Source organism: Ipomoea nil, unplaced genomic scaffold (genome assembly GCF_001879475.1).
Source record: "Ipomoea nil cultivar Tokyo-kokei standard unplaced genomic scaffold, Asagao_1.1 scaffold2159, whole genome shotgun sequence".
Lineage (NCBI taxonomy): Eukaryota > Viridiplantae > Streptophyta > Magnoliopsida > Solanales > Convolvulaceae > Ipomoea > Ipomoea nil.
This window is the reverse complement of record NW_017618587.1, coordinates 1,203,551-1,427,495: the sequence shown is the minus strand read 5'-3', so window position 1 is coordinate 1,427,495 and position 223,945 is coordinate 1,203,551. Positions and strand designations below refer to the sequence as shown.

Sequence of the window (223,945 nt, the reverse complement as noted above, 5' to 3'; positions counted from 1 at the left end):
AGTGGTTCATGGTGAGATTTTTGATGCAAAATAGCTTATGTGGAAGTGAGAGAAGGGGGAGAAAGAAAGGATGGCGTTCTTGTAGGGGACCCAAGTTTTTGTCGCATGCAGTGGGCCCCACAATATAATTTTAAAAAATTCAATTGGTGCGCGTTAAGCGCACTAACAACGCCCCGTGGGTGCATTGAGGGTGTTCGCCAATTGGCGACCACCGTCAGTAAATACTATTTCTTTTTTCTCCTCATGTTCTACATGACTCTTAAAAATTTGTCCAAAAATAAAACTATTAAAAAAACACCCTAATTAACAATTTAAATTTTTAATTTAGATGATGTAACACATGCATGTTTCTATAATTTAGTGTTGGCCCACCCTCTATCTAACGTCGTAAAACTAACTGTATTATTAAAATTCTATTCATGCATGGTATAATATAATACACAATGACCCCTTAGGGCTTAGACTTGTTAAATCCACTTTTTAAAATAAAGTTTAGCTAAGATACAAACTTGGAGACACATTATTTCAAACCCCTACATTGCCCCTATAAGCAAGAATTTGCGTTTATTGGTCAGCCATCCGAGCATGCCCAAACCCTTGCTGGATTTGGTGACAAAAATACAAACAAAATTGTTGTAGCATTGTCAAATGAGTAAAAATATTCTTCCTTTGTTTTTGTTTTTTTTGTTTTTTGTTTTTTTTTAATAAAATCGTTCTTCACGTACGGGATTTTATTGATGCAAGACAAGAAAATTTCAAACGTTGTTGATAACTCTTCTTTCCTATTTTTCTTATTTTCTTTATGCGCTCAACTCTTCCGTGTCAAAAAATTATATAATGAATTAAGGTCTATTATGTATTGTATATCTTAATCTAAAATGACGTTCAAATTATGTGTATGCTGTTACAATCTAATAACCTCCAAGTTTCCAAGGTGATCAGTCGAACCAATTGTATTAGCCCCGCGGTTCACTCTTCTATCTTATTTTCCCTAATAAAATGTTGAATATTAATTTTTCAAAAAATAAATTTTCAAATATTGAGTTTAAAAAAATAGAATTAAAAAATTATTTATTATTATGTGAGTCCCAGGAAAAAGTTCTAAATTTTTGAAAGATGAATTAAAAGTTGAGAGTATAATTTAAAAATATAAGTATCATTTTCCTTAAAAATAAATAAATTCAAAGATGTGTTGATATGGGGACAGATGGAGTTCCCCAAACTACCCTTCTTTCTCCTACTAATATTCCCTTTCAGCGGCTGTACAAGTACAACGTGGAGCTCAGGTCTGTGTAGTGTTCTTCAATTCGTGGTGGTCGCCGGAAAAAATGGCTGAGCAGAGGCAAATCCGTTTCGGAATACTGGGCTGTGCCACCGTAGCGCGTATATAATTTTTTACCCAAACTACCCTTCTTTCTCCGACTAATATGTTTCTGAATTCTATTCCGGATTGAAGTGGGATTACTATATAATTTTTTATTATTGAAATAAAGTTTCTTAATACTATACTTAATTGGATAGAGAGATTATCCCAATACTAAATTTAGTTGGACTGATAGATTATCCCAAGTCCTATATAATACTTTGGTACCCATTGGGTGGGTCATCAATTCCAATTCATCATCATCGATCTTACTATATACGAACCTTAGTACTGATCATCAGAATGCCTTGCGAAAAGTTAGAACTCCTTGGTGGGGGAGCCCATGGCATTGTATTTCTCTCTCAATATTATAATCCACCTACCTTCAGTGTTCCGATGAAGTTAGTTGCGAAGTCTTCAAAGATCGAGTTTTCAAGTTCCATTTTGGGAGAAGGGCAAATATTGAGAAAGTTGCAAAGATGTCCCTATATAATTCAGTGTTTAGGAGAGGATACGAGCGTAGAGCATGGGAACACTATGTACAATCTTTTGCTGGAGTACGCTCCCGGTGGAACACTCAAGAGATTGATGAATTCCAGGGAAGGATTCATCCCGGAGGACGAGACTTCACTATATGCTTACCAGCTTTTGAAGGGAATCTTAGAGGTGCATCGTCTCGGGTTTGTCCATTGCGATTTGAAGCCCAACAACATTCTTCTCTTCCCATGCAGGTGCGGCTGCGGCTTCAATCAGCTCAAGATAGGTGATTTTCGGCTATCTAAGGTCACCGGAGAGGGAGGTCACCGGGGATCTTTACTCTACACCTCCCCGGAATCTCTGTTTTGCGGCATGCACGAGGCGCCTAAGGATATATGGGCCATAGGGTGCATGGTGGCGGAGATGATGAGTGGGGAATCACCTTGGAGGTTTTGTAATGGTAACGACGACGATAAATTAACTCAAAACATGGTCTTCAACCAACCCAAAATCCCAACCAGCATATCTGATCATGCCAAGGATTTTCTGATGAGGTGTTTGGAAAGAAACCCAAACATGAGATGGACTGCTGATAAGCTACTCAGTCATCCATTTGTTGCCAATACCGATAATCCACTAATATGCCAAAGATGGGAGGATCATCAAGCGTTGGGAAATAGGCCTTTCGAGACCGGAAAATGAATTTCTAGTATTGGTTTATTTTGCACTCTTGTTTCGTCATACACAAGCAGGGCATAGGAAAGGAATAAGGTTTTAGAGAACAAAATGAACGTTTTGAAACAAACTTTATGTTTTTTTTTTTTTTTTTTTTTTAAAAATTTTGTAATCTTGAAATATAAATGTAACGTTACGTTATGTATTAATAATATATCATATTATTGTGTTAGATATTTGAATTATTGTGTCAGACTAAAACTTGAAATATTACTAAACGTTAGTTTTTTTATTTCGTAACTACGACTGCCGAATTTTATTTTATTCAACAGTAATGGAAAAAATAGATTAAAAAAAAAATGTATATGTATTAGTTAATTATTTCCTAATCTTCTAGTCTACAATGTTTTTAAAATTCCTAATTACTTGGTTCCAATTTGTCCCTTCGAAACTTGATTGACGTGCCTTAAATGCAGAGAGAAAGAAATCTCAAAATTAATATAGTCCAAAATTCCATATCCACAACAGCAACTCATCAAATTATATTTTGAATGTAAAAATCTCCAATTTATGCAGAGACCCAACAAGTATTGTGTCAACAATCTCATTAAAGTCCCATTTAATTATTTTAAAAAAAAAATTGCCAGATTTCAATTTGAATCTATATATATATAAAAGTAAAATCCTCCTTCCCAAATTTCCCCCCCAAAACTTAGGGGCATTTGTGTAATTTTTAAATTTAATTAATTAAAAAAATTATATACAAATCATATAAGAATATAGAAAAGGAATATTTAATTATGGTCAAAATTATGGTAGCAATATTATGGTAGATTGATTTTATTACGATCAAAATTATGGTAGCAATAATATTGTACAGTGTAATATATAGTCTCTTTTAGATTCCCTTTTTCTTTTAATTACAGTACAGTCATTTTATTATGGTAAAAATATACACTAATTATTTATGGTAATATTATTATGCTAATATTAAATCATTATATATTTACACCAATAATAACACAATAATTTGCTATTTAAACCCATCATTGTGCTAAACTCAAAGCTGTAAGCTTCCAATGTACTCTCCATTGGAATAACATCATGTTTAGAGTTCTCCGTGTTGTTCGTCCTCCAGAGACAAAAGGTTCATTCTTAAATTTTTTTTTGAAATATAATCGTAATCTTAATATTTTGTATTTCTAAAATTTTAGTTGATGCATATTGATTTTTTTACAATTTCAGGGAACTTTTATACATATGCATATTCCTCGAGTGTATGTTGAAAAGTGGTTCAACAAATTTAAAGAAAGTAAAGTTTATTGAATTCATAGATTTATAGTGGTTGTGACAGAACTACTGTGGGAATAGATTTATAGTAAAGATGTAGATTTTCCAACACATGATTATGACCGAGAAGATTATGATTTTTCTGAAGAGATAGTCTATTTCTTACTTACATTGTTTTGTTTTTTTGTATAATTTTATTGAGATTTTAAATTTTTCTAACTTTCACGATTCTCTGGATGGACAGGTGCATGAACCTTCGATTGGAAATTCAGATTCTACCAAAGGGGATTCAAATAATGAGGAGTCTGTTTAGAGATGAATAATGAAGAATATGTCAACACTTTAATCTATTAACATCATGCTTTAGTTATGTTATTCGTTTTTTATATTTCTCAGTTTTTAAAATATTCTTAATATATTCTTAGTCTAATTTATTCTTAATTTACTCCTAATGTAATTTACTTCTTTTATATGTTTGGAATCCACTTTTATAACATTCGATGTTCACATTAGTCTGAGACTAATTCAGTACATACAAAAATCAACTTCGAATTTGTTGCCGTGTTTAAATTATCAAAATTTAAAAGTGGATCAAATGCTCTAATTAACATTCTCTAATGATGATAATTTATTTTTCTAGGTGAGAGTCCGATAAATAATTAAGACAATTATTTAAAGAATGTAGGTACGTTGTAAATAAATTATAAATGAAGAAATTTATATATTTTGATCTTGGAAATAGTACGTGTTTCTAGGTGGGATTCAAACAAATAATTAAGGTGAAGACATATGTCAAAAACAATATAATTAATTATGGTAATACTTCACGATCCAAAAAAAAAAAAACAATATTTATAATTACAAATTCACTCCGAAATTTTGAAAATTAAATTAAATGGGTTAGAAATTTAATTTTAAGTATGTAGTTCCGGATAAATTTAAATAAGTCAATTGAATAAAAATATTTAGACTAAGAAATAATTAATATGATAATTGAAATTATAGAAGAATATGACAGAATATAAACTAATTAATGAATTAGGTATTAAATTTTACCTTTCTTGAATTAACGTGAAAAATACATGAAATATTGGTCAAAGTAATATTACTAATAATTAATTTTAACGTGTAATTCATGGAATATTGCAGTTCATGAAATATTGTGGTAAAATTATAAATTTTAATTATGGTAGGCTAATTAAAATTATGGTCAAAATATACACTAATTAAGAATAATTAATTATGGCAATAGAAATTCTACAAGTATATGACAGTACATGGAATATTAATAAATTAGTTATTAAAGTTTACCTTTTTTGAATTAACGTGTAATCCTTAAATATTGCAGTACATGGAATATTATTGCTGTAAAATATTAAATTTTAATTATATATAGATGATAATCCTTAATTACCATCTATATTACGTATGGTATTAAATAATTTTAATTAGGTATTGCCATGCATATTAGGTATGATTATTTAATTTACTGTGTACACCTATGTATGCAAATCATATACATACCTTTTTTGAATTAACATATAAAATTAATTAGATATTAACATTTAAAATCAGATTTAATTAGATATTACCATCTATATTAGGTATGGTATTAAATAATTTTAATTAGGTATTACCATGCATAGTAGGTATTATTATTTAATTTATCGTGTACACCAATGTATGCTAATCATATACATACCTTTTTTGAATTAACGTATAAAATCAATTAGGTATTAACGTTTAAAATCAAATTTAATTAGATATTACCATCTATATTAGGTATGATATTAAATAATTTTAATTAGGTATTACCATGCATATTAGGTATGATTATTTAATTTACCGTGTACTGTGTACACCTATGTATGCTAATCATATACATACCTTTTATGAATTAACATATAAAATCAATTAGGTATTAACGTTTAAAATCAAATTTAATTATATATTACCATCTATATTAGGTATGGTATTAAATAATTTTAATTATGTATTACCGTTCATATTAGGTGTGATTATTTAATTTATCGTGTACACCTATGTATGCTAATCATGTACATATATTTTTTGAATTAACGTATAAAATCAATTATGTATTAACGTTAAAATCAAATTTAATTGGATATTACCATCTATATTATAGATGGTATTAAATAATTCTAATTACATATTACCATTCATATTAGGTATGATTATTTAATAGATTAATATTTGATGCACTGGTACTGTATAATATCTATGCACTGGCGATTAACCACAAAATGACACCTCATTAAAAAGCAATTACAAAGTTAAGGAAGCCTTTTTTGTAAATGAATCATAACATTTAATTAAATATATTTTAACTAGAATTAAACATAATGTAACTTTTTTTTTTTTAACGCAACCGTTAAAAACTTTCACTGTATTGCAACTCCCACAAAGCTTCATGTGGTTATAGAAATCAACGAAGTGTATTTAAAATACTATATTTAATTGAACTCCTAAATTTTACTTCCAAATTTTACTCATTAGTAGACATTTTTCTTAGGAAGAACAAGATGAAAATAACTTATCATAAAAATGAGGGAATAGAGATTTAGAGTCTATGTAGTAAAACTATTGTATTTTAATTTACGCTTTACTTTCTAAGCTTCTTCCTGGTAATTTTGCTCCAACATCATCTTTGTTATTTTGATTTCAAATCTATTAAAGGACATCAATGGTTAAAGCATTATTAACAATTACACAAAATAAAAATAAATATACAAAGGTTGCAAACATGGCTGCATTGCTTCAGTGGGAATCACAATTATGTATATTTGTTTTCATAATAATTATCCAAAAGTGGCCAAGTTTTTTTTTGTTTTTTTTTTTCTTTTTTTACATCCAAAAGTGGCCAAGGTTTAATTTATCAAAGATGCAGAGTTTTGATGAGAGGTTTTTACAAGACGAAGGAGAGGTTCTGTTAACTTGGGTTTTGGATTTCAGTAAATACAATTAGAGTTCTTATATTAAATTAATTAATAAATATATTTAATTTCAAATTATGATTTATTTGTGAATAAATATTTCCTTATTTTTAATTTATAATTGTTGTTGAATGATGTGTCACTTTGTAGTTAACCGTCGGTGTAAATTTATATTAATAAATGATTATTATAAATTTATATTAGTACAATGTAATAGAGTCGGTAGCATTAAAAAATGATTATTAAGACAAGTATAATTTATATTGTGGATACATTAGTTTTAATAATTTTGATTTAATAATATTATACCTTAATTATAAAAATTTTACCTAATAATTTTAGTATTAAATATCATACAATAATTATCATAAATAATGTTTAATAATTGACAAATTCTATTAGGCAATAAAAATTACTATTATAAAATCTGTTGTAATATGGACACATTATTTTTAATCATTTCGGTTTAATAATATTATATCTTATGTATAAAAATTCAAAATAATACTTTTAGTACTATTGAATATTGATTGACTAACAATTATCTTAATTATTAAGGCCATTAATAGGTATTTAGATTTAAAAAGTTTTCAAATATATGAATTATACATAGTAACATGGAATCAATTAGTAAGACAATTATATTAGGTCATCTAATTAATAATTTACTTTTTAAATTATATCTTTTTTTTTAATAATGAATATTTTCTTAAAATTTTGACGAGTTTAACAAATAATCAAATTACAATAACAACAACAACAATAATAATAATAACAACAATAACAACAACAACAACACAACAACAACAACAATAATAATAATAATAATCCAAACAAAACTATATACAAAATAAAATTAAAATTAACAAAAAAAAAACAAAAAAAAAAAAAAAAACACAAAGGCGAGCCACCGGCTCCCTTTGTAAATGATGTGGGATCATTTTTATCCCACATTGAAAATGTTTGAAAAGAGAGAGCTCCTCTATATAAGAGGAGCAATGATCCTCTTATAAACATAATTGCTTGCCCATCAATGTGGGCAAGTATTGAGAAATCAAAAGGTTCTTATTTAAGAAGCTTTAACTTTGTCTTCTTATTTTAATTTTTTTTTTTTTTTATTATTAGTGGGGGTTGTGGAAGATTAACCCAAAATGTATGTGTTGTATTAGTTTTTAGTAGTTTGGAGCAAATTACTAAGTTATTATATAATATATTTTGGTGTTTTGGTTAAAGTTAAAATGTTAAAATGACGAATTTATTAAAGCTTTGGCGAATTTATCAATAATCAAATTACAAAAAAAAATAATAATAATAATAAATAATAATAATCCAAACAAAACGATATACAAAATAAAATTAAAATTAAAATTAAAATTAATAAGAAGAAGACAAAAGGGAGCGACCTCCCTTTGTAAATGATGTTGGATCATTTTGATCCCACATTGAAAATGTTTGGAAAGAGGAGCTCTTGAGCAATGCTCCTCTTACAAACATAATTGTTTGACCATCAATGTGGGCAAGTATTGAGAAGTCCAAAGGCTCCTATTTTATTTTTGAGTACTATTGACCCGGCAAATTATGTCGTGAAATTGTGTCCACCTTGCATGATAGACATAGTTCCAAAATTGTTCATAATTATGAATATATAGTTCTATAATTATGAACATAGTGTTGTAAACATAATTATGAACATATAGTTATGTAATTATGAATATAGAGATTCAATAATTGTGAATATGAAGTTTCAAAATTATGAATATATAGCTTTATAATTATGAACATATAGTTCAGTAATTATGAACATATAGTTTTGTAATTGTGAATATAGAGTTCAATAATTATGAATATGAAGTTCAAAGATTATGAATATATAGCTTTATAATTATGAACATATAGTTTAGTAATAATTAACATAGAATTGTGTCCACATTGCAAGGTGGACACGGTTCCACAGCATAACTATTCGATTGCCATGTTACATATAATATCTGTTCATATAAACTTTCTCAACCAATTGAAGCCCCACGAGTCAAAAGGCTCTTATTTAATAAACATTATCTTAGTGGCTTCTTATTTTAGTTTTTTTTTTTTAAATTTTTTTTTTAATTTATTAGGGGGTTTGGAAAAAATTAACTCAAAATGTATATGTATTGTTTTAGTTTTTAGCAGTTTGGAGCAAATTGCTAAGTTATTAAATAATATTTTTGGTCTTTTGATTAAATATAAAATGTTAAATATGCGAATTTCTTAAAATTATGTCGAATTTGCCAAATAATCAAATTACAACAACAACAATAACAACAACAACAACAACAACAACAACAACAACAACAACAATAATAATAATAATAATAATAATAATAATAATAATAATAATAATAATAATAATAATAATATAATCCAAACAAAACTATATACAAAATAAAATTAAAATTAACAAAAGAAGAAGAAGAAGAAGAAGAAGAATAAGACAAAGAGGAGCCACGGGCTCCCTTTGTAAATGATATGAGATTATTTTGATCCCACATTAAAGATGTTTGAAAAGATGAGCTCTTGAGCTCCTCTATATAAGAGTTACAAACATAATTGTTTGCCCATCAATGTTGCAAGTATTGAGAAGCCAAAAGGTTCTTATTTAAGAAACTTTGGCTTTGTCTTCTTATTTTAGTTTTTATTTATTCATTCATTATTTATTATTTATTATTAGTGGGAGTTGGGAAAGATTAACCAAAAATGTATGTGTTGTTTTAGTTTTTAGCAATTTAGAGCAAATTACTGTGTTATTAAATAATATTTTTAGTGTTTTGACTAAAGATAAATTGTTAAAATGGCGAATTTGTGGAAATTTTGGTAAATTTGTCAATATATCAATAAATTTGTTAAAAGAGGTTTCAATAATGTGTAAATATAATCGGTGATATTAAGTTTTTTCTTTAAATGAAAAAATTGCTATATATCTAGATAAAAATATATCTTCCAACTGAGTTGTTAGAGAACGAACATATTTGCCTAATTTATAAAAATACTAAATAATGATAAATAAAATATTCAAAGTTATAGCACCGTATGCTTACATCTAGACACTAGCTATTAATTTGAGCAATTATTTACACAAATTCAAGCAATGATAACATCAAAATATATAAACGATCAAAACCATATCTTTAATTGCACTATATAATATTTGATGTTCTAATTTAAATAATTATATATCGATTCATATATTTTTAATATATTACAACAAATTCATTCCGTGCATCGCACGGGTGCAAATACTAGTTTAACTAAAATTAATTTCAATTACTTTCACAGCTTGACGGACATACACGGACTTCCAGCCACAAAATCAGATCTTGATATGGATTAAATAACAAAATTGGAATCTCAAACACACTCGCAGAGTCGCAGCTATATATAAATATAGATTAAATTAAAATTATAAACATGCATGATATACATATATTGACCACTCCTATGTTGAGCATATAATCTACTATCTACTATCTACTATACTAATAAGAGCCCAAGAGAGTTAGGCCTATAATGGGTAGAAAAAATGGCGGTTAAATTTTTTAATCAAATGAATGGCTCAGATTGATCAGATTTTAATTTTTCGTTAAGATTTCCTAATTTATCCTTAATGAATATGATTTTCCGTTAACTTTTCCGTTAAATATTATCTTTTTCGTTAATTTCTGTTAGTTCACCGTTAACTTACTCATTGATTTCAATAAGAAAGGTCTTAGGTTCGAACCTCATCCCAATCACAGTTAGCATAATTAGTACTCTATTTTACTCTTATTAAATTAAATACTCCGTAATAATTTAGTAGCTACAACAAAAAATAATACATATGCTTTCTTTAATTTAGAATTATGTGTCTACAATGTCTTTATTCAAAAAAAAATTATTCATTATCTATAAATTAAATAAAAGAAATAATTTCATTAGTTATATTGTATTTATTTTTCTCCAATATAAAAATTCTTTACATTCAAATTCATCAATTGATTATATTCGCTACATTGTCCCTACAATGCTTTATTTAAAAAAAAATTATTCATCATCAATAAATTAATTAAGAGAAATAATTTTATTAGTTATATTGTCTTTATATTTCTCCAATGTAAAAATTCTTTACATTCAAATTCATCAATTGATTATATTCACTACATTGTCTATTATCTTTTTTGTGCACTATTTTTTAATTAAAGATCAAAGTTATAATACAAAATAATGTTATATATTTATTTACCAAGAATTTTATTAATACCATGAAAAATTAAAAAAATATAATTAATAAAGCCAATCATATTAACTATTTTGAGGGATTTGTTGACAAAGAGAGTATTCAAATCACACAACAAATTGAAGTGAGAACTACCTCGCAATGTCATTGTTTGACAATCAGCAGTTAGCGGTTAGCGTTAGCGGATTATATTAGCGAATTTGACCAGCGAATTATGGCAATGGTTGATAAAAATATATTTGAAAAAATTAGTTTTTTAGATTAACATGTAAAATGAGCTAAGGGTATAATAATAATAATAATAATAATAATAGTAATAATAATAATAATAATAATAATAATAATAATAATTGTTTTAAAAAAATAAAAAAAAATAATTAAGTCAATTATATTAACTACTTGGAGAATTTATTGACAACAAGAGTATTCAAATCACACAACAAATTGAAGTGGGAAACTATCTCGCAATGTCCTTGTTTGGCAATCAGCAAGCTCTTCAATATTAGTATATATTTAATATTTTATGCCATAATTTTTATTTTCTCTCCCTTATGTCCCGTATTTGATTTCAACCATACCTATACAATTATTTTATTGACAATTATAATCAATCTTGACTATATTATTTTGCATTTGTAATCTTAGAATTGCTTATTTAAATATGCAAATTTAACATTCAATTATCTATGCATGAACAATTCCAATATAATCTTGTCTTGATATACTTTAAAGTACTTATTTTTTTAAAAAAAATATTGGGCATTATTCCAATCGCGCAATGCGCGTAAAAGACTAGTATATATATAAACATAAATGTGCAATCTAACTATAAGCTTAGACTTTTAGTTGAGATGAAACACATGCTTGAATTTGGGTTCAAATTTAAAAAAAAAAAAAAACAAAAACAAAAACAAAAAAAAAAGACGCTCACACGTGAAGGCTCAATTCTGCAATTTGTATTATCTATATTAAAGATTTTGTGTATAAATAAAAATTAGGAGTAAAAATAACATTTTTCGTAATAAAAAAATACAGTGAAAAAGATAGTGCGTGTTGTCCTTACCACACCACAATATAAAACTGTTGTAGTACGTACTCTCAAATGAGTAAACTTTTCTTCAGGTACGGATTTTATTGCCCACGACGTACGGATTCCATTGATTCAAAAAATAATAAAAAAAAAATAAAAGTTTTTTTAAAACACAAAATAAAAGTTTAAATAAATAAGTAAACAATTATTTATTTTTTTATTTTTAATTTTTTACTAAAAAAAAAAAACAAAAATAAATCATTTGCCTCGACGTATGACCAACGAGGCAAATATTTAAAAAAAAAAAAGTACAAGACGTGTTGATATGGGGATAGAGTAGTCCCCACTACATATATACTCCCCTTCTTTCTCTCTGTAATCTTCTTCGTGGTGGTCGGCGGGGAAAATGGCTGAGCAGAGGCAAATCCGTTTCGGAATATTGGGCTGTGCCAACGTAGCGCGCAAGCTGGCCAGAGCTATATCGCTGGCTCCGAACGCCACCATCTCCGCCGTGGGCAGCCGCACGGCGGAGAAGGCCGCAGCGTTTGCCGCAGAGAACGAGTGCCCCGCCACCGCGAAAATTTACGGCAGCTACGACGCCGTGCTGGATGATCCGGACGTGGACGCCGTTTACATCCCTCTCCCCACCAGCCTCCACGTGCGGTGGGCCGTCCTGGCGGCGCAGAAGAAGAAGCACATCTTGGTGGAGAAGCCGGCGGCGCTGAACGTGGCGGAGCTGGACCAGATTCTGGCGGCGTGTGAGTCCAGTGGGGTTCAGTTCATGGATGCCACCGCGTGGATGCATAATCCACGAACTGCTAAGATGAAAGAGTTCCTCTCTGATCCTCTGCGCTTTGGCCAACTCAAATCCGTAAGTTCCATTCCATGTTACATAGTTTACTAATTTAGCAAGCTTGCAATCCGCTAACTTAATGTGCAGGTGTACAGCATCGTTTCCTTTTTGTTTACTGCGGATTCTTTGAAGAACGATATCCGAGTAAAGCCAAATCTTGATGGGCTGGGAGCTCTGGGCGACGCCGGCTGGTACTGCATCCGCGCAATCCTGTGGGCCAACGACTACGAACTCCCGGAATCCGTCACGGCGGTGCGCGAGCCGGAGGTGAACGAAGCCGGGGTCATTCTCTCCTGCGGCGCTTCTATGAAATGGCAAGACGGGAGAGTCGCCACTTTCTACTGCTCCTTCATGGCCAGTATGGCCACCGACATCTGCGTTTACGGCACCGACGGAAAGCTGCGCGTCCACGACTTCATCCTCAGTTTCCCGGAAAACTATGCGTCCTTCAACACCGTCGAAGGCTCTCGCCTTACTAAGCACGTTGTGAACACCGAGCTTTCTCAGGATCCTCTGATGGTGATGGAGTTCTGTAATCTCGCCGGGAGTGGAAGAGCGCCGGAGAAGAAGTGGCCGGTTATCTGCCGGAAGACGCAGCTGGTGGTGGATGCATTCAACGCATCTATTGAGAAAGGTTTTGAGACTATTGAGGTGGTCTACTAAGTAGAAAATTTTTATATAATATCTACTAAATAAATCTATTCCAATAAAACGTACTGTTTTGGGAGGATTTCTTATTATTCCAAAGTTTCACCTTGGCTCGACAGAGCATTTTGGGAGGATTTAAATCATAGTAACCATAGAGGCTAGACTGGTACTCACTGCGATCATTATTTCAAAGTTTCACCTCTATGACCAGTTGAGCTACCCATGCGGACGTTTGATTCTTATTATGAGTATATGTTTCATGCCATTTTAGGGATGCGTTTTTAATTTATTAATATTTTCTAATTTCGTTAAAACTATATTTTGGACTTTATGAATTTGAATTGTCCTTTAAATCTATGAAGAGATAGTTCATGTTAATATAACTTCAAAATGCAACACCAAATTGTACGTACACTTATGTGCAATTCAGTTATTCCTTTAAATAATATTGAGTAAGGGTAGTTTTTCATCAATTATTAGAGTTTTTATCATAGTCCATGCTTTGATAGTCATGAATTTCATATGTAAGCATATATGGAACCAAACCTTTTATCTAATAAGTGTCAAATTTTGAGACCAACATTGTTAGTCATGAATTTCAACTTTACTAATAACATTTGTATGAGTTAATATTTAATAACACTTTTGAATATGAGCAACGTCACAGATAATGTACCATCTCATTGTTAGTTTAAACTTTAATTTAATCGTGGATGAGCATTTTGAAGCAGGTGTAAGCATGTGAAGCATTTCCAACTTACCCAAGAACATATATATGATCTAATCCATGCATGTGGCCTTCTATCTCTCGAATCTGAGAAGCATAGCAGATGGGGGATGCTTGATCTAATATGTTCATTGAGATAGACCGTTTAACTCGTCGAGAGGTGTATTATCAACTTAACTTTTTAGTTAAAATAGAGCATGTCCTTTAACACGATCCAAGATATGCTTATGAGCAAAGTGGATGTATAAATACCCTTAGGGAAAGGGTTTATGGTCTGATTTTTTTGATATTCTAAGCCAATAACGTTGTCATTGTTCTCAAATCACCACTTGCAATATTCCTTTGTTTCTTCACCCTCTAGAGTGATTGTGCATGCCGTGTTGGTTTTTGAATTTTTGTGACCTCGACTCGTTATTGTAAATAAATGAAGTTCTACTAAAAGTATAAGCACAACATTTAAGTAGAACGATCTATTAGGGTGAAGAATCAATTTCTCAGGCAATATTGGTGGAAACTGGTGAATAGTACAAGTTTCAAGTTATCTATGCATATTCAAGCTAAGGCTTGAGACATCTGTTGGGGAAATAGAACGGTTTTGCCATGCGGCATGCTCAATTAATTAGGTCATTATTATGATAGAGAAGTGATTTGGTGAAAAAAACTGATGAGTTTCAAGATTAATTGCATATTTTTTTTATTTCTTGAGTAACTAGCTAGGTCAACAATAAAAAGTGGTACTCTAAAAATTGGAGTCATGTGCTCTTTGGCATTTTGCAGTTTTGCACATCCTAAAATTCGGCCCTATGTGTATGTGTTGAGCATATAATATATAAACATAAACGTACAATCCAATTATCAACTTAGAATTTTAGTTGAGATGTAATACATATTTCAATTTGGTATATATCAGAGCCAACCCCTGGTTCACGTGTTGATTGAATCTTGTCAAAAGTATCGGTTCACACACGCGAGGGGGGTAATGTGCAATCTAACTAGCAGTTTAGATATTTAATTGAGATGTAATACATGCATGTTTCAATTTTGTGTTGCCCACCCTCTATCTAAAGTCGTAAAACTGACCGTATTAAAATTCTATATGGCAAATTATACCATGGACTAGGGTCTACCTTGAAAGATAGACCCTGATCCAAAAATAAACATCAAATTATGTATCTATAGTTGACACATTCTGTACCTGCAGTTAATAATTTATGTACATGTAGCTATCATATTATGTACATGTAGCTATCATATTATGTGTCAGCAATTATCAAATTATTTATTTATATGTACAGAAATTATTAACTGTAGGTACAAAATATATTAACTGGAAGTACGAAATTTTTATATCACAATATAATATGAACCCATGTCCATGGTATAATAATTGAATTCTATACATACAAGGTATAATATAACACATAATGACCCGTTAGAGCATCTCCAACCCACTTAACACCAAAACACCAAATTTTTTCACCAAATGTCACATCAGAAGGAATATTCTTAGCATCTTCTAACACCAAATTTTATTCATCCCCAACCCATTTACACCAAAACACCAAATTTCTACACTAAAATAATTTAATTTCTCAATTATTAATTCGAATTTAATTAGTTTAATATAATTTTGTTCGAACTTAATAAGTTTAATATAAAATATAACTTGTGATGTAAATAATAATTTTTATTAATATTAATTTTTCATAACATTAATTATTGAAAAATAAAATTTAACAATATTTTTGAAAATTTAATTTATTCCACAATAATAATATATATTTTAATTTTTATTATGTTTTAGTTATGTTTAATGTATTTAAAATTTTAATTAATATATATATTCAATATTAGTCTTGTTTCGATCGTCTCAATGAGATATTTAAAATGGTATAATTTATATAATACAAACTTTAAATATAAGTATTTAACAAAATAAAAAAAAATTATATAAAACAAATAAAGGATATGTTTGGAATTATTAAAAAAAAGCAAGGGCAAAATGATAACTTTACTCCCCATTTAAGATTTGTCGTTGATGAACAGTGCCACACCATATATGGCGCGGCACTATTCATCAACGCCAATAATATTGGCGATATGGTGTTTTGCATCTTCACCTTGGAGAGCAAAAATTTGAGAAAATGGAGGGATAGCGTTGAAATTTGCAGATATATCGCCAAATTAGAGATGCTCTTAGACTTGTTAAATGCACTTTTTAAATAAAGTTTAGCTAAGATACAAACTTGGAGACACATTATTTCAAACCCCTACATTGCCCTTATAAGCAATAATTTACGTTTCTTGGTCATCCATCCGTGCATGCCCGAACCCTTGCTGGATTTGGTGAAACATGTAAAATATTCATTTGTTTTCAAAAAAAAAAAGTCCTTCACGTACTACGGATTTTATTTATGCAAGACATGCAAAAGAAAACGTGAAACGTTGTTGATAACTCTTCTTTCCTATTTTTCTTATTTTTTCCATATCAAAAAATTATATCATGAATCGGGTGTATTTTGTATTGTATATTTTAATTTAAATTCTAAATGACATTCAAATTATTTGTCTGCCGTTACACTAGAATAACCCCCAAGTTCTCAAGGTCACTAGTGCAAAGCTTTAAGGTAATCGGTCAAACCGACTGAATTAACCCTGCAGTGCACTCTTCTTTCATATTTTTTCTAATAAAATTTCAAATATTAATCTTTAAAAAAAAATTCAAATATTAAATTTAAATAAAATAAAATTTTTAAAAAATTATTTATTATTATGAATTTTACCACCTGAACTCCTTATTTCTATTTTCTAACTTTTACTTCATGATATGATAACTGATGATAAGTTAACTGAGTTCCAAAAAAAATGTTTAATATTAAAATTTTGAAAAATGAAATAAAAGTTAAGAGTATAATTTTAAAATATAAGTATCATTTTCTATCAATCGCTTTGTAGTCAAGCAGCATAACCGTGACCCCTCAAGTGAGAGGTCTAAATTCAAATGGGGACATTGACCTTTTATGCATGAAGAGATACTACATTTTAATAGCATCAATATCATTCAATAAAAAAAGTATCATTTTCTAAGAAAATAGATAAATACAAAAACGTGTTGACAGAGGTCCCCACATGCCCAAACGCTCCCCTTCTTTCTCCTGTATAAGTACAAAACGTGGAGCTCAGGTCTGTGTAGTGTTCTTCAATTCGTGGTGGTCGCCGGGAAAAATGGCTGAGCAGAAACAAATCCGTTTCGGAATACTGGGCTGCGCCACCGTAGCGCGCAAGCTGGCCAGGGCTATATCGCTGGCTCCGAACGCCACCATCTCCGCCGTGGGCAGCCGCACGGCGGAGAAGGCCGCAGCGTTTGCCGCAGAGACCGAGTGCCCCGCCACCGCGAAAATTTACGGCAGCTACGACGCCGTGCTGGATGATCCGGACGTGGACGCCGTTTACATCCCTCTCCCCACCAGCCTCCACGTGCGGTGGGCCGTCCTGGCGGCGCAGAAGAAGAAACACATCTTGGTGGAGAAGCCGGCGGCGCTGAACGTGGCGGAGCTGGACCAGATTCTGGCGGCGTGTGAGTCCAGTGGGGTTCAGTTCATGGATGGTACCGTGTGGACGCATCATCCTCGAACTGCTAAGATGAAAGAGTTCCTCTCTGATCCTCTGCGCTTTGGCCAACTCAAATCCGTAAGTTCCATTCCTTCTCCTTCTTCTTGGCTTAGCTTCTTCCCATTATTCATTTTTAGCGGCTGTTGCAGCACGGAGTAAAGAAACAGTATTGTAAATTGTAATCCATATAATTGGAGAGAAAATATTATGTTGAGAAACATTACACTGATGCAAATAGATTGTATCGTAGACATTAAACCCTAGCATGGTGGGTCTTAGGCACAGGATATTAGTTACCATGATTTACTCATCAACTACCTTCTCCAATTGAGGTATGAGAGTCTTATGACAGGTTTGGTTTCCAAAATAGGTCTGAAATGGAATAGCATTCTATACGTATATTCCTTTGTTTGGTAAAAACATCTATATTATTCCTGAGAATGACTTATTATCCTTGCAAGGGGAATAGAGATTCATGGAACCCTGGTATTAGGTTATTCCTGAGTTTTCAGGAATAACCTAAAGTTGCTATTTCATATTTTACCCCAATTAAATTTATTTCTTATTTCACCACCACCGTTGCCGCCAGCACCACCATCACATATTTTTATAAGGGTATTTATGTCTTTTAAAACATATTTTATTGCTATTCCTTAAACCAACCAAACACCGTAATATAATTCTTAAAGTCTTTCCTTTCGCAAACCAAACAATAGAGTACAATTCATATTCTATTCCTTATGGAATAGCATTCCTATTATCTCAAAATTTATTCCGTGAACCAAAGGTACATGCTGTTAGGGCAAGGAAATTTTCACTTTGTAGGCAAAAAAACAATTTCACTCTCGGTGAAAATCGCCTATTAACTTTTTAAAAGTTGAAGTCTTTAGCTATGGACAACTTAGAGTAACTGTTTTACCTCCTTGTTATATTTTATTATGGAGCATTTGATTCACATAATCTTGGATTACTCCAGGTAATAAGATTACCTCTAATGTGAAATTTTGGGAATATAAGATTTACTTATGTGTTTGGTTTGGATTTTGAAATATAATATTACAGATATATTTTAGGTTACATGGATGAATTTACAATAATATCCTCAATAATATCAAAAATATATATATATATATATATATATATATATATATATATATATATATATATATATATATATTGTATGTGCAGGTTCACAGCATCGTTTCGTTTTTGGTTAGCGCGGATTCTCTGAAGAACGACATCCGCGTAAAGCCAGATCTTGATGGGCTGGGAGCTCTGGGCGACGCCGGCTGGTACTGCATCCACGCCATCCTATGGGCCAACGACTACGAACTCCCGGAATCCGTCACGGCGGTGCGCGAGCCGGAGGTGAACGAAGCCGGGGTCATTCTCTCCTGTGGCGCTTCTATGAAATGGAAAGACGGGAGAGTCGCCACTTTCTACTGCTCTTTCTTGGCCATTTTTTCCACCGACATCTGCGCTTACGGCACCAAAGGAAAGCTGCGCGTCCACGACTTCGTCATCCCTTTCGCACCACAGTCTGCGCCGTTCTACACCTTCGAAAGCTATCGGTTAATTGAGCACGGTGTGGCTGCGGAGCTTCCTCAGGATGTTTTGATGGTGATGGAGTTCTGTAATCTCGCCGGGAGTGGAAGAGCGCCGGAGAAGAAGTGGGCGGTTATCAGCCGGAAGACGCAGCTGGTGGTGGATGCAGTCAACGCATCCATTCACAATGGGTTTGAGACTATTGAGGTTGTCTACTAAGGCTCCGTTTCTTGGAGCTTATTATGCCATAAGCTCTATTTATTAATGTTCATAAATAAATAGCAGCATATTTGAAATAATATAAGTGTTTTGAAAAGAAGCTAATATCTTCTAAACTTTTTTAAAAATAAATAAATGGCATCTTTTAAATAAAAGGCTGTAAAGTTAATTGATTCCAATGTCTGTCATATCTTTGCGAAGCTTCAAAATATAATGAAACTGTGAAGCAGGTAAAGTTAATTGTTAGTGAATGGTATGTATATGGAGCGTGCTGAGCATCAATTCGTGACTCTTGCTTAGTTGTGTCTGATTTTCTTGTTAGTTTGCGTTGTCAATCATATTATTAATTTATATGTGCAAAAAAAAAAAAAAAGTACTTTTCATATATAATTGCATGTATTCTGTTTGTTTTCTAATGTTCTATCTCCCTCATATTGGAAGAGAGTATATACTTGAACGCATCCATATTGTTTTGTAGAAATTATATATGTGTAATGTAAGAGTAGCTCTATTACTTAGCTTATGTAAGATTCTTATTTTTCTTTTCTTAGTTGCATGGATTTCAGATGAAATTAAAATCTAATAATGACAGTGTTAGGGTATAAATGGTTGTGTCTATAAGAGTATTTGTGTAGTTACATGTGAATTCTACATTCTTGAGAATAGTTTTGGGATCAACAAGATAAATAGAGAATTCTAAAATCTATTTTTTGATGTATTTTGCGACATGCATGCACGAGGTGCATGCTAAGGATATATGGGCCATAGGGTTCATGGTGGCGGAGATGATAGCTGGAGAATCACTTTGAATGTTCTGTAATAGTAACAACGACGATAAGTTCGCTCTACACAGAGTCTTCAAATCCCAACTGACATATCTGATCGTGCCAATAATTTTTTGATGAGGTGTTTTGAAAGAAACCCAAACGTCACATGAACTGGTGTTGATAAGCTACTCAATCATCCATTTGTTGCCAATACTAATAATCCGATGTTATTTGTCAATCTATGCTTTACCTTTGTAATCTTTATATATATATATATATATATATATATATATATATATATATATATGCCAAATTTTCTTTTACATTTTGAAAATTCTTTGTAGATTCTACATACTGGTTATAAAGTTTCTCTATTTGTGTCAAATGTGTATTACCCCATTTCTTTAGATTAACTTAATAGCGTTTTTATAGGTATTGATGTGATAATATGGGTTTTATATATTCAAATAAATGACATATAAACAACTAAAAATATATGATTACTTTTGGAGTAATCTAGTAATTAATAGTTAGAACCAACTTATAATATGAGTATTACATTCAATAATGAATTAATGTTCCTAATACTTTTCTCATTTTTAATTACTAATTATATTGTTTGCTTTCTTCTACTTATTCATAGATTTTGTGTGTGAATAAAAATTAGGAGTAAATATAACATTTTTCATATTAAAAAATACAAAAGGAAAAAGATAGTGCTTGTTGTCCATACCACACCACAATATAAAACTATTGTAGTACGTACACTAAAATGAGTAAAATTTTCTTCAGGTACGGATTTTAATGCCCACAGGCCACAACATACGGATTCCATTGATGCAAAAATAAATAAATAAAAGTTTAAATAAGTAAACAGTACAATTACTGCGTATTTATTTATTTATTTATTAAGGAGTATTTATTATTTTTAATTTATTTACTAGAAGAAAACAAAAATAAATCATTTGCCTCGACGTTGAGGCAAATGATTTTTTTTTTTTTTAAAGTACAAGATAAGAAAAGTACAAGACATGTAATTAGGCCACTGAACACTTAAAAAAAATATATATAATTAGACCACTGAACACTTTAAATGTATACAATTTCACCTGATAGCAGATTATTATCAATTTCAACAGGTTAGTTTCTTACGTGGTAGCTAAGTTGACATTTTTAATAATAAATTTTAAAAAAATTAAAATTAAAAAAAAAAAAAAAAAAAAAAAAAAAACGACAGCGTGGTCGCCTGTCACCCCCTCCCCCTCTTCCTTTGTCTCCGGCATAGACGAAGGAAGGGGGGGGGGGGGGGGGGGTGTGACGTGAGACAGATCTTTCGTCTCATGCCATCCCTTTCCCCCTCCTTCGTCTCCGCCGGAGACAAAGGAAGAGAGGGAAGGGGTGGCCGGCTGCCACCTTGTCTTTTTTAAAAAAAAATAATTTTTAATTTTTTTAATTTTAATTTTTTAAAAATTTATTAAAAATGTCAATTCAGCTGCCAGGTAAGTAGGTAACCTGCTGAAATTTAAAGTAACCTGCTATCATGTGAAATTGCATACATTTAGCGTGTTCAGTGGCCTAATTGCACATTTTTTTTTTCGTTTAGTAGTCTAATTGTATTTTCAGATTACGTTCAGTGACCAATTTGAACCTTATTCCTATTAAAAATGTACTTTTTATTTATGGTCTACACAATTGTGTGGACCTTGTCCATGCAATAATGATTGGGTTTTGGGGCTATAGGATAAATCTAACCAACCCAAAGCCAAGAGGCCCAAGATTACCAATGCAATCATATGGGCCTCATATCTAGAATCTCTTGGGCCTCTTGTCAAATGGGCTCCTTTCCTTGTGAACATAGGGACAATGTTAATGGGCGGCCCAAATACCCAATACTTCCTAGAATCAATTGGGACTACCTGCCCAATATATTTTGACCAAGATGGTGACATTATTACAGTATGGTCAAACAGCAGTCATGATTCGATCTTAATTATTGAGTCAAATCCGACGGTTGAATGAGTAATTTTGTGATTGGGAAAATTCGCAAAAAAAAAAAAAAAAAAAAAAAAAGGAAGAAGGAGCTACTACTCCGACCACCATCATAATTCATAATAATAAGTTTAAAAGCAAAGAGGTGGAGAGAATAAAACATGACTCTATTATTTAAAGATTACAATGCAAGTTTAATTCTTGATAATATTTTCTTGGTTGAGTCTGTCATGCAGGATCTTCATACTCCTATGTAATATATGTGTTATTATACAAGAATTAGGTTTATTACTGTTTGAACTATTACAAGAAACAAAGACCGGAGTTCACCACGTATACACCCAGACTATTACACAAGAGTAGATATTATCATATGCATACCACACGCTCTTTGATAACCTCTCTTGTGTAATTTACGTGTTATTTAAACTCTTAAAACACTGCACACCATTCCGTAATGGCTCATAATAATAATAATTCTTTTCTTAAAAAATTGCTTTTTAATCACTAACCACATAATGAAAATCATTAACATTTTGTCCGCATGCTTTAATTTTCAAACCATTCCCTCACATTTCAACAAACATTTGAGGTGGGCTTCACCATCATTGTCTTCCTCCATTTCCGCCGTTTATCTTTTATTTTATTTTTTTTCTCCCATGTAGAATAATTTCGTAGATTATCCATACAAATTCATTCAATATGTACTAATTCATATCATGTTATTACATCATATTTGTTAAAGGTGATATGGTTTGGAGGGGATTAGGCATTGCCTAAAGTTGGCCAGATCCAAACCAAAGGCATAAACCTCCTATAGAAGGACAAAAATTAACGATTTATGAGACAATCTCAGTTCAGACTTGATATTTTAAAACATATTTAGAATTAATTATGGTCTAGTCGATTTGTGATCAACTCTAACATTGTTAATTTTCTATAGTAACATAACGATTAATACCAACATAATGTTATTATCCATACAAATACATTCAAAATTATTAGTCAAAGACCTCGTGGTCGAACGACATAGTTGTAGCCCCTCAAATAAGAGGTCTCAGGTTTGAATCCCAGGGGCGAGAAAGTATGTATAAATAGATTGGTAATTAGAGGTGGTGGGGTGAAGGTTGAGCGTGACCCGATCTTAGTCCAGAGCGCTAGGCTCGTTAGAGACTTGGGCTAGATTAGTGATTAGAGGTGGTGGGGTGAGGGTTGGACATGACCCGATCTTAGTCCAGAGCGCTAGGTTACAAGCCATGTACACATTTTAGAAGGCAATGGAGTGGATGAATTGGGTTAAGAAGCATCAGATTAACCACTAACTAATCCATCTGGACTAATTAAATCAAAAGACAAAACACAATCCAAAACAAGCAAACAATCCCAAGAGCATGGAGACAACAATGTCTCAATCCTCAGCTCACACATAATCTTATTTTGAGTACGAAATTGCAGCCTTCCGTTCCGTTATGTAGTTTTCCTCAACGGAGTTTGGAACTCATGGCCCCACATTCCGGGTTGGACTTTTACCCACATTGTCTTGTCACTTTCCCACATCCCCAAGAGCATGGAGACAACAATGTCTCAATCCTCAGCTCACACATAATCTTATTTTGAGTACGAAATTGCAGCCTTCCGTTCCGTTATGTAGTTTTCCTCAACGGAGTTTGGAACTCATGGCCCCACATTCCGGGTTGGACTTTTACCCACATTGTCTTGTCACTTTCCCACATCCCCAACCATTTACCAATTAATTTCTTTTAATTTAATTACTAAATATATAACACATTTTTTAGTGTATGCACTATGTAAATCATAGTACTGGATAATGGTTGATAAATTATACAAAAGAAGTAAATCACACAACAAATTTTGTGTGATGAATTTTTGTGTAATAACTCACAAATCAACAAAGAGAAGTAAATTATACTAAAAAAATTACGTGCGACAATTTCTTGTGTACTAGTTACGACGAGCTCTTATGTAATAGATTACAAATCATATAATAAAGATAAATAGTATTAGAAAAACATTGTCAATAGAGTATTATGTAATAGCATGCCTGCGAACCCTCACGTGCTATGGACTTGATTTGCTCATTAATCGTAAATATGTGTTAGCTAGAATCAAACTCGTTATATTTAAATATAATAATAATATTTTACTCACTTAATCACCTATTTTAGAGCTGGATTGAATATATAATTATTGAAGTGTATATTTTGTTTCAATTAAAAAAGATGTTTTGTTTCAATTAAAAGTCTAAGCGATAGTTAATGTACATATTTTATATGTGATGTATATAAAATGGTCAAGAATAGCAAGTTGGTTAATCTTAAAGGTGTTTCTAACATTAAAATATTGGAGCTTTCATGTGCCATTGTGTCCCATAAGATGCTTTCCTTACTGGGGAAAGTCACATTCGGTTGACAATACAACTAATAAATCATAACAATTTGTCATATTTGTTTGGCAATATATATAACTAACGACTAATGAGGTAAATATTTTAGATTTCATTGCCAGTTTAATTCATAAATAAAAATTTATGACGTAATAATCCATCCTGGCATCATTGATAGTGTGACACTACAAGGTACTGTATTATACTTTGAAATATTTACGGAGTATATTATTTTCTACTTTAATATGGAAATCATGTTTTATGCTGGCTCTTCACGTGTATAGATCAATTACTTTTAAATGCATTTTAATAACGCATGAATCAAGTTAGAAATTTTATGATACTAAATTAAAATATGTATTTCATTTCAACTAAAAATATAAAGGAAAAGAGTTAGCCTCCGAACTTTAGCTGAAAAGTGATTTAGTTTTATTTAAAAAAAAAATACTACTGACCCTGTTAGAATGCATAACTACTAACAGAATGCAATATTTGTTCATAATTACTTTCTCAACCTACAAAAACACAAAGAGTTAATATCACATCCACTGAGGCTCGAACTCAACTCCCACATGAAAAGCAATTAAGTGCCATTAAGTTTTTAAACTTTTAAAAAATGCTAAAATTTGTGAATAATGATTCGAGATCGAGTCTCGATGTGAGCAATCTCTAGGGTCCTTGGATTGAAGATTCAACCCTTTGGGAACAATGTTAAACCATGGGAAGCTGACACTTCATTCAAGAATCTTGGTGCAATTTATTGCAACACTTAAACCTCTTAAAGCTTCGCCATTAATGGTCATAATGGAACTGCCGAAGGGAGTTGTGGGCTGCGAAGAAGACGCACTGCGCAGTGCAGGAAAAAAAGAAGTGATCTTTATATCACAGAATATTAATGTTCGTACGTTCGAAGTAGAACAAGGAAAGATTTTTACAGATTACACACGGATGTGAAAGTAGAACAACTAGCGTTGTGTTCCACCAGAGGTCTTGTCCGCCATTGTTGTCGGAAACAAGAAGAGGAAGCCATTTTCTTCAGGCGCAATTTTTTTGAAAAAAGAAAAAAAAAGAAAAAATCTTCAAAAAAGTCATTCTTGTTGGTAGAAAACGCTTTACTTTTGTTTTTAATCATGAATAATTATTAATTTCTTTTTATTATTACGGAGTACTCCGTATTATTTTAATCCATTTTCGTTTTTCGAGCTCACTGTATATATATATATAATAAAAGTGTTTTCACTGACAGGCCGCGGTGAAGAAAGCGCGAAGCGGCGAAGCCGTTTGGAGTTGGGCGGGCAGGACGGGCAACCCACCGTTCGGGCAGCACTCCAAAACACTGACACGCCCAAAAAGAACACATAATAATCTCTCAGCGCTCAGTAGAGAGAGAAAATGCAGAGCTCTCGCAGGCCAGCCAGCTAGAGAGAGTAAAAGGCAGTACAAATGTGAAAAGTTGCACTGAGATTTTTTAAAAAAATTGAAAAAAGAGGGATTTTTCTGCAGCTCTGGAACCCAAAGGAACCAGAAAAGAAAGAAAAAGATTGAATCTTTTGTTTCTTTTTTTCGTTTGGTGGTGTTTGAGATCGGGTGGTTTTTTAGAGCATCCCATTCTGGTGGGTTCTGGGTAAATGGGTGTTGTTTTTCTTGGATCTAAGATAGGTTTTTGCTAGTTTTGTTGAATGAGAGTGTGTTGGTGTGTGTATATATATGCGTGTATATATATGCCTGGAAATCTGTATGTATAGGTGATGAAGGGTGTGCATACAGAGGCATTGGTATCACTGGTGGTGTGGCTGATCCTGGTGGTTCATCCATTCAGCCTTATTCTTGCTAACTTGGAAGGTGCTTGCTTCTATTTCCATTTTCTCATTTTTTTTGTTTGAATTTAATGATTTTTCAAAAAAAAATCCAAACATTTTTGTTTGAAAATGGATTGAAAAATTACATGAGTTGGATTGTGGAAGGTACCATGGATTAATGAACTGAGCTTAGCAATAAATGCTACAGTGATGGTTATTGATCTTTCATTCATTCTTTACTGTTTTTCTGTCTTTTATTTAATGAAGTCTTTATCTCTTGGCTCCCAATTCATCTTCTGTAGTTTTTGCAGGTAAATTTTATCTGTTTTTCCTGAGATTAATTAGTATTAGGGCTGTCTTAAATCTTAATGCTTTCATATTGTGTTTGTGTGAAAAGGTGATGCTTTGCACAGCCTAAGGGCCAATTTGGAAGATCCTAACAATGTTTTGCAAAGTTGGGACCCTACCCTTGTCAATCCCTGCACATGGTTCCATGTTACTTGCAACAATGATAATAGTGTTATACGCGTGTAAGAACCCGCTGTCTTGTGCACTGCAATTTATGTATTCGTGCTTCGATTTTTTCATAATGACCGGGTATTGAGTTAGTGGAGTACTGTACGGTTCGTTTAACACCATTGAATGTGTTTGTTTCTAGTGATCTCGGAAATGCTGCTTTGTCTGGCCAATTAGTTCCGCAGATTGGTTTGCTGAAGAATTTGCAGTACTTGTAAGTCTGTAAAAATTTAGCTGTTTTGGTGTGTTATCTTGTAAGTTTTAGCTTAGATGTTCGCTTTCTGTTTGCCCAGTTGAATGTTGTTTTCATTGTATTGGTGATCGTGGATATGTTACTTACTGGCTTGTTCAGCTTCAGGAGAGGTCTTACATCTAGGTAGCCTTTCAAAATAAGCTCTTATTTTAAGCTAGGAGCTTATTTTGGGAACATTACCAAACAGAGCTTATAGCTTATTAGTAGCTTAAAATAAGCTATAAGCTTCTAAATAAGCTCTGCCAAACAGAGCCTCTAGACTTGTCACTAGATAAATGCCACGTGTTCATTAGACTTCTGGAACTGGAAACCGTTGTGAAGAAATACAAAATCCACAACTTATTTGGTTTGGTTTGTGACAGGGAGCTGTACAGCAATAACATAACCGGGCCAATTCCCAATGATATCGGAAACTTGACTAATCTGGTGAGCTTGGATCTCTACTTGAACAGCTTTACGGGTCCCATCCCGGATTCCTTGGGGAAGCTTTCAAAACTGCGCTTCCTGTATGTACATTTATCCTTTGCTTTGAGTCCCTAAGTTATTATGCCATTAATTTCCTAGTACTTAAATCTCGAGGTGTTACTGCTTAGTAAAGTGCTTTCTATGGTCGAAACTAAGTCCGTTTTAAGAACATCTACATTGTCCTTGTGGTTTTTGTGCAAGGATAGTCGGCTCAACAACAACAGCTTGACGGGTTCCATTCCCCTGCCACTAACTAATATAACGACTCTACAAGTGTTGTAAGTAAACAAGTCGATAGCAACTCCTGATATCTTTTCCTTTTTCCGAGCACAAGTTCATAGATATTATGGCGTTATTTTCAGGGATCTTTCAAACAACCGCCTCTCTGGTGTAGTTCCAGATAATGGTTCATTTTCCTTGTTTACGCCTATCAGGTATGTTGCTGATAACTTCACCTAAAATCGATTTGACTGCAAATATAGAACTAACTTATGTATCTACTCTACAAATATTTAGCTTTGCCAATAACTTGGATCTTTGTGGGCCCGTCACTGGACATCCTTGTCCAGGATCGCCACCATTTTCTCCACCCCCTCCGTTTGTTCCACCGCCAACCATTGCTGCTCCAGGTAATTGGTATACGTCTTACTTATAAATTAAAATTGGGCCACTGATACCCTGTTATAAACTAAAAAAAATTAAAATTGGGCCAGACTCACTCAACTACCATGTTATAAACAAAAAACTAAAAGATTAAATTCAACCAATTAGTTAGTCTAACTCATGGTCTTATAAACTCATATATTTTCTCTTATTTTATCAATGTGGGACTCTTAACAGGTGGAAACAGTGCAACTGGAGCAATTGCGGGAGGAGTAGCTGCAGGTGCAGCTTTACTGTTTGCTGCCCCCGCCATTGCATTTGCGTGGTGGCGTCGCAGAAAACCACCAGAGTTTTTCTTCGATGTTCCAGGTCAGTAGTTCTCTTATGACAGACCACCGGAGTTTTTCTTTTTGTGGTTTCAATGATCATTGGTTTTTTTTTTTGGTATTCTACAGCTGAAGAGGATCCCGAAGTTCACTTGGGGCAGCTTAAGAGGTTCTCTCTCCGAGAGCTACAGGTTGCAACAGACAGTTTTAGCAACAAAAACATCCTGGGCAGAGGTGGATTTGGCAAGGTATACAAGGGACGCCTTGCAGATGGGTCGTTGGTGGCTGTAAAACGACTAAAAGAGGAGCGTACGCCTGGCGGAGAGCTACAATTCCAAACGGAAGTTGAGATGATTAGCATGGCAGTGCATCGAAATCTCCTTCGGTTGCGTGGCTTTTGCATGACACCAACTGAACGACTCCTAGTCTACCCCTATATGGCCAATGGAAGTGTCGCGTCATGCTTGAGAGGTAATGTGTTTTTTTTTTTTTTTTGAGTACTAATAACTCTGTTACAATGCAATATCTAATTACTTTATCAACCTACTGAAGCACAAAGAGTCAATATCGCCCCACTGAGGCTCAAACCCATGACCTCCCATATGGGAGAGCCACTCCGTGCCACTAGACCACAAGGTCATTGGCTGCGACTAGTCTTTCTTGCTTACACGTTTTTTGATTATGGTTTGCTCTTTATTTCTTTAGAACGGCAACCATCTGAACTGCCACTTGACTGGCCTACACGAAAGTGCATTGCTTTGGGCTCAGCAAGGGGGCTATCTTACTTGCACGATCATTGCGATCCAAAGATCATCCACCGTGACGTGAAAGCTGCCAACATACTGCTAGACGAAGGGTTCGAGGCTGTTGTTGGGGACTTCGGTTTAGCCAAACTCATGGATTACAAAGACACTCACGTCACCACAGCTGTCCGTGGCACAATCGGGCACATAGCCCCGGAGTACCTATCTACTGGGAAATCTTCAGAGAAAACTGACGTCTTTGGGTATGGGATCATGCTTTTAGAGCTTATCACAGGACAAAGAGCCTTTGATCTCGCTCGTCTTGCAAACGATGATGATGTCATGTTGCTCGATTGGGTATTCTCATCACAAACTAAAAGCTCAAGTTGATATATCTTTGCTCTCAACAATCACGAATGCATTCATTCTGACTTAATAACTGTCATTTTCTTGAAGGTGAAAGGACTTCTGAAAGAGAAGAAACTGGAAATGCTGGTGGACCCAGACCTCGAGAAAAATTATGTGGATAACGAGGTCGAGCAATTGATCCAAGTGGCGTTGCTATGCACGCAGAGCAACCCGATGGATCGTCCCAAGATGTCGGAGGTGGTGAGGATGCTGGAAGGCGACGGGTTGGCTGAGAAATGGGATGAGTGGCAGAAGGTGGAAGTTCTCAGGCAGGAAATCAATCTTGCAGCTCCTCATTCTACATCAGATTGGATTGTAGACTCCACAGAAAATTTACATGCGGTTGAACTGTCTGGTCCTAGGTGACCTTTGATCTTAAGTTATGAAAAGGTTGTTAGGCCCTGTGACCCCTTTTTTGGGGGGCTGCATTGGTGATGACATTTTCTTCAATGGTCATCTATAAGTTTAATATAATTAATGTTTTTTCAATTCTTGGGTGCAATTGCTTGATTCTTTTCCTAATACTTGATTCTTAATGGTTGGTTCATTCCAAGTTCTCATTGGTTGGTTGTTATTATTGTTGATTTGTCGGAGTATATCTTGGACTATCTTGGACCTCATGAATCGTCAAGATTTCATGTCTTATATGGGAAGAAAGAAATAAAGAATATCAAACTAATTGTCAAAAAAGCATCTTTACAAAACCACAGTTCAACTGAGAAACTCAAATTACATTGATTACCCTTGCATTTTCTCTGATACAAATCAAAATAAGTAGTACTTGTAGGCAAATATAAGGTAGACACTAGAAGATCTTATGACAGCCCCAGCAGGCGGCAGCTTTGGTGGTGGTGGTGGTGGGGCAAAGTGATTCAGCTCACTGCTCATGTGGTGGCCTGGAGTTGAATGACTGAGCATTTGAACTAAGATTTGAGCCCTGTCGTGTAAACAAGTTTGGGTATGAGAAGTATGTTTCATCGTCGATAGAAGGCAATCTCTGAGGTTGATGATGCCTCGATTGATCGTTGAGCTTTGGGCTTTCAGAGATTGAAGCAGCATCGGAGCTGGAAAATGAGCTTTCGTGCTCCAAATGAGGCTTTTCAGAGCTGTCATCCTTCTGTGCATCAACATGGAATGGGTCCTTGCCGGCATCATCCTTTTTCTTTGTTAGTTCACTGATTCTGAGCTGTGCAAGGCTCGCCGCTGAGCGAGCAGCAGCAGCTGCACGTTCAGCTGATTCAGCCGCGGCCTGAGCAGCGGCTAATACATCTTGTAAATCTACATTCGTTTCACTTGGGGCTTTTGGAAGGGGTGGAGGCAGATCACTTTGTTTCACAGAAGAAGATGATTTTGGTGGGGGAGCCATGAATGGCAAGAACTGCTTCTCTTCATTTGGAGCAGGTGACAAATCAGTCAATTTATGCTCCCTTTCCAACAAAACTTCCTCATGCTCCATCTCCGGTTTATTTGATGCTAAACCATTAACTTCTGAAGATTTTTCAACTTCATGATCGAAATCAGATAATGCAGAGGCAGGAAAAGGAAGCATTTCTGGGGTTGAGGCAGCAGCTGTGTTTGAATGCAGTGGTTGCCTAGGGACTTCCGGAAAATCTAATATGTCGTACTCACCATCAGAATCATCAGATAGTTTATCTAAGACTTCTGAATCGTGTTTTTCCTCGGGAAGAGGCACCTTAGACCCACTGATTAATTGTGTCGGTCCATGCTACAAAAGTCGAACACATGTAAGGTTACGATACGAGCATTAAAATTATAGCTGAATGAAGGTCAGAGGTAAAACATACAAGCAAGTCGTCATGGTGCTTCAGCAACTCAGTTTCAGAAGCACTTGGATCCCACTCTAGCTCATGCTCCTCAGCAATTTCCTTCAGGACCTTCAGTTTCACATCAGGAGCAGGAGCACGAATAGAAAGCAGCTCTATCAACTGCAAATGTAAAGAGAAGTGATAAGAAGCAACCAACGGTGCATAAAATCCAGTTTACAATAATATTGTGTATTGATGATAGGTAATAATAAGTTGGATAACCTGGCGATTGACACCACATTCAGGCCTAAGCTCTGTGGCAGCAGCAACAAATTCTTTTCCATATTTACCAGTAAAAGCCAGTTGAACCTGCTGCAACTCTGGAAGATCGGCACATCTTGGTGCAGCAAAACATACACTGGAAATTGCTTCTTTCAAATCCAGGGGGCATTCCCTGGCATAGACAAGTGAGTGGTAAATCAGATCTATAGACACACCCATTCTAATGAGTAATATGACGCTTCATCTGGTCCATCTGGATCTATATGAAGATTCAGAACTCAACAGCCAAGAAAGCAAAACAACCATTCCTATCTCTTCAAATTTTGAAAACTCTATAATAGCTCTGCACTGCTCCACTGCTTAAAGTACAGTAGCAGTGCAAGAGTATATAATTTAGGAGATCTTAAGATAATACTCTGTAATATACTAGTGTTAAATGTCTCAAACTAAGCAACATGATTACTGTGGATAGCACAACATTAGAGAGCCAACCAGTGTTGGTATAGTGATCTAGGCGTAGATATTTGATTGACAACTCATTCAAAAAGAAGGATCAAAGAATCCAATATTCCATCAGAAAACCAAATATCTATACCTTTGTGCCTCAATTATTGGAAGACGAACACTTATGAGCTCACAAAATAGCTCAATTATCTCCTGGGCAGCCATCATTTTCTCCTCTCTTATAATATGCTCCACCTGATATAGCAACAGCAAACCCCATTGTTAATAATCATTTAAATCTCCAAATGGTAGGATTAGATGAATTGCATATAAAATGAAAATAATTGTATGAGCACTGGGATTGAATATTAGCATAGAAAGAGTGCGTTTATACCCGAATCCGAGCAGTGGCTTCCTGACCAGTTTCAAGAAGCTTGGCAATTTCTTTCCGCATCTGCTTCAGCTGAATCTCTCTACGGTTTCTCAATAGCTTTATCCGAGGGATCGTCAGCTTCAATAGAGTTTTACTGCAAATCAAAACGCAAAAATCCGATCAGCCGCACACTCACACTTAAGGAAACACAACTCAAAATATCCAGTCTAGGTAACTTCAAAACATCCAGAACAGAGAAATTAATTCTAAATTAGAATTAAATTTCTCATTTCCAACAAAAACGGGAATCGAACTCGCGATCATCACTAGTTTTCAGAAAAAAACAACCACGGCGATCTCCCTAACTATCGAAGAAGCTTAACCAAACAAATTCCGCACACAGTCTTAATTAACCTCATAAAACTCATCTAAGGGGAAACCCTAGCTATAGAAATTGAAGAGAAATAACAATCGGTTACCATTTGGCAGCTTTGAAGCCTTTGTTGAAGAAGGAATCCATCTCGTTTCTATGAGCGCGTCTTGGAAGCAAATTGGTCACGAAAACTATAGCGATTCAGACTGGTTTATAAGGGAATGATGAGAAACGGAGTAGACGCGTCCGACGAAGGTGCCAACAAGAAGAAACGATATGGTGATTAGTGATTACGACTGCAAGTCCTCAGTTTTCTTACGGCTTAAGGGATCTTTTTTTCAACCCGCCTCTCAAGATATCATGGCAAGGTGGACATTTCATGGTGAGAAAGAGTTGAGTTTTGTGTCAATTCGTATCTGAGTACAATTAAAATTAGAAAAAATGGTTATATTGGCCAATTAAATAAAAAAAAACTGTTTCAACACTATTAGTTAGAGAAAATATAGAACATATACTATCTTGTAATAAAGTTAATAGTATTAAAAAAATTAACTCAATTTAAGTCTTCTAAACTGGTAAAGTAATTTAATTAAGTTCAAATTAACATACTTAGCAAGGTAAATCTATGCGGTGTTAACACATGTCTTTTTTATTTTTTTAAAACAAATTTTTTATTTATTAAAAATTAAACATATTAATATTTAAAAAAAAAAAAAAAAAAAAACAACCGGTCAACCACAACCGTCTAAGGAACACGGCCACGGTCGATTAAGGAACACGACCATGACCGTCTTCTAGATCTAGAACGAGGGCGATGATCATGACAGACGCCCTCGTTCCAAACCGCCATTGGCACATAGATTTAACCTGATAAATAAGTCAATTTGATTATAATTGAACAATTTTATCCGTTTAAGGGACTTGAATGAAGTTTTTTTTTATTATTATTTTTATTTAGAGAATCCAATTGCACTATCCAGTTGACTTAGGGAGCCAATTTGACAATTTTTCTTTAAAATTATCTGAGATTTGTGGTCTCCTTGAGAGCGAATGTAAATGATAGTATAAAAGGTTAATTAAATAAAGTAATACTAAAAAACATTCAAATAAATGTTCAAAGAAATTAAATTTATGTCAACATTGATAGCTCAATTGGTTTATGTGTAATAGATTATGTGCAAAAAATCAAATTTATGGATTTAGTTACTCCATATAAAGAGTTTCAACAACTAGTGTTTAAGTTGTTAGCTTGAACTTTCACAAATATATGTTATATGCTTTCTCTAACTAATGCAATTCAAAGAGTCAATACCTCACCACCACAGAAGTGTCATCTGAGCACAAAGTTATCATTCAGTTTCTATACTTTCTCTAACTAATGCAACTCAAAGAGTCAATAGCTCACCACCACAAAAGTGACATCTGAGCACAAAGTTATCATTCAAAACAAAACTGTGTGGACAACACCTTGTGGTATGATAAAAAAAAATGTGTGGGTAACCCAACCAAGTTTGTTCGAATTGTTAAAACATTGATTACTACAAAGTTTCAAGTTCAACTCTTGTACTTTCTTGGCTTGAAACAACTAGTTATGAATAATCTTTTTTTTTTTAGTACTATTAACGACAAATTAATGGTCCACACAATGTTATGTGGACCATAACAAAAAATACATTTTAAATATACTAAATATATTATTTTTGTATTGTATGTATATTATATAATATAATGTACACTCGGTACAAAAATAATATATATTTCCTAAATATAATGTATATTATTTTTGTACTGTATATACTGTACTGAATGTACATTATTTTACATTATACAAAATATGATTTATACCATTTGTGTGGATCAATAATGATTGACTATTGAACAATCTAAATTAGTTTATTGAACATTTATTGTGTGGACCATTTACCTTCTCCATTGGCTCAAACCCAATAGGTTGGTCCAATAGCATTTCGCATAATGGGCCGAAACAAGCCCATCAAGATAACACCATCATTTGGCCTAGTAGGAGTAGTAGCTAGTTATAGTGTTATACTATGGATCCGAGTCCACTTTGCAAGGTGAATCTGTGGTCCAAGATATAAAATTTACAATTTAAAATTTTGAACATTTAGTAAATAAATTGTGAACATTCAGTATGTAAATTGTGTGTTTTTAGACTCAAATTTATCTTGCAAGATGGACTCGGATCTACAGAATAATTTGTCATTGTGTTACCTTAAGTTTGGTTTTAATTCATTTTAGATTTAAATCAAAAACTATCTTGAACAGAGGTAACTGAGTGGACATAACATAATTTTTATGTAAAAAGTCATAAATTCAATTCTTGCTAATACTAATTATTCAATGCACTCTCAAGTAAAAATTGGGATTTTTTTTAGTGATCTAAAAAAAATCGAAAACTAAAACTAAAAAGCACTAAAGTAGTGTGATAAAAGGATTATTGCCTGTCATACACGTGGCAACTCCTTATCGCCTCCAGATAAGACGCCATCCGTGTCGAGAGTCACAAGATTATCAACCCCTTCTGCGCCGTCGATTACAACGTTCTCCTCGATCTCTACCGTCCGTTTCCATCAAAAAACCATTGCTCCGCATTCCTCACCTTCAAATCCCATTCAAAACACTTCCACTAATCCCTCTCGCCGGAAGAAGAAATGGCGGCTTTGCAACAAACTCCGATCACATTCCAGTCGCGCTCACCGCCGTCGACTCAAATCATTGTCTCGCCGACGGCGAAGCTCTCCTTCTCCGGAGGCCTTAGGCTTCCGAAGTTCACCGTCAGGGCCCCCTCGAAGAAACTCTCCCGCGGCGGCCGCGGCGGCGGGGTGCTTGGTGCCAAAATGGTTGACTCGCCTGCAGAAAGCTACGCCGTCGCGCTCTGCGACGTCGCCAAGTCGAACGGAACTCTGGAGACAACCGCGGCCGACTTGGAGAAGATCGAGAAAGTCTTCACGGAGGAATCGGTGTTCGATTTCTTCGCTAACCCTATCATGAGCGATGAGAAGAAGCGGGAGGTAATTGCCGAGATCGCCAAGTCGTCTGAGCTCCAGCCGCACGTGGTCAACTTCCTCAACATCCTCGTGGACATGGACCGCATCGAGCTGATCAAGGAAATCGTGCAGGAGTTCGAGTTGGTGTACAACAAACTCACGGACACGGAGCTCGCCGTCGTCACTTCGGTGGTGAAGCTGGAGTCGCAGCATCTGGCTCAGATTGCCAAAGGCGTTCAGCGCCTAACCGGAGCGAAGAATGTTCGAATCAAGACCGTGCTCGACCCCTCTCTCGTGGCCGGATTCACAATCCGGTATGGCGATTCCGGGTCCAAAATGATCGATATGAGTGTAAAGAAGCAGCTTGATGATATTGCTGCACAGCTTGATATCGGAGACCTTCAGTTGGCCGTATAATGAACTTTTCCTTCTCGGAATTTCACTTTCAAATTCATTTTTGCGTGATATGTGCTAACTCCAAATTATGAATATTGTATTGTATGGAAATTCATCATCCTTTGGATATATCATATATAATACATATCTTCTATTCAATGTCATAAAGACAAATCAGCTCTATTCGCAGACACTTGAAGAATAGCCAATGAATATATGCAGTAGTATTAGGGGATGTTTAATCTATTTTCTTTAAAATCTTATGCATTGAAGTACATGTTTATATTATAGTAGATACACATTTATTGTTTTATATATATATTTGGTCATTGATAAGATCTACTTATGATTTGTGCATCTCAGGCATTCCCAGCTAGCATACTACAAGCATAAGTTACAAACAATGGCTACTGTGATTTAGATTTTAGAGTAACATATATGTATATATTAGTCATAGGTTTCGTAGGGACGAGCAGCCCAGATTGAGCTTAGAGCACGCAGGCGTTGGAAGTACTCCCCAAACGCGAGAAGCCCCCTGGCTGCTTGCCTGGTTGTGAGGATTCGACACATCTGCTGCAAAGTCTGTTCGCGGAGGTGATCTGCCTGCATTTATGCAGAACAACAGCAATGCTCATTTTAGAAACATGGCCAATTAGTTTCATAATCTAGTGGTGTATTGTAAAGAGTGACAGTCAAGTCCACCTGGTTGATGAAGCTTTCTAGTGATTCCAGTTTCTCCATGGCAGACACCATTTGAGTGTTGAAGCTTCCTGCTCCTCCCGCGCTGCTGTTTATCAGCTTCATGCTCTGACCCAGACTCTGCTGCAGTTTATCCATTCCTTGGGTGAGGGCATCCTCGGCCTGCTGGCAACACAGTTGCAGGTTATACACATTCAAGAGCTGCTGATCAGTCAGGGGCTCGATTTGTGGTGTTATCACCTGCAAATTGATGGCTATCATCATCAGAAATCAGCACTTTCATGTGTGAGATGATATGAGCAGTGCAGATCAGATGATTACGCTTATAAGTTCTGATGGCCGGAATCCTCCCAGCCATAGGAAAAACCGCTCGATTGGTGACACCCACATTCCTGATATCAAGTAGAAGATATCAGCTTTTGCAACATCAGCTTTCATCCTGAAGAGATCAGAATAGTGGCCTAAGAAGCTGTCCACTAGCAACTGCAGCTCCATATCGTGCACGTGAGACTGCAGACCATTTCTGAGCTCTGAATTTTTCTTCTGTTGCTCTTCCACCCACTGTGTGTATTCCATCTCAAATGAAGCAATTCCTGCACATACAAATGGCTACCAACATCAGTTCATCAGGTCCTCCACCCCAGACTTCACTCAAGAACACTTGTATTTACATTTTACATGCCTGGATTTATAGTCCCACATAGCGCTATGTTTCGGGTGGCACCAAAACTATGTAGTCCCTGCAATTAGTCAATGTTGAGCATGATATATATAAATAATAAATATGCAGTTTCGTTATCTTTGCAAGAACATGAAAAAAGGAATATATATATATATATATATATATATATATATATATATATATATATATATATATATATATATATATATATATATATATATATATATATATATATATGCAAAGCCTTACCTGCTGTCTGGCTTTTTGGAGCTCCAATTCGAGTTGTGTTAGCTTCAAACGGCTTGTCTCTAACTGCTGAACATAAGCCTGTAAACACCCCAAGTGTCCAAACAGGAATCAGAGATGATGACAGTTCTGATATCTACAACCATGTTTAGCAGCAACAGAGCTTCAAGAACATGACAACATTCTAATACCTTTTTCCTTAAACGACTCTTCCTGGCAGCTTCGCGATTCTGCGCCAGACGCCTTTGTACCTTGTCTGCAACGCCCTGTGTTGGTTGATTATCCCCAGAGGCCGAGGGCGCTGCTGAGTCACTAGAAGTATACTCAGACTACAAAACAGAACCAAAACATCAGCTTAGACTGTTAGTTAAGATAGAACATCAGCTTAGACTGTTAGTTAAGACAGAACGCATATTTCAATCTGACATGCTTATGCTTTACCTTATCATCTATCCCCGCGGTTGCCTGTGGAACCACACACGCACTCACCGCGGGGATGATATCACCTCGTAGCGTCTCCTCCCACCCGCTCATCTGGTGGAAAGGCTCATACATGGCAGCCATGGCTCTTGTCGGGGCAAATTGAGTTGTGGCAGAACTCATGTTCATGGCCTGATATGAAACCATCTGCATCACAACATGCATATATATCACCAAACCTTGATGAGTTCACAGAAACAACAGAACCAAGAAACACAGAAATTTCATCAAAGAAACCTCGGGTTTCTGACAAGTTATATTCAAACTATGATCACTACAAACACCATAAACTTGGGATTCTACTCCAATTCACTATGCCAAGAATATTCTAACTTTTATGGAGATGACAACTTATGGTTTTTGTTTAAAGGGAATACCCATTAACAGGGAGAAAAATAGGTATCTAGATACTAATATTTCAGTATAAGCACCTATATCCACCAGAGAATATTCTTTCATCAAAAGAAGACAACACCAAAACTGGAAGAAAAAATCACATTAATTAAAAAAGAAGATGGAAATTAAAACCTGTTCATTTACTGAAGAAAAAATCCTAGCTTGAAAGGTTGTAGCAGGTTCTGATCTGATCTTCTACTGGTTTATTGGTGCTTTGAAGGGAACTGTGAGTCTATAAACTGGGAGTTAGAGTTTCAGAATCATCTGATCTATGGCTACAAAGAACACAAGGAAAGAAAGAACTGCACCATAGCCACATTATTTAACCCAAGCTAAAGGAAGCCAAAAAAGCAAAAAATGACAAATAATTATTTGTTTATCTTTCAAGATTGATGAAAAGCACTGTACACACTAAGGATGTTGGCTGCTTTCTTTTCTTTTTTTCTATTTTTTTTTTGGGATGTTGCTGTCAACTGCTAAGGACTTTATGAGTTATCATCTTCAAATACATACAATCATTGCCACTTGCTGCAATTATTCTTTCTTTTTCCACAAATTATTTTATCATTATCACTAGTATGTAGTGTCTTCACTTTTCATAATTGGGATTAATAAATTAACCTTATTACAACGCCTACGGAGATTTGGATGAAATGATGCGAGTCTAAACGTGAATTTAACCAGACATATATGTCTCGCCCAATTAGTTGCGTATAAACAAATGCAATTTAAAAAAGGACACTAAAAACAAAGGAAAGAAAAGAAATCATCCCACTCAACTACTATTAATTAAAGCTACCAACTATGTGTATATATAGTTGTTGTCATGTTGTGTGTGGTTATAATTTATTTTCCTATAATTTTGATTAACAAATCATGAAATCCCAATAGGCTGCCAATTAAATATATGTCTCTTGTTTAATTAGTATAAAATTTACAGGCTTTTGGTAATGAAATATGAGTGTGTACTGTTGCAAGTGCATGCTTCCTAGCTATGGGTCATGCATGCATGTCAGCATGTGACCAAAGTATATATAAAAGGTTTAATTAAGTAATTATTTCTTTATAAAAAAAATATAGTTCCATTATGGGATTTTTAATTTATTTATATTCCATTTATAAATGCAAGTTGAAAACAGGCTCTCATGGACAGTAGTATTTACCACCGCTGGCATTTTCTTGCATGCATATATGCTGTGGTTTTAAACAGTACGTACAGAACTTATTCTATAATTTTTGTGACTTCAATTATATCTTTAATTAGTGATGAGGAAAGCCATTGTTTTTTTTTAATAGTCGGGTAGAAAGACATTCTGAAATCTTAGTGAAAGAGATAAATCATTAGAAACGATCTATGGTTACATGATTCATTTTTTAATATTAGGTCGAGTTTGCTTGTTACTCCTCCTAAAAATTTAGGGATTCTTAGAAAAAAAAAAGATAGGTTGTTTCAACTAGTGCTGTCCAACGTGCACGTATGAGCATGAATATGAACATGAACATTATATTATTTTCCACCATCCAAAAAAGCAAGCAAAGATAGAATAAGGAAGATGGAAATCTCTTTTAGGTTGATAAGGACATGAAAAAAAGGCAGGCAGCACATATGATTGTGTTTCAATTCTTTTCTTTTGTCCTTGCAACATTAAACCATTAATAATGGTGGCTCTTCCAATAATACGAGAAGATGACGGAAGAGCATGCAGGCTAGCTAATAAAGGGTGCTTTAATACTTTTGAAGGTTGCGTCTAAGTATCCAACTATCCTAGCTTTTGGAAAGACAAATAATTAAATTATATATAAAATATCATATTATATTTTTGCCAAAATTTGCCGAAATTGATGCTAACCCGATTGACCCGGAGATGATATATAATTGATGGTATAAATTGACTTATATATTGCCTGCATTGGCAGCTCAACTGGTTACAGTGGTAAAAATTAAAAAGAATGACCAAGGATCGCCGAATGCTTGTACTATAATAAAGAGAAGTCTATACTCTAAACTTGAGGTACAACTCAACTGATTAATCAATTTAAAATAAATTTATAATAGATTTTGCTTTGCTAGCAGTTTTAGAGTATATTATTAAACTTGATTGTGGCTCCTATGTGCACAAGCAATTGGAATCATGTATATCAACTGAGATACATCTGATCTGTATGTAATTTATCTTTTTCACCTATCTCCTTGAGCAATGAAGGGCTTTTAACTTATAAAGTTTAAACTTATAATAAATAGTGGTAAAGAACTAAAGATTGAATTATAAAATCTCATCAAATTAAAATCCCCAATTTCAACGAGTAGTCATCGGACAAATTAGCTAGTACATATATATATATATATATATGCCACTCCACAAAAGTTCTTGTATCATCATCATCATCTAGTTCAAGATTTTCTACCAAATCTGCAAACCCAGGCCAATCAACAACCTATATATCTAGCTAGCCACCAAATCCAAGTAAAAAGTGAAACCCATCTATCCGTCTATCACCTTCATCTTTATCGTTGCGTCATCCTCATCACCCATTATTATTATTATATATATATATATATATATATATATATATATATATATATATATATATATATATATATATATATATATATATATATATATATATGCCTGCCTTAATATCTTCTGCAGTAGAAGTTGCAGTACAGTTATGCTCGTCATTCACACACTGTTTCCCCATCTTTTACAGTGGATCCATGCATGCATCATGCATGCTTTCCCGTATACCCTACCCACAATATAATTGTCTGCCCTTCCTCTTGCATTACCTAAAGATATTATCTTTTGGCTCCTTTTTCCCCAAAGGAGCCAGCTTTAACACCCAAAAGTTAATGCATCAGATTAGCATATAAAGTGAAAAAGCAAACAGCACCCGTATTTGGAAGAGAAATCTCACTTAACACTTGCTCACAAAGGTAAATTTTCTTGCCGTCAAGATCTCACATCTCAGTCTGACAGGATAGTAAAAAAATAAATTACTCAGTGGCCTATTTTAGATAGAAAGACGTACTAGTGCTAGGTGTCTATAAGAAGCACATCACATTAATTATTAGGTTAAACTCTCACATTATGACTGTCAAGGCCCAATCATGTGTCCTTGCCTATAGTTTGCCATCCAAGAACTAACTAACTGAGCTGCCAATGACGACGTCTCACTTAAAACTTGCTCTCCACGTTAAGGTAAGGTGTTGAGTATCAAATTAAGATTAACTCAATTTACATGGATGTGAGAGCAAATTCATAAAGTTCAGAATATACTTGGACGAAATTGGGAAACTAAAAAAAAAAAAAAAAAAGGAACAAAACAACTAAGGAATGAAAGAAAATGCCAATTTGTCATTGCCAATTCAAATTAAATACGTAATGCTAGCTGCTACAGCATCATCTTTCTTCACTGGTGATATATATGTGACTTGACAGCTGACAGCTACCCAACAAGCTCCAAGAATGAATGTCTGATATATATATATATATATATATATATATATATATATATATATAAACTCAGTGTTAAACTCAATTATTATTGTTATAATTAGGTTGGTGCGTGCTACTATACATGGATTAAAGTACAGAATTGAAAGTTGAAGTCAAAGCAGTGTAAACTCAATCATTTATGGAATAGTATATTTGCCATTAAGGTTTCTAAGACCACTTTGGTCCCCATTAAGTGTAATGTCAAGAGTTCCTTTAACTAGCAATCACAAAAATTTTATAAATATTTTAATTCATTATCAGAAAAAAAAAAAAAAAAAAAGTGAACGGATATGTGATTTCCGTCCACAAAACCCTAGTTTTGGGTGGATGAAAATCAAGGAATTTCTAGCAATATGATAAGCAAAACTCCGGTCCTACACTTCTACCTTTTCACAAGCAACACAAAACTGAAAATATCAACTATAGTCGAATTGGAAGTACTCGATATACTATTGCTTCGGATGCTATGAGGTTAGACTATCTATTCACGTTTAGATGATATAAATTTTATGTTAGATTATATTTATGTCTAACAATATTATTATTATGTCTAAAAAAATGTTTTTGCATGTCTTCCATTATCATGAATTTTGTGGTAATTATTAATGCATGTCTCGTTTTCATCCTTTATATTATTCTGTTGCAAGTAGCACATATTCTTGGATACACGTGAAGCAATAGAAGTTGTAGTGTTATATATGGTCCTAGTATAGATGGGAGGTATGTAACTTTAATTTAGTCAAAAACGAAAAAAATGAATTTTCATATCAAGCATAAAGTGTGCACTCAGCATGCAGCTTCATCCAAAGTGATTAGGGAAACTCAGCCGTTACTATTCAATGGTATATATTAAGTAAATCTTGTTCTTCTGTAATAGCTCATAAACTACACAAAAAAAAAAAATAACACATACTATAAAGACCTTATGTAATTGACTCGACCAATGATATATTAGTAATAAGATTATAATTAACAACTAAATTCATTATTTTCTAATATAAGAATCACATTTTACCAACTTAAATATTTTTTTTCGAGGCAAGTGCCCGCATGTCTTTTCCAATTCGAAGACGCCTGTGATGATGATCACAATAATTATATTATTATAATAAGTTGAAATAGTTTCCCTCACGGAAATAATTATTTGACAAATTAAAGTAATCCGGAACGTTCTTTTAACGTTAGCATAAACGTTGTTACGTTCTGAATGGATAGGAATATCATCTGCAGCAGTTGTTCTGTAGCTAGCTTCTTATCGTTGCTGCTTTCACTGTGATGCAATATAAAATATAGAAATTAAGTCAGAGATTAACGAATTGCAGTCTTAATTTTCCACTATTTTTTTTTTTTTGTATATTTAATTTGTATATGAATTCAATTTGAATTATAACTCCTTAGGGATGCCATGGGTCTTTTTTCTCGTGTTCGATCGAGCCATAAGAATGCAACTACCTTAAAATTCATGAAAAGTGCTTTGCTACCCTTTGAGGTCCTTCTTAACACAAATAAAATTAGTCTCAACATAAAACAATGAAACCCATGTACCATTTCTAAGGAAAAATTAAAACTTCTACGTAATTTGAAAAATATTTAATTCAATTTGTGATCCCCGACTACCATATTAATTCCACATTTAGTCCTAACCTTTCAAAATGTCACATTTATTCCTACGTTTTTTCATTTCTTTTTATATTTATATCCACATCCAATGAAATCATCGTCAAATTATAAGTTACCTCTCAAATTCTTTATCTTATATCATAAAACTCCATAACTCCTGCATTTAAATGGAAGTTAAATGGCTTGAGATGGATAGAAATTATAAATTTGTCCTTATAATTACCATTGAGTTCACCATATGCAAATATAGAACTAATTAAAAAATGAATAAATGTAACAATGTTAAAAGATTAAGATTAAATTAAATATGAAATTAACACAATAATTAAAAACAAAAAATGAAATTTGATATATATATATATATATATATATATATATATATATATATATATATATATATATATGTATGTATGTATGTATGTTTCACAACAAGACATAACGCTGGACAATGAAATTTGAAATTTTTCGTAATTATTCTTTATTATTTTTTCATGTAATTACAATTTATTTTCCACTTAAGAATAATGATTTATTAATAATCTATCTTATAATTATAAATGTATGATATAATTTCACATACTATATGGTCGCAAGACAGAAAGTCATAAACAACAAAATTGAGCTGTAACTCATCCTTACGTGTTGACCAGGTGGGTCCAAAAACAAGCACACCTCAACACTATAACAGACATCAAAAGGTGCAAGTGATCAGGTTTAATTTTCCATGCAGATCAGCCGGACGTATATATGGAAAAAAATGCACGTTAATTCTTGTACAGAATATAATTTTTGCATGTGTTAATATAATTTTTTAATTATTATTATTTTTTATTCATAAATTGATTGATTATAGTGTGAAATTATAGTAAGGAGACATATAAATGTGTGTTTACACGCGCCCTCGCATATTATGCTTTTGTACAAGTGGTTACTATTTGTTACTAAAAGAACCGTTGGACTTTTTATTATATTATATAAAAATAGATCGAATATTGTCTTATAGCTACATTTTTTTGTCTAATTCTCATGTTTTATTTTGTACTCCCAAAGCAATTACGGGACAACCCCAACCAATTAAGTTAGTCAAGATTTTGAACTCAACTAATTAAAGTATAAACATCACCATCAAAAAAATTGTGTAGTAAAGCTTAGGGCTAGAACTTCTCAATAAATAAATAAATAAATGATTGTTACATATATTTCTTAGTACTCAGCGTACCAGAAGATTGTTAGTTCGATTATGGCTAACACCTCTCAAACAAGCTCTTCAGTCTTCTTAATGCAAATGACCTCTTTCATACAAATTACAATACAAGAGTGAAATTTAACTCATACACACTCTCTAATAATAATCATGAATTTATCTCGTCATAAAATAAATAAATATGTGAACTAACGTGATAAATAAGTGTCAAGGACATGAACCCATCATGGGAAGAGATTGGTCGGTACTCACCTATCGGTAAGATGGTAAATATGCACTTTAATTTATGTATAAAATGTAAAACGTGCCAAAGTTATCGACAACATGGGAGTTCTAACTACTCCCTCCGTCTCGAATTAGTTGTCACGTTTGCTTTTTGCATGCTTCCTAAGGAATTAAAGTAAATGTTGAGTATTTTTCAATTATGCCCATCACTTTTCTCACTTTTGGAAATAAAAGCAATAAATTTTTATTTATTTGTTTTTTAAAAGAAGCAAAACTCATAAGGGTAAATTGAGAAAAGTAGAATGATGGTGATGTTCAATTTTGGACAGATGACAATATTTTAGGACAAACTAATAAGAAAAGTAAGACATGTAAAATGGGACGGATGAGTTATACTTTATATATAACTTAGTTACCGTTAAACCTTTGACTAGTATTTTTTTTTTTTTGAATGCTACTTGCTCTATTACATTGTAGTATCTATTCATATACTTTCTCAACCTACTGAAACACAAAGAGCCAATAACGCCTCCACCACTGAGGCTCGAACTCACAACCTTCCAAATGAAAGTCCAACCCGAATACCATTAGACCATATAGTCCTGGTCTTTGACTAGTATTTAATTCAGTTATTATTTGTTATATTTATGTTCCTTTACACTAGCTATGTTAGTGTCATGGTTACAACTCGCTGCTATTCACTCTCTTGTATGTACTATATATATGTGATAGTTTACATCAATAATAACACAGTTCCTTTCCTCACAGTTACTTTGTCACGTACCTAGCTTTTTTTTTTTTTTTACAATTATTTTCAAAAGGATAATGCTATTTCCCATTTTAGATTTACGTCTAATAAAATTCTTTATTTTCATTGAGAGCCTATAGATATTATAATATAATTCTCGTAATTAAAAAGTCAATACAAATTGATGTACCACATATAAACGGTTGTTAGCAAAACCATAATATATAAAAACAACATGATTAGTTACACCGACCATACACGGCTCTAATATATTTAACATGATTTTGCATAAACGCGCATTCCGTTATTATATTGCCTCATATCATTTACAAAAGTTAGGACTTAATATCTTATTTTAGAAGCACAACTTTTTATATTATTTGAATCAGCTATGGTCCGTCCATAAGTAGTATATTAAATTACAAATTCCGCACGCATTTAATTCTGAAGTGTCACGTTCTGACAATTTTAGTACTTCAGTGTGATTATGGCATGCTAGCAAATGGAAATATTTAATTAAAATTCCATTTGCTAGCATACTCACGTGGAAAATGAAGTAGAAGTTCTCAGCCATGGCAGTGTTGTATAAATGAACTTTATCTTCTAATCTTCTCCCACCCATTTCATATTTCCAACAAAAAAGAAGCTAAGATCAGAGTAAAAAAATGGTGAGAGGTGTGACGAGATTGTGCGCTTACACGAGCAGATTGGTAGCCATTTTCTTCTCGGCATGGCTGCCGCGAGCTCTGAGGATCGCCATACTGGCATTGTTCGTGGTTCTGAATCGGTGCGGGCGAGCCTACGAAAGGTATCAGTACAGGGCGATGGTGAGGAGGCAGGGGAGGAAGTTTGTTTACAGACGGAGGAGTTTCTTTTCGAGGCCGGCAACGGCGGCGGCGGGGGAGGCGCCGCTGGAGTGTGCGATATGTTTGTCGGAGTTTGTGGAGGGGGAGGTGGGGAGGGAGCTGGAGAAGTGCCGGCACGTGTTCCATGCAGGCTGTGTGGAGAAATGGCTGCTGCATGGGGAAGGGCACGGGAGCTGTCCGCTTTGCCGGAGTCCGGTGGTGGTGCCGGGGGCGGCGGATGTCGGAGAGTCGTGGAAAGACGAGAGGGGAGAATGGCTGTGCTTCGAGGAAGACTTGGCTCGTCTCTTGCTCTCCGGACTGCCCAAGATCTGCGCCGCCACTTGTTAAAACACTTCACCGTTTGGTGCAACAAATGTTGAAACACATTCTTACAAGATATAGGCATTCACCAACATTTAGGACCATACAATTCTGGTTGTGATTATATGCATTAAGTTTTTGCAAGCTCAATCTTCTTGAGTTGTTGCTACTTAGTTTGATTTAATTGTCATATAGATTTGATTTTGTAAAGAAAAATGAAAGTCATTTTTATACATTTGTCATTATTCAAGAATGTGTACTTTATTGATAAACTTCAATTCTCCAAATGCAAGTTTTTTATAACATTAAAAGATTGAGGTTATTGTGGCAATTTATTTGCATGGACCCGGGTCCAAATAGTATTATAGACCTTGGATCGAAACGACGAGACAGTCAAACGACGAACAACTAACCAAAACCGTAAAACAGTTGAAGGGAAGTGAGATAAATTGACAATATTATTGTCTAGAAGATTCCAAAGACCCCCCCCCCCCCCCCCCCCCCCCTTCCCTTTTCAATGTGCCCCAAAGGGTATTTATACAAGGTCTACATGCTTCAAAAAAGGAAAGAAAAGAGTTAACAAATTTGATCTTAAGAAAGTGTCCTAAGCTATCAGATTACTTTCCTAATGGTGAAAAAGGAAATCTCGCTCAATATCTAGGGAAAATCTCTGAGATATCTCCCTCTACCACCTCTGAATTCGACACTCGGTAGTCTACCATGACCCTGACTGCTTGTAGAAGGTGGGTGACCGGGTTTAGTAACAGTACCCCATCGAGAGTCCTGACTGCCTAGTCTATACCATGTGTTGGTCGGCCAGAAATGACTTAAGGCCGGCCGCCTTCGCAAGTATCCGTGCCCGAATTTGTGATCCCGGTCATCTCTTGGATAGATTGCATGCCGTGAGTGATTGGGCACGCCCCTGACTAGGTACACCACTTGGGGGTATCCATTACTAGTCCCTCACATTCCCGAGGATCAGCGAAGTGACGGCTCAGGAAAATAAACTTTCTGAGTAGGGGTTGGGAGCCTCATTGGTTCTCGACAGGTTGCTTGCGTATCTTTACAGGGGCACAGAGGTCTAAATGCTGACTACTGGTTGAACTTCCAAACGTCCTTGTCAACCTTTCAGTGTAGCTAGGAAGCATGTCCGCTGCCTGTCGGGCCGTCTCCGTTGTGACGACCCTTCTTTCGGCCCGACTGTCTATATCTCCGACTGGTTGCTCGCGGGTGCGGTCATTAAATGAGGCGTAGTAAATATGCCATCTCGTTTTCCCACCGATTGGAATTTTGACTTTTCTCCTCTCCCAATATTAATTTAACTGTTGCTTCAGCCATCACGTTCGCCAGCCAGTCGTTAGAGGCTCCTGTTGACGGATTAGGTTGCACAATTGTGCATAATTCAATATATACCTCTACCGTTGGTCGGTTTAATGACGTATAAGCAATTGTTTTGTCTCGTCCCTTTACCGATCAGTTAGTTATCCTCTGATCCGATCGTCGAATCCGATGATTAGTCCCTACCTCTTGTCATCTTTTAGTCAAATAGGCTTCACCAACATTAGAAAAATCCATCACTCGGCGGAGCGATTCCTCATGCGTGTGAGGCGGATGCAAAATCAAAAATTGGTATAGGGTTCCCGATCGGAAAGCAAAACTCATAAGGGTAAATTGGGAAAAGTAGAATGATGGTGATGTTCCATTTTAGAAAGAAAACAACATTTTAGGACAAACGAAAAAGGAAAGTAAGATAGGTAAAATGTGACAAATTGGTATATTTTATATATAACTTAGTTATTCTGTCATATACCTAGCTATTTTATTTACAATTATTTTCAAAAAGATAATGTTATTTCTCCTTTTAGATTGACTTCTAATAAAAATTTTTATTTTTATTGAGCATCTATAGATAAAATATGATTCTTGTATTTAAAAGGTCTATACAAATTATGTCCGACTGTATGCGCCATTATATAAACATGCAGTTGTTAGCAAAATCATAATATCATAATATAATATAAAAACAACATGATTATGATCGGATACACCTACCATACACGGCTCTAAACACGCATTACAAAGTTTGGACTTAATATCTTATTTTAGAAGCACAACTTTTTATATTATTTGAATCAGATAAGGCCCGTCCGTCCATACAACACATATTTGGGAAGTGGTGGCGTGCCATGCCGCACGAAGTAGTATATTAAATTACAAATTGCGCACGCATTTAATTCTGAGAATTTTAGTACTTCAGGGTGATTATGGCATGCCGCTATAGAAATATTTAATTAAAATTCCATTTGCTGGCATACTCACGTGGAAAATGAAGCAGAAATTCTCAGCCATTAATGGCGGTGTTATATAAATGAACTTTATCTTCTCCCACCCATTTCATATCTCCAACAAAAAAAGAAGCTAAGATCAGAGTACAAAAATGGTGAGAAGTGTGACGAGATTGTGCGCTTACACGAGCAGATTGGTAGCCATTTTCTTCTCGGCATGGCTGCCGCAAGCTCTGAGGATCACCATACTGGCATTGTTCGTGGTTCTGAATCGGTGCGGGCGAGCCTATGCGAGCTATCAGTACAGGGCGATGGTGAGGAGGCAGGGGAGGAAGTTTGTTTACAGGCGGAAGAGTTTCTTTTTGAGGCCGCCGGCTGCGGCGGCGGCGGAGGGGGAGGCGCCGCTGGAGTGTGCGATATGTTTGTCGGAGTTTGTGGAGGGGGAGGTGGGGAGGGAGCTGGAGAAGTGCCGGCACGTGTTCCATGCAGGCTGTGTGGAGAAATGGCTGCTGCATGGGGAAGGGCACGGGAGCTGTCCGCTTTGCCGGAGTCCGGTGGTGGTGCCGGCGGGGGCGGACGTCGGAGAGTCGTGGAAAGACGAGAGGGGAGAATGGCTGTGCTTCGAGGAAGACTTGGCTCGTCTCTTGCTCTCCGGACTGCCCAAGATCTGCGCTGCCACTTGTTACAACACTTCACCGTTTGTTACAACAAATGTTGAAACACAATATTCTTACGAGATATAGTGGCTGATTATGAGTTTCACTCAAAAATATAGACTCATTCACCAACATTTAGGACCATTCAATTATGGTTGTGATTATATGCATTAGTTTTTTTTTTTTTTTACAAGCTCAATCTTGTTGAGTTGTTGCTAGTTTGATTTAATTGTCATATAGATTTGATTTTGTTAAGAAAAATGAAAGTCATTTTTATACATTTCTCATTATTCTAGAATGTGTACTTTATTGATAAATTTCAATTCTCCTAATGCAAGTTTTTTATAACATTAAAAAATTGAGTTTATTGAGGCAATTTATATCATGGACCAGAGTCGACATAGTATTATAGACTATAGATCAAAACGACGAGGTATTTGGACGACGAACAACCAAAACCGTAAAACAATTTAAGGGAAGTTAGATAAATTTACAATATTATTTCCTAGAAGATTCCAAAGCACCCCCCCCCCCCCCCCCCTTCAATGTTCCCCAAAGTGTATACTACATGCTTCAAAAAAGAAAAGAAAAGAGTTAACAAATTTGATCTTAAGAGAGTTTCCTAAGCTAGTATGTGAAAAGGAAAATCTCGTCCAATATATGGGGATAATCTCTGAGACATATGATCCTCTACTTGTACTCCTAGTCGATCTCAGACCGATCTAAATCCGATCAAAAGTGCTAAGACATGGACTATCGTTTGTTGTCTAGGCGATTTCCCTCTCCCGAACCCAACCGGGTTTGAGCTGGCCGGCTTAAGGCTAGAACTTCTCAATAAGTAAATAAATGGTTGTTACATATATTTCTTAGTACGCAAAAAATAAATAAATAAATATATAAAATTATACAAGCCCTAAAAGAGGTGTCTGAGTCGGTAGAACATGATTCTCATATTAGAATATCACGAATTTAATTCTTACTAACACTCTCAGCTCCTCTCAGACAAGCTCATTAGTCTTCCTAATACAATTTATCTCTGTCTTGCAGAGTATTACATAAGAACGAGATTTAACATGTACACACTCTCAAATAATAGTTATGAATTTCCTCATCATCATAAAATAAATAAATAAATATAAGACACAAATTCCACATTCATAAAGCTTAATATCACTTCTTTATGTGAACGAACGTGATAATAGGTGTCAATGACAACCCGTCATGGGAGAAATTGATAGGTACTCACCTATCGGTACGTATGAACTTTAATTTATGTATAAAATTGTAAACATGTCAAAGTCATTAACAACATGAGACTTCTAACTACTATTTCATACATAACTTACTTACTCTGTACGTGTCATATACAATTATTTTCAAAAAAAATAATGCTATTTTCTCTTTTAGATTTATGTCTAATAAAATTCTTTATTTTCATAGAAGACTTATAGATAAAACACGATTTCGGTACTTAAAAGGTCAATACAATTTGAGTCCAAGTGGATATACCATATATAAACGGTTGTTAGCAAATTCATAATATAATATAAAAACAACGTGATTAAGATACACCTACCATACACGGACTCTAATATAATATAATGAGTTAATACCCAAAATCGTCCTCGACTATAGTGGTTTTTCTCAATTTCGTTCTAAACGACTTTGATGACCTAATATCGTCCCAGACTTTTGTGTTTCGCTCAATTTAGTCCTCCATTTGTTATTCCGTCAAATTGGTGTTAAATAAAGGGACAATTCAGTAATGTCAATATTGATCTCTCTTTACTTTCAACTTGTGAAGTGTGAAATTCCTCTTTCTTGTACGAATTACACCTAGAATTACTCCCGGACCTGCAAATCAAATTTTATATTCGCAGTTTTAGGAGTAATTCTGGGAATAATTCGTAAAAAAAAAAAAAGGATTTCGCAGTTCACATGTCTATGAGTAAAGAGATGCCAATATTAAAATTACTGAATTGTCTATTTATTTAACACCAAATAGACAGAATAACAAATGAGGGACTAAATTGAGCAAAAACACAACAGTCTGGGACTAAATTGAGCGAAACACAAAAGTCTGGGACGATATTAGGTCACCAAAGTCGTTTAGGACGAAATTGAGAAAAACTACTATAGTCGAGGACGATTTTGGGTATTAACTCATAATATAATTGTTGGTGACTTTAAACATGAATTTGCATAAACACGCATTACGTTTTTATATTGTCTCAAATCATTAACAAAGTGTGGACTTAATATCTTATTTTAGAAGCACAACTTTTTATATTATTTGAATCAGATATGCTCCGTCCACACACAACAAATATTTGGGAAGTGGTGGGCCTGGTGGCGTGCCATGCCGCACAAAGTGTATATTAAATTACAAATTGCGCACGCATTTAATATATTCTGAAGTGTCACGTTCTCACAATTTTAGTACTTCAGTGTGATTATGGCATGCTAGCAAATGGAAATAATTAATTAAAATTCTATTTGCTAGCATACTCACGTGGAAAATGAAGTAGAAATTCTCAGCCATGGCGGTGTTGTATAAATGAGCTTTATCTTCTACCACCCATTTCATATCTCCAACAAAAAAGAAGATCAGAGTACAAAAATGGTGAGAGCCGTGACGAGATTGTGCGCTTACACGAGCAGATTGGTAGCCATTTTCTTCTGGGCATGGCTGCCGCAAGCTCTGAGGATCACCATACTGGCCCTGTTCGTGGTTCTGAATCGGTGCGGGCGAGCCTACGTGAGGTATCAGTACAGGGCGATGGTGAGGAGGCAGGGGAGGAAGTTTGTTTACAGGCGGAAGAGTTTCTTTTCGAGGTCGGCGGCGGAGGGGGAGGCGCCGCTGGAGTGTGCGATATGTTTGTCGGAGTTTGTGGAGGGGGAGGTGGGGAGGGAGCTGGAGAGGTGCCGGCACGTGTTCCATGCAGGCTGTGTGGAGAAATGGCTGCTGCATGGGGAAGGGCACGGGAGCTGTCCGCTTTGCCGGAGTCCGGTGATGGTGCCGGCGGCGGACGTCGGAGGGTCGTGGAAAGACGAGAGGGGAGAATGGCTGTGCTTCGAGGAAGACTTGGCTCGTCTCTTGCTCTCCGGACTGCCCAAGATCTGCGCTGCCACTTGTTCCAACACTTCACCGTTTGTTACAACAAATGTTGAAACACAATATTCGGCGGATTATGAGTTTATCTTGTCACTCAAAAATATAAACTCATTCACCAACATTTAGGACCATTCAATTCTGGTTGTGATTATATGCATTAATTTTTTGCAAGCTCAACCTTGTTGAGTTGTTCCTATACTAGTTTGATTTAATTGTCATATAGATTTGATTTTTTTTTTAAAGAAAAATGAAAGTCCTTTTTATACATTTTTCATTATTCAAGAATGTGTAATTTATTGATAAATTTCAATTCTCCTAATATAAGTTGTTGATAACATTAAAAGATTTGAATTTGTGGCGGCAATTTATATCATGGATCGGACCAGGGTCCACATAGTATTATGGACTCTGGATCGAAACAACGAACCAACAAAACCGTAAAACAATTGAAAAGAAGTGAAATAAATTGACAATATTATTGCATAGAAGATTCAAAGCCCTCCCTCCCCCCTCCCATTTTCAATGTGCCCATGCTTCGAAAAAAGGAAAGAAAAGAGATAAAAATTTAATCTTAAAAAAATTTCCTAAGCTATCAGACTACTTTTCTAATGGTGAAAAGGGAAAGTTCATCCAAAATCTGGGAGAAATCTCTGAAATATCTGGGGAAATACCCCGGGTATATGACTAAGTATATATGCGTATCCAAATTTAACTTGTAGGATTGTATAAGTTTGCTTGTAGTTTTAAGTCATGAAGCTCGGGAAAGATGACAGTGAGTCAGAGAGTCCAGTGCTCATTATGGTTAGGTAAAAATGCCAAGAGTCCTCCCCCTCCCCCCTCAAAGTATTAAATGCACTGTTTAAAGGAGTGTGGAGGGAGCACATGCATGCCGGGAGGTTTGCATGCACGACACATGTCACTCATGCACAGGGCCGGTCAAGGGCTTTATAGATTTCACCCCATGTGTGTGAAGGTTCCTAACGTCCTTGTTCCTCCCTTGGTCGAGTAGAAATAGATAAATAAGACCATGTGGCCCAGTCGGGTTGATCATCCCGAACTCACAGGGTCGGTTCCAATCACAAGGTGAGGTGGAAGGTATACATAGGTCACTTGCTCAGTCTTCGCATTGTGATCGGGTCGGTCTAGCATAAGGTCAATCTAGATCGGAACATAATGATTAGACCAGGTACGGAGCAAGTATGTAATACGTATATTTGGAGAATATTTCCCATCAATACTAATTAATTTGAACTCCGCTTTATTTTTCTCCATCCAACTACAAGGTATAAACTCTACCATGAATTGATAGATAAACATAATCTCACACACACACACACAAAATGTAGTAAAGCATAGCGCTAGAACTTCTCAATAAGTAAATAAATGGTTGTTACATATATTTAATTTCTTAGTACCTGTTGAGATTAACAAGAACAAGAAAAATAATAATAATGGCAAATAGGTAAAGAAGATAAGATTTACGTGGTTCGGCAATGTGCCTACATCCACGGGAGTGAAAGTATTCTCTTATTATTTGTGATGGTGTAATGGTGACACACAACCCTTTAGGGATACAACCAATATATTTATAGGCATCCAATCCCTATACAATAGGTCTACCCGTTTCACTCCTACTCCTAGTATGAGACAAACACTTATTCCTAATCCATATATGAGACAAACTCAACAATCTCCACCTTGGCGAATATGTTCTTTAGGAGAAAAGATAACTCAACAATTCTCCACCTTGACAAATATGCTCTTTAGGAGAAAAGACTTATCTCACCATCTCCACCTTCACATATATGTCCTTTAGGAGAAAAGACTTCTCCACCTTCGCAAATATGTCCTTTAGGAGAAAAAGATAACTCAACAAATCTCCACCTTAGCAAATATGTCCCTTAGGAGAAAAGACTTATCTCACCATCTCCACCTTCACAATTATGCCCCTTAGGAGAAAAAAAACTTATCTCACATATACACATGGGTAGGAACAACCATGCTCATCCCAACTAGCCAGCCACATGCATACGCAGCATCAAACGTTACCCAGTGCATGTACACGAACCGCTTTGTTCCAAGCCATTCGCCCCTCAGCCGTCGACCTGTTATACCGCCGCGACTCATGCTAACTGCCCCGTTTAGCTGACTTCCTGCATCCGGCCCATACCAGGTCCATATCCCCTCCAGGTATCCACGCTGCCCCAACAAAACAGCGCCCCTGCAAAGTCACACTAAACTCGTGTGCCTTGCCCAATGCTCCACTAACCAGCAATTACCACTGGCCAGCAACACGCACAACGCAGCACCAAACGTTTCCCAGTGCATGTTCACGAACTTCTTCGTCGTCCCGAGAAGTCCTCCCATACCAAACCCATATCGGCCATAACCAGTGCCATACCGGCACATACCGAGCCCATATAAGCCCATACCGATACCAGCCGTGACTCGTGACAAGCTCGACCCATACCAGCCGTGACTCATGCCAAAAGCCCAGCCCATACCAGCCCATACTAGCTGTGACTCATGACAAGCCCAGCCCATACCGAGCCAATATTGACCCATATTGATACCAGGTCCACGACCCCTCCTGGTATCCACGCTGCCCAACACCACAGCGCTCCTCACCACCTTCTCATCTAGCATCTAGAAACGCCTAACAAGTCCAAACAATGTTCGAACTTGTTACTAGTTAGCGCTAGAACATCACCTTCACTATAATAAGATTCATCAGCATGTACCACGTCCGTAGCTTCCTACTTCTTCAACTCCTTCCAATCAGCCTCTTCCAGATTTGCTGGATTTTCCGCCCTCAAGGTTTTCAGAAGGCCCTGATATGCCAACAAATCCTTTACCCTAAATTGCCATACCCAAAATTCCCTATACCATCAAACTTTGATACCTCGAATTTTGTACTTGAACTAACCATCTCAACAGTGCTCTAATACCAATTTGTTGAGATTAACAAGAACAAGAAAAATAATAATAATGGCAAATAGGGTAAAGAAGATAAGATTTACGTGGTTCGGCAATGTGCCTACATCCACGGGAGTGAAAGTATTCTCTTATTATTTGTGATGGTGTAATGGTGACACACAACCCTTTAGGGATACAACCAATATATTTATAAGCATCCAATCCCTATACAATAGGTCTACCCGTTTCACTCCTACTCCTAGTATGAGACAAACACTTATTCCTAATCCATATATGAGACAAACTCAACAGTACCCAAAGATGTGACTGAGTCGGTATAACATGATTCTCATATTAAAATATCACGAGTTTAATTTTACTAACACCCTCAGCTCCTCTTAGGCAAGCTCACGAGTCTTCCTAATACAATTTACCTCTTTAATGCGAACTATTGCATAAGAATGAGATTTAATATGTGCACATTCTAAAATAATACGGAGTATATAGTTATGAATTTCCTTATCATAAAATAAATAAATAAATAAACGACACAAGTTCCACATTCATAAAGCTTATTAGCACTTCTTTGTATGAACTAACGTGACAAATAAGTTTCAAGGACAACTCGTCAAGAGGAGAGATTGGTCGGCACTCACCTATCGATACGTATGCACTTTAATTTATGTATAAAATTATAAAACATGCCAAAGTCATCGACAACATGAGAGTTTTAACTAGGAGTATATTTTATATATAACTTAATTACTCTGTCATATACCTAACTATTTTTTTTTTGTTTACAATTATTTTCAAAAGGATACTGGTATTTCCCCTTTTAGATTTACATCTTATAAAATTCTTTATTTCCATTGAGCACCTATAAATAAAACATGATTCTCGTATTTAGAAGGTCAATAGAAATTGAGTCCGAAAGTTGTTAGCAAAATCATATCATATAATATAAAAAACAATGTGATTAGGATACACCTACAACAAATATTTGGGAAGTGGTGGTGGCGTGCCATGCCGCACAAAGTAGTATATTAAATTACAAATTGCGCACGCATTTAACTCTTAAGAGTCACGTTCTGACAATTTTAGTACTCAGGGTGATGTGGCATGCCGCTCTAGAAATATATAATTAAAATTCCATTTGTTAGCACACTCACGTGGAAAATGAAGCAGAAATATAATTCTCAGCCATGGCGGTGTTGTATAAATGAGCTTTATCTCATTTCATATCTCCAACAAAAAAGAAGCTTATAAGTGGGGATGGCAATGGGTCGGGTGTGGGTCGGGGAGGGCTACATCCATCACTCGATCCACCTTATATTTTCTCCACTCACCCCCACCTCCAACCCGCATCGGGTGGACTTTTTCAGAACCCACCCCCACCCCCACCGAATGCGGGTACCCACCACTTATCATCTTATTATATTCTTCAAAAAATAATATTTAAATTATTTACACAAAATAAAAAAAAAATCCATTAATGATACTAAAACATAAATAATGGAAATATTTAAATATAATAACTAAATTGTTAATTTTTAAAAATAAACTTAATAGTTTTTATATAAAAAATAGTAAAAAGATACACGAAGTTATATAAACTATTATAAATAACTACATACTAGTACTTATTTTACTATTATATATATATACACACATGGTGGGTCGGGTGGGGTTCTAGGCGGGTCTTGTACATAGAACCCGAATCCAACCCGACCCACCGCGGGTTTTCTTTTTTAAGACCCACCACCCACCATCACCCAAAAAAACCTGATCCATGCGGGGTGGATTCGGGTGGATATCGACGGGTCGGATTGAAATTGCCATCCCTACTTATAAGATCAGAGTACAAAAATGGTGAGAGGTGTGACGAGATTATGCGCTTACACGAGCAGATTGATAGCCATTTTCTTATCGGCATGGGTGCCGCAAGCTCTGAGGATCACCATACTGGCATTGTTCGTGGTTCTGAACCGGTGCGGGCGAGCCTACGAAAGGTATCAGTACAGGGCGATGGTGAGGAGGCAGGGGAGGAAGTTTGTTTACAGACGGAGGAGTTTCTTTTCGAGGCCGGCGGCGGCGGCGGGGGAGGCGCCGCTGGAGTGTGCGATATGTTTGTCGGAGTTTGTGGAGGGGGAGGTGGGGAGGGAGCTGGAGAGGTGCCGGCACGTGTTCCATGCAGGCTGTGTGGAGAAATGGCTGCTGCATGGGGAAGGGCACGGGAGCTGTCCGCTTTGCCGGAGTCCGGTGGTGGTGCCGGCGGGGGCGGACATCGGAGAGTCGTGGAAAGACGAGAGGGGAGAACGGCCGTGCTTCGAGGAAGACTTGGCTCGTCTCTTGCTCTCCGGACTGCCCAATATCTGCGCTGCCACTCGTTAGAACATTTTCTTATTGAAAAATATAGTGATTGCTGATTTTTTTTCGCGTTAGTGTAAAAAAATGATACATATTTTAATATCGTTTAATTGACCAATTATTTGTTAAATAATGTCAATTTAGTTAGTGAAGGAATAGAATTTGAAAGTAAATGTAGTAAAATTCTTAAGAAAATTGGAAGATTTTTTTTTTTATTGGACAATCGTTTGTCTTGTGAAAGCTTCTAGATCATCAGCTGTAGTGTGACAAGGTACCAGCAGGCTTTATATACTCTTGAATACATGCCACTCTGCTATTCTTTACCAAAGTAAAATTACTTAATTAGATAAATGCCGCCAATGGGAGACGAAATCCAGTTATCTTTGACTTTCAGGATACGTTCACAACAAAACATATATTAGTGACTACATAAAGAAGTATGTTAGTGTAAAGTACGTTACACTAACATACTTCTTTATGTAGTTATTGTTAAAATAAAAACAGAATGGAGAGAAAAGGGGAATCGCATATTCGTTCATCTGTATTTTTCATATTACAACAAAACATATATATAATATACATTTGTAACGGAAGGTAATAATGGTAGACATAAATGTGACCGTTACATCAGTTACATAATCAACTCATAATGTCCACATTTAATTATATTTATAACACTCCCCCTTGGACATTATAAGAGAGAAAAGGGGAATCGCATATTCATTCATCTGTATTTTTCATATTACAACAAAACATATATATAATATACATTTGTAACGGAAGGTAATAATGATAGACATAAATGTGACCGTTACATCAGTTACATAATCAACTCATAATGTCCACACTTAATTATATTTATAAAAGTTACTTACAAATTTGAGTTTGATATCTTATTTTTTAAATATTTGAATCGCAGATGAATAGTCCATAATACGAATATTTGGGGAATGATGGCGTGCCAAGCCGAAAATGATATGTTAATTAAATTACAAAAATGGTCACACTGCACATTAAATCTAGAAGAGTCATGTGCTGACTTAAAAAAAAAAAAAAAAAATCACAATTACTACTCTTATGTACGCTGAATAATTCAATTCATGCTTAATAACTGCTTAATTACACAAGAATTAAACTCATAATTGCAATTATATCATAAATCAGAGTCAACATCGCATAATGAACCCAAGAACATAAAAAAATTTAAGTACATAAAAGTAATATTGTAAATACATAAAACTAAAATAAATAATAATAGCCGACACAAAGTGACTCTCTTCGTCATGGGTTCGATCTCCGGTACTGATAGAGTCACGTACTAGTACTTGAGAGTGATGGCCCGCATGCCAATGTTATTAAAAATATTTAACATGAAGTATTTAGTAGCATATTCACGTGGAAAATGAAGCAGAAACTCTCAATCATGGCCCCATAATTTGTATAAATGAGCTTTATCTTCTACCACCCATTTCATATCTCCAACAAAAAGTGAAAAACAAAAACAAGAAAAAAAGATCAGAGCACAAAAATGGTGAGAGCTGTGACGAGATTGTGCTCTTACACTAGCAGATTGATAGCCATTTTCTTCTGGGCATGGCTGCCGCAAGCTCTGAAGATCACCATTCTGGCATTGATCTTCGCTCTGAACCGTGGCGGGCAAGCCTACGCGAGGTATCAGTACAGGGCGATGGTGAAGAAGCAGGGAAGGAAGTTTGTTTACAGACGGAAGAGTTTCTTTTCGAGACCGTCGGCGGCGGCGGTGGCGGCGGAGCAGCCGCCGCTGGAGTGTGCGATCTGTTTGTCGGAGTTTGTGGCGGGGGAGGTGGGGAGGGAGCTGGAGAGGTGCCGGCACGTGTTCCACGCAAGCTGCGTGGAGAAATGGCTGCTTCATGGGGAAGGGCACGGGAGCTGTCCGCTTTGCCGGAGTCCGGTGGTGCTGCCGGAGGTCGACGTCGGAGAGACTTGGAAATACGAGAGGGAAGAACGGCTGTGCTTCGAGGAAGACCTGGCTCTTCTCTTGCTCCCTGGACTGCCCAACTTATGTGCTGTCCAATGTTAGAACCTTAATTTTAGTTGAGACAAAACACTTTCTTTGATCTATTTTAAAAGTCTGCAATCGCTACTTAAATTTTTATTGTAAAATAAGAACACTTTCTTATTTGAACAAACATTTGTTGTAACTGATGTTGAAAGTAAAAACAATTTTGTAAATGAAGACATTTTTATATATATTCATTTATCATTTAGTATCAAAATCTTTTAGAGAAAATGGTCAAATAGGCCCTTAAATTTTACTTCAAAGGTCAATTATTAGGTCCCTAAATTTTAAAAAAGTTCAATTAAACACTTAAATATGTCAAATTGGGTCAATGAAGCTCAAAAACCGGTAAATGACCTGTTATTACCGACGATAGATTCCGACCACCGACGACAAAATCCGGCCACCGGCGACGATTTCCGGTCGTCTTCCACTGTAGAAGATGACCGGACGGCCGCCTTCTCCAGTGGAGAAGACGACCAGATCTGCTCGTCTTCTCCACTGGAGAAGGTGGCAGTGGAGAAGGCAGTCGTCCGGTCATCTTCTCTAGTGGAAGACGACTGGATGGCCGGAAATCGTCGCCGGTGGCCGGATTTTATCGTCGGTGGCCGGAATTCGTCATGGGTCGCTGAAAATTCGTCGCCGGAATTTAAATGACATGTAATAACAGGTCATTTATCAATTTTTGGGCTTCATTGACCCAATTTGACATGTTTGAGTGTTTATTGAACTTTTTTAAAGTTTAAGGGTCTAATTGACATTTGGAATAAAGTTTAGAGACCTATTTGACCGTTTTCTCAATCTTTTATATAATTAATTAAACTTTTTCGAAGATTATTTTCTTCTTAGAGTAATTACCTATTGATTCGCTATATAAATGTCATCTTGTTAAGGAGAAATGGAGAATCAAACTTTCACCTGTTTTCTCTTTTGTATTAAAAGAATGTACATGAGGGGCCATGGAGAGTGGAGACAACTCATTGCGTTCACACTTAACAACCATGAAGTCCATTGTAAGTTGTATCATGGAAGTCTATGCGTGTCATTATTTGCCAGCTAGATTTCTAGTTACCTTAAAATATCATGTCAAACTATTCTTTTCTCGGACAGAATTTTTGGCTATGCTAAGTTATCATTTGGATAAGAACAAATTTATACTTACTCTATGCGTGTCATTATTTGCCAGCTAGATTTCTAGTTACCTTAAAATATCATGTCAAACTATTCTTTTCTCGGACAGAATTTTTGGCTATGCTAAGTTATCATTTGGATAAGAACAAATTTATACTTACTATTCAAAAAGTAACTTTTTTGATCAGGTTTTTGAGAAAGTCATTTTGTATTGTAATGAGCTAACAACTAATTTACCAAATATTTTTCTACAATCAAATAATGCTATTAACTAATCAAACTCACTAACTCAATCAGTGCTATTAACTAACAATTATTTATCAAACATGTCTAAATTCTTATAAAATTGTGATTATCAAGTTAATCGTTCAACCAGATAGTTTCAAACTCAAACCTACTTAAAATGCTAGTAATGAAACTCAAAACTCTAACTTACCGACATGGACCATCCGGACCACTCGAATTGTCACATCAGCTACTATAATCGGACCACTCAAAGTCTCAAATTGTCATAGCACCTATAATATACGTAATATGTATTAATTTTCAAATATCAATTTCAACATCAAGTTTCATGGACCATTTTGAACCAAATTCCATGAATTTAACAAGTACTATGTAACAGGTGTAATACACATAGACACATGATTCTTGGTGGTTGTTGTTTTGTTTGTTTTTGCAGATAGTTATATATGACTATCATACCGAATGATATTAGAGGCACTCATCTATGATTGCATATATATATATATATATATATATATATATATATATTTATAAAGGGGAGAAAATCAATCTTAACATGCGAACTGCGAACTTGTGAAGAATTGCACCGCAACTATTACATGATTGCACTGTTACAACTCCCAAAGTCCTAAACATGTCTGGAGAACCTTGCGTTGCAATCATGTAATTACTTCACAAATTCGCAGTTCATAAGTTAATGTTGATTCACACACACACACACATATATATAAGGATAAGATGTGCATAAATACGTCTAGGTGCAAAGTGGTTGTCACAATTCAATGCATTTGCAATTTGTCACAATTCAATGCATTTCTAATTAAATGAGTGGTCAGTCTCAACTAAAAATCTAAGCTGCAAATTGTTGAATAATACATTTATGTTCATATATTATATATGCTCAATATTCGTAATCAACAACCCCACGAGTTTCTATCGATGCAATCCACTGTAAATATATGAGTATACAACATTATTTGCTAAGTTTTCATGTTAATTCAAGAAAAAGGATTTAAAACTATGATTTCTTGGACAATTGTTTGTATTATGCAAGGTCCTCATCATCTGCAGAGAGACAAGGTAGATGATATTAGACCTTCAAAGTATATATGCATTTTTGCAGCAGAATGAATCTGCTAGCAGCAGGCTTTACATACTCTTCAATGCATCCTCTGCTATTCTTTACCAGAGGAAAAACACTCCGATCCTCGCCATTGGAAGATGAAATCCGGTTATCTGTCATACGAGTTATTACAATATAGAACACGAACACCCCGCTGATTTTGAGGTATCCTTGTGCCGCAGCTTATCTGTGACAAGAATACCAGAATTTCATGGCGTTAGAATGGATGGATAGAACTTCAAGAACAATTGTAATGCCCAAAACATATCCAACTCAGGTACAAGATCATGCTTATGAATCATTGTTCGCAAAACTATCAACTCTTCACGGATAATATGCTAGCAGATCAACGTTTTTTGAAGTTCTGTAAGTAGTTTAAGTTGATAAAACGTATTTTGATGTTTTGAGGAGAGGTAGTCATCTGCTACCACTCTCGGGTAGGGGTGGAAATAGGCCGAGCCGAGCTGAGCTTTAGAAAATTAAGTCTGGGCCTGTTACGAAAATTTAGCCTGTATGTAGGCTTTTTGTTAGGCTCAAGCCTGAGCCTACCATTAGCCTGGCCTGGCCTGAAGCTTTTTTAAAAGCCTGTTTAATATGTAGCCATTAAAAATGTAAAAGGCCTACTCTCGAGGAGAGGCCGGGGAGCAAGAAAAGGCCTAGAAACTAAGTTGATGAAATAATCGAACATATATGTATTGTTCCAAGACATTCATTAACGTCAAAGAGTATCATTAGTGATCTATAAATCATTGTCAGCCTCTCTGCTACCCCTCTCGGGGAAAAGCCGGGGAAGCAAAGAAAATACCTAGAAACTAAGTTCATAAAGCAATTGAACATATATGCATTGTTCCAAGACATTCATTCACATCAGATTATCATTAGTGACCTAAAAAGTATCTTTCAACAGTAATATATATATATATATATATATATATATATATATATATATATATATATATATATATATATATATATATATATACACACACACACACACACACGCACACATATGAACACAAGATTGCAACAAATAAGCTCCAAACTTCCAATATATATATAAAATATGAAGCAAACAAGTAACGACAGTCAAGCATGCTCATTATATAAGTTTTTATACTCCACGAGGAATTACCACTCTTTTTCCCGGCAATAGAAGGGCGCACAAGAACATGCATAGTGACGAGACATCCCGGATCTTCAGCAACAGGAAGTCCAGATTCAGCAAGTGTTTTAGTGTTCTCAAGTATTTTTCCTGCGTTAATAAGCTTCACATCATTGATCGTCTTAGGCCCATTTTCTTTATCTGCCAAGATTCAAAGCGTTTCAGTGCCATTATCAAGTATCAAAAAACCATGAACAGTCCCAAGATATAGAGGCCGAAAGAAGAAAAAATGAAAGACGTCAAACAGAAATCTGTGAAAGGATAAGCAAAACAATCAAAGATTCATACAAAACATGTCTTACACCATACTATACATCTTCTATTTTTTTATGTTGGACAAAAGAGTTGGATAGTTGAAGAAGATAAATACTTCGAATTAGGACTAAACGAAGCGAAATATTGTTCCCCATGAACTTTCTCACCCCACTTCCAAAGAATAATATCTAAAAGGATTTTCAACCACACAGGCATCAGCTTACTCTCTTTCCCTTTGTTAACTTTTTCACAGCATTGATGCAATGAGAAATGCTATGTAAAAAAGCTTCAAACAAGATACAAAAACTGTGTGTGAGAGGAAATATCAAATATTACTCTCTACTACTTCAAAGTTCAAATTAAATTACAATTTTAACTTTGGTTTCCATATTCCCAATTCCCAAAGCTTACAGAATAACTTCTCAATTGAGTTCAACATGTTGGAAGCAGAAAAACCAAACAATTAATACTAAAAAAACTAAGAACACTGATACTTTGTTCTTCATCCTATCAAAGCATGAACCTATGAAAATAAGCAGGAAAAAAACAAACAGAAAAGAGGAATTTTAAATACTAAAAAATTTTCCAAGTCAATCCAACCAATCTTAAACTGAAAGAAGGAATGAAGGTTAGAGGATTTAGACCTTTGGGCCATTGTGAAATTATCTGCTCTTTGAGAGATCCCACAGTGGAACTAGGACCATACTTATCCGGTCCAATATCAGTGCCATCAGCAAGCCGGAATTTGATGTCAACCAATTCTGCCGCAGCCATTGAAAACACTTCCTCAGGTTCTCACAACACAAATCAGCTCCCACTTCATACAAAGCCTCAATTTTGATTGCCCTCCCTTTGAAACCCAGAAAACAAACCCAATCTGAATTAAAACCCTGATCAATAAACTCAATTTCCCAACAAAATAACTGAGACCCAGATCAAGATTCGCAGGAGACAGTCTTTGTATCCTGGCATTATACACCCGAGGGAGACCAAATCATCCGCAGCCCAAATCAAGACTCGGGCTTTAACTGAGGAAATCACCAATTCCAAAATCTTCTGTTGATGGCGACCAAGGATTGAAGTGATTGATTGACGGAGAGATTAATTGAGGAGGTGAGATAGGAATCACTTGTAGAAAAACGAGAGAGAACTGTTCTGTATGTTTCTTGATTTGAGCTGGAGTTGGGTTGATGTGGAAAGAAGGAAAGAAAGATTCAGAATGGAAAGTTTCCCAGCAAGATTCCCACCACTACTGCCATTAACTGGAAAATCTCCTCATGATTTAGAAAACGACGCATTTTACTGAGTTGGCTTTCTTTGCCCCGCAGTAAGATTAAGAAATCTATACTTTTATTTACAAAAATACAATAACATTCCATATATAATAGTCAATATTCTTATGGTTCCAAGTAATATTATAAAATTTTTCCTAAACTTTCGACCTGACTTTATAAAAAGAATATTAGCTAGTACTTCCGATTAACAAACGTACCATTATGCTTTTGTTAATCGAACTTATTAGGTTAATAATCTTTTGGTATCGGTGTTTAGAACACACTAATTACTAGGATCATAAACCAGCTTAGTTGGCGTGAGTGGCCGTACACTCTTGTCTCTAAAGCAATGTCGCAAAAATCGCGCATAGGCGCTAGGCGCCGCCCGGCCGCGCCGAGGAAGGCCAGAATCGGCCTCCTCCGCGGCCGCCTAGTCAGTTGAACCGGCTATTTTTTATTTATTTTTAGTTGTAAAGTGTCAAAAAATTGGCAATGCATAACTTTCGACTCGGTTTTTCGTTTTGTTCCTCCAATTTTTTTAAAAAATGCTTCTTTTGCTCTTAATTTTAGTTTTTTTATGTATTTAGATGGTTTCAACAATATTTTGAACCATTTTACAACTACTTATGTAAATAGTTTGTAAGAAAAGACTGGAGGAACTTTATGTTTTATTAATGAATCTTTATAATTTTTAGTTTTTTTTTTTAATAAAAAATCGTAACGTATTTTGCAACCTTGCCCTTAATAGAACTCTTATCGTATGGAAAAATCAATTTGGCCAGCACTTTACCTCTTATATCGTTAGAGCTTACAATCAAAATGTGATTTTTGTTAGAACAGTATCGGTTCATAACTACTTTCTCAACTTACTAAAGCACAAAAAGTCATACCGCTCCCACCGAGACTCGAATTCATGACCTCCTATATGGGGGAGCCATTACATAACGTGATTAAAAAATTTATTTTTATATAAGGTTATTTTAAAGGTAAGTTGTTAAAATCACAAGAGGCTAATATATAAAAGAGAAAAGGGTCAAATAGGCCCTCAAACTTTAGCTTAAAAGTCAATTAGGCCCCTAAACTTTTTAAATGTGCAATTACACCCCTCAACAATTCATTCAAGTGCAATGAAGCTAAAAAACAAATTAATGACCTGCTATCACAGGTCATTAGGGTTCAGGTCACCTTCCGGCGAATTTTTTGACAAAAAAATAAATAAAATAAGAAGTGACCGGTGAAATTTCCAACAAAAAAGTGACCGCCGAAATTTTTGACAAATCTGGGTCGGTTGCTGGTCACTTTTTTTTGCCGGAAAATTCGCTGGAAGGTGGCCTAAACCCTAATGACCTGTGGTAGCAGGTCATTAACTTGTTTTTGGGCTTCATTGCACCTAAATGAATTGTTGATGGGTGTAATTACACCTTTAAAAAATGTAAGGGCCTAATTAACTTTTAAGTTAAAGTTTGAGGGCCAATTTAACTCTTTTCCCTATATAAAATGCATAGACAACATAATAAAGCCAAGAATCGATGAATGATTACCTTTAGGGTCCGTTTGGAAACCAGGAAAATGACTTCTGGAAAATGTTTTCTGGAAAATGAGTCATTTTCCGGAAAACATTTTCCTTTCCGGTGTTTGGTTGCATTCTGGAAAACTGTTTTTGTGTGTTTGGTTCATTTTCTAGAAAATGAGTAGAATTGTATAATTAAACATTTTAATTATTTTATTTAGAATATTACAACATGTATAATAATATATAATAATATAATATTAATTTTAAATATAATAAAAAATAGCTAAGTTTTTCAACAAAAAAAAAAAAAAAACTAATAATATATCAAAAATATTATGGTGGTGGTGGTGGTGTAGTGGTAGTGGTGTTATTCGTTATATAATAATAATAATAATAATAATAATAATAATAATAATAATAATAATAATTGGTGGTGGTGTGATGGTGGTGGTAGTATGACGATGGTGTGGTGGTGGTGGTGGTGGCGGCGACGGTGGTATGGTGGTGGCGGCGGCGGCGGTGGTATGGTGGTAGTGGTGGCGGCGACGGTGGTTGCGGTGGTATGGTGGTGGTAGTGGTGGTGGTGGTTGCGGTGGTATGGTGGTGGTGGTGGCGGTGGCGGCGGTGGTGTGGTGGTGGTGGTGGTGGTATGGTGGTGGTGGCGGTGGCGGCGGTGGTGTGGTAGTGGTGGCGGTGGTATGGTGGTGGTGGCGGCGGCGGTGGTATGACGGTAGTGGTGGCGGCGACGGTGGTTGCGGTGGTATGGTGGGGGGGGGGGGGGCGGGCGGTGGGTTGCGGTGGTATGGTGGTGGTGGCGGGCGGTGGTTGCGGTGGCGGTGAGTGGTGGTGGCGGCGGTGGTATGGTGGGGGGGCGGCGGTGGTATGACGGTAGTGGGCGGCGACGGTGGTTGCGGTGGTATGGTGGTGGTGGCGGCGGCGGTGGGTGCGATGGTATGGTGGTGGTGGGGGCGGTGGTATGGTGGTGATGGCGGCGACGGTGGTATGTTGGTAGTGGTGGTGGTGGTGGTATGGTGTTGATGATGTTGGTGTAAAAGTTGGAAAATGACTTCCCCCAAAAAAAAGGGGAAGTCATTTTCCATAAAATTGCCTTCCTTTTCCATTGACTTCCACCCCATTTTCCTTTGACCAGTCATTTTCCAATGTAACCAAACACCAAAACCCCGGAAAGAAGTCATTTTCCGGGTTTCCAAACACACCCTTAATTGATTTCATATGTTATCCTATTTTATGCGCTACTTTATATTATATTGACGAATTGTTGGGTGCCACCTCACCATCATCTCGATCTGAATCTGTTCTATTCGATTGGCATTATCCTTATCTCCATCATTAAGGTCAAAAGCTTCAGAATCCCATTAGTTTCCATGTTGTATTTAACAATTGATAGCTTTTAACTTTGGTATTAAAATGTTGATTGATTAAAGTGGGAATAGCATTAGAATAACGCATTTTTAGACGTTATTAGACGGTAGATAGAAACATAGTTTAATGGACATGACCTCAGTATTGATATCTTTATGTAATGGACAAATTTTATACTATGCAATATTTTATATGGTGAAGTGGTGGTGATATTCGTGATACTTAGTTTGTAAATTGTGATAAAAGTGGAGTTCATGGATCGTTGTTGTTGTTTTTCTTTTTTTTTTTTTCTTTTTTTTTTTGGTTAAATCATGGAGGTTTATAAGAGTCTTCGGTTGACGAAGAATTTCAAATTTAATGTACCCTTATGGAAGATGTCTTTGACCTTTTCAAATTGAGGCACTTGAATAACAATTGTGGATTCTTCTAAAAACATCAAATAATCATTTGGCCGTTAGTTCAAACTAATGTTGAAAAAATCGCTAGGTGCCTAGGAACTGTCTAGGGTGTGATTTTTGCAACACTGGTTCAAACTCAACAAATTGAGACAATTAATAATAGGATTAATGAAGTGGGACCATAAAAATAAAAATTAAAAAAAAAACAAAACAAAACAAAATAAAACTAAGTGGGATAATTTGAAATAGGCCAAAATGGTGAAGCCTGAAATGAATTTACTGGACTCTTAATAAATGGGCCATAATTGAACCCATTTTATCAATTTTTTTTAGAGAGTGAGAATATAGAGCAGTCGTTATATTATAGACCGCGGTGCATGTGCACCGCGGTCAAAAACGATGCCGTTTCTTTAAGTAAAGAAACGGCCCGCCGTTAGAGTTAACGGAGTCCGCTTGTTTGGTGTATTAAACACCAACCGACACTACAGTATATCCAAACCGACACTGCAGTTATATCAAAATGATACTGTAGTTATAGTGAAATGAAACTGCAGTGTATATAAACTGAAACTGAATAACATTTCACATATTTGAGTGTATATTGTACAATGAAGCTGTAATTATATCAAAATGATCATGTAGTTGTGTTTTAATGAAACTATAGTGTATATAAAATAAAATTAAATAACATTTTCACATATTTGAGTCTATAAATATCGAATGAAACTATAGTTATATCGAAATGAAATTGTAGTTGTGTTCAACTGAAACTGCAGTGTATACAAAATGACACTGAATAACGGAGTTACTTTTTGCAAAAGGGTGCGAAACGGCGGAAACAAACACTGTTAATTTTCATTTAAAAAAAAAAAAAAAAAAAGACGCGCGGTGCATAATATAATTTGCCAATATAGAGTTAGTTGTATTCTTTCTAATAGCGGAAAATGTAATATTGGTAATATGATTTATGTCTACGTGAAAGTTGTATATTAATTTTTTTTATTATTATCTGAATCAATCAAAAATATTATATTCCATAAAATTATTATTATTTGAAACAGTATTACATAATACTTACTCCTACAATATTATATTCCACAAAAAGAAAATTAACAAGAAGGAAAATGATTATGATGAGATGATGGTGCTGTATGAGCTCCTGCATAATCTAGATTGGGTCCATCTCCCCCATCATTCTTCATTGCATCAATGGTGTTATCACATAATATTGATGAATAATCATCTTCCACACCATGGGTTTCTTCATTCACCATTCTTGTTCCTGAATTGTAATCAACAAAAAATAATTAAAGAGTTGAGGAAAGTTCAAGTCTATAAATAATTGGATATCGATCTGATTACTTAAAAGTGGTTTGAAATCGAAAGGTTTCAGTTTGTGTCGATTTAGTATATGTACAATTCAAAATGCATGTCGTCGATTTATTTGTTTCAAAAGTAATGAATGTGATAAAAAGAAAAAAATATAAAATTAGGTTCCAGATAGGGGAAGTCTAATAGTCTACGGTGCTAATTAGTATTGTGTTGATTTACTTTATGTGTAACTCAAAATACATTGTTGATCTGTTTCAGGTACAACCGTACAACTCAAAATACATGTTGATTTACTTACCCTTCAATTGATTAATACAATTTAAAACGTTTTGTTTTAATTATACCCGATACAAATTGATACCTTAGAATTTTTTATTTATTACCAGAAGAATGTGATCTTGAAAAACCAATATAAAGTAATTCATTACCTTTTGTTAGTAGCAACGCAGAACAAACAAGAAGAATTGGAATTGCTAAGGTAAACTGTTTTCTTGCTGCTGCAGGCTTCATCGCTTCTCTAAAACCCTTCTATCAAGAAAGAGAGAACGAAGCAGATAAAGAGAATACCTTTTGATTGGTGGATTGGGAGAAATAGACTACATTAGTCCATATATATAAATTATAAAAGAAACTAAAATATATATATATTATACTTAAATTTTTGTACTCCGTAATTAGTAAGTGAGGACCCAATGAGGCAATAATTAATTAGTACTAAATGAGATTCTATTTCAAGACAACCCATAATACACATGTAACCTATACATATATATTTAATTTAATTATTAACAAAATAGTGATAAGAAATTTTATCTTAAACGTGTGAAACAAAGCTGTCAATAACTAGTTTGTATGAGGAAAAAAATAAAAACAAACAAATAAAAAGATTCCTAAAAAGTGGTTAACGGCGCGGGGTGTAACCACACAGCCGTGTGGACGATGTCATTTTGGACTGTGTGGATGTGAACCATGGTCTACGCAATAACTATTGGGCATTGACTATCCTAAACTTAAAAAAAAAAATTAAAAAAAAAAAATCAATTGAGTCTTTAAGTTTTAAAAAAATGGTTGGAGTAGATTTTTAACATTGAAAAAGAAAGTACAATTGAAAGAGGTGCCTACATTTTGGGTTTGGGCCAAAAGTCTATAGTATCTGTTCATAACTATTAAAGTTAGTCATTCTATATGAAAGGGTCACTTCGTACCACTAGACCACAAGGTTATTACCTATTTTTGTCAATATTATTCAAATTATTTATTAAATGAGTGGAAAAAGTACCAATTGTAAATTTTAAATTGGGGAGTCTATACAAAACTTTTATTTTAAAAAAAATTATCAAAACAATGAGTTTTTTGTCAAATTCAGTCCCCCCCACCCCTCTCCCCCCATTTTTAGTAAAAAACAATTATACATGTCAAACACATACTTTAACATCTTGATACTCTAAAGAACATTAAAGATTTTGAATGAAAACATGACGCGTTTTAACCTATTTTTTACTAGAAATTTGATCAAGAAGAACACATGTAACAAAAATTAAAACAAAAAGGTTCACCAAGTATAATAAAAATAACACTTTTTGATTTGTGAGAAAGTTCACATCCACTACTAGAAGATGCATACTGAGTAAATTTCAACTTATGACTCTTAATCTTAACTTTAATTATAAATAACTATAAAGAGGTAAATCAACATAAATTACTCATAACTGACCGATTTAAACAAAAAATATCTTTAAACAGCTTCCGGTAACAATATGTACTTATTTATTAAATGGAAAAGTGGGTTAATATATAATAGTTGCTGTATCATTGATTTACATGATCTCATCTCATCGAATATTGTTTATAATTCTCATGATTGCAACCTGCAAAGTCAAAGACAACAATTTTAATGCCAAATGCCCCAAGTGCGACAATTGCACAACTGGACACAACAAACAAATCTTACAAACCTTAAAAATGAACATCATCGGATTACTATGTATGGGTTGTTTATAGTCTTTTACACTCCAAGTCCCACTGTCATTCACCAAATTCTTCCTAATCTCTGGAAATTTTATCTCAAAAATTTCCCTCACGATTACTAAAGAAACACTTCGAAAAATAAGCAAAATACCAAACTTAATTACCTACGAACTATTTTTCTATTCGTGAATGTGATTTTTTTTTTTTTATTTTATAGTGAAATTCCTCATCGATATATATATATATATATATATATATATATATGTGTGTGTGTGTGTGTGTGTGTGTGTGTGTGTGTGGGCATACTCCATTAAAAGCGACTCTTAAAAAAAAAAAAAAAAAAAAAAAAAAAAAAAAAAACTAATAAGACCAAGCCTTCTATTCGAAAAATTTTAACGGATTAAAAGCAACTAGAAAAAAATACATTATAATTTTTAAATTAAAATTTTTTTTAAGAAGAAATAATTTAAATTTTAAAGGGTACTTAGCATTTGGCAACACTATTGGGTACATTTGTTGATAAATCTAAAAAATTAAATTCATAATTAAACCATAAATGTTAGATTCCTAAATACAGAAAGAAAAAAAAAAGTGATATCGTAAACTAAACTATAAATGATAAAAGGTGAATTAATTTCATTTTTGGTTCTAGATTTATAGGTAATAGTCTAATTTTTGTCATTATTTTTTAGAACATTCCCTTTGGTTGTAGTATTATTGTGACACTATCATTTATGGTCATCTACCAACAAAATTTTTCAAATGTCGTTAAATATAAAAATATTTCAATCTTTTTTGTACAAAGTGGGTTGGCCCGTTATATTTATATTTTTTTAAAAAAATCATGATTATAATGTATATATATATATATATATATATATATATATATATATATATAGTACCGATAATCATCCTTATCCTTCATGGTTTTTCAATACCTAGCACAATAATACTATTGAAAATGATAATTTTTCTCTTAAATGAGTGTCGTGTAGGTAGACTATATGATTTTTTATACTAGAAGATCATGAATTCAATAGTAAGTGATGATATGTGTACTAAATTTAGTCATTTTCTTGACGATTTTCAGTATAAACACCGTAGAATTTGTTACACTGTCATATTTAGTGTGACAAATTCATTATTTTTTAGGGATATTATGAAAACACATTTTACTTTCAATCAAGAAACTATATATTGTTGCCATGTACCTCAAAAAAAAAGAAATAAATAATAAAATAACTGTTGTTACCAAATTAAGATTATCATCCACTTCCAGCAAGTAGGTTATTGATCTATTGTGTGCAAAAGATCGATTTTGCTCATATATAAGCAATAGCTTTCATGATTACTTTTATATATAACTACCCTTTCATGACAGATTGATTTCATAAATGGATCATAGGAGACTGTACTACAAATCTGGAAAATTTTCATATATATGTTTGAAACCTGCAACTGAAAATCTGGGGAAAAATTAAACTTTCATAGATGAACAAGCTAAGAAACAAGTTTACAGAACCCGTACTTAATACAACAACATTTTAATCAGTAAACTAGCAATAATACTATGTTGTTTAGTTGATTTCTGGGCTGATTAAGTGCGAAGCGGCAGTAGAGGTGGCACTGCCGCCACGCCAAAAACCAAAGAGCCGGCCGAACAGTACATGTTTCCCCCACCGCTGCCGCCGTCAACGTCGCCACCACCCACCACCGCATCAGAAGCGGCTTCCACCAATGTCGCCGCCCCCGCGGCGTCAGATCCTCCCCGGCCGTGATCAGCATGCATCTCCGCCGCAACAATTGGGCGGTTGCAAAAGGGGAACTGAATTTGGACGAGGTCCATGCGGAGGCGGCGGTCGGAGCGGTGGACGCGGAAGTACTGGTACCGCTCCGCCTTCTCCTCCGTGATGATCAGCCGGCCGTCCTCAGTGTAGCTCCGCTTCATCACCCACGGCATTTGCGTCGTCGGCAAACTCCCCGTCCGGGCAAGCCACGGCAACGGCGGCGGGTACTCCCTCTTCACCTCCACCCGTTCCTTCCGCTTGAAGCCATGGCCGCCACCCCCCACCAACTGCCCTACATCCTCCTCCATTTCAGCCCTAAGGTCAACACAACTCTCTCCGCCAAGAAAATCTCCCTCTATGCTATGCATGGAGAAATAACCAAATTTATATTAAGAACAAAATCCAAAAGGGTATCTAAAAATGCAACAATCTTGAAATCCTAATGCAGGGAGAATGTGTAAGTGAAATGTACTGAAACTAATATATAGGTGGGGTACGGTGGCGATATTAATACTATTCTGAGAATGAGATGAATAACTATATTATAAATTTATAATAGAGTAATAGAAATCGCAAATTAAAGAGCAAGATTGTAATTTCACATGACAGCTAATAGTATCCTAATTACAAACTACATTTTCCTAGGGTTCTATGGCATATTCTAAATCCTTGATGAACACTTGTACACTTTTATACACTTGTATACTCGAATTAGAATTCACACTACTTTAATTTTTAAATTAGGTGTTAATAATAAATTTATAATTTTATTAAAATTTTGGTTAAAGAATAACGTGTTTAATCATTACTTACCTGTACTCCAAAAAGGACAAAGAAGTTAAAAAAAAAAAAAAAAAAAAAAAAAAAAAAAAAAAAAAAAAAACAAACAAACAAACAAACTAATGAGATTACCGAATTTAAGGAAAAAGAACGATATCAGTACGTGGTTCGATGGGGGTTAAAGGAATTGAAGGAATGAGGTAAAAGAAAGGGTCATGGTCGGTGCGTGAGTTCAAGAGAGAAGATAAAAATGATGAAATAGGCAAATTTGTTATTTTTTATTAATTTTATTTTATTTGGAGAATAATTATGGCATGTTTCAGGATTTTTTTTTTTTTTTTTGAATACTTCGGACTCTATTACAATAGAAAATTTATTCTAAACATTTAGTTTTTTAATTATTTTTTAAAAATCTCCAATATATCCTCAGATATAAACATAAAATACTAATTCAAGCCATTAACATAAAATGATGAAAATGTTATAATCTTAGAATTAAAAATTATTTTTAAAAATAAAATGTGGAGGAATATTTTTTGAAATTTTAAAAATTTGTATGATTGATTATATTGAACAAGTATTCTGTATTCTACTTATTATAAATAATTAGAGATTGTATTTTTATAAATAATTATTAATTATCATTTTATTTACAACAAAAAAAAAAGGCATTGTAGCAAAAGATATTGTAGAAAGTAAGGAAACAAAATACTTTCTCAATCTTGTAGGAAAAAGATAGCTCGCTTGATGAGTAGTTCAACTAATCACAGAGATGAAATTTGTTATAAGAGATCAATGATGGAGTCTCATCAACGGCGTGCAAGAACAATATCTCAAAATGTATGTGCAATGAATAAAAGTCTAGTCTCTGTTGATCAGTTGAATTATCATGATTTGTCCCTACAATCCTGTCGGGCCGAATATGGAGAAAATTTCTCAATAACGTAATAACAATCAATTCAAATATTTAAGTCGTCTCGCTATATTTCTGATTTATCAATTGTGAATATCTAGTCCACCACATTTCTGATCTGTCAATTAGTATTACATGGCCTCATTGTGTTTTTGATATGTCTATCGTTATTGCTTAGTATCGTCGTGTTTTTGATTTGTCAATTATTGTTGCCCAATCAAAATATTGTTTCTGATATGTCTATTATTGTTTCTTGGTATCATCGCGTCTCTAATTTGTCATTTATTGTTGCCTAATCAAACTACTATTTTTGATCTGTCTATTGTTGTTGATTGGTATCACCACGTCTCTAATTTGTCAGTTATTGTTGCGCACTCAAATTAATATTGTTGTTGATTGGTATCGCCGCGTCTCTAATTTGTCAGTTATTGTTGCGCAATCATAATATTGTTTATAAAGAAATCGCTACTTGTAAAACGTTGTTTTTTTTGTGGGTATATACAGTGACTAATCCTTTGTAATTCCCTCGTTGAATTGCCTCAGACTGCTCTTGTCCCTATCAGCACATCTTCACTTCTCATTGTAACGTGCCTACAATGATTTTTTTTTTTTCAAGATACTACAAAGTGACATTTCATCACTCATCCACACACACACACACACACACACACACACACACATATATATATATATATATATATATATATATATATATATATATATATATATATATATATATATATATATATATATAGTAAAGTCCATCAATGTTCGTAATTGATTTATAAATTGTGAGGATATAACTAGAGTTTTCATTTTTGCATTTGCAAGTGCAATTGTTTGAAAACTATAGGATTTAAGTGAAATTATCCTTTCTTTTTTTAAAGGTGAAATTATCTGAAATAAGATGGGTTCATATTTTTGTCAGCTAAGGGTATATTTGTCAAATACAATCCATGACACAGTCCAGGTGAAAAGGGCAAGATAGCCATTTCATGTAGTGACGCAATGCTGGCGCACTTCCGACTTCAGAGACTTGGGAGAATACAGCCAATGAGCCACCTATGAACTGTGTGATCACTTTGCTGACGTCCACTGACAGTAATTCCTCCATTTTTTTCTCTCTTTTTTTTTTTTTTTTTTTGAAAAAAAAATACTGTATTCATGAGAAAACTTCTATCGTCACTACTCTAGAATATGCATGTATTGTGATCATAGTCTTCAAAAGATTACAAGAAATAAATCATAATAAGTCATTCTATTGTCACGGAAAGTTGAATTTAGAATAATGTGTTTACCAAGCAAATGATATGACCAACTTAGTTGAGATTGCCCCATGTATGCCTTATTTTAAAGTTATAGGTTTATACTATTCGATCTCAAAATCATTAGCATATATGATCTAGGATATGACCAGATTATTAAGCAAAATGTGACATATATTTGGTAACTATGAAATGAGTAGATCATGATTTTCATATAGCTTGTTGTATAGGATGTGTTATAGAAGAAAAAAAAAAAACTTATTATATGATAAATTTAATTTAGTATTTTTAAGCATTTGACTTGAATTTAAATCTCATTTTTCTATTTTAGTGATGCATTATATTACAATAAATAAAAGATGATGAAACATACTCATATATAGCATTAGAGCGTTGAGTGATTATGGATGTATGTCATCTCTTACCCCACATACACACGCTAGTTTCATTAATATAACAATAATAAAGTATTATTTATTAATTATATTGCAGCTTTATTTGACAATATACATTATTATATGAACTCTATTTTTTAATTTTATTTTCTAAACACACTAGTTTAATTTAATTATAGTAATGCTTAAATATTATTTTAATTACATTTCAAGTTCATTTGAGAATATATGTATGTTTTCATATGGGCCCTGAATTTTTATTTCGTTTTTCACACACACTAGTTTCATTATAACAACACTAAAGTATGATTTTAATTATACTACAATTTCATTTTTAATTATACTACAATTTCATTTGACAATATACGTATATTATTAGATGAGCTCTGCTTTTTAATTTCATTTTTCACACACTAATAATATCATTATAGCAATACTAAAATATTATTTTGATTCTACTACAATTTTATTTGACGTGCGTTGTGTAGACCATGGTCCACGAACTGCCGAGATTACATAATAAAGAAAATTTTATTATGGACTGTAATGTTGATCATGAATAAATGTACATTTTTAATATATTGAATGTAGGACATTATTTGATATATTACAACATAAAGTATCTTCATTTGTGAACTCTTGTTGAGGCAGACCTCTGGACATGGTTCAACCTGTGCCGCATGTTGTCTTTGTAGTTGACAACGTTGTGGTTCTTGGCTGTTGCGGCTCTTGGAGGCCGGTCCCTGATATTCATGGCGGCATTATTAAGGTTATCAGCTTCACTTCTTGAAGATTTCTCAGGGTTTTCTGCAACAGGTGAAGATGTATAAGTAGGGATAATAATGTCTTCCTTTACAGATTTATTGCTTCTTCTCCTTGTTGTGCTGTTACTGCTTCCTTCATTCTTTATGATTATTGCAGGCTCTGGATCTTCCTTGTGGACTACAGGGAGCTCAGAAAGGTGACATGCTAAGGGGCTTGTGTAAAAGTACTGTGCACAAAACACATATATTAGTGCTAGTTAAAGATTAAGGAATTGAAGGTTTTTGTGTGTGTAGTCTTGCCTCATTTTGGAGAGAAGAAGCTGCAGAGCCGCGATAGGATGGATCTAGGGCGAGGAGCGTGTAGAGTAGACCCGAGGAAGAAGATGGGAAGTGTCTGAAAGCTTCTCTGATGCAAGGCTTGTATGTATAGGGTGGCCTGAAAGTTGTTGGAAGCCTTGTTCTCTGATGGTGTGCCACATAGCTTGAATATCTTGTTAAGTTGCTCAACCTGCAGATCCAAATTTGTTTTCTTTTTGGTTAATTTGGTAAGGTTCTTGGAATGAAACATGGTTATTCATTATATTATATTACCTCTGTCCTACCAGGCAAAACTGGCCTGCCAACAAACATTTCAGCCATGAGACACCCTGCACTCCACAGGTCAATTCCTGCACCATATTCTGTAGCACCTAGCAGCAGCTCGGGGGCTCGGTACCAGAGCGTCACGACTCGAGTAGTGAGGGGGCGCCTCGTTCCCGTGTTGAAGAAGTTGGCAAGCCCGAAATCTGCAATTTTTAGCATCCCATTTTTGTCAATCAGCAAATTTGAGCCCTTTATGTCTCTGTGCAAAATGCCCCTTTCATGGCAATGCTGCAGCCCAGATAGAAGCTGCTGCATGTAGCACTTGACCTGAGTGAAGCCATAAATAATCAGAATTAGTGTTGAGCATATAACCATTAATGTGCAATCCAACCATCAGCTTAGGCTTTTAGTTGAGATGGATCACATGCTTTAATTTGGTATCAGAGCCAGACTAAAGGTCATGGGTTCGTAACCATTAATGTGCAATCCTTCGTTCGAAAAGATTTTGTGTGTTTCTGAGCACCTGTGATTCATTGAGCCTGCCACCAGGCCTGGATATAATGCTGGCTAAATCAGACTGCATATAGTCAAAAACCAGGTAAATACTGTACTGCATTCTTGAAGTTGCCAGCCCTTCAAGCTTTATAATGTTTGGATGATCCAACTTCTGCAGAATCATGATCTCTCTTGCCATAAATTTTACACTTTCTGGCTCTGATGTTTCAAACTTGACTTTCTTCAAGGCAACAACCTTTCCTGTTTCCTTGTCTCGCGCTTTGTAGACATTGCTGTAAGTCCCCGAACCTACCTAAAATGTATCATCAAGAAACTTGTATCAGGTTCAATGTTTTTTTTTTTTTTTTTTTGTGAGTTACGAGGAAAATCCATAGCCACTACCCGAGAGTGTGCACTGGGTAAACCTTGATAAGGTAAACCAGCTTAGGTTGCCCATAAGTGACCGGCTCAAACCAGTACTAACTTTCAATGTTGCATTTGAGAAATCCTAAAGTGTAGTAATGGCTGCTGACCTTATCAATTTTCTCATAGGAATCTGCACTTTTTGGGACTAAACCTGCAAGAACCTGTCTTGGAATATTATCCACTAGCCATTTTGGCCAACCATCCACCATCTCTTCTTCCCCAGAGTTTGTTTTCTTGGAATCAATTTCTGCAGGAGCTTTGCCACCACTGCTCCTTGGCTTCTCTCCTTTCCTATCAACGGCGGTTTCCCTGCCTCCATTGCGAACATAAGCATCATCTCTAATCCTTGGCTCGGGCCGGGAAGGCCTGCCAGGTTCATATCTCTGGCCAGTTGATCTCCTAGCTCTGGCATACCCGTTTTCCAGCTTCATCTTCTCCGCGCCCCTCTGTGGTGGCTTCGCTTGAACAGACCCCATACCAGAAAGATCCCAATTAAGCTCCCTGAGATTATGAATAATAAACACCCCAACAACTGTTGCAGTTGCAGGCTAAAAACTGTGACACTGTCAAGAAATGGTCATTGTTGTTTCATCAATAACATCAAGAAAAGGGAGACATGTGGAGAAAACTGATGGGAAATTTTAGAAAAATAAATGCAGCAATGATGCAAAATAGATTTGGTAAACAAAAGAGCAGAAGGTGACAAGGGAAGCCGGCCTGCCTGCCTGCTTTTTTCAGAAATAGATTATATTTTTCTACTCTCTGCCTAGCTTAGCTTCATCCGTTGTGTGAACTTTGGCAAAGAAAAACAAACTGAAAAAGACAAAGAATGGAAGATTTTACACAGAAAACTAAAAAATAAGAAAAGATCTCATGCCTGCAACTACTTTTGCCATGTGTTTCTATTTAAACTATGTTACTAGAGAAGAATCTTATAGGTATTATTATGCTATTATACTCGGGTATATGATACAATGACAATGAGTTTTGTAATATATATATATATATATATATATATATTAGTGATATAACTAGTTAACCACTCTCCCCATGAGTACATGAACCAACATAGTGCATTAATAAAAATAGATCTATGGATGAGATTAGTTGTGAGAGCTCAACATCCTCACATGTGCTGTGTGCATATCCTATATTTACACATAACACATGCTTAATATGCACACAACACATTGCTCTATCCGCAATTAATCTATAGATCTGTGTGTTTAATGTACCATATTGATTCTCATGTACTCATAGAGAGAGTGGTTCTCATAAGAACATCATCTTATATATATATAAAACAAATTCAAAACTCTAAATTTGGATAGATTGAAAAAATAACTATGAATAGATACTACATTGTAACAGAGTTTAGTAGTACTCAAAAAAAAAAAAAAAAAAAAAAAATAGTTGGGACAATTTTTAATAATTCTCCATGAGAAGTAAAAAACATGAATGAACCATAACAAAAGGTAAAGAGCTCAAATCCTACCACCAACAAACTTCACATATTTTTCCCTCCCCTCTTTCTTTTTCTTTTTATTTTTTCCCTTTCGTGAGATACCTTGACAGACGACTGGACTCTGGAGGAGGTGCAAAGCTTACGCGACGGGCGAACAGCTTTCTCTATCTCCGGGGCGCACATTCCGGCGAAGGCACAAAGCTTAGGGCACAGGCGAACAGGACAACCATCCCGGCGAGCCTCCCTTCTCCGGCAAACCTTGCATCGCGGGCAGTTCCAGAACTCGGACTCTCAAAAAGTAATCATCTAAACCTATTTTTTTTTATTTTGATGTGTATTTTGTCCAACCTCAATGATGTGATGATGGAAGCGGTTTGCTTATTTTTGTGATATGATTTTATTTGCTTATTGTTAAGCTTTCAACGAACTTTCAAACTAAACAAACTTAGAAGCAGCAATCGTTGTTCTGCTCAGCTCACTTGCTTCTCCATATGTTTAGATTTTTACATTGAACTAGGAAATTAGGTCTGTTATACAAGTTGTTTTAAAAATCGACTCTGTTAGGTATGTGGAATGGGGATTGTCATTGGAAGCCTCCATGACATCTCCATCAACCTGAGTTTTTGAGACAAGTTTCTGGATTGGTGTAGTTGAGAATTCTGAAATTTTAATCTTGATAGGGATAGGATGGAACATCTCCATCAACCTGAGTTTAATAAGAAATTTGAGAAGGGTTGTTTAACATAGTTTCTATGTGAAAATTTTATGAATTCTATTGCTTTTCAATGATGGATTGCTTTCATCTTATCCCACTGGTAGCTATGGGTTCAAGTTCATTCCTAATTCCAACTTTCAAATTCTCTAATTCACAGTTATTTGAGGTTCTGCCTCCCACCTCCACTTGGTGGCTGAAGTTATGGGTTCGGAGATTGAAACAGTTGAGCAAAGGTTGAAATCGTTTCTCAGTCAGCTTCAATCTGAGTTTGGCATTCTCGATCGAATTGTGTACAAAAACAAGAATCAACACAGAAGATGCTCTTATTTTCAGTACCTGATGAAGGTGAGAAGAGACTTAAGACTTCTCAAATCAGCAAATCCGGAGGAGATTTTCAGTGCCTCATTTGATGTCATCCATGGAAAGAGGCCTAAGCAAAAGGTGCAGCTTCTGGAAAGCCTGAAGAAGAGAAGAACAGACAGTAACAAGCACAACTTTTTGGATCGGCTCCTGGGAGTTGCTCACCTGTTGTCACAGATGGCTGAGCCGATGTTGAAGGCAGCAACGCAGGTATCAACTCTTCTTGCTCGATCATTTTTCATGGGGTTTTCATTGACGGTGTTGGCCTTGTTGGCGCGAATCAGAGTTTTGGTTCAGCAAATGCTTCTAGATGTTGTTTGTGTATTCAACTGCATATCCTCTCTTTCTCAAAAGGAACAAGCTGTTAGGTTAACTCAAGAACGATTTGAGGTTTTTAGAGAATATTACCCCGCAAAGCAACAACCTGCTACTTTCCTAGAATGCATTTGGGAGACAGATAAGTATAGATTAACTGAGAGGAAAGGTGCAAGTGAGGTTGAAAACCAGGAAAAGAAAACCAAAGAAGATGCTGCTTGTATTGAAACATCAAAGATTCAGTACCAAAGTGTAGAGATTTTCCTAGGAGAAGACGAATGTGATAACACTGTCCCTGATGAAGTTAATGTAGAAAGATCATCTTCCTTGAATAAAAAGGATAAGAGTTCTTCCCCGTTGAGTCCTATCCCTGAGAGTAATGATGATGAGACGCAAGTTCCACCAGGTTCAGATATTGCGGTTTCTCCTGACAAGAGTATTGTTTGTACTGGAAGCGGGATAATTAAGGGTGATGCTGAAGTGAAAATCAAGCCTAAAGCAAAGCGTAATGTTGCATTTGTAATGTTGCATTTGTGTCGGTAAAAGTATCTGCTCCTCCTTCACTGTCATCTGTGAATGAACCAGGACATTGCCTTAAAGGAAAGGAAAAGGGTGGTTCTTCAACTACAAAAGAAGACCCATTTTTCAGTTTACTTACAACAGGAGGAAACAGGAATACTACTTTGTTTTAATTATTTTTACCGAGAATCAATTTTAAACTCCCGTCAACCCATGTTTACTACGTAGGGAGTATATACTTAGGGTGTGTTTGGTTCGCACATTGGAATCAGAATTGGAATGATAATCAAATACTTGATAATTGTATTGGTAATGGATTTTAATGAAAGTATTTTGTCTGTTTGGTAGTAGGCCAGGTAGCATTATAATGATTAAGAATATTGATGTTTTGTTATGCATGAGAATAAAAGTTCTAAAATACAAAAACAACAAATTGAGGCAATTAATTTTAATATAATGACATTCAAAGTATCAATATAAAAAAAAAAAAAATTTATTACATATCTTCATTATAACACCACTTGTTACTTGCATCAAAGTTCGAGTTATTTACGGAACGTCTATATATATTCTCATTTTGGTTCTAAATTCTGAAGTTTGGGATTTTGTAAGACTTGTATTTATAGGCTCTACTTGGCCACACTTTATCCACATAACACCCTCGCTGCCGCCAGACAATTTTCCAATGTTGTGATAAAACTTTAAAAAAACAATAATATATTTCCTCTTTTCTTCTTCTTCTTCTTCCTTTTACAGAGAAAACTTCAAGATTCCGAGAAAATGCCGGTAACATCATCTCCATTTTCGTACATAAAAATCCCAAAACCACCATCACCTTCCTCTTGCACTTCGATGAGATTCTCTGCAACCAGGCCCATCATATTTACAGTAAGGAGCTCTCAGGCTGAAGGCCCTTTCAGAAGACCCGTGGCTCCTTCTCCTCCTACGCCTGTAAAGCCTGTCCCACCCTCTCCGCCGCCAAGCTCTCCTCCCAAGCCGGCGGCGGTGGCGGCGGCCGTGGAGGACAAGAGTGTAGTTACTCTCGAGTTCCAGAGGCAAAAGGCTAAGGAGCTTCAAGAGTATTTCAAGCAGAAGAAGGCTGAAGAAGCCAATCAAGGCCCTTTCTTTGGTTTTATTGGCAAGAATGAAATTTCCAACGGCAGGTACTCAATTTTTCTTCTTCTTTCTCTTTCTGTTCTCTTGGAATTACATTCATCTCAGAGTTCAGTTTCAATTCTGCTAAAGGCCCAATCTTTATTGCTGGGATATGTTAAAAGTTGTGTAAATTTTGCATCAGGATTCAGTTCTGTTGCTAAAACATTGGGATTTGGGGATGAATGTTTGAGACTTGAGTCAAGTTAGCAACATTAGTACAAATTTTGGCTTAACCATGCACTAATGTTGATCACTATTCATCCATGGAATGATAGCTAGTCATGATTTTGAACAATTTTTGTATTGGTCTTTCCTCCATGTAAAGCTGCCACCAAGTGGAACTCTCTGGTTTACTTTTGAGAATGAAATTGAGGGGGTGTTTGGTTTGGAAGGTCAAAAGGTTAGGACTTTAGGAGGATGGCAAATTCAACTTTTAAGTTTTCTTATTTTGGGTATAGCATTCAGTATCCCACAACTCTTAGACTAATTTAGATTTAGCATGTGTTGAGCTCATATAGTTTGACTCTTACTCGAGAAAGGCATGCCCACACATATAAGAGTAGAATCCCAAACCTAACAGTTGCATTAAAATGAATTCTAAGGAGTGCAGAAGGAATTGTATCCCCGCCATTCTTAGATTAATCTAGATTTAGCCCGTTTTGAGCTCATTTTTTTACTTTTGCTCGAGAAAGGCCTGACCCACAGCGCATACATATAAGAGTAGAATCTCAAACCTAAAATGTGCAGAAGGAATTCACATAGTGACTAGTTTGGCTTTTGCTTTTTGTATTTCTGTCTAGTTTTGGTGTGTGCCGATGGGCAATGTATATCCTATGCAATAATAACACCGCTTTTGGATTCTTGATGAGCAGATGGGCAATGTTTGGATTTGCTGTTGGAATGTTAACAGAGTATGCCACAGGCTCTGACTTTGTTGATCAACTTAAGATTCTTCTCTCAAATTTTGGAATACTAGACTTGGAATGAGGAGCTAGCTTGTCTGTCCTCCAACCTGAATGTTGTGTCTTTCTGTAATGTATGTATGTATATGGCTTCCTGTATTCTATATTTTAGTTAATTCAGTTGTAGTAAACTGTGCCTTACCACAAGCCTTTTTAACTCTTGAAAACTCCATTCCTTTTTCACATACTGAGGCTGATCCAATTGTCAGTTCTAATGCACACATTTACTCCTCTTGTTTGTTTTATGGAGCACAATTTATGGTGTTATTCATGTACAAGTAATTAACTAGCTTTACTCCCAAGCATTTTACATGCTTTTGCAACACGAGACGCAGATTGTAAATTCTAGACGGGCTTATATATTAAACAAATTGATTCATCTAAGAAATGAAAACCTTTTGAAATAGTTCTTACACCAACGGCTCATCACGTGATAGGTGTAGGTGTAGTGTCTCCCACTTCCACTGAAGCTCGAATCCATGACCTGTTATTTGACCAAAAGGTCTGTGGCTAAATACCGCTTACCCATATGGTTTTTGGCTAAATGTACTAACCATTTAAGAGAATCACTTCATGCCGCTTGACCACAAAGTGTTTGGCTAAATACGGCTTGACCATAAGGTCTTTGGCTAAATGCTGCAGACTTAACTGGCGATTGGCGAAGTTATTCATCACTGCATTATTGGTATATCTAAAAAATATAATTGGATAAATAGTCATACATATATAGATTTATTACACTTACATAATAGTGTGGAAGAAGACTGTTACTGCGGTTGTATGTTACTATAAAAATAAAAAATAAAAAATAAAGTTTTCATGAATGCATAAGGTCGCGAAGTTGCTTCTCCAAATCGTCCAGACGAGCACCCCATTCGCCATTGATGCACAAGGCTCGAACACTGCTTTCATCTTTACCTGCAGAATCAACGCCTTCCTCTCTATCTCCGCCTCTGCTCGCCTTCTCCGCCACTACTCTTTCCCGGCGTCGGGTATGATTTTTCTTGATTTTCTGGGCTGAGGCTCGTTGCAGTGCCCGCAGCACATCGGCGCCGCTCAGGTGTTGTTCTTGTTCTTGAGGCTTCTGCTTCGTTTGCCCTCTTTGCTGCTGTGCGTCCAGTCTAAGTGCCGTCCATCTACCTAAATACGCCCCGCGATTGGGGAGTGATTGGCGGCGGAACTTGGTCGGAGAAGGGCGGCAGGTTCTCGCCGATTTGGTGGGGTCTGCAAGTGGAGGGTTAGGATTCCTGTGCAGGAAGGAAGACGAAGCGGCCAACATGGCTTCAAGATTAGTGGCTGAGAGGAGAGGATTTAAGCTGCCTTCGTCTTCCAAAATATATGGGCAAATTATTCTGTGGACACAGTAATGGTAGAATGGGTCTAAAAATACACATTTTCACAATTTTATATACTAAATGTTTACAATTGAAATTGTGAGCATTTAATATATAAATTATGTTTTTTGAAATCGTATTTACATTGCAAGATGGACCTAAATCCATGGCATAACTGTTGGTTAACTCGGGATGCATGATAAACTATCCTTATTCTTGCAATAATTTCTCACTTTCAAAAGTAAATTATACTTTTACATCATCAAATTTTTAAATTCTTTTCATTATTTTATCTACATCCCTGCAATATTTTCACTTTCAAAATCAAGAGTGATCACACCTTCATTTTATATTATAAATATAATAATAAAATAACAAATTCAAGCTTGCAAGCCACATAAGCTAACAAAATAAAACAAACAAAAAAAAATCACATTATTTTCCACATAATCTTAAAAGGTGTTCACTTGCTGGGAGAAGAATAGCGAATTTATCAATATTAGGTGGTGTACGTATAACAGCCGAACACGTTAAATACATTGTTTGACCACCATTTATTTATTTATACTAATATTCGTAATTAATTTTGAATGTAATAAATTAATAATTATAATAAATGTCATGTAAAATATTATCCGAGCACTGCTCGGACCAGCACTAGTATATTAATAATGATGATGAAAAACAATGACACCAAAAGCCTGTTAACAAAATTGACATTCAAGAAACTCAATATATAGATTATAGACACAACAGGTGACCAAAAAGCCATTTCAAAGGGATGGTCGTTCTGCGAATTCTGAAACTCTTGCAGCAGCATATGGCAACAGATTTCATCTTCTTCCTCAGGCTATGGTTGAATGCAAGGGCTCACATTTCGCCTACTCGTCTTTCTATCCAAAAACAACCTGGTTGAAACCTCCTTTGCAACCTTAAACTACATAATCTTGCACAAACAACTCCTTTCGTTCCCGCTATCATACTCATTGCCTGATTCACCTTCATCGCTGCAAACACAAGTGAACAATGAACACGCCTGACAGAAACATTTATAATTCGTCCATTGTAAAGTGAACTGTCCATAGTTTAGATAACCCATAAACGTGTAAATATAGAGCAGCAAGGGCAAGCAAGACTACATCAAATTTGCTCTTAGAATGTTTTGAATTACATGGAGAACATTAAGAGCCCTCGATAAACCAAAAAACAAGGAAAGAAGGCATAAAAGACTCCAGATAATATTTAGCATTGATCAAGATGAACTGGCTGCATAACTGGAAGTCCAGTCAAATGATTTATAAAGCATGGACATAGAAATAGTAAAAGAAAGTTGATGGTTTATGTATTATGTATCAAATTGCGAACCAGAGAAGCCACTATTAGATGCAAATACTAGCGGGCCTCTACAAATCAACGCTTCTTAGTTAGATTAAAAATAGAACGCCAACAGCACCCAGCAATATGCCAGAGAAACATTTTATGAATATTTCAAATATAGAATGAGCAAGGGCAGGACATAGTGACATACCTAAGCTCAAATTCCCGGATCTCGAAAAGCTCCCCACCAGATGTATCTGTCCACTGAACCTTCCTTCTAAGGATTTGATCAGGGGCATCATTACTCGATTCACCCACGGTCTCACAATCATTGGCACTACCACCAGAAACCGCTATGCTATTTGCTGGTTTCCTTAAGCTACTCTTAAGTGAAGGCTTCTGAGATGTATTTGTGCCTTCAACAAGACTAGCAGAATGGGTGTCCTTACCCTTTTCAGAAGCTGGGCAACTGGCTGGCGATACTTCTTGCTGCTGAGTAGGACCAACCTTAAGCGGAGATGGGCTCTCGAGTCCAGCGGCAGCACGACCAAAGCAGACAAAGGAAGCGCACCCACGGACAAGCCTGCTCTTCCTGGAAGCCAGTTCAGGATCAGTATCAGTTTCTTGGTTCACCAATTGGTAATGGCTCCAAGGCGTAACTCTCATGGGCTTCTCTTCGTTCTTCTGACCCAAGAGAAGAAGGGACAGGCCCTTGCTATACCCAGAAGCTGAAGAAGAGAAGAAACCCCCACCTTCTACTGCCAATAACATCAGTTCTTCTCATCTGGTCACCATCCAAAACTGTTTGTACAATAACCCTCACCCCCCAAAAATAGGTGCCCACTTTTTGCTAGTAGTGCTCCCAACAGGACAGTCAAAAAGAATGCTGAAAACAACCAAAAAGACAAATCAGAAACAACAGTGATTCAGAGGCCTAAAAGAACACACGCCTAAACTTTATTACTACTTTAAGATTTCAAATTCACCCCAATTTTGGTTCTCTAGCAACAATCTCACTTCATACGATTTGCAATTAACTAAAGCAATCAACCATAAACATATCCTAAATCAGCTAAAAAGCAAAAGTTTATCCTCATTAACAACTAAAAGACTCCAACTACAGTACAAATTTGTTAAATCAAAGTCCCATGGTTAACACCACTGGCATTCAAGATCAACCCCAGAACGAAAAAACGGAGAAACAAAACGAACAAAAGCTAGCGGTATTTGACTTAACAACGGATTCATAGCTCCAAAATGCAAATCGCAACAAATTAAACAAAATGCAATCTCGAAGAAACTACAAAAGAACAGCAACAAAATCCAAAAGCTCTACAGAATTTGAGCTGCGTTGAATAGAAAGAATGGAGACTACCAGATCTGAGTTGAAGAAATGCCCCGCGCGACTTCACCGGACCGACGGCTCCATCTCCGATTACTCGAAACCGTACAGAATACACCGAGGCGTAGACTATAGATACAGTATATATGCGTATCAGACTATCAGTGTATGAATATTATAAAAAGTAAAAAAAAAATGTAATTTAAGGCCAGTTGGGGGCTTGGGGGTAGAAGAGATTATTGGCTCGGCGCAAATCATAAGTTAAGGCCAACAATATCATTATTATATAATTTATATATTTTTTGAAAGCTATATAATTTATTTATTATAAAATGAATATTTATAAATTAAATAGTATTTCTTTTTTGAGAGAAAATTAAATAGTATTTGTTAACATTAGGTTTGGTATGTTAAAAAAAAATCATTAGGTTTGGTATATTTAGTTGTGGGGTTTTGATTTTTTTCCTTTTTTAGCTAAAAAAAATATTGGTACATATTTTATAAACAAACAAAATAGAGTAACAATTTTTTTTGCAAAGCATTTGATATTCTATAACTAAGGTTTGTTCGTCTTATGGAATATCCTTCTTATCCTTTTTGGTGCATTCTTTAGTTAAATTTCAGTGGGTTTTGCAATTAAGGTAGGTTCTTTGTTCGTTGTTGTTACTATTATTATTATTTAAACACCTTTAGAGTAGAATTAGTGTAAAATTTAAAAACTTAATAATTAAAATAAACTACAACAAATTGACTTCTTTTTTCATTATTAGGCTATTATTTATTGGTTTGGGTCACTTTTTATAGCTTTTAGGAAAGTGAAGGAATGAGAGGAAATTAGAGAAGGAAAGCTTGCTTTTGGCTGCTTTTAACCTTTAACAGTTTTCCACAGTAATGACAGTATCATCAACTTTTATTATTTTACTATTATTTGTTTATTCATTGTTTATTGGAAAGGTTGAATCTTCAACCTTTATGGTCCCAACACTCCGGCCCAACAGAGCATTTGCTGAACACATGCTTAGTGCGCACAAAGGTTGCTCCTAACACTACCGTTGGTGAAACTCGACTCAGGATCATTGTTCCCAAACTTCAGACCAAGTGAGCTGTTCATGCGGGCTTTTTATTTGTTTATTCAACTAACATGAATCATGATCCTTTATATTACTTTCAATTTATATTATATTATATTATATTGCATTTTATACATATGAATATGTTACAATTAAAAAACAAAAAAAAAAAAAAAAAAACACAGAAAAAATATAGCACATATATAACCAATATACAAGTTGAGGGATTGAAAGCAATGAAGCCTTTGTTTAATGTCACTTGTTTAATTACGTACTTCTTTTTTTCTTTTCTTGTCAAACATTACAATTTGCAACCACATTTGTAATCCTATGCTTATTCTTGTCCTCCCATATATTCAAAGGTTATCAAGTGCAGTCTGCAGTCTACTTATTATGAGTCATGCTTTTTCCAAAGTCTGATCTAAACCATTTTCAAAACTCTTCAACCCCCACTTTCCATGCCCCTTCCTCACTCAAAACAGCAAAGGACAAACAAAATAACTTTAATTTCAAAAGTTTTTCAACTAATATACTAATATGGTAAGGGGCCAGGAAAAAGCTAGGAAATGGGCATAATATCAGAAGGACTCATGGTTGATTCAGTCATGCTGGAATCCTTTTGTTTGACTTTCGGCTCAGGGAAAAGAAATATGCAGAAGTGGGCCAAATTAAACCAACAAAACATATATACAATTCAACCATAGTTTCATCCTGCTACACGTAGAATGCAGCCAATTATGCTTTTTGCGCTTTCCAAATCCTCTTCAAACTCACCATGGCAATTTTTGATTTGAAGTCTCAGACCATCCATACATAGTGTGTGAGTGTATCCATTGGGGGTGGGTGTGATTAGAGTTGCAGCCGTTGGCATGTTCCTATTTTGTTGTTGCAAGTCGGATGGATGTTAACAACTAAACCTCCCAGATTTGATCAGATTTTTGACTTGTGAATCACAATACTACAAAGTCAATTCATAGTAGGTGGCCCATTGATTTTTTAGTTTGATATGGACAACGTAAACTATTTTACCTCATTGATCATTTACTCATTTGTCAAGTAGAGTCACAAAATGAAGTTTACTTATACCCTCAAATTTCTCTCATCTTCCAATATAAAGAATTACGTCTTGTTATTTTTACATGGCAAATTTGTAATACTATAATTATCAAATAAATAAATTGACCAACTTAGTTGGATTGTCCGTGTTTCGGGAATCCCTTTATATGTTTGATAGGGAGTGACTTTATTTTCCAATCAATTAATGAACTAGTGTTTTATTCAAAAAAAAAAAATGTTTTTGTGACCAACTTAGTTGGATTGTCTTGTGTCCAGGAATTCATTTTTATGTCTAATGATAGGGAGTGACTTTACTTTCCAATTAATTAATGAATTATGTGTTTTATTATTTTTTTTTAATGAAGAAAATTTTCCAATTAATTAATGAATTTTATGTTTTAGTCACCCAAAAAAAAAAAAAAAAACTCACGAATCGGGTCAATATGAAAATGAGATATTCATAATTATTTACATGGTAGTACTTGTTGTTTAACTGACATGGTTGGCTTGGTGGTTTAGCACCTTATCCCTTACATATGAGGTTGGGGGTTCACCCATGTGAATGGAGCAAACCATTTGGCCTAGTCCCAAGTACTACTTTTGTAACTTTTTTGTAACTTATATTGCAAATATAATACTAATCATGAATAAAGTGTTTGTTATTTATAAAAAAAATTGTAATACTTTTAAGGAAAAATGTAATACATTTACATTTTGATGTAAAAGTATAACATTTTTGCTTATAAATAATGTTGGCAAGTGCTTGTTAATTATAAGAGAAAGTGCAATGGAAAAATATAATAATACATTTAAATCAAAATGTAAATGTATTACAGTACATTTTATTTGAGAATATTACATTTTTCTCATATAATTAATAATTTTGTTTATTTATGATTAATATTACATTTTCTTATTGACTCAATCTGTCTCATGAATAAAGATCCGTAACACAAATTCTTTATTGAAAAAAAAAAGACTTTTTAGTGATAAAGATTTTTGGGATAAATGACAAGAATGTGTAGAGGGGGGAGATAAATGACAAAAATGTGTGCTGACTTTTTTTTTGACAAAAATATGCAAAACTCACTTACCACTTGCGTTTTTGGAGTGGTCCCGGGTGTATTTTTTTTTTCATTATTTACGTAAAACGCAAAGGTGACTTGCGTTTTTCGTATTGGATACCGTAAACGCATCTGCCAAATGCGTTTTCATGTGACGTATGGAATACGTTAAACGAATTTGGTTGGATGCATCTATCATCACCGTACCGGCGCAATGGTGACGACCTCTGTTCAAAGAGGATGGAAGTCAACCTTTTGGTCAGCATCAGCAATTTAATTATCCACCCAAACGATGCATCGGCGGCCACCAGAGCTCGGGCGGAGAACATCCTACTTCCCCCCGGCAACACCTTATTAACGTCGTGGCGGCGGCGGCGGCCTTCTCTCACGGGGTTCATCAATTTACACTCACTGAGGGCGGCGCTGGCCTTGATGGCTAACGCGCACATATCGTGAAGAGAGAGCGGCGAGTGCGACTTGGAGATGGGGAGGAGGAAGTAAAGCTGCCCGAGCTGCAGTTCCTCGTCGGCGGCCAAACGTTTACAGTTTGCGTTTTAAACAAAAACGCATGTGCTAATTGCGTTTTGTTCTCTTCCGGCGACTTCACGATCGCCGGTACAAAAAACCAAAAACGCAATTTACTTTTGCGTTTTTGGTATAATACGTAAAACGCAAGAGTAAGTTGCGTTTTTGCTTATACAGTATCCCCTAGAAAATGCATTTCGGTAATGCGTTTTACGTATACGAATACGTAAACGCAACCACCTCTTGCATTTTACGGAAATACCGAAACAAAAAAAATACACCGGGACAACACAAAAAACGCAACTCCCAAAAGAGTTTTGCATATTTTTGTAAAAAAAAAAAGGCGACATAGTTTGAAATTTCCCAAGTTTGACTACACATTTTAGTCATTTATCCAGATTTTTGTGTGCTTTTTGTTTTAACTCAGTTGTTCAGCCGAAAGCTGAGTTGGCCCGAGCTGACCAAGCCCGGTCTGGAGGCCCGATTGATATCCAACTTGGGATCCAAGCCACCAAGCCAGACATTTCTCGCCCCATTCCTAAAACCCTTGATTTCCTCCTAAAACCCTAATCTGCCAATCTCACCTCTGATTCTGATAATCTCCCCGGGAATTAGACCGAACACCCACTCCTTTCAACTTCAGCCATGGTGGTCAGCAGAATCACTTCTCGGGTCTCAAGGACTGTGTTGACCCAGTGCCGCAAGTCGTTGATCTTTCACGCCCGGCAACAGAAACAACAGTCCCCAATCCTTTCCAATCGATTCCATTCCCTATGTTATCCTCAAAACAAGGTGCACTTTCCTGCTGAATAATTTATAACGTTTTTGTTTTTATTTGTTTGCGTTAATCTTCTACGGTCAAGCAGCAAATTTGTGGTCAATTTATGCTATAAAATCATTGCTCTGGTTAAGGGATTTTGATTATAGGTTTGTGTTTTTCATTCGTTCTTCGAGACTTATATTTAAGCTGGCTGTAAATTAGGTGAAGTACTCCGTAATTGATTTTGGCTTTCAAATTCAGCTTGGAAGAGTTCCTATTGTGGGATCGAGGTGTTGGATCCAATTACTTATTTTCTTCCATGAAGAAAGAAGAGCTTAGTAAATGTTAATGATTATAGTTTTTTCATCTTTGAGTTTTGAAGATTTAAAAAACCTCCCTTTTGCACCTTCTGTTGTGTGGCTTAATGGTCTTTGGTTTTCTTTATTTTCTATTTCTTATGTGGATAACTTTTCTCTTATCATGGGAGGTGGGCAGGGAAATATCAGAAAGCTTAGGAGAAGCTACATTTGTCTTAGAATATGTGATTTCTTTTGATGTGGTATGATTCATTCATAATGGTTGTACTTTTAGTGCTGGAATTGTTTAATTATGGCTTGGAATGGCATGTTTGAAAATACCCTTACCCAGAGAAGTTGCAAATGCCTCCTTTATGTTGAGATTATAGATTTGTGTTCTCATATTTGCTTCACATTTCTTTGCTTTTGTGGTTCCTTTGATCTTTGGCTCTGTTAAAGTCATGTGTGGTATTTCATTTATAGAGGTGAGAAAGTGGCCTTATTTGTGTTATTGTGTAATTTTCTCTACTAGAGTTTTTAAAGAGCATATGATATAGTTGTGGATGCTTTTTTTCTTCATGACAAATGCATCAAGTGGGATATGTGTGGATTGCCAGAAGGGAGTAAAATTGTGGATTCTACCAATCGTTTTTAACATACATTAACAAGCTTATGTTACAGATGGAACTCTTGTGTTTAGAACCAATACTCCCCCCTCTCTCCCTCTCCCTCTCTCTCTCTCATTTTCTGTTTAGGGAACACGAATGGGTAAAACCAACAGGTGGTTTAACTATATGCTGGAAAGGTAGATGTTTTGATATAGTATACTGAAAGCCTCATACTTTAATCTGTGTGTATAGATTGTCCCTTTGCTTTTAAAAATATCATAGATATACATACACCTCTCCTTTTTATTTCCTGTTGCTTAGCTAATACGTTAGGACTCCAATGGCAATGAGTCATGACCTAGTGCTCTCTAAAGTTGATGCAAAGTTCATTACCTCCCATGCCTGAATTCATCTCCTTAATATAAGTATCCGGTGCTGAAGTTGGAACTATTTGCTTTCTTTGTTATGCTGCCAACCGTTCCATTTATTTTATTTTTGTAACGTTCTAGTTAATTTATATGATTGAAAATAATGTTTATTGTTTTTATTTTCTAGATTATTCCTGGTCACGTGTCTCTTCTACGTGATTCTACTCTTAATCATTCTGCTTTTCAACGGTTTGGAATGTCATCATCAGCATCTACACAATCTGATGAAAAAGAGACAGCTCAGGCAAGAAATGGACAGGGAAACACAGTAGAAAGTGATGCTGCTGCAAGTGCAAATGGGAATGCTGAAGTTCCTGATGAAACCAATAAATCAGGTTCTGATACGGGACCCAATACTAACACATCTGAAAACATAAAGAGGAGGGGAAGAAGTACTAAACAGACTCTATTTTCTGACTCTGATTCTGATTTAGATGTAGAGGACCTTTCTAGGGATGATTTGGTCAAGCTCATCGTGGAGAAGGAAGAAAAACTAAATGCGAAACAAAAAGAGCTTGAAGAAATGAAGGACAAGGTTCTTCGGACATATGCTGAGATGGAGAACACAATGGATAGGAATAGGCGTGAATCTGAGAACTCAAAGAAGTTTGCCGTTCAGGTTTGCCGTTTGTACTTCATGAAGACTCATGCTTTCACAATTCATTTCATGGGATTTTAGATTTAATTTGCAATGGTACCTAGTTCTCATCTCTCTTTCATCTCAAACATTGCAACAGAACTTTGCAAAAAGCCTGCTAGATGTTGCAGACAATTTGGGCAGGGCTTCATCAGTTGTAAAAGAAAGCTTTTCAAAAATTGATACTGATAATGACAATACTGGTGCTGTACCACTTCTGAAAACACTACTGGAAGGTGTTGAAATGACTGAGAAACAACTAGCTGAGGTATGATGATCTCCCCTTTAAGAGATAGTCCCCAGCCATTATCCCTCTTGTTATTCTTGTGATAAATGATTATATATGAAAACTGCTTGTGCACACGTGTCAAACTCCTGTGCTATTTTAACGTCTTTTCCCTGGCATTTTGACCACATATAGTTGTCTATATGAGAATGCTATCTCTTTTAAAATCATACGATTCTGTTGATAGGCAATCTCCTTGTAAAATGATTGTCACTTTTCAGGTATTTAAAAAGTTTGGAGTTACAAAATATGATCCTATCAATGAAGAGTTTGACCCAAACAAGCATAATGCTGTATTCCAAGTGCCAGATCCTTCAAAGCCACCCGGCACTGTTGCAGTTGTCCTTAAGGTACCTGTTTTATTATGACTGCACTGTTTTGTCTGGTTTTATTAGACGTCTGCATTTTGGTATTAGAGCGGTTGTGTTGTGCAGTCGGGGTACATGTACCCCAACTTGTGTATGGAGTGCTAACCTTTAATTCTGTGCTGTGCAGTCGGGGTACATGCTACATGACCGAATCATTCGACCAGCAGAAGTTGGGGTGACACAAGTAGTGGAGAATTAAACAGCAGGCCGAGGATCTGAATCTTGAAGGAATGGCATTGGAAGTGGAAATCTTTTCCTGCTGCACCATTTGATTTTGGAAGAGAACTATTTAAGCTTGCAGAGAGATGAAACTCTAGGCCACCCTTTAAGTTGATCCTTGATGTGCAAACACCTCACTTCAACCCCCAACTCCCCACTGACTCTTTACCTTTTTCCAAGAAGGGAAAAAAAAAATTGCAAACCTCTTTTCTTGGTAAGAGCGGTTATGGCAGAGGTCTTTCATCTTAATGATTTTTTTTGTTGTTAGCGAGATCAAAGTGATTTATTTGGAGCAAAAACTAACGAATTAATTTTTAGGATTTGGTGTATAAATTTACTTACGGGGTACTACATATTGTTTAATGTTTAATAATAGTAAGGCACGGGCATGTCTTTAAATAGTCTTATAGGAGTGATATTAATTCTATATAACTTATTATTAAGATTTTATGCAAAGTGTCAATCAATTTGTGCTCAGATGGCGCTTCTATGACTTTCTTTGAGGGAAGGTCGCGTATTAAATTTAATTATTTAAGGTATGTTTGGAAACTAGAAAAATGATTTGTATAAAATGAGTTATTTTTTAAAAAATATTTTTATTTCTAGTATTTGATTGTATTACAAAAAACAGGCTGTGTGTTTGGTTCTTTTTTCAGAAGATGAGTAAAATTGTATAATTCATGAGTATTATTAAAAAAAATGAATGTTATTTATTTAAAAAAAAATGATGTCATTCAAAAAATGTGTTATTAAAAAAAAACACAGTTGCATATCTCTGGTCTCTGGTTTAAAAAAACTAAAGCTTAGTTTCCAACGGAAATCATAGCCAGAGCTCTGATTTCTTACTTCAGCTAACTTAATTTTGACCGTGGACGAAAAGGTGAAGAAGTTACAGTTTCTCTTTGGGGTTGAAAGAAGATGAAGAAGCAGCGCAAGAGAGAGGTGAAGAAGTTGCCATTTCTCTTTGGTAGAAAGAAGATGAAGAAGTAGCACAATAGAAGAAATGAAAATCTTGAAAAATGACTCCCTAAAAAAAAGGATGTCATTTTCTAAAAAATTGACTTTATTTTCCCTTTAGCGATTGCTAGGGGACCCTCAACGTTGATAACGCCCCAATTGAGATGATTGATATTATTATTCTTACTTAAGGGTTAAATAATGCTCTCTTGAAGGGTTTCATATTCAAAAAAAAAAAAACAAAAAAAAAAAAAATTTCGTTGACTCTCATTTTTTCCCCCTCGCTAAATATTAAAAATTCAAAAAATGATTTCTATAAATCATTTTTTGAGTTTCCAAACACAGCTTTAATAATTAAAAGACTAAATTTGTAAAGATTAAACGTAATGGATTATATTTATATATGGGAGCAATTAAGGGCCAAAGTAGGATATTCACAATTTTAATTGTGGTACAAATCTATCACGTGCCATCCCTGTCCGGCCGGCCTGCAGAGCTGCAGTTCGTGTTTCCATTTTCTAGTCGACACGAAAACTTCACCTGAAAGCCTCTGACTGAGCTTTTCAGATTCAGCGAGCGAGAGAAGATGAAGAACCTCATAGCCAGATTCTATCTCCTCTTTCTCTCTCTACACCTTTGCTCTCTTCTCAACTTCTCGATCGCCGGTCGCAGCTCCATCGCCTCCGGCGTCTCAGGTCTTTTCTCTCATACTCATACGTGAGATTGTGAAACAATATGTATAAACAAAACAAACGTTCTCAGGACTCTCATTATATAATCAACTTGGAGACATTTTCGTTGAATAAAGTTAGTTCTCGAGTGATGCGATGATTTTGTGTTACTTTTTACAATGATTAGTAGATTTAATTGCAATCGTATCACTAGTAGGAAACAGTCTATTCAGGGTAATGATGTGAGGATTTATGTTACTATTTAGCAATAACTTCTGTTATAATGTCGGGATGTATAGCCTCTTTTTGCAAAATGGAACTCATAATGATATAGTACTCAGTATTAGGTTATTTTTCTTCCATTTATTGATTGATTGGACTGTTTTTTTATCTCTTTGGATAGATTTTGCAAATCCGAGTGTTACTTTGAGATCGAGCAGACATTTATTAGAAGAAGACAGCAAAATATCTTTGGAAGAACACTTACTAAAACTGTATAGACTCTGTTTGCTTTAACTTTGCCTTTCTTTGTATTAATTTATCATTGAGCCTTGCAGTAGAGATAATGATTTGTTTTGTTTTGTTTTTTTTTTGGTTTTCCCTGGCAGTGAAGAATTATCTAAAGGCTACATGACGAATTCTGACCTTGAAAATGCAATTATGGCATTTAATCGTAGGTGTAGCAGCATATCCAAAGTATACAGGTATTTCAGGTTCATTAGAGGCATAGCTTTATCAAATTGTGATGGTGATGCTTGTCAATTTTCTGATATCTGGAGATGAAAATGAGGTTTCACTGAAATCACATGTCAAGTTATGAATATAGAGATGGTTATGGTATTTTCTAGGACACTAATGATTCTCTTATCAGCACTTGATACTTTTAGAAATCTACCACTCATCCTGTCATCCATGATCTAGTTTGTAATTAATGCAAATATGATAAGGCATCAGAGTTGTCCTACACTGTGGTGTACATAGATAACACCAATTATATTTGGCAATATAGATACTATCTATGTACCTTCTTTCTGATGTGACTATGCATGTATGTGTAATTCTTACTCATTCTTTACTCTCTCTGGGGGGACTGTTGGAATGTATGGTACAATGGCCAGCATTGGAAAGAGTGTAGAAGGTGTTCCACTGGTACTGCTTTTCTCCTTGTTGGTTACTCAATTTTACCTCAGTAACAGTTCATTAATCCTATATTCTAATGAGGCCAAATGGGTATCATCTTATTTATATATGCCAGTGGGTGATGGAAATTTCAGACAAACCAGGGAAGCAAGAGGCTGAACCTGCTTTCAAGGTATTTATCTTATCCAGGAACATGCTTACTAGTAACTTTAGTTACCATCATGCCTGAGAGGTCTGTATTATCCTCTGTATGAGTTATTAATCAAATCCTTGTAGGCTTGTATGCTAGATGTGTGCTTTGGTGATTAATTTTCTCAATAGCCCTGATATTGTAGTTTATTGGAAATGTGCACGGGGATGAACCTGTAGGGCGTGAGCTTCTGATGCTTCTAGCTAATTGGATTTGTGATAATTACATGAAGGATCCCTTGGTAACTTCCTGTCTTTTAAATACTGTTGTTGTTGTTGTTGTTGTTGTTATTATTATTATTATTATTATTTTGGTTCATGCTTTTCAGTCTTAATTCTCCAGATTTTTGTCACTTCCTATTTGTCTGCTGAAGTCTGTTTGATAACTCAAGCAATTGTGATTCCCTGGAAAGCCATTTCTCTATTATAGTTTACATTTTGTAGATGACTTTGGAAACATGTTACAAGTTGCAAAACTTTTGTATGCAATTCTGATCCATGAATTATAAACTCGCTTGCTCAAGCCAGTCATGATTGTACCTTCTTATTCTTTTTTCTACATACCAACACTATACTTTTATTTGTTGTTTTATTTTGCAAACTGGAGCATTTTCTCTCAAGCTCTCAAATATCAATTTGAACATCTCAAGAGTCTGCTTAGGATCGCTTTGTTCTCTTTGACTTTTCATATCATTTTAATTTAGCTGCCTTAATATATAAACTGATTTTCTAATTTTCATACACACACGCATGCACTTATTTTCCTTTCTTCTTGTGCTATGATGCTTGCAGGCTACCTTGATTGTAGACAATGTTCACCTTCATATTCTACCATCTATGAATCCTGATGGGTTTCAGAAGAGGAGACGCGTAAATGCAAATAACATTGATTTAAACCGTGATTTCCCTGATCAGGTATCTTCTGATATTATTTACTTTTTCTAATATTGGACTTTAGCTTATTCGGTCAGAAGTTCAGAACCATGTGATTTCATGAAAGGAGGTTTGCTGGGAAGAGGACTCTATTTCTTCACATCATTTTCTCTAAAACCTGCATTCAGACATCAATTATATAGGATTTTAAAGTAATACTATTATAAATTTTCTGTTTTATGATTTCTTTACATGTGATTTTTTTTTTTCTTTTTGGTTTTATGGTGGGAGGTTGTCAGAGAATTGGAGGAACCACCATTTTTTATGGATCAGAGCTTTGAAATGATATGATAATTATGCATTCATGTTATTTACAATTTCCGTAGTGCATGCTTCCATATTTTGTTATTTTTGTTTAGTTCAATATTCCATTACTAGATCTTGATGGTTTTATGGGTGATTCTGACATTTATTTGAGATAATCTTCTGTATAATAAACTTGTTTGTTTTTAAAACTTCTTTAATTTTTCTTTTACTATCATAGAAAGCATTAACTAACATTAAATGACATAGTTCTTTCCCATGAATGATGATCATGGCTTACGTCAACCCGAAACAAAAGCAATTATGAGTTGGATGGAAGGAATACATTTCACAGCATCTGCTAGCCTGCACGGGGTAATTTTTTACACTCTTTCTTTAATGCCCTATTATACTGTATGCATTCCATTTATAATGCAAATGTTACATGTAATTCCTTTTTATTTGGCTACAATCTTTCTGATATTAAAAGTGAGTACTCTAATCTTGAAGGGAAACTATGAAAATCAAAGTTATGGCAAAGAGGATCCTCTTTAATAATTTGTTATGGTGGGCAATAATTTCTTATTTGTTTACAGTTCTCTTTCTAATTTATAATGAGGTTTCCATGGTTGCAGGGTGCACTTGTTGCAAATTATCCATGGGATGGAACTGAAGATAAAAAGTAAGTTTTTCTAGCAGCTTTGTGATGACCTTGACTTGGCATCTCCCAAACACATACATTTTTTGTGTGTGTGAAAGATAGAATCCCTGGGCTTCAATTTACTTTCAACCTTAGAGACAATGTTCATTGATATTTGACTTTTCTTTCCCTCCCCCCATGATGATTATATGATGCATAATGTAATAAAACCAGATAGAGCTTCTTGACATTATGTTGTGTGTGTGTGTGTGTGTGTGTGTATATATATATATAAAATATTTTGTACTTGCTAATTCTTGGATTTAACTGTAATGTTGTCAATTGGGACCTTTTGCAGGAAATATTACTTTGCTTGCCCTGATGATGAAACTTTCAGATATATGGGAAGTTTATATAGTCATCATCACCGTAACATGTCTCTAAGCACGGAATTTGCAGAAGGAATTACAAATGGTGCACATTGGTAAGGAACTATGGAAATAATTCTGTGAAGTTCATCCATTTAGATTTGCAAATTATTCAAATTTTGATGATTAATTCTTTGGCCCATTCCCTTTGTATTCATCAATTTGATTTTTTTTCTGCAGGTACCCTATTTATGGCGGCATGCAAGATTGGAATTACATAAATGCCGGCTGTTTTGAGTTAACATTAGAGATTAGTGATGATAAATGGCCTAATGCAACTGAAGTAAGATTCCAGTTTAAGTTTTCTTGAATTTGGGTTGCTATGTATGGGTGCATACATGAGCATGCATAATCTAGTAATCATGATAACCTTCTTGCACTGCATATACATCCAGAGACTTCAAATTCTTTTGTAAAGCTGGGGGAACATTTCCAGCTTTCGAGAGGATATGAATAACCAAAATGTTGATTCTTTTTCTGGGCTATCATTCTCTCTTAACCTGGCTTGTTATTTGCAGCTTCCCACTCTTTGGGAATACAACAAAATGAGTATGCTACATCTTGTTGCAAGTGTTGTAAAGGTATGTTCAAGATATCATGCAAATTTTATTTGTTTAGGCTCATTAACTGGCATGTGTTGGGAGATGCGGGAAAGGACTAATTGTAATCTTAGATCTCTAGACTGCTCTTAAAGATATCATGCAAATTTTATTTATAAATGAATGAATCAAATGCATGCAGTCCTCTGCTTTGCTAAGTATTATTTCCTGTCAGATACTCCAGAATCTGCTTCAAGAGAAGTAATATCATTTGGTGACTTCCTAATCATGCAGGCCGGAATTCATGGAAAGATCTTTTCTTCTGATCATGGAAAGCCTTTACCCGCTTCAATAGACATAAAGGGAATAAATTACACGGTATGTTCACCAGTTACAACTTCTTGTGTTATAAGGCTTCTAACTTCATGAAAGTTAAAGTGGACTATTACAGCCTTCATTTCTCAGTAATGCCCTTGTTCAATTGTCCTTCTACCTCTCTGTGGTTTGATTTTGTAAAATTAGTCTGGATGCTGTTGAATCCTATATTCCTTTGATGCAAAGCTATTATTTCAAGAATTGCTCTCATCTTCTTGTCTGAAGTAAAATCATCAAACTAGACTAATCCACATCTATTATGCCCATTGCACACTTAGGCATATATATATTTTATAGAAGATGGTTATATCAACCCAGGTCTAGTACATCAGCTGTTTAATTATTCAACTACTTCTGAACAGATAAAAGCTGGCGAAACATTTGCAGACTACCACCGCCTATTAGCTCCTGGCAACAATTATGAAGGTAATCTATATCTAACTTCCATCTCTGTTGATTTCAATTTTTTTAAAACAATATACTTTCAAAAATTAACCTTTAGTGTATTAAAAATATACCTTTAGTAAATTAAAAATGTACCTTGCCTGTTAGTAGTTGTCCTCCTTACAAGGTAGATCATGGATCGTCATACCGTGGACCAGGGTCCTCAGTGCACTATGGACCCTAGTCCTATCTGACGTCGTTTTTGATTTCCTTTTGATATTGACCGTTCGGTTATGAGTGTTTTTTTTTCACTATAAAGCAAGTGTATGTGTCTTGTGTTGTGAGTTTTTGTGTCTTGTATTATAAAATTATGTACCTTAAGAGCATCAATTTTGTACTTGAAACAAATTAGTAGGTGGGTAACACAACGTATTGTGTCTTATGTTATTAATTTATATCTTGTGTGGTGAAAATTCTGAGCCTATAAAACATAATTTTTCAACCTAAATCAGATTTAAAATAAGTAAATATATAACATGTGTATGTGTCTTGTGTTATGAAATTCTTATCGAGTATGAAATATGCACTTGGAATAAATTATTAGCTGTGTAAAAACATGAGAAACGGGAAAACTGAGAATCTTTTAAAATTTGAAGATCAAAACGTCGTTTTGATCTAGGGTCCACAATGCTATAGTCCCATTTTGATGGCTCTATTTGTTTTTCACTTTCTCGTGTGTAATTTAAATATGAACTGATATTGTAACTTGTGCCTGAAAAAATGTAGTTGTGGCAACGATGCCGGGATACAAGTCAAAGAGCACTCACATCATTTTGGGGGAAGAAGCCATGACAGTGGACTTTATTCTTGATCCGGTAATCGCTAATGCAGATGATGGCTCCTTGCAGAAGAGCTGGGATAACAACTTCTTGCCATGGTGGCAGTCGAAACTTTTTATTATTTTGATTCTAATATTGACTTTCCTTTGCATCTTATTGAGGAGTAGATTATTAAACCGGTCCAAACATAGACAGAATGCAGGGTTAAAAAGGCCTCAATTATAAGGTTTTTGAGTTTGCCTTCCTCAAGAGAATCTGTACCTTATAATGTAAAATTTTTATATTACAATATTTTGATTTATGATTCAATGAAAGGATTTTTTTGGGGGTGTCAATGCGTCTCTATTTATTGAATGATTAAATATTATTTAGGGTTGCCTATTAAAACCGTTTTCCTATTCATCCATACCCAAAATGATTTTATTAGTACAGATTTCAAGAATATGCAGTGTTAAAAATGAGCACTGCTAGCCGTGAACAAAGTCAATGCATTATTTCTTGCTAAACATTACCTAGTGTTTGAATCAGAAGGATTGCCCATATGAAGATAGCATCGCAGCTAAATATCCTATCCATCTTCCAGGCAAGAATACGATTGTGCAATTTGTGCATCAATTGGAGTTCTGGTCAACTGGTCTTTTCTGGGCAAGCAGTTGTTTGGTCTTCTCAAGCACTCCAAAAAATATTGAACCTCCAATACCTATCCAAAGCACTCTTGGTCCCATCCCCTGCAATACATAAGTGAATAATGGATCTCTGTAAATTTATTATTCATTGCTAGTAAAACAATACATATTTTTAGGTGAAACTGTGAAATAATGCCTTCATTGATAGACATGGCTATAATGGCTTATGGAAGAAAAATTCAAGCTTTTTTACTGTTTTCATTTTTGGTACATACGAGGACATGGAGGAGATGAGATTTGAACCCAAGCCAAATGTTTGGAAAATAGCTTAGCTGACCATTAGGCAAAATCTTAAACCCCACAAGAGTTCAAGTATTATATTATTAATACATAGCAATGTAGTCCTAGCCACATAGAGACTTCATTCTAAATTTAATCATACATAGGGGCTAGGGCACTGATACCTTAAAAAGAGCAGACGTTCCTTCTTCTCTTGCAATAGTTCCAACACAATGGAGAACACCCTGGTACTGCTTTGCTGATCCCTGTCAAGTGTCAAGGCAAAAAAATAATAATAAAAAGGAAGATTGTGAAAGTAAGAAATGGAAATTAGTGGTCAGCATGAAAACTTTAGAAACTCTACCTGAACCATCAGTCTAGTTTTTATCACGTCAAGAGGAGTTGTTACGGCTCCAGTAACAGCACCTATGAATAACAGTTTCTATGATATGTCATTCTCAGAAAAATTCTTACTTCAATATCTGATGTGCACAAGGTTAGCATATGAAAGGTAGGACCAGGCTATTTTTTGTAGTGGGAGATGAAGATCCTGGGACATCATAACTCGATCACTAATGGGCTGGACCTACCTTAGGGGGCGTTTGGTTCACGGAATCTTGGGTTACCCCAAGTAATAGGATTATCTCCAGGAAGGTAATGTGAGATTTTGAGAATGTAAGATTACCTTATGTGTTCGGTTTGGATTGTGTAATATAATATTACCTTGTTTGGTTAAGGGTTATATGGATCAATTTACTATAATGTCCTCAATAATATAATATATATGTGTGTGTGTTTACTTATTTATATATATGAATGTATATCAATGCTTAAATATTAAAAAAAAAAAAAAACTAAATATATAAATATATATACATGTATATTTGATTATATAAACATATATTATTATTATTATTATTATTATTATCATCATCATTATTATTATTATATAAGGATTAGTTAACAAGGGCAAAGTTGGAATAATTCAAGGTAATCTAAAATTACCTAAGAAAACGGGGGTAAGCACATTACCTTGAAACATTACCGCGACATCAGCTTTCAGGTAATATAACATTACCAGGTAATCTCATAACTTGAACCAAACAATGTAATATAACATTACTAGATTCAAATTACCTAGATAATCTAAGATGACCTAAACCAAACGCCCCCTAATAGTTGAAACATTGATACTCAATATCAACCAAATAGAAATAGTTCCAAATTTACGGCTGGATTCCTAGCTAGGCCATGGCATGTCACTGACGGACGATGCAATGGCCAAAAAGAGAGAGCCAGGGGAAATGAAGGTGTCAACTTAAGGCAACTTGTTGGAGAACCATTATATCTATCACCCAGAACTTTAGAGTGAGACAAAGATTAAATACCTAATGGAACATCTCATGACTCATCTAGCTATCATTAACAGACAATTTCGGAAATTCAAATACCTGCAAAAGCACCAATCATTGCATTCTCAGAATCATTCAGATCCCTTTTTGCCTGCAAGAAGAAAAGCTGACTTTATACAATTTCATAGATTGGGCTATTATACAAAAGTAGCTTGAGTAGCCCCACTACCAACTCATTCATATGGGGCTCATTTTATTTCTGAAGGAGAGCATTTCTTTTGTTAAGAAACTGGTTAAAAATAATTCAATTACTCAATGCTTAAGAATGCAAGACTGCTGATGCTTTTCATGTAAAGATATTGGATTTGAAACCAAGTACTCAACTGAATAATAAAACCAGAAAAAAAAAATGTTGAAATGATCAATTCACCCCTTTCCTGTTCTAATGTTCCATGGATCACATACTTCACCATGCAGTTATTAATCTCCTAGAAAACCAAGACCTCAGTCTCCGAAGAGAGGAAAATAGATCAAGCACGAAGTGAAGGTGAAAGCTTACAGCTAACTTATATCCCAACCGGAGCTGCTCATATATGCAGAACTGCATAGCATCAAAAGGTAGGTCTCGCAGTAGAAAAGAGCCATATCCCTGCCATAGAAAATGGGGGGAAAGCATAAAGAAAAAGAAAAAACAGGAAAGGAAGAAAAGAAAACATACATACACTAACTCATACAAAAAGTTGAGAATGAACTTGAAGATACATAATAGAGCTGCTTAAGTTTTTGGTTAGTTTACTGAGTAAAGCATAACGCTAAATAATGATTATAAAAAGAATTAGGACACATCACTTACTGCAAAAAGGCCTCTAAAACCTTCCTTAGAAATGATAAGGCGTACTGCATCAGGGGCTGAAGCAAATTGCCCAGTCTGCATCCTTTGCTTGACTACCTGTTAGTTATTTGTAGCATAAGCTAGAGAAGCAATGCAAGAAGATAGGATTGAAGTTGTGAATTCTCAACCACCTCTGTTGGTACACGAATAATTGAAGAAGCAGCACCTCCAACAGCACCTGCAGTCTAAATGAAGCTTGAAATATTTATCCTTTTTTAAAACTCCTTCTCTTTTGTTTTGATTAAAAAAAAAATTGAGGGAGGGGTGCCAGACACAAGAAGAAAGATGGACATTTCAGAATCCAAAAGATCAACTACGAAATTTATAGAAACTCAAATTCATTGTCGAAAATAATCACACACACACACACAAAATCGTATAGAAATCATGAAAGTGATTCTGCGATACTAGTATGAATTGAAACATGTGCTCCATCTCAACTAAAATAGTTGGATACACATTAATGGATATATGCTCACACGCCTGTACGGTGGATTCCAACCAACACGTGGACCGGTAAACCGTTGTCGTTTATGAGTGGCGTTGAGATTCGAACCCATGACCTTTGGTCTGGCTTTGATACCAAATTGAAGCATGTGCTCCATCTCAACTAAAAGCCTAAGCTGATAGTTGGATACACATTAATGGATATATGCTCACAGTATGAGACCAGATACTGTTAACTTCTATATAATCCAAAGCAACTCTAACTGTTCAACTAGGAATGAAATTTAGAACAGCAAGCTAGTAGGCTAGTAGCACATGCACATCTTACCAAGTGAGCCAAGGCACTAAAGTTTTCAGGCAAGCTCTTCAGCAATTTCTGCTTTGTAGGTTCATACACTCCGACAAATATTGCCGAAGCTCTGCAAGAAATGAGAGTTAATTAGTTAGTCTTTGAATAACTAATGGAGAATGTCCAGCCAGCCGTCCAGGTATACCCAGAAAGGCAACTGTAGGGTTCCATTGAATCTTTGGCATTCCAATTTTTAAAAGTAATGATATGTATGTTCATAGACAACAAAGATTTGGTGACACTTGCATGCCATTTTCTTCACCATGCAAATCCAACATAAGAATGGAACTTGAGGTTTTCTGTTTATCATAGAAATAGTGTAGTAGTAGCAAATTGATTTGAAGTAACAAAAATTACGGTAAGACTCCTGCGAGATTTCCAGCCAAGCCTGAATAGAGACCCTTCAGAATTATTTCTCCACCACCACGAACTGCCTAACACAGAATATGGGACTGCTAGTCAGATATTCCATTATTAAGTACTCTGTACTTTGTAATCTATGAGCAATGGAAATGTGAACAGCAGGCCATTAATCCAATTGTTAAAAAAAAAAAATAGTAGTTAGGCTAGACTTGGAAAGACGAAAAACATGAATTCAATATCTTAGCTCCCCATTACTTAGCAAAAAGCCAAAAAGCATCAGAGAAATGTGCAACTCTTCAGCATAGCAAAGTAGATTTTTACTTTCCTACCTTAAACTACTGCAATCTAGTGATGAAAATTAAAGAGAATAACCTATATTTGAGAAAGACATTAGGAATGAATTGTAATGAAAGAGATGCTTCTACAGAACATTTGACCAACTAGAAACAAAATATCTTTAACATTCATAAAGAACTTGCTAGATGTGAAAAAAGGCAGTGCCCTCAAGTAGGCTGAACCTGCTTGAAGTCGAGTCTTTATTGTATCAATTGGGTATAATACAGTTTCTACAACAACACCAGCAGCTGCTCCAGCTACTGCACCCTCTGCAACAGAAAATTCATATGGCATCTCAATACACCAAATAGTAAAGATACAACTTGAAATAATGAAATCAGCAGCTAAATAGCTCCAAATAAGCTAGATCTTACATAATAAGACAATTCTAATTGGACCAGGAGCCAACAAAAAGCTTTTGTGTTTGTATCTTAATTCTTCAACTCAAACTATCCTCATGGATGTTGAAGAGAACCGAAATACCTAACACCTCAAGGAATTATAATCCATTGGATGTTGAAGAGAATTAAAATACCTAACTCCGTAAGTAATTTTCAGAAGGAAATTTGAATGTATTCTGTCCTCAACATTTGAAGTAGCACCTTATAGCATTCATATATTAAAATGAGAACATCGAACACAAAAACTTGAGAATCACGGTGAAATAACATATGCCTCGAACATAATCCAACTTTATGAGGAATAATGTACAATTTACCATATAAAATGCGTAAAAAATCAAACGGCGTCTCTTGTTTGTTGACTGATGCAAGGAGCATGTTCTTCTCATCGCGAAAGTTGAATACCTTGAAATTCCGTCCACCTTCTGCAAGAGAAATGTAGATCAAATAAACTAAACAGTTGAAATCATTAAGCATAACATAAATTTATAATGCTACTCGTAGAAGCAATCACCAGATGAATCTGCCTTTAAATCCGTAGACATTTTTGTGAGCAGTTGAGCTTCGAGAAGAGTAGAATACAACAATCCAGCTCGAGCAGCGGGAAGAGTTTTGGAGAATAGAGAAAGAGGGGTTTTAGAGAGGTTGAAGCAATTGAAAGGACGAAATCACCCTCGTAATATTAACTTAAATTATTATATTTAGAACGGCCCGGCCCATCAAGAAATTGTTGGGCCTTCAAACTTCGCCTTGGCATTGATACATACATATATTATTCCAAAAGGCTGAACCCCAACCCTATTGATAAATACATACATACATCCACTGATAGCAAAACTGTTTAGTGTCTCCTCCTAAAATGAAAGAAAAATACTTTTTGGATCACTAAATCCACTATGCTTGGCCTACAAGTTTATGAATACCCTTCAGACGGTTTGAACCCGATGAATTTTGTTCATATTGTCGGTGTCATTTGACCAAAATTTATGTAAATCTTGTTTAGTAATTTTTTTTTTTTTTGGGTGACGAGTGAAACTTGCGGTTATTATCAAATGGTGTGCTGATACGATCCCATGTCGATTCCACAAAAAATTAGGGAGTGGTACTTAAGTTGGGACCAAACCTCTACTCATGAGTTAGCTTTTGTGATGGAGTTAGGGTTTTGGCTTAAGTACCGTATCAATTGGTACTCTCATTGATACAACTCCCCACGGAGGTATCAAGTTGTCATTTTGCGGCCTTCTATTAATATATACCTGGTGCAGAGAAGAGTCTGGAGTGTGAGCCGTCTATTAACATATATCTGGTGCCGAGAAGAGCCCGGAATGTGAGCCGTCTAGAGTAAGCCGTCGCGGCTTCTCAAGGCCATGGGGTGGGCACGGACGTCGGCTTCTCAAGGGGTGGGCAATGATACGATCCCACATTGGCTCAACAAGAGATTGTGGAGTGGTACTTAAGTTGGGGCCAAACCTCCACTAATGAGCTAACTTTTGTGGTGGAGTTAGGGTCTTGGCTTGAGTACCGTATCATGTGCATTAGATACATCTCACTCTAGTGCAATAGTCCGTAAACCACGCTAGGAAGCTATGTTGGAGATATTTTTATAAGGTAATATATGTTCTATACTTTTTTTAAGTATTGCAGTTCAAAGAGTCAATACTCCACCATCGAGATTCGATCATGTGACATTCCCTCAAAGGGAGCTACAGATGTGCCATTTCAGCATAAGGTGCTTGGCATGTGCGAAGATATTTAATTAAATCGTTATTTAATTTTCTATTTTGTATTCATGAAAATATGTAGAGATATTTAGGTCATAATAAGTCATATCATGTAGTTGAAAAAAATACCGAAAAGAAATGATATGTTCCAAAATTGTCACATATTTCATTTTTAGGTATAGTAACACCAAAATAGAAAATTTTGAAGTATTTTTCAAAACACACAAAAATATATATTCTTGTATGTAATGGGAATTAATTTACTTTAATTTATATGTTCTTCCTTATCAAGTAATGCATACCTCACACTGTCACACACATATATTGATATATATACATCTAATTAATATGTAGGAAAAGTGGTTTGTCTTTTAGGTTTCTGATTCTCTTTGAATTATATCCCTTACTAGTGCTCTCTCTTTCCCTCTCCCCCCTTCATTCATTGTTTGATGTTCATTAGAGATTTAGAGCACAACCAGAGTTGCTGGATTGTGAAAAATAAAAATAAAAATAAGAATTAAAAAAAAAAAAAAAAGGCATCTCGAAGATGTCTGTTTGATGGTGTATATTGAAAGAGCAAACGGTTATATTGGGCATTATTTGCCCTATTGAAAAAAAAAAAAAAAAAAAAAAAAAAGAAACATAGATTTTTTGTTTGAGAATAAAGAAATATAGATTTAAATATCAATAATATGATTCATAAAAGTAATACATATGTGTGTTGAGGTATAAACAATCGTTATACCACGGACCAGGGTTCACACTATACTATGGACCTTGATTCATGTGTTCATGTTTTGTGTTATGACTTTTTGTGTCTTATGTTATGAGAGTTTGTACCTTTATAAGTATGAATTCTGTACCTAGAACAAATTAGTAATTATGTCTTATATTATGAATTTCCGTGTATTGTGTTTTGTAATTTTGTGCCTATGAACACAAATTATGTATCTAAATTAAATTTTATTTTGTGTTATGAAATTCTATACTTTACGGTATGGGTTATGTACCTTGTTGTTTCAATATATAATCTATAATACTATGTGAACCCTGGTCCATGATATAAATTGCCAAGTATAAAATCATCTTCATAGAATGGTGCTTCATTTAAAAAAAAAATGAAAGATAGTGTATTAATCATTAAGACTAGGAAGAGATAACATCAACCAGGAAATTGAGCAACTAAAGTGATGAATAGTAAAATATGTACAATTTTATCTTATTAACATATTATCGATGTAAAGCAAATATGTATGATGAATGTAACACTTGAGTTATTGTCATTTGTAATCCTATAATCATTAAGACTAGAAGAGATAACATCAACCAGAAAATTGAGCAACTAAAGTGATGAATAGTAAAATATGTACAATTTTATCTTATTAACATATTATCGATGTAAAGCAAATATGTATGATGAATGTAACACTTGAGTTATTGTCATTTGTAATCCTATAAGTTTGGCGTCATTCTCACTATCAATGTATAACTATGAAAATTTTCAAGTGCACGACTTTTACTTTAAACATAATTATCAAATATAAAAATAAATAATTATATTTAAAAATACTATTTAAAAAAAAAAAAAAACTATTCTCCAAATATTAGAGTCCTGGCTGCTCTTGGCGAGTGCCGACTCTGATTTCATAGCATTTGCTAGTGCCGTGTAGGCGGTGTAGCTAGTGACTGATGTTTTAAATGTCATTTATTGGAGGATGCATGGATGACTAATCAGTTTGAACTTTGGTAGAAGATGAAAAAGAACAGAAGTACAACATGCATGGTGGAAGATAAGAGTGCCACTAATGACACTATTACCTGTCTCCAACATGCATGTTGGACACGGGTCCATATCATAACGATTGTTAATTTGCTATACAGGTTGATTTGAACTTAATTAATTAAACTATTTTACATTTTAAGGGATCTGAATGAATCTTTATTTACTTATGGGACTTAATTGTACTATTTGAATGACTTAAGTGGCCAATTTAAGACTTTTTCCATTTTTAAATGCAGTGAAACTGAGTTATCCTTAAATTTATGGTTAAACTTAGAAAATAAGACGGAATCTAAGAGATACCCAACTCAAATCTTGTATTGTTGGTTTCCAAATTATTTGGTGGAATATGTTCCTTAAAGCTGGACCGTCCATTTAAATATGAATTATATTATGGAATCTGATCTCTTTTTTAAGTCATCATGAAGTGAATGTCTAATGTCTACCAAACGATCACAAATAGCATATTCACAACTTAACAAGTTGGCTGAGGGAGTTTTTGTAGTGTTTGTAATGTTGAGGTTTTCTTGACGTAAATTCTATATCGATGTTTATCATAAATAATTTTTAATACCATATTTTAGTGCTTATGAGTAAAAGTATTTAGTATGTTGAAATTTTAATAACTATTAATTTATACATTTGAATTTTTACTACTGAATCGAGTGATTTATATTAGAGTTAATTTTAATTTTTGTTCTAGATTTATAGGTGACATTTCACTTTTAATGCACTTTTTTTCTAACAAGATCTATGGTCACAAATAGTCCACACGTTCACACCTAAAACTTTGTTCTCATATATATATATATATATATATATATATATATATATATATATATATATGTGTGTGTGTGTGTGTGTGTGTGTGTGTGTGTGTGTGTGTGTGTGTGTGTGTGTGTGTGTGTGTGTGTGTGTGTGTGTGTGTGTGTGTGTGTAGGGTCATGTTCCCATCTAGATAGTGTTTTCCGTGCGGTCACTCACCACTAGGTACGCATAAATGCACCACAAAGTGTTTAGAATTGCATCATTAGGTGTTGACCGGTGTGGTGCATTTGTTTGGTGTGTTGTGCATTTTGTGGTACATTAATGCATTTCATTGTTGTGCATTTTCAAACACTGTGTGATGCATTTTTACATACATAATGGTAAATCGACACCAGTCACACGAGAAGCACTGTCTGTATTTGAACCAGTATCGTGCACAATATATGCATTCATTCAATATTTTTCGAAGAGAGTTCTCTCCAGAGAAACTATTTTTTCTCCCCTCCAACTATTATCTCTCATTTTCTCTCCCTTTCCCCCTTCTTTCTCTTTGGATGGGAGATGCCCTAATGAACGTCCCCACTCCCCACAATACCAATACAAACTTTAAATCTTTCCAACAATTTTTAATCTATACCCAATACAAAAAATACTAGTACTAATTGACATTCTAAACTTTGTCATAATTATATATATAATCCATATTTCATAAGCATATATATGCATATGAATTATGATGTTGAATTGACTCTACTTGAAGCCTTGAACATAGAATATTAAATAATATCTTATATTATTTATTTATTTATTTTAGTTTATCATTTGTTTTTATTTTTCTTTTAATAAATATCATTCGTTTAGAGTTGACCTTTATTATTTAAATAATTGAATGAATTGTGACTTAATGCTTTTTTTTTTTTTTTTTGTATTTCTATAAAGATAAGGCTCCATGCATGAAGATATTGTTCAATTAAAAAATACAGAATATTTATAAAAGTGTAAATATATTAAAGTCCGTATATATATAATCTTTTTAAAACTTAGTTAAAAATTGGAAAGAATTATATAAGTATTATATGTATTTGTTTGGATGACGAGGCCGGAAATCTACGAGTATTACTCGATGGTGTATTTTGAGTATTTTTTATAGGGTGTTGACAATAATCAAACTTATAGACTTTTAATGAGATAATTATGTTCCACCCACTCAATCATCAGTTTTGAGACAATTATTATGATGTGTTTTATGATACATCTAGGATATCCATGCATGATTGAACTTAAAAGACTTTATACTTAAAATTATGAATGATTATTGTTAAATTATAAATAACCGCTCATAACATAAAATCTTTATATGTATGCATAACATCGTGTTTGATTAAAAAAAAAATTAAGAAGGGATTATCATTTTAGCACAATATAACTTTGTTCAAACACACAATCAGATCAATAGGTAGACAAAGTAGTAGGTAGATGTCACTATTACAAATAAATAATTAATAAATCGGTGCATTTTGTCAATTAAGATCAGCTAAGCTAAAAGTAATAAATATTGACTTTGACAACTATTAGATGTTGATGGTTTTGTTGGAATCGGGTCCGCGATAAATTAAGTATAGATGTATAGAATGGAGGATATGAAAATAGTAGTATTATTACTCAAAATTAAAATGGCGGTTCAAAAGATAAATATTAAATAATACAAGCTATAGCTCAAGGAATGAACTAGAAATAATAATGTTACTGCTAGGAATCAAACCATGCATGGTGTTTGGATTAGAGGTTAGGACCACAAATCACTTGACTATGAGGGAGGTTGTGAACCAATGGATGATCTTTGATTCCAGCGCACTTTCCAAGTTTCCATGCATAAGTGAAACTTCATGCTCTTTAATATATAAGATCTTAAGTGACTTGGGTAGTTAATGTCTGGGTTGTTAACCCCTAGGTTACAGGTTTGAATCTTGCTAGTTGCACTTTTTTTAATATTTTGCTCAATGCTTCATTTTTTCCTTGGCAATAAAAATGAACTCCTAGATCAATATCTATCCAGTATAATGAGGCAGATGTTATGAAAAGACTAAAAGTAATACTTATTTATATTTTGTGCAACTATTATTAAAATATATATATATATATATATATATATATATATATATATATATAATAGATTGCACTTATTTATGATGGGATAACTTGGTAATTGGCCTAAAGCTGAGCAGGGCTCATTATGGAGCACCCAATATAATTAAGTTGAGAATGACAACTGACCGTGCTGGAATTTCGGCCATATATACCCACCCTTTCATCTATAATGGTCATGCTAAACGTTATAGACGGTTATATACTCAACAAATTTCATGTGTTATCATCAAGGTATAGTAGATCGTGGATGCATATGACACGTGATCTTTTTTACTGGTAACTATTTTAATATTTTGGACGTAAAATATATAGTAACTATGTATTCTATCCTCTTCATTGTTCTACTGCATTATTTAAACGAGTTTTTTGCACTTTTAGTCCCACGACTATAGTGGCACTGGCAGAATTGGTCCACGACTTTTTAACCTTGTAATTTTAGTCCACGACTATTGATTTTTTTGCAAAAATGGTCCTTCCGGTCACTTTTCCGTCAAAATTTCACCGGAAAAAAAAAAAATTCTCTATATTTAGCCGGGTTAAAATTGACATTTTATTTATCTCAAAAAATTAAAAGAAAAAAATTGATATTTGACTACATACAATATTACTGAGCTACATACTACTGCCCAGGCGACGGAGTTCCTGGAGCATGCAGGGCTGTCAGTAAGCGGCGGAGTGGTCGTGGCGTTCCCCAGGCTAGTTGGGTTATCCGGCAGCAGCATTAGAGTGGTACATATACTCCGCCGCCTGGGGCAGTAGTATGTAGCCCAGTAATATTGTATGTAGTCAAATATCAATTTTTTTCTTTTAATTTTTGAGATAAGTAAAATGTCAATTTTAACCCGGCTAAAATGGAGAATTTTTTTTTCCGGTGAAATTTTGACGGAAAAGTGGCCGGAAGGACCATTTTTGCAAAAAAATCAATAGTCGTGGACTAAAATTGCAAGGTTCAAAAGTCGTGGATCAATTCTGCCATTGCCACTATAGTCGTGGGACTAAAAGTGCAAAAAACTCTTATTTAAACACAAATCAACTCAAATACGACATATAGTTGCTTGTTAGGGCCATAGTTTCATAATATGCTAATAAAAAAATTGGTACCACCAAAAGAAAATTAGGTAAATTATACTGTGGACCACTAATACATGTTGATTTTAATATATTGAATATTTATTAGAGAGTATTTAGTAGTATATCAAATACCAAATAATAAAAATTCAATACACAAATAAAAAAAATTAAAAAAATAAACATTCAATGTATTAAAAATAAATTTTTAATATATATTAAAACTATATTTTATGTCAGTGATGCACCTTACATGATGAATCATAGTCCATAGTACAATCATGAAAGAAAATGAGAGGCCCACATGGACAGTTCAATTGGTCACAGTGATGAAGTTTGAGAACAATATAAGAAAATGAGAGCGCGTAAAAAATAAAAGAAAAAAATGGAGAAAATGCAATAATTAATGTCGTAATGTGGTAGTTTTGGTGGTTTGCTTTCTAGGGCCCACGTTAGTGTTGAAAATTTGGTGACTTTTATTGATTTGCGTGTCTTCACACGCGCAGAAACAGTATTTACGCAATTACGCCTCACAACATCACATGTTTTTTAAATCACGTGTTTAGCTAAATTTAAAATACACATTTTTAATGGCGAGCACTAATAAGCTTGTTTTTTATATGAGTTATGTATGGAAGTAATAATTGGGAGAAAATTTAGAATAAATCAAATTTTGTATCTTTAAATAGGGACTATGAGTTTTGTAGATAACTTAAAATGTTATACCCTATGCAAATTGTTTTGGTGTTGATCCTATAAAGTGGAATTTTTTAAACTTTAGTCTATTAGTCAATTTTAACTTAGCATAATAGTGTTTGATTAATTAATTTTTTTTTTATAACAACTCAATACTTCAAAATGCTAAATTTCAAATTCGATCAATTTTTTTAAAAGTCATTTTATATGTAATTAACTGACAGTTAACAACTGATAACTCACTAACTCAATCCGTAACAAGTATCCTTTATTTACTAACTACCATTCACCAAAGATCTTTAACGAGATTCTGTTATCTTTCCTCAAGAAAAAGGAGATTCTCATTTCTCAGGGTCAGCGGTCTGCAAAGCTGTCGTTTTCTTCTAAGTCCACAAAAGTAAATGAAGAATTGCGTACACATGCAATCGTCTATATATATCCTCATTACATTTCTGGGTGTGAATCTGTCTTAAGCTCTTTTTTTTTTAATCATTCCTCGTTTCTTCTCAACTTTGAAGCTTTCTGCTGAAGTTCTCCCCTCTCTTCTGTAAGTTCTTCAATTTTCTAGCCCTGATCATTCTTTGGAAATGGGTTCTGGATCTCTCTTGCTTTACCGAACATTGTCGTGCAGTTATAACGTGTTCTCTTGAATTTCATACGGGATTTTCTGAGATTTTTTATTGTATTTTCAGTGCAGTTCATACGAGCTCTACAATTTACTTTTAGTTAATAGCATCTGAATCGGAATTAGGAATTTGAGAAAATAACTGCCTTCAAATAAATGCATGATGAATTGAATTCATGGTAAATGTTATTAGTTAGTGTATGGAAATCGGAGCAGGGAATTGATATGAGTTTTGTTGATTTTGTTGAAACTAGGTTGAGAAATTGTGTCGGTTTTGATGGCGGTAAAGAAGGACGAATCTGTTGAAGGTAGTCTACCTGGTGAATTGATGCAGTTAGTGTTATCTATAGCTTCAAAATGGGGGGATGATGACACAGATCCAGATACCATAAATGTTGAGCTAATGAGTGGTGCCATGACTAATGCGGTTTTCCAGATTAGTTGGCCAGCAAAGACAGAAAAGGTAACCCGGAGAGTTCTAGGTCGGGTTTATGGTGTAGGAGTTGAACATTTCTTTGACAGGGTTGATGAAATCCGGACCTTTGAGTTTCTGTCAAGTAAAGGCCATGGACCCAAGCTTCTTGGGAAGTCCGCAGAAGGGCGTATTGAACAGTTCATTGAAGCCAGGGTACTAATTTCAAGCTTTGATTTCATTCTTGTTAAGTTTGATGCTTTTATTTGCTTCAAGTTTCATCTTCTTGAAATTGCATCCAAAAGGTCAATGAGTAAAACATCAAGTATTCAAGTCTTGATAGTTCTAGTTTTGTGTTTTCAGACACTATCAGCTGATGATCTACGCGATCCAGAAGTCTCTACTCTAATCGCGGGAAAATTGAGGCAGTTTCATAGCATTGTCATTCCTGGTACTACAAAGGAAGTTGTTCTTTGGAACAGGCTGAGGTATAAATATGCTGGGATATAATTTTTGATAGGTTTTAATTGATGGAATTTTTACTGATTAAGGAGGACTTGTTTACCCCCAGAAAATGGCTAGAGAAGGCGAAGCGTTTGTGCTCCACTGAACAGACAACGGAGTTCCGTTTAGGTGATCTTGAAAATGAAATCAGTTTATTAGAAAAGGAGCTGTCGAGGGAGCCACCAGAGATCGGTTTCTGTCACAATGACCTGCAGTATGGGAACATTATGATTGAGAATACGGCTAGATTGATTACTTTTATTGTAAGTGTTCTGTGATCTCAATTAACATTTAACGTTCTGTTCTGCGTTCACTTATATGAATACTTTGAACTAAGACATTTGCTAATTCATTTAACAGGACTATGAGTATGCCACTTACAACCCAATTGCATATGACTTTGCTAATCACTTCTGCGAAATGGCAGCAAATTATCACACCCATACTCCTCATGTCTTGGACTACAGTAGGTACCCTGGTAAGTAACTTCTCTACGGGAGTTTATAACACATTTATTTATTTATTGGGATTTTATATGATTTTACCCTTTTAAGTGTAGCCGGCTAATTTATGAGTTCAAAATTTGCCAACAGGTTCAGAAGAACGCCATAGATTCATAAGTTCCTATCTGAGTTCTTCAGGTCAGTCCTTTTTGTTTTGGAGCACTAGTTTGGAATAATTCAAATTCTATTATGCCCTATATCTGCACAGATGCTTAGACCAATATAACTGATCCATTTTGTGCAAGTTTTGGAAAAGCATACATACTCAGTCATCCAAAAATAAAACCCATTTTGGATGGGACCATTAGAATTTGACAGCTTAAATTTGGCTACGCATCCTTTAGCATACTTTTAGACCCAATATTGTTCTGTCATGGCCACTACCAATGGTAGTGATTTCTGAACATTGAGTGTGGATCTTCAAGATGCCATGTTAGAGAAGGGACATATATGACCTTTACCCGATGGAAATTGTGATTATTGCAAAAAGTGCTTTATACTGGTTATTTATATGTTTGAGTGTATATGTATATGTCAAGACCTTGTCAAGTGATTCACGAGATAATCACTTGGTATTGTAATTATTTGTGCAGGCAACCATCCCAGTGATGAGGAGGTAGAGAAGCTTGCTGTTTACGCAGAAAAGTATACTCTTGCAAACCACTTGTTTTGGGGATTATGGGGAGCCATCTCGGTAAATCATTATTCTTACAAATCTGCTCTTGTTTCCACATTGAATGGCACAAAATTAAGGAAGCCTAATAACCATTTCTTGAATCTCAGGCTAATGTGAACACTATTGACTTCAAGTACCTGGAATATTCAAGGCAAAGGTTTGAACAATACTGGTTGAGAAAGCCCGAGCTCTTGGGAATCTCAGGCGACGACCTTTGAACCAAGTAGTCAGCAAAAGGGATAGCATTACGTTTCATCACACTTTCTTGAGGTCACACTACGAGTTACTAGTAGAGAGATTCTGGCCCTGTTTGGTAAAATGGCTGTTAGCTAATAGCGGTTAGCTGTTAGCTAATTGTGTTGTGTTAATTAAAGGGTATAAATAGTTGATAATTGTAAAAAAGGGTTTGGTAAATTAGCTTTTAGCTGATAGCTGTTTGATATAATTTCTTTTCTAAAAAAGCTAATTGAAAAAGTTGCTTGAAGTAGCTTTTTAAATTTTAGTCATTTGAAGTTGCAAAAAGCTAATTAACCAAACATTTATATTGATATTTTAACTAAATCAAACAATTAATAGTGGTCAAATAAGCCAAAATTGGCCTATAGGCCAATTTTTTACCAAACAGGGCCTCTATAGAGAAGCATAAGTGGTTGTATAAAACAAGCAAATAAACAGTTGAATGAAAATCTTTTATAGTACATGTATCTTTTGGTGTATACTTAGTGAATGCTGAAAATTCATTTGGTTTAATTTGTGTGTGCTCTTGAGGTCACACTACAAGTTACCAGTAGATCAGAGAGAGAAGCATAAGTGGTTGTTCAATTGTAAAATACAAGCAAATAAGAATGAAAATCTATTGTACTTGGTTTAATTTGTGTGTGGTATTGTCTAATCCAGTGTGTTTTTTTATGTAATTAACTAATTAGGCAGTGCTCATCAAAAGTTAGTTGCTTTAAAAGAGTTTACAATGGGTGCCAAAAAATGGCATGTTCTTTAAAAATCTTAGATTGCACCAGCCGGGAATCGAACCCGGGTCTGTACCGTGGTAGGGTACTATTCTATCACTAGACCACTGGTGCTTAATTAGTCATTGTGCTTAAATCTTATCTCAGATTAGCTCACGAAGAACACGTAATATTTTAAATAAAAAATATAATTATTTTCTTTATGCACTCATATAAAAGTATTATTTTTAATTAAAAATCACTACATGTTTCACGTTAAGATAGTTCCATACAAGATTTGTTCATAAAAGTAATGAATATTTTCAAGCGAATAAACTCAAGAAGTGAGGTATATAGAGAATATTTTTTTTTTTGAAAGCTACCGACTCTATTAGATTGTAGTATCTGTTCATATACTTTCTCAACCTATCTCCACTGAGGCTTGAACTCATAATCTTTCAAATGAAAATTTAACCCGGATACCATTAGATCACATAATCCTGGTAGAGAGAGAATATATTTAGTTGTACACATTATCAAAAAATATTTAGTTGTACACTTGTACATTTGAAAACAGAAAATAAAGAAAAAAAAAAAAGAACTGAAAGAAATACAACATAATATTTCACATGGAATAATATAAAGGTTTTGGTTTGAACATAACGATTATGATAAAAACTTGTGTGAGACTGTCTCACAATTTTTTATTTTTTTTTTGGTGAGGCGGGACAACAACTTGGCTAAGTATAAAATTTTTAATTATAAGTATTATACGGAGAAATATTTATCACTAATTACAATCAATTTTATCTTAAATACTATCACAATTTTACATATAAATATTATAATATATATCTTAAGTAACAATTTGTTTTTAATTCAAATTGATATTAAATTTTCTACAATAATTATTACAATTTGTTTCATAAATACCATTTCACATATAAGCATTACAATATTTACATATTAGCTTTTCAAAAAATAAAAATATTTACATTAGAATTACATTTTATAAATATCACAATTTCAATTATAAATATTCGAAGTACAATCATTTTGTCCTACATACAATTTCACATATAAATATTACAATATCTATTATAAGTAACAATTTATTTATTTTAAATTGATATTAAATTTTCTATAATAAGTATTATTATTATTTAAATCATAAATAACAAGCAATTATTCTAGATTCGATCTATTCCACAAATTAGTATTACACAAGTGTGACTCAGTGATTATTATTCATTCAAAAATTCATGCAAAATTACAAGATAAGGAAAAGGAGCTTGAAGTATAACTGCTATTGGGAGACTATAGACCTACTGTATTGAAGAGTATTGAGTTTTGGACTTGTATATATATATATATATATATATACCGACTCAACTCAAGACCAAACTAGGTTGATAGACCTACTGGCTACTGGCTACTGGCTACTGTACTGTTGTGCAAAAACTTTAGTTATTAACTTGGGAAAGAAACTGGCAACTTATACAAGTTACAACAGACACACCAACTTATACAACATACAAACGGGCTTATCGCAATGGGTTCAGTAGACAGTATTTGAAAGAGGAATAAAAGACTTCAAAGAACTGGCTCGGGTCAAATTTGGACTAATTGCGTGGGATGAAAGAGTCACGGGCGTCATAATATGCAGCCTCTCCAGCCCTCCCTTGGGTTACCCTCTCTTAGTGCCGCCATAATGAAGCATTCTACACCACCAAATTAACATTCATTAATAATGCAACAAATTTAATGAGCTATCAGAACAAGAATGCTTAAAATGAGCCAAAGTTGTGTCATTTTGAAGATCAATTGTATGAGAAAGTGTAAAACCATACCTGTTCTATTGTTAATCGGTTAATTCCACTCTCGATTTCTGTATCAGTAACAATTTCCTCTTTGTCGATCTCTGCATCAGTGAATGTGAGGGCGCGCTGCAATTTCTTTGGACAGAATATCTCGACTTCTACCATATAAGAGGCTGTCACGGGCCGATGATCAGAAGTTCTAAGATCAGATCTCCTGTAGTTAAGCAGCCGCATTCCCTTCCCAGACGAAAGAATACGGTCACACCTGAGTAGAAGGAAATGGTTTAAATGCAGAGAATAATAAGTAAATTATCTAAGGGTGATGGATTTTTGTCCTAAACTGAAAAACAAATGGCACATACCATGCTGGAGTACGCCTTCCAGACTTTGGATCCTCTCCATGGTACTTGTCTGAGTTAATCTCGTACTTATAAGTGGGTGGAAAATTTAAAACACCTTCAGTCCATCCATCAAAAGCACGTCCTTTCTTCAGCTCTTTTCTAAGCTGCAAAAACATGAGATTGTATTCATCAGAGCAAGGATCAATAACAATTACTACTATACAATACAAATTCAAGTAGACTGGGTAAGGGGTGATCTTTGTCTAGCAGTTTAATTCAAAAAGATGATCAGATTTACCTGATCACTTTCAGCTAGCTTAGACCAGTCTTTTTTGGATATTAGCTTCATTGTCTTCTCATATGATAAATTCATACGATAATTTAAATCACCCAGCCAGATGATTTTCCTGCCAAAAAAAAAAAAAAAATCGTCAAAATTAGAGGAAAAGAAAAAAATGATGGCAAATCATACACCAAATTTAATACGAATTACTTCAAGTGGACTTAATAGTTAAGACATTGAATAAAACTTTTACAATTTTAAACAGCCGAAAATCCCCATTGGTTTCTCAACTAGTTCCAGTTCCATTAAGGTGGAAGTTTGAAATAGCCCAGCCCTGTTTTTTTTGGAAGGAGAAGGCATAGGACTTAAGGTATTAGAAAGTACAAAACGTATTCATTTCCCATAAAAAACAAGAATATGGCAAAACATTTTCTTAAATGTTACTCCGTATTACTTAAGAATGCAGGCAGGCAGTTTCTTTCATTAGAAATGCATATTTCATGGTGTAGAGAAAAGTATACTTTAGTGAAAATATAAACCTACATGCAGTAACGTTCCCGATAAAAAAATTTAGAATTTTGCAAAATAAGAGAAAAAACAACATCAAATAATCACTGGCAGGGAGAGAGAAGACAGTTACAGAACAGGGAAGATCAGTCATACTTACTTATGGTCACTGATACTTTTAGGAAGTCTAATACTAGAATATGTATTAAAGTGTGTCCTCCGATGAATTTCACGCACATCTGCATTTCTTTTGACCACATCCCCATCTTTCTCACCAGATGTTAAATGAGTGCAAACGAAACAGACAAGGGTCTGGTGTATAGACATGCTAACCGATATTGATCCCTGGAAGAAATAAGTGACACACTTGTGAAACTATCTACCAGATTCCAGAACAGTTTCTAATAGAAAATCAAGTAATCAACCAAAACATTTTTAGTCAAAAAACACTCCAACTCTCGCATAAGTGATAGAATGCAATTATACATAAAATTTCTTGCAAATGTCAATGGTTTTGATAATAGAAAACTTGAAAACACTCCTTAAGTGGTATAAAGTTGAAAGTTAGAACAAACCTTGTTACCTATGTAGCCCATTACACCAACACCAACTGTAGACACATTCAAGTTTTGGATATGTTTTCGCAAGCCTCTGCGGACCCATATAGTCAAGAAAATACCAACCATTTGCTTGCTTATAATCCTCACGTATGGTGATCTTCTTTTCTGTTTTATTAAAGATTCCAGATCGATTTCTGCAAGTATGGCTATGTCAGATTGCATTCTGTTTTGACCATTAGCCGTGGAATTGAAAGAGCTGTATCTTCTGAAAGACTTGGAAGCCTTGAACGATTTCATAGATTTCATGCAATTAGGTCGATCTAAAATATGCTGAGGCAGAATATCTAGTTGTGGCTCAGGCCAACATAGGCCAATCTTCTCTGTCACACTAAGTGTTTTGGTTAATTTCTTTCCATACTGGGTACTCAATTCCTCTGCATTTCCTTCACACTCTTCAGGTATAGAGCAATCTAATTCATTTATCCTATTTGGCAAAGAAAACTGCCTTTTATACCCATCTTCTCTGTTACCGTTGGATGTGGGCACATCAGCATCGACAACCATATCACTACCAGAGACATTTCCATCCTTGACTTCAACAAATTCATTGAACTCTTCATTAATTGGAACAATTTCTTCCTCGCCCTCACTATCAGACTCTAGTACAATTTCCTCTTCAATATCATGCATATCTTCAGATGGCTTAAACCTTGATGGAGAAGGAGGATCACTATAAGATTTGAACTTATTCCCAGAAGGGATTTTATTAAGTGATTCTCGGATGATGTTTTCCCATTTCAAAATTGGGCGGCTATCTTCAGCACCAAAGATATTACCAGCATTTAATGGAATGATTTCCTGAAAGCTGTAAATGAAGTTGCTTGCAGTTAAATAATTGTAAACTGAAAAGTCCCTTTTCAGCAAGAGCAAATTATCAAACTAATTAGAATTTGAAGCATATTTGATTAATTGACGGAAACAAGATGGATAACAGAATCAGAACATGATACTAAATAGAATGGCAAGGAGATCAATAATTTCTTGTAAATTCATTTCAAGAAATCAATCATCACCATTTGCCACTTTAAATCTTCTAATATAAGCAAAATGCAAAAGGCATTCAAGAAAAGGTGATGCCTACCCAAGCACATATATATCAGCGGGCTCACCAATATCTAGCCAACCATCAAGATCTAGATCATCAGGAGGAACTTTTCCACCGACATTCCATGTGCCAACACATACTCTAGTACAAGAATCATACACAGAAAAAGTTATCATTTCTGAATTAGCTTTTAAAAGGTAATCAAATCATGTTTGCACAGTAAACTATACACTAAAAACCTTCATGTCCAAGGAACTTAGGCAGCATACCTAATTTCCTTTGTACTTATGTATTGTGCCCTGAATGTCTCTGATTTTCGTCTTCTTAGCCTGGGAACAACTTCTGTAATCCAAACACCAAACTCTTAAAATTAATAATAATAATAATAATAATAATAATAATAATAATAATAATAATATTAATAATAATAAAACTAAACCATAGAAAACAAATATACACTATTCAATGGAGCTAAAATTACCATTCGCATCAATCTCAACTTCCCCACAGCTTCTTTCATCCTTAAACCGCGACTCCCTCGGCAACTCATAGAAATCTACAAAGCCAAAGCAATTTTAAACATTAAGCCATTCTGTCAGAATAAGTATGTACTTAGTACAAAGAGTCAAACACGATCATAAACCGTTATAGCATATAATAATTTAAAAAATTTAAAAAAAAAAAAAAAAAAACCTTGATCGGAATCAGAGTCGGAGGCGACTTCAGACTCAGAGTCTGCGCTGAAATCGGAATCTTTGGTTTTGATGTTGAGCCATTTTCGCATCACCACTCGCGGCCAGAAAGGCTGCAATCACGCGGAAATGAAACACACTAGATTTCAGCACAACTTCTCAGTAATTTCATACTCAACAAATCTCCGTACAGAAAATTAACAGAGAATAAAAATAATGGCGAAATACAGAATAAATCGACGGAAAATCTTTTACCTCAGCATGACGGCGATGCCTTGTGCTGTTCTTCATGGTTGGATGAAAAGAAACAAACGGCTATGGAGTAAAAAGAGGGACAGAAAATTGAGTAAAAAAGCTAAATCGAAAAGTCTAAGCTTCGCGAAAACGATGACCGAGTCTACAGAGTGGAACATATGCCCCGCCAGGCCGCCACCGCGTTTTTAAGGAAGAAGGTGGGGGTTTTAAGTTTTAACGATAACCGATTTTTAAATGATTAATTAGTGGACTATATTTAGTGCACTAAATTTTATTTTGGGCCCACATTTCTTTCTCCATTACAAATTTTCTTATTATTTTTTTAAGACAATAATGTTATTAGGAAATTTTTTTGATTCCTATTGCTCTATTGTCTCTTATAAAATATTTTATTTTAATTATACCAAATAATTGATTAAAAAATGAAAAAAAAATGTTTATTAGAAAATTATTTTTCTTGAGCAGTTGATAAGTGAACGGCTAATGCAACAAAGGTTCGCATAATGTATATTTAGAGTTTATTATTATCAGTTTAACGCATCCAATCAGGAGAATGAATATGACCAGTGAAAAAAATCCATGTCAAATAAGAGTCTCACACATTAACTTACTATCACTCATATTTCTTAATCTAGAATAACTTTATAGTTGCTTTCATGATATATTATTAAATTTGTTATATATAACTGATTAACTGCCTTACATTTTTACTAATATGTATTTTTCAGGAGATAAATTATTTCAATTCCCTATATGGGTTAGCAAGCGATTACTCTTTTAATAGTAATGTCTAAATTCCGTGTTATGTTGCAACTACTAAGGATATTAATCATAACGATGTTATATTTTGTTGCGTGGGGCATAATTTATCAATAACTTTGGTACGAATTCTATATGTAGAAGAAAGTAGAAGATGGTTGATGAACTGCAGGAATTATAGTACCATTGCTAAAAGACAACCACGTATTCGGTGCTATCTTCCATAATTATATGGTACAAATATATTTCAGGAAAAAAGAAAAAAAAAAAAAAAAAAAAAGCGGCCTAGGGAGCTGGACTTGCACTGTACATTTCTATTAACGGAGTTTTTTTATTTTTAATTTATTTGCTGGAAAACATCAGCAATATAGACAAGAGGAGAGAATGTAGCCATACTGTATAGTCAACTCGGCCACCTTTCCACCATTAATTCTAAAAGCTAAAGAAAAAGCCAAAAACTTCCCATTCAGGAATCTGAATGAATAAAGAAAACCAAGCTGCAATATATAATTATGCCAAATATATATATTATTCCTCGACTTATTTGATAACATAATTAATTTATCAGTAAATTTTAGTTGATTTTTGACCACTATTTAACTTAATTAATTAACTTTTTGATATATATAAATGGGTAATTAATTAGTTTTTTTGTTCTAAAATATTAAACTTCGTCACTAACCTAACTTATTGTAACAATTCACTAACGGCTAGCAGCTAACAACTATTTAATTTATTACCAAACACCCCCATTATATTTTTGTTAATGTTTATAATTAAGGTTGTTAAGCAACCAACCAAACCTAGGTAGCTTCCACATGCTCCTACATGCATAATTCACAAACGCATCATCATACCATACAAATGTATTATTAGCTCATCAAATGAATAATTCAAGAACCCATATACATTTAATTTTTCCTTTTTATTTTTAGATGAGGAGAAAAAGGTATTTAACTTTAATTAATAAAAAATTACAATGAGATAAATCAGTATAGGGATTAAGAAAGCGTATAGAGACTTATAGACAGCTGGGGTTGCCCTGATGTTCATTAAATAAACCTGAAGGGGACATGGGGTCCCCTAATCATTACTACTGCGGAGAAAGTGAACGTGGTTACGTGTGCATGGCAACCCATAAGACATAATATAACATGGCATGGATGAAAAAGGTTCAAATGGTCTGAATATATTAAAAAATAAAATAACAAAAATGGTCCAAAGTATTCGATAAAACAATTAAAATAGTTGGAAAATAAAAATAATATCTTAAATCTAGGGGAAAATAAAAAGAAATGGTCTGGATGGCAAATCATCATCAGAAGCATTGTTTAGATTGCAGAGGCAAACTTATCGCCGCCATTAGAGTCAGAAGCAGAGCGAAGGACTTCCATGGCCTCAGCGACTTTCTTCTTGAGGGCCTCAGGGGACTCAATAAGGTGGAGCACTTCTGTCTGGTCCATCTCCAACAACATGCCTGTTACTTTTCCCGCTTGGTCACGTTCAAGCCGCTCTACTAGCGGATATAACTGCTCTCCAAGCATCTGGAATGCAATAAAACACAGCATTAATTAGTACAGTTATGGAGGAATTAAAGAGGAGAAGAAAACGAAAAGGGGGCCAGGAAAGAGAAAATGGATCGGAGCTTACCATTCGCTGGTCCTCAGGGGAAGCGGAGGCCAAGGTTGAAGCAAGAGTTGGTGTGGGAATTGGTGCAGGGCGTTGATTGTCCATAGCAGGTGCTGCAACCCCTCCAGAAACGTCGAATGGCAATGGCATAATTGGCCCCATCAGACCTTGAGATGCCAGACTAGTAGGATGATTACCATTTGCTGTGTATCTACCAAGACCGCCTTGGTTGGAGTTCCGCTGCATCCACTGTAAAACAACAAGGATAGTTATTGATTGGGGTTTTGTAAAGTCAAATATGAAATAGATAGACAGGAAAAGGGGTTGAAAGAATATAATAATTGCACATACCTGCTGTGTTGGTTGAGTATTTGCACCTCTCCTCGCACCAACACGTTGTGGAGCTTGTCCCTGGCGATGGAGTTGGTATGGCATGATAAAATTCGGGGCAACACCAGGACACAGCCCTGGCACAAGTGGTTGCTGAAAACCATACCCGGCAGCCGCCTGAGGGGGCATCAATCCAGGAGTACCTTGACCAAAATAGATCTGTTGAGGGGCAGCAAGTCTGGGTGCCCCAGGGTGATATCCAGGGATCCCTGCAGGCAATGGTGGCATTGCACCTGTTGGTCGCATCTGTGCAAAATGTGCCTGCAATCAAAACAATATTTTTAGATCATATATAACCATTAGAACCTCAACAAATTAGAGCATAAAAATTAAAGGGTGTAATAGGGCAAATAATCACCTGTAGCCAAGCCCTCCTTTCGTCTTTGCGCTGGGCAACAGCAACATACAAAGGCTTTCTTCCAATCAATTTTCCATTCATTTCAGTCAACTGAAATTGAAGAGTGAAATGTTAGCCATGGTGCACTGACATCTTAACTATTTATAAAAATGGTTTTAACAAAGAAAAATGGAGTTAGCAAAGCTTACGGCTCTTTGAGCTTCATCTGGGTTAGTAAAGGCTACAAAGCCAGCACCCTTGCTGGTTCCTTGTGGATCAAGCATCACCTATAAATATATGATAAAAAAAAAGGTTAAAATTCAAGTACCTTATCTGAAGTAAATTTCCTTTAACTACTACTCAACGAAACGAAATGATACGTACCTTGCACGATGATATGGTTCCGTACCCTGAGAATATCTCTTTCAGTTTTTCATCAGTTATGCTGTCATCAAGATTTTTCAAATACAGGTTAGAGTGCTTTAACTTGTCAAATCTACTGGCTCTCTCTTGCTCAAATTTTGCCTTCAATTCTGCTTCCCTTTCAGATTTCTTCTGAGCCCTACTCACATACAAAACCTTGTCATTCATGGTACTTCCATTCAATTCTTTGACAGCAGCAGCAGCATCATCTGTGTTTTGGTAGTTAACAAACCCAAAGCATTTGGATTTCCCATTGCCATCCTTCATAACAACAGCACTGGTGATGGGACCAAATTTCTTAAAAAGCTTGTCGAGATCCTCATCCGATGTTGTTTCAGAAAGATTCTTCACATAAACGTTGGTAAACTTCTCTGGAACATAGCCTCCACTCCTTTCCTGTCTGCGAATAAAGCGGCCAACATAAACTTGTTTATCATTTATCAGCATGCCATTCAGTCGCTTGATTGCATTGTTTGCAGCCTCCTCTGCATCAAACTGTACAAACCCATGCCCTTTCGATTTCCCATTACCATCAACGGCAACCTTGCAGGAAAGAACAGTCCCAAAGGCAGCAAATGTCTCATACAAAGCCTTGTTATCAATGGAGGACTCCAAATTCTTTATGTAAACATTTGCAAATCCAGTCTTGCGGATACTGGGATCTCGATGAGAAAACATAATCCTTATGGGCTTTCCATTGACGGGCGTAAAGTTCAAAACTTCCCTTGCACTAAGGGCTGCAATATACAAATAAAAAATAATACAGGTTACTACTAAGGATCATTCACTAAACAGACTAAATAGTAATTCAATGACTAAAACTCTAAAAGTAGTTCCTAAAGTGAATTGGCATATAAAAAAACTATCTAACTAATAGGAAAAGAAATTCAATAGTCAACATTTTGTATATTTTATCAAAATTCAATCAAATGAGAAAATGAGCTAATTTAGGTCTCAGATTGCAGGTTGATCATCAGTTCAAAGCAAAAATAAACCCAAAAAATCAATCGCAATAAAAAACACCCAGACATACACACGAATATATAAATACGATAACGCAACACTAAAATTTCAAAAAACAGAGCATCAGTAGAACGCGATGATCAGAATTGTTACCATCTTGTGGAGTGCCGAAATTAACGTAGGCATAGCCGAGGGAGACGCGTCTGGACTGATCCCTGCAAACCCTAACCGATACCACTTGCGCAACCTGGTTGAACAGATCGTACAGTTGTCCTTCGTCGACCGAAGGATCGAGATCGCCGACGTAGAGCGACGAGTTCGTGAACGCTACCATTGCGCCCGTCGGACTCAGGGGCGGCGCCGGGCCCACCGAAACAGCAGAAGTCGCGCCGGCCAGAGCCGCAACCGCCGTGTGCACCGCAGTAGCCGCCATTGCAATGTGGATTGAGAGAATCGAAAATCAACGACGATGAATAAAGAATAAACAATTCAATCAAATAATCAGACCGAAAAGAATCTCAATTCAATAGCGATAGATTTATGAGAGTGTATGTATAGGTGAGATGAAGCTTTGGTGTGAAGACGGGAGGGAGCATGCGATGAGGGAGGAGGCGGAGATAAAAGAGAATTGCGGTTTATATATAAATGAAGACTGAACCGGTTTGTGGACTTCAGGAAACGGTTCGCTAGAGAGAGATAGCTATTGGGTGGGAGTGTGGGACGTACTGGCGGTACTGCTCACGTATGATTATATAACGTTAGACAAAAGTTTTTTCTTTTTGGGATTAGGATTCACAGGTGCTTTACTCAGTACTACACTTTCAGGGAATTATAGTCCTAGTCAAACTCTACCAATAATTTTTAAAACATTTATAATTATTAAAAGTAAAAACCCAGTTTGGATATATATAGAATTCAGCAAAAAAATATTAAAAAATAATATATGTATTTTTATGGAGTATAATCCCCATGTATACAAGTTTTATTGGATAAATAAAATTGAATGAATAAAAATAGTGATTCACTTTATTGTTTAAATCAATTAATGGATGCTATCTTAGTCGGGAATAGAAAATTGAGTAAAAAGTAGGAGTAAATATAGTATTATGCAAATATTGGCAATGTTTGCAGTCAATTTTGATTTGTTTGATAGCCAAAATGAATGTTTGGTTAATCAACTTTTTGTAATAATTTACGCCAAAACGTTCAAATTCAAAAAACAGCTCGAAGTAATTTTTTTAATCATTTTTTTTAGAAAAATAAATTATTTTTTTCAAAACACCCCCAAATAATTTAAAAAAAAAAAAAAAAAAAACAATGAGATTGTTTAGAGCAATTCCATTACTCTCAATGTCTCTTCACGACTACGCAACAGAGTGCTGAACGTGTCAACAAGGCTCATAAGTTCGTTAGCTAATATCGTGAAACTAATTACTAATTAGCAACATGACAAGTGATTACTGATTAGTGTCGTTTACCTTTTGATGTCCTTTATTTTTGCATTCTCTAGGCTTTACTTGGTTGATTGTGAGAAAGGGATCCCCCTATTGCTTAGCTCCTTATAGATCTTCTAATTATTTCAATATATTATTCTTTCTTTTATAAATCAATCTATTATACAATATCTTTTTAATACGATTTATTTATGCTATTTGTAATTTGTGAATTACTATAAATGAATGATATTTATCGAATGACACTCTCAAGCAATAATTATGAATTTTTCCTCCACCCAAAAAGATGTTCTTTATTACTTTAATAAATTTGTCATATTCTAACTTAAAAATGTATATTTTTAAAAAATATAAACATTAAAATGTACGACACTATAAAAAAATCTAAAATGTTATTATTAGTTAAGTTTATATTGATTATGAGGACAATCCAATCAAAGTTCATATACTTCCTCAACCTACTGAAACACAAAGAACCAATAACGCATTCACTAAGGCTCAAACTCGTAACCTTCTAAATGAAAGTCCAACCCGAATACCATTAGACCACATAGTTTTGGTGATAAAATAGTTTGTTTGGTAATACAAGAACCAGTAAATTATGAACAACCTAATTAGAATAGCCGCTGCGGACTTTATTGTAAATCACACCCTTAGATACAATTTATATTATCATAATGTTGATAGAATTAGACAATTCTCAATTATATATTCCTAATAAAATTAAGAATATGTTTGATTCATGGGTTTAAATGAGAATCAAAATCATAGTTAGTATTTAGTTGACTATATTGGAATTTGATTATCCCTTAAATTAAAAACTCTCATTCCATGCATTCAAAAAAAAAAAAAAAAACTCTCATTCCATAATTAAAAAGAGGTATCATTCCATTTTGTTGGTAATATAATTTTTAAGTTTGAATTGGTATTTTTTGATTTTTTTTAATTGTTTATAGTAGTTCTTTGAATGTCATTATATTAGGATCAACAGACTTGATTTTTTTGTTGTTATATTTTTAAAACTTGTATTCCTATTATAAAGTTATATATAACATTATATATCAAATGCTTTATTAGGCCGAGATGTAAAGACCATTGAATTAAGAATTCAATTTTTAGAAAATAAAATATAACCAAACATAATATTGGTAATCATTCCAATTTTATCACTTTCAAAATACTTTTACCAAAAATCAAATTACCAATATTTGATTCACATTCCTAACATATATTTGATTCACATTCCTAATTCCCATGTGACAACCAATGACCAATCATACCCTTAACAGTTCCACACCGCCGCCCCTCTACCAATCTGCTATATATTTTGCTCTCGTAAAACTATTCCCGAACTCCACCTCTATTATAATCCGCAGCTATGGTGAAAGGCAAGGAATCCCATCCAAATTTAGGGTACCTCACCCGCAAAGAAACGGCGGTCAAGCTGCCGAGGCCTACCCGGGTAAAGAATAAGGCCCCTGCTCCGATTCAAATCACCGCGGAGCAAATTCTCCGCGAGGCAAGGGCGATACAGAAGGCAGAAATCCGGGCGCGGAAGCGGAAAATTACTGATTCCAGTGAACTTGCGGAGTACACCTTCCAGAAGCGCAAGGAGTTTGAGGACCAAATCCGCCGTATGCGGTGGAACAAGGGTGTCTGGGTGAAGTATGCTAGGTGGGAGGAGTCCCAGAAGGATTTCAAACGCGTCCGCTCTGTTTGGGAGCGGGCGCTGGAGATTTTCTATCGTGAGCCGACAATTTGGGTTGAGTATGCGGAGATGGAGATGAAGAATGAGTTCATAAACCATGCTCGGAATGTGTGGGAAAGAGCTGTTGCCCTCTTGCCTAGGGTTGATCAGCTTTGGTATAAGTACATTCACATGGAAGAGATGCTGGGGAATGTTGCGGGTGCTAGGCAGATATCCGAGAGATGGATGGCTTGGCGGCAGCCACATAATCATTAATGGAAGAAGCAAAAGACTTCTTACTGATGACTAGCTTATGAACTTATAATCATTTTTAGACTTTTCCAGTTTAGTTTGGAAAAAGCAAAAGATATCTGTTGAGAATGGATAGCTTCTGAACTTGTAATTTGGTAAAGGGATCATGAAAATTTTGTTTTTGATTCGGGAAAACTTCTGGTTTTCAAAAAATTATGGAAAACTTTGTTTAGTATAAAAGCAAGAAGTTACTTTGTTTCGTATAAAAGTAAGAATTACCAAGTAATATTTGTTCTATATTTTCTCATCGATTGCGAACTAAAGAGTCAATACCCTTCGATCTGTGACCTTCTCTCCAGGAGACTCTAATTCTTGACCTTCAAGGAGAATCAATCTGAGCAAGGTGATTGGCCAAGAAGTTTATGCTTTATTGTAAAAAAAAAAAAGTTCAAATGTACAATATATTTATATGAAGATAAGTAGGGTTAAGTTGATTTGGCATGTTGATTAGGTTGACATGTATGCTTCTCACCAAACATATTGAACATAAAAACAACTTAATTTTTAAGAACCCAAAGTTTTAACGAAATTGATTACTCAATTGAACATAAAAATCTCACCTAACGTGACGAACATTGAGACAATATTGAATAAGTGTTCCATGAATGTTTGTCATGTCAACCAGGATACAAGAACCTCTAATGGAGGTACATAAACTTCCCATTCCAAGCTACATATATTGTCTTCACTATAGTTTTTGCCAACACAAATCCAGCTGCAAAAGTTATAAAACAATAAAGAAATACAAGCAGTTCAGTATGCAGTGGGTGCAAGAAGGATATATTTCTGCATACTCTTGACTGGAAAAAAGAAAAGAAAAAGGTAACAGTGGAAAAGAATGTGACTGCCATTTTCAAATCAGCACGAACAGCCATTATGTTGCTCTGTTTCTGAAACTGCATCAGGAATTCCCTGGAAGTATCTGGAAAACGACGGGGAAAAGGGAAAATATCATGGTCAGTTCAGGTACTTATTGATCTCAAAAGAAAGCAATTTATCTGGTGATCAAGATCAACCGCTGAAGAACAGTTATATCGTGCCAAAAAACCTAGAAGTTTATCCCAAAATTTGAATGGAGACATCGAATTTGGGATCACTGAAGTACGGTATGAGTCCCAATCCAAGACGCTTAACTACCAGGTAAGCAAGGCGGTAACTATGTCACTATAAAAGTCTGCAAATTCACAAGAATACTTACATATCCTGCTCGTGATCATTGGCTATCGCACTTCTTGAAATATACAAGAATGCCGCATCTACATTAATGTCCTCTCGTGCTGATGTCTCAAAGTAAGGTATATTTCCTTTGGAAGAGCACCAATCCTTAGCTTTACTTTCAGAGACCTGCATAGAGAAACCAGAACCAAGTGGTCTTTACACTAAAAAGTTTGAAAAGCATAGCAGCTGTAGAAATCTTACCACTCGACTATTCCCACCATCTATGTCAATTTTGTTTCCCAGTAATATGAAAGGAAAGGTCTTTGGGTTACTTGGATTAGCCTGCGTAGAAATTAAACCTGTCAACTTGTTAGAAACACATACAACGTATCTTAGTATCTATATTCATTCAGTGTTTACCACGAAAAGGTTCACATCAGAAAACGAGTAGCCAAGAAAAATAAGAGAAAGTTCACTTTTGGTCCCTCAACTAATAGTGGCATTCCTAGTTTTACGCCTTGACTTCGAAATTGGTGAATTGCCATCCCCTAACTTCTATGGCAATATCAAATTTACTCTTTTTGTTATGTTTTGGGTTAAAACGGATGGAAACGAGCTAGGCTGAAGGATGTGCAAAAATATATTGGCACTAGACATTTCGCACAAAACATCACAACCATGGCAAAACCACTACCATCTACCAATTCGGCTAAAGCCTCATAAGCCATGGTGTCTCTCGGTTTTGGCCTTCCCATAAGCATTCACAGTTATGAAATTGAGGAGTGAGGACTAAAGCTGAGACTTGAGAATGCCATTATAATCGAGGGACAAAAAGTGAATTCTTCGTGTAGGATAAACAAGAATGAAGGTCAAACTAATACATATAATTCGGTACATACTACTGCAATTTCAAATCAATCAGCACATACTACAAAACATATTGGCCCTGTTTGGTAAAATAGTTAGCCTATCAGCCAATTTTGGCGTGTTTGACCATTATTAGTTGTTTGACTTGGTTAAACAACCAATATTAATTAGCCTTTTGTAACAACTTATTGCTCTAAAACACTAAAATTCAAAAAGCTGTTCAAAACAGTTTTTTCGATCAGCTTTTTGATATGTATGTAATCAGCTTAGCTGTTTACCAAACATCTTTCTACAATCAGCTAATGTTATCAGCTAGTCACAACTAACAGCTATTTACCAAACACCCCCATTAGTAACCAGGACTATTGCCTTAGAGCCCCTGGCTCCCTGTAAGAAAAGTAACCAACCTACCTGCTTGAGGAATTCCTTGTGCCAGTTGACAAGATTATCAAATGATCGCAACACATTAACATCATACACCAAAACGCAGCAATCTGCACCTCTGTAAAACGCAACTCCAAGGCTCTGAAACCTCTCCTGCCCAGCGGTATCCCATATCTAGTAAACGTAGAACATACACTCATTAATAAAATACTTAGCTACACAAAAGCACATAAGTTTTCCACAAAACTAAAAGCCTCAAACCCCACTTGTAGTGTCACAAGCCTGTCATCAATTAGAAGCTCCTTGGTCACAAAATCAGCTCCAATTGTAGCTTTATACTGCTGACTGAATCTCTTATGCACATATCTAAGTAAGCAGTCAAAGACCCAAACATACAAGAAACAAAGCATCACAAAAACCACTAATTTCATATAGCATCTCAACTAGAAAAACCACAACCTCGGGACAACTCAGCCAAGTTGGTCGATTTGGTAACACAAGGTTACAAGTCCTATTGGTCTTTCTGGTTTGTGGTCTTTTGCAGGCAAGGGTCACATAGTTTACTAATGCACAAACTGGGGTCAAAAGTTGTAATTTTGACTTTACAGACAAAACTAAGGCAAAATAACACTAAATGAATGGCAAAAATCTGAAACAGACTGATCTCATAAATTGTGAAAATGAGAAGCAGTGGTGTACATCTGCATAAGGATCAAGATTCAAGTGGGATTCAGTGACTACATCAAAGGATACTGATTCATCAATGACGTTTTCCCAACCCTGAAAAATGGCAAAAAAAGGAATAGAGAGATAAACTAAATCTAACCCCATTATCATAAAAACGAAAACGAAAATAGCAGTACGACGTTAACAAAAAGAATCATACCCACTGTCCCCGAGGACGATGACCTTAAGCAAGGATCTTCTGCGTGACATGATGATAATTGGGCAAAGTTTCGATCTTTATTCGTTTTCGATTCTGGGTTGTAAATTCTTTAGAGAAATTTTGATTCCGCGCCGGGTGGTGGGGTACCTCCGGGATAAGCAGAAACAGAGGACAGCAGAGAGAAGGGGCGCCAGTTTCGATCTTTATTAGTTGTCTCCCTCTGCTTTTTAGTTTTCTTTTCTTTTACGGAGTATTTATTTTTTTAGTTTAATAAGCTCGAAATAAAGAGTAAATAATTATCGCTCAACTACCCAAAATTATGGAAGTATCTAAATGTGTTAATTTATTTAATTCACAATTTTCACCTAGCCTTTAAATGGATGGCTGAGTAGGTGAAACATGATTTTTGTATTAGAAGATTTCGAGTTTAATTCTGTCCAGCACCTTCTTAGTTGAGTATGTCGCATAGGTCTTCTTTGTACAGTTTACTTCTTCAATGGGATTTGCGGACTATTGATTTGATTGATGCAATTATATACTCCGTACTTTAGAAGAGGCGATATTAATACACAAAATCATTACATGTAAAGGTGATTATTGACTCCGATTAAATTTTAGCTTTCACTTGAAATTGACTTTAAAAGAGAATATGAAATGCTTTTATATTTACTCTCTATAATTTGCTCTAATAGTCGCTCTCATATATATTCAATAATTTTCATTAAACGCAGTCGGTAGACAACACCAGTGCACACAATAGCCACACATATCAATTCAAGATCCACATATGTAAAAGCAACTACAATAAATCCACAGTTAAGTTCTCTTTAAACCAATCAAAAAAAGAGAGAAAAAAAACATTATATCTTATCTTTCCACTCTTATGTCTAGTCTCTGTGGTTCATGTTCAGTTGAGTTATCATGATTTACATCCTCTCTCTGTCGGGTCGGGGTGTGGGGGGCCCTTAAGGTTGGAGTTCAGCCTTTAAAAAAATAAATAAAAACTTTGAAAGAAAACTCATAAAATCCGATTGTTGGGATACTCTAATTCACCATTGTTACTTTCACCCATAGTATATTAACTTCAATGCTATCCAATGACAAATCAACCTTCAAGGCTTCAATCAATCAAATATCATTGAGTACTATATGGTACAAGCTAAGTATTTTTGTGACAAAATTGCGACATGTCTGCCCCATGATTGTCCTATCATATATACGATCATGGAGGTTGCAACTTGTGATAAAATCATATGCATTCAATGCTTTAACTTATCTTTTGGTAATTCAAGTTCTTAGTTTCATGATTTCATTAGACTATAATACTATATTATAAAATTCTTAATCTGCATTAAACACATAAGAATGTAAATCAGGTCAATCTAACTAATGTTCTATACAAAAAGTTCAACCTAACTTAACCTAAATTTTCAAATACGTTATATTATTCTCTAGAATCCATCATCAATATAATTAAATCTCCTCAAGACCAACTATCCTTATCATGTATGTATTCATGTTCACACTCATGCAAGGTCATCCCGACAAACATTCCTAGTCGTATAAATACAACTATTCAAATCGACACAGTATATATAGTACTGCAAGATGACTATACCATATGTCTATTCAACAGTATTTGAATAGGAAATGTGTTTTTTATTCCTCTGCGGAATTTATCCAATTTGAAAGAAACAGTACCACATGCACTGTTAAATAATGTACCGTTTGTTGGGGGGAAAAAAAACAATACAATTTTTCTTTAGTCAAAGTTGTTAAGAGAAGGTCACAACAGACTGAAATTTATTTTGTCATTGGTTGCGGCAAGTAGTGAGGGGATGGTTTTTTCCTGGTCTGCATAATATATATCGGGCTCGCATAGGCAGTTTAGTTGGTAATAGGTGAAGTATGGAAATAATAATCTGGGATCGAGTCTCACTAAGGATAATGTGAAAGTAATCTTTCAAAGTGAGGGGGTCATTGTGCACAATAAGCAAAGACTTATCGTGTTTTAAGACCCAGAAAACCTATAAAAATCAATTTCTCTTTCCGGTCTCTTAATTAGCTTGTTTATTACTTCAAATCTTACTCTTTATAATTGTTAACTATTAACGGATTAGTCGTAGTCTCCACGAAAAATATTTTAGTCAAACGAGACATCGTGAACACATATAAAGTCGCATACAGAATCTTAGTGACATCTAGCTAGCTAAAATTATGCACCAGAAAAATCACACTCTTGTATAATAGTTCGTGAACCAAACAAGAGGGATAAATCCTAAGCAACAAGCTCGATCGAGAGACATCAATATTATTATATTGTTGGTATATGCGACAAGCATATATGCCTTTGCTTGTTTCTTCAAAAGTGCAATGTGAAGCTGCTTGGATGGCACAAGGAGGCGACATCTTCCGGTAGCAGACAAACAAAAGGGCTTTCGTGGTTATGAATGCCTTCATACGTTGTTATCAAATAATCTAAGTCTTCTGGATCCCTTTCTATCTTCTTCTTAACGTTGCACCCCTCGTTGACGCACTTATAGTAATGCCTGTTTTTAAATAGTGACTAATTAGAACGGTAAATGTTCTCTTATATATGTAATATAACTCGTAATCATACAGAAAAAGTAAATTGCATTAAAAAAAATAATTTATATGCCATGAGATGGATGAAAAGAAGTTTATCCAATACAATGGGCTCCATTGAGATGTTAAATTTTGGGATTTCTAGGAATAAATCAAAGGAGCTATATATGGATCGATCTGCTTTTTAAAAGGGTTTTATTTATGTCTCAATCCAATAGTAAAATAATAATATTTTTGAAGAATCTCAAATAAAGTAGATAAGGAAATCAGATTAAAGCATTTGATAAATATCGACAACTCTCATAAAATATTACGGAGTAGAAATTAAGAATTCACACACAAGCTTGCAAGCACTGCACATATGTATGCTAATATTCTTGTGACAAAGAAACATTTATTGGTCAATAAACATAGAAACTTCTATTGTGTGACATGTAAAAATAAAAAAATAATAATAAAATATAACAATATTATTTACATATTTAAAAAAAGAAAAAAGAAAAAAAAATCCATGGTTGCCGACAAATTTATTTATATATTTTTAACAATATAGCAATATTATTCACATATTTAATCTCCTATTTCCTTTTTTTACCTGGGATTGGTGTTACTCTTGACCATCTTCTTCCCATACTTCCTCCATTTATACCCATCATCCAACACCGGAAGCTCTGTCTTTGTTCGGAAAACAATCGTCTGTTCCTCCTTTGACTTCCTTCTCATCTCATTACTGCTACACCCTCTGCCCCATCAACATATATCGATCAAACATATATATTAAACCAAAACGAATTATAAATCATAACAAAATATATAAAAATACTAAAAAATTCTAAGGTTCCAAACATATCTTATACTATCATGTATACCCTACATGGCTACACAGTTGTAACAAATATTATTAGTAATGATTTATGATCGTAGTACAGTTCTATTTTACTGAACACGACTGATAATCGTCATACATATGATTATATTATAGTTGTGAGTACAATTGATAATGATGGTGACCCATAAAGATTTTCTAAGAATATTTATTAACATGATGTGAGTAACCTAACCAACTAAGTTGGTTGAACAGTTAATTTGATAATCATTAAGTTTCAAGTTCGTATGGATTAACGTTGTTTATTGGGCTTTTTTTTTTTTGCATAAATCAAAAGTTAATTTAAGATGACAAAAGTTGACAAGTACTAACATCATTTGCGAGCTCGGGCTGCTCGTCGGCGGCATTCCATCAAAGGAACTGCACGAGCTTCCGGTAGTCGTGGTGGTGCAACTCCTTTCCTGCGTAACTACGGCGGCAGACGGCGGCGAAAGAGACGACGACCCAAAGCCGCGGTGACCGGTACTATTAGGCGGCGGCGCCGGAGATTCGTCGTTGAGGAAGTGATTAACGTACGAAATATAGCTCGAAACCTCGGAAATTGGATAATAATGACGATGATAATCTTCAATTATACTAGGAAGATTATCAAAAGAATCATGATTGAAGGTGGGGTGATCTTTTGATGGAGGATTAATGTTTGCTTGGAGAAAATCTGAGTCGGACATCATTGTTTAATTTTTTTCCGAATTGAAGAATCTAGCCGGCCAGCCAGAAGACTAATGGAAGACTTTCTGGGAATGAAAACGCGACCGATACTCACATATATATTATAGAAATACACAGAGATATATATAATGGCGGCCCAGTATTCTCACATATATAGTTGTCGTTTTCTATAACAGCTTCCTCAGAAACTTCAAAGCATAATCCATGGACCTGCAGTAGCCTACGTCATTCGCTTGCGTCATCCCCGTGACGTAGGCATCTGGCTTCAAATTTAAAATTAATTTTTTATTTGGGCAACCTTTCTCTTTTATGGCCGTCGTTTTACGCTATCTTTCTTTCCCTTTTCCTTTTATTTTTGCCTTACGTTGTCGTATGACAAAAGATGGAATATGTGAGTTTATAATATTATCTTCTTTAAAGTTATTAATTATTATATTATTATGTTACAATCTTATTTGAATGTATCTTTTTGTTTTACATCTAGCGTGAAACACGCTCTTGTGATGATTGATTTAAAATTATGTCTGCACGGATTTAATTCAGTGGTTTATAAGCTGTATTTAAAAAAAGATGTGAATATTCTGCCATTTTTCAGAATTAAATCTTTTGATTGAAAATCTAGTTTTCAACCAACAGTCGAAAATATTAGGTTTTCAGTCATTAAAGGCACAATCCTCCTGGCTCCTTCACTTCTCATCATGTCAATCTCCTTTTAAAATTTCTTTCAAATGCATGCTATTTTGAAGGTTTTTATTTATATCTTATCATATAACTAAAGTGGCAGCTTTTTTAATAATAAAAAGTTAAATACTAAAGTATAGGGGATAGAATGAAATCAAATTAAAGCAATTGGATAGAGACAACACTTATAAAATGTTACAACGAATTTACACACTTAGATTATCATTAACAATGAGAATACTCTCTCACTTTTAGAAGTGAATCTCACTTTCACATCATTATAAATTCTTCATTATTTTCTCTACACCCCTGCAATACTCTCATTTTCAAAAGTGATTCCACTTTCATTTTATATAATAATAATAATAATAATAATAATAATAATAATAATAATAATAATAATAATAACAAAAAAAAAAAAAAAAAAGAAGTCAAAAGACTACCACTATGGTAAACTTTTGCAAGCTTGCAAGCCACATAAACTAACAAAATAAAATAAGAAATTATCTACCACATTATCTTGAAAGGGCTCACTTACTAGGATGAAGATAGGCTTACTATCAAAGATTAAATAAACTAATTCAATAATATAAAATTGAATACATTTCAAATGAATATAGAAATTAATATAATATTTTTTTTAATACATTTCAAATGAATATAGAAATTAATATAATATTTTTTTAAGCGACAAAAGCAATTCGTAATCACTATTCAAAGATATGTAAAAGATAAACCTCACGTAATAGCCTACAAACTAATATAATATTTAGACCCCTCAATTGTGGTCTAAAGAACATACCCATCTTACTTCAAATCCAATACCAATCTACATTCAAACTCCAATGTTCCTATCATCTAAACAGTTCTAAGCAGTCCAAATTCAATAACACTTCCCCCTTCCCAACTTATCCAGCTCGACTTTTTCTAGCTAAACCAAAGATTTCTTCTAACTTGCCTTCTTCTAACTTAACCAAAGATTTCTTTCCATTGTTGAGCATTTCGTAACAAATTATAATGAATCATTAGATTATTGGGTTAGACTTTAATTTATAATGTGTATTTTAATTTTGAAATAATAAAAATTTCATTGATAGATGGAAAACAAAGGTTTTCTGACCATATGTCTCGTCTAAGAAGCTTTAATAAAACTCGCAATGTTTGGTTCTTGGGCGTTGATGCCAACATTACATCTATCAACAACACCCAACATTGCAGAACGGCAGCATACTCTCCACTTTCTACTCATTAAAGAACAATCAAAGCAATAATCAAACTCAAAAAGTGGAAGTTTAAAGCACACTGCAATCCATAAAATTCTCTTCGGTCCAAATGTACGAGGAGCACTAGGATGGATGATAAATTCTACAAGAGAGAGCTGAGGCAAAGATGAGTCCTCCAGAACACATTACAGCAGTAGCAGTAGCAGTAGCGGTTAACATTCAATGCAACCATACCATGGCCTACAATTTAATCCATACCCAATAACAGTAGAAGGCTGACAGTTCAATGTATATGGGGCGGCCAAGAACTCAAGCCTTTGTCTCCGGTTCACTGCTTGGAGCATGTGCTTGCACTTCGCTACTAGCAGCTCCTGTTTCGATCTCCTTACCCTCTTCCTCAGTGTCACTGTCATCATCGTCATCATCATCTGCAGAGAGCGCATAAAATCTGAGCATAGCAGAAATCTCAAACAGAATGTTTCCCACAGATAACTTCAACCTCAGAAGATGGAAGCAGTGCATGTAAAATGACAATGTTACGGTCATAATCATGAATAAAAATACTTGCCTCCTGCTGCATCAGCGTCAAAATCTCCAGGACCACCCATGCTAAGATTCTGAAAGCAAGAAGTGTAAGAAATCAAGTAAAGCATCCACACACAAAGCCCCTGACAGGGAAGGATGGGTTTGAAGAAAACCAATTCAAGTGCATTTGTTCATGAATCAGATGCTTACCGAGAAGTCAAAATCATCACCACCAAAGTCCATCCCAGCTCCAGCTGAAAGTTACAAGTGTAATGAGTGTACTTAAAAAAGAAGTAATCAAAAGGTAAAGAGGAGCACGAGATTCAGTGTTTACACTTTTCATTTTGAACATCTTAATAATTAAACAAATAAAGAGGACGAGGGAAGATTTGGGACTTACGTTTTTCATCTTGCTCATCTTCATCAACCCATTTGTCCCAATCTACTTTCAAAAATACTGGAGGCTTACCCTCCTGTTTCAGCAGCCTGCTCCACCACTTATCTTCTGCCTTCTTTACAAGATAGCAGATATATCTAGAAGTTGTACTGCCTTTGCTTTCCTAAATTGTGATTTTACTAGAAGTTAATTTGAATTCCCTCATGAACCATAATGGAGAAGAAACAGAGGAAGGGTTGTCACTTACATTCACATCAACTTTATCAAAGAGCTCAAAGCTCACTTCAAATGGTGTGTTATCTGCCCCAGCTTCAGCAGCAAAGTAGAACTTTCCTTCTGGCTCCAATTTAAACTTCACATTTTTGGCATCTGGCAACTCAACAGTGATGAAGAGCTTGTCAGAACACTGGGCCCACTTGACAGAAGGATGACGGCTGAGCATTATCCACACAGAAAAATATTGTGTCAGTCTTGGACTCTTGGAAGTCAATATCACAATAGAACCCAGTGGAACTACAAAAGGTAGTCAGAGAAACACTAATAACCATAAAAAGCAGTAGTATAAGACCAATAATGAAATTTCCAATAAATGTTGGGCATGATAACTGAATTATCTTTTGCATAATGGGCTGACGAGGAGTGAAGGCCCAGCAAAATGCAACTGTACAGAGCTAAAGGGACACAATCCACAGGGTACATGATCAAGTATTCGACATTAATTTTTACAACTGAAGTACACATTAGTCCTGTTCCATTGCAAGTGTTCAGGTACATCAACTTTATGAAGTTCTCATTCTACTAAAGAAGATCATTGCATTGGTCCACATAGATCCTAATTTAGTGAGATGAACAGCTTTACATGATGCAATGTATCTGATCTAGCATTTGCTATAGGATCTAAAGAGTTTGCTCAACTTTCATTCATATGATCATATCCCACTATCAAAATTAAAAATCCCAGGTCATTTAAATGACAATGCTAATGTGCAATTGTAGTCCAAAATCCCACCTAAAATACTGTTTCAGTTTAATCACATTCTAAACCAATTGAACACAGAGATCTCAACAAATAACTTTTCCTACTCGTTTATTTAATATAGAAAATGATAATACAAGTCAATAAATTGGACATACAAGCTCAACAAGTAACTCTCTGTTTTTTAACAAGTGATAGAGACGTCAACAAATATTCCGTTTTTCCTTTCCTACTTTAATAATTTTTCCCTTCATGATGATAGATAAGAGCAACTAACAGGCAAATGTCTCCCATATACAATCAAATTTGAGAAAGGAATCAAAACCTCGGCTCATGCAACAGTAATTGACTGAAACCTAGAAACAAAATCCGCTAATCTGTTCATCAACCTTAAACCCTAGGGCTTTCCAATAAATTTTCACTAAAAAAGTACAGAAATGAACAAACAAAGAGAGTAAATCTTCACAACAAACAAACGAAATTTGTAAAGGAAATCGCTTCGATAGAGTATGCAAATTCAGAAACAATGCCACATTAGTAATGCACGAATAGAAACGTAGAGAAAAGTGCGTGTATAAACGGAGAGTACCTCATCGTATCAGCTACTGCAGCTTCTTCGAGATATACGGAAGTTGATCGAAGTAGAACGTTTTGATCTTTGTACTACGGGTTCTGCACAGCGGTTCGTAGTTGGGCTCGAGAGTGTTATATGTTGGAGAACAGAGGGGAGCGGCTACTGGAAAAGTCTAGAGACTTCTTAGGGCGCCTAGATAAATTGGTAAAGGCCAACAATTTTACTTTTCTAATTTCTTTATCTTTTTTTAAAGTTATGTTTTGTTCCTTTTATTATTGTTACTATTTTCTTTTTTACTTTGATGAGTTAGAAAATGCTATGAATGTTTTGGGAGATGCTATGAATGTTTTGGGAGAGGAATTTTTAAAATAATGCTACAAATCTCTTTTAAATTGTTTACATAATGTGATACTATTTAATTAAGTTCTTTAATATTTGATTAAGAGTATGTGTAGTCAGCTCATTTATAACATTCTATAAATATAAACATACCATAAAAAAAAAATGTGATTGGAAGTTTGAAATATCAGATTAAGATATTAGAATGCATTGACGAATGAATATGATGTTAATGTCTGCATGAACTAATTGTGTCATCTCTTGTAAACCAAGTTGAAATGGTTGGGTGATTTCTTAACTAGCAAAGCTGGGCTAAAACTATGGTTCACAAGTTAATTCGTCTGGCCGCTTCTCTCAGGGAAGACTATGGTTCACAGGTTAGTTCGTCTGGCAGCTTCTCTCCGAGGAGACGGTAAAACAACAAAACAGTAAAAAAAAAAACGTGTTTATCCTTCAAAAAAAATGCCAAAACAGCAAAAGTTTGCCGATGATGAACAATACTCCGTCAAATATGGTGTGACACTATTAATCTATGAAAAAAAAAAACTTTGTAAGGACTATACTTAATGGTAACGTTGAAGGTAGAGCAAGGTGCGGAATGGCCTATGTGGAGTCTCTCCTGCCCAAGTGCACCTCTTTCTCACATGTGAAGCAGCTCCAAGCTCATCTTATAACCACCGGCCTCTTCCACTTCTACCCATCGCGCGCCAAATTCCTCGACTTCTGCGCCGCCTCAGCCGCCGGCAGCTTCCAATACGCTGCCTTCATCTTCCGGCGCATCCCCTTACCCTGCACCAATGACTGGAACGCCATCATCCGCGGCCTCGCCCAGAGCGACCAGCCAATTGACGCCGTCGCGTGCTACGTCCGAATGTTACGCGCGCGTTGCAACCCCGACGCTCTCACCTGCTCCTTTACGCTCAAGGCCTGCGCCCGTGCCCTTGCCCGATTCCCGACGGTTCAAATCCATTCCGGCGTCGTCCGGTTCGGGTTCAGCTCCGATATCCTGCTCCGCACGACTTTGCTCGATGCATATGCGAAATGCGGGGACCTGGATCACGCTCGCAAGGTGTTTGAAGAAATGGAGATGAGAGATGTAGCTAGCTGGAACGCGTTGATTGCCGGGTTGGCTCAGGGGAACCGCCCCAGTGAAGCTTTGGAGCTTTTCAAGAAGATGAGGGAAGCAAATATTGAGCCCAACGACGTAACCGTGCTGGGCGCTCTCTCTGCGTGTTCACAGTTGGGAGCGATTACAGAAGGCCAGAAGGTCCACGAATATATTAGAATGAAGAATCTTGGCTACAATGTGATCGTATGCAATGCTGTTATCGACATGTATGCAAAATGTGGATTTGTAGACAGAGCTCACCAAGTGTTCGATGAAATGAGATGCTCAAAAAGCCTAGTTACATGGAATACCATGATCATGGCTCTAGCAATGCACGGAGATGGAGTTAAAGCACTTGAGCTTTTCGAAAGAATGGCTCAGACTGGAATGAAGCCAGACAGTGTGAGTTATTTAGCAGCATTATGTGCATGTAACCACTCTGGCATGGTGGAGGAAGGCATGAAACTATATCAATCAATGGAGAAATATGGCGAGAGCAAGAAAGTGAAGCACTATGGTACCATGGTAGACCTGTTAGGGAGAGCTGGGCGGTTAAAGGAAGCATACCACATTATAGTGACAATGCCTATGGCTCCAGATATGGTACTATGGCAGACCCTACTCGGGGCCTGTAAGACTTATGGCAATGTGGATATGGCAGAGAAGGCAGCCGACAAGCTCATTGAAATGGGATCAAACAGTTGTGGGGATTTCGTGTTGCTTTCCAATCTGTACGCCTCACACAAGAGGTGGGCAGATGTAGGAAGAGTGAGGCAGGCCATGAAGAACAGGGATGTCAAGAAGGTTCCCGGTTTTAGCTATGTCGAAGTTAATGGTGTAATGTACAAGTTTGTTAATGGCGATAAAAGCCATCCAGACTGGATCGCGATCTATGGGAAGCTTGATGAGATTTGGGTCAGAATAAGCGAGTATGGGTATGTGCCCGAAACAAATTATGTGTTGCATGATATAGAGCAGGAGGATAAGGAGAATGCCCTGTCTTACCATAGTGAGAAGTTGGCAGTAGCTTTTGCTTTGATTAGTACAGGTGATAGAACACCTATCAGTGTAAATAAGAACATCAGAATATGTGGAGATTGCCACATTGTGATCAAGCTTGTTTCAAAGATATATGAGAGGGAAATCATTGTCAGGGATAGGACTCGATTTCACAGATTCAAGGATGGATCTTGTTCTTGTAGAGATTATTGGTGAAGTTGCTTTATAATTTATATTTCTTGAAAGTGTTCACTATTGTGTTAAGTGATTATACTTCAATGACACTATATGGCAACTTGTGTTCAATGATTTTAAAAAAAAAAAAAAAAAAAAGTCTTCAATAAGAATCAAAGTATACACATTCAACATAGTTCATCAAAGTATTAAACAATTCTAGTTACATGATCTCCATAACTGCTTAATAGAACAATAGGCAATACAACACTGTCAACCTGCTAGAGTATTAGCAAGTTGTAATCATAATCAGAAATTTCGAAATAATACATAATAGGTTAGTGGATTGGCACAGCAAATTGAACAAAGAAAGTAGAGAATGTAAAGGACTAGTGACTAGTTCCACAGACTTCAATGCTAGCGGAATATAAACCTCGTCTTTTTAAGGGTACAGAATACAGACCTTGTCGATTCAAGGCAGCTGCGGCTCCAAGAGTGGAATAACCTCGACTGGTAGCTGTTCCTGCTACGACATGTCAAAGATACGTACACTAATGGGTTACCTGCGATTAGTCTTTTATCAGCCGTGCCTCAAATCCTCCTTCGGGTCGTTTCACAAGTTTGTATGGAACGTAAGTTCCCAATAGTTTGTCCCAAATAGGAAAGAATGGCTGAGAGTAATTGTATTTTGTGCCCGGGAGTTGATGATGGACATCATGGTAAGCAGTGTTGTTTTGAAAGAACAAATGGAAGATATTGCCGGGCAACCAGAGTCCACAATGATCATCAACAGTCTTCACAACCGCAAAGCAGAAAAAAATTGCAGCAGTCCGAGCAGTCATTCCCGAGATAAGGTAAGATATAGCACCACCAAACGTATCTAGCAGGAGACCTTCCAGTGGATGGTTATAAAGGGCTCCAATAGCATAGGGTACAACCAACTTGTGATGCTGGGAGTGGATATGGCGATACAAGAATTTGTTCTGATGCATGTAACGATGCACGAAGTACTGCCAAGTGTCCATTACCAGCATCGCAATTACAATTTGCACAATCTGAACTATGATAGAGGGCTGAACTACAGTTACAGATGGGGTCGGGCTTGAAGTTAACTGCATCGAGAATTCAAGAGGTTACACTCAACTCATTATCAATGCCTTAAAAAGGAAACTAACAGATACAGATTAAAACTACGAGAACGAGAGACAAAGCAGAAGAAAAGTATAATATTTATCCAACTATAATGCATAATTCATTTTATCTACTAAAAATATATGTTAAGTAAACAAGGAATATTAGCTGACACTATTTTGGGATGTCTATACTGGATATTAGTAAGTTAAATACTAATGCAATGAATTTTATGTCACCTTTTTGACAAGACAAATGTTAATGATACTATACTATCACCCTTTATCCAACTAACATAGGGGGAACACCATTTACACGCATTTGCAATTTTTAGCTGGCTAGTATTGGTTGTTGGTGCATTTAACACAAATACGTATTCCAAAAGGGAAAGGGGTGAAAGGCAAACATGATGCTTGTACTGGTGTCTACTTGTATTCTAATTGGCAACAATGCAGCCTGGAAAAAACAAGGGGGTCGGGGAGTCTGGGATGGTGAGGTCAGTTACCATTGAGAACACAACACCATTAAATAGAGAACACCTCTTTTTTTGGTATAACATTCTTCCACAATACAAATTCCATTGAACTAAATGCACTGCCTTTGTAAAAGATGTGCAAGTATGGGTCAAACTGAAACACTGAAGTTGTCTCATACCAATCTGACTATCAACCTCCAGTAAACTAAACACAAGTTGATCAGACTATTGGTTTGGTAACCATAAGGTTCCAAGTTAACTCCTAGTGGGAACAGTCTATTGGCCTTCTTGATTTGAGCGAGCCAGTGGGTCCTTTGCCTCACAACTCACAAGACAGATAGTAAATGCAGGTTTCCTCATCACTCAAAAAAACATGTAGAACCACTGATAAAAACAAAGAGAAGGGTGGAAATGCACTTCCAAGCAGTAATGAAAAGCTGGATTTAGCTGCATATCCTAGAAGAGATTTTTCCCAAAGCACCCAAGTCAATAAGCTTACCATTTACCAATGACTAATTCAATATCAAAATCTACACTGCTTTAAACACCATAGATTCAAACAACAACAAAAAGCTGATGGAATTACCAAAAAGAGCAGATGGGCAACAGTGGCCTGAACAAGCTGCTGAAGAAGAACCCCTTTAATCACAGCAAGCAATGGCACTAAATTCTTCTCATCCTCCTCTTTCCTGGTGTGCAACCGGTAGTTATCTAGAGGCGGCAGCAGCTGATAAAACCCAGCATATAGCCAATACACAACTATTGGAGCAAACGTCCCCATCACTTCATCACTCACATACCCATCCCAAAATACCATTTTTCCTCTATAAATGATTAAATCCCTCCAATTTCTTCAAGTCAAACTACCTAAAATCGTGATTTCCAGCTCAAGATCTACATAAACCAATGCTCACCATATTACTCTGAGTAGCTTAAAAAGATAGTAAGTAGGCTCCAAAAAGGTGCCAAAAACAAAAAAAAAAAAAAAAAGAAAAAAAAAATATTGAAATACGCAAAATGGGTCAACTTACATGACAGTAACTGTTGAAATCTCTCGCGGAAATTTTGTCAAACAGATCTTGAGCATATAAATGCGCCAGATTATGCTCCTAAATCTGCATATATATACGTAATTATTACGCATATGTGTATATATAAAAGTATTAAAAAAAAGATTGTATTATTTGAATGCAAGGGCGGTGATAAGTGTGGTGACAGTTGTGAGATTCGAAAATTTTGAAGTTATTTTTGGAGAAAATAGAGCGACAAAACAATGGGTCGCTTTGATGTTTTTTTGGTTTCGTTTATTATTAATCTGACTTCTACCATGTACGGTACGGAATAGATTTTTTTTACCGGTTTCTTAATTCTTATTCCAAACTCCAGTTAAATAATAGCCGTTGATCTGATTGTCAATTGTCATCTGTGGAAAGATTTTTTTTTTTTTTTTTTTTTTTTGTTATAAGAAAATCATTTAAATGAGCTGTGATGCGTTTATTTGTACACCCAGTCAACCTAAAAGGTACAATTTCACTTTTCATTTTTTTTTTTTAAATTCTAATTTATAAGTTACAGTTTATTTTTAGAATTTTTTTTTTTAATTTCAAAATATTATTATTTAGTTCTAGTATTATTGTGATATGATTATTTTTTGTTCTCCATCAAAAAATTGTTAAATTCTATAAAATACAGAGTACTAATTAACATGTTTAAAACTCATAAATGACCAACCCCAACCATCCAACCAAAAAAAAAAGAAAAAAAAAAAGGAGGAAAATGGCACTTCAAATTGGATCCAAAACCGTGAACTGACAATTCAAAATAAAAATTAAATCGCGGTTATATATACTTGTATTTGAGAATAAAAATAAATGCGAAAAGAACATACACTATTTGTAAATATTATAATTCTAATTTTAAGCTAATGCTAGTAATTGTTCCGATTTGAACCTCCAGTTCACGGTTCAGGATTTATTTATTTTTTCAGTTCACGATTTTAATAAACGAAAACCCAATTATTGGATTCTGGTTCTGAATCATAATCAAAATATTTCGATTTGATTGTTGTAGTGTCCGGTTCAGTTCGAACCGAACCGTGGTCATCTCTACGTATAAGCAATAATTTGTTGAAGAAGAGAAATAAATAAAATATTTATTTTAAAGGTAGAAACGTCCATTTAATATATCAGGGAAAAACCCGTCACTTTTATAATAATTGATAAAATAAATGTGGATGCATGAATAACACAAGAGAAAAAAAATATTATAAGCATATAACTTATGGGAAAAAGGTGTCATTTTCCAAAAAAAAAAAAAAAACACAGTTTGTTTATGTGCCAACACCATTTTTCTTTGTTTAAAACCTATATATTCCTTTCATACTATTCCGTGCTCATTAGTCTCATCCCGGCGGCAACAACCGCAAGTGCACGACGAAATCGGAGTAGAAAATAAATCAAAACGAGAAATCCATTCTTCGGTCTTGAAAAGTCTATTGTTTAAGACTTGACGATCCTCCCATGTTTGGCATAGCAGCGAATTATTATTATTGGCAACAAATGGATGATTGAGTAGCTTATCAGCACTCCATCTGACATTTGGGTTTCTTTCGAAACACCTCATTACAAAATCCTTAGCACAATCAGATATGTCAGTTGGGACTTGGGGTTCGTTGAAGGCCATGTCTAGAGCTAACTTATTGTCGTCATTACTGTTACATGATGATGAAAACCTCCAAGGCGACTCCCCGACCATCATCTCCGCTACCATGCACCCTATTGCCCATATATCTTTAGGCGCCTCGTGCATGCCGCAAAATAGAGATTTGGGGGAGGTGTAGAGTAAAGCTCCCCGGTGACCCTCCTCTCCGGCGACCTTAGATAGCCGAAAATCACCTATCTTGAGCTGATTCAAGCCGCAACCACACTTGCATGGGAAGAGAAGAACGTTGTTGGGCTTCAAATCGCAGTGGACAAACCCGAGACGATGAACTTCTTGGATTCCCTTCAGAAGCTGATAAGCGTAGAGCGAAGCTTCAGATTCCGAGATGGATCTTTCCCGGGAATTGATCAATCTCTGAAGTGTTTCGCCGGGAACGTACTCCAACAGAAGGTTGTACACATTGTTTCCATGCTCTACACTTGTGTCGTCTCCAAAACACTGAATTATATAGGGACATCCTCGAAACTTTTTCAGAATTTGCCCTTCCTCCCAAATGGAATCAGAAAACTTGACCTTCGAAGACTTCACGACTAACTTCACTGAAACACAAGTAGGTGAAGTATAATATTGAACGAGAAACACAATGCCGTGAGCTCCCCCACCAAGGAGTTCCAACTTTTGGCAATTCATACTGAAGATGTGATGACTGATGATTACTAAGATAGTATGATGATGAAGAATTGATGATCCACAATAGTGTTGGTACGGTATTATATAGGAGTTGAGAAAATCTCTCAATCCAATTAAGTTTAGTATTAGAAGAAAAAAAATTAATAAAAATTATATAGTAATCCCACTTCAATCCGGAATAGAATTCAGAAACATATTGGGACTTTAAGTAATTAGGAAAATTACGAACATTGTAGACTAAAAAAATTAAGAAATAATTAACTAATACATTTTTTTGTTTTAATTTTTTTTTTTCATATGTTGTGAATAAAATAAAATTCCCTGGTCGTAATTATGAAATAAAAATTAAAAACTAATGTTTAGTAATATTTCAAATTTTATTCTGACACAATAAATCAAATATCTAACTAAATATAAACACAATAATATGATATATTGTTAATACAACATAACGTTTAAATTAAAATCAAATTTAGTGTGTGATGAGCATTCTTAGCTTGGTATACTTGGAGAGTATAGAGAGTTGGCCTGAGGATTCCAAGAATTTCTCATGTATCCACACTTAGCTTAATCGATCTTCGCCTCTTAGCTTCAACTCACACTTCACAAGAAGATCCTACGCAATGTTCTTGCAGCAACACGGGAAGCAAGCTTTCCTACTAGATCGCCTGGTAAAAGCAGCAGCTTTTGTTGCATATTTTGTGGGAGCTGCCATGTATATATCATTGATTTCCTTGTTAGTTGTTATAAACTTGAATCCAACTCTGGACGCCACCAAAGTGGACACAGACTCTGATACCATGTTATAAACTAAGATTGGGATGATGAATAAGGATACGGCTTCAAAAACTATTAAGAATAATGCATACCCTTGATTAAGTATCAATCAAAACTGGCTAATAAGTGCAGTCTGCAAAATTTATTATTTACCTCTGGGATGACAGAAAGAAGTGGCAGTAGTTCCTGAGCAGATTCAAACTGATTAAGGGCAAAAGGCACTCCATTTGATAGTTCCCTCTGGTTAGAGTGTGCGTTGATGCCATTAGCCTTCTACAAAAGAGTTAGTCAGGAGAAGTTACTAATTAAATGTCAAGTCTGCAAGATATTTTGCTACAATATAAAAGTCATAATATATAGGTCTTTAGATTGGGCAGTTAGATTGTATAAAAGATGTAAAGAACCTGCCTAAATGGTGACTTCCTAAACAAGAGTGAAACAGATAGAAGACTAAACTCATGGCTTCAAAAATATTAAGTGAAGTGCACGTACAGATCTAATATTAGCCCTGTGTGATTCATATTAGTTGCACAACCCTTGGCACCTATAAGGCCTCCTTGCTAATTGTGCTATTCAAGTATTCATGATTCAAGATTGAAAAAAGACTCCTAGTTTATCAATGGAAAGCCCTCTTCTACTTCATTTAGAAAACTACCCCAGAGCAATAATATTAAGTTTATGACACTTTTATGGCCACCAAATATAAATGTTTAGATGCTTCTCCCAAAATTTTCTGAATTATCATCTTACATTGGCTGGCAATGCATATACACCCAATCTACTTGTTGATACTCATTTGAGTATTTACCACTTGATGTCTGTTGTCTGTCATACTACAGATTCACCAGAAGACTTTAACATAAACACTCTGGTCTTCTAATTGGTATAATATGATCCAGTAATTCACTAGACTTAATGTAACTGATAGTGTACAAGCAAATTCAAGTGAAACAGTTTCTCAGAAATATTCTGCATTTTTGTTGTAAATCAATATTGTGATAACACTCTTCTTTTGAGTAAATGTTTCCACATGTGTTACACTCTTACCATGCTGGGTCTTTTATCAAGTCCTTGTAGAAATAGTACAAGACGCTGCAAATTTCTCAGATTCATAATATCTTCATCTGTCATTGAAGAAAATGAATCGGAAGGAGAGAAGGGCAGGTTTGCAGACACAGCAGTTGTTACAGACTCAAGAGTTGCAAGCCCAAGCGCATCCAAACCCTATTATGAGAAGTGAAAAAAAGCAGAAATGCCACAGTATTTGAATGATGATTGTGTTCAAGTTAAAGTAATCGGGAACCTATTCAAGCCTCTCATTTGCATTGTAACTTCCAAAGAAATACATACCTTAGCTAATTCATCAAGAAGTACTTCTCTTACAAATGTACCCTGAAAGGTTCAGATGATTTTGCAAACATGTCAATGTATTCCAGTCTCATAATCATTAATAGCAGTAGCAAATAGCAAATAGCAAATCATAGGGCAGGATACCTTTTCATCCAATGTAAAAGCAAGAATTTGCTTGATAATGACCCTGGTTTCACTGACATCAGTTTTCTTCAGGGTTCTCTCCATCCTGGCACGGAGAGACTGTTAAAGACGAGTTAGGCTCCAAATGTCTAGGAAGTTAATTGGGAAATATGATAACAAAAAATTGATAGGAAGTAAAGGATCCATTCTTTGACATTGATGGAAATCAAGTAAAGAAAACAGTATGCAAGTGCTGATTCTGAAGAATACAAAATGTGTCATATAATCCGAGGAAAATGCTTTAAAGTCCATAGCAATTGACATGCTGGTTTTAAGAGCATATATGCTTCACTATTGTTCCAAAAACATTTTCAATAACTGACATCTGATATAACGAGTCTAGGTGCAGCTGATGCATTGTGAATTTGTGATGCAATATGTGGAAATATATGTAATCTTACCTCCGATATGAGAGACTCCATACGGTCAATCCTGAACGTGCCATCCTAAAAAAAACTTGGAATTAAAACTATGGATGGCGAAAACACAGTTGTATAAAACTAGATGAATCTGCATGTACCTTATAAAGAAGTGCCTTTAGAGTAGATTTCAGTTTTGGTGAGCTGTCAGTAAGTACTTTTCTGGCAATCCAAGGGTATGTACTACCTAAAACTTTGTAATTTGGGTCAAAGCTGATTGCAATACCCTCCAAAACAGCAAGGCTGTATATCCCCAAAAAATGAAAATGAAAAATTGCAATTGCTAACTTCTACTTCTACAATTTGTATTATAGACCAAAAAAACTATTTAAAAACAAAAACAAACAAACAAACAAACTACAATTTGTAGATTGTAATGATATTAAGATAATTAAAGAATAATTTAATGATACTAGAGACAATAGATTTATTCTACTGTTAGTATTCTCATTATTATTTAAATAAGAGGATGTATACCTTCGAATTACTAGGGAAAAATAGGAAGGGATTTGGAATTTGAATTTATACCTGCAAATAATTTAAAAAAAATATTGACTCAGAATACTATTAGATTGAGAGATTTCATCTGTAGAATAAATATAATTGTATGTTAATTATGGTATTTTCAAATGTAAATTAGAAATTGGGTCTCCAGTGAAAAATAGTAATAAGTTTACAGGAAAGCTAACCTCCATAATTGTATATTAATTATGGTATTTTCAAATGTAAATTAGAAATTGGGTCTCCAGTGAAGAATAGTAATAAGTTTACAGGAAAGCTAACCTCCTATGAAGAAAATTTAAGCAAGATTTTTACTGAACTATGAATATATGTGTAAAGAAAGGCAGGTGCTCATTTCATTTTTGTTTTAAGGATGCTTATCTGATACAATAATGTTTAAATAAGATCATGAGATCTTGAAATATAAAACTCCATTCTTGCAAAACATCTTTGCTCAATTAGAGAAATTTAAGTTGAATATAGGTAGAATGCATGTGGCATTTTCATTGAACTATCCATGCAAAATGTACAACATATTATATAGAAATGTTCAGTTAACCCTTGAAATAGCTGTTAGAAATTGTACATGGTGAATCCTAAATCTGTGAGAAGATCCCCAAAACTTATATTTTGGACTCCTCTTGCAACAACATCTTGGAAAACACCTAAAATAAGAGAAAAAAAAAAAAAGTTAGTACATGAAGGCTATATGTCCCCTCTATCTCTGGACTCAAACAAGGTAAGACGGTTAATTAATAAAGATTTTTAGTGTGTAAAAAAAAAAAAAAAAAAAAAACAGAATTAATAAATACAGATGCAGAAGCAAAAACCTGTTAATGCCTTTGTAACGGCATCCTTGTCTGCTGTTGGTGGAAGAAGCCTGTCAATATCAACATTGAAACATGACACATACAGACATACAGTAATAACATTTTTATTGGCTATTGAAGAGAAATGTAACCATAGTACCCAAGAGTGACAAAGTCCTTGGCCAGTGCATCATAATCACGATTTACAAGATGGAGACATGCTTCAATGAAACCATCACGAAATTCTTCTTTAAACTCACCCATCATACCAAAGTCTGGAGATTAAAAAAATCTCGCCATTAACTTTTTGGTGGTTAATTGTTAAAAAAAAAAAAAAAAAAAAAAAAACAAAACAAAACAAAACAAAAAAACAAAAAAAACAAACAAACAAACAAAAATAGTCCAAACTCCAAATGAGAATGGCTATAAGATCAGAAGGCAGTACAATAGCAATAATCAGAGACATTAGAAGGATTTTTTTTTTTTTCCAAACAATAAACACTATAGTATCTTGTTGTAACCTGGTAGCTCGTTATCATTCCAGAATCAACATTAAAAATTTCATAGAATTTGAAAGCACATAGCTTTAAAGATAGGTTATGAGTTGTAGCAACATACTTAAATGTCTTATACAGTATCGAGAAATAAACAATTTAAGCAGCTACTCTTAAAGTTCTCATTTACAAAACATAATACATGTCTCATTTTGAAGAGAGAACCAAGACTTCAAATAACTAAAATAGGATTGAATATTTTCACATTCCTACATGCTATTTTCCAGAAAACAAATTGAAGCTTTCTAATTAGGAAGAGTATCATGAATCCTATTTATAAACAAATTCAGCACATTAAGCTTTCCAGATTTCATTGCAAACCAAACCCTAGTGAACAGTAAATCCTGATAAATAAAACCACTTCTGTGTACTTTCCATCACATGAAAACTAATTGAAGATGCTACCTAAGTAGGCTAGTTTTCCATCATATGTACGAAGAAGATTTCCAGGATGTGGATCTGCATGATAAAAACCATATTCCAAAAGTTGATTGAATGAGCAATACACCCCAACCTGTAAACAAATCGGTGAGTAGGTATCTATTTCAGAAGCTATATATCACAACATAAATGTGTAACTTTGAGTTGATATAATAAAGTACTAAGGCAAATGAATTCCAAAGTTTGACCTCAATTAAATAAAGATCCTTTACTTCAGCCAGCTTTATACCCTGAAAAAAACCAATTTAATATCAGCAAGATCTACAAAGTGCCATCATAATAAAATAAAGCAACACTTATGTGATTGTACCTCCACCCATTGCATGGTGAGAACTTTACGAGTAGTTTGTGACACATACATTTCTGGCACCATAACATCTTTAATGCCGCCATATAATTTTCTGTTTTAGAAAATATTAAGCTATAGTTAGCACTAATAAAAAGGAGAGTACATTATACTAAACAAATGGACAACATGTTTGAGAAATGGGCTAACAAAAAATATACAGGGTGTGGATGTGAAACTCATTTTGTAAGCAACTAACTCTTTCAATCATGTAACGAACATGAAGCTTCTATCCATGAAAAAAATATTTCAGGAAAGAAAGGTGGCATATAGATCTGGGAACATGAAGTTCACCCTAGTTATATATTATTATTGAAATGAGGGAAAAGGAACAAGTTGTTTACTCTGAAGTCTGAACAGGATTTCTGTTGTAGAGCACGAGGCTAATAGTGTATCAAAAATATTTCAGGAAAGAGAGGTGTGAGAAACTAATGCATACAAATATCAACAAATTAAGTAGTATTTTACCTAAATTTGATTGCATTACTTGCTTCTCTTTCATAATCCATCTCCTGCATTCAATTTGATTGCCTGTATTCAATATAAAGCACTAAGAATATTCCTCTTCTGATACCAGGAGAAATACGTTTGTTTAAGCACAGATTTTTGGAGAGTAGAACATGACAGGTAAGCATATCAAAAAAAAAAAAAAAAAAAAAAAAAAAAAAACTTACAATAATAGAAATTTACGGTCAGAATTTCATTCTTTAGGCCTGGCCTGTTAGGGCTTAAGTCCATCCTTTATTTTAGTTTCTTTATATTAGTATAGGCCCAATCTCAAGGGCTGAGTATGTGTTATGGTCACTTTTGGACCATCAGTTCTAAGACATTTTAATTCCTTTGCTTAATAAAGTTTTTTTTGATCAAAAAATAAAAAATAAAATTGGTGAAATAAGTTATTCTATACTTCAGGTGCACCCTTTCAAAGTTCAAACAATGACAATCTTTTTAGGAGTCATTAACCCATAAAGAAGTTAGTCTCATCATTATAATTCCATAGAGATTAAGATGAACCCTGCTTATCTTTATCTTTCCAAAATAGATATACCTTATATAAACCTTGAAAATTCCAAATGCTTTAAAACGGTTGCTCAAAATAATCAAGAGGCAACAGGAACAGGAGTTAGTTGGATGTATGTAGCTAAGGGAGAATAAACTTCTTGAATCAATGGTTTATCAGCAAAGCCTCAACTTTTCTATTTTCCCTTCTTCAGTTACACCCAGGATGATAGAATCTTAAGTATCTTATTTTCAGATTATGCCTTTAAGATTTCTGATGAATCTAAGCATAAAACTTATTTTCAACCTCTAGGTATGGAGGTGAAACTAACCAATCCAGTGTAGTCCTTAAGCCAACTCCTTCTAACAGGGTGTGCTGAAGGGGTCTTATTTAAAATGTACAAGGAGGTATCCAGATTTGCCGTCAAAATGCAAATGAATACTTACCCGAAAAAGGCTTGATGCCCACTCATCAACAACTGCCTGCACATTGAAGAACATAAAATGATATGTATATATTAGAAGTGGTAAAGTCAGTTACTTGGAAACAAAAGGTGCTATTAAAAATGACAAGTGGTCTTCACTGGACAAGAAATATACTACATCTCTTAGACAAATAATTTGAGTTCTATCTTATGGAGCAAGTTAGCAATCGCCTAATATAAGTTTTGTGTTTCAACTTATCAGCCCCTGACCCCCAATCAGAAATATACTTTTTGGCTGCTATACCTGAAGATCAGTGTTGAATTTGCCTGCTTTCCTTACTAGGCCTGCTAGAAACCTTAAAATCAATATATCCAAGGAGATTGCAGCTTGAACTCCTGGCCTTTGCACTTTGACAGCAACTATTTGTCCACTACGTTGAAGCCTAGCTTGGTAGACCTTCCAAAAGATATTAAAAATGGCTTTTAGAAAGGAAGTACTGACAAGTAATCTTGCTTTAGAAATTGGATGCTGTCCATAAATTCATAAAGAGCAACTACCTGTCCAAGTGATGCTGCTGCAACAGGCTCAGGTGAAACCTCTGAAAATAGTACATCTAAGGGCAACCCAAGTTCTTGCTCTATAGTACCAAAAGCAACTTCATTGGGAAATGGAGTTATTTGGTCTTGCAACAATGAGAGCTCATCCAAATATGAAGGAGGAATCAAATCCTAGAAAACAAAACCATAAGGTAAGTCCCAATAATTAATGCATGTCTAAAATTTTTTAGCACATTCTCTAAAGAAGCTAAATTTGTGTGGTAGAACAAACAGTATGGTTGTAAAGCTAAACTAACTATGAGCTTGATTGAAGAAAAAGATGCCTTTATACCAGTAAGGTGAAATAGGAAAACTATGGCAATGTGGTGAAATAGGAAAACTATGGCAATGTTTTCATGCACTTAAAAAAAAAAGTTTTATTTAATGATCCCAACCACTGTAGTGTCTGCCAGAGAACAGGGGAAGATAAGAGATTGCGGGGGGAAGAAGATTGATTAGGGGATAGATTGTAGGGAGAGGAACGACATAATCTAAACAAACAGAATAGTGAGGGTTTCTTCATCTTTGATTCCCTACGAAGATTTAAGGTTTGATTGGTCTTTGAGGGCTAACATCCAACTGATTTTCCTGTATCAAATGGTGGATGGGAAGGTATTTGGATTGGGAATGCTTAGTCTATGTTATGGCATAACCTTTCTTAGACATGTTTCCAACAAGAATTTCTGAAGAAACAATAAATTAGGAGCTCAATGTCATCTTAATCTATAGATGTTAAAAGGTAAGCAGCAATGCATCATGCTTGAGTAACCTTCATAGTCAAATTACATAGCATCAAATATTTGTTTCAGAAACCCAAAGATCATTTTAGCAACTCCGTATTATAGAAGGAAAGAAGTATAGTAGTATACAGATAGGAAAAAGGTTTGGTATTATGTATGGATAAGGAAGCATTACTTACAGCCCGAGATGAGACAGCCTGTGCAATTTTAACATATGCCTGTGATACAAATCAAACAAAGGCAAGAGTGTTATTTCTCATTTTGTACAATATTTTAATAAGATATCTCAAATCAATGCTCAAAATAACGATCAGAGAGTTAAATTTAATGTAAAGGATACAACTTAATCACTGCTAGAGATACCTATATACCTTTAATAATTTATTAAAAAAAAACATACGAAAATTGAAATTAATTACTTTAACATTTAAATACAAAGAGGTACCGAGTCAAACACTCTGCAAATAAAATTGTTGGGTGAATAATGACAGAAAAATTACCGGGCCAAGCTGTACCAATATCTTCCTCAGTTGCTCAGCTCTAATCTGCATAGAGCACGAAGAAGAGTAGATTCCAATTCAGCTATTCAAGTATAGACATATACATAATACGTAAATTTTTGTCTATTTATTTTTGCTAATAAATTGAAAAGCTACCTTGAACATGTCGTCTGCTCGTTCGCTAACGGTGTCAATGTATCTGAGGGCGAACCACTTGCCGAGAGTGGAGCCTATTTGGAAGAGGCGTCGCAGCACAAGGAGCGGCTTCTTCTGATAGATTGCGGCTATTTTCGCGATGTTGTACTCTGCAAGTGTTTCCTCCTCGGCAGGACTAAGCTCGAAAACATAACCCGAGTACTTGGTAAAGTCATCCTCCACACGTACAGCCGCCGGCAGCTGAGGTGCTAGTCGGCGGGAATTGGAGGAGCTGAAACTGGCCCGTTTCGGCAAGAAAAAACGGCGGGAGGAATAGCCGGAAAAAGACGAGGTGGAGAACAGCGGCGGAGATGGTGGCGGGACCCCTAGCGTTTTCATTTCGTTTCTGTGGCGGAGGGGCGCGGAATTGTCAGGTATAACGGTAGAAGGACAGTGTTTGGATAGCCGGGAACCAATTAGGCAATTATTAATTTATTATCTTTTTCCGAACCTTGTGGATAATGAAAATGGGAAGTTATAGTGTTCAATTTCAGCACGGCAAAACTTCGCAAATCTAAACATTTATCCGGTGTACACTATTAGTTGATCGTGACAATTTTTTCTAGTCACTCGAAAAAACAAGAAAGTTGACAAATGCTTAGTCATACAAATTTAATAATCGATTTAAGCAATAGTATAATGAAGATGAACGGTTTAAGTAATAGGAGGTTAATTTCCCCATGTAACTTTAACTCCAATGAGAAATCAATAGAACAAAACATGCAAGAGCAGATTATCTTTGCCACAATATTTCTTCAATACAAAACTAAATTGCAGGAAGGTAAACAAACAATCTAGGCACTTAAAGGCCATTCATAGTCGCAGGTACAAAAACTCAATCACCAATTTGACACTAGAAAGCACCTATAGCAGCAGCCTTCCTGTTTCACATTCTATCTTCTCTCCGCCGAGGTGCACAAGTTACGATTTCGTCCACCCTTAAAATCATCTCAGCAGCCTCAGTTGCAGAGAGCAATACTGCTTGCTTGACTTTGAATGCCTCCGATATGCCCAGTTCTGCCATATTTCCAACCTGTCAATGGAGCCACATGTAAAGTGTGAGTGGAAGAATTTGAATTTGCATATAGTAGCTACATTTGTAGAACAACGCATCAAAAAAAAATAAAAATCTTTGAATGTTACTCACAGATCCAGTGATGACATCAATCCCGGCAGTGCATCCTTCCTTCTGATGTTCAGCACGGAGTTGAGCAATAAGTTCAGCACTGTCCAGACCAGCATTGTCAGCGATGGTTGTTGGAATGGCCGAAAGTGCCCGTGAGAAAGCTTCAATTGCATGAGATCTTTTCCCAGGAGTTTTTTTGGCCAGTTCATCTACTGCCTTAGCCATTACCATCTCGGGCCATCCACCACCAAGTAATACCCTACTATCATTCACGGTCTGTGAAAGTACACACAAGGCATCATGCAGGGATCTTTCAGCTTCGTCTAGAACATGAGGGCTGCAGGAGAATAGGAAGAATGGTTTAGAGCTACACAACCACCTCTAGTTTCTCAAGGGAGACATGATTTGCTGTTAAATAATACAACATATATCTTTAGAAAACTGAGTTTACTATCAAGTACCTTGCGCCTCTCAAGACGATTGTACATGCCTGGCCCATCTCAACCCCAGAAAAATGGATAAGCTTGTCCTCACCAATCATGATCTCCTCGATAAGTTTACAATGCCCTAGCTTAACAGACTCTGGATTGTCAAAGGTTGATGCAATCTCACCACCAGTGACTAAACCAAGACGCTCAATACCATCAAAATCAGCATGCTCTATAGCTAGAATCCCAGCATCAGCAAAAAGTTCCTCTGGGAAATTATAGATCAGCTGTCTGTTAACAAAACAGTTGATTCCATGGCCAATAATCTTTTCCACCTTCTCCCTCATTTTGTTCTTTTCAGCTGTTTCTAGCTCAGCAACTTTAGCCATTGAGTCAACACGAACACGTGCACCATAAATCTTTACCTTATCAGTATCCATTGCAGTATTAGCCACCAAGATCTTTGCATTTTCAATTCGTTTAGGTTGGCCAACGCCAATTTTTTTGTCCAGAATAAACCTACAAATAATACCAAGTGTTAAAAACAACTAATATGTTAATAAGCATTTCAACATGTAGCAAAAAAGGTGGATTGAAGACTATCAAGTATACTTGACAAAATTAAGAAAATACGGACTTTAAATGCCTTTGAACTTTATGCAAGTCAGCTAAAGATACGAATGGCCCGGAGAATTCCCATTTAAAGTAAACAAACACTAACAAAGGGACTTTAAAATAGTTTATCATGACCAAAAGAAACCTCGACCGTAAAGGTGTAAATAGGGCACTTGCAAATTGCAATTAGTTAGCAAATGAGGATTATCTATCCAGATGGCAAGCCTATCAACTAAATTGCATGTACACAATAGGACCAGTCATTCATGAAGGACTCAGGGCATCATAACAGTTAGAATAACAAAATTACAAAACTACCAAGCCTAGGTTGCTTACCCCTCATCTAGGAATGAGTCTTTAAGTGAACCTCCAGGCTTCTTAATAATCTGGATTGACTCAAGATTGGTGCTTCCCTGTCATATCAAACAAATGCAACACTTTCAACTACTACTATTACACCAAGTTCACAACAGATAATCAAATGTTACCCAAAAAAGAAGTGATCGAATACCCATAGAAAATTATTAAGTGAGAAAGGAAAAGAGTGATATATACACCTCCAAGAGTATGATAAACAAGATTAAATAATGGCAACAACAACAACAACAACAAAAAACTACAACAAACAAAACAAAACAAAACAAAACAAAAGGCCTAATATTGATAGATTAGTCCACACTCCACATTCAAATAGATTTCTGTCCTAACAAAGTTAAAATTTTACACCAACAGGTTCACAAAATCTGCTATAATTTATTTTATTTTTGGTGGGTAGGGGAGGGGGTTTAAGGTTGAAAAACAAAGATCTAGCAACTTAACAAGAAAATGCCAAAATATATGAAGATTAATATACCTTCAACCTCATAACAGCATCAACAGCCAGCTTGGCAAAATGCTCCTTGTCTTGAGACAAAATCTTGGAACTTAAAGTAGTCATTGCAATCTTCATCAAGTCTACTCTGAATTTCTCTGCATTTGAACACAGCACCACAAAAAAGAGCAGTCACAAAAAAATAAACAGAAACTAAAAAGAATAACCAACAAAACGGGAGATTGTAGACCCATCATCATAGCATGAATATTCACTCTATTCAGTCTTAGGATTCACATTTTATTGAATTCAAATGACCGGGAAAAAGAAGTTGAAGATAAAACAGATCAAAGAAGCTTCTTTATTTTAATTGATAACATGACCCAAGAATATATACCTGCATCTTGTTTGTTATCAACAACCTTTTCTAACAATGCATCGCGTGCACATTCAGCTGCCATGCGGAAACCTAAGATATACAATGAAAACAGACAAACATAATTGATGAGGCTACACCATTAACATGCTGCAAAAATGAAAAATTACAAAACATAAAGGATAACTGTAAATAGTAAATGCCAAGTGATATGTACGTGTGACAAGTCCTGAACATATAAATCATTTAGTATGAAACAAACCTGAAATAATTGTCATTGGATGAATCTTTGAATTTACCAGCTTTTCTGCCTCCCTTAAAAGTTCACCAGCCAAAACAACTACTGAAGTTGTACCATCACCAACTTCATCGTCTTGGACTTTAGAGATGTCTGACAAAGTTGTTAAGATCCACCAAAGTTGATAAACTATATTCTCCTATTATTTCCTCAGCATAATAGACTGTGAATTATTCTCAAAAACAAACAAACAAAAAAAAAAAGACTGAATTCTAACACCTTACTAGAATACTGGATCTCCTCTCTAAAGAGGACTAAGTTGTGAACTATGTTTATTACGTAAATGGAAAATTAGTTATCAATCATCATTAAAAAAAAAAAATGAGATATAGAACAAAGAGGGGACCAAATACCCAAGCATTGTATCATCGTCACCTAACCCAAAGTACCAAAAAAAAAAAGAAAAAAACTACGGAGTAACAAAATTCCAGTATTAAGGATACCAACAAGAACTTTGGCAGCAGGGTTGTCTATATGAAGGGATTTAAGGATGGTTGCACCATCATTTGTAACTGTAACACTGTGACCCCTGCCTGTTGACTGCAAAATCTTGTCCTGTTAAGGAAAACAAAAATTGTAACACTTCAACCCATACTTCAAAATTTCTGGAAAATTATAAAGCTGCTGCAAACAGTTTGGAAGTGTATCTTACCATTCCCTTTGGACCTAGGGTTGTTTTCACCAAATCAGCAATTGCCATTGCCCCCACAAAGGATGCCTAACCACAACAGCACAACAAATTAAACTATGAATAAAAGTAAATAATTGTTGCAAGTGGCAAGAAAACAAAAGCATATTATGCCATGTTATTTTCCCTCAAGAGTACCTCAAAAGTAAATAACACCGAAGCATTTACTACTTCCTAGAGAAAAGGCTTACCATTCTTGCTCTCTCGCCCTTTTCTTCAGTAGCTTCATCTTTCAGAAGTTTGTGAGCCTTCAGAAATAAGAAATTTCAGGAAAAAAAAAAAACCAACAACAACAACATACTAATCTGACAAACTAGATGGTAACATTATATGAAGTACAATGATCATACCGCCATCAGAAACCCTATTACAGGTGGAAACACGCGCCAAAAAGTACGAAATGGAAAATCAAGCTCAAGTTGTAATAACTGCGATCTGAAAATGAAAATAACATAAAATATCTATCACTTTTCATCAAACAGAGATCAGGATTTTAAAGTTTTACAGTTTACACTATATTCTACCAAATGAAATGTGCTCCTAAACAGAACTGCATAAACATGAGGTTATTACATTACAGTAAAACTACTACTGAACCATTTAATTTGGTTTCAGAAGACTTGCTGAAGAGTTAAAAGCTAGAAATAAAAAGTGAGCTCGTAGAAAGACAGTTGGGGAAGATCACCTGAACGGCGGCGCCGGCGGATGAGCTAAATCTCGTCGACGACGAAGAAGCGTCAGTACTAACTAGGTAGCGACTATAGCGAAATGGAAGAATCTCGAGAGGCGGGGTTTTGAGGGTACGATTGGTGTGGTTGTAATTTCCTGGACTTTACGAGGGTAAAGTTGCCATCTAAAATATTGTCAGATTTTAAACCCCGTGGGCCAAAATGACTATATCATTCTGGACTTTTCATTCGGCCCGGGCCCAATAACGTCAAAAACGAAAAGGGAAACAAAAATCCACATTTGTGTTAGAAATTTGCCTTTCCATTGATTAGTAATTTGGTAAATACTGGTTAGTGAATTTGACTAGTTAATTGTAGAAAAATGTTTAGTAAATTAGTTGTTAACTGATAGATGATTACATACAAAATAATTTTTTAAAAAAATTAATCGAAAAAGACTATTTTTAGCAGCTTTTGAATTTTAACATTTTTGAGCAATAGTTGTTACTAAAAACTAATTAATCAAACATTCATGTTATTGTTTAACCAAGTCAAACAACTAATAGTACTGGAATAAGTCAAAATTAACTAATAAACTAACTATATTATCAAATAAGATCATTGTCTATTAGCAAACTCAATACCAACCTATAGCCACGCATTCTCCCATATTAACATGAGAGTGTGAGAAATTTGACAAGTGTTGTACATGTTATTACTTATAGGGTGGTTGGTAAATAGTTGTTAGCTAATTAGATTAGTGGGTTTGAGTAATTGATAGTATTAGCTGATTGTAGAAAGATATTTGATAATTAGTGATAGTTATTTTAAGTAGTTTTTTGCATATTAGCATTTTAGAGCAATAAGCTATTACAAAAAGTTAATTAATCAAACACTTATATTGAATGTTTAATCAAGTCAAACAACAAATAGTGGTCAAATAAATCAAATTTACATGATAAGGTTAACTATGTTACCAAACGTGGTCATAGTTTTTCTTATATATTGACAATTAGGAACGAATAATGTACAATTAAAAATAATAATGATTCTAACACTGGAATGGCAAGCGCAAGTGGCGTTATTGGGGACCATCAAGGCAACTGGATTGTAGGCTTTGTTACAAATATTGGCAATACGAACAGCTTCATAGCTGAATTATGGGGGCTTAGGGAAGGCATCAAGATTGCCAAGAATAGAGGTTTCACGAATCTTTTAGCAGAATCGGACTCTGTTTAATCCAAGCGCTTAAAAATAACTCGGATTTAAGACCGGAAGCCAGTACTATAATTATGGACTGTAAGAATATGATGAGAAACTTCCATGATTTCGACCTTATACATGTCCTCCGAGAAAGGAATCAATGTGCCGACTTTTTGGCCAACCCGGGTCAACATTCTTCTTGGGGACCCTCAGTTCTGATTCATCCACCGGATGGGATTCAAGGATTTCTGACTCGTGATGCCAACTCCGTCTCAACAAGAAGAATCTCCTAACCTTTTCTGGAGCTTTTATAGCTCCTCTTTCTGTACCAAAATAATAATAATAATAATAATAATAATGATTCTTTATTATATACTATCAAAAGTAAGTTGTTTTCTAACTCAAACATTGTTTACTATATATTAACTAGGTGGTTAAAATTTTCACCACTTTCAAATTAAATAATAAACTCAGTTGGCAATTTAAAAAGAAAAGATGAAAATTTAAATAATTTATTTTTAAAATGATGGGTAATAACTAGTTTTCCAGTAGTGTATGGGAAACACATTAATTAATGAGCTTTTAACATATATAATTAATATTAATAATTAATAATTAATATAACTTAATAAATTTTAATTAATTCTAGTTGTATTGGGTTTATGATTCTTATGCTTAATTCAAAGCGGGAAAGGAATCCTAAAATTAAATGGAACAGCATTACCTATAAACTATAAATAAATTCCGATGTTAATTGATCTCTCATATCTCCATCTACTGCAAGGTTTCTTTTTTTTTTTTTTTGCTAAAAATCTACTGCAAGGTTTCTGATCTATCTTCTAATGGCGGATATAGTTGCTTCCTTTCTTGAGGTCGCCGGCGAAGGCATCTCTCCCGACACGGAAAGGCAGTTCCTTGATGCCACAGGCGGGATGCTTGACGAAGCACTTTCACTCTTTTTCACAAGCGGTGGAGTATTGGAACAGCCGCCGGCCCTATCACCGTCAGATATTGGCGGCGGTAGTGCGCGGCCACCGTCGAACTCTCGAAGGGAAACGTTTCTCGACGGAGACGAACCCGCACCGATGGTGGAAGATTTATGGCGGGGATCTTCTTCCTCCAACAATGGCGGGAATAGAGCAACGGATCTCGCGGCTTTGTATCGTCCGCCTTACGAGTTGATGTACTATGGATCCTTCGAGGGCTCGAAGGGTGAAGCTAGGGATCTGGACAGATGGCTTATTATTAACGTGCAATCCGCCGGAGAATTCGCCTCCCACGTTCTCAACCGCGATATTTGGGGCGACGAATCCGTCGCGCAGATAATCCGGAGCACCTTCGTTTTCTGGCAGTTCGACCACGACATGGAGGAAGGCCGGAAGGTCTGCACCTACTACAACCTCACTTCCCTGCCGGCGGTTCTGGTGATTGACCATATCACCGGTCGGAATATGAAATCCTGGACCGGAACGGTTCAACCTGATACTTTCCTGCTGGAAGGTCTTCAACCGTTTTTGGATCAAACGCCGTCCGATTATCTCGCAAGTTACTGCAACAAACGCCGCCGAGACCAGATCGAAGCCAAAGAAGAAGTAGAAGAAGTAGAAGAAGAAGAAACAGCCATGGTAAATGAGACGGAGATGGAGACGAAGAAAGAGGATGACGTCATGCATTATCCCGATCTTCCTGAAGAGCCGCCATTGATGAGTGACGCAAATCTGGTTTGTAGAGTTGGAATTCGGCTACCTGACGGGAGAAGGCTGCAAAGGAGGTTTTTGCGTAGTGATCCAGTTCAGTTGTTGTGGTCTTTCTGCCATCTCCACGTCGGAACAAAGCCATTCCGGTTGATGCAGGCGGGTGTCCCCGGAGCGCCGAGGGTTGTTTTGGACTATAAAACTCAAATGAGCTTTGAGGAATCAGGCATAAGTAACTCCATGATTATAGTAACTTGGGATTGAAGATATATATGTTGATCGAATATCTTATAATTTTTTATTTTTAATTTTTGAAACAGAATATCTTATACTTCGATCTTATACTTCGATCTTATACTTCTTATACTTCTATTAATGTTACGGACTAGAATAGTTTATTTTTAGTATTATAAAATCTTTGCATAATTTGAGTTTTCATGATTATTAATACAACTATTACAGGGTGTTTGGTTGGAGAGGGAGAATTATGTGGGAAAGGAATTGTAATTCCATGGGAGTTGAATTACTGGGAATGAAGTGGGAATTTAAATTCCAGTGTTTGGTTGATAGGAATAGAATTACTGGGAATTTCAATTCCAATGTTTGGTATACATGGGAATTGAAAGGGAATAAGTAGTATAAAGTCAAAAATGTCCATTATTGTTGTTAGACATTAATTTTAGGTTAAAAAAGGAAGGGGTAATTTTGACTCATCACTATCTTTTTTTTCCCAGGAATTAAAATACCAAGGGGGGACCTGGGATTTTAATTCCATGAAAATTGGGGAATTGCAATTCCCTCCAACCAAACTACGAAATTTAATGGCCTTTGGAATTAAGTGGGAATTAAGTGGGAAGGGAATTTAAAATCCCTCCAACCAAACGCCCTGTTAATTGAATTATGTGTGGCTTTTGATGGGTTTCAAGCAATACGTGGATCATATATAGTCTCTTTTTTATCCACAACATATGATTGACCTATCAAATTCAAACATATTTATATATTATATACTCAATACGGTTAATAAATTGCTTTTGAATCAAATTAAATATTTATTTGTAAAATAGGCCGGATATTCATGCTTCAACATGCATGAATGATATAACATGACCCATCACACATTATTGTTAAATTTTTTTTTGAAACCTGTTTTTGTTGTTTTTTTTTCAACATTAAACTAATGTTTTGCATGTGGAATTCCAATGTTTAAATAAACGAACATGAAACAATTTATTACATGATGTGGAGTGTATGGTATAAAGTTTTTGGAATGAGTAGTTCATTAAATCTAAGGATATATTCTTCTTTACGGATACTTAGCTTGTTTTTCAATAGTTAGTTTTATAATACTCCATAGTACAAAGTTTGTTTATAAAGTCTCACGTAATACAACATGCAATATTTTTAGGTGAAAATGAAAATTTGTAACCCATTACTCACTATAAAAGCCTCACTTAGCACAACAATATTAATGGGTTACAAGATTCGTAATGCATTACTTAGTGGACCCAGATCTTATACGTGATTTTGAATTTTTATTTTGACAGCAACCATTTGTTGTTCAATCACATTACACTATATTTTTTTTTTTACTATAAAGTATGTGTATGTGTCTTTTGTTATGCGTTTATGTATCTCATATTATGCAATTCTGTACCTTAAGTTTATGGATTATGTACCTAAAATAAAGTAAATATAACATGTGTTTTTGTGTTTTGTGTTATGCGTTGCTGTGTTTCATGTTATGCAATTCTGTACCTTAAATGCACGAATTATGTACATGAAATATATTAGAAGTTGTGTAACACACAATATATTGTGTGTCTTATTTTACAAATTTATGTATTGTATTGTGAAATTATGTGCATATATGACATAAATCAGATTTGAGAATAAGTAAATATATAACATGTGTATGTGTTTTATGTTATGAGTTTGTGTGTCTCGTGTTATAAAATTATGTATCTTAAGAGTATTGATTATGTACATATAATAAATTAAAATTTGTATTGAAACATGAGAAACGAGAAATTACAAAATATGTTAAAGCATAAATACCAAAACGACGTCGTTTTGATCCAGGGTCCACAATGCTACGTGCGATTTACTTTTTATATGTAACTAGTATTTTCACCCGTGTGATGCATGAAATATATTTGTTATGATATTTGAAAAATATTTGGATCGATATACAATTATATAAATTATAACATCGAATATTATATAATGCTATTGAAGAATGGAAGAATTGAATTAGATCGATTGTATTCTATGATGTTATCATTGCTTGAATTCAAAAAAATAATTGCTCAATTAATAGCCAATGTGTAGATGTACGCATCTGATGCTGAAACTTTAGAGATTTTATATCTTAGTTATAGAAATCATTTGCTATTTTAATTTATTTATATAAAATATATATTTTCTATGTAGATATATTAACAAATTCATTATGTGTAGATTTATTAACAAATTCATTATATCTGAGTATATTCAGTATGAGTATGTGTGTAAATTATAGTATGAATCTCAACTATAGCATTAGTATAATACTAATAAATAAATAAATAATATAAATTTTATATTCTATGAGTAAAAAAAATGTGATTATATTATGTGGAGAACAAATTCATTATGTGATAAATTTTGGTGATGATGTATATTAAAGTATGATTGTTCAACATACAACATACAACATAAATATTAATATTGATTGATATTAATCTAATATCACTAAAAAATACAGTGATGTATGTTTTAAAAAATGCAAAAATAATGCAATATCTATCATGGAGTCATGAAATAAACACTCTAGTGTTTGGTGGTTGACAACTGTGCGTTGATATTCCCTGGACAAATAACAACACATTGATCGAGACCTAATAGAACTTTTCCTTGTCCTACGAGATAGATGAGAGGCAGTGGCAAAATTTGACTACTTGTCTCCATTATTAAACAATACAGAGAAAGTTGAGAAATAGCAGAGATGAATTAAAAGTATAGTAGAGAATTAGTGAGTTCGTGATCATTTTATATTCAGTGAGTTATATCCTAAAATCATGTATGTTAAATTCTGTGTCAATTATTAATTCATTTTCGTTTTCAATTTGTCTAATTTTCGTGCCATTTTTATTCTCAGCCAAATATTTTTAATACATATCAATTAGTTTATACAATAATAATTAATATAATTGCCAGTACTAAAAAATTAATATAATTGCCAATATATATTCATAATTTATACATTCCGTGTCATTTTAATCTCAGTCAATTATTTTTTAATAACAGGTTCCACTTTCAATTTACCTATACTATTGTTTAGACAATCTGACAATTTCCTTTTTTCATTTGAGTCAATTTGTAATTTTTTTTAATCAAATATTAATTATCATTTTCTTTTTCAATTGGTCTAATTTTTTTGTCATATATGTTGTCAGTCAATTTTTTTTAATACATATGAATTAATTAATTATTAATAACAAACTCTTTTTATAATATTTTTTGTCAAATATTAATAACATATTCATTTTTCTAATTAACATATACTATTGTTTGGACGGTATGACCATTTCTTTTTTCATTTTAGTCAATTTGGTATCATTTTTAATTTTTAATCAAGTACTAATATTCATTTCGTTTTTCAATTGGTATAATTTCTATGTCATTTTTTTTAATTCTCAGACTCTCAGTCAATTATTATTTTTAATACATATTAATTAGTTAGTTATTAATAACGATTTTTTTTTTTGGATATTTCCAGTCAATTATTAATTTTAAATACATATCAATTAGTCGATTAGTTAATTATTAATAGCAGATTCATTTTTAAATATTTTCAGTAAATTATTAACAACAAATTACTTTACAAATTTACCTATACTATTGTTTGGGCGGTGTGATCATTTCATTTTTTTTTTTGCCTTTAAGTGAATTTGGAATCATTTTTAATTTTCAGTCAATTATTAATAGTCATTTCATATTTCAATTGGTCTAAATTTCGGGCCGTTTTTATTCTCAGTTAATAATTTTTTTTTTGTAATATTTTTTAAACTATAATTTCACTTACGAACATTGTGTGAATAAACGAATAAAACAGATGCATATTCAAAGTAATGCAAAACCATGAAATCTTATAATCTTTAATTACACAATCTTCCTACTAAATTATGGATACTATCGTTTCTATTCCACTTTCTCTTTAATTGGCACGTTTGGTTCGCGGAATGAATTTTGAAGGAATAGGAATATTATTCCATATGGAATGAAATAGGTAAGGAATAAAATATAAATTGTATTATATTGTTTGATTCGGTGAATGAATAGACTTTAGGAATGTTATTCTAGTGTTTGGTTGGTTTACGGAATAGAAATGGAATATATGTGTAAAAGACATAACTACCCTTATACAAAATATTATTATTATTATTATTATTATTATTATTATTATTGAAGTGCGGACCTGATCCAATTGCAACTATAGTTGAAAGCATCTTCTCAACCGCGAAGTATAGAATGCTAGAAGAGTCGCACCTAGAAGGACGAGCGATCTTCTCACCGACTTTAGATGTTGATCAAATTAATCAGTATATGTGTGACATGAACACTGCAGAAGGTCGGACGTATTTAAGCTGTGACTCTTTGTGTAAGGCAGAATCAGATTGTGATAATCTCTCACAAGTACATACTCCTGAAATTTTAAATAGCTTGAGATTGTCTGAACTTCCTAATCATTCATTGACAATAAAGGTTGGTGCACATGTTATGTTACTGCAGAACATAGACCACTCTCTTGGTCTTTGCAATGATACGTGCCCCATCGTTACAAGATTGGCGGATCATATTGTCAAAGCAAGAATAATTAATGCAACATGGCATGGAAACAAAGTTCTTATACCACGAATGTCTCTCACCCCTTCTGATACGAGATTGCCATTCAAGCTACAGCGTAAACAATTATCTTTGATGCTAGCATATGCAATGACTATCAACAAAAGCCAGGGTCAAACACTAACTCACGTTCGCTTTTTATTGAAAAAACCAGTCTTTAATCACGGTGAATTGTACGTGGTGCTTTCCCAAATCACTCACATCCTAATGGCCTTAAGGTTTTAATTAGCTCTAAACGAGGATAGACAAACTTCTGTTACTACTACTAATGTCGTCTACATATAAGTTTTCAACAATGTGTAATTCAAAACAGTTATATTATGTATTCTTCTTGCACCAATATAACAAAATTGTTACATATCTACATCTTACGTATATATTCCGTTATCCACATCTTACGTATATATTCCGTTACAAAAAAAATTCTATAGCTAAATTACTATACATAAAGATAATGAGACCAATTAATTCAATTCAAAAATATTCATACAAACTTTAATTCAACAATAAAATTTACACTATCAAATATAAAACAAATTTATAATTCATATATTATAATAAATACATTCCGTGCATCCCACGGGTGCAAATACTAGTATTATAACTTAATAAATTTTAATTACTCCTAGTTGTATTGGGTTTATGATTCTTATGCTTAATTCAAAACGGGAAAGGATCGATCGGAATCCTAAAATTAGATGGAACAGCATTATATTACCTATAAATAAACTATAAATAAATTCCCATGTTAATTGATCTCTCATATCTTCATCTGATCTACTGCAAGGTTTCTGATCAATCTTCTAATGGCGGATATAGTTGCTTCCTTTCTTGAGGTCGCCGGCGTCGGCATCTCTCCCGACACGGCAAGGCAATTCCTTGATGCCACAGGCGGGATGCTTGACGAAGCACTTTCACTCTTTTTCACAAGCGGTGGAGTATTGGAACAGCCGCCGCCCCTATCACCGTCAGATATTGGCGGCGGTAGTGCGCGGCCACCGTCGAACTCTCGAAGGGAAACGTTTCTCGACGGAGACGCACCCTCGGCGATGGTGGAAGATTTATGGCGGGGATCTTCTTCCTCCAACAATGGCGGGAATAGAGCAACGGATCTCGCGGCTTTGTATCGGCCGCCTTACGAGTTGATGTACTACGGATCCTTCGAGGGCTCGAAGGGGGAAGCTAGGTATCTGGACAGATGGCTTATTGTTAACGTGCAATCCGCCGGAGAATTCGCCTCCCACGTTCTCAACCGCGATATTTGGGGCGACGAATCCGTCGCGCAGATAATCAGGAGCACCTTCGTTTTCTGGCAGTACGACCACGGCACGGAGGAAGGCCGGAAGGTCTGCACCTACTACAACCTCACTTCCCTGCCGGCGGTTCTGGTGATTGACCCTATCACCGGTCGGAATATGAAATCCTGGACCGGAACGGTTCAACCTGATACTTTCCTGCTGGAAGGTCTTCAACCGTTTTTGGATCAAACGCCGTCCGATTATCTCGCAAGCTACTGCAACAAACGCCGCCGAGTCCAGATCGAAGCTAAAGAAGAAAAACAAGATTATCTCGCAAGCTACTGCAATAAACGCCGCCGAGTCCAGATCGAAGCTAAAGAAGAAAAACAAGGAGAAGGAGAAGCTAAAGAAGAGAAGGAAGGAGAAGGAGAAGTAGCAGGCATGGTAAATGAGATGACTGAGACGAAGAAAGAGGATGACGTCATGCATTATTATCCCGATCTCCCTGAAGAGCCGCCATTGATGAGTGACGCAAATCTGGTTTGTAGAGTTGGAATTCGGCTACCTGACGGGCGAAGGCCTCAAAGGAGGTTTTTGCGCAGTGATCCGGTTCAGTTGTTGTGGTCTTTCTGCCATCTCCACGTCGGAACAAAGCCATTCCGGTTGATGCAGGCGGGTGTCCCCGGAGCGCCAAGGGTTGTTCTGGACTATAAAACTCAAATGAGCTTTGAGGAATCAGGCATCAGTAGCTCCATGATTATAGTAACTTAATTGGGATTAATTGAAGATATATATGTTGAATATCTAATAATAATATATATATATATATATATATATATATATATTTTTTATGGAAACAGAATATCTTATAGTTCTATTAATGTTATACAGACTATAATAGTTTATTTTTTGTTTTATAAAATCTTTGCATAAGTTGAGTTTTCATGATCATTAATTAACTCCTAATATTTTGCTTTTGAATCAATTCAAATTAAACATTTATTTGTAAAATAGGCCGGATTTTCATGCTTCAACATGAATGATATAACATGACACGGCGTTTTTATTTTTATTATTTTTTGTTCAACATATAAACTAAGGGTGTGTATTCAATTCTGCCTTTCATAAGTTTTTAAAGACTTTGATGAACTTTAAAAGTTTGGAAATATTCAATTCAAATTTTGAAGGAGTCTTTAAAAGTCATATTATATTCAATCAATATTTTTAAAGAGTTTTAAAAGTGAGTGATATTCGATTAAGACTTTTAAGTCTTTAACAGTGTTTTCAAAAGTTATGAACTTTTATACTTTTTAATTTTAGGACTTTTTGTAAAAAAAAATAAAATAAAAAAATTCTCAAATTAAATAGTTGAAATCGAACCATCAACCCCACAATTTTAAACTTTTATTTCTACCAACTATGAATGTTTTTTGTCTCCATATTTAAACTTTATAAACCTTATACCTAAATTTAATAAATTATTATTTTTCATTGTCTTATATTTTCTTTCAAATTACGTACATTGTTTGGTAGAGGTGAATAAAAATATTAGGAATGAGAAGAAAATAAGTGGTATAAAGACTAAAATGTTATTGTGTAATATATTTATCTTCTTTATATTATACATAATAAAGCGGAATCTAACCACAAAATTTTTCCTCAAAAGTGTGAATGCATTTTGATATAAACAAGATTAGCAAGTATGAATGCATTAATTGTGAGGGTAGATGTATTTATACATATTTTTTTGAAGTTATTATGTGTATTTATATTTTATAAATTATATTTTAGAGTTAATACCTCCAATGGTCCTCCGAGTATTAACGATTTACCAGTTGTGGTCATCCGAGTTTTAAATGACCTCCAATGGTCCTTCATGTTTAAAAAAATAACCACTCGTGGTCCTAATTCTAAAAAAAAAAAAAAAAAAAAAAAAAAAAAAAAAAAAAAAAAAAAAAAACTCGAGTTTAAAATCACCACGAGACGTCCTTAAAGGACCATGATGAGTGGTTATTTTTTAAAACCTGGAGGACCATTGAAGGTCATTTAAATCTTGGATGACCACAACTAGTCAATTGCTAATATTCGGAGGACCATTGGAGGTAATGAGGTATTAACTCTATTTTTTATTATTATAGCTCTATATCTCTCTATATTAAAGCATAATGAAGTATGGAAAAACATTTATTGTGTTCAAATTTATAGGTAAAGTTTTATATTTAATATAATTTGTGTATATATTAATTTAAACCCCAATTATAATTAATTTGACTCTACATATATAAAGAGGAGAAATTAGATATAAAATAAATATAGTTCTTACATAAATAATATTTTTCAAATGAATAAATTTTTTTGTGGAGATTTTCGACAAATATCGCTTGTTATTTTATTTACAAGTTTTATTTAAATTTATTGATAAAGTTTTATATTTAATATAAATTGTGTATATATTTCTTCAGTTATAATCAATTTGACTCCACATATATAAAGAGGATAAATTAGATATAAAATAAATATTTTTTTTTTTGGAAAGTTACTGGCTCTATTACATTGTAGTATCTGTTCATATACTTTCTCAACCTACTGAAACACAAAGAACCAATAACGCCTCCACTAAGGCTTGAACTCATAATCTTCCAAATGGAAGTCCAACTCGGATACCATTAGACCACATAGTCCTGGTAGATATAAAATAAATATAGTTCTTACATAAATAATCTTTTTCAAATGTAAATTTTTTGTGGAGATTTTTGACAAACATCGCATGTTATTTTATGTACAAATTTTATTTAGATACGTTAGTTATATAATTAAAGTAGTTATTTCAAATTCAAAAATTCTTTCAAAAAAATTCAAATTCAAATTACGGAGTATAATACAAGTAACAATAAATTTTAAAATCAACATTTTTAAATTAATAATAGTTTGTGCATCGCACGCGACAATTATTACTAGTATATATATAATATATAATAATAATAATAACAATAACCAATGATACTTTTGTCATTTCTTATATATTTTTCATTTCCCACTACCATTGAATTACAATTCATCAAAAGAGTAAATTGTAATACGATCCAACAAAATAATGTAATTGAGATTTTAATTCAATTACAATTTAATTATATCCAACCAAACGCCCCAGTGAATACGAGTTTCTGTTGTGAATAAAAACATTATCATTTATTTATCATAAATATACATTGTTGATTTGTTGCCTAATAATTTGTCTCCTGTATTAAAAAAGGGAAATTATTCTCGGATTGGACACCCGAGCCTCAACGCTAATATGCGCTGAGCTGTCGCTTCACCTTTTCCGTTATATCAGCGACACGAGTATCTCTTTACAGGATTTAGGCCCCATTCCCAATTGTGATCGAGGTCAATTCTTACTGGATTATACTTTAATTCTGGAATGGCGAGATTGAGAGAATGGAGAGCGGGAATGGCTCTGCTGATGATCGTCGGGAGGCTAACCTGCGCTCACACTCTCACTGCGCCGTTCCCCGCCCTCTGCTGCTCAAAGTATTCGGCTAAGGACTGGATTTTCGCCCTCCCGGATTCTACATGTTCGATAGATGAAATCAAATCTTCATGCTCCACCGCTGTAATCGAGGTGCACAAATTTATGCAAGTAAAATTTGTATTTTTTACTGTTTTTTTTTTTTTTTTTAAATAAAAAGTATAATTTATTATAGCAATTTGATCATGCATTTCATTATTTACAGTAATTTTCTGATTTGTTACTCCTTTTAGTTTTTTTACTTGTTTGGAAATTAGTTGAAAAGGTTTTGATCTTTGGCTTTGCTGTAAATGATGCGTTTATTGTTATGAAAAAATGAATAAATGATGGGTTTGCTTATATGTATGGTGAAGGGAGATGAGAAATCATTGCAGAGGGCACTGGATGTGGTTCATAGGAGATCGCATGATTATGTTGCTTTGCTCTTCTACGCTTCTTGGTGCCCTTTCTCCAGGAAGTTTAAACCAATATTTTCTGTTGTATCTTCGTTGCTTCCCTGGGTTCCTCATTTTGCAATTGAAGAATCAGCCATTAAACCGAGGTCTGAGCAGCAGTAATTATTTATAGCTATAATCACTCTGCATTTATGTGTTGATAATCAGGAATTTGACTACTTTCAGTACCCTCTCAAAATATGGAGTCATTGGGTTCCCTACTTTGTTCCTTATGAATTCTACAATGCGCTTTCGTTATCATGGCTCCCGGAGTCTTGATTCTCTGGTTGATTTCTATGGTGATCTTACAGGTAAGAGTTTTTTTTTTTTTGAAATCCAAGACCTTTCTCCATTGCTCGTAATAAATTGAAGGATGTGTAAAAGTTTATTTTGAAAGAGAGATTGTACATTTACATTTTTACACTCTACGCTCAACAAAGCTGCTGTAAAAGTTTAATTTGACAGTCAGATTATACATTTATATATGGATTATATGATATATGATCAGCAAAGCTGCTGTGGTACAGATGTAATGTAATTCATTGACTATGGAGGATAACCTTCTTAGTTCTTAAACCAGCTTCATATTCTGTTGTTTTCATTTTGTTGACCTCTGATCTTGTCCAGTTATTGCATGATAGCCAGAATGTTGAGTGTTCTTACTATGTTTGTATTTCTTTCTGGAGAAATAGGTGCCGAGACATCATCAAAGGATAACATATCTCTGGACAAGATCAGATGTTCCTCAAATAAACACAGGGATGGTGGTAGTGAGCAGGAAAGCTGCCCGTTCTCCTGGTCAAGATCACCTCAGAACTTTCTTCGGCAGGAGACATATTTGGCCTTGGCAACTGCATTCGTTCTTATGAGGTTGCTTTACGTCATTTTCCCAGCTGTGTGCAGGTTTTCTCGAGCCTCCAGGAGATGCATTTTAAATCTGAGGACAAGAAGCTCGTGGGAATATCCTCAGCTTTGCCCAAGCCGAGCAGTACAGTTCTTTAATTCTTTGAAGGAACCATGTAAGAGAAGTAATCTGCAGGAAGGAGCTATGAATGCCAAGGCATGGGCATCCAAGTCTTTGGCTTCTGTTTCAATAGGAGATGCAAGCTCAAGTCGGGCAGTAGCAGTAAGTTCTACTCACTGATTAATTTGATGGCTAAATCTAAACAACATATTTTCTTTATAAATGTTCAGCCTACCCTTCAATTGGATTGTGTGTTGTATACTTGTATATCACTTCTTTTATACACCATTAAAAGAATAATGCCACCATTATTGTGTTCAAATGTATGTATGTATCATTTAGCTAACTTTTGATTTTAGATTTATGTTCACTCTGTATACCTCTCTCTCTCTCTCTCCAGCCCCATTCTTCACTCCTCCAAAAACAATATCCATGTAGAGTAACAACTAACATGAAATGTGTATATATGTATTCAAAGAAATATAATTATGTTGGCTTGGATATCTCTGACTCTGAGGCTGCAGAGTTAACCATTTGATTAGTGCTTCAAAAGATTGGGTGCTTTCCTGTCTTTTTCTGGCATAACCCAAACCATTCACTTGCTTTGAAGGTTTTAATGTGCTTTTAACATAGTGCAACAGGCAAGAATGACAGAAATGAAACTTTGGTAAGGGCCTGCAATGTTTTTGCTTTAAAGTTGAGCAAAAATTGAATTGTATGCCAAAATTGGCTTGAGTATTCAAAATTACTGCAGAAATGCAGATTGCTGGATGATTTGATTTGGTAAATTACCTTAACAAAATAGTGAACTATACTAAGAAGACTCTATGGATTGAGTTTACGTTCTCGACAAAAATCTTTGATAATATATCTAAGATTTGATCCTGTAACTTTTTCTAAGGAGAATCACAGATATGCTTAATTCAGCACAAGATGCTTAGCACATTTTTATGGTCTATTTGAACTATGTTTGATGTATTGTGTACTGTGCTGTGTACACGTGGTTGGACACCAAGCTTGGAAGAGTGGATAGGCTGTGTTTGGTTGAAAATATCGAATATCAAAATATTCCCACTTTTTTCTAGAGCTTTTCATATTAAATTGCATCTAATTTTGTTAGACTGAACTGTCATAATTTCATTAAATGCATGTCTCTAAGCTAAAATATCCCGAAAATTTGTAATCAAGAACCCTTTTTTCGATTTCTAAAAAGAAAAAGAAAAAGAAAAACTTCTTTTAGACATATAATATCTGATATCTTCACTAATGTGAAATTAAACTGAATTCTACTTGAATTTTATTTATAAAATTTAAAACTTTTACTTAAACGAAAGCTTTCATTTCTTTACAATTACACTTTTAAAATACTTCTAGTTTATTCCCACGCCCCTTGGTTCTTTATTTTTATTTTTGCAATAATTATTCCATACCGAAAATGTTAATTGTATACAAGTGAGGGTAAACGATTTGGTTAAGCGTTCCATAATCGGGAAGTACTGTAATAATTCATTGTTAATCACGTTATTTAAAGCAACAATTAGTATATCACTCAATTCAGTCAATTCATTCAATTGTAATATTATTATTGTTGAGCATATATATAATACATAAACATAAATGTGCAGTCTAACTATCGGTGACAGAACATATTATCTAATTTTGTATCAGGATTGATCCCATACACAAGGTTAAATACTTAAATCTCTACATCCCTTGAGAGATATGGTCTACGTGTTGCTTAGAGCCCGTCAAATCTTAAATTTGAAGACCCTAATTGGCTAAAAAACTCAGAAATGCAAGCAAGTTGAATGTTGCCACAACAAATTGTGTGCCATGTCCACAGAGCTGTATGAATGTACACTGAAAACAACTAAAAACAGACATGGCAAGCACACATAGTTCATCAAAAGTTAACTTCCAGTTTGGTTGAAACACATGTACAACAGTCAAAACATTGTTCCTATATCTATAAACCCCATGATTGTATGATAAAGAAGATCACATAATAACATATGCAATCAAGCCAAAAATGAAGAGGCACAAACCTGAGTTTATTACAGGAACTCCCAGCCAACTTGATGATTATTTGGCCTTATAGAATGTGTATATATACTATGCAGTAGAACCCCTACGATATGATACAACAGGAACCAGAAACACGAAAAAGAATCACCTGATCCAATCCAATCCGCTAATATACACACAAATTGACTGTTCTGATCAGGCTAGACTTAGTAGTACAGTACATGATCCACTGCGTGCGTGCAGATTCATTGTCTGAATGACCTTGTTATCCCGATATCTTGATTCTCCCATTCCTGGATTTTTGTCGTGCCACGCGTAAACCAATCACCTGCTATCAAGTTCAAAAGAACCTAAAGATTACTAATGCCCGAGGGAACTACAAATGCTGCACAAAGAATAAGTCCTGTGGCATGTGCTCCATCTCAACTAAAAGCCTAAGCTGATAATTGGATTGCACATTAATGGTTATATGCTCAACACGCCCCCTCATGTGTGCGGAACCCATGACCTTTGGCATGGTTCTGATACCATGATACCAAAGTGAAGCATGTGCTCTATCTCAACTAAAAGTCTAAGCTGATAGTTGGATTGCACATTAATGGTTATATGCTCAACACTATGTATCATTATATATATATATATATATATATATATATATATATATATATATATATATATATATATATATATATATATATATATATATATATATATTGTTTACTAATCTTGAATTGATCTTGACAGTTAAAGATTCATAGTTTACTTACCCTGTCTGGGGCAACCGTTGCCAGTTCATTAGCTGATGAGGCTGTTGATGCCTTTGCAAATAAGAGGTACTGGTGGTGCCAATGGTGGTGTTGTCATCGCCAGCAAATTGATCCGAGTAATTCGTGCTCGAGGGGGACCATACTGGGACGACGCCCCGGCTGCTGTTGGAAGAATCAGCAGTGGAGTCTTCAGAATTCCTTCTGCGTATATTAGGTTGTGGCGGGGCGTTGGTGTTGATGTTTCGAGCTGCTTGGATAACAGTTTGGCCTGTATTGTTCCTCATTTGAGCTGCAGTTATTGGCACTTGGGCTCTGCTATCCACGCCCGGGTTTGTGAGGTCCATCGAGCTCTCTTCTTCGTCCCTGAAAAAGGAAGTAATGCTGGGAACCATCTGGTCTTCATCAGCCCGGATAGTGGCAGGATTGTTGTTGTTGTTCCTAACTGGTTCGTGGTTCGTCTCCATTTGCATGTCTTGAGGGAATGCGATTGGCGAGAAGTCGGTCGAGTCCCCGTGTCCTTCCTCCATACCATTCTCGATTGCAGCTCTCGAAGCTGCCTCGAGCTGCCACATCTGTGCAAGGGCGTCTTGTAGCCTCGCTTTTGCTGCATCAATTCCAACGATCGGGAGAGGATAGTTGGATCCTAGCTCAATCCCAGCTGCTTGCAGAACAGATTCCGGGGCGTTCCAGGGATGGTGAATCCACTCGGTTGGAAGCCGAACAAGTTCAGGAAGCCACCGACGTACATACTCCCCATTCGGGTCACATTTGTAACCTTCAAACTGGAAAAAAAAAAAAAAAAAAGACACGAAATCATGGCATTCAGAATTGTACATTTTCCTCAATATGAAAACACAAGAAAATGAAAACCGATGCAGAATTGTATTGCAGCCTGATTCTAATGCACACAACCGAGGGAGGGCGTGGGTAAACCCTACCCACCCTAGCCAGCAAAGGATCACAAGGAGGTAAACCAACAAGAAGGTCAATAAGCCGTACGACAAGCAATGTTGAAAAAATCGCTAGGCGCCTGGGACCGCCTAGGAGGCCGACAGCCTAGCGCTTAGGCGCCGATTATTGCGATTTTTGCAACACTGACGACAAGAATGTAAACGTGTAAATTCATCTATCAGTTTATACCTGTGGATTATCAATGCGGTCTAATTCGCGGCCATCGGGTATGGTGCCAGAGATGTATTGCCAACCGAGAGCATCACTCTCGAGATCTGCATCTAATAGAGTATCCCAAAAGTACTTCACTCCCCATCTCCATGGAAGCTGCAAAACTTTGACAAAGAAACTAGAAACTACAACGCGTATCCTATCATGTAGCCAGCCGGTTGCCCAGAGCTCTCTCATACCAGCATCCACGAGAGGGTAACCAGTTCTGCCTTGCCTCCACGCCTTAAAGTAGCCCTCGTTAATTACCCATGGGAAGTACTTTAGATGACCAAGGAGAGGCCTTTCGTGGCTGTATGGATGGTTAAAGCTCATATATCTCGAATACTCTCTCAGCCCAATGGATTTGAGGAACAGATTCACACTCTCTTCGCCTGCTATGTTCCCTTCGTTGGCCCAGAGAACTTGCTTCATTCGAACCAGATGGAATGCTTTCCGAACGCTTACTTCCCCAAAGTGTAAATGCGGGGAAAGAAATGAGGTTGTTGCACTATCAGCCTTTCTTCGGTTCTGTGAGTACTCAATCAATGGCCCGTTTATAAAAGCTGTTAATGCCTTATCAGCATTCCTCCAACCAGGGGACCATGCCCGAGCAAGAAGTGCATTGCTTCCTTTCTCCAATTCATCTTCAAATACTAAGTTTACTGAAGGACATCGAGACACATCACCTACAACACACAATATACATATAATGTTTTAGAATTTCAGCATTCACTTCAACTTCAAATTGCCCAGAATGGTGTTTGGTAAATAGCTGTTAGCTGATAGCAGATTGTGTTAGTGGGTTTAGCATTAGCTGATTGTAGAAAGATGTTTGGTAAATTGGTCGTTAGCTGATAGCTGATTACATGCAAAAAAACATTGAAAACGCACCAGAAACAATCCGTTTAGGAGGGAGAAGTGGAGCCTCGGGATCATAAGGCATGCTAAGGCATCTATCCCAAAAAGCGCTGAAGGTTGTGAAAGGGTGACCTTCATCATCCACAACTTCCCAGGGCTCATACAGCAAATCAGAATTGAAGGAGCGCACAGTCACACCTTGAGCCGTTAAAATTTCCTTTGCACGATGATCCCTAACAAGCGACAACGGATCTAACATAACATCAAACAAAACAACGTTAATTACCCCTATTAGCTTCATATACATACAGTCTATGAAAAGGCTAAAGGAACCACCATCTCCTTGATTAAATTTTCAACAACCATAACAGGATATGACAATCTGCAAATTCCCAGTGTCCTTTACAAATTACAAGTTTACAACACAGTTTATAGGAGATTCGAAATGGTAACAGAAAAACAGCAAATCTGCAGCCAGAAAGTACTCAAAAAACACAATTTTTGACATGCCAAGGTTGCAATTTAGCACCAGAAGAAATGACAAAACCCCATGTTCTGATGATAGATAGATCAATGTGAATCAATCAATAGATTACATTACCTAAACCTAGAGAAACCAAATGACAAAAGGGAACCATGATTCATATATTCAACAAAGATGAAGAAAACCAAAACACAAAAACAAGGAAGCCAGAAAGCAGAAAGAGATGATCCATAGAAACTGACCATATAAGTGGTTGAAGAAGAGGTGAGAGGCACCAGTAGACTTGATAACTTCAATCAGAGAGGAAACACTGTCAGTAGATCTCTTTGTGATTAGGGTAGTGCCCAGACTCCTGAGAGAAGAATCCAGATGAGCCAAACTCTGCTTAAGCCACCATCTTGAAACCCTGCCAGGATAATAGTGCCCTTCTTCCTCAGGAGCCCAGATGAAGAGTGCTATGATTGCCCCAGACCTCACCCCTGCAGCCAAAGCAGGGTTGTCTTCCACTCTCAGATCCCTCCTAAACCACACTATACTGCACCCACCACTTGACATCTCTCCAGAACTCCAAGAACCCTAAAAGCCCAGAAGATTAGAAGAAGAAGAACAACAAAAACACTTCCTCAGTTCCTCCTACCTACAACACACCATGCCAGTGTGTCTTTCTTGGCCAGAGGATGTGTGTATTGTGTATGTAATTACGGGTGTAAATCTTATCCTGTCCAAACCCCAATCTTGGTTTGACCAATACATGAAAAATTCCAGACCATAAATAACAATAAAGATAATTTTCTTTTTAGATAAATTTTGTAATAAAGCTCGGATCTTTAACTTGTCTACACATGTATGTCTTGGGAATTTTTAAATGAAAAGTAGTCCTTTCTGATTTTGCTGCTATTTATCAACTTTATAATATACCCAAACACCATATAATATTATTATAAAAAGTTTTTTTATGAATGTGTTTAGTAAATTATCTCTAAAAAAAAAAGTAACTTAAATTAATTCTCCCAATTATTAGGGGAATCTTTGATTTTCTTGAAATTACCACTGGCTCAATTTGCAGCCAAGAAGACCTTTAGGAGAGAGAAAGGCTGAAAGGGACAAAGATAAGTTGGTTGGTTAAGGTTTAGTGGGGACTGGGGAGTAGCAAGAAAACTGCTGGGCAAATTGCAGCCACACCTTTTTTTCTTTCTTTTTCTTTTCTTTCTTTTTTAATCTTAAAATATGGAATTTTTTATTTTAATTTTTATATTTTCTCAACATACATTATTCTAATCTTAAATCTCCAAAATCTTTGTCTAAAAGGGTAAACATTTTTTTTTTTTTTTTTCAATAACTCACATTCTGGGTTTCGACTATTTTCTGAGCCCATAAATCCACCTCAAGTTCATGCGCAAATTATGTTGTGCAATCGAATGCACCATGCGCATGGTGCATTTGATGCAAAACGACGTCGTTTTGGTTAAAAAACGCGCGTCCCATTTAAAAAAAAAAATCATGTTCGATTCCCGGCAATAGCATTTTTATATATCCATAAATTCATAACTATATATCCACAATGAATGAATGAAGTAAAAATCCACAATGAATGAACTAAATATCCCTAATGAATGAACTAAATATCCACAATGAATGAACTAAATATCCATAAATTTATAACTATATATCCAGAAATTCATAACTATATATCCACAGCGAATGAATGAAGTAAATATCTACAATAAATGAACTAAATATCCACAATGAATGAACTAAATATCCATAAATTCATAACTATATATCCAGAAATTCATAACTATATATCCACAATAATGCTATTGCCGACAATCGAACCTAATTTTTTTTTTTAAGTGGGACACGCGTTTTTAGCCAAAACGACGTCGTTTTGCATCGTATGCATCATGCGCATGGTGCATTCGGTTGCACACCATAACTATTGAAGTTCATGAGAACGTAAATCGAATCAAGTTTCAAAAATTAACATCAAATTATACATTTTTGCGTGTTAGTGACAGAAATCAAACTCCCACCATATTATTATGAGTAAATCTTAAATGAAGTTTCTTATCCACTATATCAATGATATCGGAGCATGAGACTTATCCGATAAAAGAAAATCAAAGAATTCCCAGCTAGCTGGATGGCTATGGCTTCTCTAGTCCTCTCTCTTTGACAAGTTGGAAGGTTTGTAGCATGTTCAAATTTGGATTTTAAATTACTGCCAAAAACCTGTATTTTGCACATATAGATTGCACAGAATCTTTATTTGTATGAATTATTGCAAGTTGAGAGCTATTCCGATCCTTTTAACTTACACTATATCATTTGAAAGGAACTTGACAACAAAAATTAATCAAAAACTTTTTTGCTCATTAAATTATCAAAATGGTAGTTGGGCTCGAACTTGAACCTATTATTGGAAAAGAAATGCACCTTAGCATCAAATAATACAATAAATATTAAATATCATTACTCTACACTTCTTAAAAAGTCTAACCAGTGAAAATGAATGGTAATTTTGTAAGACAAGTTGACGAAATCTAAACCTAAGTTGGAAAGAGATGTGACTTACCACCACACTACTGTACGTTAAATGTATGTCAGTGAGTTTTATTTTGTCTTTTTGTTTTTTGTTTTTTTCTTTTTAATACTTAGGAACACATAATGGTACATGACTCGACGCGCTGCTGCACCTATAGAGTTAAATGTTAAGAGATCAAGTGTGAGTGCTAGTCGAGGAAAGATAAAAACACAGATGCCAACCCACATGCGATGTCATCCAATCAATAACGAAGTTCTCTTACTATCACGTGCAATATACACTAAACGCTATTACTTATAAAAAAGTTTGTCCATACATGAATATAAAAGGACCCCAACCCGGAAGTTGCCCTTGTCGATCTACCATTGACATATAGGGTTTGGTAAATCAGTGGAGAAGACGACATTAATCACAATATGTCATATTGATAAAATCGAATCAAACTGTGATTATTAACCAATTAGTACATCTATTAAGTCAATCAGTTAAACTATATATGCCTCATAATATCCATACACGAATATAAAGAAGATAAACAATACCTTCACAAGTCAGTAATTTAAACTTCTAGCCAGCGGTCTTTATCTGTAGCGGAATTTGTCACTGTCTGAGTTGTAAAAATGGGCAATTTTAAGCATTTGAGAGGTAGCTAGGATAGGGTGCACTATGTTTGAAGTGAATCTGATTCTGAACTATGGGCTACCAAATTTTGTGCAATGCAAAATTAAAGTGATCAAGTTGGGAATGTGGTGTGAAAGGTAAGGAGGAGGAGGGAGACAGGCAGCATGGGTAAACTTTATTGAGTGGGGGTTTAGATGATAGGGTGTGATGACTCTTTGGATTATTTGGCCTTTTATGTGAAGTGGGGCTTTCTTGCTTCCTATATATATATATATATATATATATATATATATATATATATATATATATAATTTCTTTTATTGGTAAATAAGGAAAATTCACAATTATTAGTCAATGATGTATACTGGGTAAACTCTGTTTTGTGATTCTAGTTTAACAAAGGACTACAATAAGGTAAATAAATACGGAGTATAAGTTAAGTTGTCTATAATTGATCCACTCAAACAAAAAAATAATACTCCCTCCGTTCCATTTTATGTGTCGGATTCGATTAACGATGCTTGACTAAAGTTATTTTTAATCCAATTTTTCATAATATTAAATTTAGTATTAGTATATAAAATTTATATATTTAGAAACTACACTAAAAACACTATTAAACACAAAAAATCAAATTTAAAAATAATCAAAGAATAATAAAGAAAATAAACAAGGAACAAATAGTTGATTTGACCAATGAATAGTAAGTACGACAGATAAAATGAGACAAAGTGAATAATAAACTAATCATTATAGTTAAATTTAAAACATTGTGGTTGCGCGACTTTCTTTATGGTATTTTATTTGAATGGGGAATTGAAGGCTTAGATTCCGATAATAGGTTACTGTTTAACAGTGATGTGTGAATTTGTGATGCAGACATTACGCATATATTGTGGGTTGTACTTAACGCACATTCCATAGGATAATCTCGGCAACATATTTGCCACATAATCCCTCATTATTTCACTTCTTAACGTGTTATTATTATATTCCATATTTGTAGATATTATTTTATAAAGTACTATTGACTTTTTTTTTTTTTGAGAAGCCAAAGTACTATTGACTCTGATACAATGTAGTATTTGTTTATATATACTTTTTCAATTTATTGAAGCACAACAAATTAATACCGCCTCAGATATTTAGTTATCCAGAGTTTTGATAGAATTGTGATCAGGGTAAATTATAAATGAAATGAATTACAAAATGTGTTTAAATAGCTTACAAGTCCTGCAAAGTGATTATACACAGATGCTCACAAATCAAATAGGCCAAAATTCCATACCTCATAAGTTATTATATTGTGAACTATGATCTAAAACGACATCATTGTAAGGTACTATATATGATTAACAATTAATCATGCTTACTCTTCATCCAACGCTAGAGTCATGATCCTGGTTAGGGGACATATTTAACTAGTATTATATTAAGTAGTTGTGGGTTGGAGTATAAAGAGTATTCACTTTTTAGGCTTTACAAACAATACCATTAGAAGATGTACATTGAAAATAATTTAAAGAATAAAAATAATTTTTTTTCATTGTCAATAAATAATATAAGAAAATAAAGATCTGTTTTTTCTTTTTAAAACTTGTTGGAAGCAAGATGTTTTTGTGGCCACCCAACTAGTATTTTATTCTTTTTATTTTTTGAAAAAAAAACACTATAATTTGTATCAATAATATGTAGGAAAAACTACGAAAAAAGGGTGATAATGCATCATATTATATGATATTATGATGAAAGTTTTCATCGTAACAACATAACAACAATTTTCATGTCATTATATTTTGATAGAAAGATGAGAGAGGCACTATATTTTGGTCATGTTTGATGAAATAGTTAGTTTATCATTTGACTTTGGCTTGTTTGACCATTATTAGTTGTTTGATTTGGTTAAACAAGCAATATGAGCATATGAATAATTAGTTTTTTGTAAAAGTTTATTTCTCTAAAACACAAAAATTCATAAACCTGTTCAAATTAAAGCAGTTTTTTCAATCAGTTTTTTGTGAAAGTCATTTTGTATGTAATCAGTTATCAACTAACAGTTAATTTTATCAAACATTTTTCTACAATCAGTTAATACTATCAACTAGTCAAACCCTCTATTTGCCAAACACCCCTTTCCCTATTTATGGTTGGGTAGGTTGCAAGGTGTATTTCATTCCTTCATCGTGAGGTTTCCTCCAAATGGGAGGATAGTTCATGTGACAATACTTCAAAAAGACTTGAAAATAGGGTCCACTTTGATATTTGATGGAAAAGTAGTGTGTTCTTATACACTCAATTGAATGCACATAGAATATAGTTGTTGAAATTGTTATTTTTTTTACTTAAAGACATTAGTTATGTCACAAAATATTTGCATACGTATAGTATTTGTATGTAATTGATTTGAATGGAAATGACATTGTATTTTTCTGATGAGAAAATCAACATCAATTCATGAATAGAATTTTTTTTTTTAAATTTGATTAACCAATATAGATTATATTTTAATTCAATTGATGTTTTTTTTAGTACTATTGACTCTATTACAATGAAGTATCTGTTTATGTCCCTATTAAAACTTAAACTTATGATTTCTCATTTAAGAGAGTCGCTTCATGTCACTAGACATCATTGGCTAATTCACTTACAGGGCGTTTGGTTGGAGGAGGGAAATTATGTGGGAAAGGAATTGTAATTCCATGGGAGTTGAATTGCTGGAAATAAAGTGAGAATTTAAATTCCATGGTTGACAGGAATAGAATGACTGGGAATTTCAATTCTAATGTTTGGTATACATGGGAATTGCAAGGAAATAAGTAGTATACAGTCAAAAATGTCCATTATTATTGTTAGACATTAATTTTAGGTTAAAAAAGAAAGAGGTAATATCACTTTTTTCTTTTCCCAGGAATTAAAATCCCAGGGAAGGACATGAAATTTTAATTCCATGAAAATGGAGGAATTGCCCTCCAATCAAACTACAGAATTTAATAGCCTTTGGAATTAAGTGGGAAGGGAATTTAAAATCCCTCCAACCAAACGCCCTGTTAATGTTAATTAACATAATGATGAGTCCCATGAAGACTAATATAAGGTGACAACTCAAGAAGAGAAGGAAGGGGGTTGGAGCAACATAAGAGGATAGGTGAGATGGCAGCGCATGTGGGCATGGCCCCACAGCCCGTATCGATGAGACTGCCTCGTTTGTCCGGTGACCGGTGACCGGCGGCCCCTTTCGTTTTTTCTTCTTTCTGTATTATGTATTGCAGGTTGAGTGAATAATGTATTGAGAAGTACAAATAGTGGATGCAGTAGTGCAGTACTACCATTAGGCATCTTGTCTAGTGTCTACAACCTTCTATAACTGTTTATGAATTATGCTACCATTTTCAACCCTCTTGTTATATACTCCCTTGTACTATTTTATGTGTCTAATTGGCTTAAGAGTATGAATTCTGTACCGGAAACAAATTAGTAATTCTGTATCTTATGTTATAAACTTATGTGTCTTGTGTTATGAAATGTTGTACCTTACGAGTATGAATTTTGTACCTCGTCATTTTGATATGTTTATGTATTTTATATTGTGAGCTTTTGTGTTTTATGTTATAAAATTCGGTACCTCGTCATTTTGATTCAGGATCTACAGTGCTATGTGGACTCTAGTCAATGATATAAATTGCTGTTATAGTAGCAATCTTTATATCGTGCACTAGGACGCACTGTGTGCCCTAGCCCAAAACGACGACGTTTTTATAAGTTGGTGGGGAGTTGATGCGACGAACAACATTCCGTTCGTCAAATCCCGTTACAATTTTTTTTTAACACTTGTGTTTATGTGTTATGTTAAGAGTTTAGGTGTATTGTGTTTTATGTAGTATATTAGATTATATGTATTATGTTAGGAGTTTATGTATATTCTACTATGCAATTTGTACATTCGAAACGGCAGAAACGAACAACAGATACAAAACAACGTAATTTTGGTCAGGACGCACGAGGCAGGGTGCACGATATAATTTGCCTTATAGTAGAGAGTGGGCTAAAATGCTATAAAAGAAAACGTGCTTGTATGGGCTTTTGCTTTTCATATTAGGCTATAATTAAATTGGGATGGTCAGATCATGGCAAACGGCAAATTATGCTGTGCATCCGTATGCACCAAACATGGTGCATACGGATGCAAAAACGACGTCGCTTTATTAAAACGCGCGTCTCCCCTTAAAAAAAAAATTAGGTTCGAAACTATAATTCCATAATCGATGAACTATAATTTCATAATTGATGAACTATAATTCCATAATCTAATCTATGAACTAAAATTTTCAGAATGAATGAACTAAAATTCCAGAATCTATGAACTAAAATTTCAGAATCGATGAACTATAATTCCAGAATCGATGAACTATAGTTCCATAATCGATGAACTATAATTCCATAATCCATGAACTAAAATTCCATAATGAATGAACAAAATAATGTTGTTACTAGGAATCGAACCTGAATTTTTTTTAAAAGGGGAGACGCGCGTTTTTAATAAAACGACGTCGTTTTTGCATCTGTATGCACCATGCATGGTGCATACAGATGCACAGCATAACTATTCATGGCAAACAGGCATCAATTGGATGGCCACAACCTTCCTCTTATATTGTCTCATGACTACCGACAATGGGGAGCCTATTCGATGTCGAATGAGATCAAAAGTTCATCTTACACAAGCTTTTGAAGCAAATAAAAATAATGAAGTTACAGTCTTGAAGAAATAGGCATTGGCTTTCAAAAAAAAAAAAAAAAAAAAAAAAGACATTGTAAAACTAAATGATTTCTATCCCTATAATCCTATATGGAAGAATATATTAGTGATTTAGTGTAGTGTAACTTGATATATATCAACCCTGTATCACCAATGGATGCTACGAAGAAAGGATGTCCTACTTGGATTTGAATGGGAAGCATCTGACCCATCAAAAGCCTTTCTGTGACTTCTTGGAATGCATGATATCCCGTCACCTTTTCTTGGGAGGAGTTGTCTCGTATGGAGGGAGGGGCACGCCAAACACCCAATCAAGAACATTTAAGTACTTGGATCGGAAGACATCCCGTTCTATAGCATAACAATGCATTATAATTGCTGTTGAAATGCTGAAAACCACGACATCTGCTCTCCTTAGACTCTTAGTCTGAGGCAAGTACCCAACGTCAGAAATTGTAGTGAAGAAGCTTTCAATGGCCCGTGCCAAGCAATAGAGCGAGATCTCTATCCGCCTGCTCTTCTTCTCAATTCCCAAGGCCAAACCGGTAGGAAACTGCCAAAGAATACAAATGATAAACAAAAGGCTAATAAATGTATTTATTATTTTTAAAGGACCATGTAGGTAAGATTTCTATTTCTTGTTTAATACCGTCCCCACTGCCACCATAGGTACGTTACATCTCTTTAAGAGCCTGAAAAGAATGCAGGTCCATAACCTAGAAGAAAACAATGAATCTTAATTAGTCCAAAGAAATCCATATGTATTTCTAGGCAATTTCATAATGCAAGTGAATGTAAACAGAGATCCCACATCTAATTCAACTTTTCTTGACGCTAAGCTTCATTAAGAGTCAATAGAGTAGATAATTTAGTTTTTCATTTCAGTTCAGAAAGACCAAGGTCTGGCATTACAGGTATATTTTTAACCCCCCAAAAGATGCATTTATAATCAGGAAAAAGTGTATATAAATATTGAGGTAAACTATGGACGTAAATCAGCGTCTGTATATTCTTCAAAGAGTTTTGGAACAATCAGCAGGGGACACAACTTGGGTTTTCTTTGGCATGTAGTGGTTGTTCTATTAGTTGTTTTACTACATGAAATGAAATGACATTATTGTGAAGGCATTTTGCCATGCTCTGGTTGGTGGTAAGTGAAAAACAAGAATCAAAAGAAATATCATAAAATAAAAATTGGGAATTGGGACTATTGGAGCCTTGGAGGTCATGTGAAATCAATATATCAAATGACGTTTTTATAAAAACGCAGAGTATCTCCATATCCACATGAAAATTTAGAAATCCTAGGCTCCTAGCTGACAAGTGTGCCTGGGACACCTTGCTCACTCTAAAACAAAATCATTGAATCGTTGTAGCAAAAATGAAGTAAAACAAGTAAGCTTCATGTGAATAAGTAAAAAGAAAACAACGTTAGGACATAACTTGTCAAATTAATTGCTTACCATGCAGAAGCACAATACACTGAGAGAAACAAACTAGATCTTGCTGTCCCAAAAATACCCTTCCATAAAATTGTTTGATGTCTGCAAGGATATGAACATAAAAAATTTAAAACCACAATATAAGAACCTGAAAAACTTGATAGGTTGTGGTCAGATGGAGATCAAGGTTAGAACAGAAAAGGTCATTTCAGTGAAAGCTTGAAGATGTCTCAGATGAACTATAAGCATGCATAAAGAAAATTATAAAAAATAAGAGATAAAAGAAGCATTTTTCTATCTTGTTCAGCAAATTTTACAATTCAGCATAAAGAGAACAAAAAGCAGAAGCATAATCCATTAGCCAACTCTTCGTAGTCTGTGATTATGGCTTAGCTTATTGCACCAACAGCAACTTTCCTATTTCTGACTGAGAATTGAAAATTCATTCTACTATAGCCAAGACTGTTTCACTGATAGCATATGTATGCTCAGAAATAGCATAATAACCTAATGTCTAATGACACAGTGTCATTGGACTAGCCACCACAATAAATTCCTTCTACAGAGCAAACTTTCAATAGACCACATACAAATCAATATAATAAAACACAAATTAGGGGAAGATGGGAAATCATAAACTGCAAAGAAAACCACAAAAGTGAGTACCGTTTCAAGAGGCCTTGCCGATGCACTATCAGTGCAGGGATTAAGTAAACCGGTAGGTAGACAGGTAAAGCTCTCTTATAGGCTTGAATTAGGAATGTTACAAAATGTGCACCACATGCTTGGTTTCCATGTATCATCTGCATAAAGATGAATTTCTCACGTATCTGTAATACACATAAGCATGGTTGAAAAAATCGCTAGGCGCTCCTCGGGCGCCTAGCGCCTAGCTGGCGATTAATCACCCTAGGCGCCCGTGTATTTTTTATTTTATTTTATTTTATTTTATTTTAAAAAAAATTAAGACTTGATTATTATAAATTATTTAATACTTTAATAGTTAATACTAAAATATTAAATATTAACCTAAAAAACAGCTAGGGTTTGAACGATTTAGGATTATTTCGCTCAAAACGACGTCGTTTTGAGTGAAATAACCCATTTTAAAAAAAGAGGAACAATAGCTAGTCAGCCGCCTAGACCACCGATTATGGTGATACGCTAAGCGGCCGGCCGGCGCGATTTTTGCAACAGTGCACATAAGAGAGTAGTGGCTGTGCACTGGCATGAACATAGATGGAGTATACATAAACGATAAATATAACTTCAAACTCAGATAATCAACATTATGCATGTTGTTAAAAAGCAGTTACCATCAGTACTATTTCACACAAGCACACAGCTAAACTGGTAAATTACAGGGACAGTGAGTAATTGAGAATATGCCATCAAGTGCACAAAGCTAAAATATATGGGACATAAAATCACATAATTGGCCATCATATAAAAATATTTCTTAGAAGAGTATACTTGTATGAGCCTAGGATCAAAAGGAAGAAGATCAAGACCATAGAGATCATATTCAACTACTTTTCACCTTGAGACTCAGAGTTCATTATGTGGTCTGATAAACATTGGGCACTTCAGATGTTCATTCAAAAGAATGTTAAGTTATTGAGAAGATAGTGAACCTTTACTTCTATTCTCCATACGAAGGAGAATGGTCTGGAAGAATATTCCTAGAAGGTATTTGTCCCACAATACCATGGAAAATATTTCATTTACATGATGTATCCCTTCATCAACTTGAAGGTACAAAAGGGTGTGATTTTTAAAGCTATCTAAACCCTTGTGTCACTGGGGGGGTGGGGGGTGAGGAAAAAAAACCAACAAATACTAATTTTGAAATGTTGATCCATACCGAGCAAGGAACTTTCATCTGTGGATCAAGTTTGATGTTTACACCAGTGGACTTGTAATACTTTTCTATCTCAGCCAAATTTTTTACAGGCCTGCCACATGCAAGCTCTTTCACGCCTTTCAAGATAGCAAGGTCTTTTCCTCCATGTTTATTGAGAAAGGACTTGTAAGATGAAGCCAGACTATCTTGCTTTAAAATATAAGCTGACCTGAAATACATCGTTTTTTAGATTAAAAAAAAAATTGAAAAAAAAAAACATCTCATAAGAGAAGGACATCTGAACACATCTGAAAGTACAAGGTCCCCATCCCCCCTTATAACTACATCAGTGGAAAATGGAAATGCTGGACTTCATATTCATAAAGTGGGTCAGACACAGTTAATTTTTTCAGTACTTTTTATATAAAAATGTAAATCTATCAAAAGAATATTAATATGTGATGGGTTTAAGAGAAAGTTATATTGCAAAGATTACAGATCACTGAAACTCTGAAAGTGCAGGTTATTTTTCTCTATACCCAAGCATCTCTAAACAATATGAGACAATTCAGTTTCGTAGCTTGGGTGAGCTTCAAGCCATCACACTAGAAACTGCAGAGTGTATATTGCATAATGTGCTCAGTTTGAAAGATTTCTTTATTACAGACATTTTCATGTCATTACATTGTTATAAGTTATAACCCTCAGTTAGTACATTAACAGACATACAGAAGTACTTGCACAAATCAACACCATATAATATGTAACAAAGGTAGAGTATAAACCATTAAATATATGATGGCATAGAATAGAATCCAAGAACAATATAAAAAGGGCTGTTATAGAGGCTTACAGAATTTGGGAAGAGGAGAGGCACATCAGGAAAATGTCCCCATGCCTCCAAGTTAGGGGCTTACAAATGTGCCCAAATCGTTCACTTTTTATTCCACAACGTGATGCCAAAACAGCTGCTCGCATAAGAATGTAAATGGCTAAGCTTGTATGCTGGTTATCAAATCCAGTAAGTAACAATGAAGGCCCTGCTATTGCTCCTGCAAGCAAAGCTCTCCATGTGGCTGTCCTAAAATAGTAATCAAGAATGAAGAATACTACAGCAATTAATCCCTATTGCAGTAATTTCATCACCTCAAAAGAATAACGAAGGTGCAAATCGTTCCAGAAATTTAAGATAAAAAAACCGAGCCTACCTACGGTGACCACCTAGAGCCGAAATAATTTCATCGACTGAAACAAATGTACCAGCAAATGTGCCGAGAAATAGACCGTATCTTAGAGTTTCTTTCACTGCCAAAATTACATCATCGCTGCCGGAAGTCATTAGCGCTTTCCTAAACAAAGCATCAAATTAATAACTAAACAAATCTACAAACACATAAAGCTGAAATCAGATATTAAGGAGACATAATTTACTTGGCGAAAGGCAAGGATCGCCTACGGCGGAGGCGAGCAAGAACGGAGAAAAGAGCGAGGCCGCCTTTGAGGCCAGCGCCGATGGTGAAGCCTTTGACGGAGGCAGTATATACTCTCCAGAGCTTATCATAGTCCTCAACGGGGTACGACTCCAAGCTGAGCAGAGAGCAAGAGGAAGGCGAGGAAAGGAGGCTTGACCGCCGGCGATTGCAATGCGGGCAAGTGCCGTCGCGTTCTTCGCCCGCTAATGAGCTCGTGCATGTGCAGCGGCCTTGAGCTGAGTCCGCTGAATCTCCCGGTCCATCGTCGTCCGGCGGCATACCGGCAGTTCGGTTTTGATGCGAGAACACCGCGCCTAGCTCGCGAATCGGAAGCTCTCTACGAAACAACTCGGAAGTCTGAACGGATGCTTGAAGAAGCTCGAGCTTCGTTATTATCGGCAAGCGAGTAAATGAATTCCACGTGGCACTTTCCTCAGTTGTAAGTTTTAAACGTATTTCTTTTTCTGTTACTCATCACTATTTCATTTTACCTCTACTCACTTCAGTCACTTGACCAACTACATTCTATATATTACGGAGTATATTATAATTCTATTCTATGTACTTTATTATTATCCAATATAAAATACTTTTTTTATATTGAAAACATAGGGGAAAAAATACACTTTAAAATACATATCTTGCTAGTCTTAGACATCATCTTATAGTAAATCATGATCCACATTATAAAATGAACTACAAACATAAAATTTTGAATTAAATTTTATTTATGATATACTACTTAAAAACGAACATTCAATCTATTGTGGATCATGATACACGGTATAATTTGTAAGTGTTAAAACACCAACTTCTTGTTGTTCAATATGAGGACAATCAATCACCCGAGAACAATCAATCACTCGCAAACTCCGAACATGCTAGAAGGAAACACACACAAGAAAACGAGTGGCTAAATGTATGCATTCACCGCACCCAAGTTGTTTTTTTATTTTCAAACTCGCCTTATGACCTTAACCAGGAAAGGTAAGTTATCCATAATTGTCCGAACTTATAACATTATGATTAACAAGTCAATATTCGAAACAATTTACTTAGTTGGGTTACCCACTAAAAATAATTTTATAATGTAATATTTCTGTCATACTTAAAAATAATAATAATAATAATAAATTAAGCAATTACCATATAGTCCTCAATATTACATGCTCAGTGGTAATAGGTTAAACCCCTACAAAGGGGCTTATGGCCTGCTTGGCTTGTTTAGTAAATAGGTCAGACTTATGCCTATTTAAAAGCCTATTAAATTAAATAGGTCCAGGCTTATATGTAAAGGTTTGACCTACAAACCTGCATGTCTGGCCTATATATATATATATATATATATATATATATATATATATATATTACTACATTTTGTAACTAATGTATTTTGATATTTGTAATATAAACCTAATATATATAAGTAATATCTGTGGGCAAAATCTGTGAACTGAAAGAAACAAGGGGTACAAAGGTATGATTTAACAACACTTTCTATTAAATTTTGATGATGAATAGTAGTGAGGTACAACTTCCTGCTGAAGTTCAGAATAGCATTGAAAACAAAAATGAATGCAGTTAGGTTCAAGATGCCCAGGATGAGTAAATGGACACTAAGCATCTCTGTTGATTGAAATCTGAAGCTGGTTTCTATCTACTGCAAGAGTGCTAACTGGATCTCCAGGTGCAGCAATGTCCTTTTCAGTTTTGTATACAAGAATTCGTGTAATCTCATCATTCCACTTTAAGAACAATCTTCATGAACTCGTAGACAAAATAGCTTATGGAGGCGGAAGGTAAAACCTGATGATTGAAAACGAGAGTTTAAATGCATGTGACTTTTGCCGGAAATTCAGCACTTTTAAAATGAAGAAAAGAAGCATTTACCTGTAGTAAACTAGGGAATAGTCCTGTATATAGAGCGGGAATGCCTCCTTTCTCAACTATCTTGGTAGTAATTGCCAATGCACTCAGTTTGGGTGCTCGGCCTTGCAACTGAAGCTGTCTTCTCACGACTTCAAATGGATAAGTGGCAGCTTCTGCACAAGCACCAGCAATGGCACCATGCAGCAAAGTCCTTAACGGTCCTAACTCAAGTTGCTCAAAAGCATTCCTTTCCTGATCGTGTTGCTTCAAACTCTCGATTCTTTTCCTTCCTTCAGGTGAATGTAGATAAGCTGACTTTAATATATCATATACACCATAAAAGACGGCTCCTGAAGGTGCCATACTCAGAATGGAGGGTACTAGGCCCTTATAAAGTGAAAAGAATCCTTCAGTTTGGATCACATGGCGAAAAGCTCCAATTACACCACCCAAAGCTTCCCCACCATGTGCCACCAATTTAGTCCGAATCTGAAAGATTTATATGTTTTTCATCATATTCACAAAGACTGTATAACCACTATAAAACAAATATCCCAGATATGTTTGGATACAAAGGCAATCCGCTTGAGGTCGTGAGAAGACAGCTCGACCAATGTTAAAAGCACAACCTAGTTTTATAAAAGAAACGGCTGCTTCCAGCAGGTGCGTGTAAAAGTTATAACTTACAGTGTCTAGTGGCAAGCAAAGCACAGTAGCAGTAATACCAGCTGCTGCACCAGCAACAAACCTCTCGGTGTTTGTAGTTTCTTCATTCCCAGATAACCTCAGAAGTTGCTTTCTATAAGTATCATAAGCACAAAAGTTGACTGCCTTAAAAGGAGCAGTACGAAGAATGTTAACAAAGTTCCCCTTCCAAAAGCCTCTCAAGCCTTGTGTAGTTGCAATCACTTTGATGAGTTCAAATATGTTCCTCTGTTCACCGCGAACTATATATTCCAGCTTTAATCTCTCAAGTGGAGCCACAAAAGTTCTGATAAAACAAGATTCATGAACCAAAAGAAATTTGAAATAATAAAAACTAACAAGGAAATAGCATCTTGCAGCAGTTGTCCATCACCATTATTTCCAAAGGGTGAAACAACACAACTGATGCAAATATAGGAAATTTTTTTGATTTATTTAATAGTTATAATCTGTATTCTGTATAGCTCAACTGATTATCTCAGATGGAAAGAGAAGGCTAAAAATCTCAAACACTGGACACAATCATGTAGCATCAAGTCTGAAATGTATGGTACAAAAGTAATATAGTGATATGGACTCCATAGCTGGTTAAAGTTTTAAGTTTCAATTCAACCCTTAAGTAAGAAAACAAAAGAAGTTACATTTTTAATCCAAATTGAGTTATCAGGGCGTTCCTTTTGTGTCAGAAAATAGGGCAAAAGGGAAACTTCCAGTGAATTGGAGTGTGTCTGGGCACTTACAAATCCATTTCTGACACTAATATGTGGTCCTGGATCAACTATCAAACAAGGCAGATGGCATCAACCCTTTTCACTTGTATGGTTTATGAACACTGAACAGTGTTACCCCGATTGAGCCTTGGCTAATCCCCAAAACTTCCTGTACACTCTTTCCTCCGGAACACAGATATTGGTCACAATCTTTAAAAACCAAAAGTAGGAAGAACTATGCTACCCGAGAGTGGTGGGCAAGGGTATCCCCACAGAGTGTGCAGGTAAATCTATTGCAATCCCTGCCTAGACAAAGACATTTATCCTCATCAAATGAACCAGCATTGCTGTAAGCAGGCAGTCTCCAAATATATCAAGTCACTTGTTTCGTGTCTGAAATATGAAATTCTAAGAGAGAATAAGCAAAAGTCCAATGTGTCTAGACATTTTTTAAGGTGTATAGGGGATACACTCTTCCCTCTTCCAAATGATAAAAGTTTCAATAGATTTTGAAGTGTTCTCTATATGCAAATTATTTGGGCATCTTATGTCAACCCCCTACAAACACGCCAATAATCAACAATGGAAAAAGGTAATCCAACATTCCAACATTTCTCTACATCCCCCAACACCCTATACTCAATGAAAACAATCTTCTCCAACACTCCGCTCTAGTTATACTATTATATACACTTCAGCTCTCCCTCCTCCACACCCCCTCCCCCTCCTTCTCTTTTCCTCGCTCTCTCTCTCTCACACACACTCATATGCCTCATATGCATAATCACACATCAACACAAGGAACGAGTGTGCAAATTATATTTTTATCGGTATGACCATTGACAACTAAATACTGGGGAAAATTAGATGATTTTGTGAGAGAGATCCAATATAAGCCAAAATTTTTAAGAGATTTATGATCCAGCCATTACAGGATATCATGTGAAATATGGAAATATAAGTTATTAAGACAAAGACTTAGTGTCCAATCAGATTTTAATCTGATTAACTAGGAACATGGATTCGAATAATTCATGCATCATTAACATTTTTCAGAACTGGCCTTTGGACAAATAACTTGTCTCTAACATGAAGAGAATTTAAGTTGATATACCAACCTAAACACCATTTTCATCCTTAATTAGAACTTGACCTAACACACACACAAAGGAGCAACCAACTAAATTGGAGCTGACAATATCAAACTCAAGCATGATTACTAGGCAAAGACTTCTGGAATCCATGTGTTAATCCGTTTTCTAAGAATAGCAATCAATATGTTGAAATCAACCTTTAACATCAATGGTTATGGGCTAAAAATTACAACTAAAAGAACAAAATGAATAACAGAGCTGAGTGCAAATGAAAGGCACAAACCTTGATACCATAGCGGCAACAGCGCCAGCCCATAAGTGCTTACTAGTATTCACAGCGCCCTGTTTCCCAAACCCAATCCCTCGCCGCCGTCCCAAGGTTGCGCCACCTTCCCCGCCTCCTACACTACCAACCTTATTGCCGTTAAGCACCAAACAATCCCCGGAATTCCCGTTAAGCCCATCCCCTTTTTTCTCCCCTATCGACAAGCTCACAGATAAAAACAACTCCCCACTAGCACTTCCTCTGCGGAACCCCGGCCTCCGGCGAGATTTTCCAGTTAATGCGTTTAAAATCGAAGGCGGTGCCGCGGGCTCGAGAAACAAGCCTCCGGAGAAGATAATCGAAGCTGGGGTGTCGAGATTTTGCGATTGATGTTGAGACGGTAGATAACTCTTGAGCCGGATTGCGTTGTCGGGTCTTGGCATTTTTGTGAAGTGCAGTTTCGGGGATTTCTAGACATTCAAGCTGTGTGATTTGTGCGAAAATGGTGGCGTTAGAGGATACTGGAAATGGCGGACTCTCAGCTTTGCTTCCATCGCCGCACACACCCCATACTGCTTGTTTAAAACCGCTAAGCTGTTTTGTATTACCATTTTTCTCTAAACGCTTTATTAATATCGGGAATTTGGGAGATTTATGTGTGTGCTCATGCTGCACGTGTAAAATTAGTTACACCTTATCATTTGGAAAAACATTTTAAAAAATTCCATTAGTGATTATCACTACAAATTAAAACTTTAAAACATAATATTAGTAATACAATATTGAGAAGATAATGTAGTTAGTAACTTACTACTATAAATATATAAAAAAAAAATGTCATGATTGCTATATTTAGTCAATGGTGGATTCAATGATTTTTTTTTGTGAATTTTGATTACATTTAACAATTTGATATTTTTACATTTCTAAAATTAATGTTTTGTAAAATATATATTGCACTAATTATTTAAATCAACTTGCAACATTCAAACGTAAACAATAATAACGTCTTATTATTATTATTTTTTACATAAAAATGAAGGGAACCCTGATAGCAGTAACTAGTTGGAATCCTTCTAGAATAGGGGAAATTACGGCTCGAGCATTAAGAACCGCTTCATACACTCCTAAAGTGAGATAAGTGTTGTACTATTAAACAATAGTAAATATATAAGTGTTGCTATGGTATTGATGTATAATTTTGTGAGCAATTTATAATATAATTGGAAATACTACATAGCATGATATATATGTATGATGTAATACTAATTGTCAAGAAATTGCATGTATAATATATTGCAATTTATGCTTAAGCATTATGTGATTTGAAAAAGTTCAATATACCGTCTTAATTGAATTAAGGATTTTATGGCTATTTCATGATTAACTAAAATTGTATTATGACATCGACATAGATTTATGATATGAAAAACAAATTATGCAATCAACATGATAGACAATTTCCAAGTATACTTTCATGAAAGTTGGTTGGGACAATGCCACATTAAAAACCAACTCATTAGTCATAGTAAGATTTCAAGGAAACTAGTAGCACATTGGGTATTCTAGTTTACTTCCCAATAAATTATCAGTCTCATGAATTCTCATGTAATAGCACAATTGTTTTAAGAAATTTATCAATTTTTTTTTTTTTTTTTTGGAAACGATTTATCAAAAACTAAAGATCATAGTTTGAAAAAAAAACTTATAAAGCTCGATGAACTTTTACTGATCTTAATATGCGAATCTTCAGATACTGCCGTAGATGTACTAAACTTTATATACTACCATAAACACAATTTACTAATATTCAATATACGAAGAAATTTAAATAATTCATAAATATGCATTTCTAAGACATAAAATATAAAACACACAATTAAAACTATATGTTATGCTTATTAGACATAAAATGCATATTACTAATGCATAAACTCATATTAAACAAATAAATTACACAATAATTATAGCAATTTAATATATGACCATACTAAATAATAAAATTTTAATTCAAACTCAAATTATAATTTGAATAAAATGTTAAAAACAATATAATTTTCAATACTTAAAAAATAAACCGCAGGCCCATTTTTAAAGTAGTCGGGTTCGAGCCAAATGCCCATACCCGGGTCCAATTAATAAAAGTTGGCTAAACCCTTATACACAAACATTTATGCGGCACGGCATCAACTGAGACAGACCTCCGCCGGACCGCCCTCGCCACTGCCGAACGAAGCCGGCCGCCGAAGTCTACACGTAGCAACGCCAACGACCGCCGAGATCACCTATACCTGCTTCGGCGACGCCGTCAAGCACAGCCGCAGCCTTCAGCGACGCCAACCGCCAGCTACTCAAACCACTGCCGCCGGCATCCTCTACACCAGTCGCAACCCCTAAGCTCGCTATTATCGCCGGTATTTTATTTTATTTTATCTGAAAAACATTTGTATATATAAACCCTTCCACTCAAACATTACAAACCTTAATGTCACCTCTGAATAGTCATTAAGGGCCCTCATAACTTGCACCATTTAATCCATATTCTAAATGGAAAATGTTACAGCTTGAAGTTCCACCTGCAACTCCTTCCTCCATAACCTGCAATGGGGAAGAATAAGCAGAAGATAGTTCTCCCGCCAGAGCTTCCACCTGAAGTTCCAGACGAAGAAGTTGAAATTTCGGATGATGACGTCCAGTTCGTTACCAAAAATCGAGAATATGCCAGTTTGTTGAAGAATCTGGACACTAAATCAATTGACAAGTATGCAAACTCCTCCTTGTACCTTTAATGTCCTGTCTCGAGTTCATTTTGTAAATTGGGAAATCAACACCTGTACAACATTTTTTTGTGTTGGTAACTAAATATTGTCAGGCTCAGTTCTTAGTTTCTTAGGTTCATTTTTTAGAGTTTTGATATGAATGTGACTGGTTAAAATTGCGGGTAGTATATGGATGTTTCATGATTATCTTTACAAATGAATTGTTTGGGTTTTCTTTGATTTTACCATTTATGCTCTTTAACTTCTTGTGCTTGATAATCCATTTAACCTCCTAATTTTTGCCAATCTCATTGGTTCTGCTTGAAAAGGCATGTTACTCGCATTGCGGATGTAAAAGAAGATGCTGTGGAAGCTTTGTACGAAGAGAGAACAAGAAAAAGATCATCACGCCAGGAAGAAAAGGAGGAGGATACAATTGAAGTTGATCCAGTGGATGCACTTCCTGTGAAGACCTTAGATGGCAAACTTTATTACAGGACATGTACATGAACTGCACCATGCCATTTCTAGTCATCAGTTACATTATCTGATTTTTTACTATCAATTGTATGTCAAAGTATGCATCTTTTTGCAGTGCCAAAGGAACCAAAAAAAGCTGAAGGCAAAAATGATGGCGATGGTGCTGTTGGTGATGGAGATACAGGGGGAAATACAGTGAAACTGAGCAAGACAGAGAAGCGTGCAAAGCTTAAAAAAATGAGAAAAGAGGCAAAAATACAAGCAAAGGAAGGGGTTAATCTGGAGGAAGTGCATCAAACCCCTCAAACAGATGTGCTGGTACGTAACATTTATATTGCTTCTAACTTCGGTGATATCTTTACAAGACTGATAAACGAACAAATACTGATATTTGAGTTAAGAGGAAATGCAATAACTGAATTGGTGGGGTAACAGTGGAATAAATAATAGTACTATAGTAGTAACCTTGAATAAGGAAGAAATCATATGGCACTAAAAATACAGTTTTGTTTCTTTTATTCTGATACCTTATGTCTTTGTTACTCTGTAAATATATAAAGTATATATACATAACCTACACGCATATATGTATTTATATGTATACCATCTTCATGGTGTTAGGATGAGGTGAGAAAGGATTTGACAGTTGAAGAAGACAATGAGAGAAAGAAGTATAAACTTGCTGAACTAGGTACAACCTTGCTTATGGATCCAGAAGCAAATATCAAATCTCTCAAGGAGATGATGCAGATTTCTAAAGATGGAGATTATATCATAGTCACACTTGGACTCAAATCTTTGTTGGCTGTTTTCAAAGATATCATTCCTGGGTAAGCTTATTGTTAATGGAATTGCCTCTCTTTATTTGACTCTTCTCTGCTTCATAACATCGGTTTCTTATTCTACTCTTTTTATTTTTGTTTTATGCAGCTACCGCATTAGACTTCCAACAGAAAAGGAGCAGGAAATGAAAGTTTCAAAAACTATTAAGAAAATGCGGTTTTATGAATCAACCCTTTTGTCTTCATATAAGGTTGAATTTAGAACTTTGCTTATCAGCATTAAGGACATTGTGTGGATTTTCATTTCTCATTCTGATAGCTTGGTGTAATTGTTATTGTACTTCGTTCTAGTTTTAAATACATACATGAGTGCAAAGTCCTTCTTTCCCTCTTATTTGGTAGATCCTCCTTTTAGGAGAATCAACTCTTCCTCTTTCTAGTTCTAAGGGTTCAAACTTCAATTGGAAATGTAGATTGCAGTTTCCTTCTCATTCTCAAAATTTTAAACTGAAAATTGACAAAGTATACTGGTTTAGAGATGTAACTTATTTTCTTAACTTTCAAGTGTTTCCTATTGTGCCTTCCATTCTGCTCTTGGTTTAATAAGACCTATATGTTGAAAGCTTTTACAGTGATGTATAGGGTAAATTTTGCAGTTTGTTTGCTCTGAACCACCCACAGTATTTACAGTAACATGTATGTTTATTATTGAGAATCAAACTAGGCTGATTTGAAACAGTGCAGAGAATAGCAAAATAAATTTAGCTCAATGTTGAATGCCATTATTTTTTTTAATTGAAATTTATCATTCCATAAACTAGTTTTAATAGGTTTGAAGTTTTACACAAGTTCACTAAATAGTCAACCTAACTAAAGTTGCTTCTCCTTTGGTTTTACTTAAAATATCATTTCTGTGTTTGATTAAGATTTGTTATCTTATTTGCATAAATATACCAGCTAGACGTATAAAGTACGGAGTGATTTTGATGTTTGTTTCAATGTGCATTAACAGGCATATGTGCAGAAGCTGATAGCACTAGAAAAGCATGCTGTTTATAAACGTGTGGCAATGCGTTGTATCTGTACATTACTTGAGGCAGTTCCACACTTCAACTTTAGGGAAAGCCTAGTAACAGCAGTTGTAAGAAACATAAGCTCTCAGGATGACATAGTTAGGTAATTTATGATTTTTTTACTTTACATGTAAGACTATGTTTAACCTTTCTACTTTCTACTTGTGATTCCCTCCATCATAAGGCTGCATGAAAAAACAGATATTGTTGAAAGTAGAAATATAGAATCACTGATCTTTACCATTAGTAGCATAAGTAATAAGGATGAACAGTGTTATGCAAACATTCTGCTCTATAACGGACATTCACTTTTGTAATTTCCACCACCAGCTCTTTTGTCCCCACAACTCCCTCCATCTTCCAAACCACTTTCTAGTTTGCAAGTAAACCCCAATTCTGACTTCACCAGTCCAATTTTCCTTGCTTTTAATGACCGTAGAATTTTGTTGCATCATTGGAACGTTATCAATTTTGGGTTGCTCTTATTATGTGTGTAAGAGTTGAAATTATATGATTTTACTATGCTGTTAACAACAGCATTTCCTTGGTCTCAACTCTCAAATGAACATACTCATGGTTGTTGACAGAAAACTTTGCTGTGGAACTATTAAGTCACTTTTTACAAATGAGGGGAAACATGGTGGTGAGGTTACTGTGGAGGCTGTTCAAATGATTGCAAACCTTGTCAAAACTCATGATTGCCAGTTGCATCCTGATTCTATAGAGGTTAGTGTGTTTTATGTGACAAATTTGACATCATTAAAAAGAAAAATATGGCACTACATCATTGAAAAGAAAAGCATGTCAAATGCTACATCTTTAATTTAGGTGGTTATTGCCAGGTTTTATTATCCCTATATTTTGATGAAGACCTTCGGAAGTCTGAACCTTCAGATGCAGATAATAAAACCAACTCCAAAAAGTCTAAGGGAAAGAACTTTAAGGAGTTGAATCATGCCTCAGAGAATGAGAAAAAAAAAACTAGGCAAGAAATGATGTCAAAGACAAGAGAGCAGGTATTTACTCAGTAAAGAAATGGTTGTGTTTCTTCTTTAGTTGCATGTTGTTCATAAATTTCATGTTTTCACAGATCAATGCAGAACTAAAGGCTGCATCATTTGCCAAAGATGTGGCCGAGCGGAGGAGGATGCAATCTGAGACACTATCAGCTGTATTCGAGATATTCTTCCGTGTCCTGAAACATGCTATACAACCTAGGTACAGCTATTGTACTCATGATATGAGAGAAGGGGCAATAAAATTTAATCATATGCAATGGTATCAAATCTAATTTCAAGGGAACACTGATTGACACCCCACTTTTCCAAGATATCCAAATAAGAAGGGTTTTTTTTTTTTTTTTTTTTTTTTTTTTTTAAATTAAATTTATTTATTTTTAATTTCATAGAATTACTAATCCAAATGTTATCTATGTGATCTACTGTTGGTTGATCTATGCTTGTTTTGAAATCATTAACCCATGTCCTTGGCTCCCTACCAATAAAGTATCCTCTCAAAACTGAAAATGGAATGGATAAACATACAGTAGAAGAAGCATGAACTCTTATTTCTAGGCAGATGGTTTAACACATAGCTTTGTATAATTGTATTAAACCAGTTTACTATGAGAGGTACACAACTCATGACATTTGTACCTTTTCATGGTTGAGATCAGGTCAGAGACAAATGCCTCCCCTGCATTATGCGGCCATCCTCTGCTTGCTCCTTGTCTGAAAGGAATTGGGAAATATTCCCATTTAATTGACTTGGATTTTATGTCTGATCTTTTGAAATATTTGAGAAAGCTTGCTGGAGGGGTTGTTGACCGAAATGGCTCTGCTGGAAACAGTTCAACACATTTGACAGTTACTGAAAGGCTGCAATGTTGCATTGTTGCTTTTAGAGTCATGAGAAACAATCTAGATGCATTGAATGTTGATCTTCAAGACTTCTTCGTCCAGCTTTACAATCTGATACTTGAGTATAGGCCTGGAAGGTAACTGGAATCTATGCAAATATATGCTATACTATTATTTCTCTTATATCTCAGAAATGTTTGCAGTAACATCAATAATTCTCCTTATAAATCAATCTTTTTCATAGCCAAGCCACCTAGAAAGAGATTTTCCTCAACTTTTACTTTAAAAAATAAAAAATAAAAAAATTTGGTGCCCTTTTCAGGGTGGGTGTGTTTCTTCTCTTGTTGTCTGATAGCAAATGTTTGTTAAACTTCTACATTTTTAATTGTTTAGGGATCAGGGTGAGGTCTTAGCCGAAGCACTGAAGATAATGCTGTGTGATGATAGGCAGCAAGACATGCAAAGGGCTGCAGCTTTTATAAAACGTCTAGCTACATTCTCTCTGTGTTTTGGTTCTGCAGAGTCCATGGCTGGTAATTATCTTTTTTAAGTGAATAGCCATGGTGTATCTGTTGCTTCCGTATGTATTTTATGACACTGGATTTTTTTTCCGGGTAATTATTTCAGCCCTGGTTACATTAAAGCATTTGCTCCAGAAGAATGTTAAATGCCGGAACTTGTTAGAAAATGATGCTGGAGGTGGTTCTGTTTCAGGTGCTATTGCGGTAAGACAAATTTTCTTTGTAGACTCTAGTTTTAACTTAAAATATTACTACTCTATTATTATTATTATTGGCATTTTTATTTAAAAGAGAAAACAATCTCATTTTGAGGCATCTGATGCAGACTAATTCATTGCTTGTGGGTTCAAAGATATTTTGATGCCAGTGTTGAAAACATATTCAAAGAAAATTCTAAAAAATGTTTGATTTAGTTTATTATCTGCATTAACAAGCTTGAAAGATATTCTGATGTAAAATTTTGCTTGTGTGCAGAAATACCACCCTTATGCTTCAGACCCAAACCTCAGCGGGGCACTTGCCTCGGTCCTTTGGGAGCTGAATCTTTTATCAAAACATTATCATCCCGCTGTTTCCTCAATAGCATCTGGCATTTCAATGATGAGCGTGGCAAATAATCAGGTTCTTCATTCCAACACCTCTCCTCAGCAGGCATTCATGGAATTATCACTTGAAAAGGAGTCATTCATCCCAGAGAGCGATAGTAAAAAACCAACCATTAAGCGGAAAAAAGGAGCCCCTTCTCACCACCCTGTTACCACGGGGCTGCCAAGCCTAGATTTGATAACTCAGGTGGATCAAACTGCGGTTAGCAAGAAGCTATCTGAACATTTCCTTCTAATCCGTGACATAACTGAAAATGAAAGACTAAGGGGTGAATTAGATCGCACAACATCATCATTGGAACTCTTCGAACAATTTAGAAAACAGAAGAGAAGAAAAACTAAGTAGTTGAAACTTAATTATTTTTGGAAGGAGTAGTAGTTTTGCCCATTGAAGTGTAAGCTTTCCAATACGACGTTTTGTTAGAAAGTGTTATAGCCAAACAATTTGTCTAATTCTTGTTGTACACACAATGAGTAGCCATTGTATTTGTAGACTTACAATTTCATCCCTTTGGACCATAAATTTCAGTTTGAAAATCTCTTCTTTTTTCTACTCTTTGATTTATATTAAAAAAAGTCTCAGTTGCTACTCAAAAGTGTACTTTGAATAAGTGGCCTTAGAAAGACAATAGACACCGGGAGTTAAACTTGAATTCTTGTGATTATCAAGTTCAAAGCTCATCCAACTCTGTTGGGTTTGCATAATTTTTTCAATTCTTTTTTCATTACTAAATGTATGAGTATCATTTCTTATGTATATTTTTGTAATTGTTACTTATTCTTTGTTGAATTATACATTATTATTTTTTCTATTATATTTATTTTATAGAATAAAGCATTAAAATGGTTATAATTATTAATTAATATGTAATATTGATTTTGTTATGATATACTCTGTGAAATTAATTTATTTTATTTTTATTTTTATTTTTTTTAATTTTTAAAGGCAGAAGTGTCAAATATGTCCATCTATTACTGCGAAGTGCTTAATTCCCATTACGAACTAAATTAAAGTCTAATTAGTCAGTTACCAACTAAATTTGTTTGATTGATTTTTTTTTTTTTTTTGCAGGTTGCCTGTTCAATTATTAAAAAGTAAAATAAAAATAAATTATTTAAAAACAAATCACCCACCTGTCCGGTGAGGAGCGCCACGACCGTCAAACATGAGGTCCAGATCTAGACCTCAAACGACCTAATAAGTAATAATATTATGATTATAATATAATAACATACTCCGTATTATATACTTTTATTAAACCTATTTCAATCAAACTTGAATAGCTCAAGCTTAAATCGAGTCTAGAAAGAACTAAAACATTTATAAATTTTATAAATGATTGAACCGAGTTTTGAGTTGTATTATTTGGATTTGATTTGACTCTATTACACTTGCACTTAACTACTGGCGCGCATAATTTGCAAATAACTCAACAATTCAAGGGCAAAATCGTCCAATAAATCCCGCCATTTAGGTATATTGTCCTCATCCTCAAGGATTTCAAGCCCACGGTCGCCCTCTCAAACCCTAACAACATTCTTCTTATTTCTGCTACTTCGAGAGAGTTCTGAGCTCCTAAAGCAGCCGGCGATGTCGCACTTCGGAAGATCAGGCCCTCCGGACATCAGAGACACCTTCTCTCTCCTCGTCCTCAACATCACTTTCCGTAATTCCTCCGTTTCTTGTCTCCAAATCTCCATATAATTTCCTACTCGACTGTTCAGTTGTTCATCTGGTGAAATGTTTACTATTTTCCTAATATCGTTGATTTGCCTCAGGTACCACCGCCGATGACTTGTATCCCCTCTTCGATAGGTACGGGAAAGTTGTCGACGTCTTCATCCCTAGAGACCGAAGGTATGCATTTCGTTCCGCGTATATGTACGAGCTTGTATCTGTATATATCTATGTAGCTTCCATATATTTACGTATGTCTACGAGCGTCTGCGTTTGCGAATCTGTTAGAGAAGAGATTACTTCACACCATTGGGAAGTAAATTTGTTTGTTTTTTTTTTTTTGTTTGTTTGTTTGTTTGTTTTGTTTTTTTTTTTTTTTTTTTTTTGTGTGTGTGTGTGAAATTTCAGGTTATTTTGAATGCTACATAACTGTATTTTAGTGCAAACATAGACTTTATTTAGCTAATTCCCTACTAATAAAATAAGGAGAATTGATGAAATAAAAAATGGCATGAGATGGATTAGAACAGGCAACTGGGACAAAAATAGAGAACTACTTTGACCAATGTGTTTCAATCAAACTTTTTCATCAAACACATTGTCTAAATGCATAAGCATTATGCTGTCACATGTTTGCATTTGACTGAAATGCATTTAGACTAATCAGTTTTGCCAAATTTTGTCCAATGTTTTTAAGATTGAATTTCCCTACAAATAGACCATGCATAAAGTGAACCTGTCGGAGCACGGTTTTATGGGAATCTATATGCAGCTATTTGTGCTATTTCTTAATACTGATATTTAGGTTCATGGTACATGCAGGACTGGGGACTCGCGGGGTTTTGCATTTGTCAGGTACAAATATCAGGATGAGGCTCAGAAGGCAGTTGAAAAGCTTGATGGTATGTGGGAAAATATATTTTAAATCATTATTGTAGGGGACATGTTTATGAATTTTCATATTTATTATTCTCTGGATGTATCCACCTGTGTAGGAAAACTTGTTGATGGAAGAGAGATAATGGTTCAGTTTGCAAAGTATGGCCCCAATGCTGAAAGGATGTAAGATTTTCTTAATACTCGAGATGTATTGTGTCCTTTTTTTTTACACATTGTACTTGAGTATAAAATTCTCATAGGTTAGGTTGCTTGCGAGGTATTGTCACTTCCTATTCCTTGAGTTAATATTTGTTTTCGGTCCCACTATTCTATATTTAATGCAATATTTTCCCTTACTAGTCACAAGGGAAGAATTGAGGAGCCTGTGTACAAGACAAGAGGACGGTCAAGGAGCCACAGTCCTAAACCAAAGTAATATCTCGCAATTCATTATATCTGTTAGCTACAAAAATGATTCTTTTGCTCTTTTAGGAAACATTTGGTTGCTACACTTGTAACTTATGTTTATCAAATTAGTACGCTGTTATATAACATGTATATTATTTTTGCCAAAGGAACCAAAGATTGCTCCATGAAGCTATTGCATTTTCTTGAATGTATTTTTTAATCATATTATAGTGTAGTATTTCCTTACATTTATATTTAGCTAAATGAACTATAGGTTGCTCAGTGGATCATCATTATTGTTGGAATTGGTATTTCAGGTATAGAGATCATTACAGTGACAGGGAATATAGAAGGAGAAGCAGGAGCAGAAGTAAAGGAAGGTATGAACGTGATCGCTACCGTGGAAAGGAACGAGACTATCCTCCCCGAAGCAGAAGTCGCAGTGCGAGTCCTGATAACCGCAAAGATCGTGGGAGAGGTAGATATGATGATGAGAGGCGCAGTCGAAGTCGTTCTTATGGAAGGTAGTCCACATCTCTTTGTGCATTTCATTTATCTGTTACATGTATTATTTGTCTAATTTCTCTTTTGTTTGATGTGGAAGTGCCTCTCCTGCTCGGCGCAGCCCAAGTCCAAGGAGGAGCCCATCTCCTCGCAGGACTTCCCCTAGGGATGGAAGCCCAAAAGCAGGGAATCACAATGAACGTTCTCTAACTCCGAAAAGTTTGTCACCCCGTGGGCGGCGGGCTGATTCTCGTAGCCCATCTCCTCGTTATGATGCTGATGTAAGTTCCAGATCTCTAAATGGGTGTTTGTAGGAGCAAAAGCTTTTGCAATGTTGTAAATGAATTCTTTTTTGCAGGAATGAATTGAATGAGCAATTGATGGGTCCCCAACACGGGTCTGTTTCAGTTTCCTTATCCCAGAAGCGGGCAGTTCCATATCAACACCGAACCGTCTGTTTAGTGCTTTCTAGAAATGATTGGCCCAAACTTATTTTTAAGGTTTCTACTCTTTTGTTGTACTTGATGCATTGCAATACTTAGTTATGATAATAGTTGTGTACTGTTGTCTGTGGATTGGCAACTGGTTTTGGTTTACTTTACTGTTAGCATTGTGGCTATGCGGTGGACTCGGAATTTCTTCTGCTTTCGTAATCCTCTGCTATTTACTGCCATTTTCTTTACAAGTATCCTTGCAGTGTAGATTGTGAATGGAGATTTTTCTTGAATGCTAATGAAAAACCATCTGCTGGCCTTCAGTAGTTTGTACGAGAAAAGTCAATGTGGCTGAATGGCAAGATGAAGCAGCAGCTGGTTGATGCTGTTTCTGCTTAGCTGTTGGTTAGCATGTTTTTGTTGCTGGCAAACTACCATTAAACAAAATTTCTGACTTGTCATGATTGGTAAGGTTAGAAATCTTGCAAATTACTGAAGTCAAATTGGGATTAGAGCATTTTAACCTTTTCCTGACTTTAGATTTTGGCCATGGTAAGGAGTTTAAGCTGTGATCATATAAAAGATGGAAGAAGTTACTGCTAAGTGTAGCTGTTGCAGTTGATTCAAGAACTCAATATGCAGCTATGCTGGTTCTAATTATATCCCAAAATCAACTGGTTTTGAGATGGTGATTTTATGATCTTACTCTAGTGCTGGCTGGTTCATTGTTAGGTATCTTCATTTTATAGGTATTAGGATGGTAGTTTATTGTGTAGGTGTTGTTTTTAATCTATATATAGTGGGACCTATAATTAAACCTAATGATAGTTGCACTATCTTACAGCATGAGTTTGCGGCTGTAGCTGTGATGTGATAGCTGATGTTTCTGTAGATTGGTTGTTGCTGACTTGCTGTGTATACCTTGGTGCTAGCTTTCCAATCTGATGCTCCTGTTTTTTGCTGTTGATGAAATGCTTTGGTACATATGTTGCTGCGGGATCCTGTGGATTCTTCATCCATTTGCTGATCACTTCCCACTTGCAGGATTGCAGGCATTTCTTTGTTTTGAATTTTGAATAACCTTGTGCTGAGTTTCCTTTTTTTTTCCAAACATGAGAAATAACTTGCTACACTATAGACCCATCATCTTCACAGCAACTGAGCACTTCAGTTAGGTTGCATTTCTTTCTACTAATTTATTGTTTTGTGATCTTCAAATTGGGTTTTGATTTACTCTGCCCATATTGGTTCTGTTGTGGTGTCAAATTTTGTGCCAGGTTGGTATTGTGAGCAAAGGACCTTTGTATGATGAATTGAAACTTAATTTCCAACTTTTGCTTAATTGTCCAAGTGGGGTTTCAGCCAATTTTTATATTGTGGACTGTACTTACAATGTGCTTACTTGTGTTTTTAAGTTACGTGGTCTGTTCTGTTAATTTCTTGTACAGTAACTTCGATTGCAGTTTGCTATATGCAATGGTTATGCTCTTATGATGTACGCACATATGCTCTTAGGGACCGTACGTACATTTTCAAGTTGGAGTGTTTTTGATGTTTTTCTTTCAAAAAATTATTTAGGGCGTTTCTATGATTAAAAATATTTCAGAACTTCCTTTCTAAAGAGAAATAAAAACCTAATATAAATGTTTAAATTTGAAAAAGATTGTATTATTATTTTGAGAGCAAAATATTGTATTCTCTGTTTCATTTTATCAAATTAATAATAACTATTTATTTTATTTATATTGTCTTTAATATCTTTTTTTACTTATTTTTTAATTTGATTTGAACTTTTTTTATTATTATTTTTTTTTGTATTTAATAGTACTTTTAATGTTGATTATAAATATATATAAATTTTGTATAATAATATTAAATTTATGAAAAATTTAATTAAAAATAAATTCAGTCAAGTCTTGTTAATTGAACCAAATATATAAAATGGGGTGGAAGGGAGTATTATGTTCTCATGTCTCGTTAATTTGAGTTTGCTATATGCTTATATGAGAGAACTAAAAATTCACTTGATATGACATGCTCATTTAATGTGTCGTAACCCATTTGTGGACTATTCTTTATCCATCTTGTTTGGCTCATATTAATTAACTACATATGCTAAAAAGGTAAACAATCTATGACAATGAACCATTCTCCCAACTTCAATGAAAGACCGTAAATTTAAATATTGAAGTAAACAAATATTTAAAATTTTTTACTTTATTTTTTGTATCCGTATAATTAAGCTAATTAAGTTAAGTATTGTAGTACCTGTAGTGTGCACATTCTGTAAAGGTGTACGTTGTGACTGAATATTATCTAAACTAAAAAAAAGGAATAAAACAGAAAAATACTTATTATTGAGTTAATGTTTTTTTTTTTTTCAATGATATGTAATCTCAACTCTGTTTTTTGGGTTTCCCCCTTAATGAAATTAAAAAAAATGTTTTTTTTTTTTTAAGTAAGTTGTGTAAAATTGTTTTATGTAAAATGATCTTACACAATATCTCTTCAATTTTTGCGATTAAGGATAATGTTAATTGGGACCACCACAACTAAGCCACTATGCAATTAAACTATATTACTAACCTTATAACAATTACCCCCATTGGTAGTTTTTTTTTTTTTTTTTGGGAATTTTTTGTGTTGGATGAAAGAGAGCATATAATAGAGAAGCTTTTGCAAAACAAATTTTTGAGGAAAAAAAAAACACAATTGAACTTGTGCAAGTTCAACAGGTGCGTGTTCTTCACATACTGTAAAGTAATTTGAGTGGCCATTGTGACCACTCCAATTATCCTCCCTTTTGATTTTTTAAGGCTCACAAAAAACTTGCTAAAAAATTCATCAATAACGTTATTCTAATGCATCCACAAATTCACTCTCCCCACGCTTCCATGCTAACCCAATTTTACGCAATTTCCCTTTAAAGCTCCTATCAACAGTAATCTTTGTATGTTTTGGTTTTTCCTACCTTATCAATAACACATGCTTGAATTCATCTTGAGACTACACAAAGTATCTCAGGCTTCTTTTCCTTTCAATACTGTTTCTTTCAAAATGTCAATGAAAAATGAGCTAAGCAAAAGTACAGGCATTTCTTAGCAGGGAAACATATCTGCTACCATTGTTTACTGCCCTCAAAAACAATCTCCCAAAACTTGCTTTACATACAACACCTTCACCAAAAGATAAGCCCACATTCCACCATTCAGATAAACCATAAGTCACTACTTTGAACTTTGAAGGTATATACTACTAATTAAACAACAACATTTCACCACCATATATATATATATCTATCATTTCTTTTTCAAGATGCTTTGAGACAAAATCTTCTTGCAGAATGGATTGCTTCGCAAAAGAGCCATGTGAGGCCTCACTGCATCAACTAGCAAAGCGCGGAGTGGTCCCTATAAAGTGAAGGAAGTTTAGAATCAAATGGGAGAGTTTTGAGTGAAGAAATGAAATTTAGTTCTTATAACCGTATATAGTAGGGATATGAGAAGTGGTTTCAAACCTTGGCGACTCCGAGGGCAGATTGAATGACATAGTTGGCGAAAGGGTCTTGAAGCAGCTGTTCAAATTGAGGCACTGAGATCAATTCGTGAATGATTATTGCCCGGCTTTCTTCTATAAATTTCAAGCACTTCTCGACGACATGGCTGCTAAACTTTTGCTTCGAGAGGTGTACAAAGTGCCCTTCAAACTGGGAAAGCAGCACGGAAGCAATGGAGTGGTTCTTGAGCTCTATGATATATTGGATCACGTAATTTCTGCAGATTATGGGGCATCATTAAGCTTCTAGGATAACAGATAAACTCAAAGAGAAAGACGATTACAAACTAGAATTCAAGGGAAAGGCAATCTCAGCTTGACTCATTTCTGGCTCTGAAATGCCAGTAAGAGTATATAAAGACAGATAGTGAGGGTTCACATCTTCATCAATCATCAGAATCGAACAATTCTATATTCAATATGTAAAACTATTTCTATGTATTAAAGATGGCTCTAAAGTCTGCCAGTTTAAAGAACAAAAGGATGAAAGTTTTGGGGATTTGGGTATCATAGTATTTCGTCTAGCTAGTAGTCACGAGACAAGAAATCAAGAAAATTAAATATGTTACTAAGGTGTTCTTACCCAAAAGCATCTTGAGCAAGGATAAGAGCGTGAAATGAAGTGCATGCCAGCAACTTCTCGCGATGTTTTCCACTTGCATAACTGATACATTTGTTTAGCACACAGCATCCATACCGGTGAGTAGCAATCTCAAAGCAGTATTTTGCAGCAGCGTTCATAATAAACTGCGTGGAAAATTCATAGAACCAGCAAAACATTCATAGCTTACCCAAAAGAATAATAACACACTGAAGTATATATAGCAACAATAAGGAAATGTATGACAAGAATGGAATTGTGCTTATGCAAAATGATCATATACTTTTTTGTTCAAAACAAAACTTATATTCAACACGTTATCTTCAGTGTTATTAGTGGTTTTCCTACTTTTATATGCATGCAAAGGTTCAAAAATTTGTATCCGAGGACATCATATACCTTATTATGTTCCTTGCTAAGAGATTGCAAGAAACGCTGCAGGACATGATTCCCGTTAAGATCAGTAGCGAGATCAAGAAAACCGGGTTCAAGGGCCTGTATAACTAATGAAATTTCCTGCCTTGTTTTCATTGTCTCTATTAGCTTCTGCACAGCACGAGTCCTGATACCACAGCACCGAATCATATTAGTGACAAGAAAACGGGTTTGGGATATGTAAAAAGCTCGATAAAAGAATAGATAAGAAACCCGAGAAGCATTTACCCATGTGAGTCCAATGAAATTCTCACTAGCTGGCCTGGCTCTCTAGTCACCCTGAGCACGATTTGCATCCTCTGCTCATCGTTGCAGAAATTCAATAACTTCTGCACTAGGTAGTTCCCGAATTGATCCACCATAAATTCCCCGATTTGATCAATGATTCCATCGAATATTAACTGCACATCTTGAAGGGTTCCTTGATCAAATGCCCTCTGTAAAGCCCTACACCCAAGCTGATCCTTTGCTATTTTACATATATAGTCTTGAACACTCCCCAATGAATTATGGACTGGTTGCAAATGTATGGGACTAGTAACCGATATCCCATGAGAACTATGTCTCAAATCAACTTCACAAAAGCCTCCATGTTGGCATTCTTCATTGTATGTTTTAAGGTTTTTCTCTCTGAATCTTGGCATTGACACCTCATTCATTTTCTGAGCCTTTAAACAGTTTAAATTCTCATTAGCATAACATTTTAGAGCTTCTTCTAGTGAAATGAAGTTTTGTTTAGAACCCACAGTTTCACAATCCCTTGAATTTGGCAAAAAAGATGGAGGAGGATCAACCATGCCATTTGGCAACCCTCTAGGCCTTTGGTTAAGAACTGGAGTTGAACAGTCATATCCAGAATTCCATCCCTGCCTGTGTTTCATCAACTGAGAACCAAGAAATGGGCTTAACAGCTTGTTATCTCCAACACCACCATCATCAATTACAGGATACTGTGATGCCCAGAAACCTTCATCACCATTAGCCCCATTCTTGAAACAAGGATGGTTCAATCCAAGTCCACGGTTTACCAGCTCGAAGCGTTGGAAATGGCTTAAAACATTATTACCTGCACCCCCATCACCATTTCCATGGTGCCCTGGAGAAAAGAAACCTTCACCATCACCAAAACTTGGTCTCTTCTGCCATTTACTCATCTCCAAGAGATGATCCATTCTCTCCTTCTGAGAATCTGAACAAAATGGTCTCACTGAATCAAATGAATACTTATGACTAGCTAATGACACTGATTCAGACCCTTTAAGGTTACCAATATTACAGTTCAAATTACTCCCCACTGTTCCATTCATCCAAGCCTCCTCAAATCCCACCCCAGATTCATTTGATCCTAATCTCCCATTACCACATCCACCATACTCCCCTGCTCCCTTCCCAATATGCATTCTGTAAAGATCATCACACAACCCCCGTTCAACTAACCCCTCAAGATTTTGTTCATTGTAGCCATTCAACAGCCCAGAAACACCACTCCTGGCATTCAAAGCTTGATTCACAGAGTGATCAAACGGGAGGAAAGATGAAGACGACGAACCGTCTCCCCAGAGCCCATACCCACTGGTCAATGATCTCGAAGGATTCTTCACACCCATTATCACACCATTAACGTAATCACTTCCATCAACGTACTGATTCTTCACACTCCCTTTTCCTTTAGCACCATACATCACTGCATAGGACCTTATATTACGGCAAAAATAGATAAATACGGACCTAATACCCCACTAAATAAACAGAAAGAAGACGAAGAAGAAGCTACCCAGAGCGCGCGAGTATACGTATATATGGTGTGTGTGTATTATAGATATAAGCGAAGCTGCAATGGAATTTTTTTCTTGGATTTTGGGGATTTTAAGGAGGGGTGGTTGCAGATGGATATTCGGTAGAGAATGGAGAAGAAGGTGTTTGTTAAGGGGCGTGCTCACGCCATTAAAATGAGGAGCGGAGCATTGAAGCTCTGCGTGTGTTGTGTATGCCCACTACAAGACGCAGAGAGAAGTGGCAGTGTGCAGAGGAGAAAAAGAAACAAACTTGCAGAGAGAAAGAGAGGTGGCTTGGCTGTTGGCTCTGAATCTGACAACTATGAACAAACATTTTTTGTTTTATTTTTATCAATTTTTGTGCATTAAAAAAAGGAAATTATAAGATGTAGGGTTTGATTTATACCACGATATGTCATGGGTGGATCCTAACTATATGAAATATATTTAAGTCCGGATTAAGATGTGTGTTTGCAATTGTGACTCTTATACTTGATATCACTCTAAATAAATAATACTCAGTATAAGTTTTAAGTTTGCGCAATAAGAATGGTGTCGACGGGCACTCATAAAAATATTACGGAGTATTACTAAAAATAAACATATAATTTAAAATATTCAATACTACTTTAGTTATCTTGTTACTTGTTATTTTTAGTATGTGGTGTTTTTACATTTTAGCATTGTTGAAAATGTTTAATAGCATCCCATATAATGTTGGCATTGTGATTTGTTTATGTGCTAAACTCGTGACGATTTATCATGGCATGGTGTTTTGTTGGAATATAGGTTACAGAAACGTTGAACTAGAGAGTGGTTTGTTAGTGGGAGTGGAGAAGATCGCCTTTAGAGGGAACGCGAATGATCTTCGTTGTACATGATTAATGGCATCAAGTGAGTCACGAGTAGAGAGTAGGAGTGTATAAAAAGGATAAGTTGTTGTGCATATAATAATTAATACAAATGCGAGTGATGTATAAGATTGGTTTCGTGTTTTGCCATGCTCGAATGGAGTTAGACCTATTTTGGCAGTTAATAGCAAAAAAAAAATAATAATAATAAAAAAAATCTTGGCTTCAAAAGCACATAGCGGGCACGTATAGCGCACGCATCCTCTAGGCACATATGATGCGCACACCAACATAGATTTTTCTTTTTCTT

At 35.1% G+C, this 223,945-nt stretch overlaps 37 protein-coding genes, 1 long non-coding RNA gene, 1 other non-coding gene and 1 pseudogene across 63 annotated transcripts; 19 read left to right on the top strand and 21 right to left on the bottom strand.

The window, feature by feature from the left end:
• Nucleotides 1–1,197: 1,197 nt before the first annotated feature.
• On the top strand, nucleotides 1,198–2,542 carry LOC109149183 (mitogen-activated protein kinase kinase kinase ANP1-like). Its single transcript, XM_019296846.1, has 2 exons — nucleotides 1,198–1,286; nucleotides 1,753–2,542. Exons 1-2 carry the CDS (start codon nucleotides 1,198–1,200, stop codon nucleotides 2,540–2,542), a joined length of 879 nt encoding a protein of 292 aa, XP_019152391.1.
• Nucleotides 2,543–12,417: 9,875 nt separating this feature from the next.
• Nucleotides 12,418–13,813, top strand: LOC109149857 (uncharacterized oxidoreductase At4g09670-like). 2 transcript variants are annotated; one of them, XM_019297878.1, is made up of 3 exons: nucleotides 12,418–12,909; nucleotides 12,979–13,597; nucleotides 13,790–13,813. In XM_019297878.1, exons 1-2 carry the CDS (start codon nucleotides 12,445–12,447, stop codon nucleotides 13,552–13,554), a joined length of 1,041 nt encoding a protein of 346 aa, XP_019153423.1. In that variant the 5' UTR covers nucleotides 12,418–12,444; the 3' UTR covers nucleotides 13,555–13,597; nucleotides 13,790–13,813. The 2 variants fall into 2 exon arrangements, with proteins under 2 accessions (XP_019153423.1, XP_019153422.1); XM_019297877.1 differs by lacking the exon at nucleotides 13,790–13,813 and having other exon boundaries at nucleotides 12,979–13,758.
• A 3,643-nt stretch (nucleotides 13,814–17,456) lies between these two features.
• On the top strand, nucleotides 17,457–19,885 carry LOC109149856 (uncharacterized oxidoreductase At4g09670-like). Its single transcript, XM_019297876.1, has 2 exons — nucleotides 17,457–17,956; nucleotides 19,067–19,885. Exons 1-2 carry the CDS (start codon nucleotides 17,492–17,494, stop codon nucleotides 19,640–19,642), a joined length of 1,041 nt encoding a protein of 346 aa, XP_019153421.1. The 5' UTR covers nucleotides 17,457–17,491; the 3' UTR covers nucleotides 19,643–19,885.
• A 6,163-nt stretch (nucleotides 19,886–26,048) lies between these two features.
• On the top strand, nucleotides 26,049–30,473 carry LOC109149502 (somatic embryogenesis receptor kinase 2-like). The gene is made up of 11 exons (XM_019297298.1): nucleotides 26,049–26,644; nucleotides 26,999–27,131; nucleotides 27,260–27,331; nucleotides 27,733–27,876; nucleotides 28,042–28,113; nucleotides 28,198–28,269; nucleotides 28,352–28,464; nucleotides 28,676–28,807; nucleotides 28,894–29,235; nucleotides 29,470–29,864; nucleotides 29,964–30,473. The coding sequence occupies exons 1-11, from the start codon at nucleotides 26,551–26,553 to the stop codon at nucleotides 30,279–30,281; spliced, it is 1,887 nt and encodes a 628-aa protein (XP_019152843.1). The 5' UTR covers nucleotides 26,049–26,550; the 3' UTR covers nucleotides 30,282–30,473.
• Nucleotides 30,474–30,560: 87 nt separating this feature from the next.
• LOC109149503 lies at nucleotides 30,561–33,527 on the bottom strand. The gene is made up of 6 exons (XM_019297299.1): nucleotides 33,260–33,527; nucleotides 32,802–32,934; nucleotides 32,559–32,662; nucleotides 31,964–32,135; nucleotides 31,721–31,861; nucleotides 30,561–31,641 (listed from the first exon to the last, which is right to left on the bottom strand). Exons 1-6 carry the CDS (start codon nucleotides 33,298–33,300, stop codon nucleotides 30,793–30,795), a joined length of 1,440 nt encoding a protein of 479 aa, XP_019152844.1. The 5' UTR covers nucleotides 33,301–33,527; the 3' UTR covers nucleotides 30,561–30,792.
• Nucleotides 33,528–35,726: 2,199 nt separating this feature from the next.
• LOC109149505 (ATP synthase delta chain, chloroplastic) lies at nucleotides 35,727–36,734 on the top strand. Its single transcript, XM_019297301.1, has one exon. It carries the CDS (start codon nucleotides 35,826–35,828, stop codon nucleotides 36,576–36,578), a length of 753 nt encoding a protein of 250 aa, XP_019152846.1. The 5' UTR covers nucleotides 35,727–35,825; the 3' UTR covers nucleotides 36,579–36,734.
• A 111-nt stretch (nucleotides 36,735–36,845) lies between these two features.
• On the bottom strand, nucleotides 36,846–39,475 carry LOC109149504 (transcription factor TGA3-like). Its single transcript, XM_019297300.1, has 8 exons — nucleotides 39,193–39,475; nucleotides 38,626–38,811; nucleotides 38,376–38,513; nucleotides 38,188–38,265; nucleotides 37,939–37,996; nucleotides 37,578–37,849; nucleotides 37,260–37,496; nucleotides 36,846–37,160 (listed from the first exon to the last, which is right to left on the bottom strand). The coding sequence occupies exons 2-8, from the start codon at nucleotides 38,809–38,811 to the stop codon at nucleotides 37,005–37,007; spliced, it is 1,125 nt and encodes a 374-aa protein (XP_019152845.1). The 5' UTR covers nucleotides 39,193–39,475; the 3' UTR covers nucleotides 36,846–37,004.
• A 13,534-nt stretch (nucleotides 39,476–53,009) lies between these two features.
• Nucleotides 53,010–61,051, top strand: LOC109149151 (POU domain, class 3, transcription factor 1-like). The gene is made up of 2 exons (XM_019296809.1): nucleotides 53,010–53,598; nucleotides 61,004–61,051. Exons 1-2 carry the CDS (start codon nucleotides 53,147–53,149, stop codon nucleotides 61,020–61,022), a joined length of 471 nt encoding a protein of 156 aa, XP_019152354.1. The 5' UTR covers nucleotides 53,010–53,146; the 3' UTR covers nucleotides 61,023–61,051.
• LOC109149150 (RING-H2 finger protein ATL43-like) lies at nucleotides 60,309–61,098 on the top strand. Its single transcript, XM_019296808.1, has 2 exons — nucleotides 60,309–60,967; nucleotides 61,036–61,098. Exon 1 carries the CDS (start codon nucleotides 60,388–60,390, stop codon nucleotides 60,916–60,918), a length of 531 nt encoding a protein of 176 aa, XP_019152353.1. The 5' UTR covers nucleotides 60,309–60,387; the 3' UTR covers nucleotides 60,919–60,967; nucleotides 61,036–61,098.
• A 2,087-nt stretch (nucleotides 61,099–63,185) lies between these two features.
• LOC109149111 (membrane-anchored ubiquitin-fold protein 6-like) lies at nucleotides 63,186–66,090 on the bottom strand. 3 transcript variants are annotated; one of them, XR_002048918.1, is made up of 4 exons: nucleotides 65,459–66,090; nucleotides 64,530–64,700; nucleotides 63,442–63,584; nucleotides 63,186–63,411 (listed from the first exon to the last, which is right to left on the bottom strand). XR_002048918.1 is itself a non-coding variant. In XM_019296758.1 (3 exons), the coding sequence occupies exons 1-3, from the start codon at nucleotides 65,586–65,588 to the stop codon at nucleotides 63,526–63,528; spliced, it is 360 nt and encodes a 119-aa protein (XP_019152303.1). In that variant the 5' UTR covers nucleotides 65,589–66,090; the 3' UTR covers nucleotides 63,186–63,525. The 3 variants fall into 3 exon arrangements, 1 of the variants encoding a protein (XP_019152303.1); XR_002048919.1 differs by having other exon boundaries at nucleotides 63,186–63,339; nucleotides 63,461–63,584; XM_019296758.1 differs by having other exon boundaries at nucleotides 63,186–63,584.
• A 12,277-nt stretch (nucleotides 66,091–78,367) lies between these two features.
• Nucleotides 78,368–80,585, bottom strand: LOC109149112 (annotated as a pseudogene).
• A 1,175-nt stretch (nucleotides 80,586–81,760) lies between these two features.
• Nucleotides 81,761–83,686, top strand: LOC109149113. The gene is made up of 3 exons (XM_019296760.1): nucleotides 81,761–81,852; nucleotides 82,387–82,400; nucleotides 82,433–83,686. The coding sequence occupies exon 3, from the start codon at nucleotides 82,471–82,473 to the stop codon at nucleotides 83,485–83,487; it is 1,017 nt and encodes a 338-aa protein (XP_019152305.1). The 5' UTR covers nucleotides 81,761–81,852; nucleotides 82,387–82,400; nucleotides 82,433–82,470; the 3' UTR covers nucleotides 83,488–83,686.
• A 387-nt stretch (nucleotides 83,687–84,073) lies between these two features.
• Nucleotides 84,074–85,825, top strand: LOC109149114 (light-harvesting complex-like protein OHP2, chloroplastic). Its single transcript, XM_019296761.1, has 2 exons — nucleotides 84,074–84,626; nucleotides 85,491–85,825. Exons 1-2 carry the CDS (start codon nucleotides 84,244–84,246, stop codon nucleotides 85,603–85,605), a joined length of 498 nt encoding a protein of 165 aa, XP_019152306.1. The 5' UTR covers nucleotides 84,074–84,243; the 3' UTR covers nucleotides 85,606–85,825.
• Nucleotides 85,826–87,512: 1,687 nt separating this feature from the next.
• LOC109149853 lies at nucleotides 87,513–89,775 on the bottom strand. Of its 2 annotated transcripts, XM_019297871.1 has the most exons (3): nucleotides 89,607–89,775; nucleotides 88,443–89,117; nucleotides 87,536–87,921 (listed from the first exon to the last, which is right to left on the bottom strand). In XM_019297871.1, the coding sequence occupies exons 2-3, from the start codon at nucleotides 89,000–89,002 to the stop codon at nucleotides 87,852–87,854; spliced, it is 630 nt and encodes a 209-aa protein (XP_019153416.1). In that variant the 5' UTR covers nucleotides 89,003–89,117; nucleotides 89,607–89,775; the 3' UTR covers nucleotides 87,536–87,851. The 2 variants fall into 2 exon arrangements, with proteins under 2 accessions (XP_019153417.1, XP_019153416.1); XM_019297872.1 differs by lacking the exon at nucleotides 89,607–89,775 and having other exon boundaries at nucleotides 87,513–87,921; nucleotides 88,443–89,582.
• Nucleotides 89,776–93,790: 4,015 nt separating this feature from the next.
• LOC109149677 (protein GrpE) lies at nucleotides 93,791–97,294 on the top strand. 2 transcript variants are annotated; one of them, XM_019297596.1, is made up of 6 exons: nucleotides 93,793–94,080; nucleotides 95,508–95,715; nucleotides 95,815–95,999; nucleotides 96,118–96,285; nucleotides 96,525–96,653; nucleotides 96,799–97,294. In XM_019297596.1, the coding sequence occupies exons 1-6, from the start codon at nucleotides 93,934–93,936 to the stop codon at nucleotides 96,868–96,870; spliced, it is 909 nt and encodes a 302-aa protein (XP_019153141.1). In that variant the 5' UTR covers nucleotides 93,793–93,933; the 3' UTR covers nucleotides 96,871–97,294. The 2 variants fall into 2 exon arrangements, with proteins under 2 accessions (XP_019153140.1, XP_019153141.1); XM_019297595.1 differs by having other exon boundaries at nucleotides 93,791–94,080; nucleotides 95,508–95,999.
• Nucleotides 97,295–98,299: 1,005 nt separating this feature from the next.
• Nucleotides 98,300–104,558, top strand: LOC109149676 (carboxypeptidase SOL1). Of its 2 annotated transcripts, none has more exons than XM_019297593.1 (15): nucleotides 98,300–98,542; nucleotides 98,922–99,012; nucleotides 99,127–99,222; nucleotides 99,637–99,667; nucleotides 99,774–99,830; nucleotides 99,994–100,089; nucleotides 100,640–100,762; nucleotides 101,294–101,398; nucleotides 101,659–101,705; nucleotides 102,022–102,147; nucleotides 102,272–102,374; nucleotides 102,610–102,672; nucleotides 102,925–103,008; nucleotides 103,368–103,431; nucleotides 104,176–104,558. In XM_019297593.1, the coding sequence occupies exons 1-15, from the start codon at nucleotides 98,434–98,436 to the stop codon at nucleotides 104,451–104,453; spliced, it is 1,473 nt and encodes a 490-aa protein (XP_019153138.1). In that variant the 5' UTR covers nucleotides 98,300–98,433; the 3' UTR covers nucleotides 104,454–104,558. The 2 variants fall into 2 exon arrangements, with proteins under 2 accessions (XP_019153138.1, XP_019153139.1); XM_019297594.1 differs by lacking the exon at nucleotides 98,300–98,542 and adding an exon at nucleotides 98,563–98,654 and having other exon boundaries at nucleotides 104,176–104,498.
• A 76-nt stretch (nucleotides 104,559–104,634) lies between these two features.
• On the bottom strand, nucleotides 104,635–109,915 carry LOC109149678 (S-adenosylmethionine carrier 1, chloroplastic/mitochondrial-like). 2 transcript variants are annotated; one of them, XM_019297599.1, is made up of 12 exons: nucleotides 109,788–109,915; nucleotides 109,591–109,695; nucleotides 109,055–109,141; nucleotides 108,531–108,603; nucleotides 108,153–108,243; nucleotides 107,509–107,562; nucleotides 107,339–107,434; nucleotides 107,045–107,134; nucleotides 106,585–106,636; nucleotides 105,498–105,559; nucleotides 105,319–105,399; nucleotides 104,635–104,956 (listed from the first exon to the last, which is right to left on the bottom strand). In XM_019297599.1, exons 1-12 carry the CDS (start codon nucleotides 109,816–109,818, stop codon nucleotides 104,840–104,842), a joined length of 939 nt encoding a protein of 312 aa, XP_019153144.1. In that variant the 5' UTR covers nucleotides 109,819–109,915; the 3' UTR covers nucleotides 104,635–104,839. The 2 variants fall into 2 exon arrangements, with proteins under 2 accessions (XP_019153144.1, XP_019153143.1); XM_019297598.1 differs by having other exon boundaries at nucleotides 109,591–109,698; nucleotides 109,788–109,914.
• A 7,901-nt stretch (nucleotides 109,916–117,816) lies between these two features.
• On the top strand, nucleotides 117,817–120,992 carry LOC109149486 (probable choline kinase 3). The gene is made up of 9 exons (XM_019297276.1): nucleotides 117,817–118,001; nucleotides 118,334–118,707; nucleotides 118,855–118,979; nucleotides 119,063–119,258; nucleotides 119,356–119,473; nucleotides 119,589–119,636; nucleotides 120,092–120,192; nucleotides 120,282–120,482; nucleotides 120,973–120,992. The coding sequence occupies exons 2-8, from the start codon at nucleotides 118,357–118,359 to the stop codon at nucleotides 120,390–120,392; spliced, it is 1,050 nt and encodes a 349-aa protein (XP_019152821.1). The 5' UTR covers nucleotides 117,817–118,001; nucleotides 118,334–118,356; the 3' UTR covers nucleotides 120,393–120,482; nucleotides 120,973–120,992.
• Nucleotides 120,993–121,182: 190 nt separating this feature from the next.
• Nucleotides 121,183–121,253, bottom strand: TRNAG-ACC. Its single transcript has one exon. It is a non-coding gene; the product is annotated as a tRNA-Gly (tRNA).
• A 1,081-nt stretch (nucleotides 121,254–122,334) lies between these two features.
• On the bottom strand, nucleotides 122,335–122,667 carry LOC109149492. The gene is made up of 2 exons (XR_002048963.1): nucleotides 122,567–122,667; nucleotides 122,335–122,443 (listed from the first exon to the last, which is right to left on the bottom strand). It is a non-coding gene; the product is annotated as an uncharacterized LOC109149492 (long non-coding RNA).
• Nucleotides 122,668–122,700: 33 nt separating this feature from the next.
• LOC109149484 (type IV inositol polyphosphate 5-phosphatase 3-like) lies at nucleotides 122,701–126,868 on the bottom strand. Of its 2 annotated transcripts, XM_019297272.1 has the most exons (11): nucleotides 126,682–126,867; nucleotides 126,428–126,539; nucleotides 126,216–126,290; nucleotides 126,004–126,076; nucleotides 125,771–125,875; nucleotides 124,645–125,494; nucleotides 124,230–124,414; nucleotides 123,578–123,686; nucleotides 123,301–123,443; nucleotides 122,969–123,203; nucleotides 122,701–122,839 (listed from the first exon to the last, which is right to left on the bottom strand). In XM_019297272.1, exons 1-11 carry the CDS (start codon nucleotides 126,715–126,717, stop codon nucleotides 122,816–122,818), a joined length of 1,947 nt encoding a protein of 648 aa, XP_019152817.1. In that variant the 5' UTR covers nucleotides 126,718–126,867; the 3' UTR covers nucleotides 122,701–122,815. The 2 variants fall into 2 exon arrangements, with proteins under 2 accessions (XP_019152817.1, XP_019152819.1); XM_019297274.1 differs by lacking the exon at nucleotides 125,771–125,875 and having other exon boundaries at nucleotides 126,682–126,868.
• Nucleotides 126,869–128,667: 1,799 nt separating this feature from the next.
• Nucleotides 128,668–131,775, bottom strand: LOC109149483 (polyadenylate-binding protein 2). The gene is made up of 7 exons (XM_019297271.1): nucleotides 131,336–131,775; nucleotides 130,181–130,956; nucleotides 130,006–130,083; nucleotides 129,818–129,907; nucleotides 129,421–129,720; nucleotides 129,091–129,318; nucleotides 128,668–128,984 (listed from the first exon to the last, which is right to left on the bottom strand). Exons 1-7 carry the CDS (start codon nucleotides 131,613–131,615, stop codon nucleotides 128,772–128,774), a joined length of 1,965 nt encoding a protein of 654 aa, XP_019152816.1. The 5' UTR covers nucleotides 131,616–131,775; the 3' UTR covers nucleotides 128,668–128,771.
• A 2,141-nt stretch (nucleotides 131,776–133,916) lies between these two features.
• On the top strand, nucleotides 133,917–134,760 carry LOC109149490 (crooked neck-like protein 1). The gene is made up of 2 exons (XM_019297280.1): nucleotides 133,917–134,564; nucleotides 134,601–134,760. The coding sequence occupies exons 1-2, from the start codon at nucleotides 134,015–134,017 to the stop codon at nucleotides 134,624–134,626; spliced, it is 576 nt and encodes a 191-aa protein (XP_019152825.1). The 5' UTR covers nucleotides 133,917–134,014; the 3' UTR covers nucleotides 134,627–134,760.
• Nucleotides 134,761–135,221: 461 nt separating this feature from the next.
• On the bottom strand, nucleotides 135,222–138,143 carry LOC109149489 (ras-related protein Rab7-like). The gene is made up of 7 exons (XM_019297279.1): nucleotides 137,931–138,143; nucleotides 137,798–137,824; nucleotides 137,311–137,410; nucleotides 137,072–137,218; nucleotides 136,055–136,135; nucleotides 135,834–135,979; nucleotides 135,222–135,557 (listed from the first exon to the last, which is right to left on the bottom strand). The coding sequence occupies exons 1-7, from the start codon at nucleotides 137,978–137,980 to the stop codon at nucleotides 135,494–135,496; spliced, it is 615 nt and encodes a 204-aa protein (XP_019152824.1). The 5' UTR covers nucleotides 137,981–138,143; the 3' UTR covers nucleotides 135,222–135,493.
• A 2,005-nt stretch (nucleotides 138,144–140,148) lies between these two features.
• LOC109149488 (probable WRKY transcription factor 51) lies at nucleotides 140,149–142,201 on the bottom strand. Its single transcript, XM_019297278.1, has 3 exons — nucleotides 141,715–142,201; nucleotides 141,112–141,258; nucleotides 140,149–140,479 (listed from the first exon to the last, which is right to left on the bottom strand). The coding sequence occupies exons 1-3, from the start codon at nucleotides 142,071–142,073 to the stop codon at nucleotides 140,293–140,295; spliced, it is 693 nt and encodes a 230-aa protein (XP_019152823.1). The 5' UTR covers nucleotides 142,074–142,201; the 3' UTR covers nucleotides 140,149–140,292.
• A 1,682-nt stretch (nucleotides 142,202–143,883) lies between these two features.
• Nucleotides 143,884–146,636, bottom strand: LOC109149491 (uncharacterized protein OsI_027940-like). Its single transcript, XM_019297282.1, has 6 exons — nucleotides 146,463–146,636; nucleotides 145,145–145,331; nucleotides 144,901–145,060; nucleotides 144,711–144,754; nucleotides 144,544–144,592; nucleotides 143,884–144,403 (listed from the first exon to the last, which is right to left on the bottom strand). Exons 1-6 carry the CDS (start codon nucleotides 146,465–146,467, stop codon nucleotides 144,285–144,287), a joined length of 564 nt encoding a protein of 187 aa, XP_019152827.1. The 5' UTR covers nucleotides 146,468–146,636; the 3' UTR covers nucleotides 143,884–144,284.
• Nucleotides 146,637–147,345: 709 nt separating this feature from the next.
• LOC109149485 (pentatricopeptide repeat-containing protein At1g34160) lies at nucleotides 147,346–149,145 on the top strand. Its single transcript, XM_019297275.1, has one exon. The coding sequence runs from the start codon at nucleotides 147,385–147,387 to the stop codon at nucleotides 149,107–149,109; it is 1,725 nt and encodes a 574-aa protein (XP_019152820.1). The 5' UTR covers nucleotides 147,346–147,384; the 3' UTR covers nucleotides 149,110–149,145.
• An 84-nt stretch (nucleotides 149,146–149,229) lies between these two features.
• On the bottom strand, nucleotides 149,230–151,946 carry LOC109149487 (sphinganine C4-monooxygenase 1-like). Its single transcript, XM_019297277.1, has 3 exons — nucleotides 151,705–151,946; nucleotides 151,260–151,567; nucleotides 149,230–150,179 (listed from the first exon to the last, which is right to left on the bottom strand). The coding sequence occupies exons 2-3, from the start codon at nucleotides 151,488–151,490 to the stop codon at nucleotides 149,637–149,639; spliced, it is 774 nt and encodes a 257-aa protein (XP_019152822.1). The 5' UTR covers nucleotides 151,491–151,567; nucleotides 151,705–151,946; the 3' UTR covers nucleotides 149,230–149,636.
• Nucleotides 151,947–153,049: 1,103 nt separating this feature from the next.
• On the bottom strand, nucleotides 153,050–154,024 carry LOC109149182 (mitogen-activated protein kinase kinase 7-like). The gene has a single exon (XM_019296845.1). It carries the CDS (start codon nucleotides 154,022–154,024, stop codon nucleotides 153,050–153,052), a length of 975 nt encoding a protein of 324 aa, XP_019152390.1.
• A 391-nt stretch (nucleotides 154,025–154,415) lies between these two features.
• LOC109149642 (uncharacterized aarF domain-containing protein kinase At1g71810, chloroplastic) lies at nucleotides 154,416–163,258 on the bottom strand. 2 transcript variants are annotated; one of them, XM_019297538.1, is made up of 21 exons: nucleotides 162,822–163,258; nucleotides 162,666–162,710; nucleotides 162,345–162,383; nucleotides 161,387–161,557; nucleotides 161,133–161,285; nucleotides 160,851–160,886; nucleotides 159,873–159,916; nucleotides 159,369–159,459; nucleotides 159,247–159,288; nucleotides 159,023–159,131; nucleotides 158,224–158,338; nucleotides 158,085–158,134; nucleotides 157,841–157,919; nucleotides 157,231–157,281; nucleotides 156,855–156,996; nucleotides 156,736–156,780; nucleotides 156,296–156,394; nucleotides 156,152–156,193; nucleotides 155,849–156,025; nucleotides 154,955–155,074; nucleotides 154,416–154,732 (listed from the first exon to the last, which is right to left on the bottom strand). In XM_019297538.1, exons 1-21 carry the CDS (start codon nucleotides 163,197–163,199, stop codon nucleotides 154,628–154,630), a joined length of 2,133 nt encoding a protein of 710 aa, XP_019153083.1. In that variant the 5' UTR covers nucleotides 163,200–163,258; the 3' UTR covers nucleotides 154,416–154,627. The 2 variants fall into 2 exon arrangements, with proteins under 2 accessions (XP_019153083.1, XP_019153084.1); XM_019297539.1 differs by having other exon boundaries at nucleotides 154,955–155,071.
• Nucleotides 163,259–163,543: 285 nt separating this feature from the next.
• Nucleotides 163,544–168,001, bottom strand: LOC109149643 (T-complex protein 1 subunit beta). The gene is made up of 12 exons (XM_019297540.1): nucleotides 167,888–168,001; nucleotides 167,553–167,637; nucleotides 167,394–167,450; nucleotides 167,167–167,232; nucleotides 166,958–167,069; nucleotides 166,479–166,607; nucleotides 166,238–166,309; nucleotides 165,883–165,998; nucleotides 165,366–165,442; nucleotides 164,448–164,933; nucleotides 164,008–164,323; nucleotides 163,544–163,893 (listed from the first exon to the last, which is right to left on the bottom strand). The coding sequence occupies exons 2-12, from the start codon at nucleotides 167,556–167,558 to the stop codon at nucleotides 163,747–163,749; spliced, it is 1,584 nt and encodes a 527-aa protein (XP_019153085.1). The 5' UTR covers nucleotides 167,559–167,637; nucleotides 167,888–168,001; the 3' UTR covers nucleotides 163,544–163,746.
• A 1,914-nt stretch (nucleotides 168,002–169,915) lies between these two features.
• On the top strand, nucleotides 169,916–171,031 carry LOC109149181 (plant UBX domain-containing protein 7-like). Its single transcript, XM_019296844.1, has one exon. The coding sequence runs from the start codon at nucleotides 169,916–169,918 to the stop codon at nucleotides 171,029–171,031; it is 1,116 nt and encodes a 371-aa protein (XP_019152389.1).
• A 5,429-nt stretch (nucleotides 171,032–176,460) lies between these two features.
• LOC109149180 (plant UBX domain-containing protein 7-like) lies at nucleotides 176,461–177,663 on the top strand. The gene has a single exon (XM_019296843.1). The coding sequence runs from the start codon at nucleotides 176,461–176,463 to the stop codon at nucleotides 177,661–177,663; it is 1,203 nt and encodes a 400-aa protein (XP_019152388.1).
• Nucleotides 177,664–180,181: 2,518 nt separating this feature from the next.
• Nucleotides 180,182–182,181, top strand: LOC109149661 (5'-adenylylsulfate reductase-like 4). 2 transcript variants are annotated; one of them, XM_019297573.1, is made up of 4 exons: nucleotides 180,182–180,514; nucleotides 180,775–180,962; nucleotides 181,042–181,166; nucleotides 181,542–182,181. In XM_019297573.1, the coding sequence occupies exons 1-4, from the start codon at nucleotides 180,314–180,316 to the stop codon at nucleotides 181,997–181,999; spliced, it is 972 nt and encodes a 323-aa protein (XP_019153118.1). In that variant the 5' UTR covers nucleotides 180,182–180,313; the 3' UTR covers nucleotides 182,000–182,181. The 2 variants fall into 2 exon arrangements, with proteins under 2 accessions (XP_019153118.1, XP_019153119.1); XM_019297574.1 differs by having other exon boundaries at nucleotides 180,190–180,514; nucleotides 181,548–182,076.
• Nucleotides 182,182–183,715: 1,534 nt separating this feature from the next.
• Nucleotides 183,716–187,919, bottom strand: LOC109149660 (cryptochrome-1-like). 3 transcript variants are annotated; one of them, XM_019297570.1, is made up of 5 exons: nucleotides 187,357–187,919; nucleotides 186,664–186,882; nucleotides 185,752–186,458; nucleotides 184,612–185,393; nucleotides 183,716–184,229 (listed from the first exon to the last, which is right to left on the bottom strand). In XM_019297570.1, the coding sequence occupies exons 1-5, from the start codon at nucleotides 187,667–187,669 to the stop codon at nucleotides 184,205–184,207; spliced, it is 2,046 nt and encodes a 681-aa protein (XP_019153115.1). In that variant the 5' UTR covers nucleotides 187,670–187,919; the 3' UTR covers nucleotides 183,716–184,204. The 3 variants fall into 3 exon arrangements, with proteins under 3 accessions (XP_019153115.1, XP_019153117.1, XP_019153116.1); XM_019297572.1 differs by having other exon boundaries at nucleotides 183,716–184,172; nucleotides 187,357–187,918; XM_019297571.1 differs by having other exon boundaries at nucleotides 183,716–184,175; nucleotides 187,357–187,915.
• A 7,056-nt stretch (nucleotides 187,920–194,975) lies between these two features.
• LOC109149841 lies at nucleotides 194,976–200,177 on the bottom strand. The gene is made up of 8 exons (XM_019297849.1): nucleotides 199,753–200,177; nucleotides 199,530–199,670; nucleotides 199,175–199,402; nucleotides 198,343–198,550; nucleotides 197,145–197,281; nucleotides 196,500–196,580; nucleotides 195,686–195,752; nucleotides 194,976–195,589 (listed from the first exon to the last, which is right to left on the bottom strand). Exons 1-8 carry the CDS (start codon nucleotides 200,070–200,072, stop codon nucleotides 195,290–195,292), a joined length of 1,482 nt encoding a protein of 493 aa, XP_019153394.1. The 5' UTR covers nucleotides 200,073–200,177; the 3' UTR covers nucleotides 194,976–195,289.
• Nucleotides 200,178–201,273: 1,096 nt separating this feature from the next.
• On the bottom strand, nucleotides 201,274–205,043 carry LOC109149838 (probable mitochondrial adenine nucleotide transporter BTL3). The gene is made up of 4 exons (XM_019297846.1): nucleotides 204,455–205,043; nucleotides 202,350–202,653; nucleotides 201,684–202,151; nucleotides 201,274–201,599 (listed from the first exon to the last, which is right to left on the bottom strand). Exons 1-4 carry the CDS (start codon nucleotides 204,877–204,879, stop codon nucleotides 201,531–201,533), a joined length of 1,266 nt encoding a protein of 421 aa, XP_019153391.1. The 5' UTR covers nucleotides 204,880–205,043; the 3' UTR covers nucleotides 201,274–201,530.
• A 1,555-nt stretch (nucleotides 205,044–206,598) lies between these two features.
• LOC109149633 (nucleolar complex protein 3 homolog) lies at nucleotides 206,599–213,068 on the top strand. The gene is made up of 14 exons (XM_019297512.1): nucleotides 206,599–206,850; nucleotides 207,000–207,197; nucleotides 207,525–207,697; nucleotides 207,791–207,993; nucleotides 208,297–208,505; nucleotides 208,606–208,708; nucleotides 209,470–209,633; nucleotides 210,118–210,256; nucleotides 210,373–210,546; nucleotides 210,621–210,748; nucleotides 211,206–211,526; nucleotides 211,783–211,922; nucleotides 212,017–212,114; nucleotides 212,385–213,068. Exons 2-14 carry the CDS (start codon nucleotides 207,040–207,042, stop codon nucleotides 212,859–212,861), a joined length of 2,487 nt encoding a protein of 828 aa, XP_019153057.1. The 5' UTR covers nucleotides 206,599–206,850; nucleotides 207,000–207,039; the 3' UTR covers nucleotides 212,862–213,068.
• Nucleotides 213,069–214,008: 940 nt separating this feature from the next.
• Nucleotides 214,009–217,784, top strand: LOC109149634 (serine/arginine-rich splicing factor SC35-like). Of its 13 annotated transcripts, XR_002048985.1 has the most exons (11): nucleotides 214,009–214,182; nucleotides 214,295–214,373; nucleotides 215,016–215,095; nucleotides 215,189–215,255; nucleotides 215,433–215,504; nucleotides 215,798–216,004; nucleotides 216,085–216,265; nucleotides 216,343–216,484; nucleotides 216,743–216,890; nucleotides 216,976–217,106; nucleotides 217,263–217,784. XR_002048985.1 is itself a non-coding variant. In XM_019297514.1 (8 exons), exons 1-8 carry the CDS (start codon nucleotides 214,107–214,109, stop codon nucleotides 216,346–216,348), a joined length of 768 nt encoding a protein of 255 aa, XP_019153059.1. In that variant the 5' UTR covers nucleotides 214,009–214,106; the 3' UTR covers nucleotides 216,349–216,653. The 13 variants fall into 13 exon arrangements, 1 of the variants encoding a protein (XP_019153059.1); XR_002048987.1 differs by lacking the exon at nucleotides 216,976–217,106 and having other exon boundaries at nucleotides 216,743–216,885; XR_002048983.1 differs by having other exon boundaries at nucleotides 216,743–216,885; nucleotides 216,976–217,784.
• Nucleotides 217,785–219,717: 1,933 nt separating this feature from the next.
• On the bottom strand, nucleotides 219,718–222,691 carry LOC109149179 (suppressor protein MPT5-like). Its single transcript, XM_019296842.1, has 5 exons — nucleotides 221,238–222,691; nucleotides 220,974–221,136; nucleotides 220,557–220,720; nucleotides 219,936–220,191; nucleotides 219,718–219,828 (listed from the first exon to the last, which is right to left on the bottom strand). Exons 1-5 carry the CDS (start codon nucleotides 222,689–222,691, stop codon nucleotides 219,718–219,720), a joined length of 2,148 nt encoding a protein of 715 aa, XP_019152387.1.
• Nucleotides 222,692–223,945: the final 1,254 nt, after the last annotated feature.

Coding starts and splice junctions, on each gene's coding strand:
- LOC109149488 (XM_019297278.1), bottom strand. CDS start 142,073: ATGATGTCCGACTCAGATTTTCTCCAAGCAAACATTAATCCTCCATCA. Junction 141,259..141,714: donor AGCCCGAGCTCGCAAATGAT/GTTAGTACTTGT, acceptor TTGATGGGGCAG/AGGGTGTAGCAGTAATGAGA. Junction 140,480..141,111: donor AAGAGTAACACCAATCCCAG/GTAAAAAAAGGA, acceptor ATTTAAAAACAG/GCATTACTATAAGTGCGTCA.
- LOC109149857 (XM_019297878.1), top strand. CDS start 12,445: ATGGCTGAGCAGAGGCAAATCCGTTTCGGAATATTGGGCTGTGCCAAC. Junction 12,910..12,978: donor GCTTTGGCCAACTCAAATCC/GTAAGTTCCATT, acceptor CTTAATGTGCAG/GTGTACAGCATCGTTTCCTT.
- LOC109149504 (XM_019297300.1), bottom strand. CDS start 38,811: ATGGTTTCATATCAGGCCATGAACATGAGTTCTGCCACAACTCAATTT. Junction 38,514..38,625: donor CCGCGGGGATAGATGATAAG/GTAAAGCATAAG, acceptor TCTGTTTTGTAG/TCTGAGTATACTTCTAGTGA. Junction 37,997..38,187: donor TCCAAAAAGCCAGACAGCAG/GTAAGGCTTTGC, acceptor GACTAATTGCAG/GGACTACATAGTTTTGGTGC.
- LOC109149503 (XM_019297299.1), bottom strand. CDS start 33,300: ATGGATTCCTTCTTCAACAAAGGCTTCAAAGCTGCCAAATG. Junction 32,663..32,801: donor AAGCCACTGCTCGGATTCGG/GTATAAACGCAC, acceptor TTGCTATATCAG/GTGGAGCATATTATAAGAGA. Junction 31,642..31,720: donor AGCACCATGACGACTTGCTT/GTATGTTTTACC, acceptor CGACTTTTGTAG/CATGGACCGACACAATTAAT.
- LOC109149838 (XM_019297846.1), bottom strand. CDS start 204,879: ATGCCAAGACCCGACAACGCAATCCGGCTCAAGAGTTATCTACCGTCT. Junction 202,654..204,454: donor GTTGCCGCTATGGTATCAAG/GTTTGTGCCTTT, acceptor TTGTTTTATCAG/AACTTTTGTGGCTCCACTTG. Junction 202,152..202,349: donor TTTGCTTGCCACTAGACACT/GTAAGTTATAAC, acceptor TAAATCTTTCAG/ATTCGGACTAAATTGGTGGC.
- LOC109149491 (XM_019297282.1), bottom strand. Junction 144,593..144,710: donor GTGATGATTTTGACTTCTCG/GTAAGCATCTGA, acceptor TCTTGCTTTCAG/AATCTTAGCATGGGTGGTCC. Junction 144,404..144,543: donor TGACGCTGATGCAGCAGGAG/GCAAGTATTTTT, acceptor CGCTCTCTGCAG/ATGATGATGACGATGATGAC.
- LOC109149660 (XM_019297570.1), bottom strand. CDS start 187,669: ATGTCAAGTGGTGGGTGCAGTATAGTGTGGTTTAGGAGGGATCTGAGA. Junction 186,883..187,356: donor CTTCTTCAACCACTTATATG/GTCAGTTTCTAT, acceptor ATGTTATGTTAG/ATCCGTTGTCGCTTGTTAGG. Junction 184,230..184,611: donor CAACGGTTGCCCCAGACAGG/GTAAGTAAACTA, acceptor TTCTTTGTGCAG/CATTTGTAGTTCCCTCGGGC.
- LOC109149113 (XM_019296760.1), top strand. CDS start 82,471: ATGGGTTCGGAGATTGAAACAGTTGAGCAAAGGTTGAAATCGTTTCTC.
- LOC109149181 (XM_019296844.1), top strand. CDS start 169,916: ATGGCGGATATAGTTGCTTCCTTTCTTGAGGTCGCCGGCGAAGGCATC.
- LOC109149150 (XM_019296808.1), top strand. CDS start 60,388: ATGGTGAGAGCTGTGACGAGATTGTGCTCTTACACTAGCAGATTGATA.
- LOC109149643 (XM_019297540.1), bottom strand. Junction 164,324..164,447: donor ATCGTCTTGAGAGGCGCAAG/GTACTTGATAGT, acceptor ATTCTCCTGCAG/CCCTCATGTTCTAGACGAAG. Junction 163,894..164,007: donor TTGATGTCATCACTGGATCT/GTGAGTAACATT, acceptor CTCCATTGACAG/GTTGGAAATATGGCAGAACT.
- LOC109149179 (XM_019296842.1), bottom strand. CDS start 222,691: ATGTATGGTGCTAAAGGAAAAGGGAGTGTGAAGAATCAGTACGTTGAT. Junction 221,137..221,237: donor ATTTCATTGGACTCACATGG/GTAAATGCTTCT, acceptor CTGTGGTATCAG/GACTCGTGCTGTGCAGAAGC. Junction 219,829..219,935: donor CTGCCCTCGGAGTCGCCAAG/GTTTGAAACCAC, acceptor TTCACTTTATAG/GGACCACTCCGCGCTTTGCT.
- LOC109149114 (XM_019296761.1), top strand. CDS start 84,244: ATGCCGGTAACATCATCTCCATTTTCGTACATAAAAATCCCAAAACCA. Junction 84,627..85,490: donor AATGAAATTTCCAACGGCAG/GTACTCAATTTT, acceptor CTTGATGAGCAG/ATGGGCAATGTTTGGATTTG.
- LOC109149677 (XM_019297595.1), top strand. CDS start 93,934: ATGGTGGTCAGCAGAATCACTTCTCGGGTCTCAAGGACTGTGTTGACC. Junction 94,081..95,507: donor TATGTTATCCTCAAAACAAG/GTGCACTTTCCT, acceptor TTTATTTTCTAG/ATTATTCCTGGTCACGTGTC. Junction 96,654..96,798: donor CTGTTGCAGTTGTCCTTAAG/GTACCTGTTTTA, acceptor TGTGCTGTGCAG/TCGGGGTACATGCTACATGA.
- LOC109149183 (XM_019296846.1), top strand. CDS start 1,198: ATGGGGACAGATGGAGTTCCCCAAACTACCCTTCTTTCTCCTACTAAT. Junction 1,287..1,752: donor AAGTACAACGTGGAGCTCAG/GTCTGTGTAGTG, acceptor ACCTACCTTCAG/TGTTCCGATGAAGTTAGTTG.
- LOC109149490 (XM_019297280.1), top strand. CDS start 134,015: ATGGTGAAAGGCAAGGAATCCCATCCAAATTTAGGGTACCTCACCCGC. Junction 134,565..134,600: donor TGCTAGGCAGATATCCGAGA/GATGGATGGCTT, acceptor ATAATCATTAAT/GGAAGAAGCAAAAGACTTCT.
- LOC109149856 (XM_019297876.1), top strand. CDS start 17,492: ATGGCTGAGCAGAAACAAATCCGTTTCGGAATACTGGGCTGCGCCACC. Junction 17,957..19,066: donor GCTTTGGCCAACTCAAATCC/GTAAGTTCCATT, acceptor TTGTATGTGCAG/GTTCACAGCATCGTTTCGTT.
- LOC109149489 (XM_019297279.1), bottom strand. CDS start 137,980: ATGTCACGCAGAAGATCCTTGCTTAAGGTCATCGTCCTCGGGGACAGT. Junction 137,411..137,797: donor AAAACGTCATTGATGAATCA/GTATCCTTTGAT, acceptor CTGCTTACTTAG/ATATGTGCATAAGAGATTCA. Junction 135,558..135,833: donor AATGATCACGAGCAGGATAT/GTAAGTATTCTT, acceptor GTCGTTTTCCAG/ATACTTCCAGGGAATTCCTG.
- LOC109149151 (XM_019296809.1), top strand. CDS start 53,147: ATGGCTGCCGCAAGCTCTGAGGATCACCATACTGGCCCTGTTCGTGGT.
- LOC109149841 (XM_019297849.1), bottom strand. CDS start 200,072: ATGCCGCCGGACGACGATGGACCGGGAGATTCAGCGGACTCAGCTCAA. Junction 199,671..199,752: donor CGATCCTTGCCTTTCGCCAA/GTAAATTATGTC, acceptor TGCTTTGTTTAG/GAAAGCGCTAATGACTTCCG. Junction 195,590..195,685: donor CTATGGTGGCAGTGGGGACG/GTATTAAACAAG, acceptor ATTCTTTGGCAG/TTTCCTACCGGTTTGGCCTT.
- LOC109149661 (XM_019297573.1), top strand. CDS start 180,314: ATGGCGAGATTGAGAGAATGGAGAGCGGGAATGGCTCTGCTGATGATC. Junction 180,515..180,774: donor GCTCCACCGCTGTAATCGAG/GTGCACAAATTT, acceptor TGTATGGTGAAG/GGAGATGAGAAATCATTGCA. Junction 181,167..181,541: donor TTTCTATGGTGATCTTACAG/GTAAGAGTTTTT, acceptor TTCTTTCTGGAG/AAATAGGTGCCGAGACATCA.
- LOC109149634 (XM_019297514.1), top strand. CDS start 214,107: ATGTCGCACTTCGGAAGATCAGGCCCTCCGGACATCAGAGACACCTTC. Junction 214,374..215,015: donor TTCATCCCTAGAGACCGAAG/GTATGCATTTCG, acceptor TGGTACATGCAG/GACTGGGGACTCGCGGGGTT. Junction 215,505..215,797: donor AGCCACAGTCCTAAACCAAA/GTAATATCTCGC, acceptor TTGGTATTTCAG/GTATAGAGATCATTACAGTG.
- LOC109149676 (XM_019297593.1), top strand. CDS start 98,434: ATGAAGAACCTCATAGCCAGATTCTATCTCCTCTTTCTCTCTCTACAC. Junction 99,013..99,126: donor GAAGAACACTTACTAAAACT/GTATAGACTCTG, acceptor TTTCCCTGGCAG/TGAAGAATTATCTAAAGGCT. Junction 100,763..101,293: donor ACCGTGATTTCCCTGATCAG/GTATCTTCTGAT, acceptor TAAATGACATAG/TTCTTTCCCATGAATGATGA.
- LOC109149505 (XM_019297301.1), top strand. CDS start 35,826: ATGGCGGCTTTGCAACAAACTCCGATCACATTCCAGTCGCGCTCACCG.
- LOC109149485 (XM_019297275.1), top strand. CDS start 147,385: ATGGCCTATGTGGAGTCTCTCCTGCCCAAGTGCACCTCTTTCTCACAT.
- LOC109149486 (XM_019297276.1), top strand. CDS start 118,357: ATGGCGGTAAAGAAGGACGAATCTGTTGAAGGTAGTCTACCTGGTGAA. Junction 119,259..119,355: donor CTAGATTGATTACTTTTATT/GTAAGTGTTCTG, acceptor TTCATTTAACAG/GACTATGAGTATGCCACTTA. Junction 119,474..119,588: donor GGACTACAGTAGGTACCCTG/GTAAGTAACTTC, acceptor ATTTGCCAACAG/GTTCAGAAGAACGCCATAGA.
- LOC109149642 (XM_019297538.1), bottom strand. CDS start 163,199: ATGAAAACGCTAGGGGTCCCGCCACCATCTCCGCCGCTGTTCTCCACC. Junction 159,289..159,368: donor TCACCATGCAATGGGTGGAG/GTACAATCACAT, acceptor GGTTTTTTTCAG/GGTATAAAGCTGGCTGAAGT. Junction 158,135..158,223: donor AAGGACTTTGTCACTCTTGG/GTACTATGGTTA, acceptor TGATATTGACAG/GCTTCTTCCACCAACAGCAG.
- LOC109149180 (XM_019296843.1), top strand. CDS start 176,461: ATGGCGGATATAGTTGCTTCCTTTCTTGAGGTCGCCGGCGTCGGCATC.
- LOC109149633 (XM_019297512.1), top strand. CDS start 207,040: ATGGGGAAGAATAAGCAGAAGATAGTTCTCCCGCCAGAGCTTCCACCT. Junction 208,506..208,605: donor TTCAAAGATATCATTCCTGG/GTAAGCTTATTG, acceptor TGTTTTATGCAG/CTACCGCATTAGACTTCCAA. Junction 210,547..210,620: donor TGTCAAAGACAAGAGAGCAG/GTATTTACTCAG, acceptor ATGTTTTCACAG/ATCAATGCAGAACTAAAGGC.
- LOC109149111 (XM_019296758.1), bottom strand. CDS start 65,588: ATGGCTGCGGCAGAATTGGTTGACATCAAATTCCGGCTTGCTGATGGC. Junction 64,701..65,458: donor AATTTCACAATGGCCCAAAG/GTCTAAATCCTC, acceptor GAATCTTGGCAG/ATAAAGAAAATGGGCCTAAG. Junction 63,585..64,529: donor TATTGCCGGGAAAAAGAGTG/GTAATTCCTCGT, acceptor TTCTTGTCACAG/ATAAGCTGCGGCACAAGGAT.
- LOC109149484 (XM_019297272.1), bottom strand. CDS start 126,717: ATGAAGAACAGCACAAGGCATCGCCGTCATGCTGAG. Junction 126,540..126,681: donor GGCATCGCCGTCATGCTGAG/GTAAAAGATTTT, acceptor GCGTGATTGCAG/CCTTTCTGGCCGCGAGTGGT. Junction 123,687..124,229: donor AAAAGTATCAGTGACCATAA/GTAAGTATGACT, acceptor TTTTTTTGGCAG/GAAAATCATCTGGCTGGGTG.
- LOC109149853 (XM_019297871.1), bottom strand. CDS start 89,002: ATGTTATTGGCAGTAGAAGGTGGGGGTTTCTTCTCTTCTTCAGCTTCT. Junction 87,922..88,442: donor ATCCGGGAATTTGAGCTTAG/GTATGTCACTAT, acceptor TTGTGTTTGCAG/CGATGAAGGTGAATCAGGCA.
- LOC109149483 (XM_019297271.1), bottom strand. CDS start 131,615: ATGGCGGCTACTGCGGTGCACACGGCGGTTGCGGCTCTGGCCGGCGCG. Junction 130,957..131,335: donor TTTCGGCACTCCACAAGATG/GTAACAATTCTG, acceptor TGTATATTGCAG/CCCTTAGTGCAAGGGAAGTT. Junction 130,084..130,180: donor GAACCATATCATCGTGCAAG/GTACGTATCATT, acceptor ATATATTTATAG/GTGATGCTTGATCCACAAGG.
- LOC109149182 (XM_019296845.1), bottom strand. CDS start 154,024: ATGAATTGCCAAAAGTTGGAACTCCTTGGTGGGGGAGCTCACGGCATT.
- LOC109149678 (XM_019297598.1), bottom strand. CDS start 109,818: ATGTCTACGGATTTAAAGGCAGATTCATCTG. Junction 107,135..107,338: donor GTTTTAGAGGCCTTTTTGCA/GTAAGTGATGTG, acceptor TTTCTATGGCAG/GGATATGGCTCTTTTCTACT. Junction 105,560..106,584: donor AATGATTGGTGCTTTTGCAG/GTATTTGAATTT, acceptor TGTTATTCATAG/GTGCTGTTACTGGAGCCGTA.
- LOC109149502 (XM_019297298.1), top strand. CDS start 26,551: ATGAAGGGTGTGCATACAGAGGCATTGGTATCACTGGTGGTGTGGCTG. Junction 28,114..28,197: donor ATAACGACTCTACAAGTGTT/GTAAGTAAACAA, acceptor CGTTATTTTCAG/GGATCTTTCAAACAACCGCC. Junction 29,865..29,963: donor ATGTCATGTTGCTCGATTGG/GTATTCTCATCA, acceptor ATTTTCTTGAAG/GTGAAAGGACTTCTGAAAGA.
- LOC109149487 (XM_019297277.1), bottom strand. CDS start 151,490: ATGGTATTTTGGGATGGGTATGTGAGTGATGAAGTGATGGGGACGTTT. Junction 150,180..151,259: donor TTGCCCATCTGCTCTTTTTG/GTAATTCCATCA, acceptor TTCTCGATGCAG/TTAACTTCAAGCCCGACCCC.